This window comes from Oryctolagus cuniculus, chromosome 16 (assembly GCF_964237555.1).
Source record: "Oryctolagus cuniculus chromosome 16, mOryCun1.1, whole genome shotgun sequence".
NCBI lineage: Eukaryota > Metazoa > Chordata > Mammalia > Lagomorpha > Leporidae > Oryctolagus > Oryctolagus cuniculus.
In genome coordinates this window covers 4,837,789-5,126,146 of record NC_091447.1, presented here as the reverse complement: position 1 = coordinate 5,126,146, position 288,358 = coordinate 4,837,789, and positions in this window count along the sequence as shown.

Genomic DNA, 288,358 nt, shown 5'->3' with positions numbered 1-288,358 from the left:
TGTAAGTAAGGCATTTTGTCCTTTGGCATTTTTCAGGATTACTCCTTTGTATTTCATTTTCTGTTTGTGGAATATGATATGCCTTGCTGTGTCTCTGTTGTCTTTGCTTGCTTGCCTTGTTTTTGCATTTATACAGCTTGGTTTTCTCTGAGGTTTTTAGACTTCTGATATGGTATCTGACTTTAGTTTGGGGGAATTCCTAGTTATTATTGCTTCAAACACTTTTTTCTTCTCCTTCTAAATGTCTTTTTCTAGTATTCACATTATGCATGAGTTGTACCTTTTTTAGTTATCCCATAGTCATTTGATATGGTGTCCTTAGTTTTGTGTGTGGGTGGTCTATTCTCTTTACTTTGGAGTTTTGGACATTTCTATTGATGTGTCCTCAAGTTCAGAGATCCTCCATGTGAAATCTACTACTAGCCCATCAATGGCATTCTTCATTTTTGTTATTGTGTTTTTCATCTCTAACATTTCTTCTTGATTATTTTTTATGATTAAGAGTTATGTCTTTCTGCTTGCATTGCACATCTGTTTTTGTTTGCTGTCTGCGTTAGCATTTAAGTCCCATAGCACATGATATATTAATCATAGTTCTTTCAAATTCCTAGCCTGATACTTCCAACATCACTGCTGTGTCTGGTTCTGAAGATTGCACTACCCTTTTTTAAAGATTTTATTTATTTATTTGAAAGGTAGAGTTACAGACAGTGAGAGGAAGAGACAGAGAGAGAAGTCTTCCACCCGCTGGTTCACTACTCAAATGGCCACAATGGCTGGGGCTGAGCCTCTCCAAAGCCAGGAGCCAGGAGTTTCTTACAGGTCTGCCACGTGGTTGCAAGGGCCCAAGCATTTGGACCATCTCCCACTGCTTTCCCAGGCCATAGCAGAGAGCTGGATTGGAAGAGGAGCAGGCAGGACTAGAACTGGCACCTATATGGGATGCCAGTGCTGCAGGTGGAGGATTAACCTATTGCACCACAGCACCAGTTCCTGCACTGCCTTTTAAAATGATTTATTTTTCAATTTTTTTTTTTTACTTTTAGAATACCTGTTATTTTTTCTTGATAGTCAGACAATGTAAATGACCTTTATTAATCAATTAAATTGTAGAGAGAGAGGCAGCATTCTGTACTCCTATGGTCTGATTTTTGTCTTAGTGAGCCTGTGTCTCTAGACTGAACTTTATAAGTTATTCTCAATAACTTCCCCTTCCCCACCTCTACTAAAGTTTGGATAGGATGGCTGAAGTGGCCTGGGGTTCGGGAATTTCCTTCCCTCAGGATCCTTAGACTCTGAAAAAACCCAGTAGATTTGGCTCTGGTAAAATAGTTTCTTCTGAGGACATACCTACTCATTTTTTTTTTAAAATCTATTTATTTAAAAGTCAAAATTAGAGAGAAAGAGAGAGATATCTCCCATCCACGGGTTCACTCCAAATGGTTCAATGGCTAGAACTGGGCCAGTCAAAAGCTAGGAGCCAGGAGCTTCTTCCAGGTCTCTCATGTGGCAGTACTTGAGCCATCCTCCACTCCTCTCCCAGGTGTGTTAGCAGGGAGCTGAATTGGAGGTGGAACAGCCAGATCTCAAACTGGCACCCATATGGGATACTGGCATTGCAGGTGGTGGCTTCACTGGCTATACCACACCACAAGCCATAAATTTCTCAATATTATCAACTATAGGCAATGTCAGATGTATGTCCAAGAGTTAAAGTAATTATTATGGGTTTAGTAAGAAGATTATATATAAAAATACTGATAACAAATTTCATTTTTTTTTTTTTTACAGGCAGAGTGGACAGTGAGAGAGACAGAGAGAAAGGTTTTCCTTTTGCCATTGTTTCACCCTCCAATGGCCGCGGCCGGCACACCGTGCTGATCTGAAGGCAGGAGCCAGGTACTTCTCCTGGTCTCCCATGGGGTGCAGGGCCCAAGCACTTGGGCCATCCTCCACTGCACTCCCTGGCCATAGCAGAGAGCTGGCCTGGAAGAGGGGCAACTGGGACAGAATCCGGTGTCCCAAATGGGACTAGAACCCGGTGTACTGGCGCTACAAGGCAGAGGATTAGCCTATTGAGCCGTGGTGCCGGCCACAAATTTCATTTTCATAATCTTATTATGCTAACAGAGTAAGTTTGATATTGCTGAACATCTTTTTTATACTTTTCTGATGAGATTTTTTTAAAATATTTTTTTTATTTGAAAGAGTTATAGAGAGAGAGGGAAGAAGAAAGACAGAGAGAGAGAAAGAGAGAAAGAGAGAGAGAGAGAGAATCTTTAATCTGCGGGCTCATTCCCCCAAATGGCTACAAAGGCCAGGGCTGGGCCGGACCCAAGTCAGGAGCCAGGAGCTTCTTTTTGGTCTCCCATGTGGGAGCGGAGGAACAAGGACTTGGGCCATCTTCTGCTGCTTTCCCAGGTGCATTAGTAGGGAGCTGGAAGTGGAGTAGCCGAGTTGAATCAGTGCCCATATGGGATGCTGGCTTGCAACCCTGGCCCTCCTGATAACATTTTTATGAGAAAAAGAATCTGGGCTGGTGCTGTGGTGTAGCAGGTAAAGCCACCACCTGCAGTGCCGGTATCCCATATGGGCAGTGGCTCGAGTCCTGGCTGCTCCACTTCCCATCCAGTTCTCTGCTATGGCCTGGGAAAGCAATAGAAGAGGTCCAAGTCCCTGGGCCCCTGCACCCACTTGGGAAGACCCAGAGGATGCTTCTGTCTCCTGGCTTCACATCTGTGCAGCTCCAGTCATTGAGGCCAACTGGGGAGTGAATCAGCGGATGGAAGACCTCTCTCTCTTTTTCTCTCTAACTCTGATACTCAAATAAGTATAATAAATCTTTAAAAATGAAAGAGAAAAAAAGAATTCAAGTGATTTATACTCAGGAATTGTTACAGAATCAAGAAAGTCTCTCTCTCTCTCTCTCTTTAATACATTCATTGTAAAATTTGTTTTGGTATAAAAATGCAGTCTTTGCAAAAGTCTGTCATCTCTTTCCATACAAATATTTAAATACAATAATACATAAAACATTAATACACCACAATAAGTTAAGTCTATTCCAGGAATGTAAGATTTTTTTAACAGATGGGAAAAAAATCAGTGTGGTTTACAATATTTTCAGAACAAAGGAGTAAACTCATATGATGAATACAGAAAAGAAAGATTCTTTTAAATTAAATTTCCATTTATGCTAAACATTTTTCGTAGACTGGAAAAGGAAAAGCATTTCTACAAAAATCCTGCAGAAAACACCAGACTTGGTAGTTCAATCCTGAAAAAAATATTGCCTAAGCTGGAAACAATGCAAGGGCATGCCCTTTTGCCACTTGCAGGTAGAAACAAGCTGTTATACATAGCAATAGTCAAGAAAATCATTAAGAAGTGTAAAGAACTGGGAGACCTAAAACCAGCCAGAATTACTCAGGTTGATATAATTGTAGAAGTAAAATTTAATTTGTATATGAGTAGAAGGAATTTGCAAACTTGTAAAATGAAAAGCTAATTTACTAGGCTTTCATTAGGAAATCAGTTTTACCCTTACAGTCTAGCTACAAGCATGTTTAAAATAACATTAAAGGATAACATTTGCAACAGCATAAAATATTAACTACTCCCATTAAAATTTAGTACAAAATCTATAAGAATTCTTTCAAACGTGTTGAGAGAATGTTAAGGCCACACAAATAAGTGGAAAAAATATAACTTTAATGGCTTGGATCTCAGAATGGAGAGCGTATCAACACTTTTTAAACTGATCTTTAGGTTCAATACAATCCTAATTAAAAAATATCTAGAACTCTTGTTTCTGAAATGTGTTAAGTAATTCTAAAATTTATGTAGAAATAAAAAGCATGATAAAATCAAAAGAGAGGAGAAAGGTGGAGATAATATCAAATTTATAATCTACAATGATGAGCAACATGTGGCACAGTGTAGATTAGGTAATAAAACAAGGAAAACTTGTATCATCTCTTGATTTAAAATAAAGCTGAAAATATGGTCTGTTTATTCATTTTTTAAAAGATTTATTTTATTTATTTGAAAAGCACAGTTACAGAGAGAGGGACACACACACACACACACACACACACAGAGAGAAAGAGAGAGAAGAGAGATTTTTCATCCATTGGTTCATTCCCGAAATGACTGCAATGGCCAGGCAGAAGCCAGGAGCCAGGGACATCCTCTGGGTCTCTCATGTGGGTGCAAGGACCCAAGCACTTGGGCCATCTTCTGTTGCTTTCCCAGGTGCACTAGCAGGAAGCTGGATTGGAAGTGGAGCAGCTGGGATTCAAACTGGGGTCCATATGGGATGCTGGCATCACAAGCAGTGGCTTTACCAGCTACACCATAATGCTGGCACAAAGGGATCTGTTTAATAAATAATACTCTATCAATTGGATAGACATATAACAAAACAGAATTCCAATTTCTACCCCAAATCATAGACAAAAATCAATTTTTCATAGATCAAATTTAAATCTAAATTTGAGAAATCAGACAATAAAGATTTTAGAAAAACAAATAAGATGCATCTGAACTTTGAAATTAGAAACAAAACATTGATTATAAAAATTGAAAAATTGAACTATATTAAAATATGACCTTTGGTTTATCAAGAAACTATTCACTAGTGAGATAACATGCCACAGTATTAGGGAAAAGTATTTGCAAGAAATATAGTAGGCAAACTCACAGTCAACATCGTATTAAATGGGGAAAAGGTGGAAGAATTTCAACTAATATCCATAACCAGACAAGGATGCCCATTTTCACCATTTCTATTCAATATAGTTCTGGGAGTTTTAGCCAGAGCCATTAGGCAACAAAAAGATATTAAAGGGATGCAACTTATAAAGGAGGAATTCAAATTATCCCTGCTTGCAGATGACATGATCCTATATATAGGGAAACAAAAAGACACCACTAAGAGACTATTGGAACTTTATATAAGAGTTTGATAGCATTGCAGTTTATAAAATCAACACACAAATATCAATAGCATTAAAATCAACACACAAATATCAATGCCGTGGCTGAGAAAGAACTTGCGGGATCAGTCCCATTCAAAATAACTATAAAAAACCTTAAATATTCCAGAATAAACTTAACAAAGGGGTGTGAAAAATCTCTACAATGAAAATTACAAAACATTGGGAAAGAAATAGAAGAAGACACCAAAAATGTAAAACTGTTCCATGTTCATGGATTGGAAGAATTAATATCAAAATGTTGATACTTCCCAAAGTGATTTATTGCTTCAGTGTGATCCCAATCAACGTACCCAGAACATTCTTTTAATATCTAGAAAAAAAGACCCTAAAATTCATATGAAAACATGAGAGACCCTGAATAACTAAAGCAATCTTAAACAATAAAAACAAAGATGGAGGTATCACAATACCAGATTTTGAGACCTACTCCTCCAGGGCTGTTATAATCAAAACAAACATATTGGCACAAAAATAGACATGTGGACAAATGGAACAGATAAGAGACTCAGAAATTAATCTATGCATCCACAACAAATTAATTTTTGACAAATGAGCTAAAATCACTCCCACGACAGTCTCTTCAACAAATGGTGTTGAGAAAATTGGATTGATTTCACATGCAGAAGTATGAAACAAAATCCCTACCCTATAGGAACATCAAATCATAATGGATCAAGTATCTAAACCAAACACCAAAATCATCTAATTACTAGAGGAAAACATTGGAGAAACTCTGCAAGATATTGGCATAGGCAAAGACTTCTTGGATAAGATCCAGAGCACAAGCAATCAAAGCAAAAATAGACAAATGGAATTACATTAAGCTAAGAAGTTTCTGCATGGCAAAGGAAAGACCCAGCAATGTAAAGAGGATACCAACAGAATGGGAGAAAACTTTTGAGAACTATGGATCTGATAAAGGATTAATATCTAGGATATATATAAAGAATTCAAGAAAATCAACAACAACAAAGCAAACAATCCAGTTAAGAAATGGGCAAATAGACATTTTTTTTCAAAAATTAAATACAAATGGTCAAAGGACACATGGAAAACTGCTCAGGATAACTAGCCATCAGGGAAACACAAATGAAAAACAGAATGAAGTTTCACCTCACCCCAGTTAGAATGGCTATCATTCAAAAATTTTTTTAAAAAGATTCTGGTATGGAGAAAAAGGCACATTAATATACATTGGTGAGAATGTAAACTAGTGTAATCATTGTATAAGACAATATGGAGATTCCTCAGAAATCTGAAAATAGACCTACCATATGACCCTGCAAACCCACTCTTGAGAACTTACCCAAATGAAATGAAGTCAGCATATAAGTTGTTTGTACCCCCATATTTATTGCATCATAATTCACAATAGCTAAGATATGGAATCAACCCAAATGTCCATCACTGATAATTAGATAAAGAAAATGTGGCATATAGACACAATGGAATACTACTCAGTCATAGAAAAGAATTTTTCCACAACATGAATACAGCTGTAGATCATTATGTTTAGTGAAATAAACCAGACCCAAATAGACAAATATATTTTCTCTGATATATGGTAATTAATGTACAATACAAAAAAGTATAAGAATGAAGCTGACATCTTATGATTCGATTGTGGTTTTTAGCTCTTATCTATACTCCTATGGAACAGTGATTTTTCTACGTTTTACTTGTTGAACTTATGGTTAGTGAAGCATTAAGCCTATGATTATGAAGGAAATCTAAATTATATTATTGCCAAAGTTAAAGGAAGAAAGAGGAAGAAAGGAGCAGGATTGAAGGAGGGAGGCAGAGAAGTATCATTGTCTTCATAGAGTTGTATCTATGAAGTATAAGAAATCTGATCTCACAATGACTTGATCAGCCCTTGTCCTGACTGTTGAGGAACAACTTACTATTTTATTCCTTTATACTTTGTGTGTCTGTGTGGGTGCAGTCTGTTGGAATCTTTAGTTAGTATATACTAAGTTGATCTTCTGTATATAAAGATAATTGAAAATGAATCTTGATGAAGAATGGGATGGAAGAGAGAGTGGGAGATGGAATGGTTGCGGGCGGGAGGGAGGTTATGGGGGGAAGAGCCGCTATAATCCAAAAGTTGTACTTTGGAAATTTATATTTATTAAATAAAAGTTTAAAATAAAATAAAATAAAATAAAGCTTAAAGTTATAGGGCTGGTGCTGTGGTGTAGTGGGTAAAGGGAAGGGAGAAAGAGAATCTTCCATCCACATTCCCACAAATGGCTGCAATGACCAGGGCTGGTCCGGCTGAAGCCAGAAGCCTGGAACTCTACCCAGGTCTCCCACATGTGTTACAGGGACCCAAGCCCTGGGGGCCATCTTCTGCTGCTTTCCCAGTTGCATTTGCAAGCAGTTGCATTGGGAGTTGAGCAGCCAGGACTCGAACCAGTGTTCATGTGGGATGCTGGCATCGCAAGCAGCAGCTTACCTTGCTGCACCACAACACCAGCCTCCATACACACACTTTCTGGGAGAAATAAGGTGTTTGAAAGCATGTGAGAAGTATATTTCATTGTTTTTCTCCTAATAGTTAATTTTTCTCTCAAAGTGAGGAATTAGGCTTAAATAACTAAAGCAACTCCTAAGTAAAAAGGCAAAAATCTGCTGAAACAAAAAATGCTAATTTTATTCAAAAAAAGTAGAGTTGGAAATTCACACAAAGAAGACTTGATATGATTTGTCTCCAATCTCTACATGCCTAAGGTGTGCAGTGTTTACCCAGGCATAATGTAAGGAACCTTGAACGTGTACTCAGTCAAAGCCTTGAGATCCACTGAGAGTATGACAGGGTATGGAAGCATGCAGTGCATGTTTATGTGTTTGTGTTGGGGGGAGGGTGATGTAGCACAGTAGTTTTCACCCTGGAATGTTCACACACTGTGAAGGTACGAATGTCCCACAACCTGTATGTGACATATTGGGTGAGATTTTAGGGTAGGCGCAAGTCTAGTGTTACGCACTTGGAAGCATGACTCACTAAAATACATGACTAAAAAGAAAGGCCTAGGAAAATCTTGAGTTATGTGATATGATATACCAATCAAGCAAAATCTTTTTTTATGTTTTTATTTTTAATTGGCATATATAGTATTAGAACTTACATTTGGAGCAAAGTATTATAATTTAATACATGTATAAAATATGTAATGATCAAACTGGGGTAATTAGCATTTCATCGCCTCAGATATATTTTTAAATTACTAACCAAATTTGAAGGGACTAAAGAGACTTGAGGATACTCTAAAAATTTTATAATTATTTAAAAGATGCTGCAGTGTAAGAGCAGAAGGAAGTGTGGTTAACTGGAGTATGGCATTGGATTTGGAGAATCGGCTTCTGGTGTCAGCTCTGTTAGAGGTTAGTTCAACTTACCAATCTGTCAAATGCAGAACTTCTGATTTGATGATCTGTGGATCCCTTTCAAAGGCCACTCTTTAACAGGGTGAGGCGGTGCATCAGTCCTTTATGTAAATGTTCACTCTCCAGGACATAATGCCAAAATAATTATTACTCATTTAGCTGATTGTAATGTGATAATTATGTAGAAAACTCTTCTACCTGACACTTGATATTATTTTAAGAGAAATAAATCATTTTATAAGACAAATTTGATTGATAGATTTAAAGTTAAAGATAATATAATAAAACTATTCTCTAATTTTAGACTCAATCTGTTTCTGGTGCTATACTCTTAAACAGAGTACCATAAAGTAAGTTTCTAACTGTGCCATGCACATCTATTTATAAGCACTCAGAAGGAGCAAAACCTTAGAAAGAAGTGGGAATGATATAAGGGAAGTATTGTCCTTGCCATTTGTTTGTTTAATCTTACTTTGTTCCTAGAATGGTTTATGTTCTTTATTAGGAAAGATGAATATTTTAGACTAAATGTGAATTCTGAAGATTTTAACTCATGTTTAATTTTTCTCTTTCTTTTTACTAAGCATTTTACGTACATGAAAAAAGTCAAATTAGGAGTTCCTTTTTCCTGACAAATTATCAGAAGGTCTTATAGCCTGATGACATACACATTAACCAGCATGTTTGGGAGTTTGGAAGGCAAGCCATATCCTATTTTATATTTACTTTGGAAGGCAATCCATATTCTATTATAATTATTCTGATTTTTATACCAAGGCAGGATCCTGGGCTGGATAGAATTTTATTGTTTTTGCTTCATCATTGTGAATCTTATTTTATTCAACAACTTCCTTTGCATTTTAAAAGACCTGTATGCTGGTTTCACAGCCATGTCTAGGGGAGGGTGATATGGATCTCATGTGAGACCTCAAGTTGGGTGGGTTGGGGTTAGTAGAGGCACACCCTTCCTCAGGGTTTCTTCTGCCCAGGGTCTGACATAATTTGTGTGCTGTTTTAATTTGGGAAACCATTCCTCAACTGCTATGTTCTCCATCAAGACCTTATTTAAAGCATTTGAGATAAGCCATGCATTTTGTGTGATGCTGCCTTCTTGTTTGCACATAGGACATGTGGCCCAGCCTGTGCTCTTTAATGCATTCCACTCTCCAGGCCCCAAAGGACTGGGTTAAGGCCAGGCAACAGCTCATCCTGGGGCTTTTCATCACCTAGGAAGGAGCAGTTTCTCTTTTGCAACAGAATTGTATCTGGGAACTAGCAAGGTGCTACTAAAGCCAATGGAAGGCAAACTGGAGGTAAGGGGGACCAAGAACCTGATGGAAACAGAGTCTTATAACAACTCTTAAAATATTCCTTAAACTCTGTATGAATATTCAGCTGCAGTAACAAATAAATCTTCACTTATGTCAATCATTCTGGGTAGGACATTCTTATACTTTTAGTTGTACCTAAGTCTAATTTAACAAAGTGTTTTTTCTTGTCCATATTAATTAGTTTATTCATTATTCAAATTTTATGAATTTGTCCATTTCATCTATTTGTTGTCACATAGTATTTTTCTTAATGCTTTTTTTTTTAAAATTTATTTCAAAGAGTCACAGAGAGAGGTAAAGACAGAGAGAGGGCTTCCATCCGCTGGTTCACTCACCAGATGGCCGCAAAGGCCGGAGCTATGCCGATCCAAAGCCAGGAGCCAGGAGCTTTCTCCAGGTCCCCAACATGGGTGTAGGGGCCCAAGGACTTGGGCCATTCTCCACTGCTATCGCAGGCCACAGCAGAGAGCCGACCCGGAAGAGGAGCATCCTGGACTAGAAATGGCACCCACATGGGGTGCTGGCGCTTCAGGCCAGGGCATGAAACCGCTGTGCCTCATTCATTATAACACTATTTCTGTAGACATATAGAATGTAGAAATACAGAAATGTAGAATAATACCATTGATTTCATTTCTTCTTTTAGGACTTGATATCTTGGTCTCTCTATCTCTGTCTTATCAATCTAGCCAAAGGTTTGTCAGTTTTCTTGATGTTTTTAAAGAACCAAATTTGGTTTCATTAATTTTCTCTATTGTTTTTCTACTCTCTACTTTGCTTATCTATGCTCTGCTTTTGGTTATTTCTTTCCTTCATCTAGCTTTTGTATTTAGTTTCTTCTTTTTCTGTTTTTTTAAGGAGTTGCCATTAAGATATTGATTTGAGATCTTTGTTTTTAAAAATAATTTCTAGGAGTATTTTTGTTTCTTGTAGTTTGCTCCTAGAGTCTTTCCCAAACATCCTCTGTAAATCTCATCAGGTTTGGTGGGAGAAGGGGGAAATGAGCATGTTTTTCTGCTTGATCCAACTTGTAGTCACCTACAAAGTCACTTGGGGTAAGCTACCTTTTGTAGTCCATAGAGAAACAGTACTAGTATTTGCCAATTACTGCTAGGGAAGCTCACTGAGGAGCACCCCTGTCTTTGCAAGGAGACCATGTCTTGACATCTCTGTCTGCAGCTTCAGATCTCTCAAGTCACATAGTACCTTGTCCTGAGCCTCAATCTTATCTTCCATCTGCTGGCCCTCACCCCAAATGCCGATGGCAGGAGCCAGGTGCTCCACTGGTCTCCCATGTGAATGGCAGGATCCTAAGCACTTGGGCCATCATCCACTGCCCTTAGGTGCATCAGCAGGAATCAGAAGTGCCAGGCAGCTGAGACTTGAACCAGGCACTCAGATATGGGAATACATCAGTTTAACCCACTGGGCCCCAACATCCCCATGCCCCCACCATCATTTCCCCTTAATTATTGCCATTTTTATGTAGTTATACCTTATAAGTTGTAGAAGAATGATGGTGATTGGATTTCAAACAAGTATATGGCTGCTCTTGGGGTTCAGTCTAATGTTATGAATGAATGGTGATGGCATCTAAGAATTAATTTTCTGGCTACAATTTTTGGACTAACTTTGATGAAGAGTTGTTGGAGGCTACAGAAAGGCTCCATGGGATATTGAACAAAATCGTTTTGGCACATGCATCTGCCACAATCAAGCTGAAACACATGGTAAGTTATTATCCAGGGATTAAAAATCAGTTTGAAGTCACCATAACACACATTCTTTCTTATCATGTGAAACTTAGCAGTTAGCATAGCCACATGCATATGGGGCTATTTAAAAGAGTTGGACCATCATAATGGAATACTCAACTTGCTTCTACTAGGTGTAGCAATTATTGAGCATTTGTAGTTTATTATTTCCAGTTGAAGTTCACCCTTTCCGGTCTTTTGTTATTTTGGGCTCAAAATAATGAATTCCTCTCTTTCAGCAATAATATTTTAATAGCTTATTAAAAAAATTCCAAAGACTATTTCAAAAGTTATTTGAGTTAGAACCTCAAGTAGCTCTTTCAAAATACAGTTTGATGAATAAAATACAATTGACAATTAGTCACATATGGACTAAATTTTCCTCATAATACATACAAAATTAGCATTTTAGAGTAAAGAAAATTCTAAGTAAACTATGTCAACTACATTTTCTTTAGAATTTGTATCAAGATCAGTTGATACTTGGTAAGTAGGGTTTGACAAAGTACTCAGCAAATTTTTCCCCTAAATGACACATCAATTATTTAACTCAGTTAACTATTATAAGGGGGGGGGAGATTTCTGGCCTTGCAAAAAAAATATCCCAAGGCCCCACAGAGACATCTTTGTTTGCCATGGATGCAGGTGAGAGAGAAGGCTTGATGATATGAAGTAGTGATGAGTGTAAAATAAAGAAAAATAAAATTAAATCATAGTACCTTTCTTCTCTCTGTATCCTTTATACCACATTGCTATTTTGGGTGACATTAGAATCAAGGATGCAATATTTATAGAAGGATGTTACTCTAGTGATAGCATATTACAAAAAGCCTTGGCGACAATCTAAGACACAGCAGGGGATCTGCAGGAGAGCTATTTTTGTAATGTTTAAAATTATACTAAATTAAAAAAAATTCCTGCCAGGCTTCAAGCTTTAAATAGCATGGTGTGGCGTAACTGATCAGAGCATCAGGTTCTGATATTTTATTATATGGGATAGAGAACATGGTGACAAATAATATTTATGTATGCAAAGCATTTTGGACCATTTTTATGTACTTCAACATCTAAAGTAATTTTTCAATGTATTCTAGTTTAAAACTAGAGGACTATAAAGTGAAAATTGTGTATTTAAAATAATAATTCAAAGTATAAGGTTTTTGAGCAATAGCAGCAGCAACAACTACTAAATTAAACACATGCCTACTCATACACCAAATACATACATAATCTCTTGTACTGTATTCATTCTCCTGGGACATTTCTATAAACTAGCTTTGGATTAGAGTGCTATGTGGCTTTCTCTTATTCTTTATTTTGTAACGGTTTATTGAGAAACAATTCATTTAACATGGACTTAATCTATTGAAAGTATATAATTTCATGGTTTTAATATTTCCACATATATGTGCAATCAGCACCACTATTTTATTTTCATTTCCTGAGAAAGGGACTAAGGCTTCTTTATTTTTCATTCTCTGTTGTGCATCCCCACTTATGAGACCTTAGCAACCACTAATTCACTTTCTGTTTCCATATGTTTGCCTGTTCTGAATTTTCATATTAATGGAATGATACTGTAACCTTTTGTGATTGGCTTTCGTCACATAAGGTTTTCAAGGTGACACATAGTGGTACTTCATTCATCTTTGTGGTTGAGCCATATTCAATTGTATAGATACACCATCCTTTGCTTCCCTGTCCAACAGATGATGGATATTTGGCTTGTTTCCACCTTTGTCTATTATAAACAATGCTGCTAGAAGCTCCAGTCTACGAGTTTTGGCTGAATATGTGTTTTCATTTCTCTTGGATCTCGTTCTTCCTTTAAATTCATATTTTATGGGCTATATGGAGGGTATATAGGAAAGCTTCCTATTATTGCCTCACAATTCTTTGTTTTGCAAATTTAAAACCATTCTGACATAAATGTAAAAAAGAGTAAAAATAAGACAATATCTCATTGTATGTGAAACGTTTTTGTATGAAAACCAAAATCAAGTGCTTTTTGATATCAATTTCCTTTTAGGAAAATCAACAAGTTTGCTAGGGGTTGCCAGACATTTGCAGCTACCCTTGATCTCAAACATGAGTTGGCTTTACCATGATTCCTTACAAAGAGCCAGCTTTACTGAGCGTGGTCTTGCTAATCTTCCTGTCCACTGGACTCATCTCCTACCCTGTAAGAAGATAAAGAAATCTCAAGGCATAAAGATAAAGACAACAAATACAACAATCCTGACAGTTAGGTATTTTAGTTTCTATCAGTAAATCCTATTTGCCCTTGAATTGTCTTCAGGGGCTCTATGTAAAATATAAAGGCACCCTTGGAATTTTGTGTGTGTGTGTGTGTGTGACTCCTAATGCCCAAGTCTAATCATATTTATCTAAATGGTTTCTTTCCATGTAGAGTTAGATCATTTTTTACATGAGTGTGATTCTCAACTTTAAGTTTTTGGGGGTAATAAATCTGATACATGTTCAGGTTTAATTGAAGTCATTGTAAATTCTTTGTTTAAATTCAAGGACAGAATTTAGCTCTCATTGTGTAATTAGTATTTACTTAACATATTAGAAGTTATAATTAGAATCATTGCTGGAGTAAAATAACCCGAAATCTGACTAGTGAGTCTGACCATAGCAGCAAAGAAATCTATAACAAAAAAAAAAACTTAAAGAAAACTTCAGACAGATGGTAAAATTATAGTGTAATGAGGTCTGATGATGGGTGGTATATGTCGAAATTCCACTTGTTTAACTGTTATACCTTGTATTTTTTCAGGGTTTCTATCTTGTATTGTGCATTTTTTCCTTATGGAATTTATTCTTTTTTTCAACGTCCATTTTTAGAGATTTTATTTTGTTTGAAAAAAGGCAGAGTTACAAAGAGAAGGAGAGAGAGAGGGAGGGAGAAAGAGAGAGAAATCCTTCATCTGCTGGTTCACTCCTCAAATGGCCACATCAGCTAGGATTGGGCCAGGCCAAAGCCAGGAGCCAGGAACTCCACCTGGGTTGCCCATGTAGGGGGTTAATGGCCCAAGCATTTGGGCCATCTTCTGCTGTTTTCCCAGGTGCATTAGCAGGGAACTGGATAGAAATTGAATCATTCAGGACTTGAACTGGTGCTTATATGGGTCATCAGCATAGCAGGTGGAGGCTTAACCCACTGTGTCACAATTCCTGTCCCCTTCTTTGTTCTTTTACCAATAAAACAGAAAAATAATATAAAAGATCAATTATGTCTTGTAAAATAGGAAGAATTATGAACCTTGCAGTAAGCAAGTATACTTTAAAGCGATTTTTGTATATTTAGCTTGCTTAATTTTCAAATATTGATCCTAAAGTGTATACGCTAGCATAATAAAAAGTACATTACTATGCACATTGTAATAAATCATTACTATATGCACACCAGCATTAACCTGTAAATTCCCCCCATTGTTTCTGTGGGCACCTCTCAGAACTATTTGTTTTCGAGTATCATTGATGAATGCACCGAAGGGAGAGGGGAAGCAATGGACTCTTTGAGTCTCTTTTGCAATGAAAGCAGTGCAAAGCTCAGCACCTCCTGTGTAAAATTTACCTGTCCACTTTGGTTGCTGTTGTGACAAACACACGATGTTGAATATAACATAGTGAAAACTGTATTTATAATTTTGTAGAATATAGGAAGATTTATTCCTACATTATTAAGAAACTCAGTAATTGTTTCATAAATTCAATTCAGATATGGCAGAGGAAGACTTCATTTTAATTAATTCTCTCTGTGTCCTAGGTATTATTCACACATGTATATATTGCCTATCTATTGCTTTAACTATATGTACACATATGTGTATACAGTAAATTCATTCAATATTGATGAAAATCCTATTTTTCCATTTTATTGATTTTTTAAAAAATATTTCTTTTTTTATTTGAAAAGTATTTGTACAGGGAAGAGAGACAGAGTTCTTTCATCAGCTGGTTCACTCTGCAAATGGCTTCAATGCCTGGGATAGGTACAGACCAAAGCCAGGAACCTGGAACTCCATTCAGGGCTCCCATATGGATGGCAGTGGCTGAAATATGTGGGTCATTTTCTACTGCTTTCCCAGGTACATTAGCAGGGAGATGGATTGGAAGCTGAGTAGCCAGAGCTCAAACTTATGTTCCAATATAGGCAAGTGACAGCTTAACCTACTGCGCCCCAACACTCACATGACATTTTACAGATTTGTAATGGGAATTGAAAACTTTCAGATAAATGTGTGATTGTTGCACCTACTTATTAGTTGTTAAAAGTATTGAATCAATTGAAATGAGTGAATTTTATGTGTATAAATTACTCTCAATAAAGTTCTTAATAACTGAAATGGTTTTTAAAAACCTAAATGGTTGACAATTATAGTAATAGTTCACATTTCTGTCCTGTTCACCATTTGATAGTGATAAAAATTGTCCACAGATTACCTTCTTAAGTACTCGCAATAATCCATAAGATGAGTACTATTAGTATTACAGATAAGAAAAGTAACAGGCAGAAAGCTTATGCAAATTGCTTCATCTCACAAAATATTCAGTGATATGGCTCAAAGACATCCTTCCTAAGTGTATGATCACTTAGAGTGCACGGAAATTATTCAAGCTACATTACAATATTTCAAGTCAGATCAGGGTAAAATAATCTACCAGTTGTTCTGGGGAACACTTTGGAGCAGCTGATTGTACAACGCCTGTAGCTTTGTCACCAGCCACCTGGATATGCTGGTGTGGGATGCAGTGTTCCCTTTCTACCATGAAAGCTGATCTCACAGAAGTGGAGTGCAGAAAGGTGATCACTCGAGGCCAGAAAGGGTGGAGGGGAGGGAGGATAGAGAGAGATTAGATAATGAACGCTCAATACAGTTAGATGGGAGGATTTAGTTCAGGTCTAGTGGTCGGGAGCATAGTAGGACAGTCTGCAATGATTTAAATATGTTTCAAAATAACTAGAAGAGCCCAAGGGTCCCCAACCCATAGACATCTTAAATGTTGAATAGATGAAGATATACATTATCCTGATTTTATCATTACATATTATATGCCTATATAGAATTTCCATACTGTACACCGTAAATCTGTGCAAATATGTATCAATGACATTTGAAGTGAAAACAAACAAAACAAAAATACGACTTGAGATGATGGCTCTTTGAATTCTGGCTAAAAACATCCTACTTGTTATTGCACAGGTTTATTAGTGGTGGGAGTGCTCCCAGTGTTTGGATTGTCAAAAAGAAAAGTTTCTGTTGCTTCTGTTAACCTATAGGTTTAGTTTTTAAATGAGCTTAAAATAAAATTCACCATTGACTTCTGTAGCACGCTCTAATGAAATGATTTCATTATCTAGTGGGTAATCGCCCTAAAGATGCTTTATGGAGAGTGCGCTTTATCATTATCTTCTTCAGAAAGAAAAGCACCAAAGGGGAAAAAGAAAGAGAAGATGGGGAGGGATGTGAGGAAAATCTAAACACACTGCAGGAGCAAGGGTTGGGTCTCCTCTAATAGAGCTGGTACATGTTGTGTTAGAAAAAGATAGAATCGGGTTGGAATTGGTAACAATCATTAGCCCTTGAGACTCGGGTCCTGTTCTGTAAAACAGAACTGCAAATGTGTCTCTGAAAAAAAAAAAAAAAAGTCTCTCTGGAAGATTCCTTACAAGGTTGAGCAAAAATAACAGTCCTCCAGAATGGTTCTAGCACCCTAGCAGGCTACTTACTCATGCTGAAGATAGACTGAATAGATTTAAAAAAAAAAAAAAAAACTTTATTTGGCTGGCGCCGCGGCTCACTAGGCTACTCCTCTGCCTTGCGGCGCCGGCACACCAGGTTCTAGTCCCGGTCGGGGTGCCGGATTCTGTCCCGGTTGCCCCTCTTCCAGGCCAGCTCTCTGCTGTGGCCAGGGAGTGCAGTGGAGGATGGCCCAAGTCCTTGGGCCCTGCACCCCATGGGAGACCAGAATAAGTACCTGGCTCCTGCCATCGGATCAGCGCGGTGCGCTGGCCACAGCGTGCCAGCCATGGCGGCCATTGGAGGGTGAACCAACGGCAAAGGAAGACCTTTCTCTCTGTCTCTCTCTCTCACTGTCCACTCTGCCTGTCAAAAAAATAAAATAAAATAAAAAACCTTTATTTGAAAAGCAGAGTTACAGAGAGACAGATGAGGCAGAAGAGGAGGAGGAGGAAGAGGGGGGAGAGGGAGAGAGAGAGAGAGAGAGAATCTCCCATCTGCTGGTTCACTCCCCAAATTCCTTCAACTGCCAGGGTTGGCCAGACTGAAGCCAGGGGTTAGGAACTTCTTCCAAGTCTCTTACATGGGTGCAGGGGCCCAGGCACTTGGGCTGCATTCCAAGTGCATTTACAGGGAGGTGGATTGGAAGTGGAGCAGCTGGGGCTTGAACCAGAGCCTGTACAAGATATTGGCATTGCAGGTGGCAGCTTAACCCCCTATGCCAAATTCTGGCCCTACTGAACAGATATGCACTGCAGGTTTTGCATCCACAAAATTCTGTGTGTGTGCATATGTGAAGTTATTTTCCTTTGAACTTCAGATAATCCTGGTAAAATTGGATTTTAAAATCTTTTGGGAATTGTGTTAATTAATTGTGTTTCAGTATTTTTTTTAAACAGTCATGTACCTCTGAGGAAATCCTAATGTAAAGCTCTATTTCCATATTTGAAATTGTGTTTGCCCTTCTTTCCATCCGGTTGTAGCATGTGCTTGACAGTCTAAACAGACTCACCAATGGCATCGGTGACAGTACCTTTGAATGCAATCAGAAAAAAAAACAAGGAAAGATGCTCTTTCCAGAGGGGAGCATGGACTGACTGCGGCCCACGGGAAGCAAGGCCGAGGACACGTGCTCTCTCCTCATCTGCCAGATCCCATTTGCTCACTTATTAAATAACACAGAGTCGGCAAAAGTTATAAACAGAAAGAACTCAAGGTGAAAGTCACGGGCGTTGCTCTTGGATTGTCTGATATAATAGGACCTGAAGTGACGTGAAATGGTGAAGTGATGCAAGAGTGCAAGATTCTAAAACAATGTCGACCTCTGAAGGACACGGGCTTGTTCACGGAAATGGTGGGGACAGCGTGCTTGCCGGGACGAAACTGCGTCCTGCTGTTGACTCAATATCTGTGACCTTTGGCAAATACTTACCTATTTAGGCATCAGTCAGTTTCTTTACACTTAAAACAGGGAAGCAACTACCTCATAAGATAGTTGTAAGAACTCATTCACCAATGCATCCAATGGAACTGTTGCGGTAACCTATCAAGTATCAGGCTCTGTGTTAAAGCTTGGGGTATAATTCAGAGAATAAAACAAAGAACCAAAAGCTGTGCACTTGAGGTTTTCTGATAGTGGTTAGAAACAAACAGCACTTGAGTAATTACATCAGCTTAGAAGATGATCCTGGAATGTAATACATCCCATCAAGAAAAGATGAGAAGAGATCAACTCTAGGAAGTGTTGTCCCTGTCCACCTTCTGGGAAGGGTAATGCCTGACTTAATACTAGTACAACAGATAGGAAGATCATAGGAAGATTATGGGAAGGAGTCCTTCAGGCACAGGGAGCTGCAAGGGAGGGCACGGGGGTAAGAACAGGCTTCCTGGTTTGGAGGGAAGGAAATGTAGCCTCTGGAGTAGAGAATCAGACTTATCTGCCTGTTAGAATTGCTGTGACAAGGAGGGTGTTATGTTGCAGTGGGTTCGGCTGCTGCTTTGGACACGCCCACTCCGTATTGGAGCTCTTGTTTGAAACTCTACTGCCCTGCTTTGGATCCAGCTCCCTGCTAAGGTGCCTGGAAAAGAAGAGGAAGGTGGCCTGAATGGGCCCCTGTTATCCATTGTGGGAGGCTTCGATTGTGTTCCTGGCTCCTGGCCTCAGGCACACCCAGTTCTGATCACTGGGAGATCTCTCTCTCTCTCTCTCTCTCTCTCTTTCTCATTTCAAATACATGTATTTTTTAAATTGCTATTTCTGTAGTTACTATGAGCCTTTTATTTCATCCCTTTTTTTCCCACAAAGAAAATATTTCTTAAAATATTTGTTTGAAAGTTGGAATTTTAGAGAGAGAGAGAGAAAGAGAGAGGGAGAAAGGAAGATAGAATGAATAAATTCCACCACTATTTTATAGAATCAAAGAAAGAAAAAATAGTAACAATTTAAAGTAAACCCAGCATTAGTTATTTTATTAAGCCTTTATTTGTGATGCATCTGATATATGACTGGCACCTAGAGGTGCTCCCCGTGGGTTAATTTATTAAGTCTAATAAAACACTATCAAGTGTGTAATATAATCCCTGGAAAGAAATTGAGTAGGTAAGAGGCTGTCTGATGTGCCTACATTTTCCAACTATTAAGTGAAGGAGCTGTGCTTGGAACACAGGAAGCCTAATTCCTGGCTCTGCTAATGGCCTTGGATTTTATCATTAGTATTACCAGGGGCAGTAAATGCTCAGGGCAAAAATGAGGTCAGTTGGCATCACCCCTCTCCTAAGTTATTGTGATTCTGAACTCAGAAAGGAAAGTACCCGATGTGACATGCACTCTGACATATTGTTTGAGGTTCTCTACAATGACATTGAAAATTGCTTTGATAGGTTGACAGCATAGGTTCACTTTGCTGGTAACCTACTTAAATATTTAAACTAAAAAAGATGATCATGGCCTGGATTAGAATATGAACAAAAGATTATGTTATCAACACCTTCCACCACTGGAATCTAATTAGAGTCATTGCTAGAATCTCAGTCCTTAGAAATGATTCTGGCTCCTATCTAAACTCTACTCATGTTAAATTACTGCTACCTCCCTGGAAAACAGAAAGGTTTGTGTGATTCAATAAAGTGGTTAATATCACCGGAGAGAAGTCTTGGGGTTCTTGTCTTTGCACAAGGAATAATTCAGGCTTGAAACAGAGAGCAAAGTAGCAAGGTTTCACTGGGGACAGGGCATCCATCAGAACAGAAGGGATAGAGAGAGAGAGTTCCCAGTCACTCAGACTGGGGGAAAGTCAGGTTACATGGTTAAATGCAGAGAATACACCTGGCAGGGCAGGCGGACGGCTCAACAGAGAGCAGAGCGCAGAGTGTACAGTCTTTTTTTTAGGCTCCTGCTTTTTAAGGGAGTTTCTCTTTACCCCCTGCCCCTTCTCCTCTGGGACAAAGGATTTGCTGAGTGTTAATTAGGAAACTCCTTCACCAGCTTGGGGAGGCCTGGCGCTAAGCTTTCCCAGGGGGAAGGGCTGGGACTACTGGGAAGTTCATCAGGGTCTGGGCAGGACTTTGAATTGTAGATACTGGGCTACTTCCAAAGTGGGCTTCCGTAGAGTCCGGTTTCCTCAGGCCCCTCTCACACACACATAGGCTAGTTTCTAACTTCCTACCTAACAGTTGATTTCTTGACAATATAGTGTCCTTTCCATGGATTAGATTATGAACTCTATTATGGCTCACAAAACATTGGCTTACAGCAATTATGGTTATAGCAAAACTAATACACTTAATTGTCACAAGTAATCTATCAGTTGTGCTAATACTAACCCACTGATTAGGGGGATAAAAAGCTGATCTAAACTGAAAGTAAATCCAACTGAAAATGAACAATTCAGTGTTAGCCAACTGCAGATAGTTTATGAGTTCTGCTTATTGCCTGGAAAATTTTGACTTCTAAAAAGACCGTTTCTATTTTTGGGAGAAAAATCTTGAAAATACAAAGTAATATGGCAACATAAGTGACCAAGGAAAACAATTTCTTCATTTTAAAATATCTCACAAAACTTGAATGCTTTAACAAAAATTGATCTGGTGTCATATACTTAGTAGGTAAGTGAATTAAAATTTTTGGAGATATTTATAAAATAAAATAGGCATCCTCTTTTGAGTATTACTTTATAATCCAATTCACCAGCAATAGATATCTACCAGCATCTCCATGCATCTAAAAATCTTTGACCAATCCTAATCAATACTTTTTAAAAATTCTTTATAATTTTTTATTTCCTTAGTACTAATTTGTGATCTACAGAGCTCTACTTTTACTAAAGAAAAGCAATGAGTAAATGCTTATCTTTTTGTCTAGCCTATTATCACCTTTTCTTGATGTTTTTATACTAAAATGAAGAAAAGCAAATTTGAAACAGTGGATAACAAAAGGTGATATTTCACAAATCACCAGCAAAACTTCTGATGTTCATTGAGTGTATGCTCGCCACTTTATTAGAAAAATTCAGCCATCATTCATTGAACACACAGTAAATAGCTCTTGTGCCAGACACTGGGATTAACAGAAGAAAGAGATGTAACCATCAAGATACTCTCAGTCTCTTTGTTTGTGTATTGACACTTATGTATAATTCACTGGGGTAAGAGAAAATTAGTTCTGTACATGGAGAATTTGTGTCAGGTTACTCCAAAGAGTTTCAGACACGTACTCCCTGTAAGATGATGGCCTAGCTTCAGGATAGACATTTTAGCTGCCATTAAGATTAGTTAGTTATACTCAAAAAAACTCACACATATTTCTCTGAATACTATTGATAAGGGAAATGATGTTTTATTTCAATATTCTAATGAGTTTGTTACATATAACAACATACCAGGTAATTATTGCATAGTAGATTCTTTTTAGAACCCTTTATAAAACTCTAACTATTTAGATGTGAATTCTGGTCAACTTAAATGAATATTGTTCTTTCCCCTGGCTACAACTGAATGGATCTGTCTAGGGAGTGGACACATAATGTGAACGGGACTATGCAGCATCCATTTCTGGGACCTTGCTGGGATGTGCAAGAGATCAGGTTGAATCCAGAGAGCAGACAGGGAACCCAGTGAAGTCAGGCACATAGGGCAGCCATATCTTCTCACCACATGAGTCAGATAGCAGAGGAAATCTGTCTGCTGCAGAGTCAGAGTGAAGCACACAAGCGGGGAGGAGCAGGCTGGGAAATAGAGAATCTTGACCACAGCTGAGTTTCTGGTTCCCAAATCATCTTGAGGACAAGCTGCGCCTCTGCCTGGAGTTTCATTAGACTGGAAATTTGCTATCGCCAGAATGATTCTTGCCATGTAGCACTCTGTAAATGTCTATGATTGACCATTTTTCTGCTTTCACTTGGGATGTGTGCAAAGATGTTCATGACTATTTGACCAAAATACAGCCATGTTTCAAAACCTGTGATAGACTAGAAAACGTTGAGAGATTTATCGGGTATGCATGTAAGAAAACAGACTGCTTTTGCATACCAAAAGATCTATGAATTACTTATTAGAATGGATAGGCTCAGTGTAGGAAGTGACCCTAGGTGGTGACACATTTATTCTGATGGTATAGCAATTGCTCAAAACATTTATGGGGTTGCCTTTTTAAAAAATTGCCTCATAGTGAAAAGCAATTTACTGCCTTTCTGGCCTGATTTTGATATGAATGTTGCTGTTCTGCTTCCTTGTGCATTTGACTCACAGGATCTGTGCTTATTCCCAGGGTGGGGCAAGGGTGGTCACCACCCTGGGGTTGATTCTTCCTTGGAAGGTAGATTTGCATCACTCTTCTTGAACATATCATTAGTATTTATTTTGCGATTTCTGCCTCAAAGTTGTCTCAAGAGGTTGACAAAGTGGTCTGCACTAATAGTTTTGGTTCACACAAGGTGTTTTTGGACAAACTTCTCTTCACCACACCCCATTGGGTGAGCTGTTCAGAGCTCCACACCCCTTCCTGAAATGGCTTCCTCCAGTTCCACACTCAAATGCGGTTTAAATGAATATAGATTTGTACAACTGATCTGTTTCCAGTGTGCCACCATTTTTAGAGAAAAAAATTGGAGAAAGCACTCCAAAATATGCATATATACTATAAAACTATATCATTGTCCATAATTTTAGCAAAAATATCTTTGTTCATATCTCAGAGTAGTGATAATCAATGGCTTACAAAATATAGTTACAAAACGTTTTTGAATTACATCATTTTAATCAGCCTCCTCTTCAAAGAGTCATTTATTTACTTTTAAAGATTTATTTATTTATTTAAAAGGCAGAGTGAGAGAGAGAGAGAGAGAGAGAGAGAGATAGAGATCTTCCATCTGCTGGTTCACTCTCCAAATGACGGCAATGACTGGGGCTGGGCCAGAACAAAACCAGGAGCCAGAAGCTTCTTCCAGATCTCCCCGGTGGGTGCAGAGGTCCAAGCACTTGGGCCATCCTCTGCTGCTTTCCCAGACACATCAGCAGTGAGTTTCATTGGATCAGAACTTGAGCAGCTGAGACTCAAACCAGTGCCCATATGGGATGCTGGCCCTACAGACTGTGGCTTTAACTAGATGTGCCACAGCACAGGCCCCATAGAGGCATTTATTGTTTAAAAAGTACTTATTGTGTGAGGGTTTGTAAACTGTGATAGAATTATATTAGACATTCAAATTATTATTTTATGCTGGGGTCACAATGCTTTCCATTATGTCAAAGGAATAATGTTTATTAAAAATGGTTAAATCAGAAGAGAATGAGAGGAAGTTTGTCTTTCCAGATGTCTTAAAAAATAATGCATAGAGCTAGCCAATAAAATAGTATGATAATGAAAAGTAACTGAACAGAGCCGGCGCCGTGGCTCAATAGGCTAATCCTCCACCTTGCGGCGCCGGCACACCGGGTTCTAGTCCCGGTTGGGGCGCCGGATTCTGTCCCGGTTGCCCCTCTTCCAGGCCAGCTCTCTGCTATGGCCAGGGAGTGCAGTGGAGGATGGCCCAGGTGCTTGGGCCCTGCACCCCATGGGAGACCAGGAAAAAGCACCTGGCTCCTGGCTCCTGCCAGGATCAGCGCGGTGCGCCGGCTGCAGCGGCGGCCATTGGAGGGTGAACCAACGGCAAAAGGAAGACCTTTCTCTCTCTGTCTCTCTCTCACTGTCCACTCTGCCTGTCAAAAAAAAAAAAAAAAAAAAAAAAAAAAAAAAAAAAAAAAAAAAAAAAAAAAAAAGAAAAGTAACTGAACAAACAGACAAATTAAACAAAAGTAGTGTTGCAGTTGATCTTTTTACAAATGAAAACTTAGAAAATGAAAAGACTAGTACTTAAACTTAATTAGGCAAGAGTGAATTGTGAAACTTTTTAAAAAGATTTATTTATTTATTTGAAAGGCTGAGTTACAGAGAGAGGGGAGGAAAGACAGAGAGAGATAGAGAAGTCAGGATCCTGGAATTCCAACCAGGTCTGCTAACTGGGTGGCAGAGGTCCTAGCACTTGGGCAATCTTCTGCCACCTTCCCATATGTGTTAGTAGGGAGCTGGACTGGAAGTGGAGCAGCCGGTACTTGAATTGGTGCTCATATAGGACTCTGGCATCGAAATGGCAGCTTATACACACCAGCCCCTATGAAACAATTTATGCTTATGAAATAGACAAACTATAACGTTGCTGAGTGTGTCTACTGTCCATTCTCACTATAGTCACAAAAGCAAATTTTTGCAGATATTAAGTATTTATATGCAAAAATTGAAACATAAAAACACAATGGAAGAATATAGAAGGGAATATTTTTATGATCATGAAATGAGTATTAGTTCCCTAAACATGACATAAAATGTAGAAACTCTGAATAAATGATGGTGTAAGTACATAAAATTTAAAAAGGCATTTATTTAAATAATTCCATTAGCAAAATCAATATACAAACTTATTATTTACTTAGATATTTTTAACATTCATAATTTTAAATCAGTAAAAAGATTGACACTGTAATACAAATTGGACATAATACACAAATCAAAAAGAATATACAGAAAAGGAACAAAAATATTAAAAATTGAAAAGTGTGTTAACTACTACTACAAAGTAGAACATAAGCAAAAATTAATATTTTCTGTCATTACATTGACAAATGCTTTAAACTAAACATACAAAAGGTATGACAGTACGTGTGAAAATAGTCACACTCAAAAATTTTAGTATGATTTCAAATTTTTACAACTTATTTGGAAATGTTTGGTCACAAATACACAAAAGTAAAATTATGCATTTTTGAATGGTCATTGTTCTATGAATTTATTCTAGTGATAAAATTCAGAAGACATAGAAACATGAGCAACTGTAGCATGTTTATAAATGTGAATCCCAGGAAATAATCTAAAAGTTCAATAGAAGGCTGGGGAGATGAATTATGGCATATACATAGAGTAAAATACAAAGTCACTAAAACTATATCCTATTGACATATGAATAATTATTTTTGTCATAGAATAATGTCTGGGGTATATATTGAATGAAAATATAGAATATTAAATATAGAATAATGTGCACTGTGGTGTTGTGGGTAGTCTCTGCCTGCAGTGCTGGCATTCCCTATGGGCACTGATTCGAATCCCAGCTGATCCACTTCTGATCTAGCTCTCTACTATGGTCTGGGAAAGCAATAGAAGATGTCCCAAGTCCTTTGGCCCCTGCACCTGCATAGGAGACCCAGAAGAAGCCCAGCTTCGGCTGTTGCAGCCATCTGGGGAGTGAACCAGTGGATGGAAGACTTTCTCTCTCTCTGTCTCTGCCTCTCTGTAATTCTGCCTTTCAGATAAATAAATTTTAAAAATAGATAAATATAAAATAATAATAAAAAGTTATATCTGTCAAATTGCGTATATAATCATTTGAGTATTTGCCTAACTACTCACATATTAGATTAATAAACTCTTGGAAGTGGATTCCAATTGATTTATTTTCCCCTTTTACTTTATATATTGGTAATTGCTTTTAAAATTTATGATATTTTACATATTTGAAAGGTATAGAAACACAGAAGGACAAACAAAAACAGACAGAAAGAGAAAGAGAAAGAGAAAGAAATGGAGTCAGAGAGAGAGAGAGAGATGGAGAAAGAGGTATCTTCCATCTGCTGGATCGCTCCCCAAATGCCCATGACTGTTGGAGCTGAGCCAGGCTGAAGCCAGGATCCAGGAACTCCACCAGAGCTTACATGTGGGTAGCAGGGTTGCAGTACTTGATCCATCTCCTTCTTCCCATGGTGTGCAGCAGCAAGAAAGCTGAGAACAAAACCAGAACTTGATCCTAGCCACTCCAGTATGGGATGTGGGCATCCCAAAAGGGGCATAATTGCTGTGCAAAACACCCACCTTAGGTTGTTGATTTTTATCCTGACAATTGAGAATTTGCAAATACAAAGGAGGCAAGCTGGAACAATGATTCAGGGAAAACGGTTGACCCTCTCATGCTTCTTTCCTCTGTCTGACTCAGAGCAAGGACATAGAAGATGTTCTGAAATGAACCATGCGTGCATATTTAATTTTATAAAGACTCACATTTGCCAGAGCAAATTACTTTAATATTTGAACCTGTTGATCTTCCCTTGTTCTTTCTTTGAACTCGGTTTCTAAACATCTATATCATACGTCTGCTTGAGCTCTGAGAGCAAACTCCAACTTCCAGAGCAGATTTCCATTTGGTTTACTGAGAGGCTAGAAAGAAGTCACTGAGGTATGGTCATAACCTTTTGACTCTCAGTGCATGGAACTAATCAAACTATTGTTTTTATTTACTAATCTCCACTAGGTAGGCTAGGAGCTGATGCTCTGAAGATCTCTACTGGGAGCATTTCTTGTTCCTCATACAGTGATGCCTGCACCAGTGAGGCGCCGTGGGGAGCAATCGAGGCTGGCGCTCCAACTGCTTTCCTCATGTTCCCACGCTCTTGCCAACAGCAAGACTGGTGCCATGTTTACTCCTCAGCATTTGCATTGTGACACAGCATCCAACCGTGATATTAGACTGCCTATCTTGTTAGTGGAGTTGGGTGGAATAGGTTCCTGTCTTCCAGCAAGAAAAAAAAAAATCAGATGTGAGACAGAGAGGCGTGATAAGCAAGATAGCAAGGTGTGAAGAGGTAAGGGCATCCATCAGAATGGATGGGACAGAACCTGAGAGAGAGTGGCCAGTCATTCACACTGGGAAAGCAAGGTTACATGGTTTAATGGAGAGAACACACCCTGGCAAGTCAGGCAGGTGGCTCAGGGAAGAGCTGAGAGCTGAGTGCGCAGCCTGTATTGAGACTAGGACTTATAAAGGAAAGGGGTCCAGTTCTTCCCGCCATGTCTCCTTCCCCTCCTCCTCCTTCTCCAGGACAAAGGGTTTGCTGAGTGTGAATTAGGTAACATTCCTCCCAAGGTTTCACTGCTCAGTGCTGTCACACTGGGGAGCCCCGCTTGGCTCTGGGCGCAGGAGCTTCTGCCAGGGAGCCTTCCTTGGGGGAAGATTGTGAGGGTTCCTTGCCCGTTGTTATCAGGCTGGCAACCAATTTGGTGCTGAGGAAGAAGATTCTCCTGGAGAGCTTTCTCTGGGAGGAAGGCTGAGACCACCTGTACAGTTACTGGGGTCTGGGCAGGACTTCGTAGTGTGAAATATCGGGCTGCTTCCAACGCGAGCTTCAGCATTTCTGTTGATGCTTTGTTTTTCTTAGGCCCCTCCCATGCACATGGGCTTATTTCCAACTTCCTACCTAACAACCTGAGTGTCTTCGTGTGGATTGTCACTGAACCACATTGAGTATGTTAGAAACTCTGCTCTTTGTCCACCCGAGTAAAAGCAACTCAGGTTTTCCAGTGCTTTCATTGTCTTTAAAAAAAAAAACACAATATGAGTATTTTCAAAGATGTTTGGCCATGTGATAGGAAGGGATTAACTTTACCTAAGGAAAATTCTAACCATTCAGAGCAAAATTACCATATCGCCATAAAAAATAGGATACTAAGGCCTTATGAAAAAAAAATGTGGTCATGGGTCACTTGATGAGCTACTTTTTGAAAAATGTGATTTCATTGCTGGGTGAAAGACTTATAGTGGAGTGACTTATGGTAAGGTGGCCATGATGTCACCTGGCATTATGATTTATGAGACCACCATTGTCTATGCAGTACAATATTGGCTGAAGTGTCATTATGTGGCACATGACTGAATTTTATAAAACTTTGATTCCATGAGTTTTGTTGAATGAAAAAATATAAAAGTAAATTTTTAGGTCTGCTATTCACACATTTTAAAAGTATTTGCATATAAATTAGATTTTTTAAATAATGATTAATTTTTATTTATTTATTTGAAAGGCAGAGTGACAGAAGGAGAGGCAGAGAGAGAGAGAGAGAGATATCTTTCATCTGCTGGTTCACTCCCCAAATGGCTGCAACAGCCAGGGCTGGGCCAGACTGAAGCCAGGAGCCAGGAGCTTCTTCTCGGTCTCCTAGGTCGGTGCAGGGGCCGAAGGACTTGGACCATTCTCTGCTGCTTTCCCTGGTGCATTAACAGGAAGCCGGATTAGAAGTGGAGCAGCCGAGACTCAAACTGGTGCTCATTTTACATTTCTGAAAAGTAAAATATAAACTTTTATTTAGAATTGAAACAAATACTTTGTATCACAAACAGATTAAACGTTGAGAAATATACCACCGATTTGGAGTGAGCCTTTATTTGCACAAACAAAACATGCGGACAAACCCAGAGAAGCCACGGTTGTGGAGCCGGGCGGCTGCTTCTCCTGGCCACTGGAGTACCTCCCCAGCGTGCAGGCAATCAAGCAAGCATCCGGTCTCCTGGGGACAAAGGGATGCCCTGGTCTCACAGTCTCAACGTCCAGAAAGCTGAAGGTGTGGAGCAAGGGGGCTCTGTCTTCACGGTTCTCAGGGAAGCAGATGGAGACGAGGTCGGGGCGGAGCTGCTCCTCTGCAAACCGCAGCAGGACTTGCTCCGGGCAGGAGAGGTTGTTGGCGCTCAGCACCGCTCTCCATCTCGCCTGTCTGGCGACTGAGAGCCTGGACTGCACGTTCAGAACCCTCGTTTTGTTGTTCGATGTCAGTTCCTCTGTAACCTTCAGCCGATTATCGGAGTACAACAATGTAGCTGGAAGACGGGGATCCCTCTGACTATTCCCTCGCCCACCTGGGCTCTTCAGGGTTGGGTGTGGGACATCGGGAGCGCCACCGAGGCCCCGGGCTCAGGTTGCTACAGCCATGGAGGTTCCCAGACTTCAAACATATGACTTAAAGACTTGAAAATTCATTTTAGAGCATATTTATAGTGCTGGCCCCTCATTCTCCATCTTGTTAATGGTCTATTGTGGACCTATTTGCGTCCATAATCATGAGAGCCAAGTCCTTTAATCAATCAATTTATCATCTATGTGTCATCATCATCTGTTATCTATCATCCATCCATCCGTCCGTCCTATTAGTTCTGTCTCTCTAAACCCTAAAACCTTCTAAAAGTTTAATAATTGCTTTTTTGAAGGAAAATTTTTAATAAATTCTGCTTTTATTTTCATCTTGTTTTCCATTGTACCATAGTCTTAGAATTATGTATACTTTTGTCACCTCTTCTACCTATTTCTGCTTTGAATTATTTTTCTGCTTTGGGTGGGCAAACTTACTCCTATTTCCAAACACTCAGTCTTGGTCTCTGCACGACTGCACCCTCTGTTGTGAATCAGTTTGCTGCTTTGACTTTTCTCTGGCCCTGTCCATCTTCCTTTGTGCTGAACACCCAGAGTCCATAAGCTTTGACCCCAGGAAGCTATCTTTCACTTGATGCATTTAAGCATCAGGAAATTTACATGCTGCTTGGAAATTCACCTCTGACAGTTCATTCTTTCCCCATTGGCCTTCCCACACTCCCAGACACAACTCTGTGAAAGGATTGGATTCAACAGGATGTAGTGTCACATTTGCATTCATTCATTCTTGCCCCTAGAGCTAACTTAGTTGACTTAAGATGGTTTGGTGTCTCTTTAACATACAACTCTATCCATTTTAGTAGCCATTTCATTTCTGAATAAGACTTAAGAGGTCTTTATCTTTGGCCTGCTGACTGGTGTAACTGCAGAGCCAGACAGAATATCATAATATCCTCTGGCAAGCTGTTTTGAAATAAACCACAAGTTAGCAGTATATCTGAAGCTCAGATAGCTTTCTTTTGTTGCTCATATCTAAAGAACCATCTAGCATGTCTGTTCCCAAGGCCTTTATAATCACAGTTCTGAACACACACATATAGTTTTTATTGACTTTGCTTTTGTATTTGATTTTCTTTTTTTTTAAAGATTTATTTGTTTATTTGAAAGGCATAGTTACAGAGAGGCAGTGAGACAGAGAGGTCTTCCACCTACTGGTTTACTCCCACAAATGACTGCAACTGCTGGAGCTGTGCTGATCTGAAGCCAGGAGCCAGGAGCTTCTTCCTGGTCTCCCACGTGGGTGCAGGGGCCAAAGGATTTGGGCCATCTTCTACTGCTATCCCAGGCCATAGCAGAGAGCTGGATAGGAAGTGGAGCACCCAGGACTCAAACCAGTGCCCACATAGGATGCCAGCATTGCAGGTGGTGGATATTCCTGCTACACCATAGTGTCAGTCCCTACAGTTGATTTTTCTAATGGACTCGTTCTTGGCAAAATTGACCCTGAGCTCAATTGCAACAAGCATTTAGTCTTTCTGGTGTATATCTGGCATCTCCTTTTCTCATTCTTGTTCTCTCCAAGTAAAACCAGCAGCCCCCTCCCTACTACTGCCCCTTTCTGTCTTTGTTCCTCATTATCCGTCATAATCTGCTCTCTGGAAAGTAGCATTCTTTTTTTTTTTTTTTTTTTTGACAGGCAGAGTTAGACAGTGAGTGAGAGAGAGAGAGAGAGAGAGAGACATAGAGAAAGGTCTTCCTTTTCCATTGGTTCACCCCCCAAATGGCCGCTACGGCCAGTGTGCTGTGGCTGGCGCGCTGTGCTGATCCAAAGCCAGGAGCCAGGTGCTTCTCCTGGTCTCCCATGCGGGTGCAGGGCCCAAGCACTTGGGCCATCCTCCACTGCCCCCCCCCCCCCTACGGGCCACAGCAAAGAGCTGGACTGGAAGAGGAGCAACTGGGACAGAATCCAGCACCCCAACCGGGACTAGAACCCAGGGTGCTGGTGCCACAGGCAGAGGATTAGCCTAGTGAGCCACGGCGCCTGCCCGGAAAGTAACATGCTAACCATTTCTTAAAATTTATTTTAAGAGGGGCCTGCTCTGTGGCATAGCAGGCAAAGCCACTGCCTGCGGTGCTGGCATCCCATTTAGGCGCCAGTTCGAGTCCTGGCTGCTCCACTTCTGATCCGACTCTCAGCTATGATCTGGGAAAGAGTAGAAGGTGGCCCAAGTCCTTGCGACCCTGCACCCACGTGGGAGACCTGGAAGAAACTCCTGGCTCCTGGCTTCAGATCGGCCCAGCTCCAGCCATTGCGGCCATCTAGGGAGAGAACCAGCAGCTGGAAGGTCTCTTTCTCTCTCTCTCTGCCTCTGCCTCTCTGTAACTCTGCCTTTCAAATAAATATTCTTTAAAAATTATTTTAAGAAATAAATAACCATATTTATTTTGTAATATATATATATGTAGCTACATTTACGTGTATTTAGTTCAATGTGGCAAAGGTTTTGGCGATTGTTGCATTTAAAACAATGTTTCTAGTGTACATGGAATGTCTTCATTCCATGCCATATGGGTTGAGGTACAAGCGGAATCAACAATTGAAAAGGTTGCCCTAAATTGTGGGGAGCAACCCGGACTGGACTGAGTTACTGGAATTAAGACTTATTCTATGCATCTGCTCTCCCACAATATGGCGTTGGGAGAGGAGAAAACAGCTTCTACGCAGCTGCCTCTTGCCAACTTGAGTGATGACCTCCAGGAGCTGATCCTGCTCCTGATTGGAGGAGAGCAGCGTACTCGGCGTGTGGGCAGCCGAGTTGGGATTGGCGGAAGAGGACTATAAAGGAGGAGAGAGACAACATGCACCAGGAACATCTAAGGGGAACATCTATCTGAAGGAACACCTGTGCAGCCCCCGAGAGAGCCGGCTGGCGGTGTGCCGCTCCCCTGCGGAAGTGGGGAAAGTGGCCAGGGGGAACCGCCCTTCCATGGAGGCGGAAGGGTCGGTAGCCAACCCAGGAAGAACCAGCAGCAAACCCGGGGAGGGCCGAGCAGACGAAAAAACAGCGCAGGGTCCTGTGTCGTTCCTCCACGAAGAGGGGGAGTGACACTAAATGGTACTTCTGAATGCCCTAACTCATACATCATTGTTTGAGTGGTGTTTGGGCTGATACCCAAGTAGTTTGCTGACTTGGTTGCCTGAAAATCCTGTGACAATCTCTTTTGTTTCTGTGACTGAGTTTGTTAGGATGGAGTGGGATTGATTTGTGGGTGTGTGTGTGTAAGTGGATACATGTGGACTGAATAAAAGTGATTTTACAAGACCTACTGGAATCTACTCTTTATATTTATTTTCAAGAATAATTTCACCTGAATGAACTCCGTGAGGGAGAAGGTACAGAAAAAGCAAGAGCTGGTGCACCCTGTGTCTTTATTATTCAGATTGGAAAATTTCTCGTGTTTTCTCTGAAAAGTCACCTATTCTTTCATGTGTTCTCTCCATTCTGTTATTTATCTCTTCCATGGAGGTTTTTTTTTGAGTTATTGTATTTTCCAATTCGGAAAAAGTGTGGGTGCCATGTTGTTTGGTATTTAGGTATTGATAAATGCTGTCTTCACTGAATTATACCCCTTACATGACAATATGGACTTCTTCCCTCATTTTAAGTTCTTTGTCATGAACTACATGTTATGTGAAATTAAAATATCTACCCCATGTGTGTATATAATATTTATTTATGAAGCAGGTATGGCAAAATGTTAAAAAATATTAAATTTATGTGAACTTACTGAACTGCACTCTGTAGTTTTCTGAATTGCTTGAAATATTTTAAAATAAAGACACAAACATTTTTAAAAAAAACTAAAAATAGAATATAGTTTCTATTTCATTTTTCTTTAAACCTCTAGTGTCTTTTCATAGACATTCTACTCATGTATTGTAAGGATATGTGATTACTAGTTGAAATATTCTTATGATGGCTGCTTAAGCATTTAGGGAAGATAAGTCTAAAGTCTGTGCCAGCTTGGTCTGGGTAGGTATTAATGTTTCTTTTATCAGTTGTGATTTCCCTGTTGTTGGATCTGCTGAGTGAGTTTTGATCTTATCATGGGGACACTGGAGATTCTATGATGCACCCAGGAGTCTGCTGATTGAGCCATATGCTCAGACACTATGCCAGGGAGCAGGAGACACCTCCACACCGAAAGGAGTGAATATTTGAGTCCCTGCCTGTTGTTTGCTGATGCTGTAGGAGCAAGGAGGTGACTGGCCCCTCACTACCTGCTACATGCCTTCCCCTGGTGGGGGACTTTGTTCCTTGTGGGCAGGAAGGGTGACTTCTTACAGCTGGGGGAGACTGGAAGAGTGGGCTCCCCATTCATCCTTTGCTGACAGAGACAGGGCTGCAAGCTGTAGGTTTTTCCATAGTGTTGCCCTCAGTGGGACAGAGATTGTCTTCCATCTTGCTGCCTCTCCCAACTGCTCTGGCTAGAGGGGCAGTCTGTCTCCTACTGCTGGTTCTGGTGGTTTCCTTCAGAAAGGAAGCATCAGGATCAGGCCCCATCCTGTCACTCCTGGGCCCGGATTCCTTTGTTCTGTTCAACCCTCTCTTAACTTTCAGAGCCTTCCTGTGCTTGTTTTATGCACAGGGTTTTAGCTCTTCTAAGCTGGAGGAGAAACGGGGAAGTGAATTAATCACACCTTGCCTTGAACTGAAAGTCCTTAATATCTATTTTGCACAGCTCATAAGTTAAGAATATTTTTTATATTTTAAAATACTTTTTAAAGGATTTTAAAATTTTAATGAGTTTTTTTAAAAAATTTATTTTATTTATTTGAAAGGCAGAGTTACACAGGCATATGGAGAGATAGAGAGAAAGCAATCGTCCATCCAATTGTCCACTTCCCTAATGGTTGCAACAACTGAAGCCTGGAGCCTGAAACTCCATCTGGGTCTCCCACATGGGTGCAGGGACCCAAGCGCTTGGGCTGTCTTCCACCACTTTTCTCAGGCCATTAGCAGAGAGCTGCATTGGAAGTACAGCAGTCAGGACATGAAGTGCCCACCCATATGGGATGCCAGCGTCCCAGGCAGAAGCTTAATTCATCATGCCACAATGTTGGCTCCAGTAGTATAACATTCTTTTTTTTTAAAGATTTATTTGTCTATTCTGAAAGTCAGAGCCCCAGTGTAAGAGATAGAGAGAGAGGTGGTAAGGGAGAGGGAGAGGGAGAGGAAGAGACAGAATTCATCTACCCAGGCGTCCACTCCCAGACAGCTGCAACAGCTAGAGCTGGTCCAGGCTGAAGCCAGGAACTAGGAGCCTCCTCCAGGTCTCCCACATGGGTGGCAGGGACCCAAGCACTTGGGCCACCCTTTCTGTTGCTTTCCCAGGTACGTCAGCAGGGAGCTAGATGGGAACTGGAGCAGCCAGGACACAAACTGGTGCCCATACAAGACTCTGGCATTGCAGGCAGCGGCCCTACCTGCTATACCACAGCTCCAGCCCCGAGACGCTTAACCATTGGTTTAACAAATGTATAAAACAGTTTTACCAAACCATATTTGAGGTATTACTGATACACACAGGAATTTCTTTCTTTCTTTTGTTTATTTGCTTTTATTTTTTGATTTTTTAAAAAATTTTACCTCTTCAATTTAAGAGAGAACATACGGTATTTATCTTTCTTTATTTGGCTTATTAAATTCAACATGATGTCTTCTGGCTGCATCCATTTGAATGTGAGTTGTAGAATTTAATTTTTAATAGTTGGATAATATTCCATTGTATACACACATGCATATATACATACATTATACACACACGCACACTGAGTTCTATTCATGAATTCATCTGTTGACGGACACCTCGGTTGATTTTAATTTTAGCTATTGTGAACAATGCTGCTGTTAACATTGTGGTGCAAGTATCTCTGATACAACGTGTTCATATCTTTTAGAGTATATACCCAGTATTGGGATTGCTGAATCATATGGCAAGTATATTTTTAGTTGTTAAAAAAAATCTTCATACTGTTTTCCACAGTGGCTGCACTAATTTGCATGCCTACCAACTGTGTATAAGCGTCCCCTTTTGTTCACATTCTTGTCAGCATTTGCTGCTCTCTGTATTTTGGATTTTAGACATTCTGACAGGGATGAGGTGATATCTCATTGTGGTTTTGATTTGTATTTCCCTGATGGCTAGTGATGTTGAACAATTTTTCATATACTTGTTGATTATTTGTATTTCTTTTTTTGAGAACTGTCTGTTGAGATTCTTTGCTTATTTCTCAACTGGATTAGTTGTTTTTTGGTTTTGAGTTTTTAAAATTGCTGATATATTCTGGATATTAATTGTTAGTTGGGTAAGTGGCTCACAAATAATGTTTTCCTATCCTGTTGGATGTCTCCACTCATTTCCTTGGCTGGGCAGAAGCTTCTGAGTTTTATATAATCCCATTTGCTTAGTTTTGCTTTTATTCCTTGTGCTTTTGGGTCTTGTCTGAGAAGTCATGCCTTATACCAATGTCTTTCCTTACATTTTATTTTAGCAACTCCATAGTCTCAGGTTTTAAATTTAGGTCTTTGATCCATCTTGTGTTTCCTTTGCATATGGTGGGAGGTATGGATTTAATTTCATCTTTCTGCATATATATATATATATATATAATTTTGCTAGCAGTACTATTCTTATTTCACAGTATGGTTTGAACATTTTTGTCAAAATCAGATGACTGCATGTACATGGATTAATTTCTGGACTTTCTCTTTTATTCCATTGACATGGGTCAATTTTTATGTCAGAATTCACACTGTTTGCAATACTATAGCTTTGTAGTATGTTTTGAAATTAGTTATTGTGATACCTCTGGCTTAGTGTACCTCCCCGACCCCACCTCAGCATTCCTTGGCTATTCTGAGTCTTTTGTCTTTTGTTATTCTGTATGAATTTTAGGGTTTTCTAATTCTATAAGTGATGTCCTGGTATTTTGATAGGGATTGCATTGAATCTGTAGATTGCTTTATGTAGCATAGATGTTTTATGATATTGATCCTTCTGATCCATGAGCAAGGAATCTTTCAATTTTTTTAGGTCCTTGATGATTTCTTTCATCAATGTTTGATATTTTTCATTGTATTGATCTTTCATTCCTTGATTAAATATGTTCCTAAATATTTGATTTTTTTGTGGCTATTGTGAATGGGATTTCTTTTTCATGAGTTCATCATTAGCATTTAAAAAGCTACTGTTTTTGGTATGTTTATTTTATAACCTACAATTTTACTGAATTGGTTTATCAGTTGTAACAGTTTTTTGATGGAGTGTTTAGATTTTTCCACGTACAACATCATGCCATCTGTAAAAATGCATAATTTGACTTTCTCTTTTCCAATTTTGATGACCTTTCTTTTCATCCCTAATTGCTGTAGCTAAAACTTCCAGTACTATATTGAATAAGAGTGATGAAAATGGACATCCTTGTCTTGTGTCAGATCTGAGAGGAAAATACTTTCAGCTTTTCTTCATTCAGTATAATAATGGCAGTTGGTTTGTCATATTTAGCTTTTTGAATTTTGTGGTATGTTCCCTCTATACCTAACTTGTTGAGGGTTTTTATCATGAAGAGGTGTAAAAGCTTATCAGATACTTTCTCTGCATCTATTGAGATGACCATATAGTTTTTGTTCATCCTGTTGATGTGATTTATGACATTTATTGATTTGCAAATGTTGAACCACACTTGAATTTCCCGGATAAATTCTACTTGTGACATATGATTTTTTGATGTGGATTTGGATATGGTTTGCTAGTATTTTGTTGAGAAGCTTTACATATATTAAGGATACAGGTCTATAATTTTCCTTTTGTGCCACGTCTTTGGTTGGTTGTGGTATCAGAGTGATGGCAGCGTTCCATGCTGTTCAATATTTTGGAATAGCTTAAAAAATATTGGAGTCCATTCTTTATATGTTTTGTACAATTAAGTAGTAAAGACATCAAGTCCTGCAATTCTCCTTGACGAAAGACTTTTGATCACTGCTTAATCTCATTGCTTGTTATGGGTCTGTTTAGGTTGTCTATATATCTTTGGTTTAATATATCCAGGAACTTATCCATTTATTTGAGGTTTTACAGTTGACTAGCATAGAGTTTTTCATTATAGTTTCTTATGATCCTTTGTATTTCAGTGGTGTTGGTTGTAATTTCTCCTTTTCCATTTCTTTTTTTTTTTTTAGTTTTCTTTTTTTTTAAAACTTTTATTTAGTAAATATAATTTTCCAAAGTACAGTTTATGGATTACAGTGGCTATTTCCCCCCATAACTTCCCTCCCACCCGCACCCCTCCCATCTCCCACTCCCTCTCCCATTCCATTCACATCAAGATTCATTTTCAATTATCTTTATATACAGAAGATCGATTTACTATACATTAAGTAAAGATTTCATCAGTTTGCACTCACACAGAACATAAAGTGTAAAATACTGTTTCAGTACTAGTTATAGCATTAATTCACATTGGACAACACATTAAGGACAGAGATCCTACATGAGGAGTAAGTACACAGTGACCTCTGTTGTTGACTTAACAATTTGACACTCTTGTTTATAGCATCAGAAATCTCCCTAGGCTCTAGTCATGAGTTTCCAAGGTTATGGAAGCCTCTTGAATTCGCTGACTTTGATCTTATTTAGACAAGGTCATAGTCAAAGTGAAAGTTCTCTCCTCCCTTCAGAGAGAGGTACCTCCTCCTTTGATGGCCCACTCTTTCTACTGGGATCTCACTCGCAGATATCTCCTTTTCCATTTCTAATTTTATTTATTTGAGTTTTTTCCCTTTTTGCTTTGCTAGTATGACTAGATAATTATCTATTTTGTTTATCTTGTCAAAAATTAACTTTTGATTTTGTTTATTTTATTTATTTATTTATTTTTGACAGGCAGAGTGGACAGTGAGAGAGAGAGACAGAGAGAAAGGTCTTCCTTTGCCGTTGGTTCACCCTCCAATGGCCGCTGTGGCCGGCACGTTACGGTCGGTGCACCGTGCTGATCTGAAGCCAGGAGCCAGGTGCTTCTCCTGGTCTCCCATGGGGTGCAGGGCCCAAGCACTTGGGCCATCCTCTACTGCACTCCTGGGCCACAGCAAAGAGCTGGACTGGAAGAGGAGCAACCGGGACAGAATCCGGCGCCCCAGCCGAGACTAGAACCCAGGGTGCCGGCACCGCAGGCAGAGGATTAGCCTATTGAGCTGTGGCACCGGCCTGTTTATGTTTTTTAAATTTTAAATTTTATTTATTTCTTCTCTGATCCTTCTAAAATTAATAGGGGGATCAAATGACCTAAAATAGTAAAAAGCAGTCTAAAAATTAGATTATGAGAACTTCAAATATTTAATTTCACACTTATTTCAAATTACAATGTTCAATACATTGTGTTTCAGAGCAGAGTGTGAGAAAGAGATACACATATAAATAGTCTATTGGTTCATGTGTAAGAAATGATAAGAAATTACTGTTTTTCAGTAATAGTGTTAAGTTTTAAAAGTTTGATCCAGTCCTCACACAGTATACAAATATTCAATTATTCAGAGATTTAAATGTAAAATCTGAAATTAAAAAAATCACAGAAGAAAAACTAAGAGGAAACTTTTGATCTTGACCCAAGTCCATAAAAGAAAATCTGATGAATTGAATGCTAACAATATTCAAAAGTATTTCTTTTCATTAGAAAGATTTGGGAGATCCTAGAGACAAGTCACAGTCAGGGAGATGATAATTGCACCTCACATTTTTGAGAAAGGATGTTATTCAGAAAATGTAAAGGATGCTCACAACTCAATGATAAGAAAACACCAACATCATAGCAAAGTCTACAAAAGATTTAAACAGACATTTCACCAGAGGAGATGTTTGCATGACAGATGCACACAGGAAAAAGTGTACAGCATCGTTAGTCATTGGGAGAACACACATCGAAACCACGGCAAGTACCACTACACACCCAGTAGCATGGTGAGGATGCTGAGCAGCTGGAATTCTAAATGCTATTGATAGAAATAGGGAAATAATACAAGCTCCTTATAAAACATGTTGATAGTACCTTAAAGAGTTAAATGCACATCTACCGCATGGCCCAGGAACTTCACTTCTACACGCTTACTCAAATAAAGGAAATCCTGGGGATGAAGATTTTTGCAAGAATATTTAGAGCAGTTTTCATGTGTAATATTTAGAGCAGTTTTATTTTTGGATAATCATGAAAATACCTATCAATAGGTTAATATGTTAAAAATTTTTATTCATGCAGTAGGATAAAATGTAGCAAAATAACCAACTATTGACACATGAAAGAAGAATTATGAAGGAGCCAGATAAAAATGACATGCATTATTTTACTCCATTAACATTCATTTTTAGAAAATGTTAACTACTCTATGCATATCAGTCATTTCCTGTGTAATGGACTGAGAATGGTGCTAGAGTCACTCAACAGAGATCACCAGTGGACACAAGGAGAGCTCTTTAGAGAGTGATATTCATTGACTTGATTGTTGGTGAACATCCAATTGTGCATTTTAATTATGTCCAGCTCATTTTTTAAATTTTTAAAAAAGATTTATTTATTTACTTACTTGAAAGTCAGAAATTACAGAGAGATAGGAAGATACAGACAGAGAGACACGCAGGCACACACACACACACACACACACAGAGGAAAGAGAGAGAGAGATCTTCCATCTGCTGGTTCACTCTCCAAATGGTCGAAACTGCCAGGGCTGGGCCAAGCTGAAGCCAGGAGCTGCGACCTTCATCTCAGTCTCCCACATGGGTGCAGGGGCCTAAGCACTGGATCAATCTTTCTCTGCTTTCCCAGGCACATTAGCAGGGAGCTGAATCACTAGCGGAGCAGCTTAGACTCAAATTAGCACCTATATGGGCTTAACTCACTATGTCACAGTGCCGGCCCCTTTTTTAACTTTTGGCTTTTAAAAGGTACCAAATAAAAGGAACGATTGGAAATGACAGCCAACTTAGAAGCTAATTAATGAAACTAAAATAATAGTATGTCCTTTTTGAAAACTGGAAGGATGCCATCCACACACAGCAGGACATTGTATTGTTGGGGTGGCTTGGCTCAACAACAGGAGCCTTTTCCCTAAACCTAGACACCCTAGCTATGTGATAACCTCATTCAGATAGGAATGGACTTCTCAGTTAGCTTGAACAGAGCACAAATGCCCATGTAAGACTATTTAGTACTCATACCCCATATTATTAACTTACCTGGCATATTAGCAGTAGTCATTACTAGTAAGTGATGAGCAAACGGCCATGGACTTTTGTGACGTTAAGCTACAAGAACTAAGTAATGGTCTATTAAACAGATGCTTGTAGGATATGAGGAAGCCACAACTGGAGCATGTACCACTCTTTCTTAGTTTTCACATTTTATGTTATTGTTGATTGCTAATTTATATTTTATAAAATTTTAGAATTTATAAACATAATCAGAAATAATTAAATTGAGATAATTAACCATTGCCTCAAATACATGTTTCATTTGGTGAGAACATTTTGAAACTTACTGTTGGTAATTTGCATATCTATTTTATTTATTTGAAAGTTAGAGACAGAAAGAGAGAGACATCTCTCACCTGCTGGTTCACTTCCTGAATGCCCACAATGCTGGGCAGGGTCAGATCAAATCCAGCAGCTAGTTCAGGTGTCACACGTAGCAGGGATGCAGACATGGAACTCAAAACCAGCCACTGTGACCTGGAATACGAGCCCGAGTGGCAGCTTCACTGCTGCATCAGATGGCCACCCCTCTGTTAGTAATTTTGGAAAGTATGATAAATTATAATTAACAACATTCACCATCAGGTGCAACGGATCTCAGTAAATCATCATTCCTCTGGTTTAGCTGAGACTTCACACACTTGGACCACCATTTCTCCCCATCTTTCCTACATTCCAGGCTGTGTGGCCACCATTCTCTCCTCTCTCTTTCTATGAGTTTGGTCATTTTAGATCCATATCTGAGTGAGTGTATGTAGTATTTTTCTTTCTTTCTTGCCTGGATCATTTCACTTAGCATAAAGTCCTCCAATTCCATTCATTTTGATAAATGTCTGTTCAGGTCCCTTGCCCATTTTATAGTTGGGAGATTTGTTTTCTTGCAATTGAGCTTTTTGTATATTTCACATATTAACCCCCTATTGATGTATGGAATGTGAATATTTTCTCCCCATGTACAGATTGTCTCTTCATCATAATTTCCTTTCCTGGGCAGAAGCCTTTTAGTTTGATCATGTCATCATTCTAGAATCTTCTCTCAATAGGGGAGAGGTTAAAAGCACTGACTTGTACTGAGAACACTGTCTAATCCCACTTTCCACACTTAACTTGCTTTGTGATTCCGCAGACATCTCTTTAACTTCTGCATCTCAATGCCTCCCTGAGCATCACGATATCATATTTGGTGCTTCTGTTGGGGTTAACAGTGATGACTGTCTTTAGGAGTACACGGCACATGGTGAACACTAATGTGTGACAGTTGTTTTATTATTATACCAACACAAATAATGCACCAAAGGAATATTTACTATGTTTCAGTAATCACATACACAGTACAGTCTTTCGACAGGCATGTAGCAGAATCTTTCACATTGTTCTCGGCCAGCGCCGTTGCTCACTTGGCTAATCCTCCGCCTGTGGTGCCGGCACCCTGAGTTCTAGTCCCGGTTGGGTGCCGGATTCTGTGCCAGTTGCTCCTCTTCCAATCCAACTCTCTGCTGTGGCCCAGGCGGACAGTGGAGGATGGCCCAAGTACTTGGGCCCTGCACCCGCATGGGAGACCAGGAGGAAGCATCTGGCTCTTAGCTTCGGAACAGCACAGCGCACCAGCCACAGCGTGCTGGCCGTAGCAGCCATTTGGGGGGTGAACTAACAGAAAAGGAAGACCTTTCTCTCTGTCTCTCTCTCTCTCACTGTCTAACTCTGCCTGTCAAAAATAAAAATTAAAAAAAAAACGTTGTTCTCATTCACCATTTCCTTATTAATTTCCATTTCACATTGAAGGAATTATTCCTTCCACAGTGATGCAGAGGCATAAGCTGTCCTGACTATTAGAGCGTATAAAACAATTATTCACTACATGAAATAGAAACTTGCTTACTTGCTTCAAATGGTGAGAATTAGATAAATAGTCTTATCTTTTTTATTAATTTGCCAATTATACTCATTAACATAACAAATTAAATAAAGCTTTCCTACATCATCTGCATTCAGCATTTACAAAAAGGAAAACATAAATGTGTAAATGTATAGATGTGGCAATTTTTCTTTCTTTAGTCCACTAGATTTTTATTTTTTTCATTGGCATTTTTAATCAAAACAGCAATGACCTAAGGAGAAGCTGAAAAGTTAAAACAATTCCTAAGTTTTCATTTTGTGTCTTTGATTCATTTTCTCTTCTCCAGTCTACTTAAACCAAAAAATGTGGATAAATGCTTCCAACTGATTTTATCTTGCATCGAGTGAACTCGCTTGGTAAATGTCAAATTTGCAGAAATCATTTTTATGATCTGAGTATTTTGAAATTTCAGGAGTATGTTTGAATTTCCACCACAATGTAAAAGTGTCATGATGAAATAACTTCTACAGCTAGGTTCAAAAATCTTAAAAACTGGATTTGGTTAAACAAACAAACAAAAATCAAAGCAGACAAAACCAAAATAGATTTGAATTTCATGACAGAGTCATCATGATGACCTCCTTGTGGAATTTTAGGTTTTTGTTTTCATTTTCTGTAACAACAAAGCATAGAGCCGTCTATAATTTGAAGGGCACGATCACCTTGGACTTCATGGCCATTAATTGATAATAGGGATTTGATCTATGCTCTGATGTCCAGTTAGCAATGATAACTATCCTTAAACTCTAATCTTATTGGGTTGTAATAAGTATTTGCATGTAATCTTCAAATCCTTTATAAATTTGAATAAATATTATTCAGTCCAATACATGGAACCGTCACACCACTAAGAAATACCACAGTACAGAAATGGTGTCAGACTATGAATTTTCCTATCATATGAACTCTGTTTTTCAGCTAAAGGGGAAAAGATGTGACATGTTGATTTTTTTTCCAAAAACAAGAAATGCAAAAGCTTGATATCTTCGTTTGTGGCTAGGGACAAATATACAGACATGGTGGAAGTGAATTTTTGGAACTATAATTATAACTTCTATAATTCTAAACTTTTAAAAATTATAACTTCTAAAATACTTTGTACAAAAATCTCAAAACACCTAAATATTTTCTCTTTATTGACTTTGCTGCATTTAAATGTCTCTAATTACAGTGGAGCACAATATACTGTAACATTTCCTAGTTTTGCGCAAATATATATTCCGTATATATTTTTCAGACAAGAATATCACGATTAACTAATTAAAGAATACATTGTAATTAAGTTAAAATTATCTTAAAGGGTTGTGTTTTCAACCCTTATTAAAGGTTTAAAAATATTATATGAACATATAATATATATAATTATATAACACTTAATGTGCAGTTACAAAATGCAATATTATATGTTTTAAAAGTTATTTTTTAAAAACCATATAGGTGGCCAAACAATAGTGCAATCCAATGCTGTTTCAAAGCCAACAATTGGATTTTTCAGGTCTGCATAGTTCAAGGAAGAAATGAATGAAATGGGCTCAACCAAGAGACCAATGCTGTTACTAACAATTACATCAACAGGATTGTTTCCTCATCAGTTCTGATTTGAAACTTAAATGAACTTAGCTGCGCATAGTAAGAAGAGGAGCTCCAGTGCCCTTAACAATACCCAAGGTAATCCACTGATTACCTTCAAGGGAAGAAGCAGACTGAATAAATAATTATGTGTATTAAAAAAAAATAAAAGTTTCGGGGCCGGCACTGTGGCACAGCGGGTTAAAACCCTGGCCTGAAGCGCTGGCATCCCATATGGGCACCGGTTCTAGTCCCGGCTGCTCCTCTTCCAATCCAGCCCTCTACTATGGCCTGGGAAAGCAGTAGAGGGTGGTCCAAGTGCTTGGGCCTCTGCACCCATGTGGGAGACTCGGAAGAAGCTCCTGGCTCCTGGCTTTGAATCGGCGCAGCTCCGGCTGTTGTGGTCATCTGGGGAGTGAACCAGTGGATGGAAGACCTCTCTCTCTGTCTCTACTTCTCTCTGTAACTCTTTCAAATAAATAAAATAAATCTTAAAAAAAAAAAAAAAAGGTTTCCGGGGCCAGCGCTGTGGCCTGGTGGGTAAAGCCACTGCCTTCAGTGCTGGCATCCCGTATGAGCGCTGGTTCGAGATCCAGCTGCTCCACTTCCGATCCATCTCTCTGCTTTGGCCTGGGAAAGCAGTAGAAGATGGCCCAAGTCCTTGGGCCCCTGCATTCACGTGGGAGACCCGGAGGAAGCTCCTGGCTCCTGACTTTGGATCAGTGCAGCTCCGGCCATTGCAGCCTACTGGAGAATGAACCAGCAGATGGAATAACTCTCTCTCTGCCTCTCCTTCTCTCTGTGTGTAATTCTGACTTTCAAGTAAATAAATAAATCTTTTAAAAAATACAGTTTCTATTGAACAGAAGGCAATGTGTAAGTTAAATAAGAATCCATACCTATAATAAAACTGTTCTCAGTAAGTCATATAGCTACCATGCTTTGTTAAAATAGGAAAAGTGAAAACGACTAAGTGAATATATGCAAAGTGTGGTGGACTGGTAGTCTGGTCATAGCATTTCCGAATGCTCAATGATTACAAATGGACACGGTCCCAGTGGCATCATCAATGTGTAATGTCACATACTATATTGCCTGGGTAAAATGATTTCTTGCCTAGGAAATTATGATGGAGTCATAATATTTTATGCTTAGTTATCATTATAGACTAATTACATTTTTAGCAATAAAAGATTCTAAACATTAAAAAAATCACTAGGAATATATGGAAGCAAGAATCATTTCTTTTCAAGTAGATAGCATTTTATGACAGGAAACAGTGATAGGATATTGTAAACATCGTCTTTTGCCTACCTTTGTAAATTAGAAGCTCAATATAACCACATTTCTCCATAGACTCATTCTTTTATTGAAAGGTAATGGTGGGAACCAACTTAAGAACATGTAAAATGCAAGATTTTTTAATCAATGAGAAGCTATTAATTTAACCAACCCTTCCTGCAATAATATTGAGACAGACTGTCTGCCTGGTTTTACATTATAGCTGGCTTTGCAATCTGTGTAGAATTTAATGAGGTGTGTGATTTTTGTGAACTTATTGAGTCTCAGAGATTCAAGGATTTTAATGCTTGAACTCCAGTATTTTTACCTTTCATTCATCTTGTATAAAGACAATAATACTTTCGTGCCAGCTGTTGATCTCTGTATTGCTCTTATTATATGTGAACTTTTTTTCTCTAAATGTTCATAGAAGAATGTCTCTGGAAGATTATGTAGTTTAAGATGCTTCTCTTCTTATTAAAACTCTTCCGTAATTCTATCTTCTGGTAGTTCATAGTTTCAACTAATGTCTTCTTTTGAATGGCATCACTGAAAACTCTCAGATTCGTGTTTGTATTCATTGAATCTTGACAGTAGTTTTATGCCTTGAAATGTAGCGAGAATTTCAGTGCTTTAAAAATGCACTGAACTCACTAGAATAAACTGCTATGCTGTCTAGTACTTCTGGTATTTTAGGAAGTCCAGCAGAGTAGAATATTCAATAAACTATTTGAGAAAATATTTCATGTAATTTTAAAACCAGTTAAAGAGTACTGAATATTGAAATCGACCACAAAGCTCAATATTTGATTGTGCTTTATCCAACACAAACTAGATAACGGTGAGAATATTTTCTTTATTTGTGGTAGATTATTTGAATTATGTGAGGATGTTATCACCAGTATTTGCATACTGATAACACTCAAGTTTCATATATTTACTAAAATTGTTCAAAGAAAGAGTCTCAAATTATAGCTTGCAGACTGCCCAGGATTAAACTTAGTTACTGCATGGCTGTTTTCTCATCATGCTAACCTTAAATTTTCATTATTACCTGCTGGTAATTAACCACTGAGATATCAAAAATACTGATTTTACTGAAGTTTTACGTAGAATAATTCTTGATTTTCATTTTAAAGAAAGCAACAATACAAATTAGTCTGTTCCTCTGTTTAAAGGGTTTGAAAATCTTTGGATTAGAAAATATTGATGACCATTTTAATTCCTTGGAGATCCACCAAGCACAACTACAGTAAGTAGTCCAAAACAGATATTTTGCTACAGAGGACCACCAAACTAGAAAACTTCCATGTGCCTAATGGACAGTTGATGGTTTTTTATGTTTGCTTCCTACCTATAACCAAGCATTGCCCTCTCTCCAATATTGACTTAACCTGATCAATAACTTTTAGTGTAGAACCTTGTCTAAGGCATTTTAAAAGTCAGAGAAAATGGCATCTACTTTTCAGTCTTGATGCCTGCACCTGTATGCATGTACACATGTACGTATACTTTCTCTACAGAAATTGGATTTTGTTTTTCTTGACAAGACCCTGTGATCTTTGGCCACTATTGTCCACTGTGGCAGGTGGCCATTGTGAATGGCACTTTAGTTGTCCATATCCCTTTGGGGAACAGCAGGTTAGAATTCACACTCACTACTCAACTGAGTCATAGGTATTGTATCGAATTGTTACAGAGGTCCCTTTATTTTAAGGTTATTTTTTAAAAAAGTATGTTCTGGAAATTCAGTGGCAGGAAAGGTTATTTCAATTTTGGGAAATGAAAGAAGTACCTCAGCAAGGAGGTAACTATTATTATTTAAATTAGTTACACTTACTCCAAATATATCATGATATATAAAACAATGGTTCTCAATTCTTAACATGCATCAGGACCCTCTAAAGGACTTGTCAAAACAGATCACTGGGCTGTACCCTCAGAATTTGCTATTCAGCATGTGGTGGTGGGAATGTGAGAACTTGGTTTTCCATCAGTTTCTTGGGAGATACTGATGCCATACAGTGGCCACCACACTTTGAGAACCACCAGGAAAAAGCCAGACAGTGAGCTCACCTGAACTAATCCATCTGCTTTAGTTCCGGAGTAAAACATTAGGCTGTGATATTCTTCAACAGGGCAGCATGCTGGTGTAGTAAGATTAAGCCACCACCTGCAACACTGGAATCCCAAATTGGAGCACTGGTTCAAGTCCTAGCTGCTAATCTCTCAATAAAGCTCCCTGCTAATGTGTCTGTGAAAATAGTGGAGGATGACCTAAGTGCTTGGGTCCTGCTATGCATGTGGGAGACCCTGATGGATCTCCTAGCTCCTGGCTTCAGCCTGGTGAAGCCCCAGCTGTTGTGGCTATTTGGGGAGTGAAACAATAGGTGTAAGGTCTCTCTCTCTCTCTCTCTCTCTCTCTCTCTCTCTCTCCTTCATTCTCTCTATGGCTCTGCCCTTCAAAATAAATAAATTAAAATATACTCCCGCAGTGGAGGATGGCCCAGGTGCTTGGGCCCTGCACCCCATGGGAGACCAGGAAAAGCACCTGGCTCCTGGCTCCTGCCATCGGATCAGCGCGGTGCGCCAGCCGCAGCGCGCCGGCCGCGGCGGCCATTGGAGGGTGAACCAACGGCAAAAGGAAGACCTTTCTCTCTGTCTCTCTCTCTCACTGTCCACTCTGCCTGTCAAAAAAAAAATATATATTCCCAAGTGGTCTCCCAACTCATTTCCATCTTTCTCCTTTATTATATTCAGAAGGCTGAATTGGGGCAAGCATTTTGTGCAGCTATTAGGATGCCACTCAGATTGCCCTCATCCCACATCAGAGGGCCTTTGTTTGAGTTGGCTCCACTTCCACTTCCAGCTTCCTGTTAATGCTAAACCTGGGAGGTAGCAGGTGGTGGCTGCATGGAGCATAAACAAGGTTGACCAAAGTGACTCTATTTTGAAATATGAAATGAAGCAGCTCTGGCTGAGCCAAAGGACATCAGTCAAGGATTTATCGATGGAACACACAGAACCAGGCCTTAGCCCCAAGAATACAGAACCAGGGCTGAGCCCCAAGAACAGCCTGAAGACGATAGATATCAGATGACAGGACACTCATGAACTTGAGGATAAGAAGACAACTCCACCTGGAATGGCCTTAAAAGAAGAGAAGGACCATAGGGTCAGTGCACCAGGCAATGCTGGCCCCATATCATGTGGGTGTCCATCTTTACCCACCAGCACCTGCCACAAAGCACTCTGCCAGGGTCACTCAGCAAGCAAGTAGGTCCAGAGGGACTGTGGCCTCGGAGACCTTGACATCTACCTGCTGGGTGGCCAGGATCTCCCAAACAGCAGACTCTGCTCCTTAATTCCTTCATCTTCTCCTTGCTGGATGTGACTACAGTGCACTATTGACTAACCTTGTGTACTTGCTATGATTGGTGTGTGTGTGTGCATGTGTGTGTGTGTTTGACAAATACAATGTTATGGAAAGCCCCAAACATGTGAGGTCACCTTCTTGGGAGAGAATATCCCCCTGGTATGTGTGCTAGTACTCATGATAATGGCTCAAGTAGTTGGGTCCTTGCCATCCACATGGGAGATCTGGATTGAGCTCCTGGCTCCCAGTTTTGGCCTGGCCCAGGCCTGGTTGTTACAGCCATTTGGAGACTGAACCAGCAGATGGAAGAACTCTCTCTGGCCAACTGGCATCTCTATGCTCATGCTCCCAGTATTTATCTCTTGCTGAGATCTCCTGACTGTGCTACAGACCTATATATCTGATTGGTCAATGCCCAGTTCTAACTGGATATTTTATAGGAATTCAACATTTTCAGAGTTAAATACATTAACCTCCCTTCCCAAAGATCTGTTCCTCTGCATTCTCAACACAAGGTCACTCTTTAACATACCTATCTAATATTCACGTAGTGGGGACCATGGCACCTCACTACTAAATTCCTTAATTTCTCTTGTTCCTCACCACCACACTTATGTTGGTCCTTGTCATCATAGCTGGCATCACTGCCAGGGACTGCTAATCGGGTTTCCCCCTTGGACCAGTGCTCACAACTCTTCAATTGCTCCCCATAATCTCCAGGACGATTAAACCTTTTGTTTCCACAAGATAGATCTGTTTTTTGCTTTTCTCTATCTTATTTCCCACTACTCCAGAAAGTTGTTCTAAGCTCCAGTCAGAATAAATGGCATTTAATCTCCCACATCCAAGGTCTTTGTGCTTCCTCCTGCAGGAGTCAAACCTGTCTTCACTGACTCATGCACGTTGATCCTTCAAGATCCATCTTTATACCAACGGGTTCCACCCAACAGTCCTACCCACAGCTTAGATTTCTCATTCTCCCTGTGTTTAGGTCTTGATTTTTCTGGTTCTCTCACTTTGTACTGTGCCTAGATTAAGCCAAGTGGTACAGATAGGTAAACCATATGCTAATCTGCTACTTACCTATGCATGGCCCTCATTTAAATTGTGAACTCCTTGAGGGCTACAAGTACCATTTTATATATCCCATTCCATAATCAGAGGCCAATACACATTTGAATAAGTTAATAAACAATGGTGATATTTACCAATCCAAGTAATTTTCTACATATGTTAGTTGAGTTATCTCCTTTTTGGGTGAAAGAGCTGAGGCTTGAAGAGTCTAAATAATTGCCTAGAGCCAAACAGCTAATGAGTGACAGACCGGATTCAACATCAAGCATATCTAATTTCAGAATATTTGTCTCTACCACATTAGAAGTGCGAGGGTTTGATTCTAACTCTTCTTGGCAGACTAAGCTCTCCTTAATTCCTTTTAAAGTCTATGTCTGAATTTCCCCAAAGGGAATGATGATACACGTGCTGATTTTTTTTAGATTAAATAATCAAACATGCTATGCTAGCAGTGAGTTTACAATAACCATTTGCTATTATTCTCATTATATTCTCATCATTTAATTAAATTTTAGCAAAGCAAGCATGGGAAGTGTAAAATACAGTCTACTATGGGTGTCATGAATAGACATAAAATTGCATAGTTTATCAGAATTTAACAGAACAAGAGCCATTTACTTTCTTAACAGTATGAGAAATATATACAATCTTATCATGAAATACTATATACACTGGAGACACTTTATTTGAAATTTATAAGAAATTACTGTGGAGAAATAACACTAAAATAGAGAATCCTCAAAGGCAATGGATCCTTTTTATTGTAACTTTACACTCAGAGATGAACTGACAGAAACAAAATTGTGTTGCATTTACCTGGGTTAAACACCCAGGGGGGCCAGTGCAATAACATTCAACATTGAAGACCTGAGGAAAAGCACCTAAGGCGGCTTTGAACTTCTTGGCTTATCTGTTAGTCTTTACTCTTGATGTGTTTTTCCAAGGGGGGGGGGGGCTGCAGAATAATACATTGTCCTGCTAGAGATTTTCAACAATAGCCTCTTTATGAAGGATTAAGCATATGTGTGTTTGTGCGTGTGTGTGTGATTAAGCATATATATACATATAAAATGTGTTTGTGTGTATGTATATACACATATAGGCACCATCAAACCACATATGATGTTAAGATATATTTAACAAGCCTAATTTTCCTTCTGAGTTAATGGGGCCCAATAAATGGAAACTGTGTAGTCAGAATAATGAAAAGAGGACATAATTTATCTCATTCTGTTGGTGTCCTTTCTATGTTCTTTTGTCCTTTGATTGCACTGGTGGATAATATTATTTTGTTCCCAAGGAAATATGTCCCTTTGATTAGGTTGTAGATATTCTCTCATTTGTCACTGTTCTATCAAGCTATGCCATGTAACAGCAGGAACTCTTGATTATTTAATTGCTTGTAAGAACTCATTAAATCCGACTATCAATCATGGACATATGGTAAACATCACCCAATAGCGTGAGAGGTTGTAGCACTCATCTGTCACTCGGGCAAACCCTTTTCTCAGCAGTACAGACCTGGCTTTAGTCATCTGATCACAATTCTTTCTAATTCATATTGATTTACAAGTGAGGCTTTATCTAGTAATCTTAATCCACACTTTCAAGTTAATAATATAAGCATTTATAATTTTATTAGAAACATACTCAAATGAATCTTTTTTGCTTTGTACCTCATTTTCTGCTGTAATAATTGAGTTTATTCATTTCTAAACAGTGCATAACAAATTTGAAATCTATATTTTTCTCCTGATAGAATTCAAATAGTACTCTCTAATAAACAGAATTTGTAAAGTCAATATTGATATCTGGCTGTCACCAGTCTCAAGGAAACAGCATCTGAAGAGATCAGTTCTGAAACAATCCTTTTGAATTAGAGAAAAATCAAAGCTCTTTTTGTAGGAGCAAAATTGTGAAATTTAAAGTATTGTATATTTCACTAAGTGAACATAATTTCTTAACATGTATGTTTACAATGGAGGTTTAAAATCACCTACCTTTCCATTGTATTCAAGACTTGGATATGTGTTGTCTCTGAAATTCAGTATGAAGCTTAATTTAAAATAAAGTTCTATTTCATTAGCCTGTTTCCTAGAAAATCATTCATCTAATGGTTAGTTAGTTAAACGAGGTGCAATTATAAGTAAGAAAATAAAGCCCCATCTCCTCTGCAGATGTGCTCATATGCATTGAAGTCATTAGAACCCATAACTCTTGCAGCCTTCAGAATTAATGTACCAAAAGAGGTATGTGTGTGTATATATATGTGTGTATATACACACATATATAATATATAACATATTATAATATATATTATATATAAAATCAGCTTTGGATTCTAGTTTCAAACTTCTTCAACAGTTCATTAAAAAATTTTTTGAATCTTTGCAACAGAAACAGCTCAGCTTGGTTTCCTAAGTCCCCATAGAGGATTTGAGAGATTAGAAGAGATTACAAGAATTCTTTATCCTGGAGTTCCAATAAAGAATCCACTAATTGATTGCAGAGGAGGTGAATGTCAAAAGATTGAACATATTTGTTACTATCTTTTTTTTCTTTTTTGATAGGCAGAGTGGACAGTGAGAGAGAGAGACAGAGAGAAAGGTCTTCTTTGCCGTTGGTTCACCCTCCAATGGCTGCCGCGGCCCGTGCTGTGGCCCGCGCACTGCGCTGATCCGATGGCAGGAGCCAGGTACTTATCCTGGTCTCCCATGGGGTGCAGGGCCCAAGCACTTGGGCCATCCTCCACTGTACTACCCTGGCCACAGCAGAGAGCTGGCCTGGAAGAGGAGCAACCAGGACAGAATCTGGCGCCCCGACTGGGACTAGACCCCGGTGTGCCGGCGCCGCAAGGCAGAGGATTAGCCTAGTGAGCCGCGGCGCCGGCCTGTTACTATCTTGAATTATCTTAAGTGTTGCAGGATTGACAGGCCCATGATGCAAAGTAACATACACAACAGTCCCTGATCTTTTTTTTCCCAGATATTTATTTATTTGAAAGGCATAGTTACAGAGAGGCAGAAGCAGAGAGAGAGAGAGAGAGAGAGAGAGAGAGAGAGGTCTTCCATCTGCTGGTCCACTCCCCAGATGGCTACAATGACCAGGGCTGCCATGATCTGAAGCCAGGAGCCAGGAGCTTCTCCTTGGTCTCCCACATAGGTTCAGGGGCCCAAGGACTTGGGCCATTATCCACTGCTTTCCCAGGCCACAGCAGAGAGCTGGATCAGAAGTGGAGCAGTTGCAACTCAAACCGGTGCCCATATGGGATGCTGGTACTGCAGGTGGTGACTTTACCCACTATGCCACAGCACCGGCCCCAGTCCCTGCTCTATTCTGCACCAAAATGTCATTGCCTGTAGGTAAACTGGTTCAAATTGTGAGACTATGGGTTTATATGAATAGAAACACCAAAAGTGCCAAAATCTGGCCACACTATTTCACTAGCAATGCTCAGAATGAAAATCTGTGGTGTTCAACAAATACTTGCAGCATGAAAGAATGAATGAGTGCATTGCTCTCAAGCCAGTGCACTTGTACCTCAAAGTGCTTTCCTGGGAGAAGACTACATAAACATAGATGAAGTAGGCCCAGTAACGGCTTCCTTTTAGTGTATGTGCTGCTGAAGCGAGCACCATGGCTTCCCTTTTACAGGGGAGGAAACCCAAGGTGAAGCGAGGCATTCAGAGAACACACGAGTGGTGGGTGAGAGTCCAGCTTGGAGCCCAAGGTTGTCTTGCTCTTTGCTCTTCATCTGCAGTTCTCTCTCTAGAACCAGTCAGTGTGGGGCCCTTGTCCTGCCCCACCCTCCTCACCCATGTCTGCTGACTTGTCAGGCTGTGTGCTCTCAGAATTCTCTCAACATGGGCGCCACGTCAGCCTTGGTCCCTGCAGTGGGGCTAAACCATTTTGACATCTATAAGTCATTTCAAATGTGCTCTTAACCACCAACAATCAGGGCACGGATACATTCGTCAATCCCACCTGTGTAGAATCAAAGACATTACAAAGCAAGACGATAATATGTACAAGCATGGTAAAGTGTGCCAGGATGTGTGTGGCAGGGCTTCTCCCACTTTCTCTGTACATTAGAGGCCCTGAGGATACCTCAGGCAATTACCATTTGCCAGGGGCTGAGCCCAGAGAAAATTCTCAACACCAAAGCCAAGTGCTTCCCCAGGTTTGTTAGTGAGATGTGACTAAACAGCCTTGTGGTTGAAGAGCATATTTCTTTCCTTTTCTCTGATTCTTGGGGAGGGGAGACTACTTGAAAGTGTGTTCTTTTCCTTTTCTGTTAATCTGTGCATCATTTTCTCTATTGCACTCGAAGATGTCAAGCCACCTCTGCATATGAAACTGGATCCGGCATCGTTGTGGGTCCCGCATGTTTTGCTCCCTCAATGCTTGATCTTGTCACATGATGCGTCTGAAGCTTCTCTCAGGATTTACACTCTCATATTTCTGTTACATGGAGTAAACACTTCACTCTTTTTACTTTTGAAGATTTATATATTTATTTGAAAGAGCTACACACAGAGAGAAGGAGAGGCAGAGAAATAGAGAGAGAGAGAGTTCTTCCATCCACTGGTTCACTCCCCAAATGGTCGCACTGGCTGGAGCTGTGCTGATCTGAAGCCAGGAGCCAGGAGCCTCCTCCAGGTCTCTCATGCAGGTGCAGGGGCCCAAGCACTTGGGCCATCTTCTACTGCTTTTTCAGGCCATAGAAGAAAGCTGTATTAGAAGTGGAGCAGCTGGGACTCAAACTAGAGCCCATATGGGATGCCAGCACTGCAGGCTTTACCCACTACACCATAGCGCCGGCCTCAGTACTTCACTCTTGAGAATAAAACAATTTGCAGGCTTCCCATGTGTGCACTGGTTGGAGTCCCAGCTGCTCCACTTCTGATCCAGCTCTCTGCCATGGCCTGGGAAAGCAGTAAAATATGGCCCAAGTGTGCTTGGGCCCCTGCACCCATGTTCAAGAAATCTCCTAGCTCCTGGGTTCAGATTGGCCCAGTGCCAGGCATTTGGAGAGTGAGCCAGTGGATGTATGACCTTTCTATCTTGCCCTCTCTCTGTCTATGACTCCACCTCTCAAATAAATAAATAAAAATATTAAAGAACAAAGAACTCCATCTGGGTCTCCCACTGGAGAGTAACTGTTAAAGGAAAAAAAAAGGCATATCTTAGTCCTATTTGCCCAAGTTTAATCTATTAAGTGCTAATGTATCTTAACTGTTTGAATGAATCAGTGACACAAGATAGTGTATACCTTTATTCTTCGGGACTGAATATTCAGTCTTATTTTTATGTTTCTAATTACCAGTTCGCGTATCTGATCTCCTCTCCTTGCCCTGCCTGTATTTTCATTGCCTACAACACATACAGTAAAGAGGCATAATGAAATATTCATCAAATTGAATGAAATCTATTTTATTACCATTGACCCAAATATTGGATGAGTTGTTTAAACAGATTATGCACGGTATCTATAATTCTCAGTTATCCAGCTTTTTTTTTCACATATAAGGACTCAATAGAAGAAACTAAGAACATTTGAATTACTAAGGTAAATGCGATGCTTACCAGAACTGAATGGTAGATACTATTAAGCCTTTATGGGTTTTCTTTACTGGCAACAAATTTTTAGTTTACAGTATCAAGGAACCAAAGCTGCCATATGGAACCAGTGAAAATGACAGAAAGAATACAACGAGGCCCTGTATTCATAGCACAGTGACTCTGTGATGCACTTGTCTTTTTATGATTAATTTAGACATTTTCACTAATAGATTCAAAGATAATTGCCAGATAAACAGCTGTGCTATCCCTATAACAGGAGAGGAAATGAGTAAGGGATATTAAATAAGGAAAAATGTTTCTCAGGTGCATTAATCTGGAAAATGGAGCTCATTGTAAGATGCTCTGTCTTCCTTGGTATTTGGATTTGAAAATTGAAGTATTAAGGCAGAAGGACATGATAGGGCACCATTAGAAGGAGTGCTCTCCCTTTGAAACCAAATGATCCTGTTATATGATTATTTATGAGTGAAAACATTCTCAACTTTTAATTTTTCAGTCTTTTGTTAAAACTTAGGCTATATATTAAAGAGAAGCTTAAAATATGCTTTTCCAGAAATTTATAAATCTTGCACCAGACATGTTTCAGAGACTATTAGCACTACAGAGCCATACAAACAGGTAACTCATAATATTCTCTTGTTCATTGTAACTCATTTTAAAACCTGAGTTAGGCATAGCTGAGATCTTTCAAGTGCTGAAGCCATCAATAGCTTCAAAAGAGTTGAGTTTATACACAAATCAAAAAATAAAACTCCTGCGCATACACACACTATCTGTAAATCTGGAAGAGGTAATCATTCAATATGATCAAATTTTCTCAATTTGATTTGATGCCAAATGTAAATAGGCAATTCAATTTAGTAGTTGCCTTAATTGGTTAAGTAATAACCTAGATGCTTTGGTAGCATCTGTGTAAACTGTTTTCCTGTGGTATCTGCTTGCTTCACTTGCCTTGAGTGAGGCACTGTACTTTAAAACATTTTGCTCGTGTACACTATTAACTCAGACCTTTATAGACTTAGGGTATTGATGGGAGCTGCATTATACTGATTTTACGACTTTTAGATAGGTTAGTGGCAGCAAGGTCAGCTCGAGAGTAATGAATGCCATCTTAAAGTCCCAAGAAGCATGATTATTTCCATACTGCTACTTCTGTGGAGCAAACACCACAGAGGCTGTGAGATGCACAGAAGCTGTTCCAGGAAGTAAGGACATAAGCTCAGCTGTGTTAGTGTACAGAAAACCCATTAAAACCCACTAAAAGGACCCAAACTGTAGACAGAAGATAAAAAAGGATTGATCAGCCACATCCATGAAGGCAATAGATTGGCCATTTATTAATGAAAAGTACATTTTATGTATTGTGATGTGATAAATAGTTTGGCTGTATAGGTTAATTCCTTCAGATCTGTGCCGAGGGCTATTAGCATTGATGAATTATGCACTATGACATTTAACTTTTCTAATAGACGGGCTTATGGTGCGCTCTACCTGCAGCTATGCCTCTGGTATTTACACAGCAATTTAGTCAGGCCAGAGTTAACCGTGAAGCGCTCCTAACACCAGAGGGGCCCTGCCTTACCGAGGATGTGCTCTGGGCTGGTGTGATTTTATGCCCAGTATCAGAGATAAATCTCTCGAAGCACAGCTATCTTGAGCACCACAAAACAGAGATCAGAGGAAACATGTTTTTATGCTATTTAATTTTTTTTTTTTATCTGAGAGGCATACGCACTACACACACACACACATACACACAAACACACACACACAGAGATCTCCCACCTGCTGGTTCCCTCCTATGCTGGAGCTAGGAACTCAATCCAGGTCTCCCATGCATAAGACCCATTACCTTGATCCATCACCTACTGTCCCATCACTTATAACCAGGGACTCAAGCCCAGGCACTCTGATTTGGGGTGTGGGCATCCCAAGCAGCACCTTAACCACTGTAACCAATGTCCTGCTCCATTCTTAGAATTGTTAGAGTAGGTCATTGGGTGACACTATCAATTTATTTTTGTAAATTACTGTAGGACATCACAAAAAAATTTTGTTTCTGTGTTATTTCACTTTATTCAATGCTGTTTTGAAATGAGTTTATCCATTTATTTAAAGAGAATTGTTTGGAAAATTTTCTGTGCTAAGTGAAGTTTAAAAAAAAATCTGTCCAAATACCTGTCTTTTAGGGCTCTACTTCAATGACCTTTTCTGTAAAAGTAGCTAATTTGGAAAAAATGGGACACATTAGGAAATGGACATTTAAATATCAACAAACTCTCAGGAAAAGGTTGAGAACTGTATAACGTGTGCATAAAACATTCTGAATTTTCATAAGGATTTTCCCCTTTAGTGCATTATTCTTGCCAATTTCGTGTGAGGCATGAAACTGGTAAAAGAAGACGACTTCAGGAATTTATATGATTTACCAGTGTCAGCAGGGAGGTATCCAATGCCCAGAACCCAGGTTAGTCACCCAGTTACAGCCCTCTCCATTGTCAAATACTGCCTTTTTTTTTTATCCAATGGTCCACTAGAGAAGGTAAAAAGTAATTAATAGGTATTGAGTTTTAAACATGAGACCAGGAACTTCATATATCCTATTTTATTTAATCTCATAAAAGCCCAGGCTCATTTCATTAACCGTATGAATTATCCCAGCCCAAGTCACAGCAAATGTTGGACGTCTAAAACAGTGTCTCACCTCTGCTTCTCCAATAAGCCACCCATGGCACCTTTGAAGTGTAAAGTGTGGGGAAATGCATGCTTGTGGACAAGATAGAGTAGCAAGGGCTGGATTTCCCTCCTGTCTAAACCAACTATAATACAGCACAAAATATTTTTAAAACTTGCTTTCAAGACATGGGAATCGATTAAACAAAAATCGAAGGCCTCAAATGAGATCAGCCCTGTCTCTGCCTCAGTGCCCCCGCATTGCACCTGGAGAGAGCTTCCTGGTATCAGGGGGAATCCAGGCCACGTCTGCGGGGCTCCCCGGGCTGAGGTAAAGAGCAGCAAGGAGAAGTGAGCATCACACGGAGGATTCCAGAGGTTTGAAGAAGGCCCCTTGATTACTCAGCAGAAGCAAGTGAGGAAAATACCAAACCTGAGGAAAGAATCACTTGAAGGATTTGAGGCAACAGTACCAGGAGGTTACATAGAGTTGAAATTACTACCTGGTTCCATTAGCCAAACTAAAAAAAAAAAAAATCCACATGGTAACTCGTTGACTATTGGATGGGGCACTATCAGGGTCCCCCAGTCATGCAGAATAAATTAACTGGATTAATACCCTAATCTTATCTTTAATAAAATCTTAAAAACAAAGCATTAAATGTTTGAACTGTTTCCAAGTAACTTCACTGTCTTAGAAAATGCATCAAGAATTTTTATAGAAATTCAAAACCAGCAGTTGGGATGGTTTGTAAAATAAAAAAGGAGTCATACAAAGAAGTAAGAAAATATCACTCATAACAGGAGACATTGTGATAAGAAACTATCCAAAGTGATACTTAGATTAGCCTATTAAAAGAGCATCAATCAGCTATTCAACATCTTGTGGCTGCTGATATGCATTTGTTTAGGTTTCTTGGAAAGTAGGCAAAAATAGAAGTGACAGAAAAATACTTGAAATGACAATTGCAGGAAAATTCCAATTTTGATAAAAATTTCAAACATAATGTTCAATGTACGAGAAATATGAAGAACAGTAGTTCCAAGAAAATGAAAATTAGATAGCACAAATACTGAGAAAAAAATAAAATTATCCAGAGAATTGGAATAAGGCACATTGCACAGAGGGGAACAGATTTCTCATGAAAACAGTCCACGATAATGGAGCAACACCTGGGAACCTAGAAATTGTTACTCAATTATAATATCTACAACAATAAAGCTCAACAATTTTTCAGAAGTAAAAAGCTGAAAGAATGCATAATTAGCAGTATGCATTTTGGGAAGTATTAAAGGAAGTCCTTCAAACAAGAGAAATTGGACATGGAGATGTATAATATTTTTAAAAACATTGAAATAATTTGCTGATTTAACAAAAATAATGATAAAGTGATATGGAGTTTGTGATATATGTAGAATTAAAATATGTGAAAATTAGTGGAAAGGCTAGGAGGACGGAAAAGGAAGGACATAATTTTATATATATATAAAAGATGTAATTTTAAGGTGCTCAGACCACAGATGGAATCTTATAACATCACTTGATGTAGTTAATAAATAAAAATGTGTGTTATAAATCTTAAAAAAATCACTGAAATAAGAAAGTAAATAGCTGTGGCAAATAAACATGAAGAAGGGAAAAATTATAAATAAATACAGTAAGTCACAAATGAAGAAAGAAAGTTAAGACAAATAGAAAATAAGCAACAAGATGATAGACTTAACTCTAACCATGCCACCAATCACATTAAATATAAATGGTCTAAAGCCCCAAAATTAAAAGATAAAAATTGTCAGATTGGATGAAAGGCAGGCTCCAGCTGCAGACTGCCTAAAAAGAAAAAAAGTTATAAAGACACAGAGAGTCAAAAAGTAAAAGGTTAGAAAGGTTATTAACAGGGATGAGAATAATGACAGAAAGCATCCACTCTTCAGAGAAAAGATTATAACCAGGGACAAAAGGTCATTTCACAATGATAAAGAGGTTAATTAGTCAAAGAGGCAAAAAACCCTGTGTTCATGCATCTAAAAAAAAAATGCTTCAAACACCTGAAGCAAACACTAATAAAACTATCAGAATAGACAGATCCACAATTATAGTTGAATCAATATTACTCTCTCAAAGATGATGACATAGACAAACCAAAAACCAGTTAATATATAAAATACTTGAATAGCACCTCAATCCATTTGACCTAATTGGAAATTTTAGAACCAACAATAATGGAATTCTCATTTCTGTCAGGAGTCCACAGATAATTTACTAAGATAAACTGTACTCTATGTCACAAAATAGGTCTCATATTTCAATGCTACCAAATCATGCAAATTATGTTTTTTGGTCAGAACAAAATTAAATTATAAATAGAAATAGATATCTAGAAGATCCTAATATTAGAAACTAAAAATAATTTTAAATCAACTGTAAGCTAAAGGGGGAAATTAGAAAATGTTTGAAAGGATATGAAAATGAAATCACCATACATAAAAAGTGGTAAAATGTCCCTAAAGCAGGACTTAGAGGAAAATTTAAAGCCCTTCATACTAATATTAGAATAGAAGGGCCGGCACCGCGGCTCACTAGCCTAATCTTCCTTTTGCGGCGCCGGCACACCGGGTTCTAGTCCTGGTCGGGGCACCGGATTCTGTCCTGGTTGCCCCTCTTCCAGGCCAGCTCTCTGCTATGGCCCGGGAGTGCAGTGGAGGATGGCCCAAGTGCTTGGGCCCTGCACCCCATGGGAGACCAGGAGAAGTACCTGGCTCCTGCCATCGGATCAGTGTGGTGCGCCGGCCATAGTGGCCATTGGAGGGTGAACCAACGGCAAAGGAAGACCTTTCTCTCTGTCTCTCTCTCTCACTGTCCACTCTGCCTGTCCAAAAAAAAAAAAAAAAAAGAATAGAAGGAAGGTCTCAAATCAATATGCTTACATTGTGTCTTCAGAAACTAGGAAAAAAGCAAATAAAACCCAAATTAAAGAAACAAGGAAAATAGTAAATATCAGAGCAAAAATCAGTGAAATAAAAGGCAAAAAGACCATAGAGGAAATTGAGCAAAGCCAAATGCTTGTTCCTTGGAGATGGCAGTGCAATGCATACACATACCAGCCTGCTCAGAAAAGATGTGGGGAGATGACAGAACTTTAACAGCATCAGAAATGAAACAGATCGTGATGACTCTGCAAATTCTACAGGTATTAAGAGGACAAACTATTATGAACAACTTTCTGGCAATAAAGTCTACAACTTAAAAGAAATGGAAAAATTCCTGGAAAGGCACAAACTGTTATAACTTACTGAAAATGACAAGAGATAACCTGAATGGTCTTAAGATTAGTCAAGACCTTAAATTTGTGGTTTTAAATAACCTCACTAAGAAAACTCTTGAACCAGGGCTTAATTGACAGATTTTTTTTTTTTTTTTTGACAGGCAGAGTTAGACAGAGAGAGACAGAGACAGAGAGAAAGGTCTTCCTTCCGTTGGTTCATCCCCCAAATGGTTGCCACGGCCAGCGCACTGCACCAAACTGAAGCCAGGAGCCTGGTGCTTCCTCCTGGTCTCCCATGCAGGTGCAGGGCCCAAGCACTTGGGCCATCCTCCACTGCCCTCCCGGGCCACAGCAGAGAGCTGGACTGTAACAGGAGCAACCAGGACAGAATCCAGCGCCTCAACTGGGACTAGAACCAGGGGTGCTGGTGCCGCAGGTGGAGGATTAGCCTATTGAGCTGCGGTGCCGGCCTTAATTGGCAGATTCTACAAAACATTTAAAGAGATGATGCTGAAACTGTACAATCTCTTCCAGGAAACTAGAGAAGGAATTATTTCCTGTGTCACCCCATGACATCAGTATCACCCTGATACTAAAACAAGACAAAGACATCACAAGCAAATCACAGATGAATAACCTTCTGGACATAGGGCTAATGATTCAACATAAAATGTTAACCAATCAAAGCCAACATTATATGAAATGAGCAACACCTTGTGGCCAAGTGGGTTAACATCCAAAAAACAACAGGATTTCCAATAGCAACAAACAATGCAAGAGAGCATTTCCATAAATGTAAGCACCTATTAACAAATAAATGAATACATTGTGTTAGACCCTGACCCCCAATGGAATACTACCTAGAAAAGAAAAGGAAAGAACTCTTGGTTCATACATGAGCACTAAACATGCTGATTAAAGAAAGCTGGTCATGACAGACTACACTGTGTGATGACATGTAGAGACTGCCAGATACTGCAGACTGCTGGATCCTCTGCCTATCAGTGATTTCACAGGGAAAGAGCAGGGGAGTTGCAGAGTGGGGACTTGAAAGAGCTGACCAACACAGATGGCAGATGGTGAAGGAAACAGAGGGAGTGATTTGTTCATTATGGTGACTGCTTCATGCTGGTCACATGCATTTATTACATGTTGATTATAATTCAATACAAGTGTTGTTAGAATAGTTATCTTTATTTATTTGAAAAAGGCAAAATATGAGAGAGAAAAAGAAAGAGAGAGAGAGAGAGAGAGAGAGAGAGAGAGAGAGAGAGAGAGTTTCCACCTGCTGGTTCACTCCTCAAATGCCTGAAGCAGCCAGTCCAGCTGAAGCCTAGTACCAGGAACTCAATCCATGTCTTCCTACTATGTAGGTGGGAGTGACACAAATGCTTAAGACATCATTTGCTGCCTTCTGTGTTTCACTCCCTCTCTCTCTCTCTCCCTCTCTCTCTCTGTCTCTCTCCCTTTGAAACATGTTACTACAGAAAACCCAAGTCCAGATGAACCGGCTGAAATGGGTTCTCCTTAGCACTCACTCCCTCTTGTCTCATCCCACTCTGATTTCCAGCAGTCTTGTGGGGTCCTGGGAGAAGGATAGTTCTTATATTTCTGGATTCTTTAAAATGCTGTGAGACCCAAGCTTCAAATGATCCTCTCTGGCACCTTTGACGTTTTTTATCACACAGAGTTGCCAGTTGCAGAAATCCAGGACTCACTAACTGACCAGCAAATGTACACTTCAGAACTCAATGGGAAGGTCAGCTTTGGTCACAGGATGGATGCACAGTGTCAACTCGATGTCACTCACCACATATGTGTGGACAGGGCACTAAAATACGGAAGAATTGTATACGGTACCATTACAGCAGCCCAAATGTGAACAGTGTGTCCATTACACAGCATAGGAAAGGCAATGATGGTACGTGAGTACCTATACAATGGGATTCTATATGCCAATGAAATACTATACAACATGAATAGATCCCACAAACCTAATTTTGAGAAAATAAGCCAGATACAAATCGTAGAATCATGTATACTTCCATTTCATGTGAAGTTAAAAAATGAGCAGAGTTACACATAAGGATACAGATTAAGATGGCTTTTACATTGGAAAAGAAGGCCACAGACTGGAGAGGGGACTGAGCTGGCCTTTCACTGTGTTTGTCAGTGCTCTGGTTACATGATTTACCCACTCTATGGCAATCCATTGAGCTCTTTTCCTCATGATGTGTGTGTGTTCATCAAAAACATGAACTAAAAAAAAAGTTATACAAAATTAGTCAACTAATAACAGTTTTTTTAAAGTTTTTTTTTATGAATTTGAAAGGCAGAGTTTACAGTGTCCGAACATTCAAGGCTTTCCATCTGATTTCAAGTCTTCTGTGCATTTAATGCACTGATGCAGATTCTCTTCTGAAATAACTTTGAGGATTATAACAAAAGGTTATAAAGTAGAAAGCGCTACAGTCAGGATGAGTGCCAACATTGCCACAGGAGTAACGGGCAATCACTCCATCTACCTCATCATCAGATCTTACCCACAGAAAGCAGAGATAGGGTGCGATGTGCACTCACCTGTTTCCTGCTGGAAAAGTATGACATGCTATCCTATTGATGCCGTTATTCAAGTGCTTTGAGATTACTTTGGTTTCTTTTTTTAAAATTTATTTATTTATTCAAAAGTCAGAGTTACACAGAGAGAGGAGAGGAAGAGAGAGAGAGAGGTCTTCCATCCGATGGTTCACTCTCCAATTGGCTGCAATGGCCAGAGCTGTGCCGTTCCGAAGCCAGGAGCCAGGAGCTTCTTCCGGGTCTCCTACGCGGGTGCAGGAGCCCAAGCTCTTGGGCCATCTTCTACTGCTTTCCCAGGCCACAGCAGAGAGTTGGATTGGAAGTGGAACAGCCAGGACTAGAACCAGCAGCCATATGGGATGCTAGCGCTTCAGGCCAGGGCGTTAACCCACTGCGCCACAGCGCCAACCCTGAGATTCCTTTGGTTTCTTATGGTATTGGCAGAGTAAGGGATGCTCATTCCAAGCTGAGGGGGGGAAAGTCTTCTGAAATCTCTCCTGTTGCTTTGATTTCTTTTCAGATATCTCTGGGGGTCGTGGGACAATATACTGAGCACTTTTCACACCAGTCTCTTCCATCAACCATGGGCACACTCAACACTCACACATGCTACTTTAGGGTGAGCACAACAGAAACATTGTCCTTGACTTCAGACCTAGGGTGGCCTCTGATACAGAACAGAATCATTTTTGATGATTTATTTCCTTTGCATATCTCCATTCATCAGTTCTTCATGTGGCAGAATGAAGAGACATTCTGGCTTCATTTCTTAGTGGCCCAACCTTTTAGAACTTTACTCTTCTCAGCTTTGAAATGAGGGTGATCACATCCAGATCACTGCATTCACACATGGATCCTGTGTCGTAATAAGATGAAGCCGACCCAGAAATGGGCAAAGACAGTAGATAAACAAGGAACAGTTCTGAAGCTGGCAGGTGGCATAAGAGAGAGGAGGAAAGGGAAGGGGACAGAGGACCAGTGTAGTGTTCTGGGAGTTCTGCAGTGTGTCTTTTTAAAAACCAAGTTCATAGGCCAGCGCTGCAGCTCACTAGGCTAATCCTCCACCTGCGGCACTGGCACTCTGGGTTCTAGTCCCAGTTGGGGTGCCAGATTCTGTCCCGGTTGCTCCTCTTCCAATCCAGCTCTCTGCTGTGGCCTGGGAGGGCAGTGGAGGATGGCCCACATGCTTGGGCCCTGCACCCGCATGGGAGACCAGGAGGAGGCACCTGACTCCTGGCTTTGGATCAGCGCAGCGCACCGGCTGCAGTGCGCCAGCCATAGTGGCCATTTTGGGGGGTGAACCAATGGAAAAGGAAGACCTTTCTCTTTGTCTCTCTCTCACAGTCTAACTCTGCCTGTCAAAAAAAAAAAAAAAAAGTCCATTGCCAAGGGTGCATGGGTGCTGACCCTGAGTAGTGCCATGTTAGGATGTCCAGAACACCACATTCCGAATTGGTGCAAGATTGCTTCTTGTCAGGTTATAAAATCAGGTCCAAAAATAATGTTTAAATGTTGCTCAAAATACACTTAGGATCTTTGGCTATTTTTAAAAATACATCTAGCAGGAAAATGATATCATGAAATTGTTATGTTGGTAAAGCAAACAGGCAAACCATGAGCAGAACTTAACAAAATAATACTTCATTGTTGTACACAAAATTATTGTCACCAAAATGCTGTGGCTTTAAAGAAGGAGAAAGGGAGGAGGAGGAAGACAGAAGGAGGAAGACTAACAACACAAACCAGATTGAGGGAGCATCCCATCTTGCATAACAGAAAAGGATTCTGGAAACACTCATCATCATTTTCATAAACCATTTTTCCTGTGGAAATGTCACATGTGTGAATTCCAAATGATCCCATATACAACTTACTGGAGTGGCTTTCTTGATAAGTCAGAAGATTTTTCTGAATGTGCAAACACTGCTTGGGAAGTTGGCATGCCATATCAGAGCGCCTGGGATAGAGGTCAGCCTCCACTTCTGATCCAGCGCCCTGCTAATGCACCTGGAGGCAGCAGGTGATGGCTGAAGTTCTCGAGTCCCTGCCAGCCAACGCAGGAGACCCCAATGGCATTCTTGGCCCCTGGCTTGGGCCTGGCCCTGCTCAGCTCTTGTAGGCATCTTGGAAATGAAACACCAGAGGAAGGCTTCTCTCTCTCTCTCTCTGTCTCAGTCTCTCTCACTCTGCTTTTCAAATAAATACAAAATGAATACATATTATATAAGATCATATCAGAATTTTAACCAATAATAAGCATAAAAACAGCTAGGTGAAGCAAAATGGGTAAATGTTATTAATGCAAAAGATTAAAAAAAAAAAAAAAAAAAGCTGGCGCCATGACTCAATAGGCTAATCCTCCGCCTGCGCCGGCACACCGGATTCTAGTCCCAGTCGGGGCGCCGGATTCTGTCCCGGTTGCCCCTCTTCCAGGCCAGCTCTCTGCTGTGGCCAGGGAGTGCAGTGGAGGATGGCCCAAGTCTTTGGGCCCTGTACCTCATGGGAGACCAGGAGGAAGCACCTGGCTCCTGCCATCAGATCAGCACGGTGTGCCGGCAGCAGTGCGCCGGGCTTGGCAGCCATTGGGGGGTGAACCAATGGCAAAGGAAGACCTTTCTCTCTGTCTCTCTCTCCCACTGTCCACTCTGCCTGTCAAAAAAAAAAAAGATAAAAAAAAACAAGTAAAAACATAAAACAGAAATTTCTGAGTAAACAGTGAATTTCCCTTAGCATCTTATCTTTAAATGTTATCCTATGTAGTGTGATTCACATTGAATGAAAAACATTTTAAAACTAACCTGCTTGGAATATATTACTAATATAGTAAAAACTTCTATATGTAGTATTTTTATCCTTGATTTCTCGTAAATCAGGATGAAACTTTTGGAGAGCAAAGTGTAAGTGTGGTTTTCCACCAGATACTTGCGTATAGTATCCAAATACACAATTTTTCCAAAATTAAGTATGATTCTTCTATAGTGATGTTTATTTTAAGAAAAAAGTTACAGTTAGGAGCCTAATAACCTTCCTTTTTAATCCTCTGTGGAAAACGCATAGAGTAGTGATAAAATATTGCTCCTTCCCTTTGAAATGTGTGAGCTTGAGCTTAGCTCTTCCTTCTCTAAGCTGGGATCAACAACATCACACTTGCTGAGTTGTGCTACAGAATAAAAGACGCGTCGTAAATGTGGTGGACAGATGCTGCGCTACTTTGCTTCTTGAATAATTCCTCAAGGTTGGCTTCTGGTGTAGTCTTTATTCCTAAAATTCTGGTACAAAAGCCCTGCCCAGTGTTAGATCCCAGCTTGTGTGTGAGTCAAGACGGCAGCTGTTGTCAACAGGCTTAGGATCATTAAAACGTGGGAGCAGGATGCTGAGAGAGCTGGTTAAGAGTCAGCAGTTTGAGTGGATGGGCTTTACAGTGAATGTGGAGGCAAAGACCCTGATAAAGCCGACAGTAAAAGCCAACATTTTTCATATGCATCATTAGCGACTGATAAATATTGGAGCTTTATTTGGCGCATTTTTGGCATCATTTCTCTACATATTATCGCTAATGGGTACAGGGCATGGCCTTATTAGAGTACCTTAAGATGTGATCATAGCCCTGAGATAGAAGTGAAGCAGGCTTAGAGTGTGAGTGAGGATACGGACAGTCAAGAAACAAAGTGAAAATTTGCTTTCCTTGAATTCATCAAGGAGTTAAACAGATTGACATTAATCTAAAATTCGCACTTGGCGGTTTTGTTCCTTTTATGTTTCTCATTCGATACAAATTCACTTCAAATGACATCACTACTTCTGATCGTGGTAATACCAAATACTAACCAAACTAGATAAAATTCTAATATGCTATAGCTAATAAGTTTTAGTTATATTATTTTAATATGATTAGTTATACAGTATTTACGTCTGGTAATATGATATGATGAAGAGTTTTCACAATATCATTAACATTACTTGATTAACAACAATTTTTGTTAGTCTAAATTGAGTAGCATTTAGGACTTAATATGTGCACAATTTTCATTGCTTATTAAGTTTCTGTTTTGTACTATTTTATCAAGATCTGGATATTTGATACTGTATTAAAGAAACATGAGGTTATTTTAATGTTCTTAGGAACATCTTCCAACATATAATATTGACTGAAAATTCAAAATGTTTATTCATTTACTCTAAAGTATGAAGTGATTAAAAAAAAAAAACTTCAAACCTTAAATTTGTTACATAATATTTTTTCTTATTTAAATGTTGGACCACTTATAATTTTATTTATTTTACTTTTTAATTGTGAAAATTGTAACTACTCATGGCACACAATATATTCTTTGATATATGGATATACATATTTTATCTCTCTCTCGATTTATACATATATATATGTATATGTGTTGCGAATGGTGACCTAAAGGCAGAGGAGTCATTCCACTTCCATTTATAGTCAGATGAGCCCTGGTAGCAGAGAAGGACACAAGGTCTCATTTCTGGAATCTTATTTTCTACTGCATCGAAGATCATGTTTAAGACAAGGAAGTTTGACCCAGAGCTTATTATAACTGGAAAAGTTTTAGCAGCTGCTAATCAAAGTTGCCAATATGGGTCTGTCAACTATAGGTAGGAACTCTCAGCCAGTTAGAAATACATCCACTTATATTAAGAGATTAAGCACTTCAAACTGGGTGGCAAACTTTCCATTCTGACTTCAACTGAATATTCTAATATTCTCTGGATCAGTTAGAAGGTGTTGAATTTTATAGAAACAGATCACTGCAGTGCACAACAGCAGCCAAAAATCATTATCCAATAAAATAATTCGGCACAGAAATGGTCAGTAAGTGCTCCAAAGTGAAAGACGCATTGGTTTGGTGTTGTTAGCTGAAGTTTCTCAACAATTTTATTCTCACAGAATTATTCCATATTATTCCAGTAGCTCTGATCGGTGAAAACAATTTATTTTATAAGATTTGTTTATTTATTCTCAAACCAGTGCCCATATGGGATGCTGGCGCTGCAGGCAGCAGCTTTACCCGCTATGCCACAGCACCGGCCCCATTAGTTTTAACATACAGGATAACTGCCAGGTATGGAATTAGATTTTATCTTATTTATCAGATGTTAAATTAGCTTATAGCTAGCTGTCACACTTATGGGTCACTTAACCTGGAAAATCTAAGCCTTTCATCACACAACAAAAAAATGTGCTCTTTTGCAGGGGCAGAGGTGGTAGAAGGAGACTCTGACATGTTTCTGAAGGTTGCCAGCTCTGTGGACAGCACTCAGAGGAGGTGCAGATACCATGGCCACTGTCCAGCGTCCATCAGTTCACAAGAGCCAAACGTGTACACCTTGTCCCAAATTCCCATTCAGTGAGGCATTGGCCATCGTGAGAGTTACTCAACCAGGAAAACTAGTATCAGGACATTGTTTCTTCTTTCTAGAGAACTGACTGTGAAACTTGCCAACACATCATTTCTCCTCTGTAGTGTCACTCATTTTTAGGGCACTGGCTCAGAAAAAAAGTGTAATGTTCATAGTGAGTCTGAATTCTCACCAAGCTTCAAAAAGCATTGGGGGTGGTTGGGGGGGAGGCCGCGCTGCGGCTCACTAGGCTAATCCTCCGCCTAGCGGCGCCAGCACCCCGGGGTTCTAGTCCCGGTCGGGGCGCCGGATTCTGTCCCGGTTGCCCCTCTTCCAGGCCAGCTCTCTGCTGTGGCCAGGGAAGGCAGTGGAGGATGGCCCAGGTCCTTGGGCCCTTCACCCACATGGGAGACCAGGAGAAGCACCTGGCTCCTGGCTTCGGATCAGCACGGTGCGCCGGCCATAGCGGCCATTGGAGGGTGAACCAACGGAAAAGGAAGACCTTTCGCTCTCTCTCTCTCTCACTGTCCACTCTGCCTGTAAAGAATAAAGAGAGAGAGAGAGAGAAGAGAGAGAGAGAGAGAGAGACAATATGAGAGAATAAAGGAAAACCTAGACATTCCTTGAAGAGCTTGGCAGCTGACACCCAACCTTGCATCCCCAGGGGTATTCCATAGACTACACACACAAAGAACAGGGCCGTGATATCGGCTGAATTGTTACTAGAAAGCAACAAACTCTCATGAAGGTTGAGAAAGATCACAAATGTTATTTTCCAAACATTTCTGATGAGGCTGAAAGTCGGAAAGACCAAATGGAACCCTGGAGAAAGCTAACAACTTTTTGTGAAGCTTTATAGTTGAACAAACTCAGGGCAGACCCTGAAGCTTCATCAGCCCTTGAGAAGACTTTTGAATGATTCCCTGGCAGGCAGTGAAAACTGGCTCTACTAAACAAAAACAAAAACAAAATCACCTCCTTCTTATGCCAAAAGGTGGAACTCAATAAAAGAATGAAGCAAAAAGTGAATGTTGCCCTCAAGTTATGTTACAGATGAGTTATTAATCACCAAAATATTCTAAAAATTCAAGATCATTTTGATTTTTTCTTTTCATTAATCCAGAATATCTATCACTTGAGTAACTCATTCCAACTCCTTCTCAAAACCTTTGGGCCCTGTGCTTTTCTGTCTATACCACATCCTAACCATTCGCATTCTGCCCAAGGATCCCCTTTAGTTTATATTGAAAATATCTCCACTTTCTAAGGACTATGCATCTGAATATACTAAATTGAAGAGAGTTCTGTTTCTTGCTTGATTAAAATGCTAGCATTTTTTAGCTCAAGAAAGCCTTATATTTTGCTAAAAATCCTTTTATTTCAAAAAGAAAATATGTGATTTAACAGCGTATGGTACTTGTCACAGAATCGCACTCAGAACTCTGTACTCCCTGTCCACAACCCAGCCTTCTTGGTTTTCAATTCTCTTCTTTGAAGACCAAGTTGATTTTCTGAGGTCTTGGGACTATGTGCATATAGATAGTAGCTTGCTGGTTTCTATCTTTAAAATCAATATTATTCCAATTTATGAATAGCTTAAGAAAGTAAATTTTCAAGCGTGACATGATCCACTTTCTTGAATTCTACAGTGAGTTGCTAAGGCTAAGAAAGTTAACATCTGTTGGTCTTAATTTGGGAACAAGAGGGAACCTCTGCGATCATGGTTCTTCAGACAGCATTGCTAAATGAAAAAAGATGTCCCAGTACGGAAAGCATTGAACCGCCTGCTCTACGCAAGGCATATCCTTAATGATGTTTAAAAAGGAGCTAAACATCTCCCTGGGAATTCTTAAAACATTTATTTATCTTTTAGGCAGTTATTTAGCTTCACAAGTCTTTGTTGTTTAACAAGCTTATGAAAATAGGTCAGCTAATGTTATATTAATCAGTAAATTAATATTTTAATTTGATTTTCTTTCTAGTTAAAATGCTTGCAGCTTTTCCTTTTCTCCCTCCCCCTTTCGGCACTAATGGTAAGCAGTGTCATTAGCATACTGTACCTTGGGGTTGTGAGATAACAGAGTTCAGAGAGAGCTCTCTTCTGAAGAGGGGGCTTGCTTTCATGTGTCTGAGACATTTATCGATATGCTCCATGGATCTTGTGCAAGAACGTGTCTTACAGCTGAGTCACCACACTCTGCAAATGCAGCTTTTCAATCTCCATTCTAAAATCGCCTCCTTTCAACTCTGAGCAGATAATAAGTTTTGCTTAGTAGAAATCCTGTTTTTATTCTAGGGGAAAAACAAAAAACAAAAAAAACTTCCTTAACGTACTTGCACCAAACAGACGGGGGCTTCTGTTTTCTGGTTTCTTGCATCAGCTGACAATTCTCCAGAGAGCTAGCCTCTAAGGATTTGGTGACCTCTTCTTTGCACGTGAGTGAAGATTTTTAATAGAAATTTACCGTAAGTAGGTATCTTATATTTGATTTCCCCAAAACCACTGAGTTCTATTTCTTTTCTTTGTTTAGTGCACAGAGAGGAACCAATACCTGCCAGGATCTGGGTTTTGTATAACATCATTTCCATGAGGTTGTCATTTTCTTTACATGGCAGTCAGAACTTTTGTGTTTCCCTAGAACAAAAGTCCAACATGACTAATGGAGCGACTGGCTGTTCTACCTCCAGAGAAGTTAGTTGCGTTCCGTGGAGAAGAATGTAAATGAAGTACCTACTCCAATTGAGTGTACTCTGGCATCTTCTTAATGTAAGGAATAAAACCAATGCTTCTCTGGCTTGCTGCCGTTTAGCTGAGGTTGGTAGAACAGTATGCTAAACTAATTCACTGGTGTTCAAAAATACATACCAGGGGCCGACGTCTTGGGTATCAGGTACAACTGCCTCCAGCATCCGGTATGGGTGCCCGCTCTAGTCCTGGCTGCTCCATTTCCAATCCAGCTCCCTCTACTGGCCTGGGAAAAGCAGTGGAGGACAATCTACGTGCCTGGGTCTCCCAACCCATGTGGGAGACCAGGAAGAAACTCTTGGCTCCCGGCTTTGGCCTGGCCCAGTGCTGGTTGTTGTGGCCCTCCGGGAAATGAACCAGCAGATGAAAAAAATCACTCTCTTTCTCTTTCTCTAATTCTTTCAACTAAATTAATTAAAAAGAAAAGAAAAATGTATACATATTAAAAGCATACAAGAGCAGGAAGATGAAATTTGCAAGCTAGGAGGAGGGGTAAAATGTATCAACCCTAGTAATAATCTTGCCTAGCATTAATGTTTTTCCAACTTGTGGATGATTTTCTTTGACTTAGGAAATTTGAGTAGTATAAATAAAGATACACAAAGTTGTTCACATGAGCTATAACATGATTTAATCACAGTCTACACCTCTTCTAGGGAAATGTGTACCTCATTAGTTGACATTCATACCAAATACAGACAATTAATTCTGTCCATTTCTGTGCCACGGTTCTCAGGTCTGTATCACGTAGTGTACGTGAACAAAGTCAGTAATTCTCTAAGAAATGTTCAAGTTTATCCTCTGTGATGCAGAGTGTTCATGTAGCTTACATGAAGGTGCTACACAGAGTCATGGTACCTTGGCAATACTACTATTGGTGTAAATATTTCCTATGTAAACAAAAGCAGAAGCACATGGACAAAATGTTGAAAACGTAAAATGCAGTTAAGATGAATGGGACAGAGGTTTTGTTTACTGTGGTTAAGTCCTCTGCACAATCTTGCTTTTGCTAGGGAAGGTTTCAGTCAAAAGAAAAAGTGAAGGAAATGAAAGAGCATTATTTTCAAAAAGAATAAGAATGCAAACTCATATATATTGACCAAAAATGGTAAGTGATTCCATGGGAGGTTATTAAAGTAATCTATATTTTTGATTATGAATTATGGACCATGTCCTTTGCTAGCCATTTAATAATAATTATTATTATTATAATAATAATAACAGTAAATACAAAATATGTATTGAAATTTTATGTGTTGGATATTGTTCCAAGTATCTTATTTATTAATTTATTTAACTCTCACCTTTCTAAGAATGAAAAACTTTTCGATCATCCCAAAGAAATGAGATAAAAGCCTTTCATAAACTACTGTATGTTGCAGCTGGGATTAGATTCAATTTCTTGTTCTTGGTTTGCAAGCTTAGTCACAAGATTTTCATTTCACTATTTTAAGATTTTTTTTATTTATTTGAGAGGTAGAGTTACAGGCATGGAAAGGGAGAGACAGAGAGAGGTCTTCCATCTGCTGATTTACTCCCCAAATGGCCACAATGGCCGAGCTGAGCAGATCCGAAGCAAGGAACCAGGAGCTTCTTCCAGGCCTCCCATGTGGGTGCAGGGGTCCAAGTGTTTGGGCCACATTCCACTGCTTTCCCTGGTGCATTAGCAGGGAGATGGATTGCGAGAGGAGCAGCTGGGACAAGAACTGTGCCCATATGAGATACTGGTGCCACAAGCAGAGGCTTAGCCTACTATGCCACAGCACCAGCTCCTTCACTATTTTTTTTTAAGTTTCATAACTAGTCAGGAAAATTATGGAGAAAAATATGTGTTAATTTACTGAAAAATCTGATACCTTATTCATAAATTAATTCTCTAGAAATTTTTCCAAAAATTAGTCATGTATTGTTTTTATAACCTTCTTCACATTTTTACGGCTACTGTTGCATACAAATTTCTCTGTTTTCAGAAATAGAACCTGATGACAGCCTAGACTTGGTGATGTGTTTGCCATTGAGTGATGCAAGTATGAGAAAGGCTAAGTCACATTACCTCCAGAACTGTCACTGTGCGGGCTGTGCTGGGAAATATCACTGAGAAGCTGGCCTGAGTGGGGACAGTTATTGAAATTTCTTGTACATAGTGGGACAAAGAGGTTTAGAGCAGGTCAGGAATGAATTCATGAAACGGTGGCATGTGACGGGCATGCTGGAAAAGCAGTAGCACTTTAGAACTCATGTAAGTAAATCTAGAGAGTCCCGAAACTCACATTAGCTCATAACCTATAAGCGAAGAGAATTATACTTAAATCGTGCCACATTCTATTAAGTCAAAGGGTAGTGTAATAGAAAAATCTATAATCTTGGCCTTAGGGAAGTTTTTCCTAAAGTCATGAAGAAGATTTTTATTTATAGCCAATAAAAACCATGAAGATGATATTAAAAGGGAAAGTATTTTTAAATGTAGGCCTGTGGGATGGGTTTGTGGTACAACAGATAAGACGCTGCATGAGACACAGGCATTCCATATTAAAGTGAATGGTTGGGGTATCAGTCATTCTGTTTCTGGGTTCAGTTTCCTGCTAATGCATACCCTTGTAGGCAGCAGGTATTGCCTTAAATATTTGGGTCCTTGTCACTCACATGGAGGACCCAGATGGAGTTCTGTGCTTTGTCCTGACCCAGCCCTGGCTATTGCAAACATTTCAGTAGTGAACCAGCAGGTGAAATATCTCTGTCTGCGTCTCCTCTCTTTGTCTCTTCAGCTTTACAATAAAATGAAAATAAATAAAAACTTTACAAATTGCATGGTAAAGAAGGTAAGTAGAACTTTTGAAGCCAGATGTAAAAAACACATGATTATAGAGAAATAATTAGCCTGACTCTTTGGTGAGTATCTAGGAAAATACTTTCTAGGGGACATGGGAGAGAGTGAGAGCAAGAGAGAGAGATAGAGAGAGAGAGAGAGAGAGAGAGAGAGAGGCTTTAGCTGGCTTTAGACTATAATAGAACAGAACAAAATAAAATAAAATAGCTTTCTCCCAGGAAAATTCTAACCACAGACCTGTACTCAGTGTGCTCAGAGCTAGAGTTCCCCCTGCCTATGAGCTCCAGTCAATGTAAGGCACTTCACACACAGTCCATGAAGTGTGCCTGCAGATAAAGCTTCAGGAAACACGAGCTCACTACTTTTTAAAAAGCATAAGCCACAACAGTATGAGTCAGCAAATTCCCAAATTCGCACACTGAGTGCAGATTCTCACAAAATACGCTCCAAGCATGTACACATTTGTATTATCAAATACAGAGTGCAAGAGGAATGTATGTTTATGGCTGTGTAGGGAAATAAGAGGGGCATTGAACATATTGGAAAGGTAAGTAATTATGAAAATAGGCTGGCATATTTTTAAAGGAATTGACTTAAAATACTCTGAAAAAAAACAAATAATTGAAATGAGAAACACAATTGATGGATTAAACAGATTAGGCACCATTGAGGAAAGATTGAGTGGACTGTACATAAACTCTGAGTAGAACCTAAACCAAAAAGTATCATAGTCTTGATAAAATAACAGTTTTAATGAGTTTCTTGGCTGGAAAGAAGTAAAGGAAATCTCCAAGTGTACCTCCACTGGTCAAAATCCTAAGCTGAGCCTGGAACCTTGGAGACTTTTGAACAGATGTGAAAGGCAGAGCTGCTAGAAGAAGGAAGATGTAACCTAAATGGACACACACAGCAAGCCGGAGTCGTTGGAGGGAGCCAGCGCTTCTGAGTCCACCTCTTTGATTTATCTGATAGAGATAAACGTACATGTCTTCTTCAGGGAAGTCTTCCCAACTTAGCTGCTGCGAATTACCAAGGAAATAAATGCATGAAGAAACTGGTTAATTGATAAGTAAAATAAAGCTCAGATTAAAATACTGCAAATACACAGAAAGTCCAGTGGTTACCAGCTTGAGAGGGAGGCGAGAACATGCAGAATATAGAGTTTTTAGGATGGTGAGAACTCTGTGTGAGACTGTGCCAGTGAATGCCTGCTCTCAGACCAAACAAAGTACACCAAGCATGAACCCTCATGAAAACTTTGTAGCCATGGATGAGTGTAGGTTCATCAACTGTAACCAGTGTTCCACTCTGGTGGGGAATGTTGATAATGATGGAATCTGTGTGTATGTAGAAGGCAGGGGAATATGAGGAATCTTCGTACTTCATCTCAATTTTACTGTGAACCTAACACTGCTCCAAAGATAGTCTTTTAAAAACCAGCAAAAGTGTTGTAAGGATACATCCTACCTTCACAGATTTCACATCTGGGAATTAATACATACAGAAAAAATAATAAAACAAACACAATATGGAATCACAAAATGAACAGATAAATAGGATGCAAACATTCTAGGGTTATTAGTACAAAGAAATCGATTCACAGATACTTGATAGTGAAGCCACACGTTTCCAACACAGAGAAGAAGACATTTTCACTGTCAATAGAAAGAGATGGATTCCCTGGAGAGGGTTTACAAGTAGCTTTACAGAATCCTTTTGATTGGCAACAGTGGAACCAATTGCCCATGGAGCAATCTCTTCAAAGACCATAGAGAAAAAAATGCAATGTATCTAATGCATAAGGCTTTTCAAGGAAAAGCAGAGAGCAAGAACATGAACAAAAAGCGTTTACCAACTTACTGGTTACAGAAATGTCTTGTTGCATTTCAGTGAGAAAATGGATGGAGGCAGGTCTCATATGGAAGAAGAAAGGCTTAGCAAAGAAATGGCAAACCTGCTGTAAAACTTTAATGACTATTGACTATAGCATAATAGCTATTGAATTTATGAAGCTAAATTAAAAATATGTAAGATTAAAAATGTTGGAAATAGTACAATGGGAATCAGAAAAGGCGTTTCAGTTAGACTGCATCACGCTCCTGTGAGAAAGGTAAAGATATTTTTCATTAAAGTCACCACATGAAACTTTCTGGGAAGCTACGAAGAGAACAGAAATAGAGCACAGAACCCCCCAGTCCACTTCTAGAGAAGAAAAAAACAAGGGGGGAAAGAAGGGTGAAAAGGTGAAAATTAAATGAAATGGGAAAAATAGAAAGCAATAATCAGGATAAATAAAATAAAATTGTCAGCATTGTCATAAATAATTATTAGTTTTAAAATACATTAAGTTGTAGAAACACAGGCAGGTTGGAAGGAATGGGTAAAAAATAAATATATAACACTAAAAAAACCACTCTTAGTGGAAGAATTACACATGGACTATGGACTTTAGGGCCAAAAGAGCAGGCACCCCAGTGGCAGACTCTTTAGTGTGTGGCGCTCATAGGGCAAAAGAAGCAGGAACTCACAGTGGATCAAGAATCTAAGCTGAAGACCTGAAAGAGGAAAACAAAGGGGGAAGCAATGGCAGTCCTTGGCCTAGGCAAAGACTTCTTGGATAACATCCCAGAAGCAGACAGTAAAGGCTAAGAAAAGGCAAATGGGATTACATCAAGCCAAAATCTTCTGCACAGCGAAGGAAACACTCAACAGAGTAACAAGGCAACTGAGGGAATGGTAGAAAATATTTGTAGGCAATGCATCTGATAAAGGTTTAATATCCAGGATTTATAAGGGGCTTGAGAAACTCAACAAAAAAAGCAAACAATCCAGTTAATAAATGGACAAGGACGTGAGCATACATTTTGAAAGGATGAAATACAGATGGCCAACAAACACATGAAAAGATGCTCAGGACCACTAGCCATCAGGAAAACACAAATAAAAACCACAATGAGGTTTTGTTTTATTGCAGTTAGAATGGTTATCACCCTAAAATAATAAAAAATTTTAAAAAATGCTGGTGAGGATGTGGAGAAAAAGGTACCCTAATACATTGTTGATGGGAATGTAAACCTATACAACCATTATGGATGATACTATGGCTATTCCTCAGAAAACTGAAAATAAATTTACTGAATAACCCAGCCACCCCACTCCTGGTAATTTACCCAAAGGAAATGAAATTATTGTTATTTGTACCCCCATGTTTATAACAGCTCAATTAACATTATAACTGATTGTCCATCACCTGATGAGTTGATAAAGAAATCGTGGTATACATAAACAACAGAATACTACTCAGCCTTACAAAAGAATGAAATCCTGTCTGCAACTACATGGATGCAACTGTAGGCCACTATGCTTAGTGAAATAAACCAGACACAAAAAGACAAATACCATATATTTTCTCTGACTTGTGGTTGCTAACATAGAGTACCAAAAAAAAAAATCTTGATGCATATGAGTGAAATTGACAACTTGTAATTTGATATCATTTATGACCTTTGTCTACATTCCTGAAGAACAGTGATCCTTCTGCTTTCCATTTGCAGAGTTCTTTGTTTAGAAGAGATTGAGCCTGTGCTTATAAAGTAAACTGAAAGTACGTTATCACAAAAAATTAAGAGAGAAAATGGAAAGAAAGAAAGGAGGGAAGGAAGGAGGGAAGAATGGAGTGAGGAAAGTATCATTGTACTGTTGGAATCATATCTATGAAATTCACAAAGTCTGTTTACTGTATATTAATTAATTAAAAGAAATTTAATTGAGAGTATTAGTATATATTGCTAGAAACTTCAATTCATTAGGAAGACATACCAGTTGCATACTTCTAAATGCTTGATAACATAAGTTCAAATCATATGTAAAAATGACAAATGTATGAATTTTGAAAAATTCAAGATTTAATGCACCTCTCTTACTAGTCAATTTTTTAAATGCAAAAAAATAAGGTAAACCTTTGAATAACATATACAAGTATCACTCTTCACCCAGAACTCACAGGTAGGTATGATAGATGCTGCATTTACAAATAGAAAATACATTTCTGAAACACACAGAGTATTTTACCAAGATTGACCAGAGAAACTAACAGCAAATGTCAACAACTTCCAAAGATGACATTCCTATTTTATAGTAAAATTTAATTATAAATCATAAAAAATGCTCTATGCATTTGGAAATTTAAAAACACATCCTAATAAGTCAGTACTAAGAAAGAAATCCAATGAAAATTTCCAAATATTTGGACTGACCATTAAAATAATGAAACACTATAAATTTTCCCCATAAATACATGTATAAAATATCTTTTTATATTCCTCCAAGGAATTATATATATATATATATACACATACACACACACGCACATATATATATACATATTCTCTCTCTCTTACTCTCTCTCTCTCTTTCTATAGGTAGATAGATATAGACATGTTAGATATATGTAAATATATATTATACATTAGATAACAGGTCAATTTATTAAGTGACTCTACAGATACTTCAATGCAGCTACTGAGATTTTTTTCGTGTGCCACCTGAAGTGTCTGCTTATTCTTTCCATGAGACTCTCAGGGGTGATTACCATGTAATTGTTTGGTAATTATGAAATCGGAGTGAATTCTGTTACCTGTTACTGAGAGGTATCTCATCCAAGCTAGGAACAATGGGTGAAAAACCTGTTCCCAGAGAACAGTTCCATCTGCTACAAAGCTTCTCAAAGCATCTGAGCTTTGACTAAGAATGTAAAGGCCAAGTGTTCAAAGAATCGTTTTCTGACACAAGTTGAGGTTCAAATACCTGGTTATTCATTCTGTGGCACTATAGCAGAGCAGAGGGTTAGCATATGGCAGATGCCCTAAACTATTTGATATAGAAACATCCATATTCTTCCCTTTTATCAACCCACATTAGCACTTATAGATCCAGATTTGTCTCTTCCTCTACAGCTCTTTCTTTGAGTAACACAGCTTATTTTTTTTTCCTGTGGAACCACATTTTGATGACTGGTGTTTTGTTGCTATTGTTGTTAATCAAAAATCCACTTTCCCTTCCAGATCCTCTTCCTCTGTGACCTTTTACAGACATCAGTGTCCTCAGAGCACCCCAAGGCACATGTCCATGATTTCTAAGATTGGTTTGCCAAGGGCTCACACCTTGAATTATATCTGAAAATGCATTTGAGAATCAGTCTTAGGGCTCCTTAGAGAACTGATGAGGAAACAGAAAGAAGATTCAAGGGCCAAAAGAAGCAGTGTGAGAGAGTGGCCACGGGGAGTGGAGAATATGAAGAAGGGGCCACTTTGTCACCTGTCTGGTAGACCTGAAGCAGAGTTTTGCATTCACAAGTGAAATGGCATTGAACCAGAAAAGCAAGCATTCTAGAGTGCTGGGAGCCTATTTCTAGGCTTGAGAGGCTTCCAAATCACATCTAACACTCACACAGTGTTTAATCCCTACTTGGCATTCACAGGTATTTAGGTAATAAATTACTGATTGACATGAATATCAGCTTAGACATGAAAGAACATCCTAAAATTCAGGGCAGCAACATATCGAGGTAGGAAGAAGTCTAGCTTCTAACTCAGAGAGAATACCTCATAGACAAGAGTAAAAAAAAAAAAAAGAACAAAACAAAAAAACACTTCCTACTAAGTAGAGTGAGGTGCAGTTCACTGGCACTTGTGGTTGGTAATGTGAGGTGACTGAGTCACAAGTGACCCAACTGAAGTGTAAATGGTGAATGACTTCCCAAGATCAATGACAGGTCAAGAGTTAGTGTCACCCCTGGAGTTTCCTAATGTATTCTTGGGCAAAAGGAGCACTTGTGTCTAAATTCTACCTTGGCTCTTTGATCAGAGTCAGAATATTCTCAGCAAGTCCTTGCACTACCTCTATGGGAAAATGTACCCTTTCCTGTGTTTGAATCCAAAGCAAAGAGAAATTTGAGTGGTGTGAAATAAAAAAGTCTCTGCAGCCCCACTAGACCTGATTTTCCTACTTTTCAGACCAGCACAGCTCAAGTCAATATAGGGTGAGACGCATGGGCAAGATTCATTAAAATATCTATTGTGCACAGGCGCTCACAAGAAAGGGAAGGGATCTATTTACAGTTATGAACTCTGAGTAATATAAACATATATTGGAAAACAGTATTTTGATACGATTATTTTTGTTCCTAAACAAGAAAGGTATTGTGGTGATTGTCATTTAAAAATAGTATTTATTAAAGTTGACACTAAAATCCCCTATTTCCTAAAAATAATATCCTGATAGTTTCATTTGCTTTTCAGAAAAGTGTTTGACTCACTAAGGTTGAATGTCAGGTAGTTTCATTTAATGTTCACTTTTAAAAGAGAAAAAGGGAAGAAAGATTTAGATGAAAAGTAGCATGGGTGACCTTAGAAATGTATTTATAAGGTCTGACTACAGCAGCCAAAAATAATAATCATTGAACCTAGTGAATAATTTAAGGCCAATGAGCTAACAGTGATCTTTGCAATGGGATATTAATACGTAAATATTTTAGTCTGCTTCTTCATAACCAGCATAAAAATGCCTTGTATTTTATCTCCAATCTCACGCTAGGTGAAATTTATGAAAGATTTTGTGTTCTCACTGAAGTCTTTATACATTCACACATTGTAATTAAATGATTTGAGTACACGAATACACTCAAGCACAATGATTATGTTGTCTAAAATATGCAGTGATGATTCCTGATGCCAGGTTGCATTGAACACAGGGGGATTCAGCAAGGCCGAGTTGATTCCTTTATCTGATCTCTTTAATGTGACACTGTGATTTATTGAAGATCAAATTCGTTGTTTCTTTAACCCACATGTAGCTTTGAAGAACTATTACTGGCATTGATCAACAGATATAAGTATTTATGACCTTTCAAAAGGTCGCACAACCATGGAACATAGATGAATACCCACATAATCACATTCACAACTAAACTAATGTGTACTGCTAATCCCTTCACGTCTTTGATGTCAGTAAGCCAAACAATGACCATGTTTTAGACATTGTTTCTAAACAATGTGTTTCCTTGCTTATTGCATTAAGGAGGGACAATTTTCCAGAAATTTAAGGTGGGCTCCTATCTCTTTACTGAGCAGAGAATAGGAGAGAGCATTCTTGGGGCAAAATCTGGAGGGTTAGGTGCCAACTCATACTTCTCCTCTTAGATTGAAGATATCACTGGATAAGTGAAAAAGGCCCTTTAGGTATAATCACAAGTGAACAAAATATAATGACAACCAAGTCCCCGCTGTTCCCAACAATGTAGTGAGTAACCGAAACTTTAAAAAAAGCCAAAGCAATAATCCTTTAATGGATATTCAGAAACAATGTGGTGAATTTGGGTTGCGCTTTCCAGGATTCTCTTCTGCAATTTTTAAAATAACCTTTTATAGAATATGAGTTTGATTAGGCCATGAACTTGTCTATACAGAAAATCAAAGTGTCTTTATTTAAACCCATTATAGTTAAAGATTATATGAACTCAAGGAGAAGGTGCTATTTTAAATGATTTGGAGTCTAGCGTAAAGAGCTTTTTCTTAACCGTCTCAATTCTTTTTGGTGAAAGTGGAGTACAGGCACCTGTGCAGGAAGACGCTTGCTGAGTGCCTCAGACCCTTTCTCAGGCTTTGAGTTGGCTGGCTTTGCAGGAGCTGTCTGCCTGAGCTGTCTGGGATCCCCTCTCTAGGTCGTACCCGTTCCTCTAGCCTCTTAAACCTCTTCAGACCCCACCCCTGGACCCCTCTGTTGCCTTTTGAATTTTCTTTAGAGCCACATAAAGTGTTTTGGATTTTCTGCAAGTCTGTAGCTGCAGGCAAGCCGCAGGCTCCTTCCATTTCAATCTGCTTGTGACGCAGGCCAACTCCACAGGACCTGAGTCGTGGGAACGCTGCAATGCTGGTCCCATCCCGAGACTTATTCTGGCAGTCAAGGAACCAGTTCCATTCTTCTTAGGATCCCAAATACCTTTCAGGATTCCCTTTTCTGTCCTCTCCAAAGCCTTGAACCTGCTGGGGAGGGTGGGCTAGAGGTCCCGCAAGGCCCCACCAGGGCCTAAGCTTCCTTCTATCTCCAAACATTCTTTTCTCTCCCAGCAGACCACCCAGCTGCTCTGGCTTACGCCAGCTTTCCATCTACTCTATTTTCAGTCTCCTTTCATAGCTTTCAGGTATTAGCCTTTGAAATACCAAAGAGCAAGGCTCTTGTAAATCAAAGGGCTTCCTCTCCAAGAGATGGAATCTTTCTCGAATTTCAAAGATGAGTTTTGAGTCCAGACTCAAGTCAGGTGACTTCTCTGGATTGCTGTGTGCCTTCCCTCTTTTCTTTGGCAGCGCCTCTGCTGATGCCCTGCAGAAGTCTGATAACATGATCTGCACTCCATACATCCGAAAATGCACCATCTCTGGGTGTGCACAGTAGAACCTACGCATAACCTGAGTGACTTGCTTCCCTGCGATGTTTGGCAACGGGACACTGTCTTTCAACAGAGGACACGTCCCTTCTCCCAGGGTACAGCCCCAGGGACAACTACAGGACTTGGTGACCACATTGTAGCTCACTCAGGCCTCTCTGTTGGATATTCCTGTGGACCTGCATGTTTTAAGAAAGGGACAAGTGTCTAATGTAGCAGCTATGCTTCTTGGGACATTCATGTCCCAAATCAAGGTGCCTGGGTATGAGTCCCAGCTCCGCTCCTGATTTTAGCTTCCTGCCATTGTGCACTCTGGAGGCAGCAGATTTCGGCTCAAGAACTTAGGTCCAGTGATCACGTGGGAGATCCAGATTGCTTTCTTGGCTCCTGGCATCCAACTGGCCTAGCTCCATTGTTCTGGGGATTTGGAGAGTGAATCAGCATGTAGAAGATTTCTCTCTCTCTTTCAATAAATACGCATCATTAAAAGTATTTTTACATCTGCATTTTTATTAATAAAATTGTAAGAGGGGATGTGCTTCTGGTCATATTTCAGAAATTTATCCTATCATCCAAATTTGGTCAAAGCAAGGTAAACTTGCTATTGCAACCATGTAGAATACAAGCTGTGATTTAGAACATGTGATGGCCGGCGCTGCGGCTCACTAGGCTAATTCTCCGCCTGCGGCGCCAGCACTCCGGGTTCCAGTTCTGGTTGGGGCGCCGGATTCTGTCCCGGTTGCCCCTCTTCCAGGCTAGCTCTCTGCTATGGCCCGGGAAGGCAGTGGAGGATGGCCCAAGTGCTTGGGCCCTGCACCCGCATGGGAGACCAGGAGAGGCACCTGGCTCCTGGCTTCAGATCAGCACAGTGTGCAGGCCACAGCACGCCGCCGGAGAGGCCACTGAGGGGTGAACCAATGGCAAAGGAAGACCTTTCTCTCTGTCTCTCTCTCTCACTGTCTACTCTGCCTGTAAAAAAAAAAAAAATGTGAACCATGATACACAGTTCACACTAAAAAATAAGACTAAGACATTGTTTGCAAAGACAGATTTATTTATTTATGAGAAAGAGAAAGGAGGAGAGAGAGAGAGAGAGAGTTCATCTATTCATTTGTTTACTCCCCAGATGATCAAAACAACCAGGGCTGGGCTAAAATGAGAAGCCAGAAGCTTCATCCCTGTCTCCCTTGTGAGTGGCAGGAATCCAAGCACTGGAACTGAATTGGCACTCCAGTGTGGAATGCAGGCATCCCAAGCAGCAACTTTAATCTGCTGTGTCACAACACCTGCCCAAGACAATATTATTTTAATGAAACAGGAGAACCTATACAAGTCCTAAATTGTCAATTATTTCAACCCACTACACAAACAAGTCAGAAATCAGATTGGATAGTGGAAAAAATATTATTTTCCTATCTTGTCATCTCCACTTGCTATAAAATTCTTCTGAATTCTTCTGGTTTCCTTTGGCTACACTTGTCAAAGTAATTGACTGGGTCCTGCTAGATAAGAAAGCCACCTTTTTACCATCTTTTAGCGTGTGTGTGCTGTAACACCTAGGCTATGTGTCTCACCAGGAAGGCATGTAATATGATGAAGTAAGGAATTCGGAAGCCAGATGCAAGCAATCTTGATGACTCAGTATGAAGTCGTGCTCCTCACACATCCATTTCCAAGGCTCCCGCACTTCCCTAACACACAGCTTTAAAAAATGAAACCCAGGTTCCAGAATATGCTACTTGAGAATATGCTATTAGGACAAATCCTCAAACCAATCTATATAGATCAAAACAATTCATCCAGGATTGTCTTTCATTGATTATCAGTCCACTTCATTTGAACAGTCCTGACTAAGATCAAAATCACTTTGCAAAAGTGACCGTAAGCCTGATAAAGTAGTATCACCAGGGCACTGTGCTGCTTTGAGCGTATATTTGAAAAGTGAAAGCAAATCAATAATAATTATACAAACCAAAATGTATTATCCTCTCTTATTAATGCTGTAATTGTAAAAAACATAATGTAGATAGGAGGATTTTTTAAAAGGACATGAAAGTCTATTAACTAAACTTAACAAAAGTGTGCTATTCTAATTTCTGAAGTCAATCTCAATTTTTAATAAGGGACAAGAGGATTGTGAGGATAAAGCAGAAGGCAAAAATCAGATAAAAATGAGAAATTGATAGGTTGTTTTACAATTTTTTACCAGCTTTTTTATTAGAGAACTAGTAAAACATGTAAGCAAAATAAAATATGTAAATATATAAGATATGTTAAAACATCAGATGTTAATTATAGGCTATAAATAATCATCAGCTTGTGTCTCTATAACATATTAAGAACTCAAGACACTGGATTAGTATTGTGTAACCTTCTTGGAAATTTCTGAACCATCCATTTCTACATCCTTACCAGCATTGATTGCAATCAGTTGAATCAGTCCTTTATGTTCATTTCCTTTCATCTGCTATTATTTTGCCCAGGGGGATATTTACATTTGCATTGTATTCCTGACATAAATAAAATCCATTTCAAAATTCATACTTGCTTTAATGTACTAGCACCAGTATATTTGTATGCCGTTACTTCCTCTGATAAATCATCATTTCACAGGAATGTTGGCAATAAAAATCTTGCTTTAATAGTAATTTGAGGCTAATTATTTTAAAATGTTATTGGCTAAGGATTCTAAAAATAAAATTTTGCAGTTAAAAATTATACTATTTCTTCCCTAAATACTAATCTATAGGTGGGCAAAAAGAGGAATAGAGAAACAATAGACTGAGAAGTGCATTAAGGTCTTCATTAAAATGCATTTAGTGAAACAAACAGAATCCCAAACACAAAACCACTCAATAATTCCAGTCTGACTGCCCTACCTAATGTAGTGTTGTGGATGGGACTGAGGCTTGGGAGGAAATGTCTACACCACATGGAGAACAAGGAAAGGACCTAACCCCTCCTCACTCATTTAACACGTTTCTGAGCAAAGTCCTTCTTGCTGCCCCAGTCAACAGTTATTTTAAATTATTTGCATCTTACTTTTGCTGTTATATCTAATGGAGACATCATTTTGCTCTGCATAAAATACAAGGAATTAAATGCTTGTGGTTCGTCAAGGCACACTTCTTGTTGCAGGTTTCTGGAACCAGATATTTTTTTTTTTAAAGAAATATCCAGGTTGCTATCTCAAAAAATGTAAAAGGCACTATATACTTCTGAAGCAAATTTGTTATTCTTTGTGTGCATATATTCTGTTAGTGAAAATAAATATTCTTGGCTGGTGCTGCGGCTCACTAGGCTAATCCTCCACCTTGCGGCACCAGCACAGTGGGTTCTAGTCCCGGTCGGGGCACCGGATTCTGTCCCGGTTGCCCCTCTTCCAGGCCAGCTCTCTGCTGTGGCCCAGGAAGTCAGTGGAGGATGGCCCAAGTGCTTGGGCCCTGCATCCCATGGGAGACCAGGAGAAGCACCCGGCTCCTGCCTGATCAGCGCGGTGTGCCGGCTGCAGCATGCCAGCCTTGGCGGCCATTGGAGGGTGAACCAATGGCAAAAGAAAGACCTTTCTCTCTGTCTCTCTCTCTCTCACTGTCCACTCTGCCTGTCAAAAATAAAAATAAAAAAAAAAATATTCTTAGTATCTGGTATAATTACAATACTGTAAGGTTTTAACTTTGTATTATTTGAAATTTTATTTTCAGTGACAGAGATTTCTTGTCACTCCCCTCCTGCCCCGTTCACCCCACAAATGCCCAGGAACCAAGAACCTAATCTTAATCCAGGTCTCCCATGTGGGTAACAGGAATTCAACTACTTGAGCCATCACCTGCTGCCTTTTAGGGTGCTCAAATCCATTCATCCCAACATGGGATGTGGGCATCCCAAGTGGTGTCTCAATAACTGTACCAAATGCCCACTTCCAATCTGTATTTTTGAGTTGAACTTGCTCATATAAGAGCATTTATTTTCATCATTTTTTTATCCTTGTCTTGTGTAGTTTCCACAAATTCATGGATAGCATTAACACCAAGAGTCTTTAAATTTGCATTTTAATACAATAGCCCCGCATTATCTGTGGTTTTCCTTTCCGTGGTTTTAGTTACCTGCTGTCAACTGTGATCCAAAGGTATTAAACAGATGCTGGCGAGGATGTGGGGAAAAAGGGACACTAACCCACTGTTGGTGGGAATGCAAACTGGTCAAGCCACTATGGAAGTCAGTCTGGAGATTCCTCAGAAACCTGAAGATAACCCTACCGTTCGACCCACCCATCCCACTCCTTGGAATTTACCCAAAGGAATTTAAATTGGCAAACAAAAAAGAGGTCTGCACCCTAATGTTTATTGCAGCTCAATTCACAATAGCTAAGACCTGGAACCAACCTAAATGCCCATCAACGATAGACTGGATAAAGAAATTATGGGATATGTACTCTTTAGAATACTATACCGCAGTAAGAAACAACGAAATCCAGTCGTTTGCAACAAAATGGAGGAATCTGGAACACATCATGCTGAGTGAAATAAGCCAGTCCCAAAGGGACAAATACCATATGTTCTCCCTGATCGGTGACGACTGACTGAACACCAAGAGGGAAACCTGTTGGAGTGAGGTGGACACTATGGGAAATGGTGGCTTGATCAGCGTAGCCCTGACTGTTAATGAACAACTTAATACATTATCCCTCTTAGTAGTTTTTTTTTTTGTCTGTTCTACTTAATATGACTGGTTTAGTTCTGTAATTGATGCACAGTTATTCTTAAGTGTTGAAAATTAACTGAAATGTGATCCCTGTTGAACATGGGAGTGGGAATGGGAGAGGGAAGAGATGTATAATTTGGGACATGCTCAGGCTGACTGGCCCCAAGTGGTGGAGTTGGAAGCATACCAGGGGATTCCAATTCAATCCCATCGAGGTGGCATGTACCAATGCCATCTCACTGTTCCAGGTGATCAATCTCAGTTCACAGATTGTCATGGTGGAGGGACTGGGAGTCAAAGGGAGCACATAGACAAGTCTAGTACCTGCTAATGCTAACCGATGGAGTAAATAAAGGGGAGAGTGATCCAACATGGGAAGTGAGATACTCAGCAGACTCATAGAATGGCAGATGTCCTAAATAGCACTCTGGCCTCAGAATCAGCCCTAAAGGCATTCGGATCTGGCTGAAAAGCCCATGAGAGTATTTCAGGCATGGAAAGCCAAGACACTCTGGCAAAAGATCTCTGTGAGTGAGATCCCAGTGGAAAGAACAGGTCATCAAAGAAGGAGGTACCTTTCTCTGAAGGGAGGAGAGAACCTCCACTTTGACTATGACCTTGTCTAAACAAGATAAGAGTCGGAGAACTCAGAGGGCTTCCATAGCCTTGGAAACTCATGACTGGAGCATAGGGAGATTACTGATGCCATAGACAGGAGTGTCAATTGGTAAAGTCAACAACAGGAGTCACTGTGCACTTACTCCTCATGTAGGATCTCTATCCTTAATGTGCTGTGCATTGAGATTTAATGCCATAACGAGTACTCAAACAATATATTTCACTTTGTGTTTCTATGTGGGTGCAAACTGTTGAAATCCTTACTTAATGCATACTAAACTGATCCTCTGTAAAAAAAAAAAAAAAGAAATTATCAATTCCCAACTTGACTCTCACTGGGATTAAACATGACAATAGATCTGCTCTGATTTCATCATCATTTAAAAAAAATCATCTATTATTTTTCACTTTATGTTTTTGTGTGGGAGCAAACTGTTGAAATCCATACTTAATGTATACTAAGCTGATCTTCTGTATATTAAGATAATCGAAAATGAATCTTGATGTGAATGGAAGGGGAGAGGGAGTGGGAAAGGGGAGGGTTGTGGGTGGGAAGGACGGTATGGGGGGGAAGCCATTGTAATCCATAAGTCGTACTTTGGAAATTTATATTCATTAAATAAAAGTTTAAAAAAAATGAAAACTTCCAGAAATAAACAACTCACAGATTTTGAATTATGTGCTGTTCTGAAACCCTCTGCTGTTCCATTTGGTCCCACCCAGAATGCAATCATTGTGCAGCACATTCACACTGCCTGTGTTCCCTGGCCATGAGTCAGTTAAGGGGCACCTTGGCTGTCAGGTGCACTGTCGTGGAATCTGTGCGTGTGTTCCTGCGGCCCTGACTGTGCTTGCTAAGGTTCCATTTCATTCTCATTAGTTGTTGTTGGCCTCTTACTGTGCCTACTTCAGAAACTCAACTTTATCATTGATCTGTATAGAAAAATACATAGTGCATACTTATTGCATTTGGTACTGTCCTTGGATTCAGCACCTTCTGGGGTCTTGACATGAACACCCAGTGGCAAAGAGGGGACTATTGTGCTGCTCATTTTGAAATAAAAAGGCATGCTTGTCTTTTCTGTTTTACTGGAGAGTAACGTGTGAGTTGACCTGGCAAGTCTGGATCACCTTAATGGTAATCTAGTTATCCATGCAGTCTTAATTTCCATCCTGGGTTCTGAAGCAGGGGAATCCCACTGCGACCATCCGTTCTCATCACTACATGCACTTTCTTGCCCTGACCATCACATGTCTGCTTGAGTCTTTTATGCATTGACTCCTGTCCTTTCTCTTGAACTCCATTTAATTCCTTTTCCCAATGACTTACCTTCAGTTATTTAATCAAAAACAAAAAACACAAAAGCTTTTCTATCCTCTCTAAATCTTTTCTTGATCAAGCCAAATATTCCTAATTCTTTCAAATTTTACTCTCAAAGAATGATTTTTTAAAATTTTCTTCATTACCCTCTGAATGTGTCACATCGTTATTCACTATGCCTGCTCTACTTGCTCTATGTTAATTTCTTTTCTTTTCTTTTCTTTTTTTTTTTTTTTGACAGGCAGAGTGGACAGTGAGAGAGAGAGAGAGACAGAGAGAAAGGTCTTCCTTTGCTGCTGGTTCACCCTCCAATGGCCGCCGCGGCTGGTGCGCTACGGCCAGCACACCGCGCTGATCCGAAGCCAGGAGCCAGGTACTTCTCCTGATCTCCCATGGGGTGCAGGGCCCAAGGACTTGGGCCATCCTCCACTGCACTCCCTGGCCACAGCAGAGGGCTGGCCTGGAAGAGGGGCAACCGGGACAGAATCCGGCGCCCCAACCGGGACTAGAACCCGGTGTGCCGGCGCGGCAAGGCGGAGGATTAGCCTAGTGAGCCACGGCGCCGGCCCGCTCTATGTTAATTTCTAAAAGTGCATAAAAATATACATGGAATTTCAAGATATTCATGTGATATCAAGTAAAACATTAGCTTCATTTGTTTAGATACTCCATTATAATTAACAGAATTCATTTTTAAAGTAGTTTATTATTTATTTAATTTTAAGTTTTTAAGATTTATTTATTTGAAAAGCAGAGTTGCAAAGAGGCAGAGAAAGAGAAAGAAATTGAGAGATTTTCCATCTGTTGATAAACTCCCCAAATGGCTGCAATGCCTGAAGGTGAGTTGATCTGAGCCAGGAGCTTCTGGGTCTCCCATGTGGGTGCAGGGGCTCAAGGACTTTGGCCAGACTCGAACTGGCTCCCATACGGGCTGCTGGTATTGCAGGTGGCAGCTTTACCCACTATACCACAGCACCAGCCCCTATGCCCCTAGAATTCTTTTTGAAAATAAGTTATCTTGGATCCAGCATTGTGGTGCAGTGGGTTAAGCTGCAATCTGTGACACTGGCATATGGGTGCCTATTCAAGTCCCGGCAGCACCTCCTCCAGTACAACTCCCTCCAGATAACCCTGGGAAAACAGCAGAAGATGGCCCAGGTCTTTGGGCTCCTGAGCCCACGTGAGAGGCTCCAATGGAGTTCCAGGCTTCTGGCTTTGGCCTGGTCCAGCCCCAGCCACTGAGACCATTTGGGGAGTGAACCAGTCTTTGTATCTCCCTCTGTCTCTGTAACTCTGTTTTTCAGATTTATTTTCAAACAAATTTACTTTCAAATAAATTTGAAGGGCAGAGTCTCTCTCTCTCTCTCTCTCTCTCTCTCTCTCTCCCTCTCCCTCTCCCTCTCTCTCTCTCTTTCATACACACACACACACACACACACAGAGAGAGAGAGAGAGAGAGAGAGAGAGAGAGAGATTCCACCTGCTGGTTCACTCCCCAAATTCCCTTGGTATTTTTGGAGCAACTACTGCCATTCAGAGTGAGTCTGCACTTTACTGTATTCATATGAAAGGGTGTCTTGATAGACTCAGACAATGTGTTTACTTAAAATTAAGTTCTTGGGTCACAGCTACTGACTTGACTGAAGAAGGACTGAACTACTTGGGAGGCATTTGTGAAATCTCTGATTTAGAAAACCTTGCCAATTCCGATTGAAGAAGACCATCAGGTGGGGTAATATTTTTGGAACCCCAACATGAGGCACTTTGTTGCTTCCTTTGGTTATAGGTAAAAGAATTACCATTCAATTTCTTTATATAATTACATTTATTTTTGTTCTGCAAAACAATGTGAATATCAAGCACCTTTCATCCATTAGAAAAATAGGCAGTGATGTGGCCCATAAAAATGAGTCTTCAGCAAAGTTAGGTGCCCTTCTCTTCCCCATTCCCTCCTCTCCAGGGAGTGAGGGACCTGTGTATAGTGAAGGGTGGAAGAGATTCTTGAGTGAAGGCATGAAGTGGATGATCAAGCATTCTCCTTGCAGTAGAGGATGCAAGTGCACTAAGTGTGGCTCACTGATGTAGGTGCAATGATTTCTATAGCTCAGGTGTTTTGCTAGAGGTCAATGTTGCCCCAGAATTGGAGACAGTTCAACAACTGCCTCTCCAACATGAGACTCATGTCATTCTTCCTTGGGTAATGAGAATCCAGGCAGAATTAAATAATTTTTTTTGAAAAGCTGAGAGACAGAGAGAGAGAGAGACAGACAGGCACGGAAACAGACACAGAGCTATTGTCTATCTGTAAGTCCACTCTCTAAATACCCACAACAACTAGAACTTAGAGAGATCGAAGAGATTGAAGCCAGGAAACAGGAACTCAATCTGAATGTCCCATGTGAGTGGCAGAAATCCAAGTGTTTGAGCCACCAGGGCTACATCACAGGGTTTGCATTAGCATGAAAAGGGAATCAGAAGTGAAGCTTCAACTTGAGTCCAGGTACTCTAATATGGGACACTGGTATCCCAAGCAGTGAACATCCACCCCAACCAGACAGATTTCACTAGGCAAAACGGAGTTCTTTCTTCTACTTCAACAACTCATTTTTGGAAAGATAACACTCTGAAATTCACTGCTTTGGAGGAAAAACTTACCTTTCTTTCTTTCTTTCTCATGAAGATTAAAACTCTAATATGATCATTTCTCAAAGGTTCCACTGTTCCAAGCATTAGTCTGAAGTCACTAGTAGCTTTACTCTAAAGAATGTTCAAGATAATTGATGCTCATAGACCTGAAGTTATGTTTTGTGCTCTCTGTGTCTTTAGCAAAAAGCGAACTGTGTGACTTTTGGCTTTCAAGAATGAGGCCAAGGATAATTCCTGTTTGTCTACCGTGGTGTACAGCCAGCTGTGGAAGCTCACTGCTTCAGTGTGCACCGTGCAGGCACTGAGTCTTTACTCAATTATTTACCTCATGGTCTATAATCCGTTCCCTTCTCAAAAACGCTTAACCTCATTGATTGGTAAAAGTTTTGGAGAGAACTCTATATTTTTCATAGGTGAAAAAGTGTGTTTAAAACCTAGCCCTGTGACTTTGACTATGACCTTGTCTAAATAAGATAAGAGTCGGAGAACTCAAAAGGCTTCCATAGCCTTGGAAACTCATGACTGGAGCATAGGGAGATTACTGATGCCATAAACAGGAGTGTCAATTTGTAAAGTCAACAACAGGAGTCACTGTGCACTTAACTCCTCATGTAGGATCTCTGTCCTTAATGTACTGTACATTGAGATTTAATGCTATAACGAGTACTCAAACAGTATTTTTCACTTTGTGTTTCTATGTGGGTGCAAACTGTTGAAATCTTTACTTAATGTATACTAAACTGATCTTCTGTATATATAGAAAATTGAAAATGAATCGTGATATGAATGGAAGGGGAGAGAGAGCGGGAAAGGGGAGGGTTGCGGGTGGGAGGGAAGTCATGGGGGGGGGGGCGGGGAAGCCAATGTAGTCCATAAGCTGTACTTTGGAAATCTATATTCATTAAATAAAAGTTAAAAAAAAAACCTAGCCCTGTGGAAGTCACTATGAATGATAATAAAAATATCCCTGCCTAACTGTCTAAAATGGAGTAACTCAAAGGAAACTGTAATATTTCAATATTGTTAAATTGATAGACCATGATTATATTTAGGGATAAGATGATATTTAGAAGTTTGCTCATAAAAGAGGAATCTTATCAAACACTATCTTGTCATTTTTAGCTTTCCTTGTGATAAATCATTGAACTTTTCTTAGATGCCAGCAATGATCCAGCTACCTACATATGTGCCTATAAAAGTAGACAAAGTCTTTTATACCTATGCTCCTATCTTTATCTACCCATTCATAACTTTTTCCTGAGCTTAATAAGATAAAAAATAGAGTATAAAACAAGGCAGTTAGATTGCACATGTATTTTGGAAGGCAGCAGACTTTATCTGTAAAGATCCAGATAGTGAATATTTTCAACTCGGTGGACCATGCACTATCTGTTGCAGCTGCAGCTCTTCCTTTGTAGCAATAAAGCAGCCACACATGAGGGTGAATGTGGTTTTTTTCCCAATAAGCTCAATTAGAAATGCAGGCATGTGCTGGATGCTGTTTGTCAACCTTGATGTAGCTGATATTGTTTTGATATTTTCAGTATATTTCATTACTATAGTATTGTTTTGTATCAGAATACAGTTTAAATACAGAAGAGACAAGAAAAAACTCCAGCTCATTAATGATGTTCTTGGATAAGAAATATCTCCCAGTATATGAACAAGTTATCTGTGCTTCTATGTTTATTGAAACTCAATTCACAATAGCTAAGATACAGAATCAACCCACATGTCCATCAACTAATGACTGGATAAAGAAATTGTGAATATTATTCAACTATAAAAAAGAATGAAATCCTGTCTTTTGCAACAAATCGATGCAACTGGAAACCATTATACTTAGTGAAATAAGCCAGCCCCACACAGACAAATACTATGTTTTCCTGATGTGTGGTAACTAATATTAGAGTGCCAAAAAGATGTAAAGTAGAGGAGTGAAATAGACATTTTGAGGTTCAATTATTGTTTATAGCCCTTGTCTCTACTGTTGAGGAACAGTGTTTCTTTCTTACTTTTTGTTAAACACTTTACCTAGTGTAGGGTTAATCTTATGAGTACAATGTAAACGGAAAGTAGATCGTTGTAAAAATTAGGAGAGGGAATAAGACAGGAATGAGAAGGAAGGGCGGGGCTGTGGGCAGGAGGGAAGGTAGGTGGGAAATGTCACTGTGTTCCTAAATCTGTATGCATGAAACACGTGAAGTTTGTTCACCTTAAAAATATAAAAATTAATAAGAAGAGAAGGATTCACATATCCTGAATGTGAAGACAGCCATACTTTTTTTCAGATTAAAATGAAGCTTGACCAGAAGGATCTTCTGACAGAGTTCAAATTTTGATGTATTTCTTCCTCAAAGCAAGCTCACTTTTCTTCATCCTTATTCTATTTCCTATTTTCTGTTTTCAGTGGAATTACTCGTTTTCTTCTGCATAATAGGACCAGACAAGTAATCATCCTTAAATCAGTCTTTAATACATTTTTAAACATCATAATTGATTAAATTGTTTTGTATTGGGGAGGGAAAATAGTAGCATATACGAGTGTTTTGACATTTATCAGCATAGTAGTTTATGATTTCAATCCTGTATTTCATCTGTAGAACACATATTGTTTGATAAGGAACATATTAATTTGATTTTCCTTTCTCACACATGAGTAGTTCAATTTCTGAATAATTAGCAAAATAAGTATGGCACTTCGTTGTAAATCCTAAGAAAGGAGAACATGGTGCAGGGAGCCATCTCTCTCTGTTAGAATGCAACAAATATTCTGAAATGTGATTTTGGTTACAAAATAAAATAAAGCATAAGAAGCAGAAATGTCAGAAAACAAATGTCTACAGGATATGATCAGTGATGGGATTAAATTAATGTGGGATTATCTAGCAGAAGAGTACTGGAACCCATTTTCTTATTGAGTTATACTCAAGAAAACAAAATTCTTCTGTCTTTTTAGTACCACAGCTCCATAAAAGTCAGTTTCTTACCCACCTCTTGTATTTCTTCTTATCTTCCATGGCAATAAATTTACCAGTTATTTCTTGAGTTTACTTTTTTTAAGAATGGGAAAAATCCATGTGTTTTTGTAAGTAAAAAATATAAATTAGTAAATTTATTGTTTTTTAAATAATGCTTTTGCAACAATGTTCTTGTAAATGCAGTGCAGTCCATACTGACACAGAAAAGCACTGAAGGCTACAGAGAACCAACTGAGTGTGGAGTTTCCTCAAAATATTAAAAATAGATTATACTAAAAATATGATCCAATAGTCCCACTACTTATCTTATGAGTACAAACAATAGACGAAAGTATATGAAATCTGTTTGTTGAAAATAAAAACTGTGTTTCCATGTTTACTGTGGTGTTAGCCACATTAGTAAAAATCTGGAATCATCTTGGATGTCTACTGATGGATTAATGGATAAATAAAATGGTATATTTCCATGCTGGAATGCTGCTATCCAGCCCTCAGAGAGAAAATCCTATCATCTATCATCCAGACCAACACAGGGGAATCTGTAAGGTGTTATGTTCAGTGAAAGAAGCTAGGCACAGAAAGAAAAATAATGCATGATCTTACTTACTCATGGAGTATGACAAGGTGAACTCACAGGAGTAGATGGTAGACCAGTGATTACCAGAAGCTTGGATGGGGAATGGGGTTGGGGGTGACAAGATATTGGTCAAAAGATAGAAAATTCTAGTTTGATAGGAGTGAATCCAAGAAGGGCACTGTACAACATGGTGACTAGAGCTAATCACAATACATTGTATTCTTCAAAGACCCTGAGAGCAGACTGCAAGTGTTCTTATCACACCAATTACTATGTGAAGTAGTGTACATACTCCTTAGGTCAGTTTAGCCATTGAGGAATATATATTTCAAAACATGATGTTGAACCTGATAAATATATATATGATTTTATTTGCCAATTAAAAAGATACATACAGAAGGCACAGCAGTTAACACTACTTAGGACATGTGTCTGATATTGGATTGGTTAGGTTCAAGTCCTAGCTCATTTTGCAATTCCAGCTCCTGCTAATGTAGACCCTTGGAGGCAGCAGGTGGAGGCTTAACCTGCTTTACCACTATGCGGGTCCCTGGCTATTGATTTTGAAATCCTTTCTTCTGTCTAAATGAAGACATATGCACTGACTGACAACAAAGCTGGTGAAAGTGGAATTACTAGAATTAATAGGTATTACAGTGCCCTTTTCATGATGCTGGCAAATATGTATTTTACACTAAGTGCTAATCCTCACCGATGATTGGGGCAGGTGTTTGGTGTGACAGTTAAGCTGTGAGTTGGGGAGCCTGCATCCCATATCAGAATGCCTGGGTTCGAGTTCCTGTTTTGCTTCACTTCTGATATAGCTTCCCGCTAATGGACCTGGATTCCTGCTTTCTGTTAATGCACCTGTCACCGTGTGAGAGACCTGAATTGAGTTTTTACATTCTGGTTTTGGCAATTGCAGGCTTTTGTGGGGAATGAATCAGCAGATGGAAGCTGCTCCTCTTTATCTCTCTATCTCAAACAAATAAACAATAAGCCACACAAATAGGAAAATTCATATAAGAATTTTTATATTCTACTATATGGAAATAATTTCATGTGTAAGAGACCCAATGATTCAATCACCAGTTGCGGCTGGCTCCTGGCATTTCTTCAGCTGCAGCACTGTAGCAGGGACTGGTTGAGCTGGATTCAGACTCAGATGACATATGACCACGACCAGCTGCTTCAAGAGGCAGAGTCGGGGTAAAAATATGTTATTTGACCAGAACAGCAGAACAAAGCTGAAAATCTTCTGACACCTGATCCCTTCAGCAGCTGTGGAAATCTATTGAGAGGGTTCTCCTTCTAATGCATTTGTCAGAATGCTAATTGGAAAAATGACTTCATGTTGTGAGTCATACGGTCACCTCTGTGGACCTCATTAGACTTCAGTGAGCACGCTCAAGTGCAGCACATTCAGCTTCCCATGTGCTGCTCAAGAAGATGTCTCAGCTGGCGTGCTTCTGGCCAATGGTGAACAAGTGAAGCCGTGGGGTAAAATGAAATAGGCATATTTCGTATCGGGTGTAACTGTGCAATGGTGTGCCTTCCAGAGTAATCCAAAATACGTGCACATTGGAGCTGAAAGAAGGACAGCCGATGAAGCCAGAGTTATGTGTGCTTATGGAGTCCCTAAGTGCACGGTGCAGTCAGACAAGGCCTAAGAAGCTGGCAGTGTTGAAGGGCGGACAACCACATCTGTGACTTGAATAAAAGGAAAGCTTTGAAAAATGCTGAACCATGAATGGGCCATCTGGGTTCCTAGAGGAACGTGTGGAAGCAAGGTATCAATTAACTCTGTGTTCAGTGAGGAGGAGTGGGACAGAAGAGTGATGAAACACTGAGGGCTGGTCAAGCTTCACCTAGGACTACCATGAGGAAGACAGGTGCCAGAAGCAGGTGTGGGCACTGGGAGCCGAGAGGGAAGCTTGTGGGAAGGCTTTGCAGCCCCAGGCACCACCCTCTTTGGGGAACTGAGTGTGGACAATCATGAGTCTCACAGGAAGCAAATGCTCCAAGTGGCTTTGATGATTAAACCAGAAGGGAAGAAATATCTTTGAATGTTAGCTGATGAAAGCACCAGGACAAAGTTACACAGTTGCAAAAGGTTTAGCAATTTACTCCTAAGTGAAAATGAATTGTCTTCATATAGGGAATAAATTCATTAGCTTTTATAGGTAAAGTAATGTTGATATTCTCCTCATATACATTCACAGGTACAATGCAAAAAGTACCACGTTATTTTCCTCTTAAATATTTTGGTACAGTTTTTGCCACCTAGAAGAAAAGCTGTTTTCTAAATGTTACTTCACTAGCTGTCTTCCTATGAAACGTATCAACAACCAGAAATTCCCAAATTTTAGTAGGAACATATATTTCTATTAAATATACAACCTGTATAAGCAAATATTGTTGAAAGACTCACATGTCAGTCAAGGATTTAGGGTCCAGGGAGGTAATGATGGGAAATGTAAATGTACTATTTTCATTTTTTGTCCTCACTTACTCTCAGGTCTCTGCTGAGGGTTTTATTTGGGAAGGGTGGTGTTATCTGTTTCTGAAATTCTGGGCTCTGTCCACTAGGGTCAAGGTCATGATGTCCCGGGCTGTGTCCTTGGTCGGTTCAGTATTCGTGAGTGTGCCACCCAGGTGAGGCAACTTCATAAGGCCTGCATGCCTCAGGCTGGCCCAACTGTGGGGAGCTCTGCTTCATCTTTAGTTCAATTGTGTATTGATTTCATCTTTAGTTCGGTTTATACTGAGGTGTAGACACTCACCGTGATTGTCTATACCTCACTCTTTTCTTACCAACTTGATTTTTTTTTTAAAGGAAACTATTTACAGTAGGTTTAAAGTAAATAAATACACACACACAAAGAGCTGTCATTGGGAAGACATAAGGTGTCTTCAAAAAGTTCATGGAAAATAATTACTTGGCAAAAACTAAGCATGGGCTTCACACGTTTTTGCCTGAGAATCAACCTATAATTGCATTTTTTCTACAAACTTTGAGGTACCATTGATACTTTCCTAGTGATTAAGAATAATGGATGCTTCTTAAAATCTAGATTTCTTAAATGTATGCTGTATAAGTTTGAATTTGTAGTTCTTTCTTTAACTGCTGAATTCCAGCTCAACTCTTCCTAATTAAAGAGCTTGTTCTATACAGTTAAAATCATCTGGAATTTGATACAATTTAACAGTCCAGCATTTGATAAATGTCCCATAAAAATATGCTTTCTACAAATACTGCTTGTGATGAGTCTGTTCGGTCCATCATTTCAATGATTCAGTGTTGTTCAGTTTCCTAGAAGTCATAACTGTGTTGATGGTGTTGATATGTTCGTGTATGGAAAGAACTATGGGAAAATATTCTAGGGTGATTGTAGATCTCTCTCTCTCTCTCTCTCTCTCTCTCTCTCTCTCTCTCCTCCCCCTCAGCAATTTTCTAGGAGGTAAGTTATTAACAGAAGCTGCCATGGTGTACAGAAAATCTCTTCAACATCTTCCTCCTCTCTGCATGAAATTTTACCTCCTTTGATCAATAACCACATGCTTTTTATTTGTTTTATATATTTTAATTGAAAGTTTGTCATTGTGAGATACCAGTTTCTATCTCTACAAAGATAAGGCTATAGAAATGTTGACTGCCTGTCTTGATCAGTTTATAATGCATAAGTCCATTGAAATATTGCGCTATCCCACATAGAAACACAAGGATCACATGTTAATCAAGAATTTAAAGAAAAATTTGGGCCGGCGCCGTGGCTCAATAGGCTAATCCTCCACCTTGCGGCGCCGGCACACCGGGTTCTAGTCCCGGTCGGGGCGCCGGATTCTGTCCCGGTTGCCCCTCTTCCAGGCCAGCTCTCTGCTATGGCCAGGGAGTGCAGTGGAGGATGGCTCAGGTGCTTGGGCCCTGCACCCCATGGGAGACCAGGAAAAGCACCTGGATCCTGGCTCCTGCCATCGGATCAGCACGGTGCGCCGGCTGCAGCGGCGGCCATTGGAGGGTGAACCAACGGCAAAGGAAGACCTTTCTCTCTCTGTCTCTCTCTCTCACTGTCCACTCTGCCTGTCAAAAATAAAAAAAATAAAAAAAAAAAAAAAGAATTTAAAGAAAAATTTTAAAAGACACAGAAAGAATAAATGTTTTTACCTTAAAGTCCACTTTGTTTAAAATTAATATAGATACATGAACTCTCCTTCACTTTTACCTGGTGTACTTTTTCCCACTGATTTTGCAAATTTTGTATTTGTGAATATTGTATTTATACATTTTAGTGTGATAATACACATTTATAATTTTAGTGTGATAATTCTTTTGTTAAATTGAAAATTTTTGTTCATTCATATTTAATATAGTTAATGATAAATTTGGTTAAAATCTACATCATACTACACTTTGTATAAAGTTCCCACTTGTTTTATATTCTTTCTCCATTTTTTAGAGCCTGTTGCATTCACTGAAATTATTATTCTAAATTTATTCTGGTAGTTTGGTACTTGTAACCTACTAGTCTTATTTAAATATTAATCCTAGAACTAAAATGTGTATCACTGACACCAAATATCTCTTGTGAATGGTATTAATTGGTCCAATTACCTTTTCCCAGCCAAGAATGGATTTTAGAAGACTATAACTTCCAATATTTGGAATTTATATTTGATTAAATTATCATCATTTAACAAAACTTGGATTTATTCTTATTTATGCTTATATTTAACCTCATTAATCTACATTCCTCTTTAACATTGGGTTATATTTCAGGGATGATTTTTCTGCTTTAAGAAATCTTTTTGCATTTATTTGTATATGATTTTACTGGTTGTTCTCTCAGTATTTATTCATTTGAAAATATTTATTTTTTACCTTTGCTTGTGAATTCTGTTTTCAGGGGGCATATATTCTTTTTTAAATCTGAGTTTTATTTATTTCTTTGTTTGAAAGGCAGAGTGACAGTGATATCCTCCATTCACTGGCTTACTCCCAAATGCCTGCAATAGCTAGGGTTGGGCCAGGTTGAAGCCAGGAGCCAGGAACTTTGTCCTGGTCTCCTGCAAAGATGGTGGAGACCCTAGTACTTGGGCCATCATCTGCTGCCTCCCAGGGTATACCTTAGCAGGCAGCTGGATCAGAAGTGGAGGCAGGACTCAGTCCAAGGCACTCCAGTATGGATGTAGCTATCTCAAGCAGCAATTCAACCCCCTGTGCCACAATGCTTGCCCAGTGCATGCATATTCTATATGGGCATTTTTTTCCATCTCTTTAAAGATACCATTTACATGCCACTTAGCTTATATTATTGAGAAGTCAAAATATATTTTTTTTTTATTTTTTTTTTTATTTTTTTGACAGGCAGAGTGGACAGTGAGAGAGAGAGACAGAGAGAAAGGTCTTCCTTTGCCATTGGTTCACCCTCCAATGGCCGCCGCGGCCGGCGCGCTGCGGCCGGCGCACCGCGCTGATCCGATGGCAGGAGCCAGGAGCCAGGTGCTTATCCTGGTCTCCCATGGGGTGCAGGGCCCAAGCACCTGGGCCATCCTCCACTGCACTCCCTGGCCACAGCAGAGGGCTGGCCTGGAAGAGGGGCAACCGGGACAGAATCCGGCGCCCCGACCGGGACTAGAACCCGGTGTGCCGGCGCCGCTAGGCGGAGGATTAGCCTAGTGAGCCGCGGCGCCGGCCAGAGAAGTCAAAATATTTTATAAAAGTATTTTGTCTTGCTGTTTTCCTTTCCTGGCTGTTTTTATTTCACTTTATTTCATTTAATTTAGTTGAGAATCTGAGATAGAGATAGATGATAGATGATATGTAGGTAGATAGGTAGGTAAACGGTTCTGATCTACTAGTTCAGTTCTGAAATGCCTATTGTGGCTAGAGCTTAGCCAGGGCCAGGAATTTGATCCAGGCCATGTAAGTGTTTGGCAGGAGCATAATTACCTAAGGCAGCACCTGCTTCTTCCCAGGTTGCACAGTTGCAAGAAGCTGGAATAGGGAGTTGAGTCAGAACTCAAATACAAACACTCCAATAAGGGATATGGGCATTGTAACTACTAGGCCAAATGCCTCTCCCCATCTCCCATTACTTACTTACTTACTTACTTCTTTTCCTTTAAAAAAGATTTATTTATTTGAAAGGCAGAGTTACAGAGAGGCAGAGGCACACAGAGAGAGAGAGAGGTCCTCCATCCGCTGGTTCATTCCCCAGATGGCTGCAATGTGCTAATCCGAAGCCAGAAGCCAGGAACTTCCTCTGGGTCTCTCATGTGGGTGCAAGGGCCCAAGGACTTGGACCATCCTCTACTGCTTTCCCAGGCCACAGCACAGAGTTGGATCAGAAGTGGAGCAGCTGGGACTTGAACCGGCACCCATATGGAGTGCCGATGCTGGAGGTGGTAGCTTCACCTGCTACGCCACAGTGCTGCCCCCAATTACTTTCAACACATGCTGTTTCACATTCTGTTGTCAGTCATTTGGTAAGACACATCTAGGTGTCATTTTCTTTGTACTTACCATGCTTGGGGCTTGTAGGTTCCCTTAGGGGCTTGGTTTAAGATTTTATGTAGTTTCTCAGATTTGGAAAAATAAAAAAATTATTTATACATATAATAAAAAATTATCATCTAAGCAATACTTTTTGCTTAAATTTACCCCTTAGTTTGATAAACCAATTATACATATGTGAGCTCTTACTGTTTCCCTATATTAGTTTTATATTTCCAATTAACTTTATCTCTCTGCCTAGTTCAGATAATTTTCTTCTGATATATTTAGCAGCTCACCAGTTTCCCCTTCTGCTGTTCGATCTATTTTTTGAGCTATCACAATTTTAATTATAGAACTTATGTTTGGTTTTCTTTCAAACATGTAAAGTCTTTAAAAAATAATTTACAGCTCCCAGATAAATTCTCAATCTTATTTTTTATCAGTTCACATAAATTAATTCAATTATTTAAATGAGGAAGATTCTAAACAGAGTGCTAGTCCCTGCAAATAACGATTATTTTTGTGATGTGTTTTCTATTTTTGTACCTTGGGCTGCAGCAGTACAGGGTTTCAACTCAAGGGGAAGAAGTTATTATGTCATTAAGCCCTCTCTAATATTGAACTCTTAGATTTGCCTTCCGACCCTCATATTTTTCTTTGGCTTCTTCTCTGGGTCTTATTCATGTCATCCTAAACTCCTCCTTCTACGCTGTGCTTTATGACATGGAAACTGGAAGTCTGTAATACACACTGCTGCTCAACCTGGGGCTAAGTGATGAATTCTTGCAGGAAGGTAGCCTCGAGAAAGATGGCAAGCTTGGGGGAGGAAAAGGAACCTGCTGGCTCCTGCTTGTTTCTGTGGCATCCTAAGGCCTCCAAACTCATTGTGGTGCCTGCCACGACAGTTCCTCACCCAAGCAGGAACAACTACTTCTCATACAGGTGGTTCATTGGCCCTACAGCTTTACCAAACCTTGTCCTGTTACAGTCAGCTTCATTCTGTCTGACTCTTGGAGTGATCAACATCTACTATGTTGCTGTCCCATTCTTAAAAGTCAGGATTCCAGGTTTTTAAGTTTCCCAAGCATGGAAAACCCAGCACCAGCTGGATAGGGCTTCCTACTCAGAGCTCTGAGTCTCAGTTTCTTGGAACCTTCCCTCTAAATGCTAATAACTTCAATATCTTCCTTGTCTTCTTTTAACTCTGCAGGTGTAGCTGCTCCCTATCCTCGCTACAACTATAATACTGCAGAGGTCACTTTTTATCCTTTGAGGTAATTAGTTGGCAATGATTTATGTTTTCTCTCCGATCACCGCTCGCTAGACCTCACACAGAAATTGGTATCCAGCATGGTTCCAAGAAGGACACACAGAGGCATTAATTGGAGGTAGATTTATTTATGAACTTGGGCTTGGAAATGGGCTAAATCCCTTTGGCAACTGGAATGGACTAGTAGAAATCCATGGCATTCTTAGCCCAACCATGACTCATGGTCACTTTTGCTGATGGACTGACCAATGCTGAAGCCCCAGGAGGATGGAGTTCCCTTGTTTGTATGTCAGCACTGGCGGATGTAGGCCCACCATATACACTGGTTTGAGTTCTCTGGAACATTTGCAAGAACCAAGCAACAAGCTTCAGGCTTTAATTTGTATAAGTCTAGTCTGTATATTAACTATATTTTTCTTTTATCTCCTTCCTTGTTCATTTTACACAAATGGAATCTCACTCAGGTTAAATGGAAAACATAACAATTGAGTCTCTCTCTCTTTTTTTTTTTTTTTTGAAGATTTATTTATTTATTAGGGAGGTAGAGTTACAGACAGTGAGAGGGAGAGACAGGGAGAAAGGTCTTCTGTACGCTGGTTCACTCCCCAAATGCCTGCAATGTCTGGAGCTGGGCCAGTATGAAGTCAGGATTCAGGAGCTTTTTCTGGGTCTCCCAAACTGGTGCTGGGGCCCAACCACTCTTCTACTGCTTTTCCAGGCCACAGCAGAGAGCTGGATAGGAAGAAGAGCAGCAGGGATACAAACCGGCACACATATGGTCCTGTATCTGCTGTTACCTGTGCTTTGACCAAGTATGTAAAGATACAGAACTTCAAGTAACAAGTTACCGATGATTATGAGTGTTGGTGGCTGTCTGGTGGTTAAGGCTTGCTAATATTTGTTCTGTCTGTAGGTCTCTCCTCTCACCCACCAAGTGGCTAGCCCATCCTTTCCTACATTGGACAACAGAGTTCTAGAAAGGAGATGCAGAAGCTGTGAGGTACCTTGAGTCTGGGTTCAGATGTCACACAGTGTCACTTACGTTTCATTCAATTGCTCAAAGCTAGTCCCAAGGACAAGCCAGATTCAAGGAGAACCTGCTTTTTCTGGATGCAGGGGGAGTCACATCACAAATGGTTGTGTTTACATAGTTACAAATAATTTGTGTCACCATAGTTGCGAATAAGCCATGACGATCTCATTCTAGGAACTGATGGACATCTTTGTACATGATTTATTGTTTTTTTTTCATCTCCTTACTTCCTTTCGTGGACATATATTAGCATTCACTACTAAAATCATGCCTTTAATTCTTGTTCAAAAGTTTTCTGAATCTCTACCTCAGACATAATTTAGCAAAATCCAACCTAGGTGTAACAAGCTCTTAACCTATAGCTTGCCTGAATTTAAGAGTATTAGGTAAAATATTGAACAAGTAGTTAGCACAGGACTGTTGAGAAAGACTACTTCTGTGTAGTGTTTCAAATATTGTCCCTGTTGCCGGTGCTGTGGCTCAATAGGCTAATCCTCCGCCTTGTGGCGCCGGCACACCAGGTTCTAGTCCCGGTCAGGGTGCCGGATTCTGTCCCGGTTGCCCCTCTTCCAGGCCAGCTCTCTGCTGTGGCCAGGGAGTGCAGTGGAGGATGGCCCAAGTGCTTGGGCCCTACACCCCATGGGAGACCAGGATAAGCACCAGGCTCCTGGCTTCAGATCAGCGCGATACGCTGGCCGCAGCACGCCGGCCGCGGCGGCCATTGGAGGGTGAACCAACGGCAAAAGGAAGACCTTTCTCTCTGTCTCTCTCTCTCACTGTCCACTCTGCCTGTCAAAAATAAAAATAAAAAAAAATATTGTCCCTGTCTTCATCTGAGCTTGTGAATTAACAACACACACACGTAAACACACACATGCACCCACAAAGCACACACCATGCACAATACATATGCGCCACACACACCTCTCTCCGCTCCCCCTCGTCTCCGTCTCTGTGTCTCTCTCTTACACACACACACACACACACACACACACACACATCCATGCCTTCTGGTCTGATTTTCACTCTTGTCAGCAGATCGCAAGCTGTCCCTGAGTGTGCTCAGCCCACCTGCCACCATTTACTCTTGAGCCCTCACTTTATCTTACACCTCCTTCTTCCTCCAAACTTCTGCATCCATTCTTTCCACTACTCCTATTGTAGATAGCTTCACTTTCTATTTCAATGATAAAATGGAAGCAACGAGAAGAGGCCTACTTGATCTTTCCACCTCTGGTTTAACTTTTCATTCCTCTCTTTGTCAGGAAAGCATTCTTTCTACTTAAAGCTCTGGCTACTTGTGTACTAATTAAATGTCCTTTTACCTACTCAAGGGTTTCCCTGGTGCATTTGCATTACTTCTTCTTGTCCTACTGCTCAATTTCTATCAATACACAGATATGCTTCAATGATCTGATTACCAAAAAGTAAACCTACACACTCTCCAAAAAATATTTTTCTGATTTTTCTCCTGCTCCTGTTCATTAGTCTGCTTCACTCTAATATGAAACCAATTGAAAAGGTTTGTGTTCCTCCTGTATCCACTATTATCTCTTACTTTCTCTTTCATTTGATCAGTTCTCTCCATTACAAATCCTCTGGGATCTGCCCCGTGAAATTACTTCCTGTCTTGTATGATTTAACACAGGCAGTTCATCGTTTGCTCCTTTTTGAAACACATTTCTTGTTTCCTTCTGATCTTGCTTGGTTTTTAGAAAATCATATTCTTGTTTTCCTTCTCACTTCTTTGGTCACAACTTCTTATTCTGTTGCTGATTGCTTCACGTGAATTTGTGTGATAAATGGCAAGATGTGTGAGTGTGTGGAGTTCTGAGAGGGTCCTTTCTCTTCCCTAGCTGAGTTCATTCAGCCTCAAGGCTACAAAGACCATCTATGGTCTCCAAGAATATGTCTTGAACCCTGAGTTCTGCCCAGAGCAGCAAATTCACACCGTAAATACCAGGTAGACATAGTCCACTCCCACTCCAGCCTTCTCAGTTCAGTAAATAGCACTGTGATCTTCCAGCAGTGCAGGCTACACATACGCATTCCTCTTCACCCTGCTTCCCTCCATAACCCACATTATTCTCTCAATTCCTGACAGCTCTGCAGTGATGTTGATATCTCTCATCTGAGCAATGTCCTAACCCACATGCCAGGTCCCACATGCACCTCTAGAATCTCTTCTCTACCTAGCAGGTGGAGAAATCTTTAAGAATTCTACTTCAGAGCCCATCACTCCTTTCTTTACAAACCTGCTAAGGGCCTTACCATAATTGCGACTCCCGGGAGCCTGCATGAAATCACCGGCCCTGTTCTTTCTCTTAATCTCCCGTCCCTCTTTCCTTTCCTACTATTAAGAATGACGTCACACTGCTTCCGTGCAGTCCTCTCTCAGCTCCACAGCAAGCCACTGTGCCTGCTGTTCCACCTGCCTCTTCCCTTTGTATTTCTCAGATCCCTTTTGGAATGTCACTGTTTATAAAGGATTTCCCTAATGCACCAATCTAAAATACAGGATTGTCCCTATATGCTGTATATCTTCTTCTGGCCCCTTATCCCTGTCATGGTTTTGTTTTCTTGTTTACAGTCTAATCTCTTCCTTAACATACATTCCCTCTAAGATAAGTATGCTGTTTTTTTTTCTTTCTCTCTCTCTCTGTGGTACATACACATTAAATACCAGTGCCTGGTAAATGCTAAATGAATTTTTTAAAAGATTTATTTATTTATTTGAAAGTCGGAGTTACACAGAGAGAGGAGAGGGAAAGAGAGAGAGAGAGAGAGGTCTTCCATCCGATGGTTCACTCCACAATTGGTCGCAACGGCCGGACCTGTGCCAATCTGAAGCCAAGAGCTTCTTCCTGGTCTCCCACATGGGTGCAGGGGCCCAAGGACTTGGGTCATCTTCCACTGCTTTCCCAGGCCATAGCAGAGAGCTGGAGCAAGTGGGGCAGCGAGGACTCAAACCGGCGCCCATGTGGGATGGCAGCACTGCAGGCAGCAGCCTCACCCACTGTGCCCCAGCCCCAGCCCCATAGAGTGGAGACTTGATCCAATTCCGTGTCTGAGGGTGGGGCTCTGAGGCAGTGATCGGATCAGATTACATTGCTAGGGTGGAGACCCAGGATGGAATCCTGAGGGTTTTATAAAGAGATAGGATACCTGGACTTGGAGGCCGGGGATGCTCCTGTCTCTCTCTGCTTCCTGGTTCACCATGCAATCCTCCCTCTGCCTGCAGCCTCATCAGTTGGAACGCCAGGCTGCTGGAGCTGCACTATGTTGGGCTGTGGGCCCCCAAACCTGTAGCTGAAATAAGTCTTCTTCCTCCCTAATGCTCTGCTTGGGTATTTTAGTTAAACAAACGGAAATCTGACAGATACAAAATCATAGATTGATATTAAAATTGAAATGCCAAGGAATTTAAAAATAAGCCTAAATTAACTTTATGCTGTGGTGGTGATATAAATGATTTTTGATCATTTACCTCCACCCATTCTGATATTACTAAGTCACGGAGCTTGAGTTATACAGGAATTTAATTAATGTCAAACTATTATTTAGTCAGGTATCAGAAAATTCTGGAAAATTGGCATAAGTGGCTTATAAAATGATTTTCATTCAATATAAAGTTATTGAAAGGAACTAGCAACATAAAAAAGCACCATTATGCATCAATAATAAGATTTTTATCCACAAAAATATATAATATGAAGATTTTTTTAATAAAAAGAAAAGCAATGGTTTATAAAATGAAATTTGGAAACACATATGTTGTATTTTAAGTTAAAAGGTTGACTCAAGTACTCAACAAGTTTTTATTTGTTTTTAAAGATTGCTTACTTATTTGAAAGGTAGAATTACAGAGGAGACACACAGAGAAAAAGGTCTTCCATCTGCTGGTTCACTCTCCAAATGCCTGCAATGGCTGGAGCCGGGCCAGGCTGAAGCCAGGAGCCTGGAGCTCCGGGTGGGTCTCCTACATGAGTGGCAGGGGCCCAAGCACTCTGGCCAAACTTCTGTTGCTTTCTTAGCTGCAATAGCAGGGTGCTGGATCAGAAGTAGAGCAGCCAGGACTTGAACTGGTGCTCATAGGGGATGCCCACCGCACCATAACACTGGCCCCTACAGAACCTACTTGAAAGTGAGAAGCACATGAGGATAAAAAACAAAATTCTGACTGAGTTCATGGAGAATCAGAAAGCCTTCTATGAGGCAGAAAAACACTTTGTAGATTACACTAATATGGAAGGAACACTGCCCACATGAGTATATTCCTCTTTTTTGTGTATACGTTGAGTGCATTTTTTCTCTAGATGTAACATTAATCATTATGTTAAGCACAATATTCTTCCAAATAGCAAAGGTAACAGTCCCATCAGATGTGGAGGCACCTGGGTTTTATTCCCAAAACCATGGAGAATTCCCACATTAAGCCACCTTTCTCCTGTCCCTATTTGGTGGCAGAAATTTGGATATCACACAAGGTACTCCTGAAATAATGTTCTATGTGTATGTGTGCAAGGGCATGTGTCTGTATACAGTTATTTGTATATACTAATATAATGCATGTGATATATAGCTACCCCTTAATAGTTTTGGAATCCTGATACATCAATAATGTATACATTCTCTGACGATTTTTTTTTCTCTAAATGGCTAAATTGTCACTTCTTGTAATTGTCTAAATTTTTCTAAATTGTCACTTATCATAATTAATGGTGCTTTAAAAACAAAAGAATTGAATAAAATCTTCTCTCTTTAATAAGTCAGCCATTCAGAAGTACAATTACAACAACATTCTTTCAAGAATATATTTAAAACCAGGGCAACCAATGAGAGACAGTGAGACAAAAAGAGAGATCTGGTTCTGGTCTACTCCCCAAAATGACTGCACAGCCAGGTCTGGGTTGGGCTAAAGTTGAGAGCCAGGAACCCCATCTGGGACTCTCATGTGGGTTGCAGGGACCCAAGCCCTTGAGTTGTCGTCTGATGCCTCTCAAGATGCATTGTGCGGAGCTGGATTGGAAGCAGCATCGCCAGGACTCACATAAATGCTTGTGTCACAAGTGGCAATTTAACAACTGCATCACAACATGGGCCCTAGAACTTCAACCTTTATCTTTAAATTTCAAGTATATTTGGATCATGTTGTATTCTTGCAATATTACCAATTATTTTAAAACATAAAAAAGTAGGTGTTTCTTTTGCTTGGCCAACAAATCTAAAGGAATATTTTGTTTTGTACATAAAACTGCATGCCTTGCAATAAGCAAGGTTAAACCTACAGACATTGTTAGAGATAAGAAACTTTTGTTGAAAGAATTATTTTTGTTTGTGATGTAGAGATTGTAAAGCGATTTCTTACTCATCCTAGGTTCAGGGTTGAGATCTTTATAACAAAAGAGATTAGCAAAAAAGGAAAACATGTCAATGTAGTTCACACGTGTTTTACGGGACATGGGAGCCTGCAGAAATGCAAACACCAGAGAGGCAAGGTGAACTGCAGGTTCACGGACATCTGTGCCGAGCTCAGTGGGAGAACAGGCGCTGTGGTCTGGTGGAAGAACCCGGGGGCCTTGACCATTGGTTTGCTCAGATTCTCCGCTGTGGGTCCCTGGGTGTTCAGAAATGAGAACATTCTTTCCTCTGGGTCGGGGAGGGCACCTCTGGAAAGGACCGCTTCTGGGCTGAGTTCGCTGGGGGTTGTGGCTTGCTTCAGCAGGCAAGGCTGGGACAAGGCCAGAGGCACTTTTCTGCTGCTGAGGTTTTCTGCGTTTCCTTTGACTTAGGATACTCCTAGTGTACTCAGGTACCACACTTTGGGGTGCCATTTTCTGGACCCTCTAGGTGACCATGCTTTTTTGAGGATTGATTTCTACAACTACAATGAAAAAAACTAATTAGTTTTTGGAGCCAGAGATATATATCCAATATGGTTCTGGCAAAAGTTACTTTGTACAATGCTACACCGATAGCACAAGTAACTGCTACTGCCGAGTCTACTACCTTAACATTTGTTGGTCGACTTAGAATACCTTTAAAAATAATGATCTTTAATGCATATACTAATCACACTGTTCTACCAAGATAGGCCACTTCTTTTTTGTACGTCCTTGTGAAATGTCAAGGGAGAAAGGCTCAACTTTGTAAACAAACTATGAAATTCTCTGTCTTGAAGATTGACCTGGATGGTATTTACCCAGGATTATGACCATATGTAGTTAAAGGAATAAAGAGATGAGAAGTAACAGAGAGATGTTTCATTTTCCAAAATATTCAGATGAGAATGGTAGTCTTTGTTTATCCTCAAATGCCTGTGGGTTCTTCATAGCATTTCTCCACACTTGACCTTCTTCGCGTGTTCCTAGGGCCAAACGTTTCTTCACCACGTGGAGAGGTAGGGGACTTCCTGTTTCATTTCTAGTTTTTATTTAACTTGTGTATGTTTACCAGGTATAATAAGCTGAACTAACATGTGATTCTTCATTAATAGGTTTTCAAGAGCAGAACCACATCGTGCAACAACGTGCACTTACAGTTTGTCGACTTTATAAATTTGGAACTCTAAGAAATTGCCACAGAACTGCATTAATGTGGGAAAATCCTCTTGAGTGCACTTAGCTATTAAACCAAAATTTCAGCTGTATGCAGTGAATTAAATGATAAGCATGATAAATCAGTTACCACAGAAGAGCTTTTTAGTAGAGCACATGACTGTGCCATTTTCAATGAGAAGAAAAATCACTGCCTTTATAAAGCACTGGTCCAAGCTGAGATACTTGCAAGGTGAAAAAAAAAAAAAAAAAAAAAGACGGGCAAAAGCAGGTAGAAATTGGTGGTCCAAGCAATCTCCTGTTCCGTAGAGCAGAGAGATCTGCCTGATACAACAGTGAGCTCAGTAATAACTACAATTTACAAACTAAGGTGAAAGGACGGTAACTATTTAAACACATAGCATGAGGCTTGGAACATGGTGAGCACAGTGGTTGTAGTGAATGTGTGTACTCTGGTTGGAATAAAGAAAACATGGAAAAGTATGATTTAAAGGGATGGAAAATGTTCGGTCTCCACCACGAGCCCACTTCAATGATAGAAACACCCACCTGCCAACCATTAGGTTCATGGAATGTTCAGAGAAGGGGAGAGAAAATAAGAATTCAAATATGTTCCTGATAGAAGCCCATGTTGTGGATATTATTCAAGATGGCAGTATTCATTAATCGCACATCTGGGGACATGACACAGGGAGGAGCAGGTCTAAAGATCCGCCATAGGACAAATCTGTGAGATCGCACACCCTACAAAAAGGTACTGTGTAAATCCATTGCCTTTATGAGAACCAGTGGCCCTCTGTGCCCTGACACATCCCAACTTCTCATTCTCAGACTTGGTTTTCTTTTGTTAAATGCTTCTCTCCTGCAGCAATAGTCATTCACAAACGGCGGTGGTGCCTTAGCTTCCGTGTGAATTGTATGAAATGTAAGTAAGATGGAAGAGGGAAAGTGGAGAAAAACACAGTAGAGAAAAGGAAAGAGGGGCCAAACTTGCAGCATAGTAGATGAAGCTGCTGCTTGTGGTGCCAACATCCCATAGGGGCGCGTGTTCGAGACATGGCTGCTCCACTTCCGATCCAGCTTCCTGCTAATGGCCTGCGAAAAGCAGTGGAATATGCCCAAGGGGCTTGGGTTCCTGCTCACCACATGGGAGACCTGAGAGAAAGTCTTGTTTTCTGGCTTCAGCCCAGCCCAGCGCTGGACATTTTGATTATCTGGGGAGTGGACCAGTGGATGGAAGATCTCTTGCTGTCTCTCCCTCACTCTGTAACTCTGGCTTTCAAACAAACAAATAAATAAATCTATCTTAAAATAAGAAGGAAAGATCAATGAAAGAAACCAAATGAAGCACTGACAATCGAACAACTGAAAAATATGCATTTTTGAGCCAACTTTGGCTGAAAGGAAAGTATAATGGGGTATTGGGAATATATAACAATGGTTAAAGTTTATCTAGATAATTCTTCTCTTCTCCATTTTCCCTCTTCAGCTTTTAGTGAAGGAGAATTTTCATCAGTTTGATTTCTTACATTTTGTAATGCCAGACTGGATAGAAATTTATTCATAAGCATAAATAAGGGTACTGGATCGTCACATAGCTAGATTACCATCAATTCATTTTGCCCAAGCTTCTTTATAGTTCCTCGATTAAGATTATTTTAATTCAATATAAAGTAGCAGAATAAGTTTTTCTTCCACCTCCAATCACACCTGCCAAAGCCTTACACTAATAATATAAACCTGGGAAATGAGAGGGGAAGTAAGGGTGTGAAAAAACCAGTGTGGGGACAGGGAGACTTGCTCAAGGCTTTTGAAGGTGAAGTGCAGACTGCTTAGCTGGTGCCACACAGTGCTGGACTTTATGGAAACAGAGGGATCACTAACTGTTTTAAAAGTTTTGCTCTTTGTTATATCACATGATTTTTTTTGTGTGTGTGTGTCCTGTCCAATTTACTTCTGCAAACGCTTGTATTCTTAATCTAGAGAATTAGAGCTTGAATTTGTGATTCTTTTATTATTTATTTTGTTTGAGATACAGAGACAGAGAAATAGAGACAAAAAGAGAGAGTCAGAGAGAGCTCCCACACTCTGGTTCACACCCCAAAGGCCTGCAACCCAGGGTCTACTACATGGGAAAAGGAATCCCAACCAGTGACTCAGCTGCTGGGCCGAGTGCCTGCCCCTCAGGCTGTGAGTCTGTGAAGGGGGTACCATGTGGGGGTGAGTCCTGTGCAGAAGTTTTGTTGGAGGTAGGTATTGCAACCTCTAAGCCAAATTAATAAAAGTCACAGAATTACGAATGGAAAATATTGGAGATGAGGATTCCACGTGCTGAGTTAAAGCAAGTTCTTTCGTTAGGAACCTGTGTTCACCAAGGAAGAACGGAAGAAGCAAAGAGCACTCACGTATTCTTTCACAAAAGCACTGGAATGTTGGGAAACTGGCATCGGAGAGCCTGATGGGTAAAACCAGTCTCTGCGGGTGCTAATACAACTGGGCCGCCACTGTCTTGGATGTTGCTGTGGCTGATGCTGAGTCCCCCAAAATCACTCTTTAAATGTTGCTGCTTTCTCTCTGTCTCTCTCTCTCTCACTGTCTAACTCTGCCTGTCAAATAATAAAAAAAAAGTTGCTGCTATGTAGACAGCTATCTTCAAGGCAATGATGAGGATGATGATGGTGCGAGAGGCAGTGAAGCACTTGTCTGGGATTTTGTTGCTGTCATTGTTCCATTGTTCTGACTTCATTGGGATTCCAATGTTTATATTATTAGTGCAAGGCTTTGGCAGGTGCGCTTGGAGGTGGAGGAAAAACTTATTCTGCTACTTTATATTGAATTAAAATAATCTTAATCGAGAAACTATAAAGAAGCTTGGGCAAAATGAATAAATAGTAATCTTTTTTTTTTTTTATTCTGACAGGCAGAGTGGACAGTGAGAGAGAGAGACAGAGAGAAAGGTCTTCCTTTTGCCATTGGTTCACACTCCAATGGCTGCTGCGGCCCGCGCACCGCACTGATCCATAGCCAGGAGCCAGGTGCTTCTCCTGGTCTCCCATGGGGTGCAGGGCCCAAGCACTTGGGCCATCCTCCACTGCACTCCCTGGCCACAGCAGAGAGCTGGCCTGGAAGAGGGGCAACCGGGACAGAATCCAGCGCCCCGACCGGGACTAGAACCTGAGGTGCTGGTGCCACAGGCGAAGGATTAGCCTATTGAGCTGCAGCTCCTGCCAATTAATAGTAATCTAGCTATAATTTATATCCCCCAGTTGTGAAATTGGTGTTATAACTAGTGCTGGTGTTCCTAGTTTATAATAAAAATGATGAACAACATCTTAGCAGCATTTTTAGTGTTTTTTCACATATATGAATTTAAGTATAAAGCAAGCTTTTCTATCTATCATCTATTATCTATTTCTTATAATTTCCTTTGAAATTTAACCTAAGAAGGCTATGCTGAGTATTTCTCGTTTATATTCTCAAGATAACTACTTCAAGAGCAAAAGTGCTAGTCCACACAGCACTGGCAAATTGTACTTTCAGTATTCTGCATGGAAAGGTATTTGTTTATCTAATAGTTGGGTCAGCTTTTAAGAATGCAAACTGCTTTTAATGTTTAATCCTCAGTGAAATAGGTTCAGAAACAATTTAAAGTCATCTGTATGAAAATTTAGCTATCACTTAAAACTTCGTTTGAATACCAGCATTATTTTATAATGGCCAGCACTACTTATAACGCTTTGCACAGACATTATAGATGCGTCTCTCAAGTACATCAGCTACCACACAAAATTGATCTATGAAAGTGGTTTCACTGCTTCAAATATCAATAAAAGTTGACTTTGGTTTAGACGTTCTAGAACTGTGAACTTTGATGCAATTTTGTTTTTTTGGTTCAATTAAAGCATTTGCCTATATTCCCTCATGTGGTATTAACCACTATTGTGCATCATTCCAAGTGCATTTTCAGATGGCTATCACTCTAGTTAATTTATCTTTTCCTCTAGACAAGAATTAAATATTTATCCATTTAATATTTCAGTTAACTTGTTTTCTCAGAAAGGAGATGTAAGGTTATAGCAATGCCTACCTGTTTCTGAGAAATCTCTCATAAACTCTTTCCAGTATTCTGAAGAATGGCTACTTCAAAAAGTTCATGGAAAATGGAATTTCAAGGTAAGTTTGGGTACAAAAAAATTGAAAGCCATGCAATATGAGGAGATCTTCAAAAAGTTTATGAAAATGCATATTATGAGGAATTATACAATTCAAAAATGTTTTGCACTAAAATAAACTTGTCTTTTAATTCTATTTTCCATGCACAGCTTGAAGTACTCTCATATGCAGCAAGCCAAGAGTCAGACACATGTCCTGTGGCCCAAATAATGCTGGTAAAGTCCCATCATTTGAGCACTTCTTCACAGTAACTTTTCTGGTATGCTAGCTTACTCTAGTAACATTTTATTTTTCATACATTTTGCTTTAGTTTCCTATGATTCACTTGTTCACATACAGTCTCAGAGCAGGTACGGTGGCACAGTGGGTTAATCCAGTTCTTCATATGCCCACATCCCGTATTAAAGTGCCTGTTTTGAGTCCTGGCTAATCTGCTTCCGAACCCGTTTCTTGTTAATATGCCTGGGATGAAAGCAAATGGTGGCTTAAATATTTGGGTCCCTGCTACCCATGTGGAAGATCCCAATGAAGTTTAGTCTTCTGGATTCAACCTGCCCAACTTTGACTGTTGGATGTATTTGAGTGAGTGAATCAGTAGATGGTAGATTCTCTCTCTCTTTCTCTCTCTCTCATCTATCTCTCCCTCCCTCCCTCCCCCCCTTTGCTTTTCAGATAAAATAAAAATAATAAAAATGCATTCCAAGTTTGGTTTATAAAATTATTTGTATGAGAAGCAGAGAAACAGAAGCAGAGAGACAGGTAGACAGACAGGTCTCCTATCTGTTTTGGGTTCACTTCCCAAAGGCTGATAATGACTGAAGTTATGCTGAAGACAAAGCTGGGAGACAGGACCTCAATCCTAGGCTCTCAAAAGGGTGACAAGAACCCAGCTACTTAGCTATCAGAGCTACCTCCCAGGGTCGCTTTATCAGGAAACTGGATCTGACGGGGATGCAAGGGAAAAGCTAACACCTACTTCTGCGTGTTCACTTTATGTAATTCAAATCACTCAAGTATTAGCAGATTTTGTGTAATTAAATATACAACTACCTTACTACCTTTTAAGATGCAATTTATCAAGCATGACTTGAAAAGACATTTCTGTAAAGGAACAGTAACTATTATGTCTTGTTAAAATTTAAGACAGCTGATTGCGGCGCTGGCACACCGGGTTCTAGTCCCGGTCGGGGCACCAGATTCTGTCCCAGTTGCCGCTCTTCCAGGCCAGCTCTCTGCTGTGGCCAGGGAGTGCAGTGGAGGATGGCCCAAGTCCTTGGGCCCTGCACCCCATGGGAGACCAGGATAAGTACCTGGCTCCTGCCATCGGATCGGCGCGGTGTGCTGGTTGCAGCGCGCCGACCGCGGCGGCCATTGGAGGGTGAACCAACGGCAAAGGAAGACCTTTCTCTCTCTCTCTCTCACTGTCCACTCCTGCCTGTCCAAAAAAAAAAAAAAAAAAAAAAAAAATTAAGACAGCTGAATTGAATCCAACAAGTAGAACGACTGGCCAACTTCCTGGAGTACTCCATTCAAAGTCTAGATGTTTCTTTGGAAACATCTGAATCTTGAGACACAGTCGTGAATTCCTGTTTGAAAGACTGAGTTCAGTCTGCTGAGACGCAAACATACCTGAGAATATCTTGAGAAACTGTGGCACATCTGCCTGAAGTCCTCTCCCAGCAAATTAGCCAGGAGATTTTTCCTGGTCCACTGTTGGTGGCAGGGGCCCAAGTACTTGGGATATCTGTTGCTGCTTTCCCAGGTGCATTAGCAGGGAGCTGGATGGGAGGTGGAGTGGCTGGGGGAACCAGAGGCCATGTATAGGATGCTAGCATTACAAGGGACAGTTTAACCTGCTGCACCACAATGCCAACCCTGAGTGTACCATTTAGATTATCTGCTCTCAAGCTTCTATTGGCAGTTGCTTTCTTTGTTCTTTTTTTTTTTTTTTTTTTGACAGGCAGAGTTAGACAGTGAGAGACAGAGACAGAGAGAAAGGTCTTCCTTCTGTTGGTTCACCCCCCAAATGGCCGCCACGGCCGGTGCACTGCACCGATCCGAAGCCAGGAGCCAGGTGCTTCTCCTGGTCTCCCATGCAGGTGCAGGGCCGAGGACTTGGGCCATCTTCCACTGTACTCCCAGGCCACAACAGAGAGCTAGACTGCAAGAGGAGCAACCGGGACAGAATCCGGCGCCCCAACCAGGACTAGAACCCGGGGTGCAGGCACCACAGGTGGAGGATTAGCCAAGTGAGCCACAGCACAGGCCAGGCAGTTGCTTTCTAATACAGGTGTCTACCATAAACAGTTGCCAAAAAAATGAGCTCTTCCATTAAAATTCAGTCACAGCTAAACTTCTCAAATTGTTCATGGATACTCACAAGATGATGCAAGTTTGTGCCTGATGGCTATTTATAATGTACAGGCAGCATGCAGCACACTGTTCTGAAAGAAATACGTTTCCATCTGATGTCAAACAATTTAAAGCATTACTTTCATATCAAAACATTATTTTATAATGAAATAAAATAGCATTTGCATACATTTCAAAGATAAGTGTAGAGCAATCTTAGATGTGTTACTCCCCTCTGCTTTCTGGGTTGTGTTAATGGGAGAGTCTTTGCAAAATGTTGGTCAAGATTAAAAATACTGAACAGCCAGCTATGCTATAATGGGGAACAAAACGGGATACAGCTTATTGGAGTCTGGTGCAAATTCATCAGGACAGTCGTCAGACTGGGATGAGGCTCCTTGAATTTTGGTGATTAGAATCTGTGGTTTTGCAGGCATACTGCAAATACACAGGATCTTGGATGTTGGAGGTGAGATCAAAGGAGAGGACAAAAAGGAGTCATCTCTCATGCAGGGGGGGTAGCCCATGGCCGTCCACACAGACACCTACACATTGGGGCTTGATGATGAGTTTAGAAGCTCACCAACACTAACTGCCAGCTCCCTCACGTCCCTTCCAATCCTATAAAGCTTCTGAGGTCCACAGCAACGATTTCACTGATTGTATCAATAAACATTCGTTAACTGGAGAGGAAATCTAGTCTTAAGTTTGTTATAAACCAATTATGCTACGTACAAATCATCTCTCTTTGATGACATTGTCACAAAGATACATGACATCTACATGCAAAGCTTCATCTTTTATTATTGAGTTAATTTTGAAAAATTGAGTATTATTATTACTGAGATTGTCATTCAGCCATTCCATTGATTTGACACTGGTGTTAGTCAATTATCATGTGCCAGGTCCTCAAAAGCAAGATAGAATGGAAAAGATTAACCCTTGAAGTAAACAGCAGAGATACAGCCAGGCAGTCTGAAGAAACTCTTCCAATTATGACTGTTTCAGAAAATATCTTCACACAGGATCGTAGTTCATTTTCTGCTGCAGTAACAGTACCAGAGGCGGAATATTCTATCAAGAACACCAGTTAATTTGCTGGTGATTCTGGAGGTTGGGAATCCAAGAGCACGGTGCTGGTTGACATTTGGTGGGACCTTCCTATCGCCTCATCCCATGGCAGAAGGCAGAGGAGCGAGAGAGGGCAAGGCTAGGGCAAGAGAGGGCTGAGCTTTCGTAACAAACCCACACGGATGATAACTGACCCACTTCTGTGATAACTGCACTGGTCAATTCATGCAGGCACGGGCTTCATGACCTCTTGCAGTAAGATTCCACCTCTCAACACTGGTGTATTGGTGACTAAGTTACCAAAACGTGAACTTTCCAGGACACATCCACACCCAAAGCAAACTGGACTCCACCTCCCCTCAGCTGGCTGCTGACTTCAACAGTATCTCTTAGAAATTTGTAACGGGGGGGGTGTTGTGGTGTAGTAGGTCAAGCTTCCACCTGCAGCACCAGCATCCCATGTGGGCGCCAGTTTAAGTCCCAGCTGCTCCTCTTTTGATCCAGCTTGCTGCTATGACCTGGGAAAGCAGCAGAAGATGGTCTAAGTGCTTAGGCCCCTGCACCCACATGAGAGACCCAGAAGAAGCTCCTGGCTCCTGGCTTTGGATCTGCCCAGCTCTGGCATTGCAGCCATTTGTGAAGTCAACCAGCAGATGGAAGTCCTCTCTCTGTGTGTCTCTTCCTCTCTCTGTAAATTTGCCTCTCAAAAAAATTAAATTAAAATTGAAAATGTGTAACAGTAGCTTGTAAGAGAGAGAAACAGTCACCCCTGTTACTAGGAGGATGCAGAGTTGAGGGCAAAGCACACCGTGTTCTCCAGTGTTGAGAATATGCCAGCATTGCCTCTGCTGAAGTTGCTGGGTTCATCCAGTCTGAAGACAAAATACCATCTTGAGCTCAGGAGAAACCAAACCCACATGCATGGGAACAGAGGGAGATATCCAAATACCCAGACTGACGAAGGCACTGTGGAAAATACTTAGCTAATTCAAAAATGTCTGTCATTTAAAATTGTCATGAGTTACCTGACAGCTATCATCAATACAGAAAATTAGTTGAAAACAATACTCTTCAATCTAATCCGATTAAAATTCAGCATAGATGCTGGAAGATTTGGATTTGAAACTCAAGGTCAATATCACATTGTCTTTTGGTATTTACTAATTTTTAACCCCAATGGTGCCAAATTTTCTGTTTCTGAATGTTAGATGATTGTCAAGAGCTCATAAGACCTAAATTCCTTAGCCAATTTAAGGAAGATGCTGTGATTTGATTAAAGCCGTTTTTAAAAGGTTCCATCAAGCCACAAAGAACCAATCAGCCAGATAAGAGCATGCTAACTATCCCCACATTAAGCATTTCTTGTTCAGAACTTGTTTGAAAGCAAGTCTAGAGTCAGAATGAGATCTGAGAGTCTCAGCAACTTAAAATAAGTACAAAAGTAACTTACGTTTACTGACAAGTGGTTTCCAAGCATTAAGGTACATCAGAAGCAGCTGTAGGCTTGCGTAAACACAGGCTGCTGGAGCCTAACCTGGGAATTCTGATTCAGCAAGTTTGGGAAGTAGCAAGTTTCCAGGCTACTGGTGCTAAGGGTGCAGGGAACCACACGGTGAGATTCACTATGGGCATTTTGCTCAGAATTCAACGTACCCTGCGCAAAACTTAGGATATAATTATTTGATTTTCAATACATAGGCTTCATATATATGAATACCACTTATACACAGAATAAACATATACATAAAGACTTGTGCTTTTAATTTCATAAGTTGTATTTAGTTCTGTTTAAAATTAGCCTCAGTTAATGTTTATTTATTAGAACAGCTTCAAGATACGGGATTCATAGGGGATACTGGTACGGGATACCATGATACCACCAGGAGATGCCATGCTGTAAAATAGTAACAGCTTTTATTTTTCATACTTCAAACCTAAGTATAACTGCCTGGTGATAGGTTTTTGAGTAGAAGACAAGAAAACATAAATAGGAATATTTAGTAATAATATTTAGCTGGCATGGTGGCACAGTGGCATGATGGCTACTGCCTGGGACAGCAGCATCCCATATCCAAACACCAGTTTGAGTCCTAGTTGCTCTACTTCCAGTTAACATGCTTGGGTCATCAATGGAAGAAGGCCCAAGTACTCGGACCCGTGCCCCGATTGTGGGGGACCTGGATGAAGTTCCTGACTCTAAGCTTTGGCCTGACCCAGTCCCAACTGAGGTGGCCATTTGGGGAGTAAACCAGTGTTTGGAAAAATCTCTTTCTTTCTCTGTTTCTCCCTCTCTCTGTGTCATACTGCCATTCATATCAGTCAACCAAATCTTTGATAAGGAAATAAATATCAATATTTGTATTTCTGATCTTGTGAAATATTCTTCTTTTCTTATTTATAAATCAAATTCTCTAAGCCACTATAAGGGTTTTAACTTTTAAGATAATTTTGGAATAAGTCATTTGTCAAAGTGAATTATCTATAATTTTTCACTCAGTGACCTGTTTAGCACCTTCAAGTTTTTGTGCACAGGTGTTTTCATTAAAAACATTTCATTAAATATAGCTAAATGGCCAATTAAATTACAAATGTGGAGTACTAAATTCCTAATTGAATCATTTTGTAAATTTTGCAAAACAATGCATATTTAAAAAGTCTTATACTTTGATCTGTGTGTGTATCTCATATATGGAGTAGATTTTCTCACCCATTTACGTAGTTACAGAAATAAGTGAAAAGAGAAACATGGAAAAACATGTTTGAAAAATCTTTCTGAGAAGTCTGTTTGCACTGTAGTATAAAACAAGATACCTTCTACCTTCATAATTTTATGTTTGATATGTGTGTGTCTTACTTTTCATATCAGCAGCTCCGATTTAGCCATTTAAAATTTTATGTTATTTCATTTTTTTGTTGCTAGTTTATTATCAGCCTATATTTTTGGAATATTTTCTTTGGGCTTTTTTTTTTTTTAATTGATGATATCACATCTCAGTTTGTTAAAGAGAACCAGCTGTTTTCTTGAGAGATAATTTCTGGAGCTGCTATGTGCCATAATTACACTGCGATTGCACAGCAATACCCATCAAGGCAGATGAGGGTTCTATGTGTCCTTTTACCTCGTTAAAAGTTGCAAAGATGATAGATGTCGTCTATAGTAGCTTGACTATTGCCCGCTCCTGGCAAATCCAATCCCAGGCCGACTTCAAAAGATGGCAACTGAACAAAACAGAGATTCCATGGCTGGGCTTTCTGTTTGTTTTAACCAATGGGAACATTTTGGGTCACAAGTGAACACCATCAAAAGTTTCACAAGCTCCTCTTTACAATTAGAACCTAAAACATGGCTTGAAAACAGAGCCATTTAACAATCACTGACTTTAATGTGGTGTGAATTGGGGCATTCTGCCAGCACCAAACTCTGGAGCCCTATTTTTTTTCCTCCCTCTCTAGAAATCTACTTGAGTGATACTTATCTTATCAGTAGAAAATCCAATAGACCTTTTCCTTGTTCCCAGCAGGTATCTTCCTTTTTGGAACAACTCTAAGAAAGTGGGGATTTTTAAGTCTCATCCTTTCCAAGATCAGCACTTCAGCATGCCTTCATTATCACAGTGATAAAAACCTGAGTGTTTATGCGGAAGAAAACCATTTGCGTAAACAGCTGGACAGTCAATAATACTTTGCATTTGATGAGTGAGGAGGAGGATGTGCTAAGCCGGCAAAGGCTGGCTCCGCCCAACACTGAAACTGTCTTGTGTGTTGCAACCTCCAGTTCAAGTTCTGCGAGGGGGATGGTGCACATGTGCAAATAAACACAATCTTTCACTCTGGTTGACCAGTGAGAAATTCAGTATTTTAATAATATTTGTTTTGGTGGATGTGGCAGGAAATCATCTGGTTTTGTAACCAGTTGAGCAATCAGAGAAAACAAATCTTTTCTGAGCCCTTTAGTGACCTTCTAGGAATCAGAACTTTCCATAGACTCGAACGTTGTAAGATGTAACAATAATTCTTTTATAAATTTCACTTTTTTCATTTATGTCAGGTGGGTTGCTATTTTCCTATGTAATATTCTTAATGCAAATATTGGCAGGGCAGCAAATAGAGATAAATTTAGCTGCAAAGTTTCTGGATTGATGTCAGCTTTAGGAGTTGAGAATTAAAATTAGTTCGTTCCTTTGCCAACAGTAACACAGATCTTAGAGCACATTTCCTCAGAGGTACTAAAATGGTGACAGCCTAGCTAACCACTGGGGAAAATGTTCTGTAAGACAGCTCCTACTCCTTTAACAACTTGGGGTTAGCCTGATCCCACCTCAGCTGCCTTCTCCTTTGTTTAATTAATAACCCCACTACCTTTGGAGAAGAAGGATTTATCACACAAAGGAAACAAATTCCAGGCAGAACTCATACTGCTGTAGAAAGGAAAAAAGTATGCCTGCAATAGTATGTCTTGTTTCTTGCTCGACACTTTTTTTTTTTTTAACTTTTATTTAATGAATATACGTTTCCAAAGTACGAATAATGGATTACTATGGCTTCCCCCCCATACCGTCCCTCCCACCCACAACCCTCCCCTTTCCCACTCCCTCTCCCCTTCCATTCACATCAAGATTCATTTTCGATTATCTTAATATACAGAAGATCCTTGCTCGACACTTTTGCCAAATGTCTGTTTGCAACTACGTACGCGGCGATTTCAAAGTGGAACATAACTGCATAAATGACAGGCTCTTTTCTAGCAATTTCAGTCACTGACTGTGAACCAGTGTTGATTAGTCTGTAGCAGTCGACAAAACGATGCAGGTTGCACATTCAGAGAATAACCTTCTCACTTGTCATGACAAGCACTTGGTAGTATGTAGAATTGGACTCTTTATTATTTAACCTGTTAGTAAAGAAACAAACTTCATTTCCTGTAGCTTGTCACTTCCTGCCTGGTTTATTTTCTCAGTGCTAATATTTTTCAAGCCCTATTTCAAGCATTTTTACTTACCCTTGCCATTGCTCCTCATCATAAATTGATATTGAGACTAACCAAAAGAATCCCTTACAAAATACGTAGTTATTATTAAATAGATACATAAGTCTTCTAAAAGTTGATGGAAATGATTTCAAGGGTTCTCACACCAAAACAAACTTTTCTTTTAATTATTCTTCCCATGAACTTTTGACATCTACTCATATGTATTCTTTCTTTTTTTTTTTTGTTAAAGATTTTCATTAATTTACTTCAGAGAGTTACAGACAGAGAGAAGGAGAGACAGAAAGAAAAATATTCTATAAGCTGGTTTACTCCCAAAATGGCCTCACAGCCAGGAGCCAGGAACCAGGAGCTTCTTCTGGGTCTCGCATGCAGATGCAGAGGCTCAAGGACTTGGCCCATATTCTACTGCTTTCCCAGGCCTTAGCTGAGACCTGGATCAGAAGAGGAGCAGCCAGGACTAGAACCATATGCGGTGCTGGTGCCACAGGTGGAGGCTTAGCCCACTATGCCACAGTGCTGGCCCCTGAATTGAGTATTTCTAATGAAACAGATTCTGTAAGTCATGAATGCAGTCATGACTGAAACCAACAAAGCACCTTACCCCATGGAACTTACTTTTTACTAGAAGCAATCAGAAAACAAACAAGTGTTTGCCATGTCAAGTGGTTCCACCTTTTGGTGGAAAGGAAAATAAACTGGAGTGTATCTGTTAGGATTCAAGCAGGAAGGCATAAGCCCTATGAATAAAGTAAACTAAGGGTTTTTTTTTAAATGAGGACTTAATAATTGATGGTACATAATTGTGAAAGTTGATACAAAGTCTTTTCAAGACTTGCTTTTGCATTGTCTGGTGATGGACTTAAAGTCTGTTAATCTTCAGAAGTGAAGCGGGATGAGCAAGAACCTATGACAACATAATAGAATTCAAGTTTGTCTCTCGTACCTTCAACCTTGACCAACTACAGAAGGAAGAAGCACTCTACACCATGGAGCTGTACACCTGTCTGGCCAAGATTCAGAGATTCTTACAGTGATGGTGACCAGGTAGACATCAGTGGGGGCAAGCGTCTGTTGCCCTGGTGTCATTTGCCGGCAAGCAAGGTGAGCCAAGGCCATGCATGCAAGATGCAGCGGTGTTGTCAGCACACACAAATCTCCCAAGTATAAAGGCTGCTGATTCATTCCCACCTTTCAATCTCTCAACCCAAGCCTAGGTTGATATAACATAGGGAATTCCAAGATGCATGGGTTTAATCTAGAAGAACTGATACAGAACAAAACTAGTGATGTCCAGTTGGTCATTATAGATTTCAACAGAATTATCTGGCTGGATCCATGATCACAGGGCTTTTTCGTAAAGAGGTAGGATTCAAAGCTATAGGATTGGTTGAGATCATCTGGCATAAGTGGAGAACGAGAGAAACAGCTATGGATGCTATTCCACTGTAGCATTCAGGGAGCTATGGAGGAATTTTAAAGAGGCTTTAGAACAATGACTGCACAGGAAGGGGAAAGACCAGATAGTGGTTTTCCAGAAACAGGAGAGGAGAGAGTAGGAGCACCTCTTCCGATTGATGTCAGGCTGTGTAAAGTGAGAGCTGGGATTGACAGCTCAACTGTGTGTGTGTGTGTTTTTCTGCACACAGTGAATCTGAGACAGGAGGCATCATGGAAACAGGATGTGTCGTCGACCATCTTGACACATTTTGTTAGACAACAAAATTGGAAGAGCAGAGAGAAAAACAGAAGCAGAGATCTTTGTCTGTGCATCTGTTTTAGGAGTGACTAAACTGCATTATTTCTAAAATAATGCTTGCATGCTGAGGAGAGGAGGACCAGAGAGACAAAGACAGTGTAGAAGTGGGAGAAATGAAGGCAACTTTAATGGCAGAATTATCTATTTTAAAAGAAATTCTATGTAATATTCTTCATAAAATCTACAATATTGTGGAGAATGGCCACTGTGTTTTTTTTTTTTAAGTGAATTTAGTTTAAGTAGAATTGTTTCCAATCCTGGGGCCATTCAGGGAGATGTTGGGGAAGGATTTCAATAATGAGTCTGAGGCAAACCTGTTTTAAAAAGGACATTTGAGGGGATAAGAGTGTCCTTACAGAGCAGAATCAACAAGGGAGAAGGGCGCATACCACATACCTTCAGTATCTTGAGAGCCTGTGCATGGGAGAGCTTGTGCATGCACACAGAGCAGGAGACAAGCAAAGGGAGAGTAAGACACACCTGTGTGTCAGTGGGAGCCCTTCCACAAGGTGCCCCAGTGGTGAGCTGCTGCTGGGGACTGCGTGTGCCAGGGCAGATGCCAGTGACTGAGCACATCCCTCCTCTGTGACTTGGTGGTAGAGTCTTTTCTTTTTGTACTTTCTTTTCTATACAGAGTCAGGCTGTCCTGGGCTGTTGTGCCAGCTCCTTAAACTGCGCTGCCTTTTCTCCTCCTACTCCTAAAACGATCACTGACATTTGCTTTGTGCAGCACTGTTCTTACCTTATTCTTGGAAAACATTTCAGAAATTCCTCTTTCTCTACACCAGGATTTTTCTTAAAGGACCACATAGATAGCAAAGGTTCTATGTCTATGTCATTATGATTCAATTCTAAAGCAATTGCAAAATAGCACCTTAGACGATACATAGGTGAGTGAGATGTCTCTGCGCCAATAAAATTTAAGCATAAATTAAAAATTAAGCACAGGAGGTCCACAAGTCATGGTTGGTGGCCCCCAACTATAAAATACAAATACAAATGATATTGTTTCTTATTGAAGCATTGTCATTTGCAACATTGCTATTTTACTCTACTATGAAGTGATATACAATCACAGATGAAAAAGTCATCTCAGAGGTTTGATACCATCCATCCCAAATCCCCGCAGGTCAGGAAATGTTGACTGCTACATAGAATATACTGACACTCACAATTTTTTCCACAATTGTATGCATTTTCAGCCACAAAGTGGTAGCCGCAGTCAACCTGAAATGCTCTTGTCTTTCATATGTTGTAGAGTTGGCTATTAATGTCCCCCTGGGGAAGAAAAAAAAACACTTTTAAATATAAACCCAATACTCCTGGCGGGATATATACTTGTTCTCAACACAATACATTCATATTTTTAGATTTAAATATAATAATAATACATGTCCATTTTACAAGCATAAGTACGTTTGTGGTGTGTGTTTGCGTTTTTGTGCATTCATATTTGTGGTGTTTCTATGTATTTGTGTGCAAGTGCATTTGTTGAGTAAGTGGTTAAGAAACATTATGTCTGGCCAGCGCCATGGCTCACCTGGCTAATCCTCTGCCTGTGGCGCTGGCACCCTGGGTTCCATTCCTGGTTAGGGCACCAGATTCTGTCCCGGTTGCTCCTCTTCCAGGCCAGCTCTCTACTGTGGCCCGGGAAGGCAGTGGAGGATGGCCCAAGTGCTTGGGCCCTGCACCTGCATGGGAGACCAGAAGGAAGCACCTGGCTCCTGGCTTCGGATCAGCGCGGCACGCCGGCCATAGCGGCCATTTGGGTGGTGAACCAACGGAAGGAAGACCTTTCTGTCTCTTTCTCTCACTGTGTAACTCTGCCTGTCAAAAAAAAAAAAAAAAAAAAAAAAAAAAAAAAAAAAAGAAAGAAAGAAACATTATCTCTTATTAGAGAGAGGCCCAGCTACAATCATAGTTCTATCACTTCAATTACTTGTGATCTTGGCTGCATTAGTGATAAGCACATAACTTTTGTGTTCTGTACAAATTGTATTGTTCTAAAAATTATGTGAAAGATTTAATGCAGTATTTATTTACATGGTTTTTTTAGTTATATGGTACATTTTATAATATAAATATATATACTTATATAAGCATATAAGTATATATACTTATGTATTTATAAATTTATAAGTAAATGGTATATGAATTCTTCAGATGGTCAAACTATAAGTGTGTAATGAATGCTTATCTCCTTAAAACTCTTATTCAGTTTGCTCTTCATGACACCATGATTATAGAAGCATGCTTAATAATGTCCCAATTCTTTTTTATATACTTATTTATTTTTAAAAGAGTGGCAGAGAGAGAGAGAGAGGGAGAGAGAGAGAAGGAGAGATCTTCCATTCTTCGGCTCACTCCCCAAATGGCCTGTGCTGGGATTGGGCCATACCTAAGCCCGGAGTGCAGAATCAACCGAGTCTCTGGTGAGGTGGCAGGGGCCCCAAGACTTGGGCCACCATCCTCTGCTTTCCCAGATAAATTATCAGGAAGGTGGATTGAAAGTTGAGCAGCCCAACACCAGCATAGCAAGCAGTGTCTTAACCCACTGAGCCAGCTGCAGCCCTCCTGCAATTCTTTGATTTTTTTTTTTTACAATAGACAATTCTTGGAGATTCAATGAGAACACTTTTTTCTCTCTGAAGCCTCTACATCAAATGGTTCCTTCGTAATTATTCCCTCTGTTATTCAGAATGGTCAACACAAGCTGACAGAGTATGCAAATGTCATAGTGCTGAGACTCTCACCAGCCAGTTGGATTCGTGCACAGCTTTCATCCCTTCAGAAACCAGCTCCCAGGATGCCCTAGGCTTGCAGTTCCAGTGTCTCATGGTGTTCCACTTTCAGGCACGTGGAAAGGAAAGAAGGTTTGGCAAAACACATTGCTTTTTCATTATCTGGGACTTGCTATGACCCACCATTTCCCCATATTATTTTTTTTTTGAGATTTATTATTTATTTCAAAGGCAGAGTTACAGAGAGAAAGAGAGAAGGTGAGACAGAGAGAAAGGGGTCTTCCAACTGTTGGTTCATTTCCCAGATGACCACAATGGTCAGAGCTGAACCAGGCCGAAGCCAGGAGCCAAGTCTCCCCCATAGGCAGAAGGGAACCAAGCACTTGGGCAATTGGCAGGGAGCTCAATCAGAAGTGGAGCAGCTAGGACACAAACTGGCACCTACATGGGATGCCAGTGTCATAGGCAGTGTCTGTACCCACTGCACCATAGCATTGGTCCCTACCAATATATTTTTTTAAATTTTATCTAGGTTATACAAGTTTCATGGATTTCATATATACAGATTTAGGAACATAGATTCTTTCCAACCTATCCTCCCTCCTACCCACACTCTAACCCTTCTTCTTCCTTCTTCTCCTATTCCCACTCTTAATTTTTATGAAGATCTATTTTCAGCTTACTTAATACTCATAAGGTTAACCCTATAATAAGAATTCAACAAATAGTATGAAGAAACACTATTCCTTCACAGAAAAGGGCTGTAAACAATCATTGAATATCAAAATGTCCATTTTGATGTTAGTAACTCCAGATCAGGGAAAACATATGATATCTGTAATTTGGGAATGGCTTATTTCACTAAATATATTCACACAGCACCTTGAATGCTATTAGAAGAATTAGGACATAGTGTTCTGTGTATCCATAAAAAGAGTTAATAACATTTAGAATTTATTTTTAAAAATAACATGTTGAAGATGATATTGATAAAAGCAGAGATAATTTATTGCAATATAATAGTTGGAAATTTCACAAGATGTTTGTTTGAAATTTTGGAAAGTTGTATAGTAATAAAGGTGATTTGAGTCCTCCAGACAAAAATTTTACCAATTTCTTCAGGCAGAAAAATAAAACAAAGAAACATTGCCTGGGGTAAAAGCATTCACTGAAAAGTTACAGCATGAAATCATCACACATTTATCTAGAAAATAATTTCCTTTGTTAGTTAATTTGGATAGATCCCTAGAAAAGATCTAATAGATCACTGACAGAATTTTTCTGCACATCCATTCATTTAAACAATCTTTAAAATATGTGTGTGTCTTAAACACTACTGATACATTTCTGATAGTCATGAACTAACATCACCCACATATCCGTGATTTTGAGTTGCTCTCCTTTTAGTCACTGGGATCATTGTCTGTGTTGAGAGCTGTGCTCTCCTCTGTGCTCAGGACATGACCTTGGGTCTAATCTCCTGTGCAACATTAATTACAGGAATCTTGAGAAATACACAGAACCCAAGTTGCATGCTTTGTCCCAGTGTTCAAATTGTATCTCAATGCAAACAGCCACTCATTGACAGGTGGAGCGCGCATAGGGATTGGGAGCTGATCTTCTATCCCTGAGACAATGTGGTTAGCAAGTTGTCAAAGCTGAAAAGATCTCTGGGATGAGCTGGTTCACAGACATTTAATGTACTCTCTTGTGGACGTTCCAATCTCTGGTTGGATTACAGATCATTTGGAAACGGCCTGAGCGCAAAGCCTTTTTCAATGCTGTCTCTGTACATGGCGATTTGCCTGTTCTACATTTTGTCCCTGAAGTGCACCAGAGCATGGTGGTGGAAAAAAGCATTATCACTGCTACTGATTGAGCAGAATGAGCAGTGAGCATGTCCTTAAGCAGAAGAAGCAATAAACAAGGTAAGAAGCAAGTTTTCTATTAGTACTGTTAACAAGAGCATAGATAGTAACGAACGTGGATGCAGGAAGTCACAACGGAACACTGAACTTTCGTAGGGTAACAGCAAAAGTCTCCCACCAAAATAGTCCTAGTAACAATGGGGGAGCAAGCCGTGTGGGCAGTGGAAACTTTTATTCTGGAGAATCACAGTAGAATGAGCAAGACCCCAAGGAGGGGGCAGGTTTCCTGCCTGTTTGGTTTTGCTCTCTGGTTCTTGCAGTTGTTTTTCATCGTCTCAATTGAGATAACCCCTCAAACCCCTGAAATTTAAGGATTTCTCTTTCTTTTCATTAGATCTTTTTGCTTGTTTAGTTTTGTAACTCTAAGAATTCAGGGAAAACTCTGACTTTAACTCTTTGTAGCTTTTAAATATTTTTTTAACAATTGAAACATTTATTTCAGAGGCAGAGTGACAGAGAGGAGAGGAGAAAGAGCCAGAAAGAGGGTGGTTCATCATCATCTTCATCTGTATTAATGTGTAACAGCTTTTGACCTTCTCTTTGCCCAACTGTCAGTCATCAAGTAAAGGAACGTTAAATGTGATGATGTAGAAGAGGGAAAGTGTCGACTTTAAGAGCACTCTACTCCGGCAGAGAAAGGACACTAAGTGGGTTCCATGCTCATCTGCTTGGATTGGGTAGGAAGGCCTAGGACCGGCCTTCCTCTTGGTTCCCATGTTTCTCAGCGATGTCTCTTACAGGCTGGGAAAAGTGGAGATTCAGTGAATACAGCACTTTTCTTTATGAGTATGTAGCTTCATTTTCTTTGAGTGGCTTCCATTAAGTCTCTTCCTGCATCATATTTCTGCTGGACATTGTCCAGATTTCCTACTAAGGTTTCCACAAAAAGATCACAAACTTATCATCTGAAAACAATAAAAAAATATGATCGCCTTTTTCTGGAGCAGAGAAATTGCGGATGGGTTTGACTGGGTAGGGAACGCAGGCGCGGCAGTGCCTTTCACGCCGCTATGTCTCTGGCTCTCTGGCATTTATAGGGAGCCACATGATACATGGAGCGCATTGTTTGGGTAACCCAGCATAATCTCTGCATCTCAAGGTCAGTTGATAACAACGCCAATTCTATCTGCAACCTTCATTTCCCCTTGCCATGGAGCAAGATGCAAGCATTTCTGATGGGTGTGAGGAGGTCATTTTCCTGCGGCCTGAGAAACCTGAATCCAAGTGACAAAATAAATCCTTATATTTGGAAGCCGAGAGGTATGGGAGTTTGCTGTGCAGGACTCAAGTGGGTTTCTTTTATTTAGGAGTTTGCTCAGTCGATCTTCTCAGCTGATGCTTTCTCTCTTCCCAAGGCAATGCCGTGACCTTCATGTAGGCACTCCTCACAAGCATATTTAATTAGTTCAGTACATTCCCTTCCTTCAACGGAATGGCATCGTGGTCAGTGGCAGAAAAGCGGCGACTTTACTGGTTATCATGAGCGTGACCCCTCCATGCTGAGCCCCTGGCTTTGACATGTACTTAATCGGCACCCAAATCTTAGCATGTGTGGGTCCTTAAAGACGTTGTAAAGAATATATTTCTAGTATATTGGAGCTGTGGCAAAGTGGGTAAAGCTGCCGCCTGCAGTGCCAGCATCCCGTATGGGCACTGGTTCAAGTCTTGGCACTAGAGCACTAGTTTTGATCCAGCTCTCTGCTATGGCCTGAGAAAGCAGTAGAAGATGGCCCAAGTCTTTGGGACCCTGCATCCGTGTGGGAGACCTGGAAGAAGCTCCTGGCTTCGAATTGGCATAGCTCTGGCCATTGTGACCATCTAGGGAGTGAACCAACAGATGGAAGATCCTTCTCTCTGCCTCTCTGTAACTCTGCCATTCAAATATATAAATAAATCTTTAAAAAAATTTTAAAAAGCAGCACTCTATTCTCAAAAAAAGTATGTGTTTCTCTTAGTCCTCATACCCAGGATTTTTTTTTTTTTTTGGAATTCTAGAAAGTCATGACAATTTTAATTCAGCCTAGGAAGACTGCCCAAAAATGACACTTAAAAACAGATAAAACATTTGCATTGGTCCTAAGAAAGCATAAAATCTGAAATAAGGTAGACGTTTTAGAAACAGAAAACTGACTAAGCTGTATCTGAGTCTTGGTTTTGTGCATTTGTTATTTGGCAGGCAAAAGGTTGGTTACAGAAAATACTGGGTGTCTTAGAGCTGCTTTGCTCTGCTTTATGTAAAACAAGTCGCTTTGGTTTATTTATTCCATCCTTGTGCTGACCTAATGCTCAACACACTTGACTGAAAATAGAGCGGCATTTATAGGGCAGAAGAAGACAGAAATCAATATCTGTCTGAAATATAAATCATCAAAGAGATTCCAAACAAATGATAAGAAAGGAGAAGGTGAAGGACTTTGTTATTTTTAATCAAGCCTCTTTTAAATAAACAATGATTTGTATTGCAACATGAAAACCTGATTCCCAATACTTTGAGAAGATGTCAGATGACGGCATTACATTTTGGTAAACACTATTGATTTTTCAACTGCTGAATAACTTTAAAGTGAACAAAACTCATTTCCTTAATAAAATCGTACTTGTAAAGTACTGCCTCTTATTTCTTTTAAAATTTTCAGCAGACAACACGAATTTCTCCTAGAATTTCATCAGTAGATTTTATGAAGCAAATGGAATGACACAAATGTGGTTTTATTTTACAGTGTCTCTCTTTCTGAAACATGCTGTGTATATTAATAATGTTTTAATTAATTTCATGTCAGAGGCTTCATGATGGTAATATATACAGATGACAAACCTTAAAAATTGTGTATTTAAGAGGCAGTGAGAGAGAGTTCTCATCCACTGGTTCACTTCTCAAAAGCCTGCAACGCCTGGGACTCAAGCTGGTCAAAGCAGGAAGCTAAGAACTCATTTGGATCTGCCACACAGTGGCGGGAACCTGGTCACCGCTGCCATCGCCTGCTGTCTTCCAGGATCTGAATTAGCAGGAAGCTGGAATCAGTAGTGGAGCTAGAACTCAAACGCAGGCACTCTGATGTGCCATGTGGGTATCTCAACTGGGTCTTAACTGCTAGGCCAAACACTGGCCCCAGTGTTACATAACTTTCAAAGGATTTAAAGGCACAGAGACAGGTAAGTCAGTTGACAGTAGAAATGTCTTCTCTATTTATTTATTTATTTTGACAGGCAGAGTGGACAGTGAGAGAGACAGACAGAGAGAAAGGTCTTCCTTTTTTGCCGTTGGTTCACCCTCCAGTGGCCGCCGCGGCCGGCGCTTCTCCTGGTCTCCCATGGGCTGCAGGGCCCAAGCACCTGGGCCATCCTCCACTGCACTCCCTGGCCACAGCAGAGAGCTGGCCTGGAAGAGGGGCAACAGGGACAGAATCTGGTGCCCCGACCGGGACTAGAACCCGGTGTGCAGGCGCCGCTAGGTGGAGGATTAGCCTAGTGAGCCGCGGCGCCGGCCTTCTCTGGACTCTTAATAATGATCTGGTCTCTGTTCTTAAAAGATGAGATCTCACCTTTGAAAGACTGTCCCATCAGTGACTTTTATTTAAAAGTTTTTTTTTTTAAAGAAAAAAATAATTTGGGGCTCAAAGAAGGCAGGAGCTGGTTGTTAGAAGTAAAAGGTAAAAGCAAATAATGACAAATTAGAAAATTTCTTTGCCTCCTGCCTCAGAGGAGACTCTCGGGGAATACCATCTACGTTTCAGCAATCTGGAGTTCTGTTCAGAGCCACGGCATAGAGACAGGCAGGCTGGGTCCTGCCCAGTGTTAGGGCACCACTCCCGCTCCCATTCACTGCCCGAGACGCTTGCCCGGGGGCGGCACGGGGTCTCACATTCCGTCACTGCTCAGCAGCACCAGCATCTTGAGGAAGGGATGAGACCCCAGGTCACTCCTGGAAATATTCTCATGGCAGTCAGTGAAATGCTAGAGGAAAAACTTCCTTGATTTCTGTTTACTTTGATGTCAAACAGACACAAACTTAAAAGCCAGACTGGAAAATAAAGTGGGCAGCTTAGCCTTAAAAACGCACACACACCACGGTGTATCTCAGCACCCAGGGGAATGCAAGCAACCCACTTCTCAGTGTGGAATTCACAAAAGAATCATCAAGAGGAAGACAATTCTAACGGACAAAAAATGAAAAGTAAGAATAGATGTACTGGGCAAAAGTTTGCAAATTTCTGAAAAAGGAAAATTCAGGGTTTTCTTAAGCAAGCCCCACAAAATTGTATTGGTAGGGGCCGGCACTGTAGTGCAGTAGGTTAATCACCTAGCTACCATGCCAGCATCTCAAATGGGCACCAGTTCTAGTCCTGGCTATGGCCTGGGAAAGCAGTAGAAGATGATCCAAGAGCTTGGGCCCCTGGACCCACGTGGGAGACCTGGAAGAAGCTCCTGGCTCCTGGCTTCGGATCGGCCCTGCTCTGGCCCTTGCAGCCATTTGGGGAGTGAACCAGCAGATGGAAGACCTTTCACTCTGTTTCTCCCTCTCTTTATCTGTAACTCTACCTCTCAAATCAATAAATAAAATCTAAAAAAATATTGTATTGGTACACTATGCTCTAAAGTTTAAGAACAAAAAGAGTTCATTTTCAGGGGGCTGATGCCGTGGCTCACTTGGTTAATCTTCCGCCTGCGGCGCTGGCATCCCATATGGGCACCGGTTCTCGTCCCATTTGCTCCTCTTCCAGCCTAGTTCTCTGCTATAGCCCAGGAAAGCAGTGGAGGATGGCCCAAGTGCTTGGGCCCCTGGACCTGCATGGGAGACCGGGAAGAAGCACCTGGCTCCTGGCTTTGGATTGGCGCAGCGCACTGGCCGTAGCGGCCATTTGGGGAGTGAACCAACGAAAGGAAGACCTTTCTCTCTGTCTCTGTCTCTGTGTCTATAACTCTTCCTGTCAAATAAATAAAAAAAATTTTAAAAAGAGTCCATTTTCAAATAAATAATACTGGTGTTGGCTATATCATACATGTGTGAAGCCATATCTCTTGTAGCCATCTTACTGATTTATAAATCAGTAATTATATATTATATAACTATATATCATATAATTATATAGTATATATCATATAATTATAATATATTATAGTATATACATTATATTATATATAATCATAAGTTTAATATAAAATAAAAATAATATTATATTATATTAATATATATTAATTATATATAATATATCATATAATATATAATATATTATGTTATAATAATAAATATTATTAAATATTTATAAATAAATAAATATTAAAGAATATTATTAAATGAATAAATAAATATTTAATATTGAATAAATATTAAAATATTATGTTATAATATTTTATATATTATATAATATATAATTGTTATTATAATGTATTATTATAATAATACACATAACATGTCATGTTTTAGTCTAACAAAAGTTCCCCAACAAAGAAGGCTTTAAGGATCCCAGAATTTCTAATATTACTGTGCTTTACAATAGCTTTTTTTCTCCCAAGATGCATCGAGTGGCGTCCTTTGGAAGGAATGGTATGTGGAACACGGGGTGGAAAGACGCTCTGTTCTCATGATGTTCTGTGTTCTACATATCAGTAGATTAAACAATAGCTTCCCCCTAAAATGTTGGTCCCATTTAATATTTATTTTCAAAGAGTTCAACCTAAGAAAATGTAAGAAATGTAATTAGGAAGAAGAAAAATGACTTTGAGCGATGACAAGAAACCTGGGTTTTATTTTAATCATGTTGCACTCTCCGCCAACTTTGTCTGCAAAGGCCAGGTTAAAGAACTTCCACTTAATTAACCGACACTGCTGATCTCAATTAATGACAAGATCCCTCACACCTGTTTCCAGTGTTCTCCAGGGAGCCTGCTGAAGGCAGAGGGCAGATTGAGAGTTCCACAGGGCCAGCGAATGCAGGAGGGAGCAGAGAGGCTAATTTCTCCTGGAAGATCTTCATTAGTCACCTGCGGGAATCAGTGCTGCTGGGAGTCCTGCTCCAGCGAGAGGTGCAAGCACTGCTTTTAAGTAATCTGCTCAGCTGCACAGGACCTGGAGTCCAGTTGACAAGAAACACACAGTCGCTGCGAGTTTAGTTAAGCACCAATCGCATACATGTGAAGGCAGAGGATTTTATTTCCCCAAAAAATCCCATTGTGCACAAATCCACTCAGAGGAAATCAGTGTTGCTTATCTTAACCAGACTACTGATGTGACAGAGTTCAGACTCCGACTCTGCTTTCCTTTTTAATCCCTTGTAATTAATTTCATGAAGATCAGCACATACTCTCCTTGCACAGGCTGCTAATTCTATTGTAGCCAAACGGCTGATTCTGTTCTTCCCTGGCAGAACAGAATATAACAGAAAATAGGTAAAGATCCACACAACTCTGCATTGTTTTCTGTCAAAAAAAATCTTGACCACATCTCACTTTCAAGGGTGAAACAAGAGTGACAGAAGTCATTGATGCCCTAAGATTCCCCCGTAGTGAAACTTGACTGCATTTGCTTCTATAACCTACAGATTTTTTTTTTCCTAAAAAACGTTGCTTTTCAGCATAGGCAGAGCTGCCAGGGAAAAACAAGCAGAGTAAAACTAAGAGGAAAATTTTCAGAATTCAGTATTGGTTTGCTATTTAAAGACAGTTTATTTGCCTTTACTGTGAATATTTAAAAAAAAAATCACAGCTGTTATCTAAAAATAACTCTTTCCATTTATAATTTCATAGAGAAAAGTGATATATTACAAAGCTGATGTCAGGAAACATGTAAGTCTTAAAAGGATAAGATAATTTACAGCAGTTTTAGATATAGGTGAAATTCACGTATACCAAAGTACCTTATTTTGAAATTGCAATATTCAATTTTTTTGTTCCAAGAATTTTCTTTGGCTTTAACTATATTTTAGTTAAGTATGTTTTAGTGTTATTATTTTAATTTGAGAGGTGAGGGTGGGGCAGACAGGACAGAACTCTCCCATCTGTTAGTTCACTTCTCAAATGCCCCCAATAGTCAGGGCTGTATCCAAATAAAATTTTTATTTTTTTAAATAAAATATTTTTAAATAAAATATTTTTATTTTTTAAATAAAATTTTTAAAGAAAATATCAATTTAGTTGTGCCAGCAGTATGTCAGATTTTATATATAACAAAGTAATCCAACCTTATACTATGCTGTACATATACTTTACTTACACTATAGAGAATAGCATCTCTGTCAAGTTAGGGTAATACATGCTGCTTCGTGTTGCCGGACTACTTACAGTTAATCAAGGTTGTATAGAAAGTCTCTTCTTGTCACATAAGACAAAGTCCAAGCCAAGTACAGAGCTGTGAGAGTCAGAATTTCGGTAAAAATCAGCTTCTTCGGCGTATGAGGTAGCAACCGAGACCCTGCTCACTGTGAGGAAGAACGGGGTAAACTAGAAATGCCAGGATGGAGCTGAGGACTCAAGGGGAGCCAGAGAAAACCCACTGCAGGGGCACTTCCTGGTCCCCTGAAAGAAGGAAGTGCCAGGAAGCATCTCCAAGGTGAGCTCCAAGGGCTCCCAGGGATAGAAATAATTACCAAGCATCTAAGGGAAAATGACCAAGATTAAGATTAAGCAAAAGCAATCCTTTCAAAAACCTACTTCCCCTAAATATTTGACATTGTCAGATAAAGAATACAAAAATCATTATGTGTTAAATACTTTAAAAAAGGGAAAAAAAGGAATCACAAGCAGGAGTAAATGATATTACCTAAAATGCAAGACAAAATTGAAAAAAAAAAGTCAATTGAAACATTGGGAATGAAATACGCTACCTTGTGGGTGGAAGATGACAGTTAATGGATGGAAGAACAGATCAGTTACAAATGAATTTATGGAACATAGCAAAAGAAGTTCCAAGAGGGAAGTTTATAGCAGCAAGTACTTATCAAAAACAAAAAAACAAACAAACACAGGAATACATCACATGAACATCATAATGTTGTAAAACAAGGCCCTAGAAAATCAAGGACAAAACAAATCCAAATTGTGATATAATATATCATAACAAAGCTCAGAGCAGAAATTAAAAAAGCTGAAAAATCAAGGACATGGAGAATTCATTACTTGAAAAGATAAAAAAAAGACAAACCATAAACTAGTCTAATCAAGAAAAAGAGAGAAGACCCAAATAATAAAATCAGAGATAAGAAATGAGGAATAGAGGAGCATTAGAAACTATCACTAACAACTATACCCTAGAAAAACTAGAACCAACATGGATTTTTGGAATGTGTATCCTACCAAAATTTAACTTTGAAGATGTAGAAAACCTGAACGGATCAATAATGAGTAATGGGATTGAAAAAAAAAAATTAAAAGTCTCTCAATAAGGCAAAAATCTAAGACCTGGTGGTTTCACTGATGAATTCTACTAAATGTATAAAGAAGAATGAACATCATTTTTTCACAAACTATTCAAAGAATGGGAAGGAAAGACCTCTTCCAAAGTCTTTCCATGAGGCCAACATTAATTACCTTGATTTCAAAACCAGGCAAGAATACAACAAAAAAAGGAAAATTATAAATCTCCCTGATGACCATAGATACAAAGGTTTTCAAAAAAAAAAAAAAAAAATGGAATCCAACAACATAAAAAAAAGATTATCCATGTAATCAAGTGGGATTTATCTCAGAATTGAAAGAAGGCTCAACTTATACAAACCAATATATTTACTATATCACATCAGCAAAATAAAGGATAAAATCATAGGATTATATCAATATGTGCAGAAAAAGCATTTGATAAAACTCAATATCTAATCATAATAAAAACCCGGAACAAATTAGGTTAGAAGGAACATACCACAGCATAATAAAGCCCAAGTATGACAGATGGACAGTCAACAGCATACTAAATGGAATGAATTGAAAACATTAGCTATAAGATCTAGAATAGGCAAGAATATCTACTCATACTGGTCTTATTCAATACAGATCTAGAAGTTCTAGCCAGAGTAATTAGAAAAGAGAATGAAACAGAAGAAACAGATGTTGGAAAAAAAACCAAATGATCCCTGTTTGCATATACATATATGGCTTTTGATTATTTTTTCAATCCCATTACTCATATGTGTGTGTTATATATATATACTTTTGATTTTTTGATTTCATATATAACATTTTTGATTTTTTGAATATGTAGATTTTTAATTATTTTTTTCAATCCCATTATTCATCAAAACACTATTAGAGCTGATAAACAAATCCAGTAATGTAGCAAGATAGAAAACCAACATATAAAAATCGTCAGCATTTTTATACACCAATAATGAAATCACTGAGAAACAAATAATAAAAACAATCCTATGCACAATAGCTACCAATAATACATAGGAAGAAATTAAACAAAAAAGAAGAACCATTTCAATGAAAATTATAAAACACTGATGGAAGAAAGTGAAAAAGACACTGAAAATGGATAAATGGAAAGACTTCCTATTTTCATAGATTGAAATAATTAATTTTGTTAAAATGTTCTTACTTCCCAAAGTGATTTACAGATTCAATGCAATCTTAACCAAAATATAAATAATTTTTTTCATGGAACTAGGAAAGACTTCTAAAGTTCATTTGCAAGCCTAAAGATCCCAAATAGACAAAGCAATTTTGAATGAAGAGAACAAATTTGGAGGCATCACAATTCCTAAGTTTAAGATGTACTGCAGAGCTATAGTTACCAAACCAGCATGGTAGTGATAAACAAACAAAAACCAGACACAAAGACTATTGGAACAGAATAGAAACCTCAGAAATACACCCACACATCCATAGCCAACTGATTATCATCCACTATATCTAAATCATATACTGGAGAAAGGTTAACTGCTTCAAAGACTTAGCCTTGAGCCCTGCCTCTCGCTGTATACAAAAATCAGTACAAAATGGATTGCTTTCATAAATGAAATATGTGAAGCTATTAGACTACAGGGAAGCAAAGTTTTTGGTGTAGGCAACAATTTTTTTTTTAGATAAAACCCTCCTAAAACAAGCAAAAATGGACAAATGGGATTATTTCAAGAAAGAAGCTTCTGCACAGAAAGCAAACAGTTTAGAGTGAGGAGACAACCAATATAATGGGAGAGATTATCTGCCAGCTCTTCATGAGACAAAGGGTCAATATCTAGATATAAAAGGAAGCCAAAATCAACAACAGTAAAAAAATCCAATTAAAAATGGGCAAAAAAATATAGTTTTCCAAGAGAAAACATACAAATGGGCAAAACTATATGAAAAATATTCAATCATTAGCCATAAGAGAAAACAGAAATCAAAACCATGATGTATCATCTCACCCTAGTTAGAATGGCTATTATCAAAAAGACAAATCAAAACAAAACAATTGTTGTTGAGGTTGTAAGAAATGGGAACTCTTACACACTGTTGGTGGGAACACAAATTAGGCATTTTGGAGAAAGGTCTCTGGGTTCCTCAAAAAACTAAAAATAGACCTACCTTGTGATCCAGCTCTCCCACTTTTGGGTATATAACCAAAAAGACAGGAAATCAGCATGTGAAAAAGATACCTGGGCTCCCAGATTTACTGCAGCCCTATTCACAAGAGCCAAGATGTGGAATCAACCAAGATCAGACAGATTCTTGAATAAAGAAAATTTGATTTATATACATAATGGAATATTGTTAAGTCAGAAAAAAACAATGAATTCTTGTGTTTTGCAGCAAAATGGATGGACTGGAGGTCGTTACATTAAATGAAATGAGGCAGACACAGGAAGACAATTATAGCAGTTTATTTTTAATTTGTGAAAGCTAAAATTAGTCCATCTGAATGTAGAATTGTCATTATCTTGGGCCAAGAAAGGCAGGGTGTAGGGGAGAGATGTGGAGTTGGATAACAGGTACCCTAACACAATCAGACAACAGGAATACATTCCATAGCACAAGGGGATGACAATAGTTCATGTAGTTTGTAAGGAACTAGAAGAAAGGAGATCATGGCTCCTAGCCTAAGACGATAAGCAAATGTGAGTAGTAATAGCCTGATTGGATCAATTCATGCTGTGTATATGTGTTGAAGTATTACACCATGCCCTATGCAAATGTACAAGCATCATTTGTTTCTCAAAAAAATTTTAAACACTTTTTCATTGTTCTTTTCCATTTGATGTTTCTTTAAGAGGAGTATTATGTTTCGTATTTGAGAATACTTTTGGATCTGGCACTACTAGTCAGCTGTATCATGATTAGAAATATAGCTAAGCTCTTAGGTTAAAGGTCTAATAAGTGTTCCAAATTAAAATTGATTTCTGAGATTCTCTTCTAGGAGGTAAATTTCTAAGTGGAGATTGTTTTATGAAATAGCTAAATAAAATCTATTAGAAATTTGTAAAGAACATCTTTACACTTAAAATCATTTTTCTGAGGTTAGATTTAAAAAATTCATTTTATTTCAAAATAATTTGATATTAAACAATAATTTTAGCCCAACATAAGTGAACATTACTATTTTGAACCTCAGTTTTAGTGTCTAAGTTACAGTGAGTCTTCATTGGGTCATATGGTATCAACTGGGTATGAACCTTGCAGAACATACAAAGGTTCCAGATAGTTGCAAGGATCTACAAAAAAAATCAGTGACTGAGAACTCCGCTAATCCTAAGAAACTTGCAAAATTACTAGGCAGCATGAGTTTTATATGATTAAATAAATGTTCTATAATTACTTTTGGTATTGCTTAACTCTCTCATTCAGTACAGGAACAGGCAGGACATTGGGATATTGATGGTGGAGACTCTAATCACGTCCAACACTTTTCATGCTTTCATGTATTTCGTTTTCCAGTGAATGGAAATATCCTGGTGTGACAGTTTATTTTCTCACAGGGCAAATGTTACTAGTGGACTGCCCTTTTACTCATCCTTGTGGGGAGCAACCCGGACTAGACTAAGTTACTGGAATTAAGACTTGTTCTGTGCATCTGCTCTCCCACAATATGGCGCTGAGAAGGGAGAAACAGCTTCTACACAGCTGCCTCCAGTTCAACCAATAGACTGTAGGACCTGTTCCTGATTGGAGGAGAGCAGTGTACTCGGCGTGTGGGTAGCAGAGTTGGGATTGGTGGAAGAGGACTATAAAGGAAGAGAGAGACAACATGCACCGGGAACATCTATCTGAAGGAACACCTGTGCAGCCCCCAAGAGAGCCGGCCGGCGGTGTGCCGCTCCCCCGCGAAAGTGGGGAAAGTGGCTAGGGGGAACCGCCCTTCCATGGAGGTGGAAGGACGGCAGCCAACCCGGGAAGAACCAGCAGCAAACCTGGGGAGAGCCGAGCAGACAAAAGAACAGCGCAGGGTCCTGTGTCGTTCCTCCACGAAGACGGGGAGCGACAATCCTGACTCAGAGGTTTTTTCTGTAGCATTAAAAACTAAAATGGTGGGGCTGGCGCCGTGGCTCACTAGGTTGATCCTCCGCCTGTTCCGCTGGCATCGCATATGGGTGCCAGTTCTAGTCCTGGTTGCTCCTCTTCCACTCCAGCTCTCTGCTATGCCCTGGGGAAGCAGTGGAGGATGGCCCAAGTGCTTGGGCCCCTGCACCTGCATGGGAGACCAGGAAGAGGCACCTGGCTCCTGGCTTCAGATTGGCGCAGCGCCAGCCGTATTGGCCATTTGGGGGTGAACCAGCGGAAGGAAGACCTTTCTCTCTGTCTCTCTCTCTGTCTATAACTCTATCTGTCAAATAAAAAAAAAGAAAACTACAATGATAATAAAAAGGTTTTTATTTTCGAAAGGAAACAGTGTATATATTAGTTCATATGTGAATGAGTAAATGTAAGTTTTAATGAATATCATTTTATCCATTAAAATAGTCCATGTTAGTATGCTTTCCTTGCTTCATTAGTTAGGTAATTAGGTTTTTGACACAATTCTTATATAAATATAATAATATTCTATCTATAGCAATGTAAATTCCTGGGAGGATGTGTATAATATTTTATACTGCATGTTTTCTTCTTTACATGTGGGAGCTAAATTTTTTAAAACTCAAAAAAGGAATGCATGTCCCTATTTGTTTTGCTACAGATATAGTATTTTTTCAAAACCTTGTAAATCTTTGTCAAATTATAAAGAATGATATACTACTGTACTTTTAATGATATGACTATCTTAAAATTTGCTGTATATGAATAAAAACAAAACTTATTTAATGTTGAAAAGAAATTGATCATTTATTTCTATATGTTTTGGTGTACAATTCTATGTATTTTTTTTTGATAGGCAGAGTGGACAGTGAGAGAGAGAGACAGAAAGGTCTTCCTTTTCCATTGGTTCACCCTCCAACGGCTGCTGCAACTGGCGCACCGCGTTGATCCAAAGAGAGCCAGGTGCTTCTCTCTCTCATGCAGGTGCAGGGCCCAAGCACTTGGGCCATCCTCCACTGCCTTCTCGAGCCACAGAAGAGAGCTGACCTGGAAGAGGGGCAACCGGGACAGAATCTGGCACCCTGACTGGGACTAGAACCCAGTGTGCTGGCACCGCAGGCGGAGGATTAGCCTATTGAGCCGTGGCGCCGGCCAATTCTATGTATTTTGGCGCAAGGATTTTCTTAAATGGATCAATGAAAGGAATTCATTAAAGTGTTACAATATTTCTATAAAAATTTCACATTTGTTTTTGACATATACTTTCATTTTCTAAATCAGAAACTTTCTTAATTTCCAAATTAGTAAAGAAAAATTTTTGTCACTGACTTCTTCTCCAACTCTAGGCACTGAACTAGAATTTAGACTAAGGGCTGGTGTGTTTGTACAGTTCCTTAAAGCATGTGATGGTATTTCCAGGTAAACCACACAAAAAGGAAGCCCAAAATTCTTCTAGGACCTTTTACTCTTTTCTAAATATTCTATATGTATAGAAACTTGGCCAAACTCTTTACATTTCTGGTGCCATTCACTATGTTGTCATGAGTTCATCACGGAATTTGGGTTCAAGAGTTCATGCTTGGAAACATGTACATCTGGATGCCAAGAATACTCTACAGCTCAAAGTTTTATCTCTAGAACTATGGGAACTAAACATAACAAGTATACTTTTAATGTTTATATTATAAATAACAATAAATCATTGGGTTTTTTTAGTTTTATTTATTATATGGTCTTCTAGTAGCTTTAGCAAATGGTAAAATAAGAGAAATCATAGGTTGCCTTATGCAACCATGTTAGATTGTATTTTAATTCAGTTGTGTTCATGTAATTGGAAGTGCCACAAAACAAGGCCACAATGAGCAAACCGTAGTCACTGTTTGCACGGATGTTGAGTGGAGAAGACAGGGATGCAAAAGCTAGGAATAAACTATAACAGAATTTTAAATAAGCTGCTCAATGAGCTCATAAAAGGGAGAAATTAATTTGATATACAAGGAGTTTCCATTAAAATTTCAGGTAACTACCTCCAGTTTTAATATACATATGAGATATAAAGTCAGTGAGTACTCAGGAGTTTTCTAGTGAGTAGAACCAAGAGTTAAGTTAAATATGCCATTTGTGCCCTTTAAACAGCATCTCACTTTCCGCAGTTTCACTCATAAATCATTCCAATCAGTAAACGCTTCATCTCGTCCAATCTCAAGCAGAGGAGTCATTGCTCCTGCTGACATTCTGCTGTTTCCCTTAGACTCAGCTAATAATAAGGTGATAGGGCCAGAGGTAAATCCTGAAATTCGTTACCATGATTATGAAGGGTACGCTTTCAGTATTCCTCAGCTGGAGGTAAGATGCATTAAGTTCCAAACCCTGAAAATAGGATGTCGGTGTTTTTTGTTGTTGTTATTGTTTCTCAGGAAGAGATTATAGCCTAGTTTATTATGGTTTTTATGATTTCCACATATTTCAAAGCTTATGGAAATAGATTAACATTTGGTTCTTTTTGTAGTATCTGCCTATCTCTCCTTTTCAAAATTGAGTCTTGTAATAGACTGATTTGGCTAAAGGAGTCATAGAAATATAAGCTATATATTTCTATGTTTCTCTGGTTAAATGAGTGGGGAGTTTGCAGATGATCATCGAATAGGTGCAAATTTCATAGAAACAAAACATTCAAGAGCTGAAACACAATAAAATATTAAAAAATAAACCAATTTTTTTCATAAAGTAGTTAAGATTCTTTAAGCTCAGGAGTATTGTTTTGTAATAGTCCACGTTTATCACTGAAGATTACGGTGTACATTCTTTAATTTCTTTTTTGGCAATTCAGTGTACTGAGCTAACACATGTGGGCATTTCTCTAACCCTGCATTAACAGTATAGAAAAATGTTATAGAAAATATAGTATCGCTGAACTGCAGATAGGAGTTTACGAAGATAAGGAACTCTCAGAAGAAATAACTGAGGAGAATACTAAAAGCCAACACGGAAAGCTTGCACTGGTACTTCAGCGGGCTCTAGGAATTTCAGGTCTTGGTGTAGTCTTGTTAGTGGCTGGAAGTGAGCAGGTGCAGGGATGTGGTCCAGCACTGGGGGAGAATGGAATGGACTAGGACTCCTGGCATTGACAACACAATGCACCTTGTGGGAAAGCAGGATGCCTGTGAGGCTGGGAGCCATCCTGCTATTTTAGACACCACCGATCTCCATCTAGCCATATTTTATTTATGGTTCTGCTTTTATATTTAGATGAGGGGTAAGATAGAAGCTAAAGGATAGGTGGTATCTTTTTTTAATTTGACAGGCAGAGTTAGACAGTGAGAGACAGAGACAGAGAGAAAGGTCTTCCTTCCGTTGGTTCACCACCCAAATGGCCGCTAGGGCCAGTGCGCTACGCTGATCCGAAGCCAGGAGCCAGGTTCTTCCTCCTGGTCTCCCATGCGGGTGCAGGGCCCAAGGACCTGGGCCATCCTCCACTGCCTTCTTGGGCCACAGCAGAGAGCTGGAATGGAAGAGGAGCAACCAGGACGGAATCCGGAGCCCCGACGGGGACTAGAACCCAGGGTGCCAGCACCGCAGGTGGAGGATTAGCCTAGTGAGCCACGGCGCCAGCCCTGATATGTGGTATTTTTAAAAAAGAGGATATGCTAAGAGGATAAATAGAAACGCTGGTCTTCTTTTTCTATGTTCCAAATAGTTTTACAGTTGAAAAGATTTTTTTTAATTATTTGATATGTTGGCAGAACAATTTGTGACAATGAGATTGTTTCTTTTTCTTTTTCCCATTTTTGGAAAAAAAAAATCCTGTGTTTGGAAAGGGATGATCAGGATGAACTTCATTCTACCACCATGGTTCCCTCTAAGTGGGGATAGGAACAGCTGAAGCAACAATACGGTTATGCTTTACACAGTTTGACTGTTTGCACAATTAGGAGAAGTAATGTATTCATTGATTGTTGTTATTCATCTCAGTTATTTCTTCTGAGAGTTTCTTATCTGCATAACCAAAATATCAAAACCAAAATCAGTACAGAGCTTTGGAGTGCTTTTAAATCATTGCTTGTTTAAACCAATCCATTTTAAATTCCCTATTATTATACAAACTTGAAATCATATTTTCAAAGATATCACAGCAGTATGGAATCAAAGTTAACAACAGGAGATTGAGCAGCTTTTCGTGAATAAACTCTGTGTAGTGGTCAGTGTAGACAAACGTGTGGGTTCTTTAGGGTTGTCAGAAAGCGTTAGGCTGACTTAGAGGGAAAAATACTTAAAATCTTCCATGAGAACATCAGCTTGCAATTCTACATTTTATGACCTTTGCAAAAGATAACAAATGAGCAGTTAAAAAACAAATATTATTTTATAAAATGTAGGTCATTAACCTAGCAAGGGGCTCTGGTTTCTAGTATGAGTTCAGTGGTTGCTCTCCTGGAGTCTTGCTCTGAACCAGACTAGCTGTGTCGTGTAAGCCCCTTCTGTGCTGTTGAAATGCTGTTGAAATACCGCTCTGCCTGACAGGCTGGTCACGTGAGCGCCAAACTGTCTCTAGGTGATTTTTTTTTTTTTTTTTGGACAGGCAGAGTGGACACTGAGAGAGAGACAGAGAGAAAGGTCTTCCTTTGCCGTTGGTTCACCCTCCAATGGCCGCCGTGGCCAGCACACTGCGTCTGGCACACCACGCTGATCCGATGGCAGGAGCCAGGTACTTATCCTGGTCTCCCATGGGGTGCAGGGCCCAAGGACTTGGGCCATCCTCCACTGCACTCCCTGGCCACAGCAGAGAGCTGGAGTGGAAGAGGGGCAACCGGGACAGAATCCGGCACCCTGACCGGGACTAGAACCTGGGGTGCCAGCGCTGCAAGGCGGAGGATTAGCCTAGTGAGCTGTGGCACTGGCCTCTAGGTGCTTTTAAGAAGTTTAAATAACAATGGAGAAAGAAGGTCAAATATATACAAACCAAATTTTTAGAATAGAGGGAGGCTCAGTCTAGACTTTCTGGGTCAAAGGTTTTACACCATGATTCACAGACCTCTACAGGGGTCCTTGGATAAAAATGAACATACAAGCCTAAGGTAAATGCAGTCATTACAATTTTTAGTGGGAAACCATACACAACCAGACCACTTTTGCTATAAGAATTATATGCTTTGATTTGCACCTATCCATGGTCAGCATCTCAGGCAGAAGCTTTTACCCACTATGCCACCACACCAGCCATAACCAGACCCCATTTGCTATGTACAATTGTATGTTTTAGTTTGCACATATCCATTTCCTAACAAACTGTATATCATTAGGTAATTATGTGATAGAATTTGAATAATTTCATATAGAAACAACTAAAAAACATTTGTTGTGCCTCCTTTTGGGAAAAAATATCTTCTTTATTCATGGAAAATCAAACAATTAAAAATAGAAACAGGGGCTAGCATAGTGGTGTAGCGGGCAAAGCCACCTCCTGCAACTCCAGCATTCCATATAGGAGCCAGTGGTATCCCAGCTGCTCTTCTTCCAATCCTGCTCCCTGCTAATAGCCTGGGAAAGCAGTGGAAGATGATCCAAGTGTTTGGGCTTCTGTCAGCCACATGGGAGACCTGGCAGAAACTTCTGGCTCCTGGCTTTGGCCTGGCACAGCTCTGGCCATTGTGGCCATTTGGAGAGTGAACCAGCAGATGGAAGATCTCTATCTCATTCTGTCTACCTCTCTCTCTCTGTAACTCTGACTTACAAATAAATAAATAAAACTTCAAAATAGAAACATATTAAAACAATAATTTCTTGGCTGAAATGTCATGTTTAACATGTTTTGATGTCTACTGATACTGTTATGAAGAAAGCAATAGTGCAGACCATGAGTTAAGGATTGCATAAAGAACTTGTTTGTGCCATTAATTCCCATAGTACAACACATTAAGGACAGAAATCCTACATGGGGAGTAAGTGCACAGTGACTCCTGTCATTGATTTAACAATTGACACTCTTATTTATGATGTCAGTAATCACCCGAGGCTCTTGTCATGAGCTGCCAAGGCTATGGAAGCCTTTTGAGTTCACCAACTCCGATCTTATTTAGACAAGGTCATAGTCAAAGTGGAAGTTCTCTCCTCCCTTCAGAGAAAGGTACTTCTTTCTTTGATGGCCCACAAGTCTTGGCATAAACCATGACAAACAATTGCACTCATTGCTAAAGAGAAGAGCACAGCCGATTTCTACACCTAGATTATGCCCTGAGTGAAGGGAACCAAAGACTGTCGTGTGCTCTTGCCCCGAGCAGAACTCCACAAAGAGCTTTCACAGGCTGATCCGCTTTGATCTCAACAACGTTTCGAGGAAGGCAGGGCTTATTGTACTGAGTCCCAACAAGGAAATGTGATCAGGAATGTCAAACAATCTGTCTACAGTCACAGTACTAGGAAGTGGCGAAACCCACACGTCTTGACACTTAATCATGGTTCCCAGCTGCTGGCATTGTGAGATTTCAGGAGGCAACTCTAAAGGATGCTGGGGAAAGTCTCTCATCAGAAAAGAGTAAGAACTCATTGAGAGTTTCTCACCTCCCCCTCTCTGCTCTATCCATTCACGCATCAAACCTAAGGGCCTACCAGGTGCAGTACGATGGAGAAATGGGACGGTTTCAGTTTTGGGTTTGCTCACTGCCCAAGAAATTCAGTAGCAACTACCCTCTTGTGGCAAAATAAGGTGCTGGATAATGATGTGATAATGACGGAACAGGAGTCCAGAAAACAAACAAACAAAACAACAGTTGTGTGCTCAGGTCTTACTCTCACAAAGCAAAGAGGCCAGGAGCTCTGCTGGCTGTAGTTTGGCCTGCAGAAGACTTTGCTTAAGAAGAAACAGGTGCTGAACAGCTGGCCCAAGCTCTTGGTGTGGCAGAAGCCACAACTGGCTAGAGTGGAAGAGTTATTGAAAGAGAGAAGGCAGTCGCCCATTTGTCCTCTTGCTGCTGGACCGACTTGGGGGAAACAGAAGTTATCAGTTTGGGAGAATTTGATGGTGTTGGTTATTATATTGACTGTGTGTGTGTGTGTGTGTGTGTGTGAAGGAAAATGACTCAGAACATCAGGGAAACTTTCATACAAACAGTACCTAGAAAAAAAACCCTTAGGGTGTATTTGAACACGGAGTTGTTGGTTGGAGGTGGTTGTGGGAAAAAGAAGTTTCCTTCCGATGCCTGGAACTCTTGGGTTCAGTGCAAGGACTGGGGACCTGTGACGTACCTGAAGCAGAACTTGCAAGCTCACCTTTCTGCTCCACGAATCTTTTCCTTCCCCAGCCTCTGCCATGATCATAAACAGCAAAGCATGTTTACTCAACTTCTCAGACCAAATCTTACCTGAGCTCCTTTGTTCAGTGCTCCCTGCGCTGACTCCATCATACAAACTTATGACCTCTCACCGCCTGCATCACTGTGGTTCTGTTGTGTGGCCTCTCTTACTGCCAACAGCTCTGCTGCAAGAGCCTCCTCCATCTGCTTTATCCTGTCCATGTCTGAGGTTGGGCTCTCACTCCCCTTTAAAGCACAAACCGCATCACAGTACGCCTCCCCTTAAAATGCTCCAGGAACTGCTATTTTCTTTCCATAACTTCCAAACTTCTTTCCATGGCTTACAGATTCTTACATGAATGCCCATGCTGCAGAAACTCTGGCCTGGTTCCAGGGTCTTTCTGTTTGCTTTTCATCTGCCTGGGTTTGTTTTTTCCAGACAGCCTGACTGTTGGTTGGTATTCCTTGTGCATTCACGTCTCTGTTTAAATGTCATCTGTTTAAAGGGGCCTATCTATCCTACTATCCCTCTATCCACGTAAACATAGTATTTTCTCCAAAGCACTTGTCATTACCTCAACCAATTTTGAAATATGCACACACTTACATGTAGCCTCTCTTCCACACTAGAAAGCAAGTTCTGTGAAGGCAGGAGCTTATTCACTGGTGTAGCCTCAGAGTCCAGCTAATTTGTTGATTAAATGTTCAAAAAACAGTTATTTTGTTTATTTTTAGGTATCCTTTTTAAATAAATATTTGTTTTATTTATTTGAAAGGAAAGGCAGAGTACACACATACAGAGAGAGAGAGAGAGAGAGAGAGAGAGATCTTCCATTTGCTGGTTAACTCCCAAATGACTGCAATGGCAAGGGCTGGGCCAGACCAAAGCCAGGAGCCAGGAGCTTCTTATGGGTCTCCCACATGGGTGCAGGGGTTCAAGGACTTGGACCATCCTCTACTGCTGCCCTAGGTGCGTTAACAGGGAGTTTGATCAGAAGAGGAGCAGCTGGGATTTGAACCAGCACCCATACGGAATGCTGGTAACACAGGTGGTGACTATGCCCACTAGGCCACAATGCTGGCCCCAAAGATTGTTTTTAAATGAATTTAGTAATGAAGTAGTAATCTCTGCAGTTATATATCAGGTCTAATTTTAATATATGTTTAAAAATATTTACATAACATTGAACTATACAAAGTAACAAATTAACTTTCATATAATTTACACATCATTGTCTGTAAAAAATTACAGTTGATTTATTTTGGGTAAACAAGCAAAGAGGAAAGAATAGTTAACCTTCTACTTGGCTACAAAATTCCACCAAGTTCACAATGAATTTATTGTCTGTCTAATGCAAGAGAGAGACGACTCATTGGGAATTATAATCCTGCATTTCTAAAATGTCATTTAGATTTGCCAATATCTGAAAGTAAAGCTTCATATCCCTGTACAAGACAATGATATTGAGACAAACAGAGGCCCACTGTTTTCCTTAAACCTGTGTCCTTGAAACCCGGAGAGAAAAGTTGGCAACTCTGCTGTAAAAGCGCACTAGAACACTGGCAATTAAGTCACTCAAAGCTGGGAATGCAGTGCAAGCCAACTGATACAGTAGGATGCCACTCTTCTCCGGAATAACAAGTGTGACCAAAGCAGGAAATGCCCCCGATGTACTGAAGAGGGCTCATTTCTCCCATGGATGGCTCCGTCACCCATGGGATCTGAGAGACACATGGAGAGAAAGTTTACTATTCTAGAAAATGGATTCATCCATATTTGGGGAACCCTTAGTCATGCCAGGAACTGAGTTCGTATTTCTTGATTCTAGAAAGTAAGCATCTCAGCAAGAAAATTCCAAATTTGGGCACACCAAGTCCCATTTGTAAAGAATAAATTCTCCATGTTATGACCCTGAAAGTGCGTAACAGTTATACACACACTAGAGAAGCTGACCTTGTTACAAGGTGGTTTTTGGTTCAACACATATACATGGGGACATAAAATAAGGCCATGCCATTCAAAAGAGATCATTGAACTAGGATGCAGTAAGTATTGAAACCAAGGCTTTGCCTGTCCTGGGGGACAATTGATGTATAATGTAGCAGTCACAAAAGAAATCCTGGAAAGAGTGAGCACCACAACTTAAATGAGATTTGAGTTAGAGTACTATTTCTGATCAAATCACTGGCCTTGAGACATAAATCAACAAAGAAGCAAAGGGATATCCCAGAAAGTGGAAACAGCAAAACTAGATGCCCTGGGAAGTCAAAAGCAGATGTTGTTGGCAGACAAAGTTCTATTCAGAGTTTAGTGAAAGGTGAGATCTGATTGACCAGCTGGTAATCTTGGATTCCTTCAAAAAGGTCATGCAGGCTGGCATTGTGGTTTTGCAGGTGAAGCTGATGCCAGCAACTCTGGCATCCCATGTAGGTGCTGGTCTGAGTCGCAGCTGCTCCACTTCCAATTCAGCTCCCTGCAGATGCACCTGGGAAAATCAGTGAAAGAAAGCCCAAGTAGTTAGGACCCTGCCATCCATGTGGGAGACCCGGATGAAGTTCCAGGTTCTTGGCTTTACCCTGGCCCAGTCCTGGGTATTGCAGCCATATGAGGAGTGAGCCAGCAAAGGGAAGGTATATCTCTGTCTCTCATTCTCTTGCTCTGTAACTCTGCCCTTAAAATAAACTAATTAAAAAAAAAAAAGACATGATCAGTGGAAGAATCAGAGTTAACCAAAAGCCTTCCCTTTGAAAATCTATCCACTGATAATGCTATATTGTCGCCAATTGTCATAGCTTACCTGTGTGGAACTAGAGGTTCTTAAGCTTAGAGCCAGCATTGTAGAAAGACCATTGAGTCTTGGATGATACAACAGGAGACCGGTGTGCAGGGCCATGGTTCAAAGGGCATTGCCGCCTAGACCATCCTGCTGGCTATCACCATGTTGAGTTCTGCAAATGAATACCACAGACAATCAACTCAGGTTTTATAAGATACTATTTCCAGAAAACCCCTGGTCAAAGAAGGACTGTACTATATTCCCTATAAGATGATAAAATTCATGTAGGTAGAAGTTATGGATACTTTGCCCACCATTGTATTACCAGTATTTAAACCAATATCCAGCATCGCACAGGGACTCAAGAAAATGTTACTGAGTGGATGAAGGAGTCAGAGACTTCGTAAGTGAATTTAGGTTGACACTGAAGGATCAGTAGGAGACAGCATGGCCACGTCAAGAACTTAACCACAGGCAAATGCCTGGAAGTGAGGAACAATAACGTATGGAGGAATCATGAGGACAGTATGGATGCAGTGGCTGGCGACATTTTAGCAGAGGCAAACATGCTCCAATAAACTCTATATGAAAAGAGTAGAGGGGTTCAGCAGGGAACAAAGCAGTCCTGCTGCTCTGGTGTTGGATGGAAGGCTCACAGAGGTGACTGAAAACAGCGAGCTCCTTGTCTTCACAGATGATGGTTTTTCCTGCCTAAGTTGGTGGTCCAGGCACAGAGTACAGAGTCACTTTCAAATGATTTAAACCTGTTCTACTGCTCTTTACACTTAAAAATGCTGAGAAGAGATTACCAGAAGCACTTATACTTGGAAATAGATTAATATCATCTGTTTTCATTTGATAAAATAATTCAATGGGAAAGTAAATTCTCTTCATGCACAATTTATTAAAAATAAGTTTTTAGGGATGAGATGTACTTTATTAAAGAATTTGCAATTTCCTTTTGGTTTTACTTCATTTATTTTAGCCAATCATTTTATTTCCTGGAATACGTGGTCTCCATATTCCTGAAAAAATAGTTGGAGTACTGTTGTATATGGTAGATACAACAAAAGGAGAGGTAAATGTCTCTTTGGGTATAATTAATTAATGCAACATTTCAAATCTTAAAAAGTACTTTTATATTGTGAAGATAGACATTGCATTATGTAATATGTACATAAAGGTTTTATGTCTTTTTATGTAAGTATACTTGCACTTTAATACTTTTAAAAATGTTGTTCTGTGGCTTACTCATAACACAAGATTTAATGGTGAATTAATCATTTGTACACCAAGGGAATATGGCTTGATCGATATCAGAAATATAGTCCTTACTGAAGCAAGGCTTTGGTAAGTACACTTTGAATAAAGCCCTTATATGAACTGAGTCATATTTCTTATAATGTTCAACCAATAAACATTAGATTTGGTTTGTAATAAGAGTGAGCTCAGGATCATATCTGACCAGCCTAACCCAGATGTGCCCATCTATACATCCGTATCTATGCAATAAGCACATCTAATACATTATTAACACAGGTTGGAAATAATAATGGACCAAGAATTAATTTTTTATGTGCAATGTGAATCCTCACTCTTATACCTCTAAGAAGAAAATGAATTTTTCTAAGCCAGAAGAGGTTGAAGGCGAAACTAAGGATATATGTGTGTGTGTGTATGTATGTATGTGTATAAATATACTTTCAAACAATTCATTGGGTAAATAGAATTTCTAATGCGACTAACAATAGTTACTTTTACAAATGTGTATTAGATGGAACAACAAACAAAAAAGAGCAATCATATTAACAACAGTTTGCTTTTCCAGTTATTCACTACCTTGTGTTTTATTGCATATCATCTTTCTGATATGGTATCCATTTGACAAGTTTCTTAAAGGAACCAGTAAAGATGTTGGAAGCAAACCAAACTATTTACTGATACAGCTTCCTATTTTTAAACCTTATTTTGACAAAAATTTAGTGTGTTACTGTATTTTGCAAACCCTTGGCTCTACTCCTTATCCATAAGGCAAGTCCACGACATCATCAGCACCAGACAAAGGATTTCTTGAAGCAGGGTTCAGGCTTTGCTTATGGAACTGGTAATTATCACCATTTCCCAAATGTGGAGTAAATCCCCCCCCATATATATATATATATATAAACTAGGAAATTCCTCCTTTTTGTATGTTTCTGAGAGTCTTCAGCTGTTACTTAGCAGAAACCTGAGAATGCTTCACCACCATGACAGCACAGGTTACATGGTGCACAGAGAGATAAGGCTTTGTCTCTACCCTATCACATGCTGTCAGTACTTTGAAGAATGAGTGGAATAGTTCAAGTCCCTTAGAAGGATTCAGTGAATGCCTCCGAATGTTTCTTCATTTAGACGTACAGAGTGGAAAATCCAAGATGTGTGCTAATTTTCTATCATTTTTGTTTGACCTACTTTGTAAAGCCCTCATACTCTTTTTGGAGGAGTTCAGTTATCATCAAAGTGCCATATACAGGTGTGTTCAAAAAAGTTTGTGAAAATGCATGCTACGAAAAACTGTGCATGGATTTAAAAATGCTTTACACCGAAAACAAACCCATCTAACGTCCATTTTCCATGAATATTTTGAAGTACTCTTGTATGAGCATGCTCTCAGAAACAGAATTCTGACAGTCTGTTGAGTGTGCAAGTCACTTATGAACACTTATGAAGCACAGAGATTACCTTAATACCTAATTTAAGCAGCTTCATTACTTGCTAGCTATGTAATCTTACACAAGTGACAGATTGTCTCCTTAACCAAACCCCAGGTTCTTTTGTGTTGTCTTCCTGAGTAGTCCTTAACCTTGTGTAAGGTTCTAACAGCTCAAGGCTAAGTCCCTGAGATAACCCCACCTCCATTTGGAGTGCTTTGCATTAGGAAACACACAGGCTGCCTGAAGACACCGCTGTGGATTCCCACCAACACCCAAGGACTGGACTCTGTCTCCCAGCCTCTGTGGGAGGATAGACTCTTAACACTGCTAATTGCCAGGGAGCAGACCCAGCTGGCCAGTTCCATTTGCATTGACTAACCCTTTGTAAATTTTCACTTCCCTGATTACACAGAGCTACCATCACACCTCCTTCCCACCTGCTCTTTCTCAGCTGCCTCTGTACAAATCAAAGCTGAGATCTGTTCACAGGAGTCTCTTTTTCTCCTCTTGCAATGCTGAGTACTGATTAAAGGCCCAGGTCTCTTTAACTAGTGTCCAGCATTGCTGAACTCTGTGACAAGCTACTGCTGAACCACGTGGAGACTCGGCTGCCTCATTTGTAGACTGTGGATAGCCACTATCAGAATCGGGCGTCACAGGAGTGTTGAGAGGATGAGATTACCTATGCCATAGACTTTGCACCCATTCGAACAAAAATTACCTATTATTCTTCAGTTGTATTACTTTTTATTTAACTTGTGGTGGTGTCTTTTATCTGACGATAACAAAGTTCCCTGAAGCAAAAGATAAATCTTTAGATAAAAATCCCAGTCACTGCAACTCTGTTGAGTTCACCACATCCTCAACAAACCTTGCAAAGTACATGTAGGTTCTAAGATAGCCCTATTACAAATGCAATATCTTGTAACTCATCAGTTAATATAAACTCAAAAGTACCTGATAGTAAGGAAAAAACTTCTATATATGTTTTCATTTGTTGATTTTATAAAATATTTCATTATAGAATGAAGTTTGAATGTATTCAAAGTGTACAATGTGATGATCTGATATACAAAGGATCTTCAAAACGTTAATTGAAAACGTGTATTTTAGGAAAAATATGCATGATTTTCAATTTTTTTAAAAAAATTTGATGGCCAGTTCACACTCTCCAAATGTGTGTACCCACTGGGGCTAGGCCAGGCTGAAGCCAAGGAACCCAGGTGTGAACTTAGATATCCCACATGAGTGGCAGGGAGCAACTACCAGCTAAAGTATGCACGGGCAGGAAGCTGGAATTGGGAGAGGAGCCAGCACACAAACCCAGGCACTTAGATATGGCATGTGGGTGTCCCAAGCAGCATCTTACCTGCTAAGCCAAGCACTCACAATTGCACCTCAATTTTTTTTCACAAAATAAACTTCTTTTAATCTATTTGTTCACAAACTTTTAAAAGTTCCCCTGTGTACATTTTGGACTGATGACCAGGATCAAATTAATAACACATTCACCACCACCGCTATGGAACAGGCAATCCCCAGAATGTGTTCCTCTTGGTCAGCATCTCCCCATCTCCTCCACCCATGGCCTCTGTCGGCCACCATTCTCCTATGCATTCAGCCTTTTACATCGCACACGTGAGTACTGGTCTCTGTTCACCTTGTTTCACCTAGCATGTTCTTCTCCAGGCTCCTTCATGCTATGGAAAATAGCAGGATTTCTTTCTAATTTTGGCTGAATAATAGTCCATTTCACAGATATACCACTATTTTTTAATCTATTCATCCGTTGATGGTTGCTTAGATTGTTTGCAAATCTTGGTGATTGTGAGTAAATTTTTAAAAAGGTTTTATTTATTTTAAAGGCGGAGTTACAGAGAGAGAGAGAGAGGGAGAGAGAGAGAAAGAGAGGAAAGAGAGAGATCTTCCATCCATTGATACACTCCCTAAATGGCCACAATGACTGTGGCTGGGTCAGGCTGAAGCCAGAAACCTGGGTATCCGTCTGGATCTCCCACGTGCATGCCAGGGACCCAAGCAGTTGGACCAATTTCCACTATTTCACAGGTATATTAACGGGGAGTTGGTTTGGAAGTAGAACAGCCAGGGTTTGAATCAGTGCCCATATGGGATGCCTGGATTGCATATGGCAACTTAATTTTGTGAATAAATGTAAATATTTTTAAGATTTATCTTTCTTTGAAAGGCAGAGTGACACACACACACACACACACACACACACACACACAGAGAGGGAGAGAGAGATGGAATTTCCCATGCACTGGCTCACTCCCCAATGGCCATGATGGCTAGGGCTGAACCAGGCTCCATCTGGTCTCCCCCCTGGATGGCAGGGTCCCAAGCACGTGAGTCATCAGCAGCTGTTTTCCACGTGCATTAGCAAGGAGCTGGATTGGAAGTGGAGCAGCCAGGACTTGAACGGGTGCTCGGATATGGGGACAACAGTATCACAAGCAGCAGCTTCCCCTGCTGAACCACAGTGCTGGCCCTGGCTATTGTGAATAATGCTGCAATGAACATGAGAGTGAAAGTGTATCTTCTGATACTTAATGGGAACTCTGGGTTGTATGACAGTTTATTTTTCATTTTTGAGGAATCTCTGTACCATTTTCCAAAAGGCTATTCTCTTTTCTCCATATGTCTGACCCAAACTGGTTGTTTCTTGTCTTTTTAATAACAACTATTCTAGCAGTTGTGAGGAGATATCTTAACTTTTTAATTCATTTTCAAAATTTCCTTCACAATTTATGGTCTCTCATGGCTCCATATTAATTTTAGGATATTTTTTCTACTTGAAAAATGCCATCAGAATTTTGATATGAAGATTCTTTTGGGTAATATGGACATCTTAACAGTACTAATTATATTCATGTGCATGGTATACTTTTCCATTTGTATCTTCTTCAATTTCTTTCATTATCATTTATGATTTTTCAATGCACATTTTTCCATTCTTTAGTTCTAAAATTTCAGTTTTAGATGTTATTGTAAATGAAATCATTTTGTTTTTGTCAAGATTTACTTGTTTATTTAGCCGGTGCCGCGGCTCACTAGGCTAATCCTCCACCTTGCGGCACTGGCACACTGGGTTCTAGTCCCGGTCGGGACACCGGATTCTGTCCCGGTTGCCCCTCTTCCAGGCCAGCTCTCTGCTGTGGCCAGGGAGTGCAGTGGAGGATGGCCCAAGTGCTTGGGCCCTGCACCCCATGGGAGACCAGGAGAAGCACCTGGCTCCTGCCATCGGATCAGCTGCGGTGCACTGGCCACAGCGTGATGGCCGCGGTGGCCGTTGGAGGGTGAACCAGCGGCAAAGGAAGACCTTTCTCTCTGTCTCTCTCTCTCTCTCACTGTCTACTCTGCCTGTTAAAAAAAAAAAAGATTTACTTGTTTATTTGAAAGGCAGGGTGACAGAGAGAGGGAGAGTGAGTAGGGGATGGTGGAGGAGGAGTAGAGAGAGAGAAAGAGAGAGTCATCCATCTCCTGGTTCACTTCTCAGATGGCTACAACTGCCAGGTTTGAGTCAGGCTGAAGTCAGGAGCCAGAACTCCATCCAGATCCCCAGTTTGGGTGGAAGGGGCTCCAGTCCTTGAACCATCTTCTGCCGCTTTCCCATGCAAGTTAGCAGGAAAATGGATTAGAAGTGGAATAGCCCAGACTCAAACCAGCACTCCAGTATGGTGCAACAGTGTCTCACATGGCAGCTTAATCAGTTGTGCCACAGGACAGTCCCTCATTTTCTTAAATTCTTTTTCACACAGGTCTCTGTTACTTTACAATACACAACTTTTGTAGGTTGATTTGTATCTGGCACAACTTTACCTAATTTATTAATTCTAACACTTATTTTGTTTGTTTTTGAGGCCATCTTTTATATATATATATATATATATATATATATACAAGATAATAACTTTTTCAGACACAGACAATTTAACTTCTTCCTTTACAATTTGGACCCCTTTTATTTTGCTTTCTTGACTACTGGCTCTGGCTCGAGTTGTGTGATGTAGAAGTGGCAAGAGTGGGCACCCTTGCCTGTTCCCGATCTTAGGGGAAACACTTTAGTCTTTCACCACTAAGAACAATGGTAGCTGTGGGCTTCTCATACAATTTCTACTATGCTCGAGTAAATTCCTTCTATCCTTAATTTGCTGCATTTTATCATGAAGGGATGTTGAACTGTGTCAAATGCTTTTCCTGACACTTGTGAGATGATCATGTGATGTTTATCCTTAATTCTGCTGATACAGTGTGTGCCTCAATTGATTTGTACTTATTGAACCATTTCGGTATCCAAAGAATAAGTCTCAATTTGCTATTTGCTGTAGAATTGGGTTCACTGTTTTTTTTTTTTTTTAATGGTTTTTGCATTTATAATAATGAGGGATACTGTTCTCTAACGTTCTTTTTTTTTGTTGTGTCTCTATCTGGCTTGGTATGTGGGTAACGCTGAACTCCTAAAATAAGTTTGGAAGTTTTTCCTTATTTACAGCTTTTAGGAAGAATTTAGGAAAGATTGATATTTGTTTCTTAAATGTTGGAATAAGTCATCTGAGAAGCTATCAGGTTCTGAAATTTTTCTTGTAAGGATTTGACTGTGGATTCAACCACCTTATTTGTTATTTGGCCTTGGTATGTCGTCTGTTTCTAGGAATTTATCCATTTTTTTCTAGGCTACCCAATTGTTGGTATATAATTGCTCATATTAGTCTCTTACAATCCCTTATTTTTTTTGATGTTCATTGGTATGTTTCTGCCTTATTTTCTGATTGTATTTGAATCCTCTCTCTTATTTCTCAATGAGTTTAGTTGTCTTTTCAACTTTGCTGATGTTTTCAGAAAACTCACTTTTAACTTTGCTGATCTTTCTCCTTTCTTGTCTCTATTTCGTTTGTTCCCTAATATTTATTGTTCCTGATCTTGGGCCTAATTTGTTCTTTTTTAGTTCCTTGAAGTGTGGCATGATGCTGTCTTTTTTTTTTTTTCCCTTAACGTAGACATTAATCACTATAAAATTTCCTCTTAGAACTATTTTGCTGCATCCTAAGTTTGGGTATATAATGTTTCCATTTTCATTTGTCTCAATAAGTTTTTGAAATTTCCCTTTAGAAGAATTATTTGACTAATTTATGTTTCAGATGTGTGTTTTTTAATTTCCACATATATGTGAATTTTCCAAAATTCCTCTTATTATTTACTTACACTTTTGTACCATTGTAGTCATAAAAAGTATTTGAGGCTATTTCTGAAATTTGTTAAGATTTTTATTGTGATCCAATACTTGATCTATGCTGGAGAATGTTCTGTGTACTTGAGAAAAATATATATTCTATATTCTGGTTGCAAAGTTCTGTTTACACCTGTAAGAGCTGTTTGGCCTATATGCTGTTGAGGACTGTTGTTCCCTTATTAATTTTTTGTCTCATGATCTATCTATTATTAACCAAGTTTAATATACCCAGCAAAACTGTCCTCCAGGAATGAAGGAGAGATGGACATTCTCAAATGAAAGCCATGCAGTTCATCACATTACAAGATATGCCAAGGGAATTCATGGAGTTGAAATAAAAAAGATGCAAACTAACATGAGAGCATTCCAGAGTATAAAATTCACTGGTGACTCAGAATACACTAACAGTGTAATGGTGGTGTGTAAATCACATTTTACTCTACTACAAAAGCTTAAAAGTAGGTATTAAAAATAACTATACCTACAATAACAAATTAACTGATATGCAAAACAAGAAGATGTAATAGCAATAGCATAACATGTGAAGGAAGGAAGAAGTTAAAGTTAAGATTTTTGTATGAGATTGAAGTCATTGCCTTAAAACAGAATGTTATAACTATAAAATGTTATATTTAAGCTTTATGGTGATGACAAAAAAGAAATGTTTAGTAGATACACAAAATATAAAGCATAAGGAATCAAAATATACCTCTACACAAATTCAACAAGTCATAAAAGGTGACAGCAAAATTGGAAGAAAGGAACAATGGAAAGAAGTAAACCATAAGAAAAATGCAATAGGGAGCCCTACTTTTTGATGCCCTGTGCACGTTTTTTCCACCAGATACATTTGAAAGTTATTCTAACACATTTTATTTTGATGACATTGGCTACTACTGAAATATATTCATAGATTTATTTGAAGTAACTGAATAATTTCATCATGTATCTTCTCAAAGGAGAGGGTTGAACATGCTTCTCAACAAACACATTTTTAAAAAGAGAATATTGGTTCTATTTTTATAAAGATTTTATTTATTTATTTGAGAGAGAGAGTTACAGACAGTGAGAGAGAGAGAGAGACAGACAGAGAGAAAGGTCTTCCATCCTTTGGTTCATTCCCCAGTTGGTCGCAACGGCTGGAGCTACGCCGATCCGAAGCTAGGAGCCAGGTACTTTTTCCTGGTCTCCCGTGTGGGTGCAGGGGCCCAAGCATTTGGGCCATCCTCCATTGCTTTCCCAGGCCACAGCAGAGAGCTGTACTGGAAGAGGAACAGCCGGGGCTAGAACCGACGCCCATATGTGATGCCGGCGCCACAGGTGCAGGATCAACCTACTGCGCTGGCCCCAAGAATATTGGTTCTTAATCATGAAATAATTTTGCAGCATTTTTCTCTAAAGAAAGATGCATTTTTGGCTCTTATGTATTATTATGTTCACTGTGATCCTTGCTATTTGATTTAGTAAATTTTGTTCCCAAATAGAAAGTTATAAAGCAAAAGTCTGTCCTATTTTTGGAAGAAGTTCTACATATTTAGTAAAACTAAAATTAAATCAATAAAAAGTCAAAACACTTGAAGTTGTGTTGTGAAAAGACTGAAGCAACTGAAAAGTATGGTTCAAAATCTCTCTCATGAGTTTTGGCCAATATCAAAATTTTGAAATCCTTGCTCTAGGAAAAAGTAAACCAGAGGCTATAACCATGTGCTATTTAAGATGTGTTCTCCACATTTCTTTCTCACCACTGATCCAAGAAGGAATCTAGAATGATTGTGGGACTAGTTTTTTCAGTCTGATTGACGTCAGTGATTTGCCTGGCCAATGATAATCTGTTTAATCATAAGGCTTTGTAACTCAATAATCATAAGATCAAGTAGACAAGAAAACTGGCCAAGTAGAGAAAAGATGGACATTCATTCAGTGAAAAATTATAATACAAATAATTCACCAATGATTTCACCTTAGAATATTGAAACACAATCTTTATTGATACCTATCCTTACATTACATGTACAGAAGCATAAAATGGGTGTGGCTTGCCCTACTAAAGAATTCACAATTTCTGAACTATGCGTATTTTTTGATTGTGAGAATAACTAATTTGCTTTTCCTAAAGAAATGGATCCCCTCTTCCATGAGGGCCTATGTGCCTTCCTCCATCGATTTGAAACACTTGGCTCTTATGTTTTCCAAACACAATTTTGCTCTACCTTAATTCTCTTTGAATAACTTAAAATCATTAGAGATGATATTAATTGAAACTCAAGTTTGGTGAGTCAAATGTCATTCTGCTTTTTAAAAATCTCATACCCGGGAAGGTGTTCACAGTTAGATATAACCAACTTAATCGCAGGAGTTTTAACCATTTCCTAGTTCCCTGTCTTCCAGCTATTTTAAAAGGTTATTTAAGCCATTTGGTTGCTATAGGTTTTGATTTTGGAAACCACTAAGTTCCACGACAGCCAACTTGCATCATCACTCATAAAGCTCACTCAGCTTCACCACTGCAGTGAAGATATGACAAGGCTGTTTATCAGCAGGTAATAAGACAGATAATTTAACTGTACAAGCTCTAATTGGTCTAATTCACTAACTGACCTCTCACCACTTGATTCACTAGTACAATTGAGCTCTGATAAAGCCTTTAATTGTAAATTGCACACAGCTGTGAGCTGCTTCTCACGCTGGCACAAAAACACTATCATCGACTGTTTCATCTCCGCGACCTGCTAATTTGGAGCATATGTAACTGTTTTTAATGCTGAAGGCTTGACATACCACAAACAGCAGATGTTGCAGCTGCCCTGAGACGCTTTATTTAATTCAATTACGTCTTTTGGAGATATGTAAAAAAGCCAGGCAAGATGAGAGAGGGCAGGAGAATGTTACAAATGGAGCCCCTGGTAGAGGCCCAGGTGGCTCGATAGGCAAATGATTGGGTGAATGTCTAAATGATCTTTTTAATTGAGTAGACTGACGGCTAATCAGGGTCATGAAGTGTTATCACACTGATGAGCTGAGTGGAGCCCTGGGCTGCTCTGCAATTAATGCCGCTTTTGTGAAAGGAGAAAAAAGAAAGATAATGTATACCATCTGGCAATTGTTTATGATAAAAGCAGCAGTTTGCTGCAAATTCAAGTTAAATGCTATTCATAACATTGCTTTTGCTGCCGCAGAGGGCAAGGACATGAATCTTGGGTCTTTGTCTGACTCCTTATTCTCCTGCTCAACCAAAACACTCATTTTCTTCCACGTGTGTTATTATTAATTACTTGGCTGCTCACTAACGTATGGCCTGAATGAGTCTCTGTTTGATATGCCAATAAAAAGTCCAGCCTATACTTCTTGGAATCCACTTCAGCTTTCATGCCAACATATCCTATTACAATAAAACAAAGCGACGTCTAAGTCACAGCCAAAACCCAGAGAAAACAAGTCAGCTTTTCCTTCTGTCCAAAAATCTTGCCTCTTGGCATCGCTAGGATTAAAGAGAAGGGACTGGAGTTCTTAACAGCAGTGACTAAATGTAGGAAGGGAGGTTGTGTTTTTTTTTTTTTTTCTTGCCTCTAGGAGATCGACATTTGAAAACTTCAAGGCAAATAACAATTATTCAAAAAACGCTTACTTTTTTCACTCTGTATGCTAAGGAAATGGGTATGTGAGAAGAATATAAAAATTGGTGTGGTTGTAAATGTAAAATGTTGATTTGCTTGTTAACATGAGGGCTTGTCAGACACTTCTGCACAGGTAAAAGGTATGCTTTTCATCATGAATCCTTGGCAAGACCAAAAGCCAAATAAGCAAGAGAGAGAGATTTCTAGTGAAAGCTTTAAGAAGCTCAACTGTGGTTTTGGAAAAGAAGACAAGTGCCATTTCTTTGAAACGTGGAGACAAGACTTCTGTGTCACTCTCACTGCAAATTGTCAAAGCATGCACTAGTGCATGTAGTGAAGAGAATAAAGTGAGAAAATAAGGCAAACCTAAAATCAAGGCATTAACTTCAGAGTCCTAAAGCAAAGGCAAAGACATAAATACGGTTTACGCAGCCAATTCCAGCATTTGGAACTTTGCTTAGTTGCCTTAAATACTGTTGACATGAATGTTGGTCTCCTGGGTAATCCCCAAGTTGAAAGACAGGATACTTTCTGCCCCCGGAATCTACTTCCACAAAGAAAAAGCAGTCACCAAGTGATCTCTCAAGCATTTATGAGGCTTCCCAACTCCTGGCCTCTGTACTAAGCATGAGGACTATGGTGATAGCGAAGAAATGAAAACTATCATTAAGGAAGTGAAAAGTCATGACAGGAATGACCCTTACAGCTCATTGACCACGCAGCACCGTGGGGCAGCAGAGGCCGTGAGAGCTTCCAGAGGGAAACCCCAGCCCAAATCTTGAACAGGGTGCTTTGGGAAACAGTTTTGGAGAAGATGACCTCAATGTTGAGTGATAGCGTAAGATTCTGTAGGAGACTTCACAGACCTTCAAAGGTGGGAGGAATTGAAAAGAGTTATTAGGGACCGGTGCTGTGGCATAGCGGGTAAAGCTGCTGCCTGCATATGGGCGCCGGTTCGAGTCCCAGCTGCTCCACTTCCGATCCAGCCCTTTGCTATGGCCTGGGAAACAGTAGAAGATGGCTCAGGTCCTTGGACCCCTGCACCTGCCTGAGTGACCCAGAGGAAGATCCTGGCTCCTGGCTTTGGATGGCACAGCTCTGGCTATTGCTGTCATCTGGGGAGTGAGCCAGAAGGTGGAAGACCTCTCTCTCTCTCTGCCTCTCTGTAATTCTTTCAAATAAATAAATAAATCTTTTTAAAAAATGTGTTGTTATTCAGTAAATGTAACATGTAATATGACAGGAAGGTCTTTCTGAGAAACACTGATGGGTGAGCACATTGATAGATTCATATAAATATAATGTGCATGTGATTTTTTTCAGAAAATAATTTGTACCCAAGCCCTCAGCTGGCAGGGCTGAGGCTTCTGTCCCACAGCGAGCCTAAAGAATAGTAGTGGGAGCTGGCGTCAGCCTAATGGCTAAGATGCCACTATAGGAGGGCCCAGCTTTCATTCCAGCTCTGGGTCCTGATTCCAAATTCCTGCTAAGCAGACCCTGGGATGCAGCAAGTGATGGCTCAAGCAGTTGAGTTTCTGCCACCTGCAGATTGAATTCCTGGCTCCTGGCTTTGGAAGAACTTCAGAAGAGCAGTAGTGAACATAATTATAGTCTAAGATGGTAATTATTATAGAAATGTACTAAGATTTAATTGTTTTCCTGTGTCAATTTTCTCACCTGAAGTCATTTATGACCCCCCCAAGCTATGTATTGGCATTTTTCTATGTCTTTATTTGCTACTAAAATGATTTCCATATGAAGATTGAAAACAGGTGATGATTGCTTGCCCAGTGTTCACATAAGACATAGCTGGTGGAAAAAGAGATCATTTTGTAGCTATGTAAAGATGTCCGTTTGCTTCAAGTGAAAGTTTTTCTTAATGCAACAATGCTCATTTTGGAGTGGGAAATATCACATTTGAATCCCCAAGTTAATTAAGAAAAGATCAGGGATACCATTGTAGACATTTTTATGAGTGTCTTTTGGGGCTGCCATTGTGGTGCAACTGGTTAAACTACATCCGATGTGAGTGCTGGTTCAAGGCCCCTGCCACCCACGTGGGAGACTCAGATGGAGTCCCAGGCTTCTAGCTTTGGCCTGGCCCAGTTCTGGCCATTGAAGCCATTTGGCGAATGAAATAGCAGATGGAAGATCAATATCTCTCCTCCGTCTCTCTCTTCTCTCTCTCTCTCTCTCTCTCTCTCTCTCTCTCTCTCTCTTCCCATCTGCTCCCCCCCCCAGCCCCTGTAACTCTACCTTTCAAATAAAAAAGTCTTTTAAACAAAGAATCCTGAGGCAGGTGCTGTGGCATAATGGGACCCTCCTACCTTTCCCTCCCACCCTCTTTCCTTCTCCCTTTCTTTCTTTTTTTTTTAGTTTTTTAAGATAACATTTTAAAATTACATTACAGTAAAAAGGTTTAATACTTCACCAAATAAGAAGTTTAACAAGTAAAAACCAAAAAGGTCCTAGTTTAGTGGGACTATAGCAATGGCTATAAAAATAATTGAATGAAAAATGACTATTTCACCCATATACAGTAAATTTTAAAATAATCAAAGATCATTAAAACTGTAGTAGTAAACATTCATAACCATTGATTTTACAAAGATATAAATCAAAGTTTTACAAAATTGCATTTGCAGCAAAACTGATACACAGACATTTCTTTCCTTTTTATTTCTTTTTTTTTTCTCTCTTTTTTAAATTGTAGCTCCCACATACATATAAGGGAAAACATGCAGAATTTGTCTTTTTTTTTTTGGATTTCACTCAGCATGATGTTCTCTAGTTGCATCCATTTTTCTGCAAATGGTAGAATTGTATTCCTTTTTATAGCTGAATAATATTCCATGTGTATATATGCCACATTTTATTTATCCATGCATCTGATGATGGACACCTTGGTTGGTTCCAAATTTCAGCTACTGTGAACAGTACTGTTAAAAACACAGTGGTGCATATATCGATACGCTGCATTCAAGTCTTTAGGATATATTCCAAGAGGTGAGATATCTGGGTCATATGGCAAGTCTATTTCCAGTTTCTTTTAAGATACTCCCGTACTGTTTTCCTCAGTGGTTGCACTAATTTACATTCCCACCAATAGTATATAAGTGATCCTTTCTCCACATCCTTGCCGGCATTTGTCACTGTGTTTTTTATTTTAGCCATTCTGACAGGGGTGAGGTGATATCTCACTGTGGTTTTGATTTGCATTTCCCTGATGGCTAGTGATGTTGGGAATTTTTTCGTGTATTCATTGGCCATTTATAGTTCTTCTTTTGAGAATTATCTATGGAAGTTCTTTGCCCATTTCTCAACTGGATTGCATTTTGTTGTTGTTGTTGTTGCTTTGTTGCTTTTTTGTTGAATTTTTTCAGTTGCTAAGATTTTCTGGATATTAATCCTTTGTCAGATAGGTGGTATGCAAACATTTTTTCCCACTCTGTTGGATGTGTCTTCATTCTATTGATCATTTCCTTTGCTGTGTAAAGTTTCTGAGTTTGATAAGGTCCCATGTGTTTAGGTTTGCTTTTGATGCCTGTGCTTTGGGGGTTTTGTCTAAGAAGTCATCCCCTGCACCAACATCTTGTAATGTTTCCCCTATATTTTCTTTCAGCAACTTCATAGCCTCAGGTCTTAAACTTAGATCTTTCTAGGCTAATCCTCCGCCTTGCGGTGCCAGCACACCGGGTTCTAGTCCTGGTCGGGGCACCGGATTCTGTCCTGGTTGCCCCTCTTCCAGGCCAGCTCTCTGCTGTGGCCAGGGAGTGCAGTGGAGGATGGCCTAAATACTTGGGCCCTGCACCTCATGGGAGACCAGGATAAGTACCTGGCTCCTGCCATCGGATCAGTGCGGTGCGCCATTGGAGGGTGAACCAACGGCAAAGGAAGACCTTTCTCTGTCTCTCTCTCTCTCACTGTCCACTCTGCCTGTCAAAAAAAAAAAAAAAAAAAAAAAAAAACCAAACCAAACTTAGATCTTTGATATTTCTTGAGTTGATTTTTGTATTTTGCATATCATTATTCTACACTTCTACATCCAGTTTTGCCAGCAACATTTGTTGAAGAGATTATAGTTACGCCACTGTATCAGTTTTTATGCCGGTATCAAGCTGTTTTAACGGGTATACCTTTGTAGTATGCTTTGAAATCAGGCAATGTGATGCCTCCAACTTGGTTTTTGTTGCTCCTGATTGTTTTGGCTATTTGGGGACTTTTGTGATTCCATATGAATTTTAGGATTTTTTTCTAATTCTGTAAAGAATACCATTGGTATTTTGATAGGAATTACATTAAATCCGTAAATTATGTTAGGTAGTATAGACTTTTTATGATACTGATTCTTCCAATCCATGAGCAATGAATATCCTTCCATTTTCCTGTGTCTTTGATGATTTCTTTCATCAATGTTTGATAATTTTCATTGTAGAGAATCTTTCACTTCTTTGTTTAAATTTATTCCTAGATATTTGATCTTTTGTGGCTATTGTGAATAAGATTTTTTTTCTTGATTTCTCTTTCTGTGAGTTCATCATTAGAATCTATGCTTCAAATTTTATGAAAGGAAATATTAATTTTGATAAAAACCATCCACTTGGAGTGAGCATTTAGTGTAGCAGTGAAGATGCCATTTGGGAACCTGCATCCCGTATCTGAGCGCCTGGATTTTACCCTTTGCTCTGCTCCCTGTTCCAGCTCCCTGTGAATGTGCACTCTGAGAGGCAGCAGATGATGGCTCAAGTAGTTGGGTCCCTCCTCCTGTATTGGAGACCTGGATTGAGTTTCTGGTTCCAGTTTTGGCTTGAACAAGCCCAGCTATCATGGGTATTTGGGGAATGGGTCAATATATGGGAAATTTCTCTCTTCTGCCCCTCCCCCCCCAACTATATCCCTCTCCTGTCTGTAACACAAATCAATCATAAGTCTTTATTATTTTGCTGGAAATCATGCTCAATGCTGTACATACATTATCTGATTTTTATCTCTGCAATAGCCTGTCTGATGGATGGTATTATCTCTATTTTACTTACATTGCCTAAATTATTTAATCATATATTTGATTAGCGTTATATAACTTTTGGCAATATTTTTAGGATGGCCATAAAAATAGTTGTTTATTTAATGCAGAAAATATGCTGTCTCATGCTCCAAAATTTTTTTTTTTTTTTGACAGGCAGAGTGGACAGAGAGAGAGAGAGACAGAGAGAAAGGTCTTCCTTTTGCCGTTGGTTCACCCTCCAATGGCTACCTTGGCCAGCGCACCGCGGCCAGCGCACCGTGCTGATCTGATGGCAGAAGCCAGGTGCTTCTCCTGGTCTCCCATGGGGTGCAGGGCCCAAGCACTTGGGCCATCCTCCACTGCACTCCCGGGCCACTGCAGAGAGCTGGCCTGGAAGAGGGGCAACCGAGACAGAATCCGGTGTCCTGACCGGGACTAGAACCCAGTGTGCCGGTGCCGCAAGGCGGAGGATTAGCCTAGAGAGCCGTGGCGCCGGCTCCAAAATTTCTAATACAAGGAAACTCAAAGACTGTCTGATCAAATAATCCAACCTCATGGGGAGTCACACAAAAGGGAGTGTTTTCTTTTTCCTTAAAAATGCATCTATGGGTGTAATATAAGCTGTTCTTGTGCTGACAAAGACAGACAACTTTTAGCTTACATATTGTCAGGCCATTACACATGGATTAGGTGCCTATTACATATGAGATACAGAGAGTACAGGGAAATAGTGAGGAATTTTTATCTTGTTCTCAGGGGGCTTCCAGGAATGATTTGTAAGACAGACATCTGAAATAATGACAATGACACAAACAGAGCCATGCTCACTGCACTCCTGTGGGGGAGCTAATACTCACAGGAGCTGATCTCGCTGCTTGAGTGCCATGTGAGCAAACATCAGAGCTGAGGACATGATGAAGGGCACGTGTGGAAGAGGTGGGAGCTGGAAAGAGACCCAGAAAAGCATCCAAAAGTAATAAGAACTCAAGGAGACTGGTATAGAAAAAGTACATGGAAACAGATTTCATCAATCTCAAGGGCAGTCAACCAAGTGATAGAAAGAGGGAGGAGAAGGAAAGAAGGCATTTACGCAACATTTGATGATAAAGTTCACTGCAGAGCTTGGGCAGGGAAGCACAGTGCTGCATGTGCCAATGGCTGTCATGGTACAATGGGGACTGTAGGAGAAAGTCATCTAAATTAGGACCATGCAACAGGAAGGCTCCTCCTCCTTGTCCAATACTAACTTTAACATTACTAATCTCAACTAAGGATACTGAGAATCAACCAGCACGTTATGTTTAAACACTTCAAGATCTCTCCCTCTCCCTCTCCATGTCCCTCTCCTTCTCTCTTTCACACACACACACACACACACACACACACACACACAATCCATCCCTTTCCTTCTTAGCCTTTGCACAGATTTGAAGTGATCTCTCAAGATTTTGTATCTTTCCTCACAATAAACATTATGGAAATCAAAACTCAACCCTGTTAGTTGAGTGCCAATAGCCCAAGAAGTAGGTGGTTACTTTTAGGCTATAAGATTTGCTGAGCCTCTTGGCACAGGAAAGAAGATGAAAAAGAGGAGCCTTTGGTGTGGAATAGAGTTCAGGGCAAGCTAGGCTTTGGGGAGATTCTATCTAAGCTCACCCTGGCTCTGCTATGTAGATCTTGGTAATCCTGGTCTAGTTACCAAATTTTCTTTGTCTCAATTGCTTGATTAATAAGGCAGAGACATTTAGGCTCTTAGCATAGTTCCTGGCAAGGAGTAACCACTTAATAATGGTTAGGGATGGGGCTGGCCTTGTGGTATAGTGGGTTAAGCTGATGTCTTTGATGCCAGCATCCCATATGGCTGCCAGTTTGAGAACCAGCTGCTCCACTTACGATCCAGCTCCCTACTACTTCTCTTGGGAGAGCAGTAGAAGATGGCCCAAGTGCTCAGGTCCCAGCCACCCACATGAGAGACCCAAAAGAAGATCCTGGCTTAGGGCTTCAACCTGGCACTTTGTGGCTATTGTGGCTATTTGGGGGAGTGAACCAGTAGAGGGAAGATTTTCTCTCTTTCTCTCTTTCTCTCTCTCTCTCTCTCCCTCATTTCTATCTCTCATCTCCTCTCTCTCTCTCTCTCTCTGTAACAATTTATTATGTCGTGAACATTTAGAGATCAAAACTGGAAGGTTAGAGAGTTTTCTTACAAAGATTTATTTATTTGGAAGGCAGAGAGAGAGAGAGAGAGAGAGAGAGAGAGAGATCTTCCATTAGCTGATTCACTCCCTAAATGGCTGTAGTGGCCAGGGCTGGGAAAGGCCAAAGTCAGAAGCCAGGAGTTCCAATCGAGTCTTCCACATGGGTAGCAGAGGTCCACGTGTTTGGGACATCTTCAGCTGCTTTCCCATGCACATTTTCAGGGAACTGAATTGGAAGCAGAAGGGCCAGGACTAGAACCAGCCCTCTGATATGGGGTACTAGTGTCAAAGGCATAAGCTGGGACTGTGCCACAATGCCAGTCCCAACAGAGGTGAGAAATTTATGTCTATAGGAACAGTGTGCTTGGTGAGAGTTAATCAACTTTTAAGTCTAAATCCTTTAAACCTGAGTGAATTTCTTCAAAAGAACCAATAGATAGCCTAAATTTCACCCATAGATAGCATACCTTAAAATTCAGTGTTTTGATATTTGGTACAACTGAGAATGCATAACTGAACATATTCACTAGCTATCTGTGATTACACATCAATGGTAAGAATGCAATTACTAGGAGACCTTTGAGGCCAAAGTATCCCAAAGAAAGAAGACTAAAGAGAGAAAAATGAAGGCTAAACTTTGGGCAAAGTCACTTGAGAGACGTGAACAGCAAGGTAACTTAAAAAATTATTGTCAGAAAAGAAGAAACACCAAGAGGATGCTCTTTTCTCAGAAACGAAAGAACAGAACATTCTGTACAGTGGAAAGGAAGATTAAAATCAAATGCAACACATAAAGAAATAAAGGATGGGAAATGAAAGACCACTGCCTTGAGAAAACATGGAGGGACCGAAGCCTCAGTAAACAGAGGAAGTTGCAGAGACTGTTGACACAGGGGGAACAATAATCCTTATTTGTGGTGTTTGAAGATATCCCTTTCAATAACTCCCCCTTCCTGGCAGAGTTCATAGCAAGACAGGAATGTCCTCCTTTCTTATTCTGTGTCAGTTGTCACCTCACTCTCCTACTTTGGCAAAGCTACACCTACATGATCCTGAGAACAGAGGATGTTTACTCATTATTCCTGGTGCATGTACGAGACACTCAATCTGATCCATGAATTGACCTGAAGGAAATTTTAACATGAAAAAGCTGATCTCACGACTTCCTATATACTATTATCTTCATAAAAGTGACTGTACAAATTGATCATGGCAAACCTGCTGAACTGTAACAATATGAATTTTGCCTGCAATGTATAGTCCATATACCAAAAGTATGGGAAAACATGAAGTATGGAAAGTAAATTTGATTAATGGGTTTTTCAGGTGTTGGGAAAGCACAGACAAAATTCTTATCCAAGGAAGAACATAAGTTCACTGAATTTTCTCTTCTTTCTACTCCTTAAGGATACAATTTCATTAATGTTAATTTTCATTCATAAAATAGGAGAGCCTAAACTTTTGTTCTTGCAGACCACTGAATTTTGAGAAGGTTTACTAACCAGCCGTAGACAACTGATAGAAGAATAGTTACTTCATTTAGGATAATATTCTGTATCTCTGACAATTTAGGCTAAAAACTCAATGGACATAAGCACTTCATCTTTTTCCATGAATCCATAATTCTCCACAAATTTACCAGTAGCTGTCCAGCTGGACTCTGTTTAAGAATGGCTGCCAAAAAGTGCTACAAGATTTCAGGGATGCCCCAAACCTACCCAGTTTGGCAAGCTTGCTGATTCAGAGTAAAATCACAATCGCCTATCTCATATTCTTTTTTTTAAAAAAAGATTTATTTATTTATTTATTTGAAAGACAGAGTTAGAGAGGCAGAGGCAGAGAGAGAGACAGAGAGAGAGGTCTTCCATCTGCTGATTCACTCCCCATATGGCTGCAACAACTGAAGCTGTGCCAATCCGAACCCAAGAGCCAGAAGCTTCTTCCAGGTCTCCCACATGGGTGCAGGGACCCAGACACTTGGGCCATCTTCTACTGCTTTCCCAGGCCACAGCAGAGAGATAGATCAGAAGCAGAGTAGCCAGGACTTGAACAGGTGCCTGTGTGGGATGCTAGCACTGTAATGGCACATATTCTTACAGGCATGATGTTCACAGTAGTGAATGAGACTTCTTAGTGGGAGAAGCAGACATTCAAAACAGTGAACAGATAACGTGAATGACATTTACTACTAGGCCTGACACGTGGGCCTATTAATAAAAATGCTGAACTCTGCCGGTTACCTGGGGGGGTTTGACTGAGGTAGGGTAGGTACCATCCCACAATATCTCCATCAGTAAGTGATTGGAGAAAGCTGGAATTGACCCAATCTATTTTGGGTTAATTTACTTTTGGCCCAAGGCTAGCAATTTGATAATAAGTACATGTTAAGTTCTCTGAGTGGCAAATAGCACAAGTCCATGAGAAAGCAGCCAGGGGGCTAAGTCTCTACTACCTTAAGTACTACAGGAGGGATCCTCAAGAGCTCGTGAAAGATGCATACTACAGAAAATACATGCATTTTAATAATCTTTTGCATCAAAAACCATATTTAATTCTATCTTCCATTAACTTTTTAAAATATTCACACAAAGCATTATGAATTCCTTAAGAAAGTGAATTTTATGAGCCAAGAATGACTGTGGTGTTTGTACAGATTATTTAAGAGTTAAATCTTTTCATAAACGAGTTTATGAATTTATAAATGTGTTTTTAAATTTGAGTTAAACCTCTTTTTTATTATAAATGTCTATTTTACTTTAAAGATTTAACATTTTGCACATTCACTTCATATGTATACATGCATGCTATTTTTTCTTAAAATCAGGGATATTAACATCACAAAATGAGAGATTTGTAACAATGACTATACATGGGGAAAGAAGACATTTGTAATATACACGTAACATTGATAACTATGTATCAAGTGACAGATTATCCACAAAAATTTTTTTAAAGATTTTATTTTTATATTTGAAAGGCAGAGTTACAGACAGAGAGAGGGAGAGAAAAAGAGAGAGAGAGGGAGAGAGAGAGAGAGAGAGGTCTTCCATCCTCTGGTTCACTCCCTAAATGGTCGCAATGGCTGGAGCTGAACTAATCTGAAGCCAGGAACCAGGAGCTTTTTCCAGGTCTCCCATGCGGGTGCAGGAGCCCAAGAACTCCGGCCATCTTCCACTGCTTTCCCAGGCCATAGCAGAGAGCTGGATTGGAAGAGGAACAGCCAGGATACAAATCGGCACCCATATATGGGATGCTGGTGCTGCAAGCAGAGGCTTAGTCTACTACACCACAGCACCAGCCCATCCACATAATTTTAATACTCTGTATAAAATAACTTCTACATATGAGAGAAAGCAACGGGACATTTGTTTTTCTGTGTCTGACTTATTTCACATAGTGTGATAATCTCCAGTTCCATCCTTTTTATTGCAAAAGTCAGGATTTCATATTTTTATGGTTGGGCAATATTCCACTGCATATTAATGCCACAATTTCTATATCCATCATCAGTTGATAGACATCTGGGTAGACTCCATATCATTGCTATAGTGAGTTGAGCTGCTATAAAGATGGGAGTGCAGGTATCTATGAAGAAATTCTTATCTTGTGCACAAGTATTCGATGGTTTGGTGAGGTTACTGATTCCGAGTCAAAGATTCTATTGATGGCAGTAAAGAAGGAATCTAAATTTCCTTGAACACGGATCATAGGAGCTTTCCTTTATGCCACCTTATAGAAAATGCTGTATTTCAGGATTAATAAAGTGGATTTTTTTCTTTTAGTAAGAACAGAAAGCCATCACTGAATTATGATACTAAAGCAACAAGATGTGATAATTTAAAATGTCATCAGAGAAATTGTACTAATGATCGCTTTTTTGCCTCTCAGCTCCAAATCCATCCTTTTCGCCAGCTCTGTGAAAATGGATTTGGGTCCCTTCCCATTTTCCCTTGACCATCTGGTGTAACGTGAAGTATCACCAGCAGAGGGTGATGGAGAGTCTTTGAGGAAAGAAGGGGCCCGTGTCTCCAGCAGACCTTGTCCCTTCAGGGGGTTCTCTGGCCCCAGGCTCCCTCAGCTACTTCAGTGCATGGCAGCCAGCAACGCCAGCACCCAGAAGCTTCCCTAACTCACCTTCAAAGGGCTTTGTTGCTGAGTGCGTCTGGTGAGACAGCTCCCAATGAAAACTTGGTGTCCAGGATTTCCAGCAAGTTGGGAGGGTGTGGCTCAGTTTCCTCTGTGGTACCCAGGAGCCACAGCTGTGACCCCTGCAGCAAGCTCTCGACCTCAGCGGGGGACAAGGGGTTGGAGGTGTGTCCTCTTGAGACCGGCTCCTGCTTTCTCTCTGCTCTTCTGGAAACTTTAACATCCTCCCTACTTCACTCTCCCTGTTGCAGACTCCTGGTGGAGTGAATGATCTTTCAGCATCCCCTGTTGGAATCCCTGTGTGGTTTCTCTGCCCCCATTTGAAAAGACCAACATCGTTTTCCAACGTTGGCTGTCAATGTGGCTTTAAAGTTCCTGCTAAACAGGGTGCACCTAGTTATTAGGTGTGTTCTGAATGCTGTACTTGTCATTTCATTTCTCCAGCAAATACTGATTGTGAACATTCTAAGTGCCACAGTCAAGAGGTGAGTGTGGCATACTCCTTCCTCAAAGGAGCCCGGAGATTTGCCTCCTGATAGGAAGGATGCTCACGTTCTGAAGACAAAGCAGGCAGACAACTCTTCAGCTCAGTGACAGGATTTTCATAGCCCAGATTAGGCACATCCCCATGGGAGCTGGCAGAGGCGTGGTCTGAAGGCAGTGATAGGATATTTGGATCTCCAGGTCCTTACTGAGTGACCTTGGAAATCTTGTTCCCCCTTCTCCGATACTATATTGAGAAAACTGCATTCTATGGGATATCACACAGAAATTACCTGCCATGGCATCTGTTTTCATGTTTAAGGAAAATGACCTTTCCTTTTAACATTACATTTCTGTGACAGGGAAAACAAAAAGAGTGAGGATCATGTATCTGAAAATACATTGTGCAATATAAAATGCTAGGGGAAGGGAAGACACAGCTATTCCGTATTTGATATGAGATTGAATGCAGTTGGCCCATTGGAGGACACAGGATAAGTGCAGGGGACACCAGGCAGGGGGACAACCTGGCAACTACTGTGTGATGAGTTTAAGTGTCACACAGAAAGCAGCCAGGGAGAGACTTCGTTCCAAGACACAGTGAAGTGTGCACCCAACAAGAGGGTAGAGGTGGGAGGGGCCGGGAAACACCGCAGAAGCGGACAGCTTAGCTTGGTATTTGGCAGTCAGTGCTGGGAGACCGAGAAGAAAGCTCTGAAGAGAGCACAAGGCAGAGGCATGAAGAGTGCCAGGATCTGCACACAACAGCTGCAGCTGCAAACCCATGTGCGCTGTGTGGAAAACACCGCCCGTCACATGTCACCCTCTCAGACACACGTGCGCTGGCCTCAGCAGTCGCTGGCTCCAGCCTGAACACGCATCAGGGAAGCACACGCACCCTTCTTGTTAAATATGTATGGATTTTAATGATTTGATTAATGCTGAACGTTCGGGATGAAACTCGACTAGTGATTAATAGTCAATGATTAATTATAAGTAGTATAGTGATTAGCAATAAGAAATACGTTTCTTATTCAAATAAATGTGTGATTTAACCTTGTTCCTCTACTTTCATTGAGAACACGAACACATATTCAGAGATGAGCTAATTATTCATGGATATGTGTATATATCTCACATACATGGACGTATACAATATACATACACTGATTGCTCCAATCAACAGATACTCTGTGTATGTGTGTGTGTGTTTAAACAAAATGAGAGTTACTGTGGAAGTGAAACATAAACACAAGGAAATTCAATGGATTTTGAATTTGTTGTCTTGTTTTCATAAATCATTGTGAGGAATTTTCTACTATTTACAGAAAAAGCTATAGAAAAAAAAAGATGCAGTGTTTTTTTTTAATAAATAATAGTGGTTCATTGATATTGAGTCATTTTGTCCTTTGATACTTGGGGCACTGAAATAGCCAGCTCAGACATGTCAGAAATCACGTGAGATTCGCATGTGTTGCCACCCACCCCCGAGTGCCCATGGCTGCATTTCGTATTCTCTCCAGCCACCCACTCTCCACGCTCTCCCCCAAATCTTTTCTGTGATCTTCGATGCTGACTTTTCCCGGTTCCTCTAGACACAGAAACTGAAACAAAGCTTTTTCCTCCTTCATGATGGGCAGAATGGGGTGAGTCAGTGCAGGAGGGAAAGCCAAGCCTGGAAGACATCCCCAAACTAGCACAGCTTCAGCATGAACCCAGCTGTCGCTCTGCCCCCTGGGACGCCTCGCCCAGCCTTTCCAGCACCTCTTGCCTTGGAGCAATGCATCAGCAGGTGGAAGGCAACGCAGGCATGTTCCCCTCTTCCTTTCTCTCACTGTTGACGTTTGTCCCACGGGGACATTAAATTGGCCACACTTCTGTATGATGCTGCTCTGTTCTTTCAAGCAGCTACTGAGTTTTCTGATTCACTTGTGTCTAGGAGTTGATGAGGGAGCCTCCAGTCAAGCTGAGCCTTCAATGGAAGCTCTTCCAGTTCCTGCCATGGTGAGCGAAGTGAGGCGTCACTGCAGGTCAGCCCTCACTCCGAGGGGAGGCAAACAGAACAAGTGATATTAGGAAATCAGGCCCAGCTGATACTGGCCAGCAACTCTCCACGGAGCAAATGGCCATGGGTGTTGCTCCCCCTCTTCGTGGAGGAACGACACAGGACCCTGTGCTGTTCTTTTGTCTGCTTGGCCCTTCCCGGGTTTGCTGCTGGTCCTTCCCGGGTTGGCTACCGACCCTTCCACCTCCGTGGAAGGGCGGTTCCCCCTGCCACTTTCCCCACTTCCGCGGGGGAGCGGCACACCGCCGGCCGGCTCTCTCGGGGGCTGCAAAGGTGTTCCTTCAGATAGATGTTCCCCTTAGATGTTCCCTGGTGCATGTTGTCTCTCTCCTTCTTTATAGTCCTCTTCCGCCAATCCCAACTCTGCTACCCACACGCCGAGTACGCTGCTCTCCTGCAATCAGGATCAGCTCCTGTAGGTTATTGGTTGAACTGGAGGCAGCTGCGCAGAAGCTGTTTACTCCTCTCCCAGCGCCATATTGTGAGAGAGCAGATGCATAGAATAAGTCTTAATTCCAGTAACTTAGTCTAGTCCGAGTTGCTCCCAACACATGGGTCCAGCTCTAAGTGGACATGACAGCTGAGGCCAGGGCAGAGGGAGTTACAAACTCTTGGCCCATTCAGATGTCGACTCTCTAATAGGATCTCCGGTGACTTCTACAGTCTCAGCTATGGCGTCCATATAAAAAGAAAACAAATGCATAAAAACAGAATGAGAACCCCTACTGTCGAATGAGTTTCTCCAGCCTTGTGGTTCTGAACAGGCTGAAATCCATCAGAGTGCTTCATCAGCTTCTTAAATTCCACACATGGACTTACCATGCCACACTCTGCGGCGTGGACACTGTCACATCCTCAAATGTGCTTTCAGCCTCAAATCTTGATGTTAACTACAGTGGTAGGTACCACATCAGACCATGTATGTAGGATAATAGCATTGGGCAAGGCACACAGGCCATTCTCAACACAAGGTCATTTCTAGTAAGTCTATTTTTCCTCCTACTTTAAACATATTAACGTTCTGGAGAGTGTAACTAAAATGGATTTATAAAGATCATGCACATGTTTAAAATTTAAAACAAACTTTGAGCCACCTGCTTGCTTCAACACTCTAATCCCAGGAAAATAAATTATAAAGTAGTAATAAATAATAATACACCTCTCAACCACTTAAAAATTTAAGAACATATTTCTTAATTAAAATAATTAATAAATCATAATGGATATTGGCAAACACTTAGATTGAGTTAGAAGAAAAAGCGTTACTTATCACATATGGGGTTCAGGAAAATGGATATACCTAAGGGACAGAATATCACAAGGAAAGCTAAAAGTGCCAACCTAAGTATACTCAGTGTATACCTGGAATAATGGAGGTGTAGTTTGTATACACAGCATTCTTATGCACAGATATGAATTAAATAGGTGGAAAACTAAAAACCAGAAGTTGACGAAGCAAACAACACAGATGTAATTGTAGAACCCCAGAAAATCCTGGGTTTGCTCATCTGCTGAGCGTGGCTGGTGAGAGCAAGTAGGTGCAGATCACCAATAGCTCAGCCTCCGGATCCCCCGAGAGACACAGGGTGATGGGTTTTGCAGATTAAAGCTGGGTTTGAGCAGTGCGTGATCTGCTCAGGGGAGGGTCTCTGGTGGGTCCACAGTGCTCATGGCTCTCTGCATGGTCAGTGAAGGCCATGTGGGCCCTGTCTGGGGCCTATGGGTAGATGTCTCTCGCTCTCTTTGACCACAGTCCAGGATTCCAGGGAACAGTCTCAGAATGGGTCCAGCACTAAGAAGTTATCTGTGGGGGCTGGATGTTGTAGCGTAGTGAGTTCAAACCCCGCCTGTGAGGCCAGTGTCCCATGTGAGCAGCAGTTTGAGTCCTGGCTGCTCCACTTCTGATCTAGCTCCCTGATAATGACCCAAGTTCTGGGGCTTCTAAACCCACATGGGAGGCCCAGAAGAAGCTCTGGGCTCCTGGCTTTGGTCTGGCCCAGTCACAGCTGTTGCAGTCATTTGGGGAGTGAACCAGAGGATGAAAAATCTTTCTCTCTCTGTCTGTCTCTCCCCCTCTCTCTGTACCTCTGCCTTTCAAATAAATAAATAAATAATCTTGAAAAAGAAGTTCTCTGTAGAAGTGAAAATTGAATTCTGAGTCTGGGGTCTGGGGTCTAGTGGGATCGACCTGACCCAGGCTCCACTCTCATAATTGAGTGAATTCATCTTTAGTAAGGCATGGACTTGGAGTCATCAGAGGGAAGACAGGAATTGCAAACAAATGGAAAGAGCTTGGGACTGACAAAGTCTCCTGCAGAAGCATCGTGGAGAGGGGCTTGGCTTCATATCCACTAAAGAAAATGAACTGATTGCAGTCCCAGCGGACGGGGTTCCGCACACTGCTCCGGAATACAGCACCTGGGCGTGTGAGACAGCAGCCCACAGGAGGACTGTCTCTCTGGCCTTCTCCTGCCATTGTCCTCTGAGCGTGGCCAGAAAAGAATCCTGTGGCCTCCCCCACAGAACGTCACAGACTCTCTTTCCAGATGCATCTTTCCTGCACCCTGAGGAGCCTACAGGCCTTACTGAGCTGTCCTCGGTTTATTTCCATTAGATTACACTCTTTGCTCCTCCATCTACAATTGTCCATGTTTCTCTGGGTTTTCATTGTTGAAGGTTCTTATACTGTTTACAATTTATATTAAACAGATCTTATATTTTTCTATTATCAATCCTTATTTTACCTTCTAAATTGTTACCTAAAACTATTTGAAAAACTTCAGAAACGCATAGAGAAGAGTACCATGAACATACACAGAGTTAACAAATTTTAACTTTTTACCATATTCACTTCATGTGTAAATATTAGGTATACTCACATGCATAATATTTTTCTCAAAATCAGGGATAAGGATATTGATATTACATACCATGGCATATGAGAGAAAGACAATAAAGTGTCGCTCCCCCTCTTCGTGGAGGAGCAACACTAAGCCCTGCCTAGGCTTCATATCCAAGTCACGGCACCATTATGTCGCTCCCCCTCTTCGTGGAGGAACAACACAGGACCCTGCGCTGTTCTTTTGTCTGCTCGGCCCTCCCCGGGTTTGCTGCTGGTTCTTCCCGGGTTGGCTGCCGTCCCTTCCACCTCCGTGGAAGGGTGGTTCCCCCTGGCCACTTTCCCCACTTCCGCAGGGGAGCGGCACTCCGCCGGCCGGCTCTCTCGGGGGCTGCACAGGTGTTCCCCTTAGATGTTCCTCTTAGATGTTCCTGGTGCATGCCATCTCTCTCCTCCTTTATAGTCCTCCTCTGCCAATCCCAACTCGGCTGCCCACACGCCGAGTACGCTGCTCTCCTCCAATCAGGAGCAAGTCCTACAGTTTATTGGCTGAACTGGAGGCAGCTGTGTAGAAGCTGCTTTCTCCTCTCCCAGCGCCATATTGTGGGAGAGCAGATGCATAGAACAAGTCCCAACCCCAGTAACTTAGTCTAGTCCGGGTTCCTCCCCACAGATCCCCCTTTCTTTTTATTTTTTGGCGTTGATACGCGCCTGTCTTCGGTGTCCCGCGGCACACACTCTGCTCTACTTGCTAGAGTTGCCACAGGTTCTTACAAGTCCTATCAATCAGGCAAACCGAATCCGGGTCCTCTCTTCGCCATGTTGTGAGGAGGTTTTTAGGTGCTGATGCGTGCCTGTGTTCGGTGCCCCGCAGCGCATGCTCTGCTCTGCCTGCAGGTGCTTACAAGCCCTATCAGGCAAACCGAACTCAAGCCTTCTCATTGCCATATTGTGGGGAGGCCTATTGGTGTTGATTCGTGCCTATCTTCGGTGACCTGCAGCTCATACTCTGGTCGAGCTGCCTGCTGGTGCTTACCGCCTTACTAATCAGGCAGACCGAATCCAAGCCTTCTCATTGCGGTATTGTGGGGAGACTATTGATGTTAATAACGTGCCTGTCTTCGGTGACCTGCGGCGCATAAGCTGCTAGCCGCCCACAGGTGCTCACCACTTCCCTAATCAGGCAGACCGAATCCAAGCTCTCTCATTGCCATGTTGATGGGAGGCCTTATTTTTCTGTTTCTCTATCTCCGGGCATTCCTATTTCTCCTATTTTACTTCTATCTACCAGCATTCCTATTTCTCTCATTTTATTTCTAAACTTCTGTTTCTCTTATCCCTGCGGCTTCCCGGCGCCCGCCCCGAGGCTGCTTCTCGGCACCCGCCCCGCGGCGGCTTCCCGGCTCTGAGCCGCTTCAGCCCGCGCCTCTCTCATCTGCGCGGCTTCCCGGCTTCGCGCCTGCACCACGGCCTCGCACCAGCCCAGCATTCCCCATCTACTTGTGCCCCGCACGCTCTCTCTGCGCGCGGCAGCCTCCGCGAGTCACACAGCGTAGCTTACGTCTCCGCCACTAGCATTCAATCTAAGTTCCCCGGGCTAACCTGGCGAATTCAACCCAGCTCACGTTTCCACCCCACGATTTGGCTTCCCGTCCTTTGCTCCCCGGGCTAATCAGACGGATCCCAACCTGGCTTACGTTTCCGCTTCTGGTTTTAACTTTTCGCCCCTTATTCCCGGGCTAACTTGAGAATCCTAAAGTGGCTTTCGTCTCCGCCTCGGCCTGCCCCCCCGCGGCTTCAATTTCCCTAACATTTTTCTCTACCCGGTATGTTTCCCCAAGCTTTCTTCCAACAATATTCCTCCCTCATTTCTCCTGGCTTCTCCCCACAGTCCGTATCCAAGTCTGTTTGTTCTAGCTTTCACTTTCGCTTTCGACCTTAGAGATTTCTCCCAGCTTCCCCCCGTAGTCCGTATCTGAGTCTATGCCTAGGCTTTCAATAGCTTCTTCCGGCACCTTTTTCGTCCGGCTTTTCCTAGGCTGTTTGCTAGTCTCTCTCTCTCCGGTATTTTCCCATTTCTTCCCGTTTCTTCCCTCCTAAGTTTTCTATCCGTCCTAGGTTTCCTATCCGAGTCACGGCACCATTATGTCGCTCCCCCTCTTCGTGGAGGAACAACACAGGACCCTGCGCTGTTCTTTCGTCTGCTCGGCCCTCCCCGGGTTTGCTGCTGGTTCTTCCCGGGTTGGCTGCCGTCCCTTCCACCTCCGTGGAAGGGTGGTTCCCCCTGGCCACTTTCCCCACTTCCGCAGGGGAGCGGCACTCCGCCGGCCGGCTCTCTCGGGGGCTGCACAGGTGTTCCCCTTAGATGTTCCTCTTAGATGTTCCTGGTGCATGCCGTCTCTCTCCTCCTTTATAGTCCTCCTCTGCCAATCCCAACTCGGCTGCCCACACGCCGAGTACGCTGCTCTCCTCCAATCAGGAGCAAGTCCTACAGTTTATTGGCTGAACTGGAGGCAGCTGTGTAGAAGCTGCTTTCTCCTCTCCCAGCGCCATATTGTGGGAGAGCAGATGCATAGAACAAGTCCCAACCCCAGTAACTTAGTCTAGTCCGGGTTCCTCCCCACAATAAAGTGAGGAAATAAGAGTATATAACTATGTAAGGAACATAATTCAGTAAAGAGGACATCTATAAATATCTATATACAGAATAATATGGCAGGCCGGCACCTCGGCTCAATAGACTAATCCTCCGCCTGCAGTGCTGGCACCCCAGGTTCTAGTCCCGATCGGGGTGCTGGATTCTGTCCCGGTTGCCCCTCTTCCAGGCCAGCTCTCTGCTGTGGCCCAGGAGTGCAGTGGAGGATGGCCCAAGTGCTTGGGCCCTGCACCCCATGGGAGACCAGGAGAAGCACCTGGCTCCTGCCTTCGGATCAGCACGGTGCACTGGCCGTGGCAGCCATTGGAGGGTGAACCAACGGCAAAGGAAGACCTTTCTCTCTGTCTCTCTCTCTCACTGTCCACTCTGCCTGTCAAAATAATAATAATAATAATATGGCAGCCACACTGTGGAATTTGTTTCTTACTTAGCACAACAATCTCCAGTTCCATCCTTTTTGTTGCTAATATCAGGATTTCATTTTTTTTAAAGATGTATCTATTTGACCAATAGAGTTACAAAGAGAGAAGGAGAGAAAATTCTTCCATCCACTGTTTCACTCCTCAAATGGCCACAATGGTTAGGACTGGTGCAGGTTGAAGCCAGGAGCTTCAACCAGATCCCTCACATGGGTGGCAGGGCCCCAAACACGTGGACCATCTTCTGCTGATTTCTAGGTGCATCAGCAGGGAGCTGGATCAGAAGTGGAACAGCTGGGACAGGAACTGATACCCATAATGGATCCCAGCATCCCAGGTGGCTTCTTAACCTACTACACCACCACAACACCAGCCCCGGATTTCATTCTTATTTTATGGCTGAGCAATGTTCCATCCCATGTCTTTTCACCAAACTTTCTTTCTCCAGTCACCCACTGATGGACATCTGGGTTGATTTCACATATTTTCTATTGTAAGGTTGACTACAATAAACAGGGAAGTGCGGGTACCTCTTTCCTTTGAGAATTCATTTCCTCCCCATATGTTCCCAGAAGAGGGATAGCTGGGTTGTATGCTACATCTATTTTTAGTGTTTTTTTTTTTTTTGAAGAATCTCTGATGTTTTCCACATGCCTGCCATTTGTTAAAGGAGTCTCAGCCACTGGTCTTGCCACGAGTGAAGAAAATGTATTACTTTTCCCTCATTACGTAATAAAATTGACAATAGACTCTGAGCACTGATCCAGGGAAATGAGAGGCAGAGACAGAGAGAGGTAGTAGGTGGGAACAGAAAGAGGCCGGGAGTGCGGTTGCTACATAACTACAATGGAAAGTGAGATTAAACATGAATAATGTTACTGAATGAAAGCCTTAGCTTCAGTTGCAAAAGTTTACAAATTTACAAATAAGCAAAACAGATCACAAAGAAATACCCTATCTGAAATTTCCTATAATCCTCAGAAAAATTGTATCAGATGCTTTAAAGTTATCCACAAAGTAAGCATCAAGTTCATAATCTTATAGACAAATTCTAATAAATAGTCAAGACTCCAGCAGTTAAATCATTTAAAAAAATTTTTTTTGACAGGCAGAGTTAGACAGTGAGAGAGAGAGAGACAGAGAGAAAGGTCTTCATTTTTTCCATTGGTTCACCCCCTAAGTGGCTGCTACAGCTGGTGCGCTGATCCGAAGCCAGGAGCCAGGTGCTTCCTCCTGGTCTACCATGCAGGTGCAGGGCCCAAGGACCTGGGCCATCCTCCACTGCACTCCTGGGCCACAGCAGAGAGCTGGACTGCAAGAGGAGCAACTGGGACAGAATCTGGCTCCCCAACCGGAACTAGGACCTGGGGTGCTGGCGCCTCAGGCAGAGGTTTAGCCTAGTGAGTCTCAGCGCCAGCCGCCAGCAGTTAAATCCTACAAAAAGTGTTCCAGTAGTGAGAAAAAGAACAAATCCAGCTTATTTTATATGCTTAATATAACTTTTAAAAATTATTTTTTATTTTAGAGATAACATTAGGTCATAGTCAAAGGCTTAATGCCCCACTAAATGAAGAGTTCTAAAATAATATGAGAACAATACCAGAAAAAATAAAACACGTGGAGTGACAAACACAGAGGCAAAAAAAAATTAGACAATACAAATCTTTCAATAAATTAAAAATATAAACAAAATTAACGGTCTAGGCTGATTTATATTAAGATACATATTATATTCTGTGTTTTAAATGTATATATGTATACATATTTGTATATTAAGTTATATTAATATACATCATTAAAATGTAGTAATATAATTCATCTTACTAAAGGCATTACTCTGTCAACAGATCCAGAAAGTTATTCAAGATAATCTCACTATTATTAATCAAAGATCCTGTAATGTGAATAGAAGCCCACTTCTTTAATTTTAAAGGAAAATTAACCAAAAGGGAAATACAACCAAAGTCAATGATCAAATTTTTAAAACATCCCCTCTGAAGTCCTGAATGATATAGGAATTTACCCTCTTCTATTCCTTAATATACAGATAGTCCCGGCTAATTAAATCATACAAGAAAGTAAAATGAGAGTTATAGGAATTAGAAAGAATACAAAACTGCCATCACTCGTTAGATAAATGATTGTCTAAATATTGAACCCAAAAGCATCTACAAGGGGTGGGAGGTTAGTGTGCAGTGGTGTTAAGCACTTGCAGTGATGACATCCCATACCGGAACTCTGATTGAAGTCTCCACTGCTCCGCTTCTGAACCAGCTCTCTGCCAATGCACCTGGTTAGGCAGAGGAAATGGCCCAAGTGCTTGGGTCTGCCACCCGTATGGGAGACCAGAATGGAGTTCCTGGCTCCTGTCTTTGGCTAGGCCCAGCCTTGGCTGTTTCAGCCACTTGGAGAATGAACCAACGGATGAAGATTCTCTCTCTCTCCTTCTCTCTCTCTCTCTCTCTCTCTCTCTCTCTCTCCATCTTTGGTTGTGTCTCACTGTCACTCTGCCTTTCAAATAAGTAAATTTTTAAATAAAGACTCTATAGAAAAAATAAAATGAATGACATTGTTTATCTTAAATATAAGTTGCAGATATAAAGCACCATAAAACATTCTCTTTCTATACATAAACAACAAAGGAAAATAAATTTGAAGTATTTAGCCCAGCCTAAAAATGAGTAAGCTACTAAAATATAATGAAAATGTGAAAGGTTCTTATGAACATTTTCCCAAAGTCATTAAATAATTCTACTAAATATAGGATAAATCAGGTTCACAAATTGGAAGACTTGGCAAAAGGAGGATGCCTATTCTTAGTCCTGGCTTAGTGGCAGATTAAAAATGCACACACTATCTTTACACTCCTTTAATAGGGAGAAGAGAGCCACACCCCACAACCTTCATTCTGGTTTAGCCTTGTGACTACTTTAACTGATCCAGAATAGCGCAAGGGATACTGGGACAGTCTTCTGGGCCCAGGTCTTAAGAAACCATGGCCTCTGTTGCTTTTTCTCTTGAAATAACCCCTCTGTGCCCTAATCTACCAGGTAAGAAACTCACCTACACTGAGAGCCTCTGCAGGTGGAGCCCCGGGCAAACGCTTCGGAGACAGCTACATCCAAGCTTCAGCGACCCCAGGAAGATGCAGACCTATGAGTGAGGCCATCTTGCACCCTCTCAGTAGTCCAACCGGGGGTATATCTCAGTAGGGAAGCCACACAGGGTAGAAACATCTCCAAAGTGAGCCCTGCCTCAGTCTCCCACTCACAGAAAAATGCATGAGAACGAATGGTTATTACCAGAACTTGAGTATCAGAGCAATTTTCTAAGAAGCAACAGATAATTGGACCAGGATTCAATGCAGTTCCAGTAAAAATCTAAAGATTTTTGGAAGCGTCAATATGCTGTGGATGAAATTTATGTCCAGGAGCAATGGGCCAAGAATTAAAAAGTGACATTTCTGAAGAAGAAGCAAGGAGAATAAATCTACTTTATGCCTCACCAAGATTAAACATTGTCTTCAGACAGTGTGATATGGACTTAGAGATGGACAGCTAGACACTGAAACAGAACAAGGAACCCAGGAAACACACACACACATTCATGTACACACAGGATTTTCTTCGAAGATTTATTTATTTTACTTGAAAGTCAGAGTTACACAGAGAGAGGTGAGGCAGGGAGAGAAAGATCTTCCAGCCACTGGTTCATTCCCCAATTGGCCGCAACAGCTGGAGCTGCACCCATCTGAAGCCAAGAGCCAGGAGCTTCTTCCCGGTCTCCCACACGGGTGCAGGGGCCCAATGACTTGGGCCATCTTCTACTGCTTTCCCAGGCCATAGCAGAGAGCTGGATCAGAAGTGGAGCAGCCGGGAATCAAATCGGTGCCCATACGGGATGCCGGCACTGCAGGCGGCAGCTTCACCTGCCACACCACAGCACCAGCCCCTACACACAGGATTAATTGCTGGTCATTAGAGAAATGTTATGATGTATGATGTGGAGCAATTAGCTTTCCATAAAGGAAAATGTTGGAAAACAGTCCTGATCTGTACTGTGCAAAAGAATAATTCCAGATTCTTCAGAGATCAAAGCCTGAAATCTGGAATTTTAAACTCTTAAAAATATAAACTAGTGATCTTATTAATTTTATGCTAGAAAAACCAAAATCATAATCAAAATACTTCATCATTAAACACCATTAAAAGGATGAAAAAAGTCATAAAGTAGGAAAAGACAGAGAACACATGTAAATGTAACTAATAATGGAGTAGCCTAGAGAATATGAGTGACTCTGCACAGGGATAAAAGAAGACAAATAGAAAAATGGCAAAAGACATGAATAAATTTAATTAGAAAGCACAAAAATAAATAGAATTACAGTTTGATTACATTTCATAGCAGATTGACAAAAACAAAAGGAAGGAAAGAAAAAAATTAAAATAAATAGATACCCGGCATCAAGGCAAACCAGGAACACTTCCACTGTGGATATCCACCAAGAGGTCTCCATGGAAAGTGTATCGGCATTCCCCATCGGTGTATGTATATGCCCCTGCTTTTACTGAGTCACTTGTCTCCTCACACATGCACCAGGAGTGCCGAGCCCACACCAGGCACAGCTTTTTAGCTCCTTCCCATGATCCATCTGCACCACTTGTTGAGTGCTATGCTGATAATCAAGCAGAATGAAGACCGCAGCTAGCTGTGTTGAGAGACTTGTTCTGTGCAGTGTGTTTGGAGCAGGGGTGCAGTGTGTGACTTCTGGTTACTGTCCTTACTGATGGCTGCGTGGTCTTCTCTTTCCTTTGTCTTCTTCCTGATGGTGGAGACAGACGTGGAGGTGGAGGTGGAGGTGGACAGACTTCGGCAGTGTAATAATGGGAGTCTGGGATCCTTACAGCCAGAGCATGACATTCACTGTGAACTCCTACTGGGGTTTTTATGTGGAACAGACATGAGTATTCTGTCAGTTTCAGCAGAACTTTATCATAAGTAACAACAGTCATATCTAATAGAAAAAGAAAAAATAATAGCCCATCAAGTTGTAACTAGGGGGATGGAGCCATAATTCATATGATTGTCAAACCATGGAATGGCCTAGAACTGCAACACTGAATACACTAAAGATTCTGGGATCAACATGCATGAATGTCCCAAAAGATAACATTGGGTAACAAAACCAAGTTGGAGGAGGATGCATGGAGTGTGATTTTATTTGTAGAAAATAAAAACAAGAAGGCCAAAAGAATACGTAGCACTGAAACGATCAAGATCAAAAGGACAAGGTTAAAAGTTGTATTTAGGAGATGGAGGAAGATGGGTTTGACAGATGGGGGACTTATAACTATCTCTCAGGCTTGGCACTGGGGCCATTGATGTCCATTTTATCTTATTCTGTAAATCACAGGCATGCTTTAATATGATATTGTAATATATTAAAAATGGAAGGTGAGGACATGAGAATGAATATTGATACAAATTTCATGGAATTTAGCCCTAAGGATATTGAGTAACACAGACAAATCTGTAGTAAGTTGTGAGGTCCAGTGATAGTAGTTTTTTTTTTTTTTTGTCTGTTTTTACAGGCAGAGTGGACAGTGAGAGAGAGAGACAGAGAGAAAGGTCTTCCTTTACCGTTGGTTCGCCCTCCAATGGCTGCCACGGCCTGTGCACCACGCTGATCCGAAGGCAGGAGCCAGGTGCTTCTCCTGGTCTCCCATTCGGGTGCAGGGCCCAACCACTTGGGCCATCCTCCACTGCCTTCCTGGGCCACAGCAGAGAGCTGGACTGGAAGAGGGGCAACCGGGACAGAATCCAGCGCCCCGACCAGGACTAGAACCCGGGGTGCCAGTGTGGCAGGCAGAGGATTAGCCTAGTGAGCCGCAGCGCCGGCCAATGATAGTAGTTTTGATAGGATGACATATCATCCACTGAAATGGGACAATTGATAAGACACAGCAGATGCAACTGTATATAATTTGATGCACATGGTATCTGCAAGCTATTCATGTATACTATGTGAAAGCCAGAGAGTCTAGGCTGAAGGAACTGAGTGTGTCTCACACCACAAAGAAAGATCAAGGCAGGAGTGTCCTGTGTCCCATGAGTCTAGTAAGTGCTGGAGACTGACCAAAGGGAATTCACAAACAAGAAACTCCACAAATACAGATGGCATCAGAGATCGCATGTGACCTGGCTGTCTACAACCAGCCTGCCAGCATTTTGTCTGGCTTAGCCAAAATCCACCACAACGGAATGATCAGGAAAAGCTACCACATCTAGAACTCACCAGTAAATCCGATACTGTAGTTTCAGTGGTCTCGTGTGACTTTGTCTTTCTTCGTATTTTTCATGTAAAGTCACCGTTGCGCTACAGTTCTGTATCCTCCCCTATAACTCCCCCACACTCCATCTGGGTATAGTCTGGGGGTTGGGCAGGAGCAAGGCAGAAAGTGTGTGACCTTCTGGCACAGTGAGGACAGATTCCCCGATCCCTACAGTGCTGTCTGGCTCCTCTCACCCCATAGCGAGGGGCTATCTTGTCCTGAGCGCTGTCTTCTCTGTGGGCATTTGAAGAGACCAGCTGCCAGTGTTAGCAGAGAACCAGCTACACAGTGGCTGAACGCCTGCCTGGGGTCTGGCCATGACTTCCACTTGCCTGGCCTAAGATGTCTACTTCTTCAGCCAGGGCTGTTCTGGGCACTGGACCACAGCCCCACACAATATAATCTCTTGTTTTGAAACACAGTCTTCACCCACTTTCGGCTATAGGCCAGTTCAGTTTGCCCTCTTGAACAGTTAATTATGTATATGCGCCAAGTGCTTCCCTCACTGGGCTTTTACATACTGGGCCACTAAGTATCTGAATTAATGATATCAGACAACTAGGGACAGCCCTTGTGCCCCAGCTCCACAATATCACTCCAGTCGGTTGACACACAAGGAGCCCAGACACCTTGCTAACCTCAACCCATTTGCTCTGCATAAAAGAAAACCTACAGCTCCGGCTTGCTAGCACTCTCTCACTAGCACAGCCTTTGCTGGTTTGGAGCTGTAACAAAGGGTTCTGCCTTCCATCTATGCAGTGCCTTGCCATCAAAGGATCTTCATGACACAACTGGCATTGTGAGTTGTGTGAGAAACAGCTAACAGCTTCATCAGACCACTCAAAGAATGGACTCAGATTCAGGAAGTGCAGTGAAAGTGAGACTTTATTAAACATCTTGCAAGACTGGTGCCTGTTGGGTGGGTTTACAGCAAGTTATTTATTCCTAGCATGCAGGTCCCTCCCCAGGGTTCCTTACTGTCTGAGTACTAGGAGGTTACAATCTTTCTGGCATTTTCTTTGGCTGCTTTGGCCACTAACATCCTGTTTGCTAACAACTTTCAGGTGAAACATCTGCCTTTGAAAATGAACCAAATATTTACTTCTCGCCACTGTGTGGCATGCCTGTGACTGCTGACTTTTGAATAGCTTTGTTGGGGCACACTCTTGGTTTATGAATTGTTTTCAAACCGTAGGAGAGCAGGATGGGATGGAGTAGCCTCTTGTTGATTAGCTTGCACCTTGGCTGCTGTTGCTGGCTGCCCCACTGGCTGTGGTTGCCTCCTTTCTCCTGACACAAATGTCCCTGCTGTCAGAATGTTCAGAAGGGGCAGGACTACTGGGGTCTACATATTATCCTGGTGGAGACCCCACCTAGAACAACAGAAGCAATTGGCTACATGAGTCCTAGTTCCCCTGTTCGGTGATCACAGGTACCTCTGGCCACAGTCTGTAATTGGAAGAGGCCTATTCCAGTGACCTTGCACCTCTTCAGCACAAGTGGGATTTTTTTAAAAAATTATTACTTAGGAAGAATCCTTGTTTGACCCAGTGTTTCGGGAAATCCCTGAGTGACAAGCTGTTAGCTGGTCTTTTCCATTGTAGAGCAACACTGCCTGGTCTCTTGGTTGTCCAAGGGAGGTAGTGGCTTCCTGTCTTCACGACTACTTCTGCCTTGCTGCTCTTGCCAGCTAAGTTCATGTACCTTGGAGACATGTGCCCCAGTGGTAACACACATGGGGCTTGTTGGGAAAAGAAAGCATATCTCATCCCTGCATTTATCCCTGCCCCTCACACCAACACCACCAATGTTTCCCATGCCTTAAATAACATAAGAGCCCCTGCCAGGGTGGGTGGGCCTTAGTAGTTAGGACAGCGTATGAGTGTGCAAAGACAAGGGCACTTCAGACCAAAGGTTAACTGAGCTGCTTCTAGGATGGATTCAGAGAAAACAGCTTTCTGATCTGTCTGAGACACACTGGGAGGGCTTGGGATGGGAGAATTCTGCCTACAGTGCTGGCCATTGGATTCTATGTTCCTTTCTCCCTGACTGCCTAGAAAATCCACGCTGGTGTCATCCAGAGAGTGAAAGATGGGTCTTCAGATGCATGCAAGAGAAATGCAGAGGTGTGACAAGGGATGGCTTCAATTCATGGTCTCTTGGTCACAGACCCTGTGTTCCTCCATGGTGCCACTCAGCTATTCATGGTTTTATTGAACCAACGGTTAATTTCTAGAATCAAGCAGAAAACAATCCATGCCACCCTTGCCCACGCCAAGACAAATGTGCTGTCTCAAATGGAACTTGTCACTGAGTCACTGAAATCATAGGACCATCACCATGGAGGAATTCCCTAGCCCTGATGCTACTAATTTATAACTGCCCAGAGGAAGAAATCTCTAACTATGTAACATTGTACCCTCAAGTACAATGGGTGCATAGTGGGGAGGAGGGGCGGAACAAAGAAACCTGGGTACAGTAGGATGAAATAAACAAAAGGGAATGGGACAGGAGAAGCATAGGTAAATTGAAGCAAAGGCCCACAATTCCACTCAAGTGGAAATCCAAAATAAAAAATAATAATTCATGTAACAACAAGATAAAAAAGAGGCTGATCAGCCTTTTGCCTTTATAGCACTGGTTCTAAATTATGTTTGATTAAATGAATTTCAGAGCATTATGAACTTAATCAACCCTGGGGCTGAAATTATAGTTATACCTGGTGTTTCCTCTAACCTTAAATGTTGTACACCTTATAATCCTAGGATAATAGCAACATATCGAGTAGAGAGAAAGTAGTAAGCTTCATTTTAACTATAGCCACAAATAAAGTACCCATTGACTCAAAATATCACACACAATATGTAATAAACTAGAATTAATTTATGTGTTTGGCATTTACAAATTGTCTTGACAAATGGAAACTCACCGATCCCCAGTTACAATAGTTAATATGGCTCAATATTTGTTTACACAGATTGAAACTTTTTCTATAAGACCTTATTAAAGAGAAAGTGACTATTCCTACTGCTTCCGTATTTGAAAATGAATGGCTGAGCCGGCGCCGCGGCTCACTAGGCTAATCCTCCACCTAGCGGCGCCGGCACACCGGGTTCTAGTCCCGGTCGGGGCGCCGGATTCTGTCCCGGTTGCCCCTCTTCCAGGCCAGCCCTCTGCTGTGGCCAGGGAGTGCAGTGGAGGATGGCCCAAGTGCTTGGGCCCTGCCCCCCATGGGAGACCAGGAAAAAGCACCTGGCTCCTGGCTCCTGCCATCGGATCAGCGCGGTGCGCTGGCCGCAGCGCGCCGGCCGCGGCGGCCATTGGAGGGTGAACCAACGGCAAAGGAAGACCTTTCTCTCTGTCTCTCTCTCTCACTGTCCACTCTGCCTGTCAAAAAAAAAAAAAAAAATGAATGGCTTATCACCGTGGATTACTGCGACCTTAAGCTGTGGTACCAGGTGTAGCCAAACCTGGGCCCTCTGGCATATTTCATCTGGTGAGGGAGTAGTCACTTCTGTCTCTCGTCCCCTGCCAGGTGCCATGGTACTTCAGGAAGCCAGACTACCTCAAACTCCAAACCCAATATCATTAAAATCACAAGCTCCATCTGGTCAGTAACCAGCAAATGTTTTACTATTATGTATTTGATTAGTATGTTATATTCTATGCCTATTTCAGCAATGGTTCCATTGCAATTTGCCTCTACCTCTGTAGAAAATACAATCAACCTTTACCAGGATGCCCATAAGGGTACCTCAGTTTCTTTGCTATCTCATAGGATCTTTGCCATAAGATCCTACCTGCACTGTGCTTACCTTTCTCCAGCAACACAGGTAAGACACTGCTTTTATGACATCTTTCTCTCATGAGATGCATCTGATATATCTATTAAAGGATATGTGTTTTCAATGTCTTTTAGCTCTCTCTGAGCGCTGGAGGCACCATACTTAACCTGACTGATGCTGCTGTTTACAAATAGCCCACCTTGTATAGGGCTCCCACCAATAGAAGGCCTGGAATCAGTACAAATGAGAACCAGCAGGTATTTCTGTCGATGCTCTCAGAGCCTCCTTCATTGTAGGGCCTTTAGCATCCTCCTTGTGTGCTTCCTGGAGCCTCTGGGTGATTTATGGTGGTCACAAATAGTCCACTGGCTTCTGATAAGATGGATTATCCCACTTAATCCAGTAGTCTATCCCATTAGAATAGTAAATGCTGACCATGAAACTTCAATCTCTTGGAAAAAGAGGCTGTGATGGCCCCTGAGGTTGAGAGCCTTCATGTCCAGCTGCCTGTTACTTCAAGGGTTGTAACAGTAAAGCTTCATACCATTGGCAGTTAATGAGGATTCTTTGATTCAGGGTGGGGCCACAACTTGGCTCTGTGCACAGTATTCCTGCAGGAGAGGATGGCTTCCTTTGTCCTTGGTTCCTTCTCCTCTGGCAGGTGTCATGGTACTAGAGGAGGTTTACCCATCTCAAGATTCCTTGAGAGTCTCATGGTCACCCTTCTCAAGATCCCTCTGGAGAAGCCCATTAGGAGTTCATAGATGGTATGGATAACAGTGCAATGATCATAATTGATTTTGCTTGGTGGGATGTTGCTGATTTCAATCTCATAACAAGCGTATCTCTGATACAATGCAGTATCCAAGGAGTTAGCACGATTGGCCAATCATCAGGCAGTTATCTTCACACTGATACCATGGCCAATAAAGACTCCATCTCAGATATTTATAAATTCCTGGACCATTGCCTAAGAGTATTTTCCTTCAGGGTAAAGAACTTGGGAAATCTTTCACCTCAAGGATACTTAAAATATAAATCAAAGCTCCAGATGTCTGTACATAAACTATAGCCCAAATGCAAGAGCTTACCCCTTTTGAAGTTCTACACAGTACTGACAGTGATCAAGGCACACATTCATTTCTCAGAATGCACAATGCTGGGCTCATTCATTGGAACTTTAACTTCTCCAGCAGGTCCGAGGCAACCAGTTTAATTGAGAACTGAATGAACTTACTCAGTAAACTCCTACTTATGTTATAATATGATCAATGGACCTCAAAATATGTCTTGATCTTATCCTAAACTTAATCTCTCTTAATTGAAAGTCATTTGACTAACTCATATACCTCATACTAACTTTGAAAACTTAGTTTTATAATTTCCATATCTAAAGGGGGATATGCCTTGCCTCCATGTATGTGCAGCCTCATAATAAATTCAAGAGAGTTTTCAAATAATGATCTGCTAATAATAATATCTTTTAGTATCTCTGAGTAATATCTTTTAATATATAATAGTAATATAATTTTCTCCTATCTATGGATTTTTAATTCTTCCCTCATTGCATAAAGGCTGGAGGCCAGACTCAGAACTCAGTGCTCCACTGGGATCCATTAAGCATAAATTCTCTCAAGAGTTAAGCATGTATCTGTGTCACATAGGGCCTAATGAAGCTTCAACTTATAAGGGGCAGATAATCTATATGGCATCTCCTTCCAGTGCCCTTTAAGAAGCAAATTGTCTAGAACCATTCTCACAGACAATATGTACTGCTAAGATGGAAGATTTAAAAATCCCATTAGACAAATAAAAATCACATTTGGAAGATAATACTGAAATCCAGACCGACCACATCATATGATGATAAAACCAGCCAATCCCACTTAACAATTATAAAGCTAAGGGAAAATCCACATCAGACAACAAAGTCCTCTAAATGCATCTATGCACCATTCTGCTCACTCTTGGTCTTATTACTGTTGCTTTCAGTCCTTTAATTTGTTTGTAGTCTAGAGCCCAACCCTCCAAATAAGCCAGTTTTTCAACCAAACATGGGGAATACAGGCCACTGAATTTGGCTGATGCAAACTTGGTATCTCACAGACCCTCCACTTTGCCTTCACCCACTGAGCCAACACCTGAGACAAAGAACACTCAGTAATTCTCTAAATTGGAAGGTTTGCCTACTGACCCATGCTGAAATTCTACTCTCAGCCATAGATACTTTGATTGGGAAACAGAGGGGTAGCCTATCGACAAAATGCACTCAAATCAGGCCAATATGGCTTAAAGCCTCTCTATGCAGCATAATTCCCTTCATCAGCCACTCAGGTAAAACCATAGAGTATTGGAAGCATGTTGATTTGTCTACCCTTTATTATTCTGCCAGTTAGATTCCCATTTTTATTCTAGCAATATCACTGATGCCAGCCTCACCTTGCCAGCTATGCAACCACACCTGTCTTAAAACCTCTAGTTCCAACGTTGCCCTTAATTTCCACAAGAGGATCATCCCACATACATGCAAAAATGCCATTCAATGACAATCCATATCAACCCAAATGGGTATCCACTTCCCAGTTGATAGCACCTCAGCCTAAGGCTTAATGTTGGTGATAACACTCTTTGCTGCAGTGGTCTTTACCCTAACCCAGCCACTAAGACTACTGGCCCCACAGAATCCATTGGCTGCCTCTCCTAAGAAAGTAGCAGGTTAGATATGGGACATTCATTTCTTTTGTTCCTTTGCTATTAGAGGTTCTATCAAAATCCCTGAGCTTGTTATCTGCTTAGCTCAAGGTCCTGGTGTTTTCCTTACTCTCTGCTAAAAAGTACGTCATTAGAGTTCCATTCCTAAAGGCGATCGTTCATTATCATCATTATTATTATCATTTGAAAAGTCTGTTAGCCTGAAAAATCATAACTGCATATATTTGTGGGGTGCAATGTGATGTATACACTCACACACACCAAAAAAAAAAAAAAAAGTGGAGTGATTGGATAAAGCTAATTAGCATGGCCAGAACCTCACTTATTCATATTTTTTTGTGGTGCAACTTTGAAATCCTTTGTCTCATTAATTTTGAGATACAGCGTGCATGATTATTAACTACAGATAAGCTGTAGAACAGATCCTAAAATGGCATTTCGCTGTGTAACTGAAACTCTGTACCCTTTGGACTGTACCTCCCATTCCTTCCCCCCCAACCACCACCACCACAGCATGTCTCTGGTAACCATCATTCTGCTCTCTGTTTCTGTGCTTTTGACTTTTTAGATTCCACGTGTAAGTGAGACCAAGCAGTATTTATCTTCCTGTGATTGGCTGATTTCATGCAACATGATGTACCCTAGGCTTATTCATGCTGTGGCAGATGACAAATTTCCTTCTTTTTTAAGGCTGAATAGTATTCTACTGTGTAGATAGGTCACATCTTCTTTATCCATTCTTCTGCTAATAGGCCCTTAGATTGATTTAACATCTTACAATTGTGAATGATGGTGCATTGCACCTGGAGAAGCAGACATTTCTTTGTCATAATGATTCCATTTCTGTTAGATCTATACCCATGGTGGGATTGCTGAGTCATGCAGGAGTTTTTTTTTTGTTTGTTTGTTTGTTTTATTTGAGGCACCTCCATATCTTTTCCATAATGGCTTTACTAATTTACATTCTTTTCAGCAGGTACGCAAATTTGCTTAAAAGAAAATCCTGTGGCAGTTACTATTATTTGTGCCATTCTAGGAATTAATGAAGATTGTTGCTTTCCCCAGTGGGTATTGGCCTTCTATTGACCCTCTTCAACTGGACTTCCTACTCCCACCTTCTCTGTTTATCACCACAGCCTTTTCACCTGGGAATTCCACCATGACCACCAGGATAACTGTCCCTTCCTTTGAATATCCACAAACACTAAACATTGAATACAATGTAGAATTATTAGTTCATACTCTCCAACAGTATAATGCCCAGACTTGCCAACTTGACCCAAGGAGTGTAACAAGGCATTATTCTCTCAAAAATATGGCCTGTGCTCTAATGCACACTACAGTTCCACTGAGATATTGTTAAAAGTCCCAAATATTTCAAATTTCTTTTCTTAAACAATGCCATGCCATATAAATGTGGACTTTGGTTATAGGGCCAGCCTGCAAGGACTCCTTATACTTATCATCTTCCTTTTTACCCTTGAAGTAAAATCTTTTGGCTGCCAGTGTGGTGGCTTGGTGGGTAAAGCTGTGACCTGCAATACGTGCGTCCCGTATGGGCACTGAATGGGTTTGACTACTGCACTTCTGATTCAGCTCTCTGCTAATGTGTCTGGGACCTCACATCCCTAAAGCACTCTCCGGGCCATCTCCTCAGTCTCATTCAGTTATGTTTAGATCAACTTCATTCCCATTGGCACTAACGATGTCTCAGCAAAGCCAACAACAGGCCTCCCACCATCCATGCCATTCACCAGATTCTTAGAAGAGTGTGGGCTTCAGGCAGTGGCCTAAAGATGGTATTTGGGACCTGGTTCTATCCTGATGTGGTCCTGAACATAGCCCAGCTACCTGCCTGAGCTCAGCCACAGGTGTGTGGCCTGGACAGGGGCAGAAAGGGAGGCAGAGTTAGAAAGTAATCAACAACCACAAAATCCTGGCACTTGCCTTTCTCCTTCCTTTATGTGTGTTTCTCTCTCTCTAATCTGCCATGCTCTTCTTACCCTGCCCAGATGTGAAAGGCTATTCTGTTGGTCTCAGTCCATTTGGAGATGAGTCACAAAGAGTTACTGTGCGGAGGAATGTGGATGTGACATCATGGCTGTTTGAAGCAATTCCTTGGAAGCCTCAACTGGTCAAGGAGGGTTAACTTGGAGCTAGCCCTGTGCTAACGGCACATTTTAGTGTGTCCTCCTTAGAGCAGTTCTGTGACCCCAAGAGCAGGTCTGTTGGGCCAGTGAATCCTGAAGGCATGAAAGCGTCAGTCTGCATTCATGTCAGTTTTTCTCCAGTATAGGGGGGATAGCTCTAACTAATCTTTGCCTCTGTCATTCTCGATTCTTGAGGCCATCCCCACTGTCTGAGCAGGTAGCTTTTGAAAGAACTTGTGTGGATTATAAGGGAGACAGCCAAATCAGACACAGCAACAGGATTATCTGCCGAGCAATAAATACTTGACACAGATAATATTCATATCAAATGATTGGCAGTTCACACCTTTATTTTCCCCAGGTGAAGCCTTAATAATCCATGAAATACAAAATCAAACCATCTAATAAACCTTCAATCTAAGTAAGACATATCATTATTTGTTTGGAAACTGATTGATCTTGCTATTAATAAGTGAAAAGCAGACTTACTCAAGTATGGAAAATCATGACAAGCTTTAGCACTCAGTTCTCAAAGATAACCATTCAAGAATTTGGAGTCTGGTCCTGTAATTAATCTCCTGTATCCTCCATTCCAACTATTAAACACATCATGAACTTAAGTTTAAAACTTTAAAACATATCACAGGATAATTCTTTATAGATTCCTGGAAATGACTTGAATTTGTCCACTTATGTATATAAAATATGTCATAGTGAAAATAACCACCTAAGAAATCATGTTTATCTCTAAAATCTGTGGTTGCACCACAGGTTTACATGACAATCCAAATCTCTTGTAACTCATGTAGGATTATGTTGAAACGCATTTCCAGAAAAAATATTTACATAACCACATGTTCCTTGTAAATTACAAAGGAAAAAAAATATCCCATGGCAATCAATAAAGATTATTATTAAAAGTTTCCATTTTTAAATTTTTTTAGTTCTAAATGCAAATGAAAATTAAGGTTAAAGAATAAGCCGAATTTATCGAAACATCCCAAAGAAAGAGCCCTGACTTGTAACTTGACTTCACTGGCCTTTCACAAACTGGATCATGATTAAGGTTTCTCTATGAACAGAGAATTACTTCTAATCAAAGAATTTGCAAATATTTATAACCAGGAGCTCTGATTGAAAAATAAGATTTTTATTTTTAGAGTGCAATCTGTAGAATTCTGATTAAATTGAGAAAAAAGTACCATAGTGCATAATTGGCTGTCCATGCGGTCTCTAGCGATCCATTTTGGCTTGGGTTTTCTCTGAGCTACCTGGAATGTGGAAGTAATTACAAGGAGGGAGCCCTGAGCCCAACAGTCTAGAGTGCCTACCTGGGTTCCATGCTTTAGAGAAGCATCCCAGAAGAGAAGAGTCTGCCTTCTCAGCAAACTACATTCTGCCATGAAGCAGTGGATGACTGAAGCCAACACCTGCCGGTGGCCTTCCTATCTGAGGGATGTTGCATCCCCAGTATTCAAACCAGTAACAGCGATGGACTGCTTGGAATTGACAAAGCAGGACAAGTGTGGCCTCAGTTATTTTTCAAGGCACACAAAGGATTAGTTGGAGCAGTCCTGATGGTTGTCATATTTATACAAGAGGAAACTCGAGATTAAATGAAATTCAGATATGCCAAATGTCACAAATTTTACTTGTGATGGAACCAAGAATACAATGTAAGATAAACATCTACTTCCTCCTCCTTTCCGTTCTGCCCTGTCATGTTTAGGGCCTTTTTTTGGCACTCTGAATTTTAAGACTATATTTTTGGAACAATAGAGGACAATATAAATTGTAATATATAAAAGACAATTGAATTTGGCCGGCGCCGCGGCTCACTAGGCTAATCCTCCGCCTAGCGGCGCCGGCACACCAGGTTCTAGTCCCGGTTGGGGCGCCGGATTCTGTCCCGGTTGCCCCTCTTCCAGGCCAGCCCTCTGCTGTGGCCAGGGAGTGCAGTGGAGGATGGCCCAGGTGCTTGGGCCCTGCACCCCATGGGAGACCAGGAAAAGCACCTGGCTCCTGGCTCCTGCCATCGGATCAGCGTGGTGCGCCGGCCGCAGCGCGCCGGCCGCGGCGGCCATTGGAGGGTGAACCAACGGCAAAGGAAGACCTTTCTCTCTGTCTCTCTCTCTCACTGTCCACTCTGCCTGTCAAAAAAAAAAAAAAAAAAAGACAATTGAATTTAAAGAAACCTATTTAAGACAGTTTTAAAATAATTATAACTATTCTAATTCAGTAATGACACTTATGGCATAAGTATAATAATTATTAATGCAATGCATAGAGTGAAGAAAGTGAGAGAAATCTGGATGAACACCAAAATTTCAAGAGTATGAATGATAAATGGTCATATACATACATAGTGGGTGATCTTATGTTATAATTTTTCTATAATTAAAAATTAATTTTTAATAAGACCAAATTTTTAAAATTTTATTTTGACATAAGCTTATACAACCTCACAGCCTACAGGACTAATATGTGTAAGTGCATATCTATGGATATAGATACATACATGCATGTAATATATGTATAATGTTATACTTCATATATTTGAAAAAAGTGAGGAATGTTTTATCAGATCTGTGAATACATATACATGAATATATTTCAACAAATGTGTGTCAATATTTAAAGTCCTTCACTTACAACTCTGAGGCTCAAATGGCAAAGCTGTGTTGGATCTCGCTGAGGTCGAGAGAGGTCACGTGAGCCCTGCAGCGTCCGTGGCAGCACTGATGCCAGCACCACTGCCCGCTCCATCCACACTCAGTGCTGCTCTCTAGTATGTTCATCTCTGGCTTTCGAGTGCCACCAAGCACTCTTTGCAAGCTCGTTTCTTGGCCAAAGTCATTGCGTGTGTATGACCTTTCACACTATATGGCCAGGATGCCTGTACTCATTTCATGTAACAATGCTGGGGCAGGAGCTCCTGTGTGACATCGCCAGGGAGGTCAAGCACACAGCTGTCAGTTATAGGATGAAAAGTCATCTCGGGTAAAAATTGAAATTTTTTTTCTAGTCATGATGAAAGTGATATTGGAAGTCAGATTCTTAATACTTGGCTCCTTGTCTGAATCTGAGCTACCGGGGCGGGGGGGGGGGGCATGTAAATGTAGAAGCCAGATGTGAGAAAACACAAGACCCTGGGTGTCGCTCCCCGTCTTCGTGGAGGAACGACACAGGACCCTGCGCTGTTCTTTCTGTCTGCTCGGCCCTCCCCGGGTTTGCTGCTGGTTCTTCCCGGGTTGGCTACTATCCCTTCCACCTCCGTGGAAGGGCAGTTCCCCCTGGCCACATTCCCCACTTCCGCAGGGGAGCGGCACACCGCCGGCCGGCTTTCTCGGGGGCTGCACAGGTGTTCCTTCAGCTAGATGTTCCCCTTAGATGTTCCCCATAGATGTTCCTGGTGCATGCCGTCTCTCTCCTCCTTTATAGTCCTCCTCCGCCAATCCCAACTCGGCTGCCCACACGCCGAGTACGCTGCTCTCCTCCAATCAGGAGCGAGTCCTACAGTTTATTGGTTGAACTGGAGGCAGCTGTGTGGAAGCTGTTTACTTCTCTCCCAGCGCCATATTGTGGGAGAGCAGATGCATAGAATAAGTCCCAATTCCAGTAACTCAGTCCAGTCCGGATTGCTCCCCACACCAGGGACATGTGGTTTACATCTTCAGGCAACTGAGCTTCCCAATACCAAACCGCAGTGCTAGAAAGACGAGCCACTCGCTTCTCCCAGGGATGACACAGAGGACCAGGGAGCATGTGTGCCCTCCTTGCAAAGAACCGAGAGAGGAAGGCTGGGCTCATCTTGCCTGTTTCTCTTCCACAATAGCCAATCCCAGTAAGTCATGCGTCCTCCCCTGGAGAGATGGGGGTCAGGAGACACACTGGATGACTGAGCAAGAGAACTTGCTCACCATGGAGAGAAGTGCCAAGGGAGAGGAAGAGGGACCCACTGTCCTCACCCCGTCTACAGCTGAAGCCTGATGGATCCCTTGGGCCCCTGCACCCACGTGGGAGACCTGGAAGAAGCTCCTAGCTCCTGGCTTCGGATCAGTGCAGCTCCGGCCATTGTGGCCAATTGGGGAGTGAACCAGCGATGGAAGACCTCTCTCTTTCTCTCTGTGTGTGTAGCTCTGACTTTTGAATAAATAAATAAATATTTTTAAAAGTTTTCAAATAGGAATGAATTAAGGTTGAGAGACTTCCAAAGGGAGTAGGGAGTGACACTGCGCTTGCTCTGTACCCATTATTATTCTAACACTGGAGAAGACCAAGGCCACAGATGTCCCAGAAAGAACTTTTTTTTTAAGATTTATTTATTTAAAAGGCAGAGTTATAGAGAGGCAGAGGCAGGAAGAGAGAGAGAGAGAGGTGTCCTCCATCTGCTGGTTCACTCCCCAAGTGGGTGCAACAGCCGGAGCTGCGCTGATCCGAAGCCAGGAGCCAAGGGCTTGGGCCATCTTCTACTGCTTTCCCAGGCCACAGCAGAGAGCTGGATCAGAAGTGGAGCAGCAAGGATTGGAACTGGCACCCATATGGGATGCCAGCACTGCAGGTGGCAGCTTTACCTGCTATGCGACAGCGCTGGCCCCAGAAAGAGCTTTCTAGATGGGGGTGGGCATGGGCTACTGCAGTGGCACTGGAAGGCCCCAGGAGGTTGAGGAAGCAGAGCTGGAAACTCAGATGATTTTTGAGCATCAGTAGCATGGAGGAAGAGACAGATGGTGGGACGTAACTCTATTTCTAGAGTGATGCCTTCATACAGCAGAGGGTATCCGGATGCACACTGATGGCCGTATCTGTTCCTGTGACTATAAGTCTACACACACAGTTAATAATCTGCATATCATTACTTGTACACACACATAAGTATATTTCCTAACTTGAAAGGAACTGAAGGTTTTTTTTTTTTTTTTTTTTTTTTTTTTTGACAGGCAGAGTGGACAGTGAGAGAGAGAGACAGAGAGAAAGGTCTTCCTTTGCCGTTGGTTCACCCCCCAATGGCCACCGCGGCCGGCTCATAGTGCTGATCCGAAGCCAGGAAGGAGCCAGGTGCTTCTCCTGGTCTCCCATGCGGGTGCAGAGCCCAAGCACTTGGGCCATCCTCCACTGCATTCCGGGCCACAGCAAAGAGCTGGCCTGGAAGAGGGGCAACCGGGACAGAATCCGGCGCCCCAACCGGGACTAGAACCCGCGGTGCCGGCACTGCAGGTGGAGGATTAGCCTATTGAGCCGTGGCGCCAGCCCCCCATGAAGTATTTTTAAAATTTGCATAATATTGTGCATCTTTTCCTTCAGAAAAATGTGAATTTATGTAGCTGCCTAGTTGTTGGAGATATTAGTATTACTTTGAAAATTTTTAACTGAGGACAAAAGTTATGTTCTTAACTGATCATTCTATCGCTAGTCACAGCTTTAATTTTATTCTGAAATCTACACTTGCAGTTAACCTCTATAGAAAGCACCACTCAGGTGTAGCTTGGAATTGAACACTGGGACGCTCACACCGGTGGGAGTTTCAGCAGTGCTGTTTTAATTGCGAACACATTGCATGAGTAGTCACTGCAGTGAGTCTTGCCCCCTAAGCCACAGAGGTCTGCTGCCTGGACCTCCTGAGAAATCGGCAATGTGACCTTGTGTACCTCTTGCCGTTAACAGGACGGTCCATGATGGAGTTGCCCATCTTTCATTATCCAATGCAAAACAATGGAACAAGGCCGGCGCCGCGGCTCACTAGGCTAATCCTCCGCCTAGCGGCGCCGGCACACCGGGTTCTAGTCCCGGTCGGGGCGCCGGATTCTGTCCCGGTTGCCCCTCTTCCAGGCCAGCTCTCTGCTGTGGCCAGGGAGTGCAGTGGAGGATGGCCCAGGTGCTTGGGCCCTGCACCCCATGGGAGACCAGGAAAAGCACCTGGCTCCTGGCTCCTGCCATCGGATCAGCGCGGTGCGCCGGCCGCAGCGCGCCGGCCGCGGCGGCCATTGGAGGGTGAACCAACGGCAAAGGAAGACCTTTCTCTCTGTCTCTCTCTCTCACTGTCCACTCTGCCTGTCAAAAAATTAAAAAAAAAAAAAAAAAAAAAAAAACAATGGAACAAAGCAAGTTCATGTTTTTCTATCCTTTGACTCTTTTTATAAAAAGAAGGAGAAAAGTGTGACTTTGTCATACAGACTGCATTTTTGGAATTAAATATCGAAAAGAAAGTTTAAAAAAAGAATAAGCTAAAATCAAGTTTAGAAAAAAGAATAAGCTGAAAGTCAGCAGCATGTGACTGGTTAGCAATGTAAACTCAGGTGTTTCTAAAGCTCATTTTCATGTCGTGCAGAATACTTTTTTTTTCTTTTTTAGTAAAGAACAGAACAACTCTAACTGGCTCAGTTGGAGACTACAAAATAGAGAGTATTTGCATATTTGGAAAACTATTGTAGCTTTTCAGTCACTATTGCCTCGTTATTAGCTCGGACTTGGAATCTGATTTTCTCGCCTAGATGCTTAGAAAGAGTTTTTGATGGCTCTGAGGGGAAAAAATCTAAAACTGATAACTCAGGAGCAAGGAATTTTCAGTATTAAATTGGATTTAGCAGTCAATATCACAGAGTAGTCCTTGATAAGTACATGTCTCCTCACAGTTTTAAAATAGTCCTACATCTATATTTGTGGAACATTTTATTTATGTATTTATTATTTATTTTCATTTTATTTGAAACCCAGAGAGAGAGAGAGAAAATGCGACAGAGAGAGCTTCCATTTACTGATTTACTCCTCAAATACCCACAGCAGCCAGGGCTTGGCCAGGACAAATGTAGGAGTCTGAAACTCAGTCAGGGTCTCACATGTGGGTGGAGGGAACCCAAATATTTGAGTCTTCAACTGCTACCCCCAAGATGTGGATTAGTAGGAAGCAGGATCAGAAGTGGAGGAACCAGGGCTTGAACTAGGCACTCCAATGTGGGATACACGTGTCTCAAGCAGCAGCATCCTTGCTGAACCAGACACCTGTCCCATAAAAAATATATTTTTTTAAAAAATGTATTTTTATTTATTTTAAAGGCAGAGTGACATACAGAGGAAGAGACAGAGAGAAAGAGGTCTTCCACATTGCTGGTTCACTCTCTAAATGACTGTAACGGTGAGGGTTGGGCCAGTTCTAAGTCAGGAGCCTAGAACTCCATCTAATCTCCTACTTCTGTGGTAGGGGCCCCAGCGCTGGGGCCATGTTCTGCTGCTTTCCCAAGCACATTAGCATGGAGCTGGATTGGAAGTGCAGCTGCCAGGACCCAGAGTAGCACCTTTTATGGAAATGCCTGGGTTGAAGACGACAACCTACTGCACCACAGTGCTGGTCCCCAAAATGCATATTTATTGAAAAAGTATAGACATTAGTATAAAATGTGATGTTTTTACATAGAATTTTTAAAAGATTTTATTTATTTATTTGAGAGGTAGATGTCGCTCCCCCTCTTCATGGAGGAACGACACTAAACCCTGCCTAGGCTTCATATCCGAGTCATGGCACCATTATGTTGCTCCCCCTCTTCGCGGAGGAACGACACAGGACCCTGCGTTGTTCTTTTGTCTGCTCGGCCCTTCCCGGGTTTGCTGCTGGTTCTTCCCGGGTTGGCTACCATCCCTTCCACCTCCGTGGAAGGGCGGTTCCCCCTGCCACTTTCCCCACTTCCGCGGGGGAGCGGCACACCGCCGGCCGGCTCTCTCGGTGGCTGCTCAGGTGTTCCTTCAGATAGATGTTCCTCGTGCATTTTGTGTCTCTCCTCCTTTATAGTCCTCTTCCACCAATCCCAACTCTGCTACCCACACGCCGAGTTCGCTGCTCTCCTCCAATCAGGAGCAGGTCCTACAGTTTATTTGTTGAACTGGAGGCAGCTGAGTAGAAGCTGTTTCCTCCTCTCCCAGCGCCATATTGTGGGAGAGCAGATGCATAGAATAAATCTTAATTCCAGTAACAATCTAGTCCGAGTTGCTCCCAGTTGCTCCCCACAGGTAGAGTACAAACAGTAAGAAGGAGAAATAGAGAGAAAGGTCTTCCTTCCACTGGTTCACTCTGCAAATGGCCGCAACAGCCAGAGCTGTGCAAGTCCGAAGCCAGGAGCCAAGAGCTTCTTCCAGGTCTCCCACACGGATGCAGGGGCCCAAGGACTTGGGCCATCTTCTACTGCTTTCTTAGGCCATAGCAGAGAGCTGGATTGGAAGTGGAGCAGCCAGGACTCAAACTGACACCTATATGGGATGCCTACACTGCAGGTGGAGGATTAACCTACTGTGCCACAGTGACAGCCTATACAGAATTTTAATTAATGACACATATATTCACATAATTCAATTAATGACATACATACTCACATAATTCAATTTGCATTAGGCTATATGATCATAAAAGCAGTTCAATGAAATAGGCAACATTTGCATTCTTACCGATACTTGAACAAAGAGACTCTATAAGTTGAAGTGATATATACAAGGATATAAAATTAACAATCATAGAACTGGTACCATAATAGGAATCTAATATCTCCTAGTCTTGCTTTCACTACTATAATCTTACCTATTATCCATAATTGCCTTTCATTTACCAGGTCCTTATTGGGTATTCTCAGTGTAAAACATGTTGCTTGTGGCGGTACAAGGACAAAACAGGAGGGGCCGGTGTTGCGGTACAGTGGGTTAAGCCGCCACCTGTGACTGTGGCATATAACAATAGAGTGCTGGTTCAAGCACTGCCTACTCTGCTTCTGGTCCAGCTCCCTGCTAATACACATGGAAAGGCAGAAGATGGCCCAAGTACTTGGGTCTCTGCCTGCCTTGTGGGAGACAAGGATGGAGTTCCCGGTTCCTGGTTTGTCCCTGGTCCAGCCCTGGCCATTGTGGCCATTTGGGGAGTGAACAAGAAGGTGGAAGATGTCTCTCCCTCTCTCTGCCCCTCAGCCTTTCAAATAAATAAACACATACATGAATCTTAGAAAGTACATGATTTTATCTTTGGAGAAATCGTAGTCCATGTGGAGGCATGGATGTTTAAAAGCATATTAACGTTTAGGAGGACTGGCTGAATGAGAGGCGTATCAGTGAAGACGATGGCTTATGAAAGGAAGTGGAGAACACTCTGGGACTGCAGCTAGGGTTTCCCAGAGGGAATCAGGTGTAGCAGGTGCAGGAGAGTGAGTAGGGGGAGGATTCCTGTGTGTAGGACAGAAAAGACCAGAGTCAACAACTTGCTTCCGATGAGCCTGGGCTCTGCACAGCTCTCAGGGCCTCCAAGCCTGGCTGGACAAGGGGGCAGAACCTGGGTAGTGAGGGGCCTTCTCTTCCAGAATTGCCTTCTAGAAAAACATGCTCAGAGCTCTTCACACTAAGGAGTTCCTTGAGATCACAGAGCCCAGTTTCCGTATTTCACCCATGATGAAATCTAAACTCCTGGGAAAGAAATTAACCTGCCTGGAAGAAAGTAGTGAGAAGGGAGGCCAAAATGATGCACTGGTTGGTGAGAGTCTGTAAGCCAGGGCTTTTTGGATCACATCTGCTCTGCACGTGTAAGGATAGAGATGAGGAAAAATTAGATGATGAAGATATGTGATGTACTTTTTTTTTAAACAAAACTGCTGATTTTGAATTCCTGACTCTTAGGGAAATAGCACGTTGCTCTGCCGTTGGCTGAGTATTCTAGCACACAGAGGACCAGGGCGTGAGCATTTTTTGTATTTACACTAACTGGCAGCAAATGTTTAAAAGAATACACTTCACCCCACTTCTTGAAAGGGCCCAAAAATTAATTCGTGACTTAAAACTATTCAGTATCTAATCATCTTCTAATACCTTGGAGCATAAATCAGTTCTTGGGAATTCTCAAGGTGCCGTTATTATCATTGTGTTGAATTATTTACAAACTTGTATCAAAGCACCAGATAAAATTGCTTTGGTCTTATGTAAAATTCCTCTGATCTTGGGCAATCATTACTTATTTATACAGCTTCCATGATTTTTCCCCCTTTGCAAAAAAAAAAAAAATCTTAAGTATGGCTATAAGGCACTATTTTACAACTGTCTAATATGAAAAAGTTAAAATAGAAAACTATAGTCTCTAAGATTTAGAAGCAAGATTTTGTATGTGAAAAGCAGATTATCTAAACAGTTTCTTTCCCTGAGAGAGATATTCATAATATTTATTGTAAAATATAAATATTAGGTTTCTTGGTTCATGTGAACTATTTGTAGGTATAGTAAATATAATTCTTTTAAAATAAAACCAGGATAATAGCCACAGTTAATGTTTACATTTATTAAGACACATGTGCAGATTACTTCAAGAAAATGTTATAAAATTAAATAAAAATTTCCCATATGACTGGAAGAAAATATTCAACATGGGATTTTGGACTGAAATTGGCTGCAGCTTCACTCTGCACTCTGAACAGAGCACCACTCATGTTTAATATGGATGTTTTCCTGAAACCTTGGGTTGAGGGGGTTTGAACAAGAAGAATGGGTGCTGAATGTTCTGGTTTACATATTGATGTGTAGCAACCTACTTGTCCTTAGCTTAGAACTATCTTCCCTGGCCATGTTAAGCAACACCTTGGGTAAATAATACTTGGGATTTTTTGCTTTAAATGTTTTGTTTTTGTATGTGTAATTTTTCATTGATGTTGTTAAAGACTCATAGAATTCTCTGTAAGGTTAAAATGAAGAAAGAATTCAATGATAATGTAAATGACATGGATGGCTTAGAATTCCTGGTTAGTTTTACAGGTGAAGAGGACAAAGAAACAGTGAGAGACACACACATAGACACAGAGAGATCTCCCATTAACTGGTTCACAGCCCAAATGCTGGAAGCAACTGGGATTGGGCCAGGAGCTGGAACTGCATCCAGGTCTCCAGGTCTCTCGCATAGACAGCAGGGAAGCCATCACTAGAGCCAACACCTTTTGCCTCTTGAGTGTGCAGGAAGCTGGTAATGGGAGTGGAGCTGAAACTCAAACCCAGGCACTCTGATAACGCATGAGGGCTTTTCAAGCAGTGTCTTAACCACCGTGTCAAAAATCAAATCTTTCTCAAATCATTTATCTAAATAGAAAACTACTTTTAAGCATATTTTTAGCCCGAGAAATAAAAAAACATTTTTGATTTCTCATTGCTTTTGTCATATGTGTGATTTATTTAATCCTACAGGATGCTATTTACAATAAGGCATTTTATTAATAATTGATTAAAATAAAATTGACCTTTAAGTGTTTGGAGAAATCATATGATTTGTAGTAAGGATAATCAACAAAAAGTTAAAAAATCAATAATTCAAATGTCTAAAAATATTCAAAGCTGTGTGCAGTGCAAGTCTCACTGTAGCATTCTCTACTTTTCTGGGTAGGAGACACATGCTACATATGGGGATGGGACACCTAAGTGGGAAGACCTTAGTTTAAGTCCAGATTCATACTTAGCAGTCTAAGTGTGGCTAAGTCAGGACTGAACATCCCAAGTGTATTTCCTCTTCTGTAACTAGGAGATCCATCATGTTTTGGCTTCTCTCTCTCTCTCTCTCTCTCTCTCTCTCTCTCTCCTCATTTGCCCCATGAGCTTTTAGTTGAATTTACAGAAGTAAGGACTGTTCCCTTCTTGATGACCAATGTTCAAATCAGATATAGCTTAGGTGGAGACAGAGGTTTGATATTGGTCTTCTCAGCAAAAAATACAGGAACTCCCTTATCTCAGTGTTCCCCAGCAAACTTTAGAGTAGGGTTAGGACCCTCTTAGAACTCCCAGCCAGGGAAGCATCAGCAGAAGGGATGCCAGTTAATCAAGAGCCTGATGCATTTCTTCCGCTGTAGCCCTGATTTCAAGGCCATGGCCAAAGGTGACAACAATTGCAAGCAGGAGGACGACCTGTCGGCCCCTGTAGACCTCATCTCAAGAGAGAAACTGAGCCACTGTGGTTTCAGAGTTCCGTTGTTGTGGCAGCTGGTCCCCCTGATTTAAATAGGGCTTTGGTTGTTGTAATTTTTTTTTGACAGGCAGAGTGGATAGTGTTGTAATTTTTTTTTTTTTTTTTTTTTTTTGGACAGGCAGAGTGGATAGTGAGAGAGAGAGACAGAGAGAAAGGTCTTCCTTTTTGCCTTTGGTTCACCCTCCAATGGCCGCCACGGCTGGCACGCTGCAGCTGACAAACCGCGCTGATCCGAAGCCAGGAGCCAGGTGCTTCTCCTGGTCTCCCATGGGGTGCAGGGCCCAAGCACTTGGGCCATCCTCCACTGCCTTCCCGGGCCACAGCAGAGAGCTGGCCTGGAAGAGGGGCAACCGGGAAAGAATCCGGCGCCCCGACCGGACTGGGACTAGAACCCAGTGTGCCGGCGCTGCTAGGTGGAAGATTAGCCTATTGAGCCGCGGCGCCTGCGTGGTTGTTGTAATATTTACATGGTTTTCAGAAACTAACATTTAAAGACTGATCTTTCAGAGATAATAGTTAATGGCTTGTTAAATTATTCCTTTTGTTAGAACAAAATAATTTTGAGTGAAAATATAATAAAACCTGGAACACATTTAAAATTTATGGCTGATTAACGATCAAACAGGTGTCACTTAAAACTGACTTTCACAGATAGCTGCATGTTGCTCAGAGATCTGTTAACATTCTCCAGAATGCTGGAAAGAAGAACATATTATCCCAGCAAACAGGACACATAATAGTTCTTTTCCATGTACAAGGAATTACCTTCTCCAAGTAAATACATATGTAGGAGTATTCATTTTGGATTTGACCTCCAATGCACTATGGAATATTCACATTATTAAGAAAATGTTTTTCTAACAGGTATAATAGTACATTGTGTAAGAGCATAAAATATAATCATTTTACTTCATTATGGAAAATACTTCAGGTACAAACAGCACAATCACTTCCATAAGAAAAAATTTTAAGCTCAAAGAAAAGAGGGGAGGAGGTGGAATTGCTGTTTTAGGCACCCAAGCAAAGAAAGTGGTTTTCTCTAAAGAATCATGCAGTGTATCCTTGGAGTTTTAAAACCTGAGACCCATCAGAAAACTGAACAACAAACTTGCCTCTAGGAAGCAATCAAGTCAATTGCTACGAATGACAGCAACGGAAATACCATTTAATCTCTGTATTTCATCTTGGCTTTAGAAAACAGGTGAAAAAGAAACCCCTGTGAAAAAGGAACGATTCGGAAAAGTCTCTAGGAAACCATTTGGATTAGGATACACTGTGTGTATGGTATCTGCGGAGAACTCCATGGTGAACTTCCTGAGACTTTTGTAAATAACAAGCAAAGTCTGCTGCCCCAGACCAATCAGAATCTTCGCTTTGCAAAGGGGCTTCCTAGAGAACAGCTAAGCAGCAGTTCCAGTGAGAGGCAGGGTCTGGAGCCACAGCCTCTTCTCTGTGAGGTAGTAAGGACGTCCCATTTATGTTCTTATCTGTCCATCTTCTGCAACAGTAAAAACCAAAGAAACTGTATTTATATTGCAGAAAGGAGTGTTCTTGTGTTTTTCTCATTGAAGCATCTAGAACAGAAAGGAATATTAGGGAACATGAATTTTCAGAATACATCCCATTTCCAACTTTATTTGAATACTAGATTACACATTGCTTTAAATTTACAAAAACTCAAATAATCTAAATGCATAGAAATGGGTGACAAGGCAATGGTTCAAGAAGTGACAGTTAGCACTGTCTACTAAGCCAAGGGAACCTATTAGAAGGGTGTTAGTGGCTCATAAATCTGTTGAGCCCTGGAGCTAAGAAATGGTCAAGATAGAAAGACGCAAAGGAAGTGAAGTCAGGGTGAACCTCAATAACCACGTAGAACACAGAATGTGGCCCAAGTGGTAACTGACCCAGACTTGTGAGACTATTGTTTCTTTTCTTTACATTACTGTCCTAATTCTGGAAAATGAGTCCTGTTGGCTTCATTGGTGGCATACCATGTTCTGTCTGCATGAACTAATATTCTGACTGGTTTGAAATGAGAAAGAGAGAGGGAGAGAGAGAAAGAGAAAGACACAGAGAGAGATTGCCAAAAATTCTACCCACTTTTTTCACAGTCCAACATCCTTATAAGCCTTCCTATATATTTCCATTTTCAAAAGTGAATCTATCAATATAATTTTTAACTATTATGTTAAAAAAATACATTTGCCTTATCCGTTACTGAATTCTTCAGGCCTAGATAACTATTCCTACAGCAAAGACATACTGTGTGTTTACTTTAATTATGTATTTTTTTAACTTTTATTTAATGAATATAAATTTCCAAAGTACAGTTTATGGATTACAACGGCTCCCCCCCCCCATAACTTCTCTCCCACCCGCAACCCTCCCCTCTCCCGCTCCCTCTCCCCTTCCATTCACATATGTAATTTTTTTCATTACAAGTCAAGCATTATGTAAGGGGGCGGCTCTGTGGGGTAGCAGGTTAGGTTGCCCTCTGCAGCACCAACATCCCATATGAGTGCAAGTTTCAGTCCTGGTTGCTCCACTTCTGACCCACCTCCCTGCTAATTACACTAATGTATTTTTCTATTGCTGAGGAAAACAGGTTCCACTAACAGATTTGGAGGTTCTCTGAAAGACTCTGGATCTTTACTCCTATTTAATTTACATCTGATTTCACCTTTTAATATTTTCCAATTCCTCTTACTAAATATTTTTGTTCTGGTTATTGTAATGAATCTTAGTTAACTTTTTTTTTAATTTTTAATTTTTTTTTTATCTTTTGACAGGCAGAGTGGACAGTGAGAGAGACAGAGAGAAAGGTCTTCCTTTTTGCCGTTGGTTCACCCTCTAATGGCCGCCGCGGCCGGCGCGCTGCGGCCGGCGCACCGCGCTGATCCGATGGCAGGAGCCAGGTGCTTCCCCTGGTCTCCCATGGGGTGCAGGGCCCAAGCACTTGGGCCATCCTCCCCTGCACTCCCTGGCCACAGCAGAGAGCTGGCCTGGAAGAGGGGCAACCGGGACAGAATCCGGCGCCCCGACCGGGACTAGAACCCGGTGTGCCGGCACCGCAAGGCGGAGGATTAGCCTAGTGAGCTGAGGCACCGGCCTCTTAGTTAACTTTTAAATTCCATTTTTCATGTGGTTTCCTTTTTAAATTGTATTTATTTACTTTATTTGAAAAGGAAGAGAAATAAAGATGGAACCAGAGAGAGAGACACAGAGAGAGATAGAGAGACAGAGAGATATCTTTCATCTACTGGTTCAATCCCCAAAGGCCTGAAAGAGTTCTGTGTTGCCAGATTGAAGCCAGTAGCCTAGAACTCAATCCAGGTCTTCCATATGGGCGGAAGGGATCCCAATATTTAAGCTGTCAGCTGCTGCCTCGCAGGGTCCGCACAAGTAGGAAGTTCAGTTGGAAGCAAAGCCAGAACTTGATCCCAGGCAACCTGATAAGATACGTTGGCATCCCCAGGGGCAACTTAACACACAATGTCCATCAGTGCTAGAGTGATTTCTTAACTAACTGGGAAAAGTAACCTTTCTGTCTTGCTTAAAATTCTTCATTGTTCCTCTCATGCATTCAGAACAAATTTAGAAGCTTTTTATACTGGCACCTAAAAGTCTATTAAATGCCTAACATCCTAGCTCCCTCTGCTTTCATCACTATGTACTCTCCTTTCCTTTAATTTTAACAATCAATTTAGATATTAAAATATTCCTCCTCCCCTTTATCTTTTGTGCATTTACTCATTACCTGCCCCTTATCTAGCATTACATGGATAATTCCTATTTTTCTACAAAGCAGTTTTAACATTTGCAGATGGCTTGTGAGATATCTCTTCCACCTGTCCCTGAGTTCTGTGAATCTCGTTCAACTGAATGTCACTAGGATCAATCACAGGATATGAATGAACTTTCAGAACAGAATGATACCAGTCTCAAATAGTGGAATTTATAAACGTACTAAAGAAACGAGGTTAGTGATTTACATACATCATCTCATTATTCCCTCCAAGAATATTTATAAAGCTGGCTGTTGTTATCTTGATGGCCTTTACATGCATTAGGCGCTTCTTCCTGAATCTTCTTTCACATTTGACTTCGAGATGCCACTCTCTGCTGATACAATCCCTTCCTTGTGGCTGGAATGTTTCCTCTCTGACTCTCTGTCTCTCCTAATTCTTTCTTTTATATACATTGGAGATATGAGGACTTGCTCTCCAACATTTTCTCTATTTTGAATCACTTCCTAGGTAAATTTACTCAGTTTCAGGGCTTCAAATACACACCAAATGCTGGATTTCCATGTATTTACTGCAGCATATGGCTTTCCTCTTAATTTCAGACTTCCAAACCCAGCAACCTACGCAACTACTTCACTTCTGATGTAGTAGGATATCAAACTGCACATAAAGAAATTTTCCATTTCTTTTTATTAAAGATTTATTTATTTATTTGAAAGGCAGAATTATGGAGATAGAGGCACAGACAGAGAGATCTTCCATTCTCTGCTTCAATCCCAAAATGGCTTCAGAGACCAAGGCTGGGCCACACAGAACCACGGGCCAGGAGCTTCTTCCGGATCTCCCAGGTGGGTGGCAGGAGCCCAAACAGCCTGGCCATCTACTGCTTTCCCAGGTGCAGAAGCAGAAAGCTGGATCAGAAATGAAGCAGCGCCCATAGGTGATGCTGGTGCTGCAGACAGTGGCTTAACCTGCTACTCTACAACACTGACTCCATCAAAAAGATCTATTTATGTTACAGCCAGGCCTAAGTCAGGTCTAAGCCAGGAGCCCAGGTCTTCCACAGGGGTGGCAGGGACCCAATTACTTGGGTAAATATCTGCCGCCTCCCCAGGTGCATTAGCAGGAAGCTGGATCAGAAGCAGAACAGCCAGGACTTGAGCCAGAACTCCAATATGGGATGCAGTTGTCACAAGTGGTAGCTTAACGTACTGTGCCATGACATTACGCTCTTGGTGAACTTTTCTGGTAATCCATTATCCACAAAGATAGCTATAGCAAGATAATTCATATAATAATGCCCACTTAAAGCAAAATTATTATACAAAAGTAATATTAAGTGTATATACACTACTGGGGATGGCGCTGTGGCACAGCCGGTTAACGCCCTGGCCTGAAGCGCCGGCATCCCATATGGGCACCAGTTCTAGTCCCGGCTGCTCCTCTTCCTCCAGCTCTCTGCTATGGCCTGGGAAAGCAGTTGAAGATAGCCCAAGTCCTTGGGTCCCTGCACCTGCGTGGGCGGCCTGAAAGAAGCTCCTGGCTCCTGGCTCCTGGCTTCAGATAGGCGCAGCTCAGGCCGTCGAAGCTAACTGGGGAGTGAACCTTCGGATGGAAGACCTCTCTCTCTCTGCCTCTCCTCTTTCTGTGTAACTCTGACTTTCAAATAAATAAATCTTAAAAAAAAGTGTACATACGCAAATAAATCTTAAAGTGTACATAGATTGTGTTTTTAGTTAATCAAAATATAATTAAAAACCTTTAGAAATATTATAATATTTGGAGATATATATATAAATTCTTCTTTTAAGTTGTAGTTAAGAGCACCTGAGATTCATCTCCCACACCACTTTATAAGTGTTGCTAAAGATAATATACAATGGACGGCTATAGGCACCATATTGCATTATTGATCATTAGAACTTCTTCACCTTGTCTAATAGAAACTATTCCCATTTAACAGTGATTCCCTATTTGCCCAAACCCTGAGGCTTGGTGACCACCATTCTACTTTCTATTCATAGCAAATTGATAATTTCAGACACTTCCAATAAGTGGAATCCTGCAGTGTTTGTCTATAACTGCTCTGTATCACTTTCCAGATTGTCTTCTTCCAGGCTAACTTATGGTTTCACATATGGCCAGTGATTCATGCTTTAATAAGATGGAATTTATGAATAGGCCATGTTTTCTTTATTATTCATTGTCCATGAACATTTAGGTTGTGTCCATATGCTGACTATTGTGAATAACTTTGAAATGATCATGGCAATGCTGATGGAGATACTAATTTAAATTCTTTTGAGTATGATTCCATCCAGACACAGGATGCTGGATCATGTTTTCTGTAGGAGGTAAGCCATTTTACATTTCCATTAAGAGTGCACAGGGCTCTGATTCCTCCAAATCCTCCCAAACAATTATCTTTTTTTTTTAATAGACATTCTGCCATTTGTGAAGTGATATCTTATTGTGATTATGATTTGATTTTCCCTGATGAATAGTGATGTTGACCACCTTTTCATACAACTATTTTCTATGGCCATGCCACCCTGTATATGCCCAATCTCGTCTGATTTCGGAAACTATTGATTATTTGTATGTGTTCAGATCCTTTGTTCATTTTAAAATATGTTATTTTTTTCCTATCAAGTTTTGGGAGTTCCTCATATATTCCACTATACAGAGATACATTTCCAATCTCTCCATTAGAGCAGATTTTCAGTTTCATGTAACCTACGTGTTTATGTTTTGCTTCTGTTATTTGTACTTTTTGTCATACTCAGAAATGATTGTTTATATCCATGTCATGTAGCATTCTTATAAGTTTTCTCCTAAGAGTTTTTTTTTAAGATTTTATTTTATTTATTTGAAAGGCAGAGTTACAGAGAGAGAGAGGCAGAGAGAGAGAGAGAAAGAAATCTTCCATCTGCTGGTTCACTCCCCAAATGGCCACAATGGCCAGAGCTGAGCTGATCGAAAACTGATCTAAAGCCAGGAGCCAGGAGCTTCTTCCAGGTCCCCTACATGGGTGCAGGGGCCCAAGGACTTGGGCCGTCTTCCACTGCTTTCCCAGGCCACAGCAGAGAGCTAGATCAGAAAAGGACCAGCTGGGACTCATACCAGCGTCCTTATGAGATACTGGCAATGCAGGCTTTACCTGCTGCGCCACAGCGCTGCCCCTTCTAAGAGTTTTAAAGCTTCAGGATTTATGTTTAAATAGTTAATCCATTCTGGGTTGACTTTGGTGTCTGGTTTAAGGGAAGAGTTCACTATACTTTTCATGTAGATGCTGTTTTCTCAGCAATGTATTTTGAAGCGACTGTCCTTTCCTCAATGAACAGTTTTGGCACTCTTGTTAAAATCTGCTGACTGTATATGGGTGAGTTTATTTCTGGACTCTATTCTACTGGTCTATAATTTTATCTATAATTCTATTTTTAAATGTTAGTACCATGCTATGTTAAAAAGAATAGCTTTAAAATATAGTTTGAAATACAAAAGTTTTACTCTTTCATATTTGTCTTTCTCAGTATTATTTTGATTATATTATGGTTTTGTATGAATTTTAAAAATTGTTTTTCTATTTATGTAAGGAAAATGTACTATTAATATTTTAACATACAATGCATTGCATCTGAACTTGTTTGGATCATGTGGATATTTTAACAATATTAAGCCTTTCAATTCATAAACCTGCCTTCTTTAACTACTTTCATCAATGTTTTATAGTTTCCAATGTAAAAAACTTTTATCTTCTTGGTTAAATTTATTTCTAAGTATGTTATTGTTTCTGATGTTATTATAGTGGGACGCTCCTCTGAATTTCCTCTTTAGATAATTTGTTGTTAATGTATAGAAACACAGCTTATTTTTGTATGTTGATTTCATATCCTGTAACTTTCTCCAATTTTTAAATTAGACCCAACAGTTTTTTAGTGGCGTCTTCAGGATTTTCTACTCATAGGATCATATCATCTGCAAACAAGGATAATTTTAAACACCCCCTTTCTTGAATGCCTTTTATTTTATTATTATTTATTTAAGAGAGGGTCACACACACACACACACAAGGAGGGGAGAGAGAGAGAGAGAGAGAGAACACTCCCATTCACTGATTCCCTACCCACATGTCCTTAATGGCTAGGGCAGGGCCAAGGCTGAAGGTTTGAGTCAGAAACTCTATTGAGGTCTCCCACTTGGGAGGCAAGAATCCAATTACCACTTGAGCGTCACCACTGACTCTCAGAGTCTACAGTAGCAAGAAGCTAGACTTACAAGCCCGGGCACTCCATTGTGAGACATTGCATCGTAAACGTTAGGCCTGTTGTCCAGCAAGAACGTGTCTTTTTCTTGCCTACTTGCTATGGCTGGGATATTCTGACAGTGTTGAACAGAAGTGGAGACAGTAGATGCTGTTGTCTTCTTTCTGCTCTTAGGGTGTAATGTTAACCATGGGCTTTTCAAAGGTGGCTTTTGTTATGTTGATGTGAGTTCCTTCTATGTCTGGTCTGTGGAGAGTTTTCTTTTACATCCACTCTCATTTGGGAAATTGTAAGGCAATTTTATTGTAATTTTTTTAAGTCCTTCTCTGGTTTAAATATAGGGTACTGCTAGCCTCATAAAATAAGTTTGGAAGTGCCCCTTTCTCTATTTTTTTTTTTTGGTGTTTAGCTTTTTATACTTTGATCAATTTTATTTATCTTTTCAATAAACAACTTGGTTTCATTCATTCATTCATATCATTTGTGTATTGTCTATTTTATTTTTTACTGAACTATTCTTTTTTATTTCTTCCTTACACTAACTTTGCTCTTTTTTCCATTTGACACAAAAATATCTTTCTAGTGTAAGTGTTGCTATAAAACTTCCCACCTGGTACTGTCTTTGCTGCATACTATAAGTTTTGATATATAGTGGGTTTTTTTGAGGTATCTTCTAATTTTCCTTTTTTTTTTTTTTTGATTCCTTCTCTGACTTATGATTGCTTAGTAGTGTTTTTTTTTTTAACATATCAACATTTATGAGTTTTCTAGCTTCCCTTATGCTATTGTTTTATATAGTTTTTTATGTATGTAAAGGGAACAAGTTTCATATATACGGTTTCAAGAGTGTACTGAGGGCCGGCCCCGCGGCTCACTAGGCTAATCCTCCGCCTAGTGGCGCCGGCACACCGGGTTCTAGTCCCGGTCGGGGCGCCGGATTCTGTCCCGGTTGCCCCTCTTCCAGGCCAGCCCTCTGCTGTGGCCAGGGAGTGCAGTGGAGGATGGCCCAGGTGCTTGGGCCCTGCACCCCATGGGAGACCAGGAAAAGCACCTGGCTCCTGGCTCCTGCCATCGGATCAGCGCGGTGCGCGGGCCGCAGTGCGCCGGCCGCGGTGGCCATTGGAGGGTGAACCAATGGCAAAGGAAGACCTTTCTCTCTGATACTTCCCAATCTACTCCCCCTCACTCACTCCTGCCCTTCCTCCTCCTCCTTTGTTTTTGAAAAGATATTTCACATGATATCAATCTTAAATTTGTTACAATTACTTTTTTGACCTCACCTGTCGTTTATTCTGAATAATGTTTCATGTGCACTTGCTAAGAGTGTGACCTACTGCTGTTGGATAACAGGTTCTGTATACATCTCTAAGGTTCCTTTAGTTCACAGCATTGTTCTTTATTGATTTCCTGTCTGGATGTTCTATCCATTATTGAAAGTAGGATATTAAAGTCTCATCCTGTAATTATTTTGCTATCTATTTTCCCAACAGCACTGTCAATGTTTGATTTATAAGTGTAGGTGCTCTGATGTTGAGTATATACATATTTATAATTGTTATAACTGCCTGGTGAATTGAAACTTTTATCATCAATAATGACCTTGTTTATGTCTTATGACAGGTTTCTACTTAAAGTCTTTTTTTAAAAGATTTATTTATTCATTCATTTATTTAGAAGTCAGAGTTACGGGGGGGGGGGGGTGGCGGGGTACGGGGAGAGAGAGAGAGAGGAGAATCTTCCATACACTGGTTCACTCCCCAGATGGTTGCAATTGCTGGGGCTGGGCCAGATCAACGACAAGAGATGTGAGATTCTTCCAGGACTTCCACATGGATAGCAGAGGACCAAGCACTTGAACTTCCTCCTGCTACTTTCCCAGGCCATTAGCAGGAAGCTGGATTGGAAGTGGAGAATTCTGAACACAAACCAGTACCCATGTTGGATTTGGCTGTGAGGTGGTGGCTTCAACACTGATCCTCTTAAAGCTTTTTTTTTTTTTTTGCTTGATATAATTATAGGCACTCTTTATCTCTCTTGGTATTGATTTTTTATCAATACATTTTTGTTTTCATTGTTTCACTTACACTATTTGTCCTTAAATGTAAAGTGAATCTTTATAGACAGCATGTAGTCGAATCTTCTATTTTATATCTCAATCATTCTGAATCTTTTGATTGGGATATTTAATCCATTCACATGTAAAGTAACTATCCATAGGTAAGGATTTACTTTTGTAATTATATTAATTGTTTCCTGAAGCTTTTATAGTTCCTGGTCTTCTTCTCTTGCCATTTTATTATTATTATTATTTTTGATTTTTTGGCAGTCATGTACTTTTGTTCCTTTCTCTTTTTTTTAAATTTTCTTTGTCATCTGCATGAGGTTCATGTAAAATATCTTAGATCAGATTTAACAACTGATAACAGCTTAACTTCAGTTGTAATAAAAACAAACTTTATTCTTTTATTTCCCCCACCATAACATTTTAAATTGTTGATATCATTCTTCATAATTGGTTATTCTTAATATTTTGGTGTTTTAACTTTTACACTAGAATTAAAAGTGACTTACACACTGTTTTTACAACATGTAGTGTTCTGTGTTTACTAATGTGTTTACCTCTACCAGTAAGTGTCACACTTTCATACTCTCGTGTCACTGTCCTTCTGTCCAACTTCAGTAACCCTCTTTGAAATGTGGTGCTGGACTCCCTCAGCATTTAAATGTCTGGGAAAACATTTATCATCTCTTTGCTTTTTAAAATATTTATTTATTTATTTGAAAGGCAGAGTTTCAAGGAGAGAGAGACAGACAGAGACACACAGACACACACACACAGAAAGAGACTGTTCAGCTGCTATTTCACTCCTCATATGGCTGCAGCCACTGGGGCTGGGCCAGCCAAAGCCAATTGCCGGGAGGTTCATCTGGGTCTCCCTTGTGGGTGCAGGGGCCCAGGACTATTTTCCCAGGCAGGAAAGCCATAAGAAGCCATACTGCAAGTGGAGCAGCCAGGACTCAAACCTGTAACTATATGGGATGCTGGCATTACAGACCACAGCTTAACCTACTGTGCCATAGCACTGGCCCTACCACTTCATTTTTAAGACAAGTTTTGCTGAGCACAGTATTCTTGTTTGATAGCTTCGTTTCTCTCACAACAGTTTGAATACATCCTCCCACTCCTTCCTGACCTTCAAAGTTATGCTGAGAGATCCAGAGACAGTCTCATGAGTCCTCTCTCTATGTAATAATCACTTTTCTTGTACCACTTTCAAATTTTTTCGTCATGGACTTTTGACTATTTGATCAAAGATGTTGTGTTATAGACTTATTGGACTTCTACGTTCTGAATTCCTTTTTGTCCCCCCATTGGATGATTTCAAATTATCTGCCTTTGAGATGCCCAATTCTTCTGCTTCCTCAGGTCTGCTGTTGAATATTTTGAGGCATCTTTCAGCTCAGTTATTACACCCTTCAGCTCTAGAACTTCTGCTTCTTTCCTTATGTTATCATTCTCCTTTTGTTCATGTATCATTTTCCTCATTTCATTTAGCAGTCTGTTTTCTCCTGTAACTCATTTTCTTTAAATTGCTTATTTCAAATTTTTATCAGGAAATTCACTGATCTCCCTTTCTTAGTACTGGTTACTAGAGATTCATTTTGTTCTTTGATTTTATGACAACATTTCCCTGATTACTTACGTTCCTTGCATTGGTTTCTGTATCTTTGAATAAACAACCTCTCCTGGTCTTTACAGACTGCCTTTGAAAGAAAAGAACTTTCAACAATTAGCCTTGTAAGAGGTTCTGGGATGCTCTCTAACCTTTTCTCTGTATGTGCCTTCTCTGTGTGTACAGATTCTGAAGCAAAGGGATATACTGGCTTGTTTTATTTTCTAGGATCTATTATCTCTTTTTGGTCTACTTGCCATATTGTGCAGTAGGACATTGTGGCATATCCCATTTTTTCTACTTCTTTTTATGGAGAAAATATGACTTCTGCCCTTATCCCAGTCTCCCGTGTCATGCTGGGTATGGCAGGTCATCTGTTCCTTTTCTTTCATTGTTAGTTTTCCCCCACCAAACTATAATAGTTCTGTGCATCCCCAGTAAGGCCAAACAGAAACCAGCTTCTTGCACAATGCACCGAATAACCAAGCACTGGAAGCCTGCTCCACTCATCTCTCATTCGAGAAGCCTTTTGTGCCTTCTCTCAAACCCATTGACCTGGGCTGGCTATAACAAACTGATATTCTGCCCCACCCCCTTTTTAACTTAACATCAGTACTTTTTTTTTAAGATTCTTTTTTAAAATTTTATTTAAGATATACAAATTTCATACATTTAATATACAAATTAGGAACTTAGTGATTATCCCACCCTTTCCTCTCTCCCATCTGCACACCCACCCTTCTTCATTCTCTCTCTCCTATTCCTACTACAAATATCTATTTTCAGTTTACTTTATACTCATAAGATTAACCCTACAGTAAGTATAGAGTTCAACAATAGCATGAGGAAAAAGACACTGTTCCTCAACAGTAGAGACAACAGCTGTAAAAAAATCATCAAATCTTAAAGTGTCAATTTCATTCCTAGGTATTATATTTTGGATACTCTGTTAGTTACCACAGGGCAGGGAAAACATACAGTATTTGTCTTTTTGGGATTGGCTTACTTCACTAAGTACAATGGTTTCCAGTTGCATGCATTTTGTTGACTAGATAAAGAAATTATTATATATATATATATATATATATATACACTATGGAATACTACCTAACTTCAGTTCTTCTTGTGAAGGGTGACAGAAACTGTCTCAAGGGAAGTGCACTGAAAGGAAGAACGCTGGGGACATAGTACACTCTCCTTTCCCCTCAGATGAGGAAATGTAGATAGGGTGAGGTGACCGCTCTGTGAGCTGGGATATGCCTGCCTAGAAGAGAGGCCGACACAGGTGAAGGGAAATTACTCTTTTCACCAGTCTCCATGTGGCTGCTCTTGGTTTTGTTCATGTTTGGAGTAGGTCAACTTCTTAACCCAATGCCAAACCCCTCATAAAAGTGTTTGTTCTGTATTTCACTGTTAAATCTATTTTTCTGTGCCATAATGAGGGATGGACTTGTAATTCTACCATCTTTCTGTTTGCTTCTTGATATACTAGGCTGCATTCTTACCTGCCTCCTGGCTTCACATTTGCTGCTCCCTCTCCCAGGTACCTGCAATTGTTCATATCACAATGTCTCTCCCCAAATATCATCACGTCAGTGCAGTACTCCATGCCTTTCAACAGCATAAAAAAAACATAAGCACCTATTTCCACCTTCATCTTTTCCTGTGTTCTCGCAGGTAACTTTATTTCTCTTCTCTATAACACTAGGGCTTCTGTGATACATTATGTTCTTTCCGTCTTTTAACAATCTGTATACTCTGACCTCATCATGATCTCTTCAAAGATCTGTGAAGTCCAGAAATTTAGAATTTTCTGCTACTGCCCTAACTGCTGAATCAATAGTAACACTGGCACGTTGCGGTGGTGCTGATGAGCACTCGCACTGCCCAGTGACAGCCAATCTATACTCCATTTGTCACGTGGAGGGATTGCTCTTTCCTGACACTTGAAGTTGGAGATAGACATTGACATCCTTTTACAAATCAATGTGAGTGAAAATGCTGCATGTTACTTCTAGGTGGTTGAATTTAATTGTGGATTCTCAGCTTTTCCTTCACCTCCTTCCCTCTATGTGGAGGTCTTGAAAGCTCATGTTTGCATCGAGGAGTCAAAAGATTGATCCAGCTAGGTATGCTGAGTGTACACTTGGAGGACAGCTGCTGTGGAGAGCTTCCCACACGTAGAGTGGACTTGCACAGCCAAACATAAGAACTTGTGGCATGCAGCCACTGAGGGTAGGGAGTTGATGTCACCACAGTATAACTTAACCCATCCAACTGGTGTAATAATCAATAAATGTGTGTCAAAAGAATGAATAAATGATCCCTATTTTATAGATGGGGAAGCAAAGGAGCAGCAAAGGTATGCAATTATCTCATGGTTGTCAGTGCAGATCTGGATTCAAAGCCAGGCCACATACAATACTTAAAATATGTGATATTATTTCACTCAAGGGAAATGCACTGTTAATTTTGCATTTACTTCTAATATAAATCACTGACAAACAGATCATATCTTGTGACTGATTTATACCAAGGTTGACAAATATTCTGTAACAAAAATGTCTGATTTTCTAAAATTGTCTTCAAATTAATTCACTTGAAAATCAATGCCGGGAATTTTGCTGTCTTGTGTGTCCCTAGGTTTAGTCTGGTACTCATTGGACTGTCTGTCTTTTCAGGCCAATGAGACACTAACAGGGTCCTTTTTTTCCTGTTTTATGCATTCATCTTTTTTATGGAAGTTGTTTTACATGATAATTCTTCATAAAACTAATTAATAATATTTCCCTGAGTACAATTCTGGGAAAATCTTATATTTGCAGACATGGTGTTGGTTTTATTTTAGAAGAAAATAAAAATTAAATAAGGCATCATATCTCTAACTATATTGGCTTTCAGTTCTTAAAATCAGACTATTTTATTGCAAAATGAAGGCCCTTAGTAATATCCACTTCTTCCGTTATTTTAGATTCTATTTCTCTCCCTCCCACACACCTCACCCTTTGATTTTCTTAAAATTCTTTATATAACTTCTCCTGCACTATATTCTATGAGAATCTCTATAAGTTATTTGAAAATTAATAGCATGTTAATTTCAAGTAGATTGAAACTCAGAATAAATAAATTAAAAATGTTAATTAAATAAGATTTTATTAATATATTCTGGAAAACCTTAAGCAACATTGGAATTATTTTTCTTTTATAAATTAGTATATGCATGTTATAAGAACATAGGCAATTAAAAAAAAAGGAAAAAAAAGTAAATTACCCAAATCTTATTGCCCAAATTTTATATTTTGGTATATTTGTTTTACTGTGCTATAAACACACCATTTTAACTTCTAATTTTCATTTCCTTTTGTATGTTGATAGAGAGTATTGGAAATTCTTCAAATTATTGGAAGTTAGAAGTCTATTTTATATTCCTCCTTTATGCCAGAGGAGAATTATTGGAAAACTTAAAAAGGAAAAAAGAAAGAGTAATAATCAGTTGTAGGCTTTTTTAAAACATTAATTTATTTGAAATGTGGAATGACAGAGAAGGAGAGCCTGAAAGAGGAATCTTATACCCACTGCTTCACTCCCCAAACGGCCACAACAGCTAGGTCTTGGCCAAGGTGAAGCCAGGAGCCAGGAATTCCAACTGGGTCTCCCACATGAGTGGCAGAGGCCTGAGTACTTGGGCCACCTTCTGTGGCTTTCCCAGGTACATTAGCAGGGACTTGGATTGGAAGCAGAGCAGCTGGAGCTTGAACTCCAATATGGGCTACTGGCATCACAAGCAGCTGCTTAACCAGCTGTGCCACAACTCCAGCCACATCACTCATAAACTTAAACACAAAGACAGTCATAAACTACTGAGTTCTATATTTAGCCAAACAATGTAAATTTGAAAGCAGTACATTGAGCAAATAAAGCTGTAGTCAAAGGAAAGACAAAACAAAAATCCACCAAGGGCTTTCTTCCACAATGGAATACATAAGTGCTGTAACTTATATATATCAGACAAGACAGACATATATAAATATTCAGATATTATTAACTATTGAGGATCATCTGTTTTTAAAATATTTAGTTTATTTATTTATTTATTTGAGAGGTAGAGTTTCAGACAGAGATAGGGAGAGACAGAGAAAAGTCTCCCATCTGTTGGTTTACTCCTTAAATGGCCACAATAGCCAGAGCTGAGCCTATCTGAAGCCAGGAACAAGGAGCTTCTTCTAGGTCCCTTACATGGGTGTAGGGTCCCAAGCACTTGGACCATCCTCCACTATTTTCCCAGACCATAAACAGAGAGTTGGATCAGAAAAGGAGCAGCTGGGACATGAACCAGTGCCCATATGGGATGCCAATGATGCACATGGAAGCTTAACCTGCTATGCCACAGCGATGGCCCCAAGGATCATTTCTTAAATGAAAACTCTGTCAGAATGACATCACTGCATGAAATACTTGAATTAAATATGCCAAATTCTATAAAATTAGTTAAATTCACAGGGATTAAATGTTTTAGTGTTATTCCATATTGCTCTACTATATTAATATTGCATTCATGAGACTTGTAAACAATCTTTATTTGTTCTCCCTCTGATTTTAACACAATTTATTACTGTGAAAATATATGGAAAAAAGATTTCACTGAAAGTTTTTTTTTTTTTTTTTTTTTTTTTTTGACAGGCAGAGTGGATGTTGAGAGAGAGAGACAGAGAGAAAGGTCTTCCTTTTTTTGCCATTGGTTCACCCTCCAATGGCCGCCACGGCTGGTGCGCTGCGGCCGGCGCACCACGCTGATCCGAAGTCAGGAGCCAGGTGCTTCTCCTGGTCTCCCATGGGGTGCAGGGTCCAAGAACTTGGGCCATCCTCCACTGCACTCCCTGGCCACAGCAGAGAGCTGGCCTGGAAGAGGGGCAACCGGGACAGAATCTGGCTCCCCGACCGGGACTAGAACCCGGTGTGCTGGCACTGCTAGGTGGAGGATTAGCCTATTGAGTTGCCATGCCAGCCCACTGAAAGTTTTTATAACTTAATGTTGCAGTTCTTTCATATTTTAATTTTCAGAAATTTGTGAACCTGTTAACCTATTTAACTTTAAAACCCAATATTATTATATCTCCAGCCACGAGTGTCTTAATGTATCTTTGAAATTTTTAATAATCATTGTCAAATATTTAATAAATCTATAAAATATAATGATAATATAATAAGTATCTTGTCCCATGTATATTCTCTACTTAGTCAAATGCTTCTAGATAAACTGTTTTCATATATTTTTCATATATAAGGAAGATACACTGGCATAATTTTATTACTTAAAAAGATTTATTCTTTTTTTTAACTTAAAAGACAAAGCAAAAGAGGGAGAGAGAGAGAAAAATCTTGCATTGTCAAACAGATGCAACAGCCAGGTCCAAACAGATGCAAGGCTGAACCCATGAGCCAGGCACTGCATCTGTCTCCCACATGGTTGGTGAGGACCCAAGTACATGGGCTGTCTTCCAGTGCTTTCCAGGCGCATTATCAGGCAACTGGATTTGGGAAGTGGAGCAGGCACTTCAAGAGCTGGTTCTCTGCTCTGGGATGCTGGCACAGCAAACAGCAGCTTAACCTACTGTGCCACAATGCCAGCCCCTGACATCATTTTAAATATTTAACTCAAGGATTTAGCATCCAGGTTTCAACAGCAGTAAAATAATAGCTTTGCATCCTTATCTTACCATTGTTTTATTGATACATACACATCTATTTTTAAAGTTATTCCATAAGCACCACTAAGTCCTTTGCTGAAATTTCCTGGTCATCTCTTTATTGGGAAGCTTGTCCTTTTGTGTATTCCTCAAAAAAAAAAATACTCATACACCCACTTCCCCTGGAAATTTGCATGTTCAACAATTCTGTGTTTGATCACTGAGTGACAGTTTGGCTAGGTGTAAAATCCTGGAGTTCCATTCTTCTGCAAATATTTAAAAACTATTACTTCACTCTTTTCTTAAATTCAGCATTGCTCTAGAAACGTGTGAAGCCCAGTTGATTTCTTCCTTTATTATTGACATCGTTTTTGTAGCTAAAAGTGCTGGGGATTTTCTTCTTCTTTGAAGTTTAATTTCATAGGAACACTGCCCAGGTTGACCAGATCAACTTTCTCAAGTAGAATTTTTATGCTCCTTAGATGCAGAACTGGGTAAGTTGACTCTAGAGATGATTTTCAAGTATTTGTTTTTGAGGTTTCTTGGGGGGTGTTTTTCTTCTTTGTTTTTAATGTCATCCGTTCTATTTTCCTAGTTTGATTTTCTTATGCAGGAACACAAATTTTCTTATTCAGGAAAACACAAATTGTACATTTATTGGACTATTTTACCTATAATTCTTGTTACTTCTCTCTTTGGGTTTGTCTGTCTCTTAAATCCTAAATGTCCCTTACTATAAGTTAATTTTTACCCTCTTATTCTGTAGTCTGCAATTTATTATTTAGTCTTCAATTTCTTTCCAAAGTTTTATAATTTCTTGTTTCTTATTTTCTGATTTCTTGCCCATCTATTCTTTAATTTAACTCATATTTTGATTTAATAGGTCTGTTTTATTTATGTGATTGTCATTTATTTTAGTTTATTTTGTAATTTTCTTCTATTTGGTATGATTATAATATCAAGTTATAACCCTGTTACGGTAAACTTATTTAATTTCAATATATTTATGTAGGTGCTATAATTTCATATTTGCAAGTAGCTTTTCAGTTTTAAAAACTGAATTTCTCTGGATTATCTACTAAAAGGAAGTTTCTGGTGGCAGAGTAGAGGGATGTTTGAATGAGCTAATCAGTTTCTGACCTCCACAGCCTATGCTTTCTTTTATAGCTGTTTTCCTTGGTTTATCTATAAGTCTTACATCATTTACCTCACTCCCTCCTCTAATCACTGGCTGTCATTCACGGGGCAGGTTGCTGGCTTCCAAAGCTGATGCTTATCTCCTACTACAAGTGGTGCCTTGACAAGATCACCGCATCTGAATTCTCAAGTGAAAATTTTACTCCTGACCTAAAGTCAACAATAACCACATTCTACACAAGGGCGAGTCATAGATACTGACTGGAAATGAAGGAACAGGGGACAGATCTGGGGTAACTTTCACCATGAGGACATCACTCTTTCCTGGATCTCCACGTACCCATTAGGACAATTAGATTCACTGCAGCTCATCTCTGCATGGAGCTAAGGAAATAAAAAACACAATTTAGAGCAATGTATTAAGCCTGGCTCATGTCTTACATAAAGTGGTCAGAAAGAAATAGTAAAGTGTGTGAATTTTAATGCTTCAGGCACTGCCTACATCTTGTACATCTTTTGCTCAAAATAAATAAATCTATAGGATAGTTACTAATATCACTCTGTGGGTGAGAATGTTGAAAACAGAGAAGTTGAATCACTTGTGCGAATTTTAATGAATCAAGTAATTACCAGAGCTAAAACTCAAACTTATAAGTTCTCCTCTCTCTCTCTTTCTCTCTCTCTTCTCTCTCTCTTTCTCTCTCTCTCTCTCTTTCACTTTCACTCTCACTCCTTCTGGGTGTGTGTATTTATATTTTTATACCTGTAATTATCTAAATTGTTATAATATTGACTATCAATAAATATCCACACTTTGATTTTTTTTTGACAGGCAGAGTTAGTGAAAAAGAGAGACAGAGAGAAAGGTCTTCCCTCCGTTGGTTCATCCCCTAAATGGCCGCAATGGCCAGTGCACTGCACCGATCTGAAGCCAGGAGCCAGGTGCTTCCTCCTGGTCTCCCATGCGGGTGCAGGGCCCAAGGACCCTGAGCCATCCTCCACTGCCTTCCCAGGCCATGGCAGAGAGCTGGACTGGAAGAGGAGCAACCAGGACAGGATCTGGCGCCCCAACCGGGTCTAGAACCCAGAGTACCGGTGCCAGCCCACACTTTGATTTTTTCACTGGTCCTTTGGCTTGCTATAAGAAATAAAATTCATAAGAAATAAAGTGAATTCTGACACAAAGTCCTAAGAGACTCAGGGGCTTCTGGTTCCATTGTCTTGGGATGCTTCTGTCTTATGTACAGATGTTATCATTTCTGCCAGATGAGAAGTCATGTACGGGAGAACCAATGTGGCTTAAAGCCAGCCTTGGAGCTATACCAGGCATGAGCAGAGAGGACAATCCAGCTCAAGGTAACCTCTCAAAATGCCCAAAACTGCATAGCTGAGCATATCATCACCACATGAAACAGAGAGGATTATCCCTGGAAACTCCTGTTCAAATCACTTACATAGAATTGTGAACACATAGGTGGTGATTTATTTAAGCCACTTAAAATATAAATTTATATTTGCCTAGAAAAAGAAAAGGAAATATGCACATCAAATTTTTATAATTCTGATTTAAGGGAACAGGACACTATTCCATTCATATACATAAAAGAAAAAAAATTTTTTTTTTTGGGAGAGCAGTAAGTCAGGAGAGAAGGCTCGTTGGCCATTTTATTCATTGCTTCTTTGTAGAAATGTTCAAATTGTGGAAACCTCCTTTTGCCACCCATGTACACATTCTATCTAGAGGACATATTTGGGACTTTTCTGGAGAGAATATGGGGTCTGCTTTCTATTTTCCATCTTCAGAGTTGTCAGTCCTTGTCCCTGTTTGCACATCAGAGGCCAGTTCTGTACCCAGTTAGTAAGAGTAGCAACTGAGGGCAAGTGTGATGACCCTGTCCCATGGCCATTCAGGTGCGTTTGCCCACATCCGTGGTCCTGTGTAGAAAAGACGGCTTCTCCAACTATAGCAGTGGTGATTACAGTCCCCTATTGTGGTAGTGCCTTGTTTTTACAACTGCTTCAGAAATATGTAATAGTTTGGTAACATAGACACTGTAGAATAATGTGAGAATGTGAAAGTTGTATGGTATGCAAATTTGTTCTAAGATAGATCACTGCCCACACAATGAAAACTGGTAATATCCTGTTAGGCAAAATGGTATGATGGTGTGTTAAACTGATTTTTCAAATATATCTAAGTGAGTCTAGAGTAATTTTGTGTCTGAAATTTTCAGTGGCCAAGACAAATATCTCAGAAAGAGATCCATTTACTCACATTGTACCTGCCTCTGAAGAATTTGATAGTCAGCGGGAAACAGGGGTGAGAGAAGAAAATGTTGGCTCATTTCACTTGTATTTTGCACTCCCCTGGAAACCACAGAGAAAGGCAAACCAGAGTGACTTACATGTAATTGATCTTAAAAGACTGGTCATGTAACCCTTTGACTTTGGTTACTATATAAAGCTGCAGACACTCCCAAAATATTTTCCCATCATCCTGTTTCATTTATTTTAGAAAAGGATGCTGTTTCAAACCAAACTAAATGGAAATTCTTGAGCTTACAGAAGCGTTCTGTATGGTGACCTGTAAGTCACCTGGAAGAGGGCTCTGAGCTGCTTTTACTACCTAATCAAATTATAAACCACTTCTTCCCAGAAGGAAAATATGCACCATTACGAAATAGTTGTAGACCTAGATGTGATTGTGAGCAAGTCCTGCCCCTTGATATAAATGTATGCATTCCATATAAGCTGACATAGTCAGTTCAGCCAAGATCTTTCCTATGGACACGGAATGACTTACAGTATCCACATCAGCAGTGACTGAAGTTGGAAAAACTTCTCCTGTCTTTGAATAGGGCTACTCAATCTGCAAAATAATGTAATCAGCTATTAAAATTAAGCTAGGTAGCTCTGTATTACTTATTTAGACACTTCTAGAAAAAAAATGGTTCAACACCAATTGCTTGACTGGCTCCAGAATATCTGAGTTTAAGAGACGGATTAACTTAAAATAGAATAACAGAACAGCCATCTGGAACCCAGGGCAGCACCGTGGATAGATTGAATCCACCAAAGCAGCAGGAGCTGCACCTGCAGGCTGAAAGAGTGCGATGGTGGTATATTGCAACACCTTGCAAAGTCTAGCACAAGCCTTTCCTACAGCACACATGTTCACAGGGAAAATTGGTTTTAGGAAAGAAATAAGGCAAGAACACTGCTGATATTTTTCACTCACTTGAAGGTAAATATTCACTTAGGGTAATTAGCTCGAATAGTGAGATTTTAATCATTTCATTCTCAACATAAATATTTGACTAATCGATATGAAAGGTATTTATTTTCTCTATGGTTGGCTTTGCTTCCCAGCATTAGTACTGTGTGACAGATGGCTGATGTCATCTCTGCTTGGAAGAACTCAGTTGGCAATATTAGCATGGCATATTTCTGGGGACTTGTGATATGCCATGAGATGATGAGAAATAAAAAGGTCCAAAAGGGTATTCCCCAAATATGTTGATATGATTTGATCCCATATCTTGCTGATCCAGCATATAGAGATATATCCCACTTAATTAATGTTTTATTTAAACATATTCTGGTAAGTTTTAAGAATACCTTTAAATGTACTTTTCAACACCAGTCATTTATCATAAGGCCATTGATTGTTTCCATTTTCTTTGTCCCCACATTCTCACCCTAGATGCAGATAGAGCAGTCTTGCTGTTAGCTACTTGCACTCTCAATAAAAAGTCGTCACATCACTGCAGTGAAGGAGGACTTGTCATGCGCTGAGTAAACACGGAGCTTCCTGAGTCCTTGTCTGAGAGGTCTAGAAGGAACCCTGGGCTGGGAGCCATGTGATGGAATTTGTTTTTGCCAACAAAGGACCCATCACGATGCTTTTCATTCTACATTCTCTCGCCCTCAACTCTACCCATGGCCACTAACTAGCTTTTGTCAAAAGGCTTAGTGTTGAAGAGCAGGAAGCAGATGGGACCCAACAGCTGAACCATGGAGACCCTGCAGGGAGGAAACACGTGGGAATTTTTAAGCGTTTTTCACTTGGAGAGGCACTTTTAAATTGTAAATTCTAATAAAGAGATGACTCCTTCCAGGTGCTCTTCTGGATACTCCTCATGGGTTAATTTGCTTAAACCACGAAGCCAATCATTGGGGCAGGAGCTACTCTTGGTGTCTGTGAGAAAACTGGGATGCTGATAACTTGCTCGCACTCTCATAGCCAATTTTTGTGGAGCTGGGCTTCAGATTAATGCAGTCTGGCTCCAGCGTCTCTGGTCTAATACCCAGAAAGCAAACATTCCATCGGTGGCAGGAAAGGCAGCATAGTAACGGCGATAGGCTCAGTTTTCTGCACAAATAGTTATACTTTGGGTTCAACATTTTATGGCAAAGTGTAACCTTTTTGAGGAAAGGGATTGGATTTTATTACTTTTTCTCTTTTCTTCACAGTGCGATATGCTGGCTTAAAATAAATCAAATAGAAGTAGTGAGCATAACAGTAGGAAAGGAAAGGATTTTACATATCTGAAAGAAAATTCAAAAATATACTTGAGACTATACTGATGAGTATAAGAGAAAGTGAAAGGTCAAAATAACAGGGCTGAGTAATTTCTTTCGAAATATGATGATTTCTTAAATTCACTGTTCCAGTGAAGGTCTACACATATCCATAGAATTGATCAGACTATACATTTAAGTAAACCTCAGAAGTTTCTGAATGAAAAAACTAGTTTGCAAGCAGTAATACTTATTCTGAAGGCATGTACTGACATAAAATCAACATAGTTTTATCTTTCCTTCTTTTTGTATCCTCCCATGGTATAAGACCATAGGGATATCTCTGAACAATTCTATTTGTTATTGCTATTTCAATTTCCCTAAGAATCTATCAAATGTCATGCCCAGGGTCACTATTAAAACAGAAGTGGACACAATATCTCCACTAACTTCCTTCCCTTGACGATACTTTTTTTGAAAGATTTATTTATTTGAAAGGCAGAATTACAGAGAGGCAGAAGCAGAGAGAGAGAGAGAGCGAGAGCGAGAGAGAGAGAGAGAGGTCTTTATTCCACTGGTTCACTCCCCAGATGTCCACAACGGCTGGAGCTGTGCCAATCTTAACCCGGGAACCAGGAGCTTCTTCTGGGTCCCCACATGGGTGCAGGGGTCCAAGCACTTGGGCCATCTTCTACTGCCTTCTCACGCCACAGCAGAGAGCTGGATCAGAAGTGGAGTAGCCAGGTCACGAACCGGCACCCATATGGGATGCTGGCACTGCCATCGGAGGCTTCACCGGCTATGCCACAGTGCCCGTCCCCCTTGATGATATTTTTCTAAGACTGCACATTTCCACCAAGAATTGACAGTTATCTGATCCACATTTAAAATTTATCTCTTTTTTTGGTGTCATAGGAGCTGATCATCTTTAATTTCCAATGCAGATTAAAAGTGAATAATCATATATGTGTATATATATGCATCCTATCATCCAAGATATTACACATTCTGTATCAGTGTAAATATTTAGCAGATATAACATAAATGTGAAGACCTCTGTGACACAAAGGCCTTGGTTTTCCAGATTTTGTGCTCCTTCTGCCACAGATATAGGTACAAAAAAAAGTTTGTAAGAATCTTTTTTTAATTTTTCTAATTTTTGTGGGGGAATAAAAGGACATGATGGTGTGTGACATCAGTTAAGGAAGTTCACCTGCATCCATCATCTGAAAACACCACACACAGCACACTTGATCAAGCGAATCCCATGACCCAGGCCGGCCTGACTTTTGTGCGGACAGAGGCAGCACAGAGTCCTCTCCATTCCCCCGCTCAGGGTCTCTGTGTCTCATGAACCCGAGACTGGCAGGCATACACTGCCACTGGCTGAATGGCGCTGTGTGTTTTTTTCCTAAGCGTGATTAAATAATCATAAGAACTTCTCTGAGGGCTAATCTGCTATATTTTCCAGATTTTCACCTTGGGGACATATTGTCCCTTGTCACTGAAGCCTCGGGGACAGAAGGGGACGCTGCAGGGTGGCACAGCAGGAAGCTGCAACACTGATGAAACTGTGCTCAGTTAATGAAGGCATGGCTCAGGGCCTCTGCTGCTCTGCCATATGTTTGAAGAAATGCTAATGACTGCTATTCAAATACCTTTTTCATCTTAACTATATGTAAATGTGTTTATAAATGCTCTCTTATAAATATACGATCACATTTTTAAAAGCCAAGTGCTAATGCTGCTTTCAACATCTATAATACACAATAATTAAAACTTAAGCAATTCTGCTTAATTATACCTTATGGGAAACTGTACAGTAATTTATAGAAATTAAGCAGAAAAACAAAGATCAACAGAAATAAAGCAGCAGTTGAACAACAGAATAATAAATCACTTTGATCATTAATTTACAGTGGCAAAATCATTGCAAGTAAAAGACTTCATTCCTAATTTTTAAACAGCTGACACGTGAAAAAGGTGTTAGAAATTTGGGTCTTCCTTGTATGAGCACAGCTTGAACTGATGGTGTCATTGTCTACATTATTACTTTGTTCATAGGCTGCCTCCCAAAAGCCAGTGGAATTTTTTGGTTGAAATTTGCATTATTCCATTTCTGATGTGAGATAGCCCTTCCCATTTTCTTTACCCAACACCTCAGGTTTACCAGAAAAATGCTCCTTATGACTCCCCCATTCTTCCTTGGTGCCTGTGCAATGATAGTTTTTGGAAAACAGCTGGCGCTTATCCAGTTAGGGATATGTTACACATTCTGTATTTTTTTAAAACTACCCCAAATCCTCACTTCACGCAATCTATGAAACTTCAGCTGGCTATGTCCTCGTTGGTAGACACGACAAATCCTCACACTCAAAAGTACTATCTGTAAATACTAAAGAGCTCAAGCTTTTGGATTAAAATTCACTTCAGTTAATGAGATCAATAAGCATGTGCATGTATTAATAAAAATACAAATCCTATTTAGATAGCCATTATCTTAAAATATTTCGACAGAAGGTGTTGCCTTTTTCTGCCATTTGTTTTGATTTGTAAAACAAGTGTTTGTTCACATTACTACATCTCTGCTTTTTCTTTGGTCAATAGAAATATTTAGAATGTATTTTGCAATTAATTCTTTTGCTTAATAGCTGCTAAATTTCTAGCTTGCTTGGTGTATCTTCTATATGAAGATGAACAATATCTGTGTCATTTTATTTTCTTCAAATGCTTTATTGTTTCCATGTTTAATGTTCATAAATTTGTTCCATTTGGATTTTTTCAAAAATTGCAATGAGAGATAGTTTAAGCATCAGGATGATTTTTCAACATCACTAGATTTATATACAAACACCATCATAAATTCATAGCCTAAGCATGTGTTTATCTGTTTTGGAATTCTTAACTTAGTTTCTCTCGTCCATGAGGACGTCTTCAAGTAGCTCATAGAAAATGCATATTATAAAAATACTATGCTTTCATTTCAAAACTTTTTGAACTGAAACAAACATCTTTTAATTGTATTTTTCCTGTGGATCTATTGTTAATACTCTCGTATGTATTATTCACTAATGTTTAAAAATTTTAATTTTTGAAGTTCCATGATACAGTTAACATCCAGCAGAATGAATCTTGTATTCCTTATACTTCCTCTTTTCTATACCCAATATCTCTTGACATTTCTCCTGTTTACATTATAGAACTTTTGTATCCTGGTCCTCCATATCGTATTTCATTCATAATGCCCCCTCCATATCGTATTCCATTCATAAGAAGAACAGATGAAATGTAAGGAATCAGACAAATGGAATCTCTCCCTTGAACCTGAAGTTAGTCTTAGGGGCCAGACACGGCCAGACAGCACTGCCGTGCCCTGCACTTTGTGGTTCTCCATGTGCCATCCCCTCTCCTTCACTTAACTGGAACCACTGCTCTGCAATCTGTCCTTATCATCTCCTTTAGTTAATATTCGATATCCATGGGTAATCCATAACTTAAGTAGTTTGGGAGGTATTTAAAATGTTGTCAAGCCCTGTATCAGCCTTCTAGGACTTTTCCATCGCCCTGGTGTGTCTGGGACTCTTCCGTGTGATGGCAGGTAGTCAGTTTGTTCATTGCTATTGCTGTGTAAGGTTTCAATGCACATGTGTGATGCAGTTTGTTTTTCCATTCTTCTTGGTAGAAATTTGAGATTTTATTTATCAGTACAGCTATGACTGTTTTATCTATCTATCTATCTATCTATCTATATCTGATGCACAAGGGCAAGAATTCTTCAAGGTACATGCCTACAAGCGGATTTGCTGAATCTCAGTGGAGTTGAAGGCTCCACTTAACAAAATAATGCTGCCTTATTTCCTGAAGAGTTTGTACCAAACATCCATGCTTTTACTATTGTGTAGTTATTTGTCTCTCCATATGTGTGCCTAAGCTTCTGGTTTCTTTCTCTCTAATATTTTAATTAATTTGGATATATATTCAACTATTTCCATTTCATTATACAAAATATACTGATCAGAAATTTTGTTCTAAGCCATTAGAACTCTTTAATTATCACTGTTATCACACTCAGGTGATCTTGAAGAAAGCAGTTAACAGGCCTAAACTGTTTTTTCTTCTTGAAACCAAGTAGAAATTGATTCATGAGCCCCTACTGAAATGAGATGACAGAGGGGGTTCAGAGAAGCCGTCAGCAAGGAATTGGGGATGCAGGAGATTTTCAGTAGAGTCCAAGTGCTTCCTGTTTTTGTGGTGGTGGTAGTTGTCACTGTTCCATGCTGAATCCAATCTCTGATCCTCCTCGATCATCTGTGTGTATTTAGTTGGTGAAGTGTACTTTGGGGAAGTAAGAAGATGAGCTTAATATAATTTTATATTCTAGGAAAGTGTACAACCCATTCTCCGGTGAAAGTTTAAAAATAAATCACAATTGGCCGGCACCTTGGCTCACTTGGCTAATCCTCCGCCTGCGGCGCCAGCACCCTGGATTCTAGTCCCTGTTGGGGTGCTGGGTACTAGTCCCAGTTGCTCCTCTTCCAGTCCAGCTCTCTGCTGTGGCCTGGGAGGGCAGCAGAGGATGGCCCAAGTGCTTAGGCTCTGCACCTGCATGGGAGACCAGGAGGAAGCACCCGGCTCCTGGCTTCAGATCGGCACAGCGCCGGCTATAGCGGCCATTAGGGGAGTGAACCAATGGAAGGAAGACTTTTCTCTCTGTCTCTCTCTCTCTCATTGTCTATAACTCTCTCTGTCTCTCTCTCTCTCTCTCTCTCTTTCAATGTCTAACTCTGCCTGTAAAAATAAAAAAAAATAATAATAATAAATCACCTTGGGGGCCGGTGCCTTGGCTCACTTGGTTAATCCTCTGCCTGCTGTGCCAGCATCCCATATGGGCGCCGGGTTCTAGTCCCAGCTGCCCCTCTTCCAGTCCAGCTCTCTGCTGTGGGCCAGGAAGGCAGTGGAGGATGGCCCAAGTGCTTGGGCCACTGCACCCATGTGGGAGACCAGGAGGAAGCACCTGGCTCCTGGCTTCGGATCGGCGTAGCTCCAGCCATTGCGGCCATTTGGGGGGTGAACCAACGGAAGGAAGACCTTTCTCTCTGTCTCTCTCTCTCTCACTAACTCTACCTGTCAAATAAAAAAAATCACCTCAAAAGTCAAAATTTCAGTTAGATAGGAGTAATCAGTTCAAGAAATCTACTGTGTAACATCTCGCTATAATTAATAATAAGGCATTGATTCTGTTCTTGAAAATTGTTAAGAGATTAGCTTTTAAGTGTTCTCACTACAGAAAAATCTTCTGTGAGGTAATGCATAGGTCAACTTAATTTTGCCAGTCCACAATGTATACATATGTCTTTCTTATTTATATAAAAGTCAAAATTACAGAAAGTGAGGCAGAGAGAGAAAGAGAGAGAGAGAGAGATCTTTTATTTGCGTGATCACTCCCCAGATGGATGCCGTGGCCAGGCCTGGGCCAGGTGAAACCAGGAGCTTCGTCTGGGTCTCCCACTTTGGTGGCAGGAGCCCAAGCACTTGGGCCATCTTCCACTGCTTTTCTCAGACCAGGAGCAGGGAGCTGGATCAGAAGTGGAGCAGCCAAGACTTAAACCAATGCGTATATAGGATGCTGGCATTGTAAGCAGCAGCTTTACCCATTATGCTACAATAATGTATACATATTTCAAAAAAATGTTTTTGCATATGAAAAATTTGACCAGTTTTTGTTTCTTAATTAGAAAACACAATTACCTGCTATATATATATACACACACATATATACCAGACTAGGAAGACAAGAACATTATCTGAAAGTTAAGAGTGAAAAAGGAAGCAGGGAATTGCTGTCTAACAGTGTTTTTAAAAATGGCAAGAGTTACACAGTTTTCTCCATGTTAGCTAGAGAATGAATGATGAAAAGCCCTTAGACCTACTTTCTACACCACTGGCCAGAGATCTATCAGGGTACGCTTGCAACAAGCTGATGCATTTGTATCCCTCACTCAGAATATCTCAGTTGCTCTATTCTCCAGACATATGTGAAGGGTTCCTGATTAGGGATTTTTTTAGGGATACCCAGTGCTTTCTCCAGCAGAAGTCCCTTTTAGGAAAGAAATGTCAGAACAAAAATTGTCAAAAGGGCGAGTTTCCCTTCTCCCTTCTTCATTGATGATGATTACAGGATGGAATACTTCAAAGACCATAATGTCTTGGAATTCATTTCTCAGACAAGAATCACGGGAAAGAAAAACAAAATGATCTGTGATGGAACTAGACATTTTTACGGGTAAATCATTTGCATAATGTTTGCATACGAATAGATTACTTATGAGGATGTGCTTTTCTCATATTATTATTTCTTAATGAATTTGATTTATTTTTTTTTAACCAGGGACAGTGTCTTGCTCTCTGCTTCTGTCTGGCCATGTTCCGGGTCATAATAGTCTCAGTCCATCTATTTCTCTTATTATGGCTACTTAAAGATGGATAAATGATGCACTTGTCTTGGGATTTGTGAAAATGACTTAATGATGGAAAGCATATGGAGATGGTTCTGAATAATGTACAATGCCAACTTCAGGAAGTAAAGACTGTCCTTTAGTTTGATAACTGACTGTAGAAAATTATTGGGGAAGTTGGAGATTTATGTGGAAAGAAGTGAGTCACATACATGACCTGGGAACATGACACCTCCTCCTTAGACCTCAGGCAAGGTTGGTGGCTCCCCATATGAGCAAAGCCTTCTTCCTCATTACTCATCTTCTAGTGAGGGAGCCTCGCTAGTGACTGAGCTCTCCACCGTGCAGTGAAGTGTGAACACATTTCAGCAAAGACTCCGATCAAAGAAGAAAGACTGGGGCAGAGCACTGTCCTTGCAGAGGGACATAATTTAGGTAAGATATCCCAAATGAAAACTCAAAAAAGATTTATTCATCTTATTTCTAAAATGGTGTGACAGAGAGAAGGGGAGAGAAAGGGAGAGTGAAGGAGAGTTCTTCCGTCCATTGATTCACTCCCTAGTCCAAAGCCAAAAGGTAGTTTAACTCATCAGGGTTTCTCACATAGGTGGGGCAGGAATCCATTATTTGAATCTTCACCTGTTGCCTCCTAGTTGCATTAGCAGGGAGCTGGATGGGAAGCATGGAGTATCCCAGACTTGACCTGACACTCTAATATAGAATGCGGATGTCCCAAGAGGCAGCTTAACCCATTGCATCATAACACCTGTCCCTGAAAATTTTATTCAAAATTATCAATAGTGAAATACAAATTATACAGATGTTTGAGAAGGAAGTGGAGTGTCATTATTGGAATATTCTTGCTATTTACTGAAAATGAAGCTTCCTCAATCAAACTCTCAGCTGGGAGGAAGGTGACCACCTTCCTGCCACTCTCTCCCTGTCCACCAATGACTCTGTCCTTTGAACTCTTGGCCTGCTTTTCCAGATATAATCTCTCCTCTGGAAATTTGCAAAAACCCAGCCTCTTCTATCAGAGACCACGAAACACCATTATTGAAAGCTTTTCTCAATTTTGGATTGAGAGGACCTGAATCTCAAGGGTAGAAAAAACATGGAAGAAGTCACATTTTTTTCTGCACAACATTTTTACATTCTACTTCATTTTCCACAAATAAACAAAGCTAGCCCCCCAGTCACAAAACTGAAATCTTGGGTGAGAGGTAATGTTTTGCCAAAACTCTTAAGCATACACAGGAAATGATAAACTACCATAATGGTGCTAACCCATTTTGAACCATAGCGGTGCATTAATACAAAGGATTAAATCCCTGTTCATTTTTCTAAGGGAGTAGGAAAGGAAGGACACTCAATTTTCTTTCTTTCTTTCTTTCTTTCTTTCTTTCTTTCTTTCTTTCTTTCTTTCTCTCTCTCTCTCTCTCTCTCTCTCTCTCTCTTTCTTTCTTTCTTTCTTTCTTTCTTTCTTTCTTTCTTTCTTTCTTTCTTTCTTTTTTGACAGGCTGAGTTAGACAGTGAGAGAGAGACAGAGAGAAAGGTCTTCCTTCCATTGGTTCACCCCGCAAATGGCTGCTACAGCCGGCCGCACCACTGCCTTCCTGGGCCACAGCAGAGAGCTGGACTTTCGGAAGAGGAGCAACCAGGACAGAATCCGAGCCCCAACTGGGACTAGAACCTGGGGCGCCAGCACTGCAGGCAGATAATAGCCAACTGAGCCACGGTGCTGGCCCAATTTTTAAAAATTATATAAATATTTGATCTTCTCTCTGAATAAGTGATTGATGAGTCCTTCATTCCAATTAATTGTGAGCTCAAGTTTCTTTGATGAAATGAGAATGAAATTATAACAGCAGGATTACTTTATAGATCTTTGGTTTGCTTCTCTGGCTAAGCTAAATCTATGCATTTTTCACTGTTTTCTATTGGTACTTATCTATATTTAAAATCAAGTAATATTTTATACACAGGTTGCTATGGAATGATGTTCAAGAACGTAAAGAGAGAACAGGTAGATATTGGTTGTTGATGTTCCTTTAAAATTATGTTAAAATAAAAGAAAAATTTTTATGGGGCTCATTGACATTTATATATATTAGGGCATATCTAGTTACGTATTCTATGAATGAAAGTAATGTTCCTGGGATCTCTAATTTAAGAAGAAAGTTAAGACTCAGTAACTTGCACATAGTTCCTACATGGCATCAGTGGAATTAAACCAAGTTTTCTGCCAACTCATATGGTTGTATTTAATGGTGTTCCTTGCTCCTTAAAGATTCGTTAAAGATGACCTTTGTATTTCTTTTTTTTTTAACGGGCAGAGTGGACAGTGAGAGAGAGAGACAGAGAGAAAGATCTTCCTTTTGCCGTTGGTTCACCCTCCAATGGCCGCCGCGGCCGGTGCACCATGCTGATCCGAAGGCGGGAGCCAGGTACTTATCCTGGTCTCCCATGGGGTGCAGGGCCCAAGCACTTGGGCCATCCTCCACTGCACTCCTGGGCCACAGCAGAGAGCTGGCCTGGAAGGGGGGCAACCAGGACAGAATCTGACACCCCGACCGGGACTAGAACCTGGTGTGCCGGCGCCGCTAGGTGGAGGATTAGCCTAGTGAGCCGCGGCACCAGACTGACCTTTGTATTTCAAACAGTGGGTTTAAAGGTTGCTGAATTCAGCCCAACAGGTGCCTGACATTGTTAGATGCTGTGATAAGCATCCTAGAAAATGATGCACTTTCAGTCACTTAGAGCAATGAAACTAAAAAAGTTAATTTTAAGATGATCCATTTTTCTTATTTCTGAACCTCACTTTCTACTCTCATAAGTTTGAGAACTTGAATGGTTGACTTCAAGTCTTTTTCAGCTCTAAAATTTAATAGTTGGAAAATAAAATGAATAGATTTCTAATATCTATGTTTGGGGAATTGCTGGCATTGCTTCTTCCAGTATTTAAGGCATTACAGGATTCTGGCATCTCTGCACCACTGGATAGCTTTCCTGTTTAACTTGATTGTAATACATGGTTATGATGGCTGTACTATGGAATATATGGCTACTACTTGCATTTCATATCACTATTGTTGTCTGTATTATGCATTCTTTATTTTATATTCTTAGGTATTGGAGTCAAACTACATTGTAAAATAATAACCACGTGTCGATAACTGATACTAACACTCATCACAAATTCTCATTTTGCCAATGTGACTGAAACTCAATTTCTTTTTTTAAAAAGATTTATTTATTTATTTGAAAGTCAGAGTTACACAGAGAGAGAAGGAGAGAGAGAGAGAGAGAGAGAGAGAGAGAGAGAGAGAGAGAGAGAGGTGTCTTCCATCTGCCGGTTCACTCCCCAATTGGCTGCAACAGTCAGAGCTGCACTGATCTGAAGCCAAAAGCCAGGAGCTTATTCCAGGTCTCCCAAAGGAGTGCAGGGGCCCAAGGACCTGGGCCATCTTCTCCTGCTTTCCCAGGCCATAGCAGAGAGCTAGATCAGAAGAGGAGTAGCCAGGATTTGAATCTGTGCCCATATGGGATGCCAGCGCTGCAGGAGGAGGCTTAGCTTGGTATGTCATAGTGCTGGCCCCTGAAACTAAATTTCAATAAACTCAGCAGTCCTCAGATTTTTTTCTGAAGGGTTATTTGGAGTTATTGAAAATTCACTTTAGTGTCACAGTCCTGTGGGTAGGGACCTAGGACTTAGGGCTCTCTCTTGTTCCTGTCTGTCCCACACACATCACACACAGGTGTCCACTCCATCAGCCTTTCCACATCTCCAGCTATAAGTCCCTCTTACTTTCCATCCATGTCTTGTCCTCTGAAACAAATCAGTTAATGCCCTTGATCCTGCACCATGAGAGCCCCTGTGTTATTCTTCAGCATGTAATAATTTCATTCCAGGTGTGCCATGTTTAGGGTAAGGGCAAACTACTTGAGGCTGCTGCAGGATAGCTGCCTTCACACCTGGTACCCTTGCTGCTCTGGTATCTTGGCATTTTCTGGGCTTTCCCCGGGAGATTGGCATGCCAGTTGTGGTGGCATGAAAGTCTACTACTATTGGGTTGTTTATGTCTCAACCTACTTCACTATGGATGGGATCCACGTCCACTTTTACACACAGTTGCGTTCTTTACTCTGTATGATCCCATTCTGATTCATCGGTGGGGAGGAGGGTGTCCAAGTTCCCACATATCCTCCTATCCAGGTACCATCTGGAATCTAGACAGCCTGAAGCACTTTTGGTATTCTGAGCTCTAACCATCTTTCACTGCCAGTGCACACCTCATAGTCTAGCTTCCTAAATGGGGAAAGCATGGAGGAATAACAAAGGGGGAAAAGGGTAATATTGCATTGGGGCATCCACATACCACATCAGACTCCCTGGGTTCAAGTTCCAGCTCCACTCCTGACTCTAGCTTCATGCTGATTGCTGATCTTTGCCCAGAGAGGCAGCAAGTGATGGCTCAAATAGCTGAGTTCCTGCCATGTGGGAGACCCAGATTGGATCTGCCTTGGCTGTTGTTTTGAGTCTCTCTCTCTCTCTCTCTCTCTCTCTCTCTCTCTCTATCTCTTTCTATCTCTGTCTCTCTCTCAAATAATTAAAAGTAAATAAATAATAAGTATACTTTAAAATTTTTCATCTTCATCTTTTTAAAGATTTATTTACTTATTTGAAAGTCAGAGTTACACGGAGAAAGAAGGAGAGGCAGAGAGAGACGGAGACAGAGAGGTCCTCCATCCATTGGTTCACTCCCATTGGCCACAATGGCAGGAGCTGGGCTGATCTGAAGCCAGGAGTCAGGAGCTTCCTCCGGGTCTCCCACGCATGTGCAGGGGTCCAAGGACTTGGACCATCTTCTACTGCCTTCCCAGGCCATAGTAGAGAGCTGGATCAGAAGTGGAGCAGCTGGGTCTTGAACCAGCAACCCATATGGGTTGCTGGCACTGCAGGTGGCAACTTTACCCACTGAACCACAGTTCCAGCCCCTCATGTTCATTTTTAAGATATTCATATTAACTTTTACTGGAAATTGACAGCTTTCCTTTAGTCTGAGTTTGCAGACAGAGTTCTATTTCATTCCTCCTCGACTATTTACTAACAGTTTTTTTTTTTAGATATTGCATATATTTAATGATAAGATCATCCCCAATCTTTCCTGTTACACTAAGGTCAATAAAGAGATTAAATGCTTTTGATTAAAAATGAAGTGTCTTCTGTGCTAAGAATTTTGTTTCCCAAGTGGCACTTTTGTAATCAGACGGGGTGGTAGCCTGGCTTGGTTTCTGCTGTAACTGGAGCCCTCAGGTTAGTGTTGTCTACTTGCCTGTTTATTGTGGGGACCACTCACACCATAAAGTGTGTTGTGCCATTAAGTGTAAACTTTTTAAACCCGCTCTTACACTAAAAGACACAACGATGAATTCTTGTGACTTCTTTCAAAATGGCAAACCAAACTAGCAAAAATAGTATCAGGTCTTTAACCTATAGGTTTCATGCCCATCTCTTTCTTCAGGGGTTATATCCTGGGAAGGCAACTCAGATTCTAGAATCACGAAACTCAAGCACATTTGTGCAAATATTTCATCTTAGCCCCACACACTGCCCGTGTTTGCAAGTATGATACTTGATATAAAGAACTCCTCCAGTTTTGTGTTTGTCTATTTGTATTATTCTTCTTGTGCTGTCTTCTGGGTCAGCGGATTTGGAATCCCCATGTAACAACATAAGAGGTTGATAAGGAGAATGGCAGGCAAACACGCCAACTACTTTCTTTCTTTCCACTTTGGAACATTGTTTCAATTCTCACAAAACTGTCTCTGTAGTTCTCTCAAATGTAGGCATGGAATAAAACCTACTTCATTCTGATTTGAGTGAACTGTGAAGTCAAAGCATCAGTCAGCTGGGAGGTTCCTGTCCCACGCAGCAGCCTAACATTTGCTAAGTTACACACACGAAAGAAGTGGGACTCTCAGGAGCCTTAGCTTTCTCTGCCTGGAGTGGAAGATTGCTGACAGTGATTGGCACATCTGTGGCCACAGTCTCACTTTCTGCCACCTTAGAGGCCGTATGTGGTAGGGAAAGAAAATCTTCAATTACACTGAGATTTTTTTTTTCATTTTTTCTTCTGAGATCCTTGAATTTATCTGATTAAAGGCATTTTCCTGCTCCTATTCCTGAGAGTCGTGGCTGAAACATAGTTCATTTTATTATAGAAACAGAGTAAGCCAATTATCTCCTGAGAACTTGCACAAGATGTTAACTAATCACACAGCTCCCAGATATCTGTAACATGCAGTGTGACTCTGAGGTCGCATTTCAATGAGTAACTTGTGATGTGTCATTTCTGGTGCTGTGTGGAGGAAAAACAGCACACGATGCAGAATGATACTCGCAACACTTGAAATGTCCTGTTCCTGGGATAACAAACGTGGACCATATTTCATCACTGTTCAGGAACTCGCATTTTCTAAAATAACATTCTAGTTTACAAATACATATAAGTAAAAGGGAAATTAATTGCCAATCACAAATAAATATAATGCAAATTAATGCAAAATATCATGAGCTAATATACATGTGTTAAGATAAAACTCCTTTCCAAATCATATCTTAAAATAACTCCAATGAAGAGAATGAGGAAACTTGTGGTCCATTATTTTCAAAAATCTTGTGTTGATATTGATGTCATTGCCAATGGTACTAGGAAATTCATTAAAACTGTTCGAAATTGTCAAATTAAAATGAAAACTATGCAGAACTGACAGATTTTACTTGCAAGTCTATTAACAGGGCATCATTATTTCAGGGCTAATTATTTTTAATTTACAAATTTCCTTAAACCTGCCTGAATTCACTGTGTATATTCAGTCAGTCACTTATCTATTCAGTCTTTCACGCTTGCAGTCCGACATATCTTAGCCAACTATTGAAGTTATTTTGCTTGTGGTCCTAATAATATTCTGTTTCAGTCACAACAGGAACTATATAACCATTATTCTCCCAAGTCTTTTTCAAACCTGAAATAGTGATCTTTATTCTTGAAAACCTCTCAAAATGTCTGTATTCTTTTTACCTTAATTCTTTACCTACATATCAGACTGTTTTACCCCTCTCTTTCAGAAATTTTCAACTTTTTAAAATGTTTTTGCACCCTGTGTCTGTTTGTAAAATAAGTACCTTAATTTTCTAATTTTTTTTTAGTCCACACCACCTTGCAGGTAACATTCGCATGTACAATATTCAGGAAGACTGAGATCTTTTTGCTTTGGAAGAATTTGGGCCTGATACCGGTGGGGTTGAAGTTACCTAAGATACTGTTGTAGATTTTTGTGTCATCAGAGAAATAGAGACTTTTCCTACTTGTTAGCTTTGTTATTTAAAAATCACAGAAATCACAGATTATTCAAGTTTCTTAATTTAAACAGCCTTTTTCTTCTTTTCTGAAATAGAATTTATTTATTCATCACAATGCAAATTATTTCTTGTAATTTTAAAATAAATTTGACATTAGTCTTTTATTCTTGAATAAAATAATAATTGTTAATCATGAGGAGCATGCCTTAGTTTACTAGCACACATTTTACTTCTGCTTATTATCAGAACATTTCTGTTATATGTACTGAATATTGGAGTCAGTTAGAGAACGTAATACGAAAGTTTGAACATATTGGGTGCCTGGGCTTAAGCAGTCACCTCTGATGCCAGCATCCTAGTCCTAGTTCAAGTCCTGATTGCCCCATTTCTGATCCAGCCCACTGCAGACCCAGCCAGTGCACCTGGGGAAGAAGCAGAAGAAGGTGACTGAAGTGCTTGGGCCATTGGCACTCACATTGGAGATCCAGATTGAGCTTCGTCCTCCTGGCTTCTGCCGATCCCAGCCCGGCCATTGTGGCCATTTGGGCAGTGAACCAATAAGTAGATCTCTCTGCCTTTCAATAAGTTTTTTAATGGAAAAATTTGAAAATATTAAAATATATGAGTGCTATTTATGGCTCAAGTAAATATATCAAGAAAATAATCAGATTATTAGCAGTATTAATGGAAATATATGCTTATTTTTTGTTTACACTTCATTAAAACTACTCAAAATCTATGTAGTAAGAATAATACTAGGGCTGGCACCATGGCTCACTAGGTTAATCCTCTGCCTGCTGCACCGGCATCCCATATGGGTGCCGGGTTCTAGTCCTGGTTGTTCCTCTTCCAGTCCAGCTCTCTGCTGTGGCCCAGGAGGCAGTGGAGGATGGCCATTTCAGGGGTGAACCATTGGATGGAAGACCTTTCTCTCTGTCTCTCTCTCTCACTGTCTGCAACTCTACCTTTCAAATAAATAAATAAAAAATCTTAAAAAAAAGAATAATACTCATGGGCCAGTGCTGTTGCACAGCCCGTGAATATTACCACTTGTAAAGTCAGCATCCCATATTGTAGTGGCTACAGGCTACTCCACTTCCAATCCAACTCCAGGTTAATGCATTTGGGAAGGCAGCAGAGGATGGCTTAAGTGCCTAAGCACATCCCCTGTCACCCACCTGGGAGATTCACTTTTCTGTCTCCTGGCTTCAGCCTGGCCTGGCTCTAGCCATTGTAGACATTTAGGGAGTGAACCGGTGGATGGAAGATCTCTCTCTCACTCTACTCTCGCTCTTGCTCTCTTAAATAAATAAATAAATAAATAACCTATTTGATAAAGAATTTGTTTAGTTATTTGAAAGGCAGAATAACAGAGGAAGAGGAGTAGAGAGAGAAGTCTTCCATCTGCTGGTTCACTCCCCAAATGGCCACAATGGCCAGGGCTGGCCAGGCTGAAGCCAGGAGCCAGGAACTTCTTCCGGGTATCCCACGTGAGTGCAAGGTCCCATGTACTTGGGCCATCTTCTGCCTTTCCAGGCATATCAGCAGAGAGCTGGATCAGAAGTAGAGCAATCACTATTCCAACTGGTGCCCATATGGGATGCTGGTGTCACAGTGGGTGGCTTAGCTGGCTACGCCACAATGCCGGCCCCAAGATAAACCATAAAAAGAATAATATTCAGGGTATGTCTTCACCTAAAACATTTTTACCCATTTACTTTTCCTTTGAGGTTCTCTTTGAGCGTTTCACAGAATATGTGTATTACATAGATTCTAAAGTTTTCTCATTTTTCTTGCTTAACATTATTTTTTGCTATGTTCACTTTTCATGATAAAGAATTTTCCATAAACTAAACCCCTTCCTGATGATGTCTATGACATGAAGAAAATGAGATTGTTCTAGGCATGACTAGAATTAGGGACCCTGTTTCTCCAAGCTTGAACTTTTCTAAGAATATCAGTTAATGAAAAACCAAACAACATAACACAAAACAGAACCATCTTCAGCTAAACATGCCTCTGACCCCCCGCCTTCCCAACGTACCCACTGAAACTTTCCCTTGCTCTTGGCTTTCATTTTAGGACGACTTTGGGAACATGATTTATATATTATTTAAGGCTGCAGGTCTTTTCTGTGCTAATTCTTCCCACACAGACTCACTCGAAGCATCATCCTATTTCTTATTTCTCTTTCTGAGTCTCACCCCACCTAGCTAGCTCATAGATGAATATAAACTATATATATATAAAACCATATATAAAATACATGTTTCTGTATTTATATTACATATAAATGTATGTCTAAGTATTTACAATATATAAATAGAAATACATTCATGCACATTTTTATATAAACATATATTCATATGTAAAAATATATTTGTAAATATATATAGCTATGTCTGCTTTCAGAGAATTGACTGACATCACCCCCCAGACGTCTGCTGGCCCAAACAACCTCCTGCAACAAGATTAACGTGCTCCCTCCTAGCCACACCCAGGAGGAGCTCCAGGTGTGAGCTGGGAGAAAGGCGAACGTGTTCTGCTTGCCGCAAGGCACTCAGTCGGACCCTGTGGGAAACACCCTGCCATCCAGCGGTGCAGGAGCAGCGCAGCCGTGACACCTGGCTCCTCTGTGAAGACGACAGGAGGCAAGCAGACGGTTCCCTTCTTTGCCCAGCTGTTTTCACGTCCTGTGCATCAGGGGAGGAATTTTCACAGCAATGCTCTGGGTCCTACTAACGTAGCAGCCCTGCTTATGGAGAGAAGTTGTTTCCTTTCCAGAAGAAAACAAGGTTTCCAGCACTGTGGGTAAAGTGGGTAAAGCTGCCTCCCGTGACACTGCCATTCCTTATGGGTGACAGTTCCGAGTTCTGGCTGCTCCACTTCTGGTCTAGCTCCCTGCTAATGCACCTGGGAAAGCAGCAGAGGATGGCCCAAGTGCTTGGGCCCCTGCACCCATATAAGAGACGTGGAAGAAGCTCCTGGCTTCAGCCTGACCGAGCCCTGGTGGTTGCAGCCATTTTTGGAGTGAACCAGAGGATGGATCTCTGTCTCTTAGTTTCTCTCCCTGTAACTCTGCCTTTCTTTAAGAAAAAGAAAGGTAACAATGGCACATTTTATATGAGAGCAAATCTCAGCTAAGGGGAGAGCAGGAGTGGAAGTGTAGTGGCCATAGACATTATTATCTGAAGAGCTTTTTAATCTCCCCTAAAATCGGTGTTAGGTAGATCCACGCGTGTGAGCGTGCCATGCCTGTGTGCCCAGGGCTATGCAGCGTTGTACTACGGCACATACAGACCAGTGTATGTGGGGTACATCTTTGAAGAGCCAGGAGATGAAATGTATGGGAAAACAGTAGGCGATTTCATTGGTAATGGGTTTTCAATACTATTTTGAACAAAAACTAGCATCTACAGTATGTCTCCAAGTGGATTTGTATAATACCATCACCAGGGACCTAGCACCAAGTTCACTTCCTCTTGGTGATTTATGTGGGAGTGATAAGCAAAGGTCCTGTCCGTGGCTTAGGCATCCCTGCGTTGTGTGCGACTTTGCCCTGTTCCTCTTTCTCTCTCTTTACAAACTTCGCAAACCTCAGACTGCAGGTGTTCCTAACAAAGTCACGTGTTGTCCTAGGCCCCGGCTCTGGGAGTCTGCGGTGCCGCGTGCTGAGGCCATCAGGACGGACTCCGGGCTGGTGTGTGCACCTGTGCCTTAGCGGGGAGCAGTCAGGTCCCGGTGAGCGGAGCGAGAAATTTGCCCAACGTGGTCCTTCTCCCATAGCAGCGTGTGAGCAGAGAGGCCATGCCCTGGTGCACCTCGCTGAATGAAAGAAAGCAGGGAAGACGGGGATATTTGGGGAAACTGGGCCCCAAAGGGCAATCTGAAGGGGAGCTTGAATTCCCGTCCATTTGATTCATTGATTTTGAGATGCTTCTTTGGGCAGTATTTGCTAAAATATATACAAATCAGGTCCTCATAGTGTCAGTGGCCAAAGCAGCTAGCAGCAAATGCTGAAATCACATAAGGTACACACAGGACACCAAATCTGGAATCGCAGTTCAGGACTGCCTGGGGAGCACTTTAATTGACTGCCCAGACGCGGGGGTGGCGCTGTAACTCGCCACCCTGCCCAACAGGAGTGTCTCTGTGCAAAGTTTAGTATGCACTGGAAAACGCAGGGGAGACAGCGGGAGACAGCGCACCACACATTGCACAGTCCAGGTGAGGCCGGCGGGCTTTGCCTGACTGTAAAGCAGCAGCTGGTCTCTCTGAGTCACTGCCACACTGTCTGCTCAACATACAATTAATCAGACAATGAACCTGCCTTTCAGGTGTCCTGAGGGACCAAGATCATTTTTGCAGAAGTTAATTTTTTTTACACTGACATTGACTTATGACAATAAGTTGGGAAAACAAGATGAGATTTTTTTTTCTTGGAGCAGAGTGGAGACATAAAAATTGCAATTTTCTCTTTCTGTATTTATAGCTGTACATTTTTGACATTTTATTTACATGTAATTTCAAATTCACAGAGAAATTACCACATACATGCATGAAGCCACTACATACATGAGTATAACTTCCAGCAAAGGTGCAGCAAAACTGATCAAATATTGTTATGCAGAAGGATTCTAATATGCTGATTATTTATTTTCTAAATTATGCTGTATTATATATAAATTTATTTCACAATGCTTCTCTTTTGTTCTCATCCTTGTGTGTGGCCCTTTGTCATATTTTAAAATATAATATATTTTGGGCCGGCGCCGCGGCTCACTAGGCTAATCCTCCGCCTTGTAGCGCCGGCACACCGGGTTCTAGTCCCGGTTGGGGCGCCGGATTCTGTCCCGGTTGCCCCTCTTCCAGGCCAGCTCTCTGCTGTGGCCAGGGAGTGCAGTGGAGGATGGCCCCGGTGCTTGGGCCCTGCACCCCATGGGAGACCAGGAAAAGCACCTGGCTCCTGGCTCCTGCCATCGGATCAGCGCGGTGCGCCGGCCGCAGTGCGCCGGCCGCGGCGGCCATTGGAGGGTGAACCAACGGCAAAGGAAGACGTTTCTCTCTGTCTCTCTCTCTCACTGTCCACTCTGCCTGTTAAAAAAATATATATATATAATATATTTTAACTAATATTTACTTTCTTTATGGGATTCTAAAGGCCTTAGACTAAGGACAAAGAATAATATTGGGAGGCCAGCACCGCGGCTCACTAGGCTAATCCTCCACCTTGTGGCGCTGGCACACCAGGTTCTAGTCCCAGTCGGGGCGCCAGATTCTGTCCCGGTTGCCCCTCTTCCAGGCCAGCTCTTTGCTGTGGCCCGGGAGAGCAGTGGAGGATGGCCCAAGTGCTTGGGCCCTGCACCCCATGGGAGACCAGGAGAAGCACCTGGCTCCTGCCATCGGATCAGCGTGGTGCGCCGGCCGCAGCGCGCCGGCCGGGCGGCCATTGGAGGGTGAACCAACGGCAAAAGGAAGACCTTTCTCTCTGTCTCTCTCTCACTGTCCACTCTGACTGTCAAAAAAAAAAAAAAAAAATATTGGGGCTGGAACTGTGGCATAGCAGGTAAAGCAGCCAACTGAAGTGCTGGCATCCCATATGGGCACTGGTTCTAGTACCGGCTGCTCCACTTCTGATCCAGCTCTCTGCTATGGCCTGGGAAAGCAGTAGAAGATGGCCCAAGGCCTTGGGACCCTGCACCCATGTGGGAAACCCGGAAGAAGCTCCTGGCTCTTGGCTTCAGATGGGTGTAGCTCCGGCCATTGCGGCCAACTGGGGAATGAACCAGTGGATGGAAGACCTCTCTCTCTCTCTCTCTGCATCTCCTTCTCTCTCTGTGTAACTCTGATTTTCAAATAAATAAATAAATCTTTAAAAATAATATTCAAATAATTTTAAATACACAAGAAAAATAACTTATTTTCATTTTATTTCATCCCGAAATAAGTTTTAAATCTGTAGAAGGAAAATCGTGAAGTTGTAATACAAAGAGTTCCCATGTACTCCTCACCTGGTTTTACCTATCAAGAGCTCACGTTAGTGTCTTTCTCACAGTTAATGAACCACACCTCTGTTGCCAATTTTTTAATGCAAACTCGGTTTATCCCTCTCATCCCTCCCAGCCTCTAGTAATCAGCGTTCTGCATTCAGACTGAACATATATGTACACATTTAATCTTAGCTCCCACAAGTAAGGGGGTAGTAACTGTGGTATCCATCCTTCTGTGTGGGGTTTGTGTCACTCAACGAGGTGTCCTGGAGTCCTGTCCAATTTCCTACAAATGACAGAATGTCATTCTTTTATACAGCTGAATATTATTCCATTGTGTGTGTGCGTAAGGATATGCCAGTAAGGATAAATTAATCATATCAATGACCGCATAGCCCCAGGGTTGTGAAGTAACTCTGAACGGACTCTGGGGCTTCCCAAGTAATTGGAACACATGCAGAGTGCCAGTGAGCTGGAGCTGTTTCCCACCTCCAACTTCTACCACACATGCGCATTTCCCTTCTCTCCCTCCTTTTCTCAAAATAGGAGATTTTTTTCTTCCTCAGTAGAATTATGCCTTCCAGAGATGCTCAAAGCATGAAAGAATTAAAGGCAGGGTAAATGCAGGTTGGTCAAAGACACTGTACTCCAAAAATATCATGATGTGAGATTTCTGCTAAAAGTACGAAAAACAAAAGAAAAAGCCAGGTCTCCACGAAACGTGCATAAACCTGAAAACTGAGGTGTTAGTTTGTAATATATATATTTAGAGATTTACTTATTTATTTGAAAAGCAGAATTACAGAGAGAGAGGGAGAGACAGGAAGAGATACAAATATTCCATGTGCTAGTCCACGCTACTAAAGGCCACAACAGCTGGGGCTGGGCCAGGCTAAAGCCCGGGGCCTGGAACTCCAGCTTGGTCTCCAGCATGTGTAGCAGGGGTCCAAGCACTTGGGCCCCTCTCCCGCTGCTTTTTTCCAGGTGCATTAGCAGGGATTGGGTTGGAATCAGAGCAACCAGGACACAGATTGGATGCCCACATTGTTGACAGTGGCTTCACCTGCTACCCCATAACGCTGGCCCCTGCAATATATTTTTAACTATATTAATAAGTAGGATCGTGTACATTAAGATTGGCAAACTGCCCTTCTATAGGTTTTATTATTTGTTAAACTTCCTGAACGGCTTGTGATTGTAGGGGATAATTTACATAGCTAATACACTTGATGTTGGCTGAAATGCTGAGAAGCGATTACATGGCTAATAAAGACTACAGGATATACAGTTGCTTGATCCACAAACACTTTATTAATTGTATGATGAGCTTTCTCTACAAAGTGTGGAAAATTCAGAAAAAAATACAAGCCTGTATTCTGACTACCAAAAGACAATTTTTATATATTAAATCTATTATTTCCTGTAGAAAGCGTTTATCTTGTGATATTTTTACATAGTGATATTTTAACCCTCCAGGATGTATTATATTACCCAGTCATATTATTTGTTAATCAGACAGAGCTCAAATATTAGCCATACTCACAGTAACCATGGAGTATAAACGTACAATGTAAATTTTCCTCCCTGTTTGAGTGATTGTTTTACAATGAATAGAAACAGTTCAGACTGACAGCTTTTCAGAACTAGAATGCAATGCAATGTCCATATAAGTGAGGAAGTCTTATCAGTGGGAAATTTGAAGAATTCTACTTTTTACCTTCTAGTACAAAAAATCTACCATTTAGGTTATTTTTGATTAAATTACGTATTTTCAAAATCGAAGGTGTTAAGAACTCAGAGAGACTAAGTAGGAGCTGAACTATCTTAGGATACAAGATGAAAATTGACAGCCCCGCAGGCCAATGTTCCTATGCTCAAACGTCCTCCTTGGTCATTTGAGTGGAAACAACTAACATCTATGAAGATGGAACTGTTGCAGAGGTTCGGGGAAAGCTAATTTGTGTGGGGATTTCTGTCACTGGGAAAAGGACTTGGTGGGGGCATCTGTCACAGACCCATGCATAGGGAATCTATGTAGTACATAAACTATTTGGAGATTCGGGCAGTGGTCTCAGTTTTCTTTTATATTACTATTATAATATATGTAGCTATAACCTATTATGTGGTATAATACGTATGGTTTTCATATTACTTGTATTATATTATTTATATTAAACCTAGGGGCACAACAACAAGAGAGACAGGACAGTCACAACAAATGTAATGTGTTCAATATTGTGTATACTTTCTGAATTTCTATGATGAGATTTTAGAGACGTGAATCTGTGAACTGATGTAAACAGGCCTCTGGTTCATCTTCCCTTGCAGGGAAAATGGAAGGGTCATACACACAGGTCCTTTGTTCAGCTCTGCGTTCCAACTCCTGTCCTGTCCTATTTCCTCATCGTGTATTTCTGGGTGACTGCCATTTGTGGCTCTATCACTCAGGTGGCACAGACCCAACTCTTAACAGCAGTGTAATGTGACAAAGGTTTGTCCCAAGTCTCTTCTGAAAACTCATTATCTCTGGTTGTGAGAATATCAGAGGGGTTGGGTATGGACTTTCAGTTGTCGTTGACATGACATAGCTCATCAGTGAATTTATCTTAGATTCAGCATTGTATCAGTCCCAAGTCAGAACCATGGGGATCTGCATAACTCCAGCTTCTTCAGAGGGGCCTAGACTTCTGAGGGAATTCAGTTAAATCAATTGTTCCTTCCCTTTGGAGCTCCTGCCCTCAAGGGATGTGTCCCCTCTAACCCGCTATGCCTCCAGATTAGAAAATGAACTCTTAAGAGCTGAATCTCATCTCCAACCATGCAGTGAGTGGTGAAAATGGTCAGAGTCCTAGCTCTGAAGTGTGTGTGTCCATCTGAGACAGTTAAGTGTACATCCGCCTCCACCTCCAGCAGTCTCTCTGGCCTTCACTTGCTACAAGGGAAGAGGTTTTCTTGTCTTTTTTTTTTTTTTAATCTCTTTCCAGAAATAGCCACAACATCTGCCTCATCTCGTGAATGAGTTCCTTGCCAGAGATGCTGGAACTAGTCCATCACTGCTGCACTCTCCCGCCCACCATGGTTCTGGGCAGTTGGAATGCATTCATTGCACCTTTAGTAGGCATAGAACGGACAGGACAGTTCAAAGAGAAGGGACATGTGGATACAGAAGCGCACCGTCACTGGATTTACAAAAGGTAACCTCCAGGCTGCGTAGGCTAACAACAGCGAGCTGGGGTCAGCAGTGCTCTGAGGTTTGGGTTCTAATGCCTGAGAGAATGCAACCCCAGCTTTCAGACAACCACAAGGTATCAGGGTAAAGAAAAAAAATAACTTTTTCTTAAAGATTGATTTATTTAATAAATAATTTGAAGGCAGAGTTACACACAGAGAGAAGGAGAGGCAGAGAGAGAGAGAGAGAGAGAGAGAAAGAGATCTTCCATCCAGTGGTTCACTCCCCAATTGGCCGAAATGGTTGGAACTGTGCCAATCCAAAGCCAGGAGCCAGGAGCTTCTTCTGGGTCTCCCACGTGGGTTTAGGGGCCCAAGGGCTTGGGCCATCTTCTACTGCTGTTGCAGGCTATAGTAGAGAGCTGGATCAGAAGAGGAGCAGCTGGGACTTGAACCACAGCCCATATGGGATTCTAGCACTGCAGGCAGCAGCTTCACCTGCTACGGAACAGCGCCGGTCCCCCAAAACTAAACTTTAAATGTTGTTGTCCAGCTCTGTGATTGCACCTTGCACTGCTATTAAGAAATGCCTGAGGGTAAATGGGAATTTGAAATTTATTGTATTTGGATTTATGTGGCTTCACACAAAAAAGTTCAACCAGCTTTCTCTTTGCTTTCAAAGTTTTCACTCTGTCCTTGCTTTCAACAGTCTGCCAAGGATACATTTGGTTGTGAATGGTTTTGGAGCTCAATGAGCTTCTTCAAGTTGTAGATTAATGACTTTCATAATATTTGGCTAGGTTTATATCTTGAACTTTTGCCCATTTTTTTCTCTCCTTTATGAAACTCTCCTTTATTTATGTCAGCAAACTCGACAGTTCTCTGAGGCCTTGTTCCTCTCTTGATTATTTTTTCTTTCTTTCCTTTGAATTAGATGCTTTCTATTGAAAGATTTTCAAGTTTGATGACTTTTTCCTCTGCTATCTCAAGTTTATTTAGCTCCTGTAGTGAATTCTGATGTCCGTTCTTATGCTTTTCAACTCCAGATTTTCCTTCTGACTGTTTTTATTGATTTTTTATTGATTTTTATTGTCTTCATATTTTTATTTAACTCTTTCGGATGGTCATCGTATTTAAAAAGGCTAATTTTTTAAAGATTTATTTATTTATTTGAAAGGCAGAGTTACAGAGAGGCAGAGGGAGAGAGAGAGAGAGAGAGAGAAAGTCTTCCATCCGCTGGTTCACTCTGCAGATGGCTGCAACAGCCAGAGCTGCGCTGAACCAGAGCCAGGAGCCAGGAGCCAGAAGCCAAGAGCCTCCTCTGGGTCTCCCATGTGGATGCAGGGTCCCAAGCACTTGGGCCATCTTCTAAGGCTTTTCCAGACTATAGCAGAGAGCTTGATCGAAAGTGGAGCAGCCGGGGACTGAACCAGTGCCCACGTGGGATGCCGGCACTGCAGGTGGTGGCTTTACCCGCTGTGCCACAGCACTGGCCCCAGAAAGGCTGTTTTAAAAGGGACTTCCAAGATGACTGAAGACAGAAGTCCAGAGTTCACCTCTTCCACTACAGAGAAGAACTAAAACAGCAAATAAATAGCTGCACTTGAGAGGAGTGCCTGAGAAAGTACACCTGAACTCAGCAAGGACTAGGAACCAGGCAGGGCACAGAAACCTGGGAGGGGCATAGAGAGAGGAACAACACCAATCAACAATGAAACCCCGGCCCAACAGCCAGGGGAGTCCCCACTGCAAGGCCAAGGAAAACAGGAGAGCCTCAGCAGCACCCAGCTGCATGATCACCCTGGCTGGCAATCCACCAGACGAGGAGACCAGCGGTGGGAGCACCTGGCTATACTATGGTCATTCACCTGGATTCGGAGGAGGAACCACATTAGATCCTGCAAAACCACAGTGAGGCACCATGCTGGAGAAGGAGTCACTGTTAGAATTCACACTGCCCCAGGAGACAGAAGCCTTTGCATATCCACACTCCAGTGCCTCACAGACATTAAACAGTCCACCACACTCACAAAAAGGGCTGCAGCCTTACAAACCCAACTAGACCAGCAGAGCAATGGTGACCCTATATGCTACCCTAGGCAGTGTTCTGCATTGCAAGGGACAGAATGGTGGAGCAGGGTACCTGTCCCCTAGAACTCTAGAAGTGGGTTGCCTGCACTTGGGCCAATCCTCCCTTCACTTCCACGCCTCCCCCTACTGCCTGGGGCATTGCTCACTGCTGCTGGGACCACCAATATCAGGACTCCCAGGCAGAGTGTTTACGAATCAGCCTCATTTGATGCATTGCTGGTCAGAGCTGTGCATGCTTACTGGACTGCTCAGGACTATACATGCACTCAGGCTGCTCACAGTGCCAGCATCTACTGATGGACTCAGGCCTTCACACTGATAGCAGTGGGATCTGCACATCCCACCGGTTCTGGAATCAGCCTTCATCCCATGGTTTTAGCCCACATATTGACAGAAGCCGGAAAATTGTTTGCTGGGGATCCAAACAACCCCACTGGGCCCCAGGAGGACACTAGATCCCCTCAGCTGCTATGATCCACTACAGCCAAAAAATAAAATAAAATAAGGGGGGGGGTGGATTACAATGAAACATCCAGTGTGAAATAAAACCAAAGTAAAAATAGACACTTAAAATGCATCTTCACAACAAAAACCTTAAATCTACAACAGCCACCCTTTAACAGTGAAAGAGGCCAGCGCAGCGGCTCAGTAGGCTAATCCTCCGCCTAGCGGCGCCGGCACACCGGGTTCTAGTCCTGGTCGGGGCGCCAGATTCTGTCCTGGTTGCTCCTCTTCCATTCCAGCTCTCTGCTGTGGCCCAGGAGTGCAGTGGAGGATGGCCCCAGTCCTTGGGCCCTGCACCCGCATGGGAGACCAGGAGAAGCACCTGGCTCTGGGCTTCAGATCAGCACAGTGTGCCAGCCACAGTGCGCCAGCCGCGGTGGCCATTGTGGGGTGAACCAACGGAAAAGGAAGACCTTTCTCTCTGCCTCTCTCTCTCATTGTCCACTCTGTCAAAAAAAAAAGTGAAATAAACAACTTATATGTCAGATGTTCAAATATCAACACAGGAGACTAGAAGTATGACCAAAAAACAGGACATTCTGTACCAAAAGGAGCACTATAGCACTTTAATATTACACTAAAAAGGACAAACCAATGAAGCACATGCTAAAAAACATAAACAAGTGACTATAAGGATACTCAGTAAGATATGAGAATGTATGCATAAAAATGAAATGAAAAAAGAAATTAATGATATGATTGAGATATCTTACAAAGAGACAGCAACACTGGAAAAGAACCAAGGAGAACTTTTAGAGATGAAGAAAGCAGTAAGTCAAATAAAAATATAGTTGAAACTTCAAGGACAGAATAGGTCAAGCAGAAGAAAGAATATCTGAACTAGAAGACAGGTAATTTTTTTCAAAACAATCCAATTAGAAAAAAAAAGAAAAGGATATGAATGAAGTCAGCCTTCATGTTCCAAGGTGTTTTGTGACCATTTATGAGTTAATATTGCACAATGTGAATTTCTGAGGGAGAGGAGAAGAGTACAAGCACAGAAAACCTATTCAATGAAAGAGTAGCTGAAAACTTCCCAAAGATGGAGAAAAATGTGGGTATTCAAGTACACATGGACATTAGGGCTCAAATGGACATGCCAATGAAAGAGCCTCTCAACAAATAAATGAGCTATCATTGCACCACAAAGACCTAGGAAAACAACAACAAACCAAACCAAAAATTAGTAGGAGGAAAAAAATTATTAAAATTAGAGAAGAAATCAACAAAATTGAAACAAAAACAAAACAGTACAATAGCTCAGTGAAATGAAGAGCAGGTTTTTTGGAAAAATAAACAAAATTGATATGCCATTGGCCCAGTTAACCAAAGCGGGGCGGTGCGGGGAGAGGGAAAAGACCCAAATCAATAAAATCAGAAATGAAAAAGGAAACATAACAACTGATACCATAGAAATTTTAAAAATCATCTGGAATTACTACAAAGAGCTGGATGCCAACAAATTGGGAAAGCTAGAAGAAATGGATAGATTCCTGGACACATACAATCTACCATGTCATGAAGACATAGAAAACCTAAATAGACCCATAAATAATACAGAGATTGATTCAGTAATAAAGACCTGCCCAACAGAAAAAAAAAAGCCCAGGACCAAATGGTTTCACTGCTGAATTCTATCTGACATTTAAAGAAGAACTAATTCCAATGCTTCTCAAGCTATTTAACACAATTGACAGGAAGGGAGAGATTCCTCCTAAACTCGTTCTATGAAACCAGCATCACCTAAATTCCTACACCAGAAAAAGATACAACAGAGAATTATAGGTGAATATCCCTGATGAACATAGATGCAAAAATCCTCAACAAAATATTAGCTAATAAAATCCAAAAACAAATCAGAATGATTATTCACCTAGACTGAGAGGAAGTTATCTCTATTATGCAGGGGTGGTTTAACATTTGCAAATCAATAAATGTAATACATCAAAAACTGTTTGATTATCTTATTAGATGCAGAGAAAGCATTTGATAAATTACAACATCCCTTCATGTTGAAAACCTAAAGCAAATTGGGTATAGAAGGCATATTGCTCAACACAATCAAGGCAATTTAAGACAAACCCACAGCCAGGATCATATTGAATGGGGAAAAGTTGGAAGCACTCCCAGTAAGATCTGGAACCAAACAAGGATGCTCACTCTCACCACTGTTATTCAATATAGTCCTGGAAGATTTAGCCACAGCCATTAGGCAAGAAAAAGAAATCAAAATGATTTGGAAAGCAGGAAGTCAAACAATCCCTGTTTGCAGATGACATGAGTCTGTAAATACGGAACCCAAAAGATTCCATTGAGAGACTATTGGAACTCATAAAAGAGTCTGATAAATAAGGAAGTCAAAGAGCTCTACAATGGAAATTTTAAAACATTAACGATGACACACAAAAATGGAAAAAACACCGGGGCTGTGGCTCACTTAGTTAATCCTCTGCCTGTGGCGCCGGCATCCCATATGGGTGCCGGGTTCTAGTCCCGGCTGCTCCTCTTTCAGTCCAGCTCTCTGCTGTGGCCTGGAGGGCAGTGGAGGATGGCCCAAGTGCTTGGGCCCCTGCACCTGCATGGAAGACAAGGAAGAAGCACCTGGCTCCTGGCTTCAGATCAGCGCAGTGCCAGCTGTAGCGGACATTTGGGGAGTGAACCAGAGGAAGGAAGACCTTTCTCTCTATCTCTCTCTCACACTGTCTATATCTTTATCTGTCAAATAAAAAAAGGAAAAATCTTCTATGTTTATGGATTGGAAGAATCAATATCATCAAATGTCCATACTATCAAAAGCAACTTACAGTTTCACTTTTTTTTTAAAGATTTATTTATTTATTTGAAAGCAGAGTTACACAGAGAGAAAAGGAGAGGCAGAGAGAGAGAGAAGCAGAGAGAGAGAGAGAGACGGAGGAAGAGAGAGAGAGAGGTCTTCCATCCAATGGTTCACTCCCCAACTGGCCACAGTGGCTGGAACTGTGCCAATCTGAAGCCAGGAGCCAGGAGCTTCTTCTGGGTCTCCCATGTGGGTGCAGGGGCCCAAGGACTTGTGCCATTTTCTACTGCTTTCCTAGGCCATAGCTGAAAGCCAGCTCAGAAGTGGAGCAGCCTGGACTTGAACCAGCACCCTTATGGGATTTTAGCACTGCAGGCAGCAGCTTTACCTGCTACAACACAGTGACGGCCCCAGAATCTGTAGATTGCTTTAAGTAGTATAGACACTTTAACGATACTGATTCTTCCAATCCATGAGCAAGGAATATCTTTCCATATCTTGTGTTCTTGATGATTTCCTTATCATGTTTTATAATTTTCATTGTAGAAATCTTTCATTTCTTTGGTTAAATTTATTCCTAAGTGTTTGATTTTTTTTTGTGACTGTTATGAATAATGTTTCTTTCTCAATTGTTCTCTTAATTCATCCTTAGTGTATAAAAAAGCTGGCTTTTTGTTTGCTTATTTTGTCTATATTAATTGTAACCTGCAACTTTACTAAATTGGTTTATTAATTATAATAGGTTTTTGGTAGAGTGCTATAATCTTTCCATATACATCATGTCATTTGCAAACATGGATATTTTGACTTCCTCCTTTCTACTTTGATGCCCTTTATTTATTTCTCCTTCTTACTTGCTCTTTCTAATACTTCCAGATCACAGTGGACATACTTGTCTTGTTTCAGATCTGAGGGGATTGCTTTCAGCTTTTCCTCATTCGGTATATTGGCTGTCGCCTTGTCATTCATAACCTTTATAATTCTGAGGTATGTTCCTTTTACACCCAACTTGTGAAGGGTTTTTATAATAAAGAAATGCTGAATCCCATCACATGCTTTCTCTGCATCAACTGAGTTGACCATATGGCATTTTTTTCATTCTGTCGATGTGATTTAGGACATTTATTGATATATTGATTCAGAAATGTTAATCCACTCTTGAATTTCTGGATTAAATCCAGCTTGATCATGATTCATTTTTATGTGGTTTTGGATTTAGCTTGCTAGAATTTTGTAGAGAATTTTTGCACCTATGTTCATCAAAAATATATAGGTCTGTAGTGTTCATGTTGTGCCTTTGTTGGGTTTTGATATTAGAGTGATGCTGGTCTCATAAAAAGAGTTTGGCAGAATTCTATCATATTCAATATTTTGAGACAGTTTGAAAAGTATTGTAATTTGTTCCTTTTTAAATATTTTGTATAATTCAGAAGTCTGGCCATCAAAATTTCTAACACAAGAAAAAATGGAAGGAATCCATCACAACCAGACTAGTCTTAAGGATGTCTAGGTGTGTCCTATATAGAAAAACAAAGAAATCTACCAGCAAAAAAAATGTAAAAGCATAAAACCAATTAGGAAAAATGGGTAATCAAAATAAACAGAACAAATATTAAGGGAAAAATGGCATCCATTAGCTTTCATTAATAATTATGAATGTTAATGGATTAAACTCCCCAATTAAAAAAAAAAAAAACAGAATGACTGAGTGGATGAACAACCAGACCCAAATACATGCTGCCTATAAGAAATATACTTCACATGTAGATATACACTGAGGCTAATAGTGAAAAAATGGAAAAAGGTATTCCATGGAATTAAAGCAAAATGTGAATAAGAGTAACTATGCTGATATCAGACAAAAGACTTTAAGATAAAAACTGTAAAAAGAGACAAATACAGGCATTGCATAATGATCAAAGGAACAATTCAACAAGAAGATATGATTATTGCAACAGTATATGTGCTCAGTGGTACTAGAATACCCAGTTTTATAAATCAAATATGGTAGATTTAAAGGATTTTAAGCCCCCAGTACAACATGGGAGATTTCAACACCCCATTTTCACCAATGGACATAGAATCCAAGTGATGAACTAACGAAGAAACATCACTACAGACCAAATGGCTGTAACAGACATTTACAGAGCATTCCATCCAATAGCTGTAGAATGCACATTCTTTTTATCAGTACATGGCATGTTCTCTAGTGTAGATCACATATTTGATGATAAAAAGTCTAAAATTTCCAAAACAATCAAAATCATATAATGTATTTTTCCACAAGAAATAAAACTGGAAATCAATAACAAAAGGAATTCTTAAAATTATAGAAACAGATGGAGACTGAACAGCTTGCTCCTGAATGAACAATTAAAGAAATCAAAAGGGAAATTTGAAAAATCCTTGAAACTAATGAATATGGAAACACAACACATCAATACTTATGGGAAACAGCAAAATTAGTACTAAGAAGAGAGTTTATACTAATAAATGCCTATCAAAAAAAATACCCAGAAAGATATCTTATAAGCAGCCTAATACTGCGTCTCAAGAACCAAGATAAACATGAAAAAAACAAAACTCAAAGTTAGTGGAAAGAGAAAAATAATAAGATTAAATTAGAAATAAATAAAATGGAAACTAAGAAGCCAAAACAAAAGATTAATGAGATTTTTTTAAAAAGATAAGTCAATAAACCTCTATCTAACTTTATACTTTATGATCTTTAAGTAAACTGGAAGTAGACCTTTGTAAAAACTAAGCGTAGGAATGGCAGAGGGAGGGGGAAGAAGTGTTGGAGCGGAGCTGGAGGGACTGTACAGTTTAATAATATCACTATGGGCCGGCGCCATGGCTCAATAGGCTAATCCTCCACCTGTGGCGCCAGCACACTGGGTTCTAGTCCTGGTTGGGGCGCTGGATTCTGTCCCGGTTGCCCCTCTTCCAGGCCAGCTCTCTGTTGTGGCCCAGGAGTGCAGTGGAGGATGGCCCAAGTGCTTGGGCCCTGCACCCGCATGGGAGACCAGGAGAAGCACCTGGCTCCTGGCTTTGGATCAGCACAGTGCACCAGCCGCAGTGGCCATTAAGGGGTGAACCAACGGAAAAGGAAGACCTTTCTCTCTGTCTCTCTCTCTCTCTCTCACTGTCCACTCTGCCTATCTAAAAAAAAAAATCACTCTGTTCCTAAATCTGTATATATGAAATACATGAAATGTATAACTTAAATAAAAAAAAATTTTTTTTGACAGGAAGAGTGGACAGTGAGAGAGAGAGACAGAGAGAAAGGTCTTCCTTTGCCGTTGGTTCACCCTCCAATGGCCGCCGCGGTCGGCGCGCTACGGCCGGTGCACTGCGCTGATCTGATGGCAGGAGCCAGGTACTTCTCCTGGTCTCCCATGGGGTGCAGGGCCCAAGGACTTGGGCCATCCTCCAGTGCACTCCATAAATAAATTCAGTAACTCCTGATATGACACAGATACAAAGGATCACTAGGTCTCTACTCACAGATTAGAAAACATAAGGGAAAGGATAATTTTCTGGATACTTAAAGCTTACCAAATTTTAACCCTGAAGAAACAGAAACTTTAAATAGATAATAACAAGAAAAGCCCAGGATGGGATGGCTTTACCATCAAATTCTACCAAACTTCTAAAGAAAAACTAACACACCAATTCTTCTCCAACTATTCCAAAAAATTGAAAGGGCGGGGACCCTAGGAACTCATTCTACAAGATTAGAATTACTTTGATTCCAAATCCAGACAAGCACATGGCAAAAAGTGTAAATTGTAGACTGTTATTCATGATGAACATAGACAAAAAAGTTCACAAGGAAATAGTTGCAAATCAGCCTAATGAATCATCAAAAAGATCATTATCCCTGACCAAATGGAATTTTCCCAGAGGTGTAGGGAAATAACATGCACATATCAGTCAGTAGGTGCAATGCATAGCACTGGCAAAACAAAGGCTAAAAATCACAGGATCATTTCAATAGATGCAGAGAAGCATTGAATTTTTTTGTGTGAGCATTTGCTTGTTTGTATTTATTTGTTTGTTTGTTTCCCCCCAAAGAAACCTTTTATTTAATGAATACAGACTTCATGCATTTCATAAGTACAACTTTAGGAATATGATGATTCTTCTCATCATATCCACCCTCCCACCCACTCTCTCACCCCTCCTCCTCCACTCTCTCCTATTCCAAGTCCTATTCTCCACTAAGATCCATTTTTAATTAACTTTATACACAGAAGAACAACTCTATGCTAAGTAAAGAGTTCAACGATTTGCATGGAAAATTTTCAAAAAACAAAAAACAAAACAAAATAAAAATTGTTCCTCAACAGTCGAGACAAGGGCTGTTCAAAGTCATTGCATCTTAAAGTTAACTGCACTTCTTTTTTTTTTATTTAGAAACTTAATTACATTTAAAGAAGCATCCAAGAATGATAGATCTTTTGTGAGCACTTAGACATAATTATAATACAACAACCCTTTGAGGAATTAAATACACATTTATAATTTTAAAAACTTGAATAAATTACATATAAAAGGAGCATACCTCAATATAATAAATGCTTTATATGACAAACTCACAGTTGAATCATGTTGAATGAAGGAAAAGCTGAAAGCAGTTCTTCTGAGATCTGGAACCAGACAACTATGTCTGCTCTCAACACTGTTATTCAATATATCCGGAAGTTTTAGCTAAAACCATTTGGCAAGAGAAAGAATTAAAGGCATATAAATAAGAAAGGAAGAAGTCAAGTAATTCCTGTCCATGGATGACATGATTCTATATAGAAATAAATCGAGTCCACTAAAAGACTATTAGACTTGATAAATGAATTCAGTAAAATTTACAGTAAAAAGTTGCAATATAAAAAATAAGCTTAAAATGAGTAATGTTTTTATACATCAATAGGAAACTCATTGACAAAGAAATTGAAAGAAAAATTTTATTACAATAGCTACAGGAAACAAAGTAACAAAATAAATTTCACAAAAGACATAATAATTCTGCAATGAAAATTACAAAGCACTGGTGAAACAGATTGGACAAGATATGCACATATATGCAAATAGAAAAGTTACTGTTCATGCACTGGAAGAATTGATATTATTAAAATGTTCAGATATGAGTATAAAGCCTAGCATTTGGAACACAACTTGGGACATCCATGTCTCATAGTGACTTGGTTCATGTTATGGCTCTGTTCCCATTCCAGCTTCCTGCTGATGTGCATTCTGGGAGGTGGCAAGTTATCACTCAGGTAGTTGTATCTCTGCCATCCACACAGTAGACCCAAATTAACTTGCTAGCTCCTGGCTTTGGCCTGGCAAAGCCCTGCCTGCTGACAGTATTCAGAAGTGAATCAGCAGATGGGAGATCTTTGTCTGTCTGTTTTTATCTCTTTCTGTCAGTGTCTCTGCATTTTGAATAAATAAAAAAGCAAAAATTAATAAAGTAAAATGCCTACACAACCCAAAGTAATTTACAGATTCAATGTAATCTCTATAAAATATTAATAATCATCTTCACACAGCCAGAAAAAAGTTTCTAAAATTCATATGGAAACACCAGACTCTGAATAATCAAGGGCAATATTGAATAAAAAACAAAGATGGAGACTTCCAAATACCACATTTCAAGACATGCTATGCGGCTATTGTAATCAAAACATGACAATTGACAAATCAACCAATGGAATAGAATACAAAGGCCAGTAATGAATCCATACATCTAAAGTCAACTTAGCCTTGAACAAAGGAACCAAAAAAATTACCTGAGAAAAAGGCAATCTCTTTAGTAAATCATGTTGGTAAATTGGATATTTAGTGCAAAATACAGAAGCTAGCATCCTACCCCCATACCCTACATCTCACCCTATCCCCAAATTAAGTACAAATGGATCAAAGATCTAAATGTAAGACTTGAAACTTTGAAGACATTAGAGAAAAACATGGGGGAAACACTGTAAGACATTGGTATAATCAACAGTTTTCTCAATAAGACTCCAAAAGCACAGGGAATAATAACAAAACTAAGCAAACATTATTATACCAAACTTTGCCAAGCAAAGAAAACAAGTCAACAGTGAAGAGACAGCATACACAATAGGAGAAAATATTTTTAAGCAACCCATTTTGACAAAGCATTGGTATCTAGAATATATAAGGAACTGACAAAAACAACACAAAACAAAAAGACACTCAAGCAAAAGTAACCAACCCAGTTAAATGGGCAGAAGATATTAGTAGACACTTTTCAGAAGAATAAATATCTAAAAAAATACATGAAAATGCTCAATATGATTAGCCATCAGGGAAATGAAAATCAAAGCAATGAAGTATCATCTCACTCCAGTCAGGACAAATGTTGATGAGGATGTGGAGAAAAGGGAACCAACATACTGTTGGTGGGGAAGCAAATTAGCACAGCCATTATGGTCAACGGTGTGGTGGTTCTCCATACAACTCAAAGAAGATCTACCATATGACATAGCTACCCTGTTTCTGGGTATAGTCTAAAAGGAAAAAAATTAGCTTATGAAAGAAATACCTGCTAGCTCATGTCCATTGCAGTACTATCCACAGTAGCCAAGATAAGGGATCAGCTTAGGTGTTGGATCAGTAAATGAATGGACAAACAGGATGTGGTATGCCTACCCAAAGGAATATTGTTAGACCACTAAAAAAATTAAATCCTGACATTTATATCTAAATGGATAGAACTGAAAATCATTATATGAAATGAAATTAAATGGATAGAAACACAAATACTGAATGCTCTTTTTCACACATGAAAGCTTAAAATTATCTATATACATATGCTTGCATATCGATACATGTGTGTATGTATATATGTAAGTATGATCTGTGTGAGTGTGTGTGTGTGTGTGTATATATATATATATATATAGTGATTCCTAGGAGTGGGAATGAGTGGAAGTTGGATAATATGCACCAAAATGCAGTAAGGTGAACATAAGAGATTCTGATATTTTTTCAGTGACTTGAGGGACATAATGATTATATTCTCCATAAAGAATCAGAAGAGCTAGTAGCCTCCATACAGAAACAAAAGATAAGGCAATGGGAAGTCTAATTTCCTAGTATGATTGGGTTTTACTATGTATATCTCTTTAAATATTATAACATATCTCTTAAAAATACACAAGTGTTACATGTTAATGCAAAAATTTATAATACAAAAATAATCTTTCTTGAAATATTTGTTTGCTAAGTCCAACATCTGAGTCCTTTCAGAGACAATTTCTTTTTTTTTTATTGAATGCCCAGACCTTTAATTTTCTCATAACAATGACAACATTGTTAAAATTTCTTTCTTTAGCTTTGACTTCCAAGTTGGATGAGTTAATGTTTCCCATTACATTTCTTTTTTTTTTTAACTTTTATTTAATGAATATAAATTTCCAAAGTACAGCTTATGGATTACAATGGCTTCCCCCCCATAATGTCCCTCCCACCTGAAACCCTCCCCTTTCCCACTTCCTCTCCCCTTCCATTCACATCAAGATTCATTTTCGATTCTCTTTATATACAGAAGATCAATTTAGCATACATTAAGTAAAGATTTCAACAGTTTGCTCCTACACAGAAACATAAAGTGAAAAATACTGTTTGAGTACTAGTTATAGCATTAAATCACAATGTACAGCACACTAAGGACAGAGATCCTACATGAGGAGTAAGTGCACAGTGACTCCTGTTGTTGACTTAACAAATTGACACTCTTGTTTATGGCCTCAGTAATCACCCTAGGCTCTTGTCATGAGCTGCCAATTTCTATGTTCAGTTTTTCTATAATATAGGGAAGCATTTCCCTTAGAATAGGTCTTGTGACATTTTGTTAAAAAATAGTGTGCTTTTTAAAATACCACAGCAACTTTGAGTTCTCTTTACTTACAGAGTTGCTGTTGCTGCTTTTCTGTTCTTGTTTGCTTTTCTTATGGCAAATTGGCTGGCCAGATTCTGTAGAGTCCATCTCTGTCACGGTGTACAGCACCTGATGTCTCTATATGGCATATTTTTAAAATTCGGTTTTGTTTTTACATGTGGGTCCCTTGAAGTTAATTCTCTGTCAGCATAGCTTAAGGCTCCATATTTGAATTATTATTGGCTGGACTTATGAAGGCACAAACTCTTTGCTGATGGATCTATGCGCAAGTTGACAAGCATAATCCTGGTTGAGCAATCGTCAATCTTCTGCAGCTTTCTCTTTCCGTGGGACCCTTTGGTGTCTCTTAGGCACATGTGACATGGCTCCCTCCATTCCCTACTGAGCACGCCACATAATCTTCCAGATCACTGGAGTGATTTGGGAGGTTACCAACTTTCATTGTTTGGCTTCATTCTTTGGATAACTTTGTTAAATTTCTGGATCATCTAAGAATTTGTTGTTTGCCTCACTCAGATTTTCAGCGTCAGGCTGTCTAGATCATCGACTGCTATGGTTTGGCTGTGATTACCACCACCCACTACTGAAGGTTCATATGTTGGAAGCTTTGTCTTCAGTGTGGTGAGAGTGATGGAGCCTTCGAGGTGAGACCCAATGAGAGGTGACAAGGTCATTGGGGATTCTGCAGGCAGAGGGAAGTAATGTTAGTCTTTAGGAGTGAGTGAGTTCTCTCTCACAAGAAATAAAGACTACATGCTCCTCCTCTCTGGCTTCTCGTCTCCCCATTACTCATTCTCTCATGCACATTCACCGTGTGACACAGCCAAGGAGACCCTAGAACTGAAGAGATGCTGGTACCATACTCACAAAACCGTGAGCTAAGTAAGCCTCCTTTCTTATAAATATCCAGCTTCCATTATTTTTTATAGCAAAAAGAAATACGGAGAAAGGAAGCATCCACATGCAAAAATGCCTTGGAATCCCCTTGTTGTTGGGTTAAATTCCACAGATCTTCTTAAATAAATGCTCCTCAATCTGCTCTCTTCCTTTTATCAGTTTCTAGAGCCCTGAAATTCTCGTGTGACAATGATTTCCTTTTGGGTTTGCTGAGCTCCTTCACAACCATTCTGGAAGTTCTAATTTTGGATCACTCTTTTAAAAACCTGCTTCTTGTTAGTCCAGACGTTACGCTTGCTGCAACACCTGTTAAACTTCAGATGACCTACAAACAGGCTCATCAAGTCTTCTGAAATAGTATTCCTAGCAACACAGATAGCAGCAAATACAGGTTCCATATTAATTATTCTATGGGACAATGCATCCAAAGACTGGCTTGAGTTAGACCCCAGAAGTTCTTGGATAATTCTGTAGAATGTTGCCCTGTATTTTCATCATCTTCTATCATAGGACTTCTTCCTTCACAGTAATGTGGAAACAGCATTATTGGTTAACAGTAATGCACATTTTTAAGTCTCCTGATGTGTTTTATAAGTTTATATTTTGGAAGTGTTTATTCCATTGGCCATAACCCAGTTCAAAATGACACAAAGAGCAAGCAGAATGACACTTTTGAGAGGCATAAAAAGCCTTTATCTTATTTTTGATTTTTTTGTAGACCTGTATATTTTCCACTAATTACAATTTATTTCCTATGGTTGTTCTATTGATGTCTTTTGTCAATTCCATAGTTCTTTTTTTTATTAACTTTCCATTGAACTAGATAAATCTGCAACACATGTCTTGCTTTGTAATTTTCTATGTTTAGAAATTACGGAGTTAATTATACAAAACTGATCACATTATACATACATTGTTAATTATTAAAATGTATTTTAGCACATATGAAATATATGAAGACATAAAAGCATTTACACACTTAAATTCAAGTAATTTTACTTAAACTTGATACAAATTAAGATTAATTTATTAATCAGTGCATAGTCATCAGTTGCTCTTCAATTCTGACAATGGCAGAATCAGGGAAATAGGTTAAGTATATATATATTACTGTTGTCATTTTAGAAGCATCATTTTAGAAAATAACCATAATGTTCTATTGTAGCTAAACATTAGTGGCATAAAAATATTTTCTGATACTATATTAAGTTCAACTAATTTCATTGTCTTGGCTTCCAATAAGACTTTTTCCCATATGCCACTCAGCTATGACTCTTTGATCTTTGTATCAAGTTTGATCTTTTTAGTTTTGTTTCTATTTCATTGTTGATAAATAGACATAATCCGCTTCTCAAAAAAAAAAAAAACCCATACATAATTAATATGACTAGTTGTTTCCTTCTGGTATGTCTAACTGTATAATTTATACAATTTTTGCAATATTTGCCACAAATGTTATTTTTCCTTAACTCCAACATGGACATCTGCTTCCCCATGAGGTTAGGAGGCCAAGGATGTTTTTGGCTGCCACTCATTGCCCTTCTGATGGCAGAGGGTGTGTTTGCCATTCATCCAAGAGCAGAACTTAGCCAGGAAAGTGAAACAGGTGAGATTTATATATTTATGTGTGTGTGTATTTTATTATTTTGCTACTAAATAGTAGGAGCATTGAAAGAGAAGAATAAATTTGACAATAAAACCTATGCACAATTTATATTACTTTAACATAATTAATTTTATCTTGTTTCAGAGATGTTTCTAAGGTATCCCTATTTTAAAATCGTACACTGTATAAATTTTATTACAATATCCAATGTGTTCTTTTTTTTTTTTTTTTTTTTTTTTTGACAGGCAGAGTGGACAGTGAGAGAGACAGAGAGAAAGGTCTTCCTTTGCCGTTGGTTCACCCTCCAATTGCCGCCACGGCCGGCGCGCTGTGGCCGGTGCACAGCGCTGATCCAAAGGCAGGAGCCAGGTGCTTCTCCTGGTCTCCCAGGGGGTGCAGGGCCCAAGCACTTGGGCCATCCTCCACTGCACTCCCTGGCCACAGCAGAGAGCTAGCCTGCAAGAGGGGCAACCGGGACAGAACCGGCGCCCCGACCGGGACTAGAACCCGGTGTGCCGGCGCCGCTAGGTGGAGGATTAGCCTATTGAGCCGTGGCGCCAGCCTCCAATGTGTTCTAAATTGAGTGGAAAGGTGACTATAATAGGAGTTGAATACTCCTTGAGCTTTGGTGATGTGTGGCTGTCTTGAATTGTATCGTCTATTGATGAACTTGACATCTCTTTATTTGATTGCTGTTGTGGCCCTTGTCTGAGTTCCTGCCGAACTATGGTCTTTCTGCTTTTTGTTTGTTGAACTCTGTTTAGTGGGGTATTAAGCCTTTGACTATAATGTATATCAAAAAGATTATCTCAAAAATAAATAAAATATTAAATATATAAATATAAATGTATCTTAAAATAAGTTATGAAGTTTGCATACCAAACAATTTTTTTTCATAAGTTTACCACCCTTCTTTTCCATTTCACATTTTCTGGAACTTGTACACAAATGTCCCTTACAGATACAAAAGCAGTATGTAAGTCTACGTGGGTATAATTATTTGATAGTATGTCTTTGCGTTTTTGTTATTAGGGATTTAGCTTGGGTTCTCCTTTCCTTAGTTTTCCCTCCCTGCCTCCCTGCTCTCTTTGTCCTGAGTTTCTAAACATTCTTTCCTCTATCTAAGTACTTAATGTGATAGCTTCTTCCACAGGAATTATGACATTTTGAATAATACATTTCTTAGCTGAAACAACCTCACAGGGAGAAAAAGTAAATATGAGATTCAGTGTGTGTTTTCTCAGCCTCCTCGGCATGGACTGATGTTACAAACAGCCCACATTCTGGGCATCTGCTTTGTAAGGCAGTTATGTGGCACTCAAAACTATGTTTTCTCCTAGATCTCAACTCCCAGGACAAGCTATAAAACTGATTTAAGCTACATGCACTTGTGGAACAGAACCGATTTTACCTATCCATACCGTGTTTATTAGATTGTCTCTGTATCCACCATACACCTGTATTGCATTATGTAGTTATGTATTGCTGTAGTTCCCTTGGGGAGAAAGGTCAATTGTTTCTGCATGGCTGGAGTACTCAATTCAGACCTTCCTGGTACTTGCTTCCCTGAGTGGTAAGATATCTTCCAGAGATACCTGTCTGAGCTCTCCCTGCAGGGCTCTGTGTTTTGCATTTCTTTGTTTTGTAGTTTTTGGGGAGGGAGGCAAGGATTTCCCAGAGCACATTTTAACCACTGCCTAGAAAAATCACTCTTGATGATGCAAAAAGCAGGTAATGAGAAAATTGTGTTTGAAGAAGCAGGCAAGACAATTATTTCAGAGGCTGGTGCCCATGTTCAGGAGAGATCACGTCCCAGTCTCTAAGCATTTGGGGAAGTTGGAAAGACCTGCAGAGAAGGTGACGGGAGAACCAAGGTAGCTGAATCCGGGGTTAAGCCATAGTCCCACAAAAGAGGCGAGAGCCATTGTCACTGAGCTACTGGACTGTGACAATAGACATTTCAGCATCAACAAGCACTCACAGTCCTAGAAAGGTCTGCTTGATTTTTAGTCCTGAGAAAGAACCTAGTTTTTAAAAATTCTTTTAATTTATATGAGGTGGACAAATTTCATGTATTTCATATATACAGATTTGGGAGTCTTAAGATTTTAGCATAATCTTGAGGAGCCTCAGCGAAAACTGAGAATGACCTGTCAATTCTGGGGGTGCTCAAAGTCCAGCTTGTCCGGGTCCAGCGCTGTGGCATAGCAGGTAAAGCCGCCACCTGTAGTGCCTGCATCTCGTATAGGCATTGGTCCATGTCCTGGCTGATCTGCTTCCAATCCAGCTCTCTGCTATGGCCTGGGAAAGTAGTCTTTGGGCCGCTGCACCCACACTGAGGACCTGGAAGAGACTTCTGGCTCCTGGATTCGGATCAGCCCAGCTCTAGCCATTGTGGCCATCTGGGGAGTGAACCAGCAGATGGAAGAAGACTCTCTCTGTGTCTGTCTCTCTCTGTCTCTTTGTATCCCTCCCCCTCTCTCTCTTCCTCTCCCTCTGCCCCTGCCTTTCTGTAACTCTGCCTTACAAATAAATAAATAAATCTTTAAAAAAAAAAAAAAGACAGAAAGATAAAGAGAATGCTTGTGAGGCACAGAGCAAAATTATCTGACAAGGCCCCAGGACTCAGCTCATGCTTGTTTTGCACCAGGATCGAGAATGAAACCTGGAAGCATTCTTCCATTTTTCTGTAGGAAGGTATCACATCCCAGTTTAGCTTCCTAAGGAACCAATGATTTTCACCTAAAGTGGTGTTAGACCCCTAGCGCCCCCAAATTTCTCAAAGTCCATAACAACTAACTTTTCTGAACAACTCTTATCAAGAGCTGGCATCAAATCTCTGGTAGCAAACTACCCGAGAATTCTTGCACCAACAAGATAAAAAGAGCAGGAAGTGGAGAGTTCCAATCCTTGGACAAAGGGTACACTTGTCCTGAGTAGGCCTGATGGTCTCTCTATGAAGTCACGATTGATGCGAGTTTCAGTGGGTCTCTGACACTTGCCTTGTGCATTTCCTGTTGTGCCCTGGAACACTGTGCAAGTTGTTTCACATGATGTGCATGTCCAGGTGGGGCTTACCATATATGACGTTCCTGGGATATACAGCTGTAGTTGTGCTCTCGTATTTATCCTTCCTATGTTCGCATAACTTAATTGTAAGTGCAATGCTGTGAATGAGAGTTTGCCTCATGGCCTTGGGAATGAGTATATTTTACCCATTTCCTGCAAGATTGACTAAGAGGCCCGTACTGAGGCATTATAAAACAGAAGTTGGCAACAAATGTGTTTTACAATTCTAAAGTAAAAAATGGAGGAGTAGGAGAAGGCAGGAGTGGAAGTGGAGGGGAAAGGAAGAAAATGATAGAGAACAAATGTGGATCAAATGTCTCAAATATTTAGGATTTGCCCCTTTCCAAAGTTTGCCACCTCCTACTTCAAAGAGAATCTTCTCCATTTTAAATAAATTTGATATTTTCACAGGCACACATAAATTTTATGGGAGGAAGCATTCATTATATTAATTGGAAAAATATTTGCAGTCCTCATCATGAGAATGAGAAACTGGGGCTGGCGTTGTGGCGTAGCAGGGGAAGCTACTTCCTGCAGGGCCAGCATCCCATATAGCTATCTGTTAAAGTCCTGGCTGCTCCACTTCCAGTCCAGCTCCTTGCTACTATGCCTTGGAGGGCAGTGGAGGATGGACCAAGTTCTGGGGCCCCTGTACTCATGTGGCTGACCTGGATGAAGCTCCTGGCTCCTGGCTTTGGTCTTGTCCAGCCCTAACTGTTGCGACCATTTGGAGAGTGGCCCAGTGGATGGAAGACCTCTCTCCTTCTCTGTAACTGTGCCTTTCAAATAAATAAAATAAATCTTTTAAAAAAAAAAACAAAACTAAAAAAGTGCATGGAAGAATGAAAAACTGAAGGGGAAAATGGACCAGGGCATGCAGATCAGCCAACCCTAAGACTGAGAGCTAGTTGCAACGTTGTTAACTAACTGAAGTCTTACACCTTCGTGCTTCACACATCTCCTGAAGATCCGATGTGTTGATGTTGACATGCAGATTGGCAGACGTCTAGACAAGACACAAAGAGTGAGAGACCTCACATCTTGCTTGGCTCACCCCTCATAAAAAATGCCTTCGATGGCTGCAGCTGGGGCGAGGCCAACACTGGGGATGCAATCGGGATCTCCCATATGGGTGGCTCAAACCCCATCACTTGAGTCATCACTGCTGCCTCCCTGAGTCGGCATCAGCAGGAAGCTGGAGTCGGGAGCCTGCACTGGATGTGGAACCCAGGCACTGCAGTGTGGGACATGAGCCTCTTGATTGGATTCTAACTGCTAGGTTAAAGACCTGCCTCTAATGGTTGGTGTATTTAAAACGCTGTCTTGAAAACTCCATTTTCCCATCCTCCTAGTTCTGCATTGTGATTCAAGACATCTTGGAAATGTGGAGGAGTTTAGCCTTCTCACATCAGCATTTGCACACAGATGGGAAGGTTTTGAATGGCAATGATTGTCTAAGCTTCCAGAATGTTCTTGTCCCTCTCTTCTCCTTGATAGAAACTTCAGTTAGGGCCTTGGAACAAGTTTTCTGTTTTCCACAATGTCCTCACCCTCCTGACTTTGTCACTCCTCCAAGAGTGGGGTGGCTTCTCCTCCCCATTATCCTTACTCCCAGGAGCCCAGGTTTTATAATCATTAAACCTAAACTCTTCCCCCGTTTCATGTCTGAATGGGTCATTGGATTGATAATGTAGAAAAGCTCAACTAAATAAACAGCATAGGGTCTAATTTTTTTTCTGGAGCTAAAAACACATTCTCCTCTTTAGTACAAGATTGGAAAAATAATTCATGTAAAAATAAACTCATGAAGGGCTGGTGGTGTTGTGCAGCAGGTTAAGTCACCTGATTGGGTGCTTGCATCCCTTCTCAATGCACTGGTTCAAGTTCTGGCAACTCCACTTCACATACAGCTTCCTGCTGACGTTCCTGGGAGGCACCAGATGATGACTCAAGCACTTGAGTCCCTGCCACCCACATGGGAGACCAGGAGGGAGTTCCCAACTCCTCACTTCAGCCTAGCCAAGCCCTGGCTGTGAAACAAGAGGATGCAAGGGCATCGGATCTCTCTCTCAAAATGTGAATTTCACACCTATAGGTTATCTTTTAGGTACCCTATTAGCTGAGATTCAATGATTTTTAATAGCTCTTCTTCTTGATTGTTGAGGAATAGTGGTTTTTTTTTTTTTTTTCTCTTACTACTTGTTGAACTCTTTTCTTAGTGTAGGGTTAATCTTATGAATATAAAGTTACTGAAAACAGATCTTTGGAAAAATTAAGTGGGAATAGGAGAGGGAGAAGGATGGGGCATGGGTGAGAGCGAGGGTAGGATGGGAAGTATCACTGTGTTCCTGAATCTGTAGATAGGGAATACATAAAATTTGTATACCTTAAATAATGTTGGCATCTCAAGGTCAACTTAACACCTCTGCCACACTGCCACCTCTGGAGCTCTCTTTGTAGTATGTTAAACTGAACATAGAAAAGCTGCTGGCTGGCACCGTGGCTCAATAGGCTAATCCTCTGCCTTGCGGCACTGGCACACCGGGTTCTAGTCCCGTTCAGGGCACCGGATTCTGTCCCAGTTGCCCCTCTTCCAGGCCAGCTCTCTGCTGTGGCCAGGGAGTGCAGTGGAGGATGGCCCAAGCACTTGGGCCCTGCACCCCATGGAGACCAGGAGAAGCACCTGGCTCCTGCCTTCAGATCAGCGCGGTGCGCCAGCTGCAGTGCGCCAGCCGCAGCAGCTGCGGCGGCCATTGAAGGGTGAACCAATGGTAAAGGAAGACCTTTCTCTCTGTCTCTCTCTCTCACTGTCCACTCTGCCTGTCAAAAAAAAAAAAAAAAAGCTGCTGATTTCACAGAAATATTAACATGATATTTTCAGTGTCTTATGTCTTTATAGTCAAATTTGCTACCTTGGATTTTCCATTTCATTGTTTAAAAAGATTGTAAGGTAGGACATTTAATTTATAGTGCTCAAATAATATAAAATCAGGCTATTATGAAAATCGACTATTATTTTTTACAAGTAAATAATCTTCCTCTGAAAGAAGAAAAAGTTACTGTTGTGGTTAATTGAAAAAATAGCTTAGGTAATATTAAAGATTATTTACTTATAATTTTCATTAAAAATCCGGAGGAATACATTAGGAAACACATCAAAGTTGAGAATCCCAATGTCAGATATATTTAGTTAGACTATATAGGTGTTGTTATCATTTAGGGCATTAGAGAGGAAGAATTTTTGGAAATGAAACTTAACATGTATAATATAGATTTATGTTAGTATAAATAATTTAAGTTATAAACTTACTGAAATGTATTAATAAAATATTTAAGTGTGTCTTGTTTCTACAGAAAGCTTGACAATGCTTTCTTTAATATCTTTAATCCCATGGGCAAATAGGAAAATGTGTGCATTGAGATTGAAAATAGTGTGATGATGTGCACCAGCTCTGCCAATCATGGTTCTCTATTTTGTTAAGAAACAAAATTACAGAACCTTCCTTGACAGAATAGATTCTTCACACACTTTTGGCAAGATAAGATCTAATGTCATCAACCAAGGGAGAGTGTACGAGATTAGGAAGACACTGAATTTTTAAAATTCAGCGTAACTTAGGAAGTGTCACAGAAATAAAGCTTGTATTTGAGGTATTTTGAAGGTTGTGAAGCAAATACACAGAAGACAGGGTTTTGCAATTAAATTTGTGTTGGCCAAGACTATCCTGAGAAGAACATCAAGACAAAAATAACCAAAGACTCATTTCAGCAAAATGAGTGTCAATGTTTTAAAAATACATATAAATTCTGAGAACAGTGGTTGAAAAGATAAAAAGGAAAAGGAAAATGGGGTTTATTTATGTTACCCAAAATCAAAATGACGTGGAGGTTGTTAAAACACAGAAGGAAAGCCATTTGTGTCACAAATTCCAAAAGAACAGCATGGCTAACAGAATAAAGCTTTAATATTCGTTTGCAGGCTGCTACCTCTCATGGTGTATGTGTAGATAAAATGATCAGAGACCCTGGGGAACCTCACCAGAGTCAAGCAGAAACAAGTACATTTCTTAAGTTTCCTCATGGTAATAGGTTCTTCTGTCCTAACCTGTAATGGCAGCCTTTGGCCACAGGTAGCTCTTAAAAACTTAAAGTGTAGTTACTGTGTTTGAGAAGTAGAATTGTTAATACTCTTAAATTTATAAATTTTAAAGATTTATTTATTTGAGTGGCAGGGAGGGGAGAGAGAAAATGCCTGCACTTCTGTTCTCTGACTCCTCAAGTGACCGCAATGGCCAGGGCTGCTCCAGGCTAAAGACAAGAGCCAGGAATTCCATCCAGTGCTCCTATGTGAGTGGCAAGCATTTGAGCCATTTTCTAGTACCTCTCAGGCACATTAGCAGGAAGCTGGTTGGGAAGTGCAGAGTAGCCAGGACTCAAACTGGCACTCCAATATGGCACATGAGTGTCCCAAGAGGCAGTCTACCCTGCTGTGCCACAACACCTGTGCCTAAATGTTTCACATTCACAAAGTCACATGTAGCTAATGGCCAAACATATTGAATGGTGCTGTAAGGTGCTTTAATGGGCTCTTGCTGTTGACTACATCAATTCCTATGTTATCACCTGATTTTCTTTTTAGCCCCATAAATTCTGACCCTATCTTTTTCACTTTCTTCTCTTCAAATAACTTACTTTAAAAATGGTTATATAGTAACTTGCTCTGTAAATATTTCAAATGTGGGCCTCTTCTTTCCTCCAGATTAGAAATAGTCTAACAAATGTTGTCATAATGTACATTGAGATATAATTAGCTTCCTTTTTTATTTATTTATTTTTTTTGACAGGTAGAGTTAGAAAGTGAGAGAGAGAGAGAGAGAGAAAGGTCTTCTTTTTTCCATTGGATCACCCCCCCCCCAAATGGCCGCTACGGCCTGCGCTCTGCGCTGATCCAAAGTCAGGAGCCAGGTGCTTCCTCCTGGTCTCTCATGCAGGTGCAGGGCCCAAGGACTTGGGCCATCCTCCACTGCCTTCCTGGGCCACAGCAGAGAGCTGGTCTGTAAGAGGGGCAACCGGGACAGAATCTGGCACCCCGACCGGGACTAGAACCAGGGGTGCCGGCGCCACAGGCGGAGGATTAGCCAAGTGAGCCATGCCAAGTTTCCTGTTTTTTTTTTTTTTTTTTTAAGAGTAAAGCAGATGAATGCAAATATGTATTAAAAAATAAAAAACAGTGGAGGGCGATGAGAAGAGTGTGGTGAAAGAACAGTGTTTGGAGAGGGTTCTTTAGCTCCTGCCTTCCTGCTTCCCCACCTATGTGTCCACCTCTAGCCTGGGTCCATGTTCTTTCTCCATCATATGCCACATACATCGGTGGAGAAGTAAAATATTTGTGTTTTGCTGTCATTGTCCCTAATATACCAGCATCGAAAGGTCATTTTAAACTTTCTGCCTTTAGTTTCTTTAATTTCAAAATGATGAGTAGAACAAGGACTGAAAACTAAAACATAGATACAGGTAATAAGAGATTGTATGTGATTTTGGGAATGTGTGTCCTATTTGTGGTCTTTCAAGGTCGTGACACTGCAGCAGCGAGCAAGCATACAGAAGAGATGTCAGCCTGTAGGAGCTCCAGGCTTGCACTCCACCCACAGACATGCCACAGAAACAGCTATGCACAGACTGATTTCCTCTGGAAAAAAACCAGAAACTGGTTGACAGATTCCTGCACACTGGGGAACTGCAAAAATACTCCCATCAAAATGGGTAGGAGAAGCTGAAACACTCTTGCCACAAACCTCATGCCCAACCCAGTGTCACACATTTGGGAAGAGACCCCAAACCTCCAGCTCCTCCTGGAGAAGCAAAGGACTTGGGCCACACAGCTAACATCCTAACTACTACAGCTTCTACCCAAGGGACTAGCTTTCCCATCTCTTGGGAGTGGATGGGGTCTGGCACCGGATGGTCCCCCAGGATAAGAGATAATCAGTTTCAAGCAGATGAATGATCACTTCCCACAGCTCTTCCCCTGTCTCATTGCAGAGCAAGTAAACAATAAAAGCTGGCTCTCAGCTTCTCCCAAGGAATGAAGACTGCACATCTAACAGTCCAGCTCTCATAGCTGCTGCTTAAGGAATGGGCTCCTATGTTGCTTGTTTCTGGGAACTGATGGGGTTCAATATTTTTCAGTTTCCAGGAGCCACAGAGAACAAACAGGTGGTTGAAATGGGAACAGGAGCACCTTCCATGGAGCTTTCTCTGGACCCGTGAAGAGAAATCAAGCATTAAAACATGGCTGCCAGTTTCTCCCTGGTAGGACTAACACCTAACAATCCAACTTTTCTGGCTCCTGACCAAGGTTCTGGCTGCTAACTTGCCTGTCTTTGGGAGATAATGAGGTTCTCTGGAGGGGTTGAATGGGTATGTTATTTCTGCCTGTATCTCTTCCCTCCAGCTAACTCCCATGATAAAACTAAATCTCGAGTTTCTTTCTGATGGATGTGGACTATACATCTAGTACCCTGACCTTCGAAGCCACTACCTGAGAGACTGACCTATAACCCATCTGCCTTGAGAGCTGCTGTGACCTAGCATTCTCTACATGCTTAGGGTTAATGGAAATCAAAGAAATGGTTTTAAAGAGCACACAGTTTAATGACTGTGCAAGCATTTCCACAGATTATCTCCCTGGCTCAGCGCAGAACAAACAGATGATAAAATATACTCCCAGATTTTCCCTGAGGAGAGAAGGAATTGGACCATATATCTTGTGCTCCAGTATTTGCTGGGGCTACTTAAGAGACTGGTTTCTAGCTCACCAGTCTTGGAACACTGATAGAATTTGTCATACTCAAGCCTTTTGAGGGGGCTATTAAGAACAAAGACAGCAATTTGGATGATTATAAAGGTCTCAAAGGTATCCAGAATATGGCTTGGCTGATGGGTGAAGTCTGTCCCTTATACAAGACCATAGTATGAAGACTGGGAGAAGTTTTCTTCTTTAATATGCAGAAACAAACACAGAAGGTCATGGAAAATATGTTCCAAATAAAAGATCAAGATAAATCTACACAAAGGCAATAAGGGATTCACCCAGCAGAGATACAAATAACTGTCATATAGAAGCTCATTGAGGATAGTAGAATGGATGAACACTTGAGATTTTCATAAAGATACAGAAGATACGAGAAAAGTACTAAATCATAGAGGTGAAGACTACAATGAGTGAAGTGCAAAATAAAAACCATAGAGGGCTTCAACAGCAGACTAGACCAAACATAAAACTATTGAAATCTTTACTTAGTTTAGAGTTGATCTTCTGTATATATAGAGAGATAATTAAAAATGAATCTTAATGAAGAATGGGATGGGAGAGGGAGTAGGAGACGGGATAGTTTGTGGGTGGGAGGATGGTTATGCGGTGAAGAACTGCTGTTTGAAAGTTGTACTTTCAAAATTTGTATTTATTAAATAAAAGTTTTCTATAAAAAAGGCTTAGCAAATTCAAATTCATTCAACCAGAGAAATAGTAATAAAAATGAAAGAGAAATATTGAAGATGGCTTAAAGGACTTATGATGCATCATGAAACAGCACAAGATGTGCTTTGCTAGCTTTCCAGAGGGGGAAAAATGAAAACTGGCAGCAAAGCTTATGCTAAGAAGTGTTGGCTGAAATGTTCCTGAATCTACAGAACAAGAACGCATTCAGATCCAGTAAGCTCAAACAAAACTGTATGAGTCAGCTTTACACTGCTACAAAGAAACCCCTAAGGTTAACTAATTTTATATAGAGAGAAGGCTTATTTACTCACAGTTTTGGAGGCTGAGAACTCAAAACACATGGTATATACTTTGTCTCTGGAAAGGGGCCGATGGCGGTTGGTAGAGGGTGTTCAGAAGGATCGCAAAACAAGCAAGGAAATAGAAAAGCAGAGGTTGGACCAAAACTGAAGCTATCATAGCAATGCTTATTGGAGGACTTCCTTCTGAGGTAACAATAACCTAGGGACCTACCATCAGGTCCTACCTCTTTAAAAAAATCTGTTTTGTTTATTTAAAAGGCAGAACTATGGGGGAGGGAGAGAGAGAGAGAGAGAAAGAGAGAGAGAGAGATCTGTTGGTTCTCTCCCCAAGTGGCCACAATGGTTTGGGGCTGGTCCAGGCCAAAAACAGGGGCATAGAATTTCAGCTGGGTGGGTAGTAGGGGTCCAAGCTCTTGGGCCATCTTCTGCTTTTCCAGGTGCATTAGCTAGGATCAGAAGTGGAGCAGGAGGACTGGAACTGGCACTCATATGGGATCCTCATGTCACAGGTGGCAGCTTAATCTGCTGCACCACAGCATTGGCCCCCTCACCACTCAAATGTTTTGATACCTCCCAGTAACAGCACCACCTTGGAAGCCAAGCCTTTAACACACGGGCATTTGGGAGACATTCAACACCCTAATTATCTCTAAGCAATAGCAAAATGAAATTTAAAGGAGAATCAAAGGAAATGCAAGTCAGTGCCTACAACAGTGTTTTGAAATATTTCTCCTACATTTTATTCTGGCACCTTCATGGCCTCAGGTCTTATATTTAGGTCTTTGATTCATCTTGTGTTGATTTTTGTATTTGGTGAGAGATATGGATCTAATTTCATTCTTCTACATATATACTCCAGTTTATACTCCAGTTTTGCCAGCACAATTTATTGAAGAGATTACCCTTTCTCCAATGTACAGTTATGGGCATATTTTGTCAAAATTAATTTAGCTGTATGTACATGAATTAATTTCTGGGCTCTCTACTTTATTCCATTGATCTGTGTAGCATTTTTATGTCAGTGCAATGATGATTTAATTATCACAGCTATGTTGCAAGCTTTGAAGTCAGGTATTGTGATGCCTCTATGCCTCCAGCTTGATCTGGTTTTTTGTTTGCTTGGGTTTTTTTGGTTGCTATTGTTTTTTATTTATTTATTTATTTTTGCTCAGGATCAGTTTGGCTATTCTGTGTCTTTTGTGATTTCATATGATTTTGGTATTTTTTTCTAATGCTGTAAAGAATGTTATTGCAATTTTGATAGAGATTTCATTGACTTTGTCAATTTCTTTAGATACTTTAGACACTTTAGTGATACTAATTTTCAATCTATGAGCAAGGACATATTTTCACTTATGTCCCTGATGATTTCTTCCATCAGTGTTTTATAATTTTTGTTGCAGATATCTTTCACTTCTTTTTTTGTTTGTTTGTTTGGACAGGCAGAGTTAGACAGTGAGACAGAGACAGAGAGAAAGGTCTTCCTTTCCATTGGTTCACCCCCCCAAATGGCTGCTACGGCCAGCGCTGTGCTGATCCGAAGCCAGGAGCCAGGTGCTTCCTCCTGGTCTCCCATGGGGTGCAGGCCCCAAGCACTTGGGCCATCCTCCACTGCACTCCCAGGCCACAGCAGAGAATTGGACTGGAAGAGGAGCAACTGGGACAGAACCCGGCGCCCCAACCGGGACTAGAACCCCAGGGTGTTGGCGACGCAGGCAGAGGATTAGCCTAGTGAGCCGCAGCGCCAGCCATCTTTCACTTCTTTGGTTAAGTTTATTCCTAAATGTTTTGTGTGTATGATTGTATGGCTATTGTTCATGAGACTTATTTCATAGTTACATTTCAGAGAGTTCATCATTAGTATATAAAAATGAAAAATCCAGTGCTTTTTGTATGTTTAGTTTGTAATCTGAAACTTTAATGATTTAGCTTCTCAGTTTTGGTGGAGTCTTTAGATTTCTCCATGTACAAAATCATGCCATCTACAAATATGGACAATTTGACTTCTTTGCTTCCAATTTTGATATCTTTTATTTCTTCACTTGATCTTAGCCAAAAGGCTGAGAAGCGATGATATCTTTTATTTCTTTCTCCTCCCTAATTGCTCTTGCTTAGACTTCTAATTACTATGTTGACTAGGAGTGATGAAAGTGGACATCCTTATTTTGGTCCAGAACTGATGTAAAATGCTTTCAGCTTTTCCCCTTTCAGTATGATATTAGTTATTGGTTTGTCAATAATAGTCTTTATAATTTTTAGGTATATCCCTTCTCTACCTAATTTGTGAAGGGTTTTTATCATGATATTTTCAATCTCATCAAGTGCTTTCTCTGCTTCTGTTGAGATGAACATATAGTTTTTGCTCTTCATTCTTTTCTGTGAATTATGATAATAGTTGATTTGAAAATGTTGAAACACTCTTCAGTCTCTGGAATAAATTGCACTTGGTCATGCTATATGATCTTTTTGCTGTGGAATTGGCATTAATTTGCTAGTATTTTGTTGGAAATTTTTACATTTATGTTCCTCAAGGATATAGGTCTGAAGTTTTCTGTTTGTGCTGTGTCTTTGGTTGCTTTTGGTATCAGAGGGAAGATGGCCTCATAAAATGAATTTGGCAGAATTTCATCTTGTTCAATATTTTGGAATAGTTTAAAAAGCATTGGAGTTAGTACCTCTTTAAATGTTTTGTAGAATTCAGCAGTAAAGACATCAGGTCCTGGACTTTTCTCAACGAAAGCCTTTTTTTTTTTTTTTTTTTTTTGACTGGCAGAGTAGACAGTGAGAGAGAGAAAGAGAAAGGTCTTCCTTTTTCCTTGGTTCACCCTCCAATGGCTGCTGCAGCCGGCACACTGCACTGATCTGAAGCCAGGAGCCAGGTGCTTCTCCTGGTCTCCCATGTAGGTGCAGGGCCCAAGCACTTGGGCCATCCTCCACTGCATTCCCAGGCCACAGCAAAGAGTTGGACTGAAAGAGGAGCAACCAGGACAGAATCTGGCCCCCCGACCGGGACTAGAACCCAGTGTGCTGGCACCACAGGCGGAGAATTAGCCTATTGAGCCACGGCGCCAGACTCAATGAAAGACTTTTAACCACTGCTTCAATCTCATAGCTTGTTATAGGTCTATTTAGATACAGGCGAAATAAAGCAAAACTAGACACCGGGGATTTTATACTCAGATCTTCTGCACAGCAAACAAAACAACCAATAGACTGAAGAGACAAGCAAAAGAATGTGGAAAATATTTTCAAGCTACATATCCAACAAAGGATTATTATCCAGAATACATCAACAACTGAAAAAATTCAACAAAATCTACTAATCCATTTAAGAAATAGGAAAAGGACCTCAACAGACACTTCTCAAAAGGAGGAATATAAGTTGCTAACCAATATGTGAAAATAGGTCAACATCACTAGCCATTACTGAAATGCTAATGAAAACCAAACTAGGATATCATCTCATGCCTGTCAGAACAGCTATTATCCAAAAGTCAGAGAGTAACAAATGCTGATAAGAATGTAGAAAAGAGGAACTCCAATACTGTTGGCAGGAATGTAAATTAGTGTTGCCACTATGAAAAACAGTCCAGAGATTTCTTTAAGAATTAGAAGTAGACCTGTCCTATGAACCAGCAATTGCACCACTTGGTGTATACCTAAAAGGCATGAACCCTGCACCACCAGGTTCACAGCAGTACTGTTCACAATAGCCAAAATGTGGAATCAACCAGGGTGTTCATCATCAGATGAATGAATACAGAAAATTCAGAATATAAATATATATTACATATTATATATGTTCATTTATATACTATAACAAAATGAAATTCTATCATTTGTATAAACTGGCTGCAGCTAGAAGACATGAAGCTGAGCAAAATAACACAGAAAGATAAATATTGCATGTTCTCCCTTATATGTGGGAGCTAAGATATTCTTAAAAACAAAAAGAAAAAAAAATTCCTGTGATGTCCACGTGTATCAGTTTTACTGAAAGTATACACTACTAAAGTTTTGATGAGCTGTGGATGCTATGAGTAAAAGAGACACCTTTTCATCTGATTACTCTTTATAGCCCTTGCCTATATTCCTGCTGAACTGTGGTCCCTTTACTTCTTATTTGCTGAACTCTCTTTAGTGGAACATCAAGCCTTTGGCCATAATATAAATTAAAAATGTGCTATCTCAAAATGTACAAAATAAAAATGAAAGAAATTTGAACACACACATTGTATTTGAATTTTG